The sequence below is a fragment of the Misgurnus anguillicaudatus genome, chromosome 6 (assembly GCF_027580225.2).
Source record: "Misgurnus anguillicaudatus chromosome 6, ASM2758022v2, whole genome shotgun sequence".
In the NCBI taxonomy this organism is placed as follows: domain Eukaryota; kingdom Metazoa; phylum Chordata; class Actinopteri; order Cypriniformes; family Cobitidae; genus Misgurnus; species Misgurnus anguillicaudatus.
In genome coordinates, this window is record NC_073342.2 from 31,733,783 (window position 1) to 31,989,255 (window position 255,473).

The 255,473-nt window shown below is 36.3% G+C and overlaps 10 protein-coding genes and 2 long non-coding RNA genes across 23 annotated transcripts; 5 read left to right on the top strand and 7 right to left on the bottom strand.

The window, feature by feature from the left end:
• Window positions 1–10,571: 10,571 nt before the first annotated feature.
• Window positions 10,572–17,752, bottom strand: LOC129433592 (tubulin alpha-4A chain). Of its 2 annotated transcripts, none has more exons than XM_073869028.1 (4): window positions 17,613–17,752; window positions 11,962–12,181; window positions 11,697–11,845; window positions 10,572–11,607 (listed from the first exon to the last, which is right to left on the bottom strand). In XM_073869028.1, the coding sequence occupies exons 1-4, from the start codon at window positions 17,613–17,615 to the stop codon at window positions 10,633–10,635; spliced, it is 1,347 nt and encodes a 448-aa protein (XP_073725129.1). In that variant the 5' UTR covers window positions 17,616–17,752; the 3' UTR covers window positions 10,572–10,632. The 2 variants fall into 2 exon arrangements, with proteins under 2 accessions (XP_073725129.1, XP_055048204.1); XM_055192229.2 differs by lacking the exon at window positions 17,613–17,752 and adding an exon at window positions 12,266–12,402.
• Window positions 15,903–17,754, bottom strand: LOC129434116 (tubulin alpha-4A chain). The gene is made up of 4 exons (XM_055192982.2): window positions 17,613–17,754; window positions 17,312–17,531; window positions 17,013–17,161; window positions 15,903–16,935 (listed from the first exon to the last, which is right to left on the bottom strand). Exons 1-4 carry the CDS (start codon window positions 17,613–17,615, stop codon window positions 15,958–15,960), a joined length of 1,350 nt encoding a protein of 449 aa, XP_055048957.1. The 5' UTR covers window positions 17,616–17,754; the 3' UTR covers window positions 15,903–15,957.
• Window positions 17,755–37,692: 19,938 nt separating this feature from the next.
• Window positions 37,693–87,598, bottom strand: fbln1 (fibulin 1). Of its 3 annotated transcripts, none has more exons than XM_073869030.1 (17): window positions 87,413–87,594; window positions 76,400–76,511; window positions 73,536–73,680; window positions 70,429–70,567; window positions 69,674–69,709; window positions 67,945–68,031; window positions 67,718–67,855; window positions 67,491–67,628; window positions 67,005–67,156; window positions 65,353–65,470; window positions 65,060–65,185; window positions 64,858–64,977; window positions 62,239–62,370; window positions 62,021–62,144; window positions 54,921–55,063; window positions 53,375–53,512; window positions 37,693–38,733 (listed from the first exon to the last, which is right to left on the bottom strand). In XM_073869030.1, exons 1-17 carry the CDS (start codon window positions 87,465–87,467, stop codon window positions 38,594–38,596), a joined length of 2,043 nt encoding a protein of 680 aa, XP_073725131.1. In that variant the 5' UTR covers window positions 87,468–87,594; the 3' UTR covers window positions 37,693–38,593. The 3 variants fall into 3 exon arrangements, with proteins under 3 accessions (XP_073725131.1, XP_073725130.1, XP_073725132.1); XM_073869029.1 differs by having other exon boundaries at window positions 54,921–55,066; window positions 87,413–87,593; XM_073869031.1 differs by lacking the exons at window positions 37,693–38,733; window positions 53,375–53,512; window positions 54,921–55,063 and adding an exon at window positions 61,019–61,423 and having other exon boundaries at window positions 87,413–87,598.
• A 7,183-nt stretch (window positions 87,599–94,781) lies between these two features.
• On the top strand, window positions 94,782–100,318 carry LOC129433865 (aldo-keto reductase family 1 member D1). Of its 3 annotated transcripts, none has more exons than XM_055192568.2 (10): window positions 94,782–94,926; window positions 95,562–95,701; window positions 95,841–96,008; window positions 97,577–97,693; window positions 97,881–97,958; window positions 98,034–98,156; window positions 99,364–99,473; window positions 99,621–99,786; window positions 99,893–99,975; window positions 100,059–100,318. In XM_055192568.2, the coding sequence occupies exons 2-10, from the start codon at window positions 95,600–95,602 to the stop codon at window positions 100,099–100,101; spliced, it is 990 nt and encodes a 329-aa protein (XP_055048543.2). In that variant the 5' UTR covers window positions 94,782–94,926; window positions 95,562–95,599; the 3' UTR covers window positions 100,102–100,318. The 3 variants fall into 3 exon arrangements, with proteins under 3 accessions (XP_055048543.2, XP_055048547.2, XP_055048546.2); XM_055192572.2 differs by having other exon boundaries at window positions 99,915–99,975; XM_055192571.2 differs by having other exon boundaries at window positions 94,813–94,926; window positions 95,593–95,701.
• A 4,817-nt stretch (window positions 100,319–105,135) lies between these two features.
• Window positions 105,136–124,643, top strand: slc6a13 (solute carrier family 6 member 13). 2 transcript variants are annotated; one of them, XM_055192567.2, is made up of 15 exons: window positions 105,138–105,334; window positions 108,004–108,204; window positions 110,187–110,321; window positions 112,380–112,520; window positions 112,608–112,695; window positions 112,794–112,926; window positions 113,012–113,146; window positions 115,426–115,529; window positions 119,060–119,184; window positions 119,401–119,513; window positions 119,595–119,732; window positions 119,857–119,959; window positions 120,264–120,364; window positions 122,481–122,651; window positions 123,438–124,643. In XM_055192567.2, the coding sequence occupies exons 1-15, from the start codon at window positions 105,328–105,330 to the stop codon at window positions 123,600–123,602; spliced, it is 1,860 nt and encodes a 619-aa protein (XP_055048542.2). In that variant the 5' UTR covers window positions 105,138–105,327; the 3' UTR covers window positions 123,603–124,643. The 2 variants fall into 2 exon arrangements, with proteins under 2 accessions (XP_055048541.2, XP_055048542.2); XM_055192566.2 differs by having other exon boundaries at window positions 105,136–105,334; window positions 112,380–112,695.
• Window positions 124,644–126,252: 1,609 nt separating this feature from the next.
• Window positions 126,253–160,568, top strand: mon2 (MON2 homolog, regulator of endosome-to-Golgi trafficking). Of its 4 annotated transcripts, none has more exons than XM_055192124.2 (36): window positions 126,253–126,662; window positions 131,618–131,681; window positions 131,773–131,900; window positions 133,930–134,061; window positions 136,320–136,449; window positions 136,532–136,629; window positions 136,717–136,842; window positions 136,927–137,124; window positions 137,247–137,371; window positions 137,567–137,706; window positions 139,447–139,600; window positions 139,683–139,888; window positions 141,816–141,897; window positions 142,286–142,467; window positions 142,564–142,676; window positions 142,833–142,937; window positions 143,023–143,103; window positions 143,221–143,294; window positions 143,380–143,470; window positions 145,551–145,652; window positions 147,168–147,278; window positions 149,604–149,779; window positions 149,916–150,078; window positions 150,155–150,448; window positions 150,542–150,740; window positions 150,824–151,458; window positions 151,551–151,694; window positions 153,444–153,461; window positions 155,305–155,397; window positions 155,789–155,917; window positions 156,027–156,217; window positions 156,342–156,402; window positions 156,487–156,610; window positions 156,793–157,000; window positions 159,652–159,734; window positions 159,918–160,568. In XM_055192124.2, the coding sequence occupies exons 1-36, from the start codon at window positions 126,555–126,557 to the stop codon at window positions 160,079–160,081; spliced, it is 5,232 nt and encodes a 1,743-aa protein (XP_055048099.2). In that variant the 5' UTR covers window positions 126,253–126,554; the 3' UTR covers window positions 160,082–160,568. The 4 variants fall into 4 exon arrangements, with proteins under 4 accessions (XP_055048099.2, XP_055048100.2, XP_055048101.2 ...); XM_055192125.2 differs by having other exon boundaries at window positions 137,567–137,694; XM_055192126.2 differs by lacking the exon at window positions 155,305–155,397.
• An 8,482-nt stretch (window positions 160,569–169,050) lies between these two features.
• ppm1h (protein phosphatase, Mg2+/Mn2+ dependent, 1H) lies at window positions 169,051–182,745 on the bottom strand. Its single transcript, XM_055192853.2, has 10 exons — window positions 182,380–182,745; window positions 178,406–178,571; window positions 177,971–178,333; window positions 176,081–176,193; window positions 175,693–175,777; window positions 175,418–175,536; window positions 173,183–173,246; window positions 172,726–172,833; window positions 170,596–170,747; window positions 169,051–170,291 (listed from the first exon to the last, which is right to left on the bottom strand). The coding sequence occupies exons 1-10, from the start codon at window positions 182,742–182,744 to the stop codon at window positions 170,135–170,137; spliced, it is 1,692 nt and encodes a 563-aa protein (XP_055048828.2). The 5' UTR covers window position 182,745; the 3' UTR covers window positions 169,051–170,134.
• Window positions 182,746–190,118: 7,373 nt separating this feature from the next.
• On the bottom strand, window positions 190,119–194,864 carry LOC141364212 (uncharacterized). Its single transcript, XM_073868309.1, has 2 exons — window positions 194,487–194,864; window positions 190,119–194,444 (listed from the first exon to the last, which is right to left on the bottom strand). The coding sequence occupies exons 1-2, from the start codon at window positions 194,862–194,864 to the stop codon at window positions 190,119–190,121; spliced, it is 4,704 nt and encodes a 1,567-aa protein (XP_073724410.1).
• Window positions 194,865–199,887: 5,023 nt separating this feature from the next.
• avpr1aa (arginine vasopressin receptor 1Aa) lies at window positions 199,888–205,300 on the bottom strand. Its single transcript, XM_055192892.2, has 2 exons — window positions 204,180–205,300; window positions 199,888–203,175 (listed from the first exon to the last, which is right to left on the bottom strand). The coding sequence occupies exons 1-2, from the start codon at window positions 205,048–205,050 to the stop codon at window positions 202,883–202,885; spliced, it is 1,164 nt and encodes a 387-aa protein (XP_055048867.1). The 5' UTR covers window positions 205,051–205,300; the 3' UTR covers window positions 199,888–202,882.
• Window positions 205,301–235,132: 29,832 nt separating this feature from the next.
• LOC141364200 (uncharacterized) lies at window positions 235,133–242,516 on the top strand. Its single transcript, XM_073868282.1, has 3 exons — window positions 235,133–235,201; window positions 236,214–236,300; window positions 241,000–242,516. Exons 2-3 carry the CDS (start codon window positions 236,222–236,224, stop codon window positions 242,190–242,192), a joined length of 1,272 nt encoding a protein of 423 aa, XP_073724383.1. The 5' UTR covers window positions 235,133–235,201; window positions 236,214–236,221; the 3' UTR covers window positions 242,193–242,516.
• On the top strand, window positions 237,334–239,342 carry LOC129431491 (uncharacterized). Of its 3 annotated transcripts, XR_012370132.1 has the most exons (5): window positions 237,334–237,690; window positions 237,787–237,943; window positions 238,337–238,411; window positions 238,527–238,674; window positions 238,831–239,342. It is a non-coding gene; the product is annotated as an uncharacterized lncRNA (long non-coding RNA). The 3 variants fall into 3 exon arrangements; XR_012370133.1 differs by having other exon boundaries at window positions 237,338–237,690; window positions 238,337–238,432; window positions 238,527–239,342; XR_012370131.1 differs by having other exon boundaries at window positions 237,346–237,690; window positions 238,527–239,342.
• Window positions 239,501–240,668, bottom strand: LOC129431490 (uncharacterized). Its single transcript, XR_012370134.1, has 2 exons — window positions 240,090–240,668; window positions 239,501–239,993 (listed from the first exon to the last, which is right to left on the bottom strand). It is a non-coding gene; the product is annotated as an uncharacterized lncRNA (long non-coding RNA).
• Window positions 242,517–255,473: the final 12,957 nt, after the last annotated feature.

Here is a 255,473-nt window from a genome sequence, read left to right on the forward strand (position 1 = left end):
CTCATTCTCTCCACAGTGGATTCAAACACCTAAATCTATCTGCAGTGGTTTCTGAAGGAATATCTTGTTATCCTGGCAGGCATCAGATACATTCTTATCAAAAAGAGCTTTACCATGCCAGTGTGTACAGCAGCAAGGGTCCAAGAAAAGCTAGTGCAGATAGCCGCAAATCTAAATGCAGTCACTATAACCCTGGGAGCAGAGCAGAACCACAGGGCTCGTAGCCCAGCCGTGACCGCAAAGAATATCGAACACCTTTAGGTGATGGCCCGACCGCAGGAGGCTAAGAAGTCTGGGAATTCACGGCGCAACTGCGACTGGATATCCAAACTGAACTGACCACACGTAGCAACTCGTGCTACACGGCGCTCCCCCAACTGCTCAGCAGGAAGTTCAAAAGCATGTAGATCACTCAGTAAATACACACTAGTGGACGTATACGAGGCCAGTCAAATTCTGTGCAGCGAGTTGCACAACAGATCTGTGACTGGGCTCAGTTTCAACTTCAACAAGGTCTTAGTTGGCACTGAACTGCCCCTTGCCTCACGCAGAGGGAAACGTTATATTATTAAGGGTTTCCCTGCCAAGAACAAAGGGGCATGTAAATGCAAGCTACGTAGAATTGTGTCAGTACAGTATATCAACCCTGTTAAGATTTTAAAGAAGTTACCCATGTAAGACTTCAAAAATGTAATATTAATAAAAACTTTGTGACACCTTTGTAGATACGAACAGAAACTTTCTGACTTGATTCCATGTCTATGGATCACTGTGTTACCGTAATTTGTGGCTTATCCCCTCCATTTTCACTTCTTCATGCACTCAGCAAGTAACAAAATGTATTTGGCTCTTAAATCTTTATCTTTCTATGCTTCACAATGTCCTTTTTACTGTCTAAAACCTTAATCTTTGGCGCATAGAGACAGTGGACAATTTGCTCAACCTTTTGGCAGCCCTATTGGCTGATAACTCCGTCTACAATCACACATATGATTGGATGGATTGCTCGCTGCGTTTAGATTTGAGGCATTGATAAGATCAACCAAAATAGTTGACATCTTATTATGCTAGTTTTGTGCTCAAATGAACCTTAAAACCACCCAGTTCCTGGGCCATAAAATAAAATCTAAAATAAACAATTCACTCAATCTTATTGGGTACTGAGCCCAGGCCACAGAACTCAGTATGATTCAGCTACATCAAATACTTATTGTGCTTATTAGAAGTACTGACAAATCAAATGGATTGTTTTAGCTCCAGCTATTCAATTTTCACAACTATCCGACAGAAAAACTGATGGTATTGACAAATTAAATTGCATTTGTTTATGCAATGCCTTCTACTAATTGGACAAATTAAAAATGTGTAAAATTATTTACAAATAAAGTTTTCATTTTGGATAGAGGTTGTGACGTTTGATGATTGTGACACAGAAAATGACCACAACTGGCGTAAAAGTTGTGAAAAGAAATTAATTCACCATTGCATCAGTGACCTTGTTGAACTCATATGGAATGGGACCTTTAAGATAAAAATGTGTGGTTTTTATAAAAGGGGCAGTTTCCTGGACAGGGTTTAGGTTAATCCAAAACTAGGGGCCCTATTTTAACGATCTAAGCGCATTGTCTAAAGTGCACAGCGCAACGTCTAAATGGGCGTGTCCGAATCCACTTTTGCTAATTTAACGACGGGAAAAATGGTTTGTGCGCCGAGCGCATGGTCGAAAAGGGTTGGTCCTATTGTAATGAGAGTATTTTGGGCGTAACGTGCAATAAACCAATGAGAGTCTCAGCTCTCATCCCCTTTAAAAGCCTGTTGCGCTGGCGCTATGTTTAATCCCTATTTAGATGACAGACTTTGTAAACTGAAAAACTAAGTGGAGGAAGAAGATTCCCAGTTAAAGATTAATGTTAAATAATTTTGTTGTTTTTCACTTGTATTGAAATTGTTATTTTTTTATTAAAACATTTAAAAATCGTTTTCTTTTAGTCATGGAAGTAAAAAAGTAGGCTTGTAATTGATTTAAATGTATGGCTATCCAATATCATCAAAAAATAATTTACAAGTATGTAAGATAAGGTTTGTCCTCTAAAAATACTTTATTTGTAACAAACAGGAGATAACGAATTTACAAACGGCTCTCTGCAGGGTTCAGCACTTGGACAGCGTTTTTAAGCAAAGAGGTTTTTTTTAAGCATTACTTAAAATTGTTTCTCATCTCACCATATCCAAAGTTACAGAGTCATCATATACAATAAATTCATGAGGTAGCATTTAAAAAAAAAAACATTTAAAAACACATGCATTTGTTTAAAGCAAAGCATTTATTTACTTACCAGGCTGCAGGTGAAGCAGCTCTTTGCGCCTTTTAACGTCTCATAATTAGTCCTCATTTATATCCAAGAAACTCAATGATAATCTTTTACATTCAATCCTTTAATGTTTCATATTTAAAAGCGTTTTTGTGCTGCTGTGCATTCATGTATGTGATAAGCAAACCCGCGCTGTCGTCCCGTTTAGGCGCATATTACTAATGCGCTCTTTAAATAACAAAAAAAAAAACATTGCGCCTTTGACTTTAGACTTTAGAGCAGGTTTTTGTCGGTCAATGGCGTAGTCTATTTTAGTTGCCTCAAAATAGCAACGCGCCAACAATGCGCCTGAACACACCTCGTTTTCAGACCAGAACGCCCATGGGCGCAAAAGGGGGCGCAAATGCATTTGCTATTTAAACAACGTGGTGCTAAACGTGAAAATTATAATTGCGCAGGGTGGAAACTAGCGAAAGACACTAACATCGCGCATTGCGCTGCATTGCGCCAGGTGTAAGATAGAGCCCTAGGTCTTGGTTATATTAGGACATTTAAGTAATTTTTACAAACATACCTTACAAAAAACAATACTGGTTTGTATCTTGAGACAAAACAATGACACTAATATATGTTAAGATATATAAGTAAGGCAGCTCAAACATGCATTTTAGTCTGGGACTAGGATAAGCCCTGTCTGAAAACCGCTCCTAATGTTATTTCTGTTAAAACACAACAGTGATGTTTCTTTTAAAGATGCATATAAACATTTCCCTTATTTTAAGGTTAATGTAGGCTACAACTTAGTCTATATTAACTAGTTAGTGGTTTAGGTGGTTTGTGGGGAAGCGGTTGATAATGTCATATCATTATTTAATAAGAAAGATTAAATCAAATAAAATAGTACATTTTTGTTATATGATTCATCTCAGATGAGTTTTAGTGAGGAAATGTTGCTATAACCACATATACTTCACAAATGTTGCTCATGTGTTAAGGCGTTGCATGTTTTAGTTTTTCTGCAATGTATGAAATATCTGTGGTAAGAGTGTTGTAGGAACGGAACAAACACAAATCATCTGTCTACATGTGGCTCACTGGTGCCTCCTTTTCACTCAAACTGGAAATATTTTTGGTTTCGTCCACAGATAACCCACTTGGCATAAAATCCATTCAGAGCTGCATATTCCAGATGTTAGATCATTTAATGCCATGTTAAAAATGTTACACTGAAGGTTCAGTAGTTTTCTATTAAAGCCACTCATTTACAGTACAAAAAATTCCATTAATATTAACAAATGTAATGTTGTTATTTAAGCAGAAAATTCATATTGAATTGTGCATTTGTCTTTTAACAATTCCATTTCAAATCAAATCAATTTACAGAATATAATATGTTAAACTCAAGTAAACAATAAATTACAATATTTGGTCTATTTTTTTAAATAATTATCAAACACTGATCTAATCCCAATTTAGTATCAGAGTGATGCTAAGTGTGCTAGCAAGCTGACAGTTAGACCCTGTTTACACGAGAACGCTCGAGGGTGAAAACGTAAAAATAATTTATTGAATGTGCCCTTCGTTTACACGGCGACAGCGTTTTGGGGGCTTAAAAACGCAAAAAGGCGAAACCACCCTCCAGAGTGGAAATCACATCTAAAGAGTAAAAACGCAGAAGTTCTTCACAAAAGTTCAGTAATTCACATTGCAACCTAGCCGCCTGGAGTGTATACTGCATCGAAAATATCACACACTTTTGCATCAGCATATGAACGCAGATTTCCCCCCCCCCCAAAAAACATGTATAAACGCGGAATAAAAAATGATAACGGAATACCACTTTTGCGTTTTCTCTTCAGACCGTTTCCGTGTAAACGTAGCTTTAGACTGGAAAAGAACTTAGCTCTCAGACAATTCCATGCAAATGTTATGCTAACCATGGAAAAATCTGTTTAACCAACCCATTTTTAACTTGTCCCATGACCCATAAGATGTGCATGTGCACAAATTCTGAATTTTTTAAACATCCACATAATTGCAGTGCCTCTTGAATTTTTAAGGGTCTCGTTTAGAACGCAAATCTCACTTAGGGTTCATGACAAAAGTAATTCCTTCTTAAACAAGGGGTTTAATTCCCAGGGAGAACACATGTGATCCACTGTAATGTGTTTCTTACCAATTTACCAAGTCTCCAGCTTGATTTTAGCTGGTTTTGCTGGTGTAGCAAGCTAGTCTAGTTGCGTTTTGGTCACTTTTTAAGCTGGTCTAGCTGGACTTAGCTGGTCAGGCTGGAAGACCAGCTGGCCCACCAGCATGACCAGCTTTGTCAGGCTGGGAGGACCAGCGTAAACCACATTAAACCAGCTAAAACCAGCTACCAGCCCATGCTGGTCTTAGCTGGATTTTTCAGTAGGGGAGACTTTAACTCTCATGAGATTCAGAACCTGACTGATACATTCCCTAGAATAAACTGGTCTAGGTCTCCAAAAAACAAAGGAAAAAACTTCAGAGATGAATGAACAGAAAAACAAAAGCATGACGCTTAACTTATAAACAGGAATGAATCTCTTACTGTATGTGTGCTGTCACTCCTGCCCTACGTTTACCCTGTTTACCACATCATCCGGATCTGTCTTGTGGTTACCTTCCTAGCCCCGAGAATGCACATTTCATATTTCAGATGGGCTTCTATGAGAGCCTCGTTCAGCGGTTTCGTCCGTCCAGGGCACTTCCTTTAAAAACACCCAGCAGACTTTGGGAAACTCTGACACTTAACTGTACATCTATATAACAGAGGTGCTCCTGAGGAATTTGAGGCATGTCTTAAAAACGCAAACCAAGAAAAGTATCTCTCACACACAGCTGTAAACAGGAAACGCTGGAACTGGTGGCCACATACATCCTGCTGGCTTGGTAACTGGCCAGATAGTTTTTCCTGGATGTGACAGACATACCAATGAGAAACAGGGTCTTTTTAATATATCGCAACATCTTGGGCCACAGGCAGGCTACACCCTGGATAGATGGACACAAATATACACTGAAGTCCAAACACACAAGTAAACATTTTATTGTTTTCTATTTTATACAATTATGTTATTTGCAACATTAATTTTTGTGAAAACCTAAATTGAAAGATTAACATGTCACATGGTTACAAGGGGGGATTTGCTATGACATTATCTAATGCTTCTGTTCACCAGTTAGATTTTGAATGTGAAACCTTTGCGAGAATGGATATCTGCCAGCATTTGATTCGCTTCATTACATCTGCTTTGTGTTCCTGCATTGTTCTGGCTAAATAACCATCTCTTTTCCATTAAAATAACACCCTCATGTAAGGTTACAATGCCATGGTTGCCCAGTCAGTGCCAGCCTGTAGTATTCACCTCCTGTGAATCTGTCGAATGCCAAATGCCAGCATTTGAATTGTTGTGCAGGAATCCCAACCGTCTACCAGACTGGCTGTAAATTTGGCACACTGATTAATCCCCTTAAAGTGCGGCTTAGGAAACAAGGCTAACTTAGCTAGGCTCAAAAGAAAGACGCTTTCCCTTGGGCTAAGTAAGACAAGTGAATAGGAACAAATTTCTCAGTTATTAGAAAGAGCAAAAGGGTCATCATTAAAATGATGAGGATTTTTCAGGTCAACACCTACTTAGGCATATCTCAGGCCTTCCTGGGATTGGCCTTTAACTTCTGACCTTGTAATCTTTCGTTCTGCTTAATTGTTGAAGATGCCGTTCTAGACCTTTATGACCGTAGACAACGTTGGCCAGGAATACAAGGAGTGTTAATTGGACCATGTGCATCTCCAGTAATCCATTCCCAGTCTTTGAAAGAAAGGGGAACAAGGAGATCATAAGAGATGAGAACTTCCACAGTCAAGGGTCAGAGCCAAGAACACAAACCTTCATCAGATGTGCTAGTAAATCCGACAGATTACATTCAAGACATTGTTTTCAGGAAGTTCCATCCAGCAGCCCAAAGAGAGAGGGGGTGGAATTAGAGTCCGAGCCAGGGCATCAAGCCACCAGTTCTGGGGGACTGTGGGTTAAACTGGTGGGGGCTGGTGGGTTGGTGGTGCTGTGATGGGGAAAGGGTATCAGCAAAGCTCATACATACAACTGAAACCAGAACATTCCAATGGTCACTACTGCTTTCCCTGCCCACCAGAGCAGAAAATAGAGCTGGTGTTTGACCTCTCCAAGAAGACTGTGTGTCTTGGACAATACTAACATCCCTTGTGGTTTCAATAAAGTAGACATATTTTGATATTTTTATGTTTTAGAAAACTTCTGCTGGTCGAAATTAATTAATCAGGAAAAATCTTTGTGTTCTTGTGACAGAGAAAGCCACAAACGGGGTCAAGAGCGTTTGATTTGGATGGAACGCTGGTAAAGATACAAATAGCTTTAACGACGTGTCACATATGTATCGTGTGAAATAGAGACCCTTCCCAAAAATGTCAACAAAATGAGCCTATTGACTTGCAGTGAACCAGCGTTGGTTCTTTTCGCATTCGTTCCACACATTTGCACATTTGGATGACAGTTTCGATGGAACACACTGTTGCTTTTATAACAGTACATTGTGGGGTGGATCTTTTCATGCACCAACTTTCAAAGCTGAATGTCTTTTAGCTACAAAAATGGATCTGATTAACTTCTAAATTATGAGTTAAATATTTTAATATACCGTCCTTACTGAATATATGTAGTATTTTTAGTAACCTACAGTGTAAATAATAACATCATCAAAGAGTAACTTGATTGTAGTTTATAAGTAGCTTGGCATGCTACAGCTTCAAAGTAGCTTTCACAACACTGTTTACCAACTAATCATTAAACACAGCAGTCGTAGAAACCACATGGGAAACTCTTTGTTTTCATGTCCTCTACTATTATGGGCTGAGGGCGCTGGATGACATGTGGAAAAAACAGGAACTCTGAAGAACTTTGTTTTTGTGGGGTCACCCTTTCTTGTTCAGTCTTGCATCTCCTTGTTGAAGAACTCATTGGAAAGCACCTGAAACAAATAAAAACATAAAACAAAGAATAAACATACAGGATAAAAACTAGTGAGCAAGGTCAGCCAAACAAATCTTTGGTGTTTTTTGGGTTTTGCTTTGCATTCCAAGACACTAATTTGTTTTGTCTGTAGTTTTGCGTTATTGTTTGTCTGAGGTAAATTCTTTAGCTCCTGAGTTTGTTGTTTGTTGAAAGCCACAAGTGCGCTCGGTTGGTCTACCTCAAGAAGAAATATTCCTATAGAGAGTTTATAGAGGATCTTTACCACATTAGCAAGTCTGTAGCAGCATTTGCATAATGTAAAAAAACCTCATGAGATCTCCTGCTGTGCTAAAGCTCAACTGTGGCTCATGCACTGGGCTTAGCAAAGAAAATAAACATAAAATGCTAATTTATAGAGTTCACCAGGCTCTGTTTGTATTGATCTATGTAATGCTTAATAGCACTTTGTTAGGATATGTTTGCCAACAACATCAAGATAATAGCCCCTTCTATTTTTGTCAGTCAGCAAGATATAATTGCTTTGTCATAAACTTGAAGACTCCAGTGTGAACATCTGTTTTACACAAGCATACAGTAAGTGGCTTAAAAACTCTAATGCATCAAGTGAATGGGACTCACTTTGATAAGCGTTGTTTGATTAGGAAGACATCTGTCTGTCTTTTTTTGACCCTGTATAGACACAAACATTGAAGAGTGAAAAAACTGGGCCCTCATACAATAAGTCCAAGATAATATATGCAGTGCAATAGGAAACATTGACCGGTATAATAACGCACCATTAGCCTTCTCAGGGTAAATATGGTTTAACAAATGCAAAAACTGTAAACTCACTGCGATCATATATCAAAGTTTTGGACAGACAGTCACTACGGATGCTGGCACGAGGTGCTGGGAATCTGCTCAGCACAAATTAAATCTGCTCGCTAAGAGTCAAATCCTTCATAAAACTGGACAGCTTATTGTCCATCAGGTAGTCCATCAAAACAAAAATGGCCACAACTTCAAGAAATCAAAGTTATAGGCTGCGTCCGGAACTGCATACTTAATTTCAATGAGTGCCTACTTAACAAGAGCTAAAACAGTACATACATTATCGCCTAATCGCGTTAAGTATAGACATCATCTGCCATGTTGACGTTATCATTTGACCTATGACGTAGTAGGCTTGTTCGGCACCACAAGAACCGATAGGAGGATGGCATCACAATACCGCGAAAGCGATTCAAAGTGACTTCTCCATATGATTCCTTGAATCGCTCTCGCGGTACTTTGATGTCATCCGCCTGTTGGCTCTTGCGGCGTGAACTCGAAAAAGCCTAAAAACAGGCATAGAAACTTATGCAGGTGTATGAGGGACAGGTTTACTAACACCTGACTGCATCAGTAACTAAACAGCCCTACTTTGTGCAATCTCTGTCAGTTTTGCAAGTGTTGAAATGTCTGGACAAAGCAGACATTGGGAAGCTGCTCGAAGATCTTACCTTTGGAGATTACTGTTGGTTTTATACTTGCAAAAATACATAATAATTAAGGCCCTGTTTACACGAGAATGCTCGAGGGTAAAAACGGACCTTCAAGTTGCCATAGCAGCTCTGATAAATATACAAGAGTCTTTCCAGCAGTTGTATGAAATATTCACAGCTAGTATTACTGATCAGAGAAGGTGCATTAATTACCTCCATCAAATTGTTGATGTGCAAATTCATCGGAGGCAAACCAGACGGCTTTGGTCGAGACCTGGGAGAACAAAGAAGAAGATTGTACTCAGGCGCACGGACTTGGTATTGTTGTGTGTTAGTGCTTCACATTGCACATTCAAGTAGGTGGTTTCGGACGCAACTTAAGTATACATACCTCTAAATCTCACGAGAAATAGTCCAATATCCTGCTAATTCTCACCTACACTTTTATGTACTGAGAATTCGGACATACTATTCATTCGCCTATTGCTTTTTGCCTACTATATAATATGGAAATAGGTGGTTTTGGCGCAGCCATAGAGTTTTTGGAGTGGTGAGACCAAAGAGCCAGTGGGTTTCGGGAACAGTATGAGACTGAAAATGTAAACAAACTGATCTAAGACCAGTGGTTTGGGGTGGACAGTCTCATTCCAAAGAGTGTTGGGATTCTGTGCAAACATTATCATCTTCCAGTGGTTCCAAAGTAGACAGAATAAAACACAAGGATTTCCATAAACTGGGAATTAAGGTGATTTGGATCACATCTAGTAAATTTATATGACTATCAGCTTATGCCACACAATGGACTTGTGCTGAGAATTTCATAAGCCTTCTAAACTTAATAAATCGTTTTAAAGTATTTAACACTTGATTGTAGACTCTGCAAATCTGAGCTTATTCTGAGATTTTCTTACAGCATCTTCTGAAACTCTGAAGACATGATGTTTATGCACCTTAGTCTCAAGAACAACATTCTATAGGTCATTGAAACGTGGCTCCCCTTGTGATGTCAGAAGGGGATAATACTGCCCCTTAATCTGCACTATTCTGAGGTTCCTCACAACAACCTCTGGAGACATGAGATTTTTGCACCTTTATTCTCAAGAGAAACATCAAAAATATAGCCTAAGCTTTATTCACTCTCATTGCTTTCTGCTAAACTTGATAATTTTAGAAATGCTTCTCATTAGGACAATGTGTTGAATGATAAAGATGCTGCTGACAGTCAGACCGCGTGAAGCTTTGTGTGTCACCATAAAAACTCAAGTCAATTAAAAATTGCAGTTTAAATGAAAGCCCACACCAGAGGGAGAGTTGACATTTTAAAACATCACCTAAAAAGTTTAAACACAAAGATGTGGTCTACTCCATGTATAAACACTTGACCGAGTCTCCCATTTTAGAGATCCTGCTAGGTCTTGGGTCTTCAATGCACAATTATAAAAGCACAGTCACCTAACCAATAACACAAACTGACTGAATCTCTTTTCATATGATATCAGCCCACTTCTTAATTTCATCCTCACACTGGTTCATACATGGCAGGTGTAGTAAATCAAACATAACGGTTTAAATAGTTTTATGCATGCTCCCACTACCCAGTTTTCTACCTGCTGGCTATTGAAACGGACATCTCACACAAAGGGAAATATGTCACTTTCGTCCATGTTCAAAAATATGGTGGATAAATAAAAGTAAAAATTAAGTTGGACACAAAGTCGCACAGGCAAAAAGATCATACCAAAACTAGATGAACACCACAAGAATAAGGTTTTGCGTGCCATTGTGTTTATTAAAGGAACAAGTGCATTTCAAAAGCTCCAAACTTTAATACTCCTCTTCCTCGCAATCATCTTCTGCAGAATCAGCACCCACCTCCTCATAATCTTTCTCCAGTGCAGCCATGTCCTCCCGCGCCTCAGAGAACTCTCCTTCCTCCATCCCTTCACCCACATACCAGTGCACAAAAGCCCTCTTGGCATACATCAGGTCAAACTTATGGTCCAGGCGGCTCCACGCTTCAGCAATGGCCGTGGTGTTGCTCAGCATACAGACGGCTCTCTGCACCTTGGCCAGGTCTCCTCCAGGGACAACAGTGGGTGGCTGGTAATTGATGCCTACCTTAAACCCTGTGGGACACCAGTCTACAAACTGGATGCTGCGACGCGTCTTGATGTTGGCAATTGCCCCGTTAACATCTTTAGGCACTACATCACCACGGTACAGCAAACAGCAGGCCATGTATTTACCCCGCCGTGGGTCGCACTTCACCATCTGATTCGCTGGCTCAAAGCATGCATTGGTGATCTCTGGCACGGACAGCTGCTCGTGGTAAGCCTTTTCAGCAGAGATAATGGGAGCGTAGGTGACCAGTGGGAAATGGATACGAGGATACGGGACCAGGTTGGTTTGGAACTCCGTGAGGTCCACATTTAGAGCTCCATCAAACCGCAAGGATGCTGTAATTGAGGACACAATCTGTGCTATGAGCCGATTCAAGTTGGTGTAGGAGGGACGGTCGATATCGAGGTTTCGCTTGCAAATGTCAAAGATGGCTTCATTATCAACCATGAAGGAGCAGTCAGAGTGCTCGAGGGTCGTGTGTGTTGTGAGGATGGAATTGTATGGCTCCACCACAGCAGTGCTGACCTGCGGGGCAGGATATACGGAGAACTCCAACTTGGACTTTTTACCGTAATCGACGGAGAGCCGCTCCATTAGCAGAGATGTAAAGCCAGAGCCTGTTCCTCCACCAAAACTGTGGAAGATCAAAAAGCCCTGCAGACCTGTGCATTGGTCCGCCTAAAACGTAAAAACAAGGAGAAGTGTCACTGTAAATATGCTTAGGAACTCTACAAAATCTACGATTTATTGAAACGTTATACACGCACCATTTTTCGCATGCGGTCAAGCACAGGGTCTATGATCTCTTTGCCGATGGTATAATGTCCACGGGCATAATTGTTAGCGGCATCTTCCTTGCCAGTGATGAGCTGCTCAGGGTGATACAGTTGTCGATAAGGTCCATTACGGATCTCACCTACAAAAATTAAGAGGATAAAGAAATATTGACTTGAGAGCTTTAAAAACAATCTCCCCCAAAAGTTATCAAAACATCTTAAACATGAAAAAAGGACACCTAGACAGTATTCTTACCAACAACTGTGGGCTCAAGATCAATGAACACAGCTCGAGGAACGTACTTCCCAGCACCAGTTTCACTAAAGAAAGTGCCAAAAGAAGAATCGGCCAGCGTGCTGCCGACATTAGTGATGGTTCCATCTGGCTCAATTCCGTGTTCCAAGCAGTACAACTCCCAACAGGAGTTACCAATCTGGACACCAGCTTGCCCAATGTGAACAGAGATACACTCCCTCTGTTTTGAATCAGAATAATAAAGCACAGTTACGGGAACAGAAATGCTTCTCCAAAATCACAGTAGCTTAAAAATCAATCTCACCATTGTACTGCAGTTTCCAAGTAAACAAGATTACACTTGAGCCTTTAAACCCTGAAATTACAAGCAAAACGCCACTTTCATAATAAACTTACTCATCAAAAACAACTCAAGCATTGGTTGTTTTAAAGGAGAAATTCTTACCTTCAGCATGATCCTGAAGTGATCACCTGACCTTCATTTATATCCATCAGCAGGGCGTGGCTTCATTATTCAATTAATAATAATGAGACTCTGACAGTGTTTTAAGCAAATAAATGTACCATGTACAATGTTATTCTTTGTTTGACCCTCAACTGCAGGAGAATAAAATATGAGCAATATAGAATTAAGACTTCTAAAAATAGTATGCAATTAAAAAATATTTGTCTGTAAGATTTTTATTTTGTAAGATAAAAAAAATTGTTTTGCCCACTTAACAAACATCACAAACAGGCTCACCATGGGTGATTATATTTAAGCATTTAGCAGATGCTTTCATACAAAGTGATTTAAAACTATGAGGAAAGCAATGATTCAATAAATGCTATACAAATTTCAAGCACTAGTGAATATGTTAACATTTTCCTGTAGTTTTTTTCATATTCTCTGGTAAAAGATAGATTTTCACAAGCAAAAATATTCCATGTTTTTTTCCGAATATGAGATTATAAAAATAGCTCATGGGTGTTTTGAATGATCATCACACTATAGAAAATCAGAAAAAGCAATGCTATTACATTTTAAAACAAGAACTTATTGTATTGTAAACTTCAGTACATATGTAAATGTTCTTGAAGTGACAAATGGATCCCAAAGTGTTCATTCGATGGACCTTTTACTATTCCGTGAGCCCCTGGGAGAGAAGTTATCCAACGAAGAAGATGACAGCAAGGAGGGCGTTGTTTTATTCAAAAATGCCAGAAGGTGGTAACAAATGCAAATACATTATATTAAAACAGCTGTCCCTTGTGGTTAAATTGCGCTTGTTTAACGTCATTCCAATTAACAACTAACTTGTTGTTATGTCACGTACATGATGTTTCAACAAGGCGGATGTAGTACATCCAAATTAATTCATACTATTCATCCTGGCGAGTTGCAACTGTGGTGCCCTTGAGCAAGGCACCTTACCCTAATATCGCTCCCCAGGGTGCTGGGATAGCTGCTCACTGGAATGGGTTAAATGCAGAAGTCACACTTTCTTCAAGCAGTGGTACAGGAAAAAATCTGCATCTTTTAATAAGACTTTTTTATGCAAGACAACGATTCAGCACATGCATCAAAGTACTGAGTGGCTGGCCAGTAAAGGCCTTAAAGGTGAAAAACTAATGACATGACCCCCTTCTTCACTTAACTTAAACTCCTATTGAGACCTTTTGATACCTTCTTAAGCAGGACATTTACAGTGAAGGTAAACCGTACACCTCTCTGAACAGTGTCTGGGAGGCTGTGGTTGTGGCTGCACAAAATGTTGGTTCAGACCAGATCAAGAAACTGACTGAATCCGTGAATGGAAGGCTTGTGACTGTTATCGAAAAGAAGGGTGGCTATATTGGTCACTGAGTCTATATATTTTTTTATTTTTTATTGTTTTATAAATTTTTTTGTAAATGTAGAGTTTGTTTATCATTCTCACTTTAACAGTTGAAAAAAAAACCAGTGAGAAGGTAAAATCTTTGCTTTTCATTTAGTTGCCTAATAATTCTGCACACTAATAGTTGCCTAATAATGATGTACATAGAAATATTCTCTTAAGAAAGCCAAAATTTAACTTTTACTACTTAAATGTTCGGGTTTGAGGGTTTGTTGACATTTTGGGTTGACCAGGGGCCTATACCATGAAGCTGGTTTAGTTGGTTAGCCAGCTTTGTTTAGGATTAGTTTGTTCAAATCCTGGGTTTTGGGTACCATGAAAATAGCTTTTACCAACAAAGCCTGCACATTGGCTTGGTTTTGTCAACCTGAAACTAATCCTGTAACCCTGAGTTTGTTTAACCATTTTCATGGTACGGGCCCCAAGAGCACTGTAGTTGTACAATAACAAAAGTAATCCTCAAAAATACAACTTAATGTATTTAACTAATAATTCTGCACACAGTGTAATTACAAACAACAAGATTTTATCTTTTGGAGTCAAATAAAACGACTTAAATTACATAATGTTAAAACGTCATTGGTAAGCACGGGAATATACAGAACGCGTAAGGACTCTTCGCCATGCCAGTTGGTTTACGCCACTGGGCCAACAGATGGATATTATTTTTTCCCTTACAATGGGATTTCAAACAAATCATCTGAAAATAAGGTTTAGTTTTAACTGAAACAACCAATAACTCTTAAGTCTTCAGAGCTACCGAGCAATGATATTTTTATCCAGGATGAAAGACAAAGATGTCAAAGAATGGCACTACTGAAGATTTCCCATAATTCCTGTGCACATAAAGCAGAACATAACACATTCCATAGTGGACATGAAAATTATACCCAGACTAAAGTTAAAAGACAAATGTTACCATTGCAACAACATTGACATGATTTTGTACAATTTGCAAAGACTTTCTTTGTTTAGCTTATTATTTGAAATGTTTACCAATTTTCATTTCCCTTTGTTGAATGCCTCGGGAAAGTCTTTTCAAGCTTAACTGCGGCTCACGCACTGGGCTTAGCAAACAAAATAAACATAAAATGCTAATTTATAGGGTTCACCAGGCTCCATTTGTATTGATCTATGTAATGCTTAATAGCACCTTGTTTGGATATGTTTGCCAACAACATCAAGATGATAGCCCCATCTATTTTTGTCTGCAAGCAGAATATAATTGCTTTGTCATAGACATTCACAGTGGAGTCTTCAACTGAATATTTGATCACGTTTTACAAGTTTGTTTACACAAGCATACAGTAAGTGGCCTAAAAACACAAATGCATCAAGTGACTGGGACTCACTTGCATATAAGCGTGGTTTGATCAGGAAGAAATCTGTCCTTTTTTTGGGACCCTGTATAGACAAACATTACAGAGTGAGAAAACTGGGCCCTCATACTTAAAGTCCGGCCTTGTCCGTCAGGTTGTCCATTAAAGGAGAAATGTCCACAACTTCAAGAAATCAGTTATGGGTTTTTGGAGTTGTGAGACGGGAGAGCCAGTGGGTTTCGGGAACTGTACGAAAGACTGAAAATGTAAACAAACGGATCTAAAATCAGTGGTTTGGGGTGGACATTCCCATTTAAAAGGGTGTTGGGATTCTGTGCAAACTCATGCGCATTCTTCTAGTGGTCACACAGTAATACTGTGGAGAGAATGAAAACATTAGGATTTCCGTAAACTAGGAATTAAGGTGATTTTGGTCACACCTAGTGAATTTATATGACTATCAGCTTAACACAATGGACTCTTTAAACCATAAAAAACTTAGGATTGGAAACTCTAAAAACTTATTCTGAGGTTCTCACAACAGCCTTTGAAACTCTGGAGACATCTAGAGAAACATCTAAGACATAGGCCAAGCTTTAGTCACTCTCATTACTCTTTGCTAGACTTGATTTTAGAAATGCTTCATCTGGACCTCTATGCAGGAATGAAGCGAACACTATAATAATTGGTGATAACAGCAAGCAAAAAGATCATAAAAACCTAGACAAACACCACAAGAACAAGGTTTTGCATGCCATTGTGTTTATTAAGGAACAAGTGCATTCCAAAAGCGCAAAGCTTTAATATTCGTCCTCATCCTCGCAATCATCTTCGGCAGAATCAGCACCCACCTCCTCATAATCTTTCTCCAGTGCAGCCATGTCCTCCCGCGCCTCAGAGAACTCTCCTTCCTCCATCCCTTCACCCACATACCAGTGCACAAAAGCCCTCTTGGCATACATCAGGTCAAACTTATGGTCCAGGCGGCTCCATGCTTCAGCGATGGCCGTGGTGTTGCTCAGCATACAGACGGCTCTCTGCACCTTAGCCAGGTCTCCTCCAGGGACAACAGTGGGTGGCTGGTAATTGATGCCTACTTTAAACCCTGTGGGACACCAATCTACAAACTGGATGCTGCGGCGGGTCTTGATGTTGGCAATTGCCCCGTTAACATCTTTAGGCACTACATCACCACGGTACAGCAAGCAGCAGGCCATGTATTTACCCCGTCGTGGGTCACACTTCACCATCTGATTCGCTGGCTCAAAGCATGCATTGGTGATCTCTGGCACGGAGAGCTGCTCGTGGTACGCCTTTTCAGCAGAGATAATGGGAGCGTAGGTGACCAGTGGGAAATGGATACGAGGATACGGGACCAGGTTGGTCTGGAACTCCGTGAGGTCCACGTTCAGAGCCCCATCAAACCGCAAGGAAGCTGTAATGGAGGACACAATCTGCGCTACAAGCCGATTCAAGCTGGTGTAGGAGGGACGGTCGATATCGAGGTTTCGCTTGCAGATGTCAAAGATGGCTTCATTATCGACCATGAAGCAGCAGTCGGAGTGCTCGAGGGTTGTGTGTGTTGTGAGGATGGAATTGTAGGGCTCCACCACAGCAGTGCTGACCTGCGGGGCGGGATATACGGAGAACTCCAACTTGGACTTTTTACCATAATCCACAGAGAGACGCTCCATTAGCAGAGATGTGAAGCCAGAGCCCGTTCCTCCACCAAAACTGTGGAAGATCAAAAAGCCCTGCAAGCCCGTGCACTGGTCAGCCTAAAAAGAAACACAAGTAGTGTCATTGTAACATATGGTTAGAACCTGCCAATGATTTTATGAAATGTTATACGCACCATTTTTCGCATGCGGTCCATCATAGGGTCTATGATCTCTTTGCCGATGGTATAATGTCCACGGGCATAATTGTTAGCGGCATCCTCCTTGCCAGTGATAAGCTGCTCAGGGTGGTACAGTTGTCGATAAGGTCCATTACGGATCTCATCTACAAAATTAAGAGGAAAAAGTATTGACTTGAGCTTTAAAAACAACCTCCCCCCAAAACAGTTAACATAACGTCACAGGGGAGAACAGCAGATATGAAATATCTTAAACAATACAAAAGGAAACCTAGACAATATTAAAAGGTTCTTACCAACAACTGTGGGCTCAAGATCAATGAACACAGCTCGAGGAACGTACTTCCCAGCACCAGTTTCACTAAAGAAAGTGCCAAAAGAAGAATCGGCCAGCGTGCTGCCAACATTAGTGATGGTTCCATCCGGCTCAATTCCGTGTTCCAAGCAGTACAATTCCCAACAGGAGTTACCAATCTGGACACCAGCTTGCCCAATGTGAACAGAAATACACTCCCTCTGGTTTGAATCAGAATAAAAGCACAGTTACAGAAACAGAAAAACTTCTCCAAATGACAGTAGCTTAAAAATCAATCTCACCATTGTACTGCAGTATTCAAGTAAACAAGATTACACTTGAGCCTTCAAACCCTGAAATTACAAGCAAAACACCACTTTCAGAATAAACTTACTCATCAACAACAACAACTCAAGCATTGGTTGTTTTAAAGGAGAAATTCTTACCTTCAGCGTGATCCTGAAGCAATCACCTGACCTTCATTTATATCCATCAGCAGGGTGTGGCTTCATTATTCAATTAACGATAATGAGACTCTGACAGTGTTTGAAGCAAATTTCAAGTTTCAAGTTCTGTATTGTCACATGTACTAGGTACAATGCAATTCTTACTTTGTTTGCTCATCAATTGCAAGACAATAAAAATATGAACAATATAGAATTAACAACCCTAAAAATAGTGTGCAATTTAAAAACATTTGACAATAAGATAGATTTTTTGTAAGATTAAAAAATGTGTTTTGCCCACTTAAAAAACATCCTGCTTTTAATTCATGGCCATCATTTAAAAATAAAAATATGTGACAAATCAAAAACATTTTAGACAGATGGCAGCTTGTTTCAACTTGGCCTGACATCATTATACAAAATCTTCCTAACACAAACAAAAAAGCTTGTACAAACTATTTTTAGACAACTGACACTGAAAAGACACATGTTCAAGCTTTTCTAAACATTATACAGTGAATTAAACGCCCATCGATGGATTCTCTTTCTTATGTACATCATAATGTAGTCTGTGTCCGAAATTTCTAAAATGCTGCCTTCAGAGGCATCATTTGAAAACATGATGTATCAGCATGGCGGATGTAGTACGTCCAAATTCATTCATACTATCCATAATAATACTATATATGGTTTCAGCAGTAACAACATAAACAAGCGGCTTTCATGGTTAACAAGTCTGCTATCTTAGTTTTTAGGCGCAGCCCTAATGAAGCATTTATATCTGTAAGCGCGTGTAAGTGACGAATAGGTCGCATGCATATGACGCCTTTTTATAATCAAACGCAAATGAATGCGAGATTTAGTGCATGCAGTGAACTCAGCAACTGATTTGTGAACCAGTTTTGCTCATAATTTAATCAAGAATCAACTCAAAATTTATTTTTTAAAATGTTACTTAAGTAAATTATATGCACTTGTTGACTTTTATGGGTACAGAGCCCCTAAGGTGACATTGGAGTAAAAAAAATCTAAAGTTTAGTTTCGCATGCTCACGTGAAACTTTCGTGCTCGTGCATGTGATAGTTTCACGTGCGCACGCGAAAGTTTCACGTGAGCACGCGAAACTAAACGCGGTAGTTTCACGTGCGCACGCGAAACTAAACTTTATTTAATTTTTGCTCGATGTCCACTTATGGGCTCCGTGTATGGGGGTTCAAAAATATCAAAAAAAGTTTAGTTATAATTGAAACAACCAATAACTCTTAAGTCTCCAGAGCTACTGAGCAATGATATTTCTAACCAGGATGGAAGACAAAGATGTCAAAGGATGGCACTACTGAAGATTTCCCATAATTCCTGTGTGCACAAAGCAGAACATAACACATTACATAGTGGACGTGAAAATTATACCCAGACTAAAGTTAAAAGACAAATGTTACCATTGCAACAACAATGACATGTTTTTGTAAAATTTGCCAAGCCATTTTTGTTTAGGTTTTTATTTTGAAATGTTTACCTATTTTCATTTCCTTTCCATTTTTTTTTGGAATTGTCAAATGCCTCGGGAAAGTCTTTTCTGCTACTTTTTGTAGACCATGTGACATTAGGGAATTTCTTTTAAGTAAATACTAAAATGTTAATCATCAGTTGTTAGAAAACGCTACAGGGACCTCTTTTATCCTTCATAAACTATATCGTGGAGGAAAATATGAAGAACCTTTAGCCCACCATAATTGGCCACCGCTGTTAACATGGTCCCATCAGGGGCCGTCCTCATGGTTGACTTTTCCAGCATGTTCTACAGTCCGTGGTTTGAACCAGGAGGCCCATCGAAAGGAAACCTTTCTCCAATAAAAAATAAGAAAAGTACACTTCTTATACACAACTTACATTCTGAGAAAGGACTCTGTTGTCTAACCTGAACTTTTATTGTGTCATTTGTGTCAGTTCAGGGTTTGTCAGCCACAGGTTTGATACGATTTTTTTCTATTCTTCTTTGTTGACCTTTCCAAGACGTCTCTCTTCCTCATGACTGGAGCAGCGTCAGAAACAAAAGCACAATTATGGGTATGGTTTGGCTGGGTGGGAGAGGAGAGGAGTGACCCTGGCATGTGGTTCTCCCGAGCCCGACCGGGCCGATGTGAGGCCAGGCGAGGAGAAAAGAAGAATCTCCATGAATCTACCGCCTATGTGAAGAAATTCTGACCACAGCTAATTTAAATGTGTCATTAACAGGACTGGAAGATCTAAACTGGTGCTGGCAGCCACACTGGAAAAGTCACATATTCCTTAAGACATCTCTTGTTTTTCCTCTTTTGTTGAGAGATTCAGCGATTCAGTCGTGAAGTGGAGCCCTCCAACCCCTCGTATAAGCGCTGCACTTAGCACCTCATAAATTCTCCGGTCGAGAGTGTGGAGAAAGCGTTTCCTAATGACATTACTCGTGAGCCGCTTGCACTGCTGTCGAAAGGAAACCCAAGACAAGATGGCACGTGGGTACAAGTTCACAATTTTGCAAAGTAAAGAAGAATGCTTTTGAGGAAATCGGGTTTTGTCACGAATAAATAACTTAAATACTTAATATTGTACTTGGTTAAAGCGTTCGTAAGGCTTTATCATTCATTAATTCATTACAATAGTTGTAAAATCCCCTGGAATATTTAAGTCACCATGAAACAGAAGTAGCGCTTGTCTTCCTTTCCGTATCATAATGTATATCCGAGTGAAATGGCTTCTGAAATAAGAAAAATGGAGAGCGGGATTTTATTTTGTCCATCGAGAACAGATTGGATCGTTTGGAAGTTGGGCCATGTTGCTAATTGGCGCAATCTTTTCCCAGGCAGAAACAAATCTCCGATAGCCACGACCAAAGTGAAACCGGTCATTTTAAACAAAAGGGCATATTAATGAAAAATAATAAACAATGAAGCACACAGGTAAGACTACAATCTTTTATGAAAATTCTGTTTTTAATTAGCCTGGCTAACACCAGACCAGTCTCATAGACAGAGAATGAGACGTGGGAACCATACGCTCATTTTCTCATATTTGAGGTGTTGTTTACGAATGCTCAGAGACGTTTATTGGGCGCTACGAATGTCTATCAAATGCGTCTGTACGTAGCTCATAGTCAATCGTTTCAATTATACCAGATGACGTATGTAGAGCGACATGTTCTGTGATTGGTTCCCTATTTCAGGGGCTAAAAGGGCTATAGTTTCCATGCTAGACTTGCAGCGTGAATAAATTTGCGCGCAAGGCAGCATGTGGAAACCCAGGCTAGTTTGTAGCCTCTTATGGAACGGCTGAAATTCCACAAGGGGGCGTATTTGTTCCTCAGACGTTGCACAATAAACGTGACATCCGAATATATTCATTATAAATCGTGAATGAACAGTAAGATTCGAACGAATGTCCGTTAGTGAAATAATTGTATACACTATTTATATCGTAATTCGGTCAGAAACGTCAAGGTGTGAGGCTAACAAATTGTTTTGGATTAAAAGGCTTGGATATTCCATTTCCTTGGACTTTTGGGGATTTATGAACAATTTGTTTTGGATAATTTCACCGAAGCGGATAAAGTAAATATCCTAAATCGGCGCCGCCCGGTTCAGGTAACTAACAACTAGATAACAGTTTTATGACTGCTATAAATCATATGATGCTTTGTGTGTGCGCTTAATGGAATCCCGAATGTCTAAGCTTTCAAACGATGTGCTGCATGACTGTATATTTTGAAGATTTAATGCTTCAAAGTTACAATGACGTTTATGCAGCCTCACGTGCAAGGGAGGGAGTGTTCCTTATCAGGTTAATTAAAATTTCTTTAAAATATTCGAAGAAATTAATAGATAGTCTAATATAAACTTTTTATCGCAGCAAAAAGAAGAATAAACGGTAGGACTGTGATGATTAATCGTGTGTCCCATTAAAAATGCCTGTCTGGAATTAATTCTGAATCGCAAGGCTACGATTCTGTTTCATGCGCAGCTTTTGCGTGTACTACGGCATTTGGTCAGAAGTAAGTCCTTATCAATCTAAAATCATAACGAGTCGTTTATAACCTGCATTTAAAAAAGCGAAACTCGTTAAACACAATCATTCAAAATATTCTTTATTATCATAAAAATACCTGAAACAATTTGAAGAACAGCGATATAAATACTGTAAATAAAAATTACGTTTCCTGGAATAGCATTTGTAATGGTACTTCTTGTGTGGCACAAATGAAGTTTCTGCACGAGAGCGCCCTCTGGCTTTTGGATGTGCCGGGATTTCACCGTAATTCATTAAAATTAATTCATTGAGAAAACGCGCATTTGCACGATTAATCGTCACAGCCCTAATAAACGGACGTTAATGTAACATCTGTCTTTTCTCAATTCGAAGGCTGCAGTCTCCGTAGGTCGCATATGCAGCTGCATACGTCATCAAGCCTGGTTATGATTAACTTAGAATAATAGTCAACTAAGAAAAATCAGACATATGCAGCCTACAATTATGACCTCTGGAGGCTGCAACCTTCGGATTGAGAAACGGCCATTATGATAAAAAGAAAATGGTTTCCATGAATACCTGTTTGTCTATTTTGGGTTTTAAAATGAATGTCTTTGTCCTTAGCACCATGTCTCACATCATAAATGTTGCATTAAAAAAAAGTTTTAACTACATATCTTGAGAACCATGTTTTCTTACCCAGTACATTTATACGATGTCATCTTTTAATGCCTACAAACCAAAAAGTAAGCAAACATGAATAATATTACAGTGCTCCAGAAGATAATTCTGTCTGTAAGGCTGAACTTGTCAAGCAGACTGCTGTGATTTATTGGGGCGGACAGACAGACAGGCTTTCAGACTGCATTGAACATCCTTGAGTCGAAGCTGTCTAAACCGCCTTCAACACTTGCCAACCAAAATCATCGTTTCTCAGAATCCACAATGAGACTAAACCTCCAATAAATAACACCACACGCAGTCACATTGGCCAAAACAACCTCAAATGCATCATCTGGGCAACTGACTCAATCTAATTTAAAGTAATTGAATAAATTTACAGCTTCGACTGACATCTGTGGTGGAAAGAGATAATTGCAAGTTTGCGTGCAGAATTGTTCATGTCAGTTGTGCTGTTGGTTAAACGTGACAATAATAATCATTGGGCAACACCATCATTTGAGCCTGAATATTGATGTATGCGTAACAACCATAAAAGATTTAATAATGATAAGAATGAGAAAATGCACTTGCGGCACTCGCACGTGTGATACAGTAGCCGGCTAAATAACAGCATACGGTTTGGCACCAAGTAAAAATGGGCAGCCTTGTCTAGGAAAGAAAATCTAGAAGTGACCATTGAGCTTTCACCTCTCATCACTGCTCTCCGCACCGGTCTGAGGTCAGAGGACTCGAGCCAGGCCGTGTCTGATCCAGAGTCATGTGTGTGGTCCACACTGGCCCAAGGTCAGTAAAGGCCCTTAGCCAAAGCTTCTGTGTTACTCCAAAAGCAATGACATTTTCTCAGGTTCAGAAATTGTAATTTCAGGGGAGCCATGTTAAACACATCAACATTTTTGTGCTGAGTTTATGAAAAGATGAGATGTTAGCCTACAATTATCTGGCCAGTGTTTACACCTCAGCCTTCCCTGCCCTGAGAAATGCTATATAGACTCACTCTGAACATACTTTTGTACTTAACATTTCTCTGCTAACAAAATAAACAAATAAAACCAGCCTAAGTCTTAGCTGGTTAAACATGCAGCCTGCTAAAACCTAACCAGCTAATAAAACTACTCAAAAAACATCAAACTAGACCTACCTGACCAGCTAAGACCTGCAAATATTGTAGCACTGGTTGTAAAGCATTGTGTTCACAGCACAAAAGGTCATGGGTTTGATTCTCAGGAAGCATATATACAGTACAGTCTTGATAAAATGTATAGTTTGAATGCACTATAGGTCGCTTTTGTGTCTACCAAATTCAATACTGATGTGTTTCTGTAGCTCAGTTGGTTGAGCATTGTGTTAGCGGTGCAAATGTTCATGGTTCAATCCCAAGGCCGCGCCTGGCCCGAAGTTAACTTGGGGTCTGTGTTTGTTCTGCAAAAATGACTTTCTTACTTAGTATTTTTGTCTTGATTTAAGAATTTGTAAATATATCTACTGAAAACAAGATTTTTAGACAAAAAATAAATAAAATTTAAGTGAATTTATGCTTAAAACAAGCAAAAAAATCTGCCAACGGGGAGAGAAAAAAAATCTTTAAAAAAGTTACTTTTTTCTTAAACACTTAAATCAAGAAAAAAAATCCCACCCCATTTGCGGATATTTTTTTTTTGCTCGTTTTAAGTCATTTTGCTCATCAAGAAAATGCATTTACACTGCAAAAAATGATTTTCAAGAAAAAAAATTCTTAGTATTTTTGTCTTGTTTTCAGTAAAAATATCTAAAAATTCTTAAATTAAAATGCTTTTTCTTGATGAGCAAAACGACCCAAGAAAATAAGTTTAAAAAAATCAAATTTAAGTGATTTTGTGCATAATACAAACCAAAAAAATCTGCCAATTGGTTAAGCTAATTTTTCTTGAATTTGTCTTGAATTTAGTGTTTGAGAAAAATGTTCAAGATTTTTGCTTAGCCCATTGGCAGATTTTTTTGTTGTTTTTGCTTGTTTATACACAAAATCAATTAAATTTGATATTTTTGGTCTAAACTAGACTTATTTTCTTGGGTCGTTTTGCTAATCAAGAAAAAGCACCCTAATTAAAGAATTTGTAGATATTTTTACTAAAACAAGACAAAAATCCTAAGATTTTTTCTTGAAAATCTAATTCTTGTGGACACGGCAGGCATCCACTAAACCACAAGTCACATGAGATGCGCAATTTGGGACGCATTCTACTGCAAAATTTAAGTTTGGGCCACAAAAGCTGTTTGTTTATGTTGTTGGTGCTGAAACCGTCTATACCAGGGGTCTCCAACCTTTTTCTATGCAAGGGCTAACACAATAGATAAAATATTTTTTACTATAGTTTACTCAAAACTTATTTGTTTGCCGTTTTGGATAAAGGCTTCTGCCGCATGCATAAATGTAAACAACCTTTGGGTGTTTTAATGTTTATTCTTTTAGCAGTATGTAAATAGTTAAAAAATGAACAGTACTAATTTGTTAAGGCTTTGCCACAAGAACATGAGTTACATTTGCGAAAACATTTCCTCACAACTGTTGTATTAACCAGCCTCCATCTTGACAGAAGCTCTAAGACAAGAAAACCTGCCAGACTGATGGCGGCAAGAAAACAAGCATCGTGTTTTTCATTTGACTGTCTGACTGAGCTGAATGCTCGCTGATGAATCATTGTTCTAGAATCAGAGAAATACCAAAAAAACTCTGTGTCACCTCTTAATGCTTTCTAACTCAAATAATAGATGGTTTAAGTTTCAATCATTTCAGAGAAACACCACAGAACCCTAATACTATCTAAAGGGTTTTCCTGTTAATTGAGTATTTTAGGAAAAGTGATGGCATATTTCATTTACTGTACTGTACATTTATGCATTTGGCAGATGCTTTATTCAAAGCAGCTTACGCTGCATTACAAGGTATACATTTTATGTGTCAGACTTTTAGCACCACTAACACAATGCTTCACCACTAAGCTGCAACTAGCGCAACATCAAAAACGACAGAGAAAAGTTTTAGAAATTATTCATGTTAGTTTGAGATGAGCTCTGGGTGATCCACCATTGCATGACTGTGCAAAACTTTTTCATACCTTTAAAACACAGAGAAACTCGCTGCTTATTATTGCATTTACTGTGATGCACAATCGAGCAATTCAGTTGTACACTGCAAAAAATTATATTTTCAAGAAAAAAATCGTAGTATTTTTATCTTGTTTTCAGTAAAAATATCTAAAAATTCTTAAAATTGGGAGACTTTTTCTTGATGAGCAAAACGACCCAAGAAAATAAGTCCAGTTTTTACACCAAAAAATATCCAATTTAAATTATTTTGTGCATAAAACAAGCAAAACAATCTGCCAATGGAGTAAACACATTTTTCTTGATTTTTTTCTTGATTTAAGTGTTTAAGAAAAATGTTCAAGATTTTTTGCTTACCCCATTGCAGATTTTTTTGCTTGTTTTATGCACAAAATCACTTAAATTTGATATTTTTGGTCTAAAAACTAGACTTATTTTCTTGGGTCATCAACAAAATGTATCTTAATTTAAGACTTTTTAGATATTTTACTGAAAACAAAACAAAAATATTACGATTTTTTTCTTGAAAATCATTTTTTTTTTGCATTGAATAAAGTAACAAAAAATGTATAAAGTAAAAAAAGTAAAGAAATTGCAATTAAAAAGAAGAATCAACAATAAAAGGTTTGCTTTAGAATATAAAGTAAATAAATAGTGCAAAAAATGTACTACGTAAGAGAACCCATATTAACTCTTTCCCTGCCATTGATGAGTTATCTTGTCGATTAAAAGAAAACATTACCTGCCAATGACGCTTTCCTGATGAGTTAATCTGTAATTCTGCTATTATCAACTAGATGACACTCTTACCCAATTTATAAAAAACTGAAGAAAAACTAATTTTTAAATATTTTAAACAAAAGTATGTTTTGAAAATCGTTCTTAATCTGATCTCTAACAAAATTCCTTTATAAAAATGCAATTATTTTAGCTTTCTGCTCAAAATTTTGTATTTTTGAAGAAACCTACCCATATTTGATATGTGATAAAAAAGAACAAATGAAAAAAAGTTTTTTTTCACGTTTTTTTTTTTTTATTTTTGAAAGATGAGGGCCTAGTTTTTCATTTGATAGATTTTTATGTTTATATATTTATAGAAGAAAATTTTCCTGAAAGGCATTTTGTAAGAATTACAAAAAATGCTGGCGGGCAACTTAAATAAGCTGAGAATGAGTTAATTGGAGACATTTATGTGACAATTTTTGTAACATTTTAGTGGCACAGTACACTGTAGTGTAATTATGCAATATTAAAAACGGTAAAGTAGCAAAAGACAATGTTGTGACATCATCAAAGATGACATCATCAGTTATAAACATATCTGTGCACTGTAATACTCACCCCTGCTCGGGGTCACACGGGGCAGAGGTCACACCCTGAACGGGTGCTTTTGTTCCCCTTTGTCTGGTGCGATGCTGGAATGCGTGTGTGCCAAAGCCTCTTTGATGGCGTTAAGCATTAACTAAACTGACTCTACCCAAACTGGTACCAAAACAAAAACATATTGATGGATATGGTTCCATAGCCCAACAAAAGAAGCCTGGAATCGCTTTGTGAAAGAAAAGCGAATGCATTAATAATTATCAGCCGTGTCATGCCAGAGCTTTGTTTTGCTGAGGCAATTATTCATGCCTCTTCTCTGGCTTCAAAGCCTTTGGATTTAGATACCCTGGATCCTTGCTTGATGATGTTCCTGCGAATTACAACATAAAGAGACAATGAAAGAAGAGAAAGACAAATAAATATAGTATGCGATGGGTTGTGGGAACATTGTGTGATGAACACAGATGCCAAACTTTCTATAGACTTCAATATCACAGCATTGCATAAAAATCTACTTTCAATTATGCTGTTTGACAGCTAAGAATCTGTAGGATTTTCCACCACTGGGTTTGGACGCGGATACAATGAAGCAATATGCTGATCTGGAATCAGACTCAGAAACACTTGATGGTACCCATACTGTTTGTTAAACAAAAACATTATCATAATTTTATAATACCCTACTGAAACCAGCTAAAATCAGTCTTTGGTTGGCTGGATTTATCTGTTTTAGCAGGCTGGTTTTAGAGGGCCTCTGGACACTTTTTAGCTTGACCAGGTTGGAAGGACCAGTTTAAACCAGCTACTTCCATCTTAACCAGCTAAGACCAACCAACCAGCTAAGCCAAGCTGGTCAAGCTGGTTTAAGCTAATGGGTCAGCTGCTATCCCCACCTGACCACCTAATGCTGCTTTCACACCAGCCGCGGTAGAGGCATCAAGTGCAAGTGATTTCAATGTTAAGTTAATGTGAAGACGCGTTGAGGCGCGTCTGGAGGTCTCGCGGCGCAAATGAGGCGTTTAGTGATGCACGTTAGACGTGATTTCGTCTCATTCGCGCGTCTCCTTCGCGCAACTGCCGCAAATTGAGCATTGCCGCAGCAAACGTGCCAGTTGAAAATTTGAACTTTGGCATAAAAACGCGCCATGTTAACCAATCAGGAGCTTTCTCTAATAGTGACGTGATTACAGAAACTGAGCGGAGTCGCAGAACGAACGCACAAATGAAGCGAGTAAACTCAAAATGTTCAAATGGCAAACTAGACGCGGTAGACTCGATTTTGACACATCAAATGCGGTTGGTGTGAACCCACCGTAAGACCAGCAAAAAAGTTTCCAAAACCACTCTAGAACCAGCTTGCTACACCAGATAAACCAGCTAAAACCAGGCTGGAAGACCAGCCAACTGGCGAATTAACACCTAAAAGTACATCAACATGATAAGAAATAACTTTAAAAACAGATACCATCATTGGGAAAATGTATTTGAAGATTTTTGAAAAACACTTTGGTGAAAGAAGTCAGGGCGAGTACCAAAACACACTTGTAGCTAATCAGCAGTAAGGGGCGTGTCTACTAACCGACATCGTTGCCTGGGTTGCATATGTGTGGGACGGGTCTATTAAAAGAGGTCCAGATTCTATGCGCGGGTTGATCCAAAATGAGCGGGTGTCTGCGGTCACCCGGGGTTACGAGTCATCTAAAAATATTTTTTATGATATTCGGCTTGCGGTTGGTTGTAGGGCTGGGTATCGATTCAGATGTTCCAGATCGATTCAATTTCGATTCACAAGCTATCAAATCGATTCGATTCTCGATTCAATTTTCGATTGCGGATCTCGGTTTTTATACTCAATTCTCAATTCAACTCAATGAATGTAGATTTAATACAAATACTATATTAATAAAAAAGTACAGTGAACATAAGTTTACAAGTGGGTAATTAATAAAAAGAAATTAAAAGCCACAACATATCGTCGTCGTCCTGCTAGCGAAATCTAATATGCCTGCATACCTTTTACTTTTTATGTGAAGGTGGCATCAACGTCGATGAAGCACCCAAAACCGCCATTTTAAGCACTGAATGAAAGAATGACAGGCTCACCTCTCGCTCCTTGGTAACATCGCGCAAGGCAAAAAAGAGGGTGACATCTAGTGAAGAAGACTAGTCATTTGATTAATGTTAATCTTACGTTCAATGTTTGCAGAAAAAAATATGAAAAAAAAATCGATTCTGCTCTTTGAGAATTGATTCTGAATCAACCACGTTTTAAAAAACGATTAATCGGAAAAAAAAATTTGCCCAGCCCTAGTCGGTTGGGTCATTTAAAATAAAGATGCCAATTAACTATTTAAAACAATTACTACTTTTAAAAAATGCGGGCAAGGGAGCGGGTTGGGTACAATATTTATTTTACTTTTTTTTTTGTTAGTTGAAAATGTTGGTTAGGTGTGGGTTGTTTATACATTGACCCGCGCATCAATGGTAGGGGCGTGTTTGTTTAGGTGATTTCAAATGTCAACATTGGCTTTCAGGAATCATGCACCCCGCCTTTAAGTTTGGCTCACGTCCCATTCATTTACATGGAGAGGGCGGAGTTTATGAACTATACTGCAGCCAGCCACCAGGGGGCGATCGAAAGGTATTGGCTTTACTTTTCAGGACGACACCAGCAACACTATTTGGGCTTGTGTATTTGCAGACACAGACAAAACAATGGCATTGTTTTATTTTTTTTGACTAACATAACTAAACCTCAAGGATGAAGGTTCATTGGTGTCAGTCCAAATCTTTGCCAAATTTAGTCATTGTGAGAATAACCTTTTCTTACAAACTGAACGGAAATCTTTCACATGTCTGAAAAAGTCTTAGAGATTTTGAAAGGCTGTGTTTAGTGTCACTTAAAAAGTCGAATCTTTATGCACTCAACAAACTTTGGCTATTTACTTCGACTGGACAGTCTCAACGCCACTGAAATCATTATAAAATATCGCTTCCCATCTATTTACGACATTGGTTTGGCTATTTCTCCAGTAATCGCACCATCACCATCTTGACCACCGAACCCAAAGCGACTTCATGTCAATCGCGAAAAACAATGGTGTAAAATCTTCACACGTCCGTCCGTCTGCAATGAAAACCAAAGCGTTTAACATGCTGTTAGTTAGTTTAAACAGACAGTCTCAATCTCTTTGAAGTACAATTTTCTGTTATAGCCTATTTACAAACCTTGCAGCCAAAACGTTGTTTGATGTGTGGTTATTTTCTTTAACGAACAATGTGCTTTTCATTTTTCTGAAGAGCACATTTGTTTTAAATGTCACACTCGGCCATAAAAGGCCAATAATTATGCGCTCGTCATAAATAAAGTTACTGTTAAACCCATCCATCAAATCCTCAAATAAAAAGCAACTTTTACAATCTGATGTCATGCTTTATTTTCGGACTCTCTTACGGATGCAGGAGCGTGTGGGTCATTGGTACCCGGGCCTCACAGACGTCATCGAGCGTTGGCCAGTGCACAGACGCAGGATTTCTCTCTTACAGTAGCGTTAATAGAACGGCTTTTGCTTGTGAATTTTCATGAGCGTGGCTAAAAAAATCCCAATGGCCCACACTTCCGTACGCTCGTGTGTACTCTGGCTGAGGTTCTGGTTATAGGCGGTTTGGACAGACGCTATAAGTTATGGGGAGTCACACATCTCAATCGAGCGCATTTGTTTTGGGTCAAGGTGGCGCCCCTGATGGCAAGCCCGCTCGTATGTTCAAAACCTAAATGACACTCATTGATCATCTTAAAGGTCGTGCTGGAAGAAATAATGCACCACTATGTGTCTGAAGTTGTGTGCTAGCCAATAGGAGGAGAGTTAACAGGCGTAGTGTTGTGTGGGTCTGCCACCTGTTGGATTACAGTGAAATGGTTCTGGATGAAGCTCTGTAGATTCTGATGTTTCTCCTCACGAGCGCTGGCTGTAACTGTAGATCTCTGGGAACTCTAGAGAAAAATAAATTGGCTGTAATAGGCCGACGTACATTTTGAGGTATTATTAATTAAAATATATGTTTTTGTGTGCAAACAATGGTTTGATTGTTACAGAAATGTACCTTTCCTGCTGATCTAGGATCAGTTTAAATGGCAAGATTCACCTTGAAACTGCTGTACGCATTATTCAAAATGTAAATATGTTCATCTTTATTTTTTTTAAGTGTAAGTAAAATGTAAAGGCTTGCATCACGATGGATAAAATCAAGCCCCGCCCTTTCTTATTTAACATCTTTGCGCAATTTAAAACTCTACATGAATTGGTTCGTGTACAGCTTTTGACATTAACTTTACCAAATCAACACACGCAAGAACACTGTGTAAGTAGGTATAAATGATTACCTTTAAACAATCATGTGTATTTTTATGTAAAGTGTGCTTGCACCACATGTACATTTACTTACCTTTTCTTACACACTAAACGTATAACATTGACGTGGATGGACTAATACTTTAATTATTTAAGTATTAACAGCTTTACAGACGTACAGATTTGTACATTTTCCTATTCATAAATATTAAAATTGTAGGCATTGGCGTTTCTTAATCATATATTAATGACACGTCTTCAGTCGTATTTTCTGACTTATTTCCTAAGACCTGAGCTTTGGTTTGTCTTTTTTTAGATTTCTACCAGCTATTTTGGAGTTAGGAAGAACCAGTAAATATAATAACCAAATATTTTTCTTTGAACATGAAGCAGTATAATTGCCAATCTTTGTGTACAACAAATTCCAGTTACAGAGAATTAGGTATGGTGCAAACAACAACAAAAAAGTTGATGTCCATGTATGTGGACATCCAGGTTTTAGGTGGTTAAGACAGTTTAAATGTTCATAACTTTCAAAGAATTACATAAAATTAAACAACTACAAATTAACTACAAGTTTCTGTGAGGAGCTAGTCACTCTATGTGGAATGTTCTTGGCCTGTTCAAGTTTTATCAAAACAAAATGAATTAAAAGTTTTTACAAACTTTTTTCCATGACCCCAAAATTGATGTGTAAAACTTGAATTTGTTTTTTGCACAAACCTATTTTATTGTTCCTTATCTTGTCTTAGCCATTCTATTATTTAATTACAAAGCAGCAATTCAGAATACGGTAATTAAACAGTAGAATTACAGTATGCAGCTGGAAACCCTGCTGGCAGTATTTTACCGTAAATTTTAAGAACAACCGTAATTTGGAAATATGGTAATGCAATCGTAGGATTACGTACACAGCTGAAACATGCTTGCAATATTTTACCATTAATTTACAGAACAGCCGTAATTTAGAATACAATAATGAAATTTAAAATAATGGTGCACTGCTGGAAACCCTGCTGGCAGCATTTTACCGTAAAATTACGGCAAAAACATTTTTTACAGTGTATGCAATAATAATTACACTAAAACACAACATAAATTCAGGGAAGATGGTCATTTTATTAATTCGCTGTAAATAACATCTTTAAAATTCATAAGATTGCGAGAAACAAATCAGAATTCAGCCCTTTATCCAGCGATCTTGATCCCAGTTCTCATTAGTGACCGTAAACGTCAAATCTCACATTCATTATGAATTCGAATTTAAACAAAAAGTGTTAAACCCAGTATACGTTCAGTCAGTATATTCATTGATTCACATATTGCGCCTCAAGAAGATTAACAACACATGCCAAATATAAAAATAATACGTTATGTATTTTTAAAATTTTGGTTTTGGTTTAGGAAAAGGTTTAGGGAAGGGTTACAGTACATTCATTTGGGGCCCAAGCGTTAACGCTTGACCGAAGGTGTTTCTGAAGCATGGCCAACAGCCAATCACATTGGCGGCATGGTCTTGCATAAACGCAATTGGCTGGTTCAGCAATAGGTTATTTGCATTAGGTGATCTGATTGGCTGACATGCGCGTTGGTGCTTGAAAAGTTGAGAAAAGAGACATCTAGTTCAACTTCTGCCTCAAGCAACGGCAATGACGCGACGTTGACGAACCCACAATTCAGTTCGGCATGAGCGCATGACGTCATCCATTAAAAGTAAATGACAAACATTAACACTTATTGTTCTTGCAATAAAAATAATTATTATAATAATAATAAAAAACGCTTATGCCCTCATATGTGAATGTACCGTTAGGGTGGTAACATTATCAATAAAATGGTTTAAGGGAAATTATACAGCAATCTTTATGGTATGAAAGATTTGTAAATGTTTTACATTTTGTGTAAAAACTAATAATGCTACGATTAAATGTTGCAAATGTGTCTACATTATGCACTTCAGCATCTATTTAAATGTAAATAAAAGTACGTTTGGTGTTTTTGAAAGTTACTGTGCATTAACAGTGAGAACAGGCTTTGTAAAACTAAAAAAAAACAACAGGCTGGTCTATTAGACTTTAATGTATTTAACCTCAATCATTTTAAAATTTCTGCATACGTCCCAAAGTTTTTCCGCCATTTCTTGTTTTCCATAATGAGAAACAATAGCTGCAGAAAAGATCCCTGACATTTTCATTAAAACAAACATAGGCGTGTATCCCGAAACATATGCTGCGGTAAAGAAGGAGAGGCTGTGTGTGCATTTGATGCGAACCAATCCTGTGTCCCAAACCTGGGCTCCGTCCCAGACAGAACCCCAACCCTTTCTCTCATTTCTCACTGTATCTCACTCTTATTTCTCATCCCGTCTCAAGATCCAGAGACCCTCCCTTTCCCACGGGTCCTGACCACCACCCTACCAAAGAGAAATTCACAAACACACACCCAGTCCAAGGTCAATGATCCAGCAGTGTCTGTGTGTGTGGCATTCAGATGATGATGCTTTATGTTGGGCTTCACCCTACATGTGGCCCGAGCGCTGGTTCTGCAGAATGCACGCGCGTGTGTCATTGTTTGCTTTAAAGTCTGGTGTCGTCTTACAGCATTTGAAGGGTACGGCAATTTTTGTGCATCTAAAAAGTAGAATTTCATAACTCGAGAGTTTTCTTAGTTGTGTTTCATTATAGTCTCTGATTTTATTATTAAAAAGAAATTGACATATTCACAAATACTCACATGAACATTGCTTGGTAAACTAAATTTAGTCCAATGACATTTCACTAACTACACCATAAGTAATTTTGCAACTACGCGTCATCTAATTCTACAACAACATGTCAACTAACTCAGAGTATTAGTAGATTATAGGGTTAGAGGAGGGTAAGATTGGTAAAATAGGTTAACATGAAGTTATTAAGTTACTTATGGTCAGTTGAATGTCATCACAATAAAGTGTTAGATATTAAGCAGACACACTGCAAAAATGATTTTCAAGAAAAAAAATCTTAGTATTTTTGTCTTGTTTTCAGTAAAAATATCTGAAAATTCTTAAATTAAGATGCTTTTTCTTGATGAGCAAAATGACCCAATAAAATAAGTCTAGTTTTTAAACCAAAAATATCAAATCTAAGTGATTTTGTGCATAAAACAAGCAAAAAAAAAAATCTGCCAATGTGATAAGCAAGAAATCTTGAACATTTTTCTTAAACACTAAATTCAAGAAAGTTTCAAGAAAAATTTGCTTACCCCATTGGCAGATTTTTTGCTTGTTTTATGCACAAAATCACTCAAATTTCATGTTTTTGGTCTAAAAACTAAACTTATTTTTTTTTGGGTCGTTTTGCTCATGAAGAAACAGCATATTACTTTTACTGAAAACAAGACAAATATACTAAGATTTTTTTCTAGAAAAACATTTTTTTTTGCAGTGCAGTCCTCTAATTCTCTAATGACAAAGTTGACAAGAAGTTCCAAAGTTATGAATAGTTAGTAATATGTTTATAGTTACATTGGTAAAACTTTACAATAAGGTTCATTGGTTGTTAACATGATCTAATAATGAACTGCACTTATACAACATTTATTAATCTTTGTTAATTATTACTAATACTTGATTAAAATCTTGTTAACGTTAGTTAATGCACTTTGAATTTACATGAACAAACAACTAAAAGCTTTATTATTTATTAACTAACATTAACAAAGATTAATACATAACAAATGTATTGCTCAGAGTTTGTTCATGTTAGTTAATACATTAACTAATGGTAACTAATGAACCTTATTGTAAAGTGTTACCATTACATTAAACAAAGTGTTACCCAAAAATGTTAATGTGGTCTCATTGGTAAGTGGCTTTGGATGGACGTGCCTGCTAAATTATTAAATGGAAATATTGTAAGTCAACATACAACAAAAATATAGGTGGTGATGATAAAAGTGTCAGGACTCTGCCTTGAAGTCTTGTTATATTTGTATTTTGTCATGGTGGCAGAGTTCTGGCAGCCCCTGGCCTTGTGTGGAGGTTCATGCCTTGTTTTTGTGTTTGGGCATGTACCTCCGGTGTCTTGTCATTTGTCCCCGCTCCCTCGTCCTCCTGCTTATTGTTAATGATCACTTATTCCCATCACCTGTTCCCCGCTCGTTATCTTGTTTGGTTTGCTCTATTTAATGTCAGTGTTTCTTTAGTTCTGTGCAGGATCATTGTGTTCTGTTCTCGTGGTCGTGTTGCTGTCTAGTCTAGTAATCAAGTCATAGTGAAGTGTTATATGTTTTCATGTTTTGTACCCCCTCGTGGGTTTTGTTTTGTCAAAGAAATAAAGTGTTTTCTGTTTATCCCTGACATCGTTGCGTTTGGGTTCATCTGTCCAGCAAACCCTCACAAAAAGTTTACTATACTGCAAAAAAATTATTTTCAACAAAAAATCTTGGTGTTTTTGTCTTGTTTTCAGTAAAAATATCTAAAAATTCTTAGATTGGGATGCTTTTTCTTGATGGGCGGGGTGACCTAGGAAAATGGGTCTAGTTTTTAGATCAAATTTAGGTGGTTTTGTGCATAAAACAAGCAAAACAAATCTGCCAATGTGGTAAGCAAATCTTTCTTGAATATTTCTTGAATTTAGCGTTTAAGAAAAATTAGCTTACCCCATTGGCAGATTTTTTGGCTTGTTTTATGCACAAAATCACTTAAATTTGATATTTTTGGTCTTAAAACTAGACTTATTTTCTGTGGTCGTTTTGCTCATCAAGAAAAAGCATCTTATTTTAAGAATTTTTAGATATTTTTACTGAAAACAAAACAAAAATACTAAGAAAATGTTTTCTTGAAAATATTTTTTTTGCAGTGGTGTCTTTGTTTGACTTTGGGATAATAATGTTTGAGTTCATATTGAGATTTGTATTTGTGTTTAGACATTGATGTCTTTAGTCGTAAAGCAAATGTTAAGATCTTCTCAGCAGATGAGACAGACGACATTACTAAAGTCTCAGGAGAAACATCAGAGGTCTCTTTAATCTCACTGCTGTGTTAAACCAATGATGAATGTTTTTCCTTACTCTGTTTCAAATCCACACATAAATAAGAAAAAAAGATGAGATCTCTTCAATATCTTAATGGTTTCTCCTTAGACAGCATGCTCTCGTCTTCTGTATCCAAGATATTTGTCCTGAAATAAAGACCCATAAATCTTTTTAACAGTGTCACAAACTGTGCTTGGATGTGTCGAGGCTTTATTTAAGATTTTATTATGAACTCAAACATTTCTCATTAAATTTAACCAGATTATTTTAGCTATACAATTATCCGTGGTCTTCAACATGGTGCCCGCGGGCACCAGGTTGCCCGCACAGAGTCTTTGAGCCTCAATTTTAATATTTGTACATATTTGCTATATAAACTTGGCTTTTTATGTATGTTAACATTTTAAACAATATCATGAAAAACATCAACAAGTAAAATAAAATAAACAAGTTCAAGTTATCAAAAAAGTAGCACTCCAGATTGTTTTATCCACAAAAAGGTTGGAGACCCCTGATCTACATTTACTCAAGAGTAGCTTCATACTTTTAACAATTTCAGTTCTTAAAGCATTTTTTTTTTCAACTTGAAAAAATGTTCGAAATGTTCCTCTGGGCATACAAAATTTTGGCACATGTAAAATAAACTATAGTCTTGAACAAATAGTGGAATTTACAATATGTCTGCATCTATAAACTTTAATTGTAATATGTTCATAATATATGGCCAAATATCAGATTTCTGTACGTTTTGCTGCTCTCGACCGCAGCGTTCATATGGCTAAGATTCGCTTCTCCATCTGCTGAAATAGGTTGGAGCCGTTTGCTTCTCGTCCCCTGACGTTGAGGAAAGACAGTCTCGGTTCAATAGCTGCTCGCTAAAAGAGATGCGGTCATGCACGGCTCGGTTTTTGCCGTCCCTCCGAACGCTACGACCAAGTTTCCACTGCTGAGAATGAACAGCACTTAGCACGATCTATCAATGCATGGCATGAAGAGTCTGCCAGTCGAACAAGAGGATTGTGGGAATGATCGGCTTTTGCTGGCATGCGTTTCGCTCTTAAATTGACCAATACGCAAAAACCAGAAGCCTTTTATTTCTGCTGAACGTTGGGCCAAGTTACATGGAAAGTTTGATTTAGTAATGATTTGAATCAACCCGAGCAAATTATGGTCAAATTATAAGCTTGTGAAATAATTCAATTACTCATTTTTACCAACTAATTCTGTATGCAGACTTTTTGAGTTCTGTGGATCTTTTACTCAGAGATGATAGCGTTACAGTAAAATTATATTAATTGAGCTGAATGATATGTTTGTCTAATGAATCGCTCTATAAGAAACTTCATGATCAAATAAATGCATTTACGTAAATAATTGAGATATTCATGTGTCGTGTGTGTGTGTGTATTTTACTGTTTTACTATGTCAACATATAACAGTATACTTAATATTTTACTAAAAAAAAACAGGCGTAGAAATCTAAAAATAATTTTTAATGACACAGTCGGTGATACATACAATACATTTAGCAATGCAGAGTGTCTACACAAGTATACAATCAGTGTTAAGTCCAATGCGATCTCATGACAATTTGTATGTATTTTACGAGGTGGCTAATTCGTATGACCACATTCGTACATTTTTGTACGATTTGCTTTTCCCCTGTGATGATGGGGTTAGGGGTGGGGTTTTAGTTTGTTTGTTTTTATGATAATCGTTACGTTTTTGCACGATTCACTTCGTACGAATTAGCCAATGCGTAAAATATGTACGGATTCTCGTGAGATCAGGCTGGCTAAGTCATAAAATCAATAATCATTTGTGTTTATTTACGTCTCGCATTATAGCTCGTTGAAACGCTGTCAACAAAAGAGGAAACCAGTAGACAAAAGCAAACATGCTTTCATTTTACATTTAAAAGCATTTAGAGCAGCAAATAATTTTCCATTCAACTAATTTACATATATGACGACTCCAGCGGGCCGTCTGTCCCAACATGCAAAGTTCCTGTTGTCATTTTCATTTAAAACGTCTGTGTTTGGTTAAAAAGTTGTAGTGATTGATTTTAAGTGTCCATTTACGGAGTAATCGTATTAAAGCTTTTCCCTGTGAATGAAAAACTCTGTCTGCGTTCGGCTAAAGGGCCACATATGATGCTATCGAGAGATTTTCAGTGATTAATGATCTTTTGAAATATACCTTTGGCCCGTTCTTCGACAAAAAGCTACCAGACTAAATATAAGCCGTTTTACTGCTTTTTTGTCCTTCACAGAAGAAAGAACCACATGAGGACATTTTAGTTTTCCGTAACATTTATAGATGTAGTAACGCTTTCATAAATGGACACCTAAAATGTTAGAAAAGGCTAAAGGAAAGTTTTTAAAACCAAAACTCGGACACAAAGATGTGAACATTGATGATGTTCCTGTGAGAAACAACGCCGTTGGTGACGTAGTTCATGGCCAACTTCAGCACGGTGCTCAGAGACCCAACCAGAGGCTTCACCTGTCGAACAACACCTGCAGACAAAAACAGATCAGAATTCGTTTAACTCAACATTAGATATAATTTCCTTTTTATTTATCCTGAATGGATGCTGAAACAATGTGTACATTCACTGCAAAAAAATTCCGTAGAAATTTGCAGCTGGGTTGCCGGTAACTTACCGTAGATTTAAATGTATGTTATTACTGGCAACATTTTGTTCAAAGTTAAATGAACATTAAACATTTACAAGTCTTTGTCTTTACATAGTAAAACTAAAGAAACAGCATCAAGCAAAACATTCTGGGAAACAAAATTTGAAGCAAAAAACAGAAAAAGTTTGATGATGATTTCTGGTTCCCAGAATGCTTTGCATGAGGCTGTTATTTTATTCTGTAAAGAGAAAGACTTGTTAATATTTAAAATGTATTCAACTTTAAACAAACTCTTGCCTGTAAATAACATAAATTTAAATCTACGGTAATTTACCGGCAACCCAGCTGCAATAACATTGTAATTTCTACGGATTTTTTTTACAGTGTTGCACTTCTCTATAAACAGTATGTATTTAACAGTGAGAACATTTATATTAGTATCAGATGTTGTCTCGCAATTATTATACAAGTTTAAATGTTAACACTAAGACATTAAAATTAGTTTAGTTTCCATCATAGTAGCATGATAATGCATATGTAAGGGATAATCAATGGCCTGCCGTGCATTAAATGATTTTTACTGCACAACGCGGAGGCAAAGAACCACTCGACGAGACGCATGGCAGGCCATTAATTATCCCACTTATTCCATGTTTTTTGCGCAGTATTTGACAGAATGGGTAAAAATGAATTATCCAATACCATTATAAAGCTGAAAAGTCGGTTTATTATATAATATAACTCTGACTGGGTTTGGCATGCATATGCACCCATGACTTAAAGGAAAACACCACTTTTTTTTCAATATTTTACTATGTTCTTACCTCAATTTAGAGGAATTAATACATACCTCTCTGTTTTCAATGCGTGCACTTAATCTTTGTACAGTGCGTTGTGAATGTGTTAGCAATTAGCCTAGCACTTTTCAGTTTTATTTTGTGCCTTTAACTCTTTCGCCGCCATTGACGAGATATCTCGTCAATTAAGAGAAAACGCTTCCCCGCCAATTACGAGATTTTCCGTCTTTCCGCAATACCGCTATTATCCACCAGGTGGCGCAACACTTCCTCAACTTATACAACCCTGAAGTTGCGCCTCACGTGAAAGAGAAAGAACTCTGTGTATGTTTTAAAGATCGCTCTGCATCTGATCTCTATCAAAAGTCCTTCACAAAAATGGAATTATCTCAGCTTTTTGCTCAAAATTGGGTGTTTTTGAAAAAACCTACCAATGTTTGAGAGGTGATTACAAGAGAACTAATGAAGGTAGGATAAAACAGTTTGTTTGAAAGCAGAGGGTCTGTTCTTTCATCTGATATATTGTTTGTTTATATATTTAAAGAAGAACATTTTCTGGAAGGCGTTAAACTTTTGTGAAAATCATGAAACATGCTGGCGCTGGCTGGCAACTTTTTATAAAAATGCTGGCGGGGAAAGAGTTAAATAAGGAAAACATGGAAGTGTTTGGTGGTTTCTAAATTCATCCTCGTTTGGATCCTAAGGAATGAATGCGGCTAGGCCAAATGCTAACACATTCAGGACACACTGTACAAAGATTAAGTGCACGCATTGAAAAAATTTAGGAATGTATTAATTCATTGAAGTTAAGGTAAATAGATAGTAAAATATTGAAAAATTTTGGTGTTTTCCTTTAAGACTGAGTAAAATATTAGCTTAATGTCTTTCTTTTTATTGGTGAACCGTTCATGCTTGCAACGCATTGAGGTACTGTATGTTTCCGGCTTTTAGCTTTATGAACAGTTTCATTATGGGGCAGTTTCCCGGACAGGGATTAGACTAGTCCTAGACTAAAATAAATGTAAGAGCTGTCCAAACGGATAACAACTTGTACTGACATATCTTAAAATACATCAGTGCCCTTTGGTTTGTTTCAAAATGGACACAAGTTATGCTTTTAGTAAGAATGTTTGTTAAAACTAATTATATTTCATAATTAAACTAAGGCCTAGTCCTGGTTTAAAATAATCCATGTTTGGGAAACCACCCCTAAGAATCACTTATCAGTTTATCGCAGTGATTTTACTGTAAGTGACATCTAATATGTGTGGTACTGTATATAAAAGTTTATGGAAGTAAAAATATTCATGATGCGACTCCACATGCGATGACGGATGCATGGCTGGAACGTATTGTTAGAGAAACAAAGAGAAAAAACATTTCCCAAAGGAAGAGAGACATCCTACATTACAGAGCTGGTAGAGAGACCACACCCGCTCTGAGGATTAACCAATGGGACAAGAATGCTGGAAAAATCTCTTATACTGCACACACGATTATACTGAGACAAAAATCTTGTGTTTGTACAAATATCTCTTGGCAGAGGATTGGTGACATTGCATCTGATTGAATGTCAAGAATGATTTATTATTAGCTTGCTCTGTTTCGTTTAAGATACAACTGACATCCAATATACCAACGCTATCTCACAGGAATTCATACATATTTTACGAGTTGGCTAGTTTGTATTAATTCAACCACATTTGTAAGTCTTTGTACGACCTGTGACGATGGTTAAGTGGTTAAGTCGGGGTTTTTTTTTTTTTGACGTTTTTGCGCGATTAACTTCGTATGAATTCATATGAATTATCCAAATCGTAAAATATAGATGAATTCTCGTGAGATCAGGCTGAATATACAACGTTTGTCACACCTGTAAGGTGTGCGCAGTTTCACCTGTAACAAGCTGCTCCCTAATGATAAAAACTGATGAGGTTAAAATCAGAACAGATATTTCTTTAGTGGATCCTAAACCAAATTTTTTTGTGGTCACGTTTATTTAAACATGCTGCATCGGGATCGGTCACAAAACAAGGCTTTTGCTATCAATGATGTCATGACCTTCGAGTGTTGCTGAGTGAATAATGTGTTTTTGGTTTCCAAAGGATAAGCAAACAATGACCATTTCATTTTTGGGTGAACTATTCCTGTAATCTTAAAGGGGACATTTCAAAAGACTTTTTTAAGATGTCAAATAAATCTTTGGTGTCGCCAGAATATGTATGTGAAGTTTAAGCTCAAAATACCCCACAGATAATTTATTATAACATGTTAAAATTAGGAGTGTCAAAAGATTAATCGCGATTAATCGCATCCAGAATAAAAGTTTGTGTTTACATATGTGTGTACTGTGTTTAATTATTATTTATATATAAAAACACACACAATCATGTATATACAGTATTTAAGAAAAATGTGTTATATTTATATATAAAATATTTATATTTTTATATCATATAAATTATATAAATGTGTAAACAGTATATAAATGCAAATATTTCTTAATACACACACATTCATGTATATTTTTATTATATACATAATATTTACACACATATGTTATGTAAACACAAACTTTTATTTTGGATGTAATTAATCGGGATTAATCTTTTGACAGCCCTAGTTAAAATTGACAATTTGTAGGTGTTAGCAAAATGTGGTGTTTTTGGGTGTGTCCTTTAAAATGCAAATGAGCTGATCTTTGTGCTGAATGTCTGTGGTTGGATAGTGCAGATTAAGGGTGGTAATATAATAAGATCCCCTTCTGACATCACAAGGGGAGCCAAATTTCAATGAGCTATTTTTCACATGCTTGCAGAGAACCAAAACTAAATTACTGGGTTGATTTTTATCTTATTTTCTAGGTTGACAGAAGCACTGGGGACACAATTATAGCACTTAAACATGAAAACAGTCAGATTATGCATTATGTTGTCTTACAGCGCGTTTACACCAGCTGCGGTAGAGGCGGCAAAAACAAGCTATTCGCGCGTAGTTGGACGCTTGAACATTTGAGTTCACTCGCTTCATTCTCGCGTGAAAGCCGTGTGTGAAATTCTAGTTATTTGAGACATTCGTGCGTAAATTTGTGTCATGGGAGGGGCTTCTGCGACTCCACTGAGACTCCGCCACTCCGCTCGTTTCCTGTAATCACGTCACTACTACAGAAAGGTCCTGATTGGTTAATGCAGCCCGGAAATCCGCCGAAGTTCAGATTTTTTAACTCGCGCGTTCCCCGTGGCAACGCTCAATTCACGTTGCCAGGATGCCTAATTGAGTCCTTGCATTGACTTAACATTAAAATCATCTGCGCTTGCCGCCTCTACCGCGGCTGGTGTAAACGCAGAATTAGTCAATCTGAACTCTCACTATACATAAAGAGATCTCAAGGCAAGTCAGAGTATAGTCACAAAATATTTGATTTATTTATTCGTGTCTTTGAGCAGAATGTTGTTTTTTTGTGTCCGTCACATGACTTTTTTCGTGTCATTTTATGTATTGTTTTTTTCACATTTTTTCCATTTCTTTTACTATTGTCACTTGGGGTTAGAACGACTTTTTTGTGACATTTCAGACATCCTAACCCCAACTCTAACCCCAACCCCAAGCAAAAAAAAAAAAAAAAAAACGTAGAAAGCAATACATAAAATGACATCCTAACCCAAACCCCAAATCTAAACCTAAGCGACAATGATTTAAAAATAGGGAAAAAAACAATACATAAAATGACACGAAAAAGAAAGTTGTGTTACGGACAAGAAAAACTATTTACAGAAATTCGAATAAAGACATTCGTGTTTAATGACACAAAAAAGTGGAAAATCGTCTCCATGAATAAATAAATCAAATAAAAATGCCTTGAGGTACGGTTGATTGAAGACATCTCTGATTTCATAGCTTATATGAGCCACAATGAGTAACTTCTACAAATGAGAGAGCGTTTAACATTTTGCCAGTCACTTTGCGTAAAAGCATCTGCTAAATGAATAAAAGTCATATAAATGTGACTACTGTATGCCGCTCTAAAATGACACTCATGTGGTTATACGTCTGAATGGCATGTGACCAATATAATACTGTACACTTCAGACTTGATCTTCATTCAAGTCAAACTTTGTCTCATGGAAACCAGCAGTCATAGAGCAGCTGTGACGCCACAAAAAAAAAACAAAGGTCAAAAACTCTAAAACATCTCATTTACCCCACTTTCCATATGGCTGATAGTAGTCTAAAATAAAGTTTAACATTATTATTACAAAAAACATATACTCTTGAAGTTTCAGGACGTCAAGAAATGTGCAAACATGTTCGATTCACCAACACTATTCATCAGTGATTATAAAAAATATGCATGTAACCTAAAATGTTAAAAGTAATTTTCCATTAATATAAAAATGTGACCAAATCACGTATTACTTTCGTCACATGAAACTGAACATGGCGATTGTTTAAACTTTGCAACTTTTGGTTGGCAACACACTTATTATGAATTGCGGTTTGACACATTTGAGGAACACAACAGATCATGAGATACAAAGTGTATCTGGACATTTAAAATGTTTTGTTCAGAGCGAAGCTTTGAATGTGTCTGTGGTCAACTTCTAAACCATCAATCTGCGTTCCCACGCTCATTTCGAAATGCCATTAAAGAGCACGGAGACAGAAAATAGCTTCAGTTAAGTGCACGCTAGCGCTCGCCACAAAACAAAGTCGAGTTCGTGCCAACAACTATTTGTCATCCTCAATGGCTACGTGGGTTATGATATTGAAGGTTTACATGTAAACAGTGCAATTTCTGGTTTTTTGGTCACCCCGCCGTTTAGAGGAAATATACGAGAGCATCCAAAGTGGGCAGGTTTAACACTAGGGACAAATGCAAGGAATGACTTTTTCACCGCCACAGTATTGGATAATGACATGCTAGCTGATGGGTTATGCAGGAAATGGCAGTGGAGTTGACCAAAAAGTCATGGTTTATCTACGCGCACCCCCAGCGTGGCATCGCACGAGGATACAAAAAAAACCCTGGTGATCCGCTCGCTGGGAAGCGTGGCTGCGTTATCCAAACATCCCTAACGAACATGGAAGAGTTGACTTGACTCTTTTTGAAAGGCCACACGTGCGGTTTGGTGTCTCAGGCTCAATTAGCAATGAATCATTGCGGTCAACTGCTCGGACTGAATGTGGAATGTTTGTTTCATTGAAAACCGAACAACGCTGTCATGTTTTACAATAGATTGCCTGGATTCTTCATTGCAGAAAGTAATAGACTCTGCTGGTGTGGCATTATGGGTATTTCGATAGAATTTCTAGTATCTTTAAACAGGCCCAGTACTAGGCTTGCTGGACTGGGGGGCAGATATAACACTCAATGTTAAATAAATAAAAACAGATTTGAAGATTTTATTTTATCTCCCTCCAACAGAAAATACATAATTCATATTCTGTGTTTTATCAATGTCGGCAAACGCAGAGGGAATAAAAGGCTATAGGAGACTTTTTCTGAAGATTTGCAGAGTACCTGCTTCCCCCTGACCGAATTATAAAGGTTTTTAATGTCAACATTGTATAGATATGATAATGCGGTAATGACGTTCAATATGTGGTGTCAATTCACTTAAAGCCAAGGTATGGCAGACTGGTGATGTCATTCAATCTTACTACCTCGTCATGACAGTCCCATAGGCTATATTTAAATAAGATCCGGACCCTATCATACATGATGCTGCACTGAAAAAAAATATTTTGAAAAAAAATGATTTATAGTATTTTTGCTTGTTTTCAGTTAAAATATCTAAAAATTCTTAAATTAAGATAATTAAGATTTTTAAATAAAATGTATGTGATTTTGTGTATAAAACAAGCAAAAAATTCTGACAATGGGGTAAGCTAATTTTTTTTAGTTTTCTTAATTTAGTGTTTAAGACAAATTGTAAAGATTTTTTTGCTTACCCCATTGGCAGATTTTTTTGCTTATTTTATGCACAAAATCACAATTTTTTGTCTAAAAACTAGACTTATTGGATCATTTTGCTCGTCAAGAAAAGGCAATCTTAATTTAAGAATTTTTAGATATTTTAACTGAAAACAAGACAAAAATACTAAGATTTTTTCTTGAAAATCACAACGCTTTAAATAATCTATTGATGAGAACATGGTGGAAGAAATTTGACAAATTGACATGCACAATAAATTAATCAAAAGGTTATCATAACACAGCAAATTAGATATTATAATACAACATTTTACATTATAAACACCACATTTTAGGTTACGGGATATTTTGGGAATGTTTTACCATAAATATAATAATTCTACACTGTAAAAATGATTTTCAAGAAAAAAATTCTTAGTATTTTTGTCTTGTTTTCAGTAAAAATATCTGAAAATTCTTAAATTAAGATGCATTTTTCTTGATGAGCAAAATGACCCAAGAAAATAAGTCTAGTTTTTAGACCTAAAATATCAAATGTAAGTGATTTTGTGCATAAAACAAGCAAAATAAAAAATATTTTTTTTTCTTGAATTTAGAGTTTAAGAAAAATGTTCAAAAAAATTTTTGCTTACCCCATTGGCAGATTATTATTTTTTTGCTTGTTTTATGCACAAAATTGCTTAAATTTGATATTTTTGGTCTTAAAACTAGACGTATTTTCTTGGTCGTTTTGCTCATTAAGAATTTTTTTTCTTGAAAATAATTTTTACAGTGTAGAAATATTATATTTATAGTAAAACATCCCCAAAATAGCCCCTAACCCAAAACGTGGTGTTTATAATGTAAATTGTTGTATTATATTATCTAATTTGCTATGTTATTTTGATGAATTTGTGAATAGTGAATTGCATTTTTTCTTATATATATTTTAAAGATGTGTTTTTTTTAAAGTGTAACTAAACCCCAATATTTGAAAAATGCAAGAAAAGTGGGCAGATCCCAACGGAGATAGAGGGGACGAACTAAGTGTGTGGTGAGATCGTAACAAGGGTGTGGTGATCTTGAACCTGTTTACGTCATGAGTAATTTTTTGGACCCACCATCCAATAGCAAAATTCAACTGCAGTAGCCACCGTTCAACCTGAAGAGGGCAGCACTCAGACGTTTTTAAACCATATATTGTAGTATTGAAACACTTTATATCCAAATGTTAAAAAACGTACTAAAATCAATGAACAGCACTAATAAAGCCCCATTCTTACAGATCATTAACTAAAAAAAGTTGGTTTAGGGTTGAGTTACGCTTTAAGTTACTGTTGTAGAGAATAGTAGCACTTTTCCTGTGAGTTAAATACTCTGAGATCCCTGAGCATGGATGGGTGGGCGGGAAAGGGACACTATGCTTGTAAAGAGACACTCTTTGGGGGGTAGATGGAAATCAGGGGGGGGCAATGCCCCCCTAGCCCCCCTGTAGACCCGGCCTTGTATTAAAATACTAATTTGAGTCAGTCCTTGCTGAATCACCCGTCTGAATTATTTGAAGATGATATAAAAAGACAAAAAAATGTTCTCGACTTACTGTAAATGATTACAGTTTAAGGTCTTGGGGTCGAGTATAAAGTTGTATTTAAAAGTGATGTGTAATTTGTGTTCTATCTATGCAAAAATAAACAAGTTTTTAATATTTCTCCTGTCATTCTATACTTAAAGGTATTAAAAATTATGTTTGCTGCTACATATTGGTCCTATGAACTGTTTGCAGCCACCACCCATGGTAACGCCAAAAGTGAATCACAATTGAAGTTATAGTCTCTGGACGGGCTAGTGGTGACTGAAACGTGTCTGTAGGGATGTCAGACCACCACAGTAGAGATGACCTGGTTTAATATTGAATGGTAATATTTCAATAGACAGGCAGAGGAGTGTTTGTGGGTTTGGACTCATCATTTGTGTGGTGTGCCATGTTGTGATTCATTCTCTAATGTGTTGTTATTCATACAGGGTCTTCTTGGCTGCACTAAACCTCCTCCTCACATATATAAAAAAGACTCTTCCTCACACGCAAATCAACAGATTGAACTGAAAGCTCATGTTGATCGGTGGAAAATCTTGTTTTAGCTTTTTCCTTTTATTATATGCAAAATGTCACTATATTTTCCCGTTTTCCCGCAAGGGAAACAGGAAAATCACCCACATGACAAAAATACATAAAAATTAAATATAATGTAAATATGTGAGCATTGGGATAGGGCTGCATTTAAAGGTGCAGTGTGTCATTTTTAGAAGGATCTCTTGACAGAAATGCAAAATAATATACAAAACTATATTATCAGGGGTGTATAAAGACCTTTTTATAACGACTGTTATGTTTTTATTACCTTAGAATGAGATGTTTTTCTACATACACTGAGGGTCCCCTTACGTGGAAGTCGCCATTTTGTGCAGCCATGTTTCTACAGAAGCCCTTAACGGACAAACTTTTTTACTAAGTTGTCTCCGACAATTACAAGTTTTTCCGGTGGCGGCTCCCGTAGCTTCTCTATGCGTTTCAAAAGTGAGCCGTTGGTTGCAATTCGCAACCTCACCACTAGATGCTACTAAAATTTACACACTGCACCTTTAACTGATGAAATCCAAAATATTTTGTACATACATTTTAACATTTTAAAACGCAAATTAAACATATTTTGCCATATGTGACGTCCTGGTTACTCTGATTGGCAGATGGTATTGTGGGAATGTAAACGTTTGTTTCATACCGCCTCCATGCACTGTAAAAAATGTGTAGTCTTAAGTTAAAAAAACACCTATTTCATTGCTTAAAAAATGTTATTTTGTGTATTTGCTTTAATATGTGTTCGCGTGGTTTATTTGTTGGATTAGAATAAAACATTAAAACAAGAAAAAAACATTATTTACCGTACATTTTTTCTATTTAATTTTATTTATAAAGCGCTTTTCACAATTGGTAATTGTTTCAAAGCAGCTTAACATTCATTTTTGTATCTCCAGATTTCACTCTCTTCCTGAAACACACAGATTTGAAAAACTCTGTGTCCCTGATTGGTCAGCAAATCTGTACGTTGTGATTGGCCTGAATACCTCTGATGTCAGATGAAAATGTGAGGCTCCTTACCATGTTTGAAAGATTCGGTCACAATGCAATGCTAACAGGAGTTAACTTACAGGCGGTTGAGTCCAAAGCGGGAGGAATTATGATAATGTCAATCTTTACCACATCACCAATCCCAGGAAGTAAACTTTTGCTTATAATCCGTGTGTTTGTTATAGTCCAAAAAACTTATTTATGTTGGAAACGATAAATTGAATTATCGTTTACTTTGGGGGTTGTATCGTTAACATGTACTAACACACCTACACACTAAAGGATATGTAAAAACGTAATCGGAAAAAAGGTGCTCTTTAAATCAACTTGGTTATGCTAACTTGATATTTAAGTCAATTCAACCTACTATTTTAAGTTTTGTCTTGTGATAAGTTGATATAACTTATAAAAACAAGTTGAAATTGTTTAACTCAATTTGTTAAGTTAAAGTAACAAAACATTATATCAAATAAACAAATATTTTAATATGAAATTTGAAAACCGTGAAAGATTTTTGCTTCCAAAAGTAATGAGCAAAAAGCCACAAAGCTTCAGTTTCATGGGATCTTTATGAGCTAAGCTTTCAAAATAGCTCCCTCAACACTGGCTGGAATGGATGCAGTATACGCCACAGAGGTAGTAGCTAATGCAAAACGATGCCTGGTATCTCCACAGCGTCTACACTTCTGACACACTTCACTAAAATTCCTCTGGTCTGTGTGAAGGACAGAAGTCGTAGCCAACGTCACATACCTGATCACAGACAGCATGTCTCTGCAGTTGCCTCCGCTGCAACTTTCCTCCGCTAAAACACCGCATCACTCGGACCAAACCCCGACCACAGGTGCGTATCCCTACCAGATGTTTTAACCGACTGGAATTTTGATCCCGCTTTAATATCTGACCTGAAATCCCACTATGAAAGCCATACTGAGAGGAAGATGACATGCCATTTGATTTCCCACCCTTTGCTCCTGCAGATGTCGGTAGATTCCTCATGTGCATGGTAGTCTAGGAAGTCACCACACTACTGGGCTTTTCCTCTGCCGCATTTTTGATCTCCATACGTCATTGGTCCAAAGATTCATAGCAGGACATAGAAGCCTGTGTCAACAGGACGTAATGTAATAGACTGAACCTCCATGAAGGCAAACTCACACTTGCTAACATATTAACATACATGCCATTCAACGGTTCTTCAAATAACACTAGAATCAATGACAGGTCCATCACTGATCTATCAAAGCACAGACTCTCTAAATCCACCGGTTTCTCTCATCTCTACGTGAAAACAGCCGACCGACCTAACAACCTACGACCAAACAAACACAAGGTGCTATTCCATTGCATTGAGCCGGCCACCATGGAGACGCCTCCCTTTAATCTGTTTCTGAAGAGATTTCTCTCATTTGTGACTGACTTGAAAAATTTACAGATGACAGACAAATGACGGATGCGCAAAGTGCTTCGCCTATTTAGCTTCAAGTGTCAAACATTCCTACTATAAAACTTACTGACGTCCAATAAATTCATTTCACCGTGAAGGTATTTTAAGGAGGTGTCAGTGTTTCAGATCTTAAAGAAGATCGTTGCATCAGTAGCAACACAAAATTAAGATTTAACACGGGATCCACAATGCAACATTGGATCAAGAGTATCAATGACGCGATTCTAAAACAAAATGAGTGGAGATATGTTGTTTAATTGTGATTTTAGCCTGCATTTATAGGACTTGTTCTTGGATGACTGAAGTAGCTGCCTTGGAAACGTTGCAAAAATGGCCGAGACATTAAATAGAAATACAAAAATAATAGCAAATTACCAGTGGGCAGTTGGTTAGACAAACCAGCAGACACACCATAAATATCCGTCAACCACTGTGTGTTGATATGTCAGACCACTTAAACAAACACTGAGCATTGATCAGAAACACAGCATTTACACTTTTAAAATCAAAATAATTACATCACCTACAATTTGTTTAAATTTATTGGAACATTTTATTATTTTTACATTGAGAAGAGTGCGTGCAGAACTATTAGTTATATAGTTAAATTTCACTAGAATTAGCAAAGACTATTAACATGTTGGTATTGTGACAATCCAATTACACTGCGGCTGCATCAACTAATCAATAAAATTGTTTAATAATTGATTATGAAAATCACAAATATTTTTATTTTTTATTAGTTGGTCTGTGGACCAACATACCGTTTAAGTACAACTCAGTACTTGTTTTGTTTATATTTTAGATATTTTTTATATTTAGATATTTATTTGTTTTACTTTTTAAAAACTGGACAAAGTTTAGTTTTCTTTAAGATTTAAAATGTCAGAAATTTATAGAAAATAATCAAAAATATATAATTAAAAAGTTGTTTCGATTTTTATCCGAATAATCGATTAATCGAAAAAATAATCGATTATAAAAATTGGTTAATGGAAGCCCTACATATCACCCTGAACCACAGGTCAATTTTTTGAAATTCAGGTTTACACATCATCTAAAAGTTAAATAAATAAGCTTTGAAATAATGTATGCTTAGGATAGGACAATATTTGGTCGAGATACAATTATTTAAAAAAATGTGCAAAAAATATTTAGAAAATCACTTTTAAAGTTGAAGTCCCAATGAATCGATCATTTTGTACCATACAATGTACTGTTGGCTATTGCTTTAAATATACGCATGGTTTCCTTTCAGGGGAACTCGCGCTGCGTCACTGCAGTGATGCTTTGGGAGACGCAGCATCTCGTTCCCTTCTCAGGGAACAAGGGTTACATACGTAACCCCAGATGTTTTGTGGTCCAAGGTCACAAATAATCTACAAGCAATCATAATCTACAATCTTTAAGAATTTTTATGCATCATGTTAATAGTTGAGGTCCAACCATCTGCTTGGACGTTCTCCATCTTCATGCTCAAACACACCGCAGCGTCAACAAATATTATTTTAACAGTGACATGTTCCCTAAATCACATTAAGCCTCTTTATTCTAATCCAAAGCCTGAGGGAGATCTAAGTGAAGACCCACTGTGCTGATTTGAGTTTTGTGCATCCATGATTTATCCGCACCAGCTGTTCTCAAACCCAGGCATCGTCTGACTCATGGCACGTCTGTCCAGGAAAAGACGAGCATAGGACCACCATTGAGTTTTAATTGAAGGAGCTTCTGGTCACGATATGAGGCCCCAAATGGGCCTGGGCCCCTAACCCAGGCCCTGGAGATTCTGTGTTTGTGAAATAACTGTACACTGCGTTCGAGAAAGAGGTGGCCGCTCATAGTAAGTAAAGCAAAAGCTTTCATGTGGTACCCGCTCGAATAACGCTGGTGCCATTCCAGACAAACACACATACACACAGATGCACGCAGACTGAATGACATCATGCCAGGATTCCACACGACCACAAGTGTCTGCTGTCTGCATTATTGCCGGTTGTTTGGGGTCTTTGTGTAATAGTGATTTAGGAAGTATATTCTCTCTGGTATAAGGAGAAACAACCCATGAGGTCTGCACACACGGAGATCAATTACGCACTTCAGGATTTCATTACAATAGATTTCATCTTAGTCACAGAAGGTCTTTGATGTGCAAGCACATTGTTGTAAATTAGGTAAGTGCTGTTAAGCTTCTTTGCGTTAAACCAGACTCTTTTAGCCGTGAGTACAAACCTCGCCACCATGATGCAAGAGTTTTTTGGGGGTTTGCCAGGGTGGGTCTGTGTGGTTTCTAGGGGTTGCTTACAGGCTAAATTCGAAAAAGCTCCGCCCTCAAGTGTCTAGGTTCCCTACTTCAATGTAAACGTTTTCCCCCATTTTGTCTGCCCGAATGGCCAATGGCTAAGAAAAGCAACAGCACCACTATCCTCAATAAATCACACTCATCGTGGTCAATCACGGATGATGAGTTACACATTGAAGTTCAATACAGAGATTGTGAAACAATAATTGTGTCGACTAAACCGATGGCCTGATGTTCTGGACCGCCAAGTTACACCACTCCAACTAATACAATCTATGAATGAATTTCATTTTAATAATTGGTCAAGGGACGTCAAAGGAGCGCCTGTTTCTCATCAGTCTCACCCGCATGAACTTCCCTAAACCGAGCACGGTCACTCTTCCCAATAATCTTAGTGTGAAAGCACACCAACAATAACCATCTGGACACTTTGTGAGCTTTTCAAAGCATCCTGGAAAAACAGAGCGAACAGAAAAAGAACACATTAAAGTCGGTTGTGCCACAAAAGCGGCAAACAAGGCCACATGCTTGCAAAGGAAAAACACGGCCTCGTTCGTCAAAAAGGGATGAACAACACATGGCCGAATGTCTGCAGACAGTCCTTCGGAGCAGGCGGAGAAGGCCACAAAAGATACAGTCAACTCCGAAGAGCTATCATCAGCACAACCAAGATAGAAATCACACTGTCGGAACGAGTTAGACCGAATACGTTTCTCCGTAAAGATTCATGCTTCCCGCTCGTGTTCCCCCTTTCTGTTCTCCCGCAAAGAGACACATATGCGTTTGGTTTGTTTATAGAAAAAATGAGGAGAATCTTTCGTAATGGGAAATTAGGTCAGAAAACCACTTGATGCAAATGTAATTTCCAGAGAAGGATACCTCCGGGTGAGCTTGCGGTCCTTCGGCATTGTTAGCCGCATACCGGAGTGACACTCACCCACTATCATGTCGTGCTCCAGACGCTTGACGATGTCAAAGGCATTGTTGACGTTCCCATCAAGAATGTCGTAGATGATCTCCATGGAGTCCGTGTGAGGGAGATACGAAGGTGTGGGAGACCTCAAAAACACGATTTCTATGGATGGAAATTAAGATTTGTTTTAGTAAAATACATGTTTCATAAAGCTGAGACATAAGAACAAAAAAATCAAAAATGAGACAAGGAGATGGTCAGTTTTTGTCCTACTTAAAAGGATCAGTGACAGTCGAATCCCTCAAACCAGAAACATCTTCTACACAGATTCTTGGCCCACATACATACTCGTCATGTTCTTTCTTTATTGTTCTGGTAACAAACCTCATGACAGGGTTACATTCAAACATCTGAGCCATTAAAACGCATGTGTTGTGATGTAGCAACAGTTGATCTAAACATGCCAACAGTTGAACTTCATCAAATATGTTTAGCAAGACAGTTCTTGTCCCACCAAGACAGTATTTGACCTGAAAGATGTTTATGTTAATGGGCGCTATAGGAGCGCTGCTGCGATGCCGATAACATGAAGCATGCAAAATTGCAGTCTGATAAATGCATGAATTAAGTTTGTATACAAAAGAAACAGAACACGTAGGATCTTGTTAAGCTAGTTAGTCAGTTGACATGTTTATAGCTAGCTACCTGAGGTGAATTGCGCCTTTTCGTGGCAATGGGCCGCCAGATTCGCGACATTCCCATCGCCCCATGTGAATCTGGATCTATTTGCATCTCCGCATTGATTTATATGTAATCTAATCGCGCAAATCATTGAATTCGCATTTGGTGTGTATGCTCCATAACGCCGGATTTCCACCAACTGTGGAGCGGCTGCAAATCGGCTCCGCTGTGTTACGACTCCGCCGTCTGCCAATAACCACCAGTTCCGTATTTGTTGCAGAGCGGCTGCGTGCTGAAGTGACGAGGTCTCGCAAATTCACGTGATGATCATGCGATATCTAGGCTGAATCCCAAACCGCCTACTTCCATACTATATACTATGTAAAAAGCGCTACTTTGCGTACTATATAGTATGGAAGTAGGCGGTTTGGGATTCAGCCCTAGTTCTGTCTCCGCTCATTATGACGTTGAATTATGACGTTTTTACAAACCAGCCCAGATCACAACACGAGATCTCGCGAATTCAGGTATGATCAAGCGATATAGCCATAGCTCCGCCCTGCGGAGCTGTCCGTCATCCGGCAAAAATAGAAGCTCCGCGTATTTGTTCCGGAGGGCTGCGGATGGCCGGAGCTGTGATGGATTCGGAACGCAGTCAGTGGAAATACACACATTGACTTGAATGGAAACCAATTGACTCCATTCCGCAGCGGATTTGCAGCCGTTCCGCAGTCGGTGGAAATCCGGCATAAGTTAATCGAGTTTTACAGAGTGACATACTTGGAAATGCATTGGTTGAGTTTGCATACTTTTGTTTTTTAGCTTAGAAGAAAACAATAAATGAATGAATCATGCAAAAAATATAGATATTAAAAAATAAAGCTCGTACCTTCTGGTTTGGTGAATTCTCTGAAAGTGGGAAGTGAGATGGCCGTGTGAGAGATGGTAAGGATGGGGTTCAGTATGCAGGAGATGTCATTAGGTTGGCATGATTTCACACACCGGGTGATATCCGCACGATCGACCCTTGGCCTGCTGAAAGAAAGGAACGTTCAACAATCTCAACATAAACCGACTGGCGCATTTTTAAACTATATGCAAGTTTCTCTTTTGAGCAAAACATTGCTTTTTCCAAAGGAATACATGTTAATGATCTGGGATTGGGTTTCTCTCTGTCTGCACCAATTTCGATGACGACACGCTACAATGCAAACCCGCTCCAGGCACAGTAGGGTCCATTGTGAGATGTCTCAAACAAACAGGCCCTGATCTATGGTGTTGACTGGGTAAAATAATCATCCTTCACAGTTGAAGGTCTCCAACAACCAGATAGCTTCCAGCAGAACCCACCGCAGAACCAAGCACCCAGCGGGCGGGTGAAACCTTTACTAAATAAATATTATGTGCACAAATACGCCGGGCATTCGTAATATGGGGCTCATAATACAAACAATCAGGTTTTTGAGGGGGGCAAAAATCAGTACAGAACATGACGAGAGGCCAAAAATCACACCACAGGAGAATTGGTGGTCAAGTTTCCTGTTAGCTACTCATGGTTTCAGTGCTTTTCCGAAGCTGTGACATTGATATTAAACTTTCTCCAAAAAATATTTGGTTTAGCACAGCATTCCCTGTGCTGTATCCCAAAATTGTATGCGGAATTTATGGCACAATCCGGCCCTAAATTCTGGACTTCCTGACAAGACTACTCAACTCCTCTGATGATTTGAAGTTTTTGGGCAATCGGACAAAGACTTTGCACCACATCTCCACTCTGTAATCTCTTAATTATTTCTCCTTTAGAGCTGAGATTCAATGTAGTACAAATGGAGATCTATGTCTACTAATACAGTAACCATGTTTTTCTTTTTCGAGGGCGCACAATGCAAAGCTCGTCACGACATGGCTGTCATTTGAACTTATGTGCATCATATGTCTTGTCAAAATAAGTGCCTGGTGCACACACCTTTAGGGATTTATGATAAAAGAGACACTTGTGTTGCCAGATACTCGTTTAATCTCATGTGTAATCAGAGTTTAGTGTTAAGTGTCTTGGGGGGATTTTGTGAAAGCGAGCATCTCTTTTATCATCAACAGGTTAACAGAAGCAAATTTTTAAAATCTCCCAATGGTGTAGTGAGCAGACGCACTTTCAACGACCCGAGGTCCTTTGCCGATCCCGTACCCCTCTGTCCTCCATGTAATTTCCTGTCCTCTCCTTACATACTGTCTATCAAATAAATGCAAAAAGGGCCCAAAAAACAACTAAGCAACGACTGTGGCATTAGGTCGAATCATCTCTGCTCACTGGTCAAATTCTTTTGTAACCACATTCCTGTAATCCAATTCCAACTGAGACCTTAGTAAAGTGTAGTCAAATGTGTGCATCTGTTTGGACTAACACACAAACGTACGGACCTCGCCGGGCCAATAAACGTGCACTGAGGTCTGGAGACGTGCCTTGATTAGTTATCCATCCATCTGTGCTCTCTTTCATCCAACGCAGAAGCTGCAACTAAACCCAAAACTCAGATCGGGTTACCGGCCGAGAGGGGAGAAGCCCCTTACGGAGAAGTCAAGCCACCGCTGGGCACGGATCTGTAATTAGCAATTTGCTTAGGTCTGAGCCAAAACCACAAAATGTTCTCCCTGCTTATAATACCCAACTTGTGCAAGACACGCAGAGCAGGACGGATCTTTCGACTCGAGGGGCAAACGCCACAAATTAAGACCCGAGGCCGTCGGCTAACATCAAAGACGACATCAAGGTTCTTCAGCAAGTGGTAATTTCCCCTTCATCCAGGGGGTAAACTCCTCCCCCGGACCTCAAAACGGCAAATCCCAATGTGTTACTTGAGGGGAAAAGTACAGTTTTGGGACGGCTGCACTCATGGTCAAGCAAAAGATCCTTTTTTTCTTTAGTAATTATTATTTATAGTCAGTGTGTTGATAAAGCACCAACACAAACATAGTGGGCCTCAATTCTTGGTGCAGAGCGGCGATGTTGCTTCGCCACAAATTGTTCAGACCACTGTCCAAAGACCAGAATCCCATAATTCATTGTCAGAAAGTGTGTGTATGCGTAAAAGAGAAAGGAAAACCAACGCATCGCCACCTAGCTGTGTGAGGCATCTTAGTGCTTTCATTTACGATAGGTTGTCATTGACTGTATGTCATGGCCTGTGGGTCGAGTACGATCCAAGCCATCAGGATGATTTAATTCATGTATTTTAACAAACTTTAACCAAATGTATGCTCATTCATTGCAATACTAGTTGCAATGAAAGCATCAAGTTGTCTCTAGGTACATGTTTATATAAATGTAAAACGTTGCTGGAGACGTGGTTGGGTATGTAGTGCACAAGATTTCCCTCATGAATACAGCAGCCTCGGGTGGTTTGCTGGTCTTCAAGCTGGTTTAGCTGGCCTCTCAGTATAGCCAACCTGGACTTCAACTGGTCTAGGTGGCCTTCAAATCCAAGGTTTTCAAAATCAGAAAAATGGACCAGCTTGGGAGAGCGGCAAATGACCTGAGGCTGGTTTAAGTTCAATTTCAGTAAGGTTGACAACATGATAAGTGCATTGAAATCCAACCACCAATACCTGCTTGCTGTCACTTCATCTGTCCTGCGTAAAGCAAACCCCCACAAAAATCAGTGCAAACATTAAATAGAAAAATAACAATAGCTCATTTAAAGTCAGTAACATTTTATTAGAAAATAAGGCTAAATGAATAAAAAATCTAAGAGTATAAAATGATTTGGACAGCCATGGTTGCCTTGCTTTGCCTAAAAGCTCCATCTAGTGGCTCAATTCATACAGAAGCTTCAAAAACAAGCCCACACACTGCAAAAAATGATTTTTTTAAGAAAAAAAATTCTTAGTATTTTTGTCTTGCTCTCAATAAAAATATCCAAAAATTCTCAAATCAAGATGCCTTCTCCTAATGAGCAAAACGACCCAAGAAAACAAGTCTAATTTTTAGACCAAAAACATCAAATCCAAGTGATTTGTGCACAAAACAAGCAAACAAATCTGCCAATGGGGTAATCAAATTTGTCTTGATTTTTTTTTCTTCTTGAATTTAGTTTTTAAGAAAAATGTTCAAGATTTTTTTGCTTAACCATTGGCAGATTTTTTTTGCTCGTTTAATGCACAAAATCTCTTAAAATTGATATTTTTGGCCTAAAAATTAGATTTATTTTCTTAGGTTATTTTGCTCATCAAGAAAATACATCTTAATTTAAGAATTTCCAGAAACTCACACCGAAAACAAGACAAAAATACCAAGAAAGAAAGTCATTTTTTGCAGTGTGATCACAGTTTTGTGACATATATGATAGACCTGAAAGACTACAATATATCAGAAGATAGTGTAAGCTTCACTCGCAAACTACAGTACATGTTTATAAGATTATATAAAATTTAATATCTTAATATTATTAACCTGATCTGTTTACAGCAGTAATCTAAAGTCTTTAGGTCATGTCGCAGTGATAATATTCACAAGACGAATGCTGCCACATCAAATATCAATGTCATAGGAATCATGGCAGAAGCTAAATTGTTTAAATTTAAGGAAAAAAGATCTCATCCCCATTTTATCCCCATCATATGCTGATTTACCAATCTCTTTACATTTCAATACAGGTTATATCAGTCAAGAATCAAAATAAAAAGAGCATTAAAAAAAGAAAAATCATAAACTTTGTTTATATGACTTACAACCCTTACACTTACAAAATTCTTACTTGTATTTTCTTGATAAGAAAAATGACCTAAAAAAATAAGTCTAGTTTTTAGACAAAAATATACAATTTAAGTGAATTTGTGTTTAAAGCAAGCAAACAAATCTGCCAAATCTGGTTTTGCTATACAGTAACCATGTTTTTTTGTTTTAACTGTAGTAAAGCCATGGTTAAAGGAACACGCCCACATTTTGGGAATTTAGCTTATTCACCGTATCCCCCAGAGTTAGATAAGTCCATACATACCTCTCTCATCTCCGTGCGTGCTGTAACTCTGTCTGACGCAGCCCCCGCTAGCTTAGCTTAGCACAAAGACTGGAAATGCATGGCTCCAGCTAGTATACTGCTCCCAATAAGTGACAAAATAACGCGATCATTTTCCTATTTATGTGTTGTGATTTGTATAGTCAAACCGTGTACAAATAACAAGGTGATATGAGACACAGCGATCTTTTAACAGTATACATACTGAGAACTATATTCTCTGAAGACGAAGCACTGCCGCATGGGCGGAGTGATCTGCTCGCAGCACACGAGAAGTCCCTGGTGAGGAGCAGAGAGTTCGGTCAGAATTGTGCAAATCACTCCGCCCATGCGGCAGTGCTTCGTCTTCAGAGAATATAGTTCTCAGTATGTATACTGTTAAAAGATCGCTGTGTCTCATATCACCTTGTTATTTGTACACGGTTTGACTATACAAATCACAACACATAAATAGGAAAATGATCGCGTTATTTTGTCACTTATTGGGAGCAGTATACTAGCTGGAGCCATGCATTTCCAGTCTTTGTGCTAAGCTAAGCTAGCGGGGGCTGCGTCAGACAGAGTTACAGCACGCACGGAGATGAGAGAGGTATGTATGGACTTATCTAACTCTGGGGGATACGGTGAATAAGCTAAATTCCCAAAATGTGGGCGTGTTCCTTTAAATTTCGCAAGATAGTCCACGTTTGTTGAGGTCATATGCTAGCTTTAATACGATGTATTGGGTTGTGGCTAGAAGGGATACAGCAACAGCCAAAATGTCACCGGATGACTTCTGTTTTAACCTAATCTTACCTCAAACCTAACCCTATACTGCAAAAAATACTTTCTTACTTAGTATTTTTGTCTTGTTTTCAGTAGAAATATCTAAAAAATATCTTAAATTAAGATGATTTTTCTTAATGAGCAAAATGACATAAGAAAATAAGTCTGGTTTATAGGCAAAAACATACAACTCAAGTGAATTTGTGCTTAAAACAAGCAAAAATATCTGCCAATGGTGTGAAAAAAAATATTTTTTCTTAAACACTTAATTCAAGCAAAATTTTCTCACACCATTGGCAGACACCTTTTGCCTGCCTCAAGCACAAACTCATTTAATTTGTATATGTTTGTCCAAAACCTAGACATATTTTCTTATCAAGAAAATACATGTTGATTAAAGAATTTATACACTGCAAAAAATTATTTCCAAAAAAAAAAATCTTTGTATTTTTGTCTTGTTTTCAGTAAAAATATTAAAAAATTCTTCAATTAAGATGCTTTTCTTGATTTTCTTGATCCAAAAATATCAAAAAGTGACTCTGTGCATAAAACAAGCAAAAAAAAAAACTTGCCAATGGGGTAAGCAAATTTTTCTAGAATTGTTCTTGAATTTAGTGTTTAAGAAAATGTTCAAGATTTTTTTGCTTACCCCAATGGCAGATTTTTTGGCTCGTTTTATGCACAAAATCACTTAAATTTGATATTTTTGATCCAAAAACCAAACCCACCTTCTTGGATCATTTTGCTCATCAAGAAAAACCATTAAGAATTTTTTGATATTTTAACTGAAAACAAGATAAAATACTAAAAATATTTTTCTTGAAAATCATTTTTGCAGTGTAGATATTTGTTATTCAAACAAGACAAAAATACTAAGTAAGAAAGTCATATTTTTGTGTAAACCCAACATTTTACTGGACTTATGCTGTAGCTGTATCCCATCTAGCCAGAACCCATTTTTTATGGTTATCCTACCCCCAAACCTAACCCTAAACCCAACATCTCACGAGATTTAGGCCGTAGCTGTATCCCTTCTACAGCATATGGATTTAAAACAGCAAGATGAATGCATATCAGAAATTCCAACAAATATCAAATCACAATTTCCGAAATCATAAGCAGAAACTTCCCAGGTGGATTTTCATCTCAAGACACTTTCTCCTGTCATATAGTCATTTAAAACCAACTAATAATGCAGTGCGCTAACAGACACAGTTACAATATGAATTCATTTCCATCACTTCATTCAATGATGGCATTGTTCAGCTCGTCTGGGGTTACAAACAAGCGTATCTTAAACAGATAAACGCTGAGGTGTCCGAATCGCCTAAGTTTCATCTCGAGAGAGATTTCAAAGTCCTGAGGGAGCGCGATCGGTTTCTGGACCACCAAGACGCCGCCGTGGTCCTGGCGTATGGCGGCGAAGTAGCCTCCCTGGTTACCGTCCACAATGGCCACTTCGATGTCGTCCCCGAGCGCAGAATTGGAGGGACCCATGCGGAAGATGTTGGTGGGAATGGGAATTTTGGTGGGGAATGTCAGGTGGTAGTAGGTAATTCTCACAGGCAACGCGTGACACTCGCTAGTGTGATTACAAGGCAAGCGTTCGCAGCGGCTGCAAAGGGGAGAGGGAGGGAAAAGAGGAGGGGGGTTAGAACGGGCAGTGCACGTCATGCAGAAAAGTGTGTGTGATTTTAAGGGGGTGGGGTTTGGTTGAGGGGGCGTGGCATCTGAACAGTCTCTAATAGAGCACAACAGTTGGGTTCCTTAAGTCATTATGTTATTGATTTTTTTCCCAAAGGAAGGATTTGTTAGAGGAATAAAAATATATTAATTGTCAATTTTAACTCTACATTTTATAGCAAATTTTTAAAAAATAAATTATAAAAATACTTCTGGAACCACACCCAGTTGTGATGTGGGCGGTCACTGTTGTGCTGTATTGTGTTTTCATTGGCAGATGAGATTGTTTGGTACTCTTCATGCATTGCGTTTGCAGCCATCATGGACGTTACCTTCATGCACATTGAGGTGGTCAGGAGATCTTTTATTAACCCGTTTAACATTAACAATACCTACCTGTGATTTTACACTACAACCACGCTCCATATGAGCTACAACTATTACAGATATATACTCAAATATCTTTGTGATTCATGTTAATGAATCTTCAGATCAAACTTTTGACACGTCTTGAATTAAGATCACTTACGTTTCTCCTGAACGTCTGTAGTGGACGGGACACTCGAAATTCAGACACCTGTATCCACCCTGAACATTGAAACAGCTCTCGGCTTCTGTACAGGTGTGTGTACCCGTTACACACTCGTCAATATCTGTACATGTGTGACATGAAACAAACAAACAGCATTAGCATCACTACCAGCTGGTCTTTAAAAGGAAGATTTTGGTTCTGGAACTGTTTCTGACCCTGGCAGCTGCGTCCGTTAGGGGCGAGCGTGTACCCGATCACAGGACACGTGCAGTGAAAGCTACCCGGGGTGTTGTGACATCGATAGGAGCAGATGTGTCCACCGGTGGGCAAAGCACATTCATCAATGTCTGAAGACAAACAGAAAAACTCATTGATGCTTCCACCATTACACAAATAACAAAGTCATTAAAGTCAACAATGAGTGCGTTTACATTTACGCCGACTATACTTAATAAACTGATAACATGTGGGGTCATGTAAACACGTAAAACACGTTTTCTATTATCAGGGAAAGACCATAAAGGATTATTTTGGTAAAAATCATAATCACAATTATTTCACGTTTATTTTGGTAAAAATTATAATCACAATTATTTTTGTAGAAATCACAATCACGATTATTTCGCGGTTATTTTGCTGAAAATCATAATCGCGGTTATTTCACGATTATTATTTTTTTGAAAACCATGGTCAAGATTATTTCCCGATTATTTTGGAGAATTTTTTACGATTTTTTTTTTGTTGGAAATCATAATCACAATTATTTCACGTTTATTTTGGTAAAAATTATAATCACAATTATTTAACAGTTATTTTAAAGAAAATCATAATCACTGTTATTTCACGATTATTTTGATGAAAACCGTGGTCGCGGTTATTTCCCCGATTATTTTGGTAATGATTATAATCACGATTTTTTTTTTTTTTGCAGTTATTTTGGTAAAAATCGTGGCCACTGTTATTTCAAGGATATTTGGGGGGAAATCATAATGACAATTATTTCACGTTTATTTGGGGAAAAAAATTATAATCCCGATTATTTCACGATTATTTTGTTGAAAATCACAATCATTTCGCATTTATTTTGGTTAGAATTATAATCACGGTTATTTTACGGTTATTTCGGTTAAAAAAACCTATCGTGGCCACGGTTATTTCACGGTTATTTTGGGGGAATCATAATCACTGGGTTTTTCACGATTATTTTGGTGAAAATCATGAGCGCGATTATTTTACATTTATTTTGGTAAAAATTATAATCACAGATATTTTTGTAAAAATCATAATCACGATTATTCACGGTTATTTTGATGAAAATCATAATCACGGTTATTTTTCACGATTATTTTGGTGGTAACCATGGTCATGATTATTTCCCGATTATTTTGGAGAAAATCATAATCACAATTTTTCACGATTATTTTGTTGAAAATCATAATCACAATTATTTAAAGTTTATTTGGGTAAAAAATATAATCATGATTATTTAACAGTTATTTTGATGAAAATCATAGTCACGGTTATTCGCGATTATTTCGTTGAAAACCATGGTCACGATTATTTCGCGATTATTTTGGTAAAAATTATAATCGTGTTTATTTCACGTCATTTTGGTAGAAATCGTGGCCACGGTTATTTCACGGTTATTTGGGGGGAAATCATAATCAGAATTATTTCACATTTATTTTGGAAAAAAAATTATAATCCCGATTATTTCACGATTATTTTGTTGAAAATCACAATTATTTCGCATTTATTTTGGTTAGAATTATAATCACGGTTATTTTACGGTTATTTCGGTTAAAAAAACCTATCGTGGCCACGGTTATTTCACGGTTATTTTGGGGGAATCATAATCACTGGGTTTTTCACGATTATTTTGGTAAAAATCATGAGCGCGATTATTTTACATTTATTTTGGTAAAAATTATAATCACAGATATTTTTGTAAAAATCATAATCACGATTATTCACGGTTATTTTGATGAAAATCATAATCACGGTTATTTTTCACGATTATTTTGGTGGTAACCATGGTCATGATTATTTCCCGATTATTTTGGAGAAAATCATAATCACAATTTTTCACGATTATTTTGTTGAAAATCATAATCACAATTATTTAAAGTTTATTTGGGTAAAAAATATAATCATGATTATTTAACAGTTATTTTGATGAAAATCATAGTCACGGTTATTCGCGATTATTTTGTTGAAAACCATGGTCACGATTATTTCACGATTATTTTGGTAAAAATTATAATCGCGTTTATTTCACGTCATTTTGGTAGAAATCGTGGCCACGGTTATTTCACGGTTATTTGGGGGGAAATCATAATCAGAATTATTTCACATTTATTTTGGTAAAAATTATAATCACGATTATTTCACGGTTATTTTGATGAAAATCATAATCACAATTTTTCACCATTATTTTGTTGAAAGTCACAATTATTTCACGTTTACTTTGGTAAAAACGATAAATCATAATCACGATAATTTCACGGTTATTTTGCTGAAAATCGTGGTTATATTTTTTACTTTTATTTATTTATTTATTTTGGGGTAAAAATCATAATTACGATTATTTGTGTAAAAATCATAACGATTTGAATTTTTTTGCACAGTCCTATTTCGCGTTGCATGTAAACACCTCACCACAGTTCTAGTTATTCATGTGTGTGTTTCCTATTGTCTTTAAATGAATTTAACATTACATGAAGTGGTCACGTGCAAACAGTGTGACATGAGTTGTTTTCATAAGCATTATCCATTTATCTATGCCCTTTTCCATACTGTTTTAATAGTATACAGTATTCCGTGTACACACTTACCCTCACAGGTGATCCCATCCACATCACTGAGCTGATAACCTCGTCGACAGTAACACTGATAGGATCCATAAACGTTTGCACACTCCTGACTGCAGGGGTTTGCCTCGCATTCGTTTACGTCTGTGGGTTTAAACGCACACCAGTTTGTTGATGTTTTTATAATGAACAATTGATAGTTATTTATATTCTGCTGAAGAACTACCATCGCAGTTTCGTCCATCGCTGGCCAGTTTGAAGCCAGTGGTACAGCTGCACTTGTAAGACCCCAGAATATTCTCACACTTGTGAGCACACAGGCGGCCAGGATAATGCCTGCATTCATTGATGTCTGAAAATCAAGAAAAGAAGGATATTTAATGAGATGTGTGTGTGTGTGTGTGTATCAGCAAATGATTCATTATGCTTACTAACATATAATCATTTATACAGCCATGCTCTTACCAAACAATATTTAGTTATATTTGGCAACCCTACAGTCAGATCCAGCTTACTCACCTTCACAGCCTCTGGTGATGCTGTTAAACATGAAACCAGCCCTGCATTCACAGCGGTACGAGCCCATCAGATTAATGCAACCATGATTGTCGCAGGTATTATCAGGCCCAGCACACTCATCCGTATCTGGAAACATCCATATAAAAGAAGAGCTTAGCCAATACAGTGTTTTATTACCTCTCCCTGCTGAAAAAACAGCATCAAACCAGCATGGACCACCATGGGAATTATGCTGGTTTAGCTGGTGGTCACCAGCATACCAGCACCAAAACACAACATATGCTGGTCTTGCTGGTATTACCAGCATGGGATGCTGGTGTGACCAGCTTGGGATGCTGGTGCTAGTACTGTTTAAGATGGTGCTGATGCTGGTTTTGTTCTGGTTTAACTGGTGTTCACTAGAAAACCAGCACCAAAACACAACATATGCTGGTCTTGCTGGTATGCTGTTTTTTTCAGCAGGGCTATCTCAGATAAACGGATCTGTACACACACCCTGTGACTCTAAAGCAGGGGTGTCAAACTCCAGCCCGTGGGCCAAATCAAGCCTGCCCCCTTATTTTATGTGGCCCGCCACATCTTACAAATTATTTCATTTATGTGGCACGCGGGAGCTAACAAATTACATTATTCTTATTATACAGTAAGTATAAATTTTGCAAGATTTATTGTGATTTGAGTGATAATTTATTTTTAATAAAAAATAATTGTCGCCGCCTTTTTTTAAAGTTGCCCACCAGCATTTTTTGTGATTTTCACAAAAGTTTCACAAAATGCATTCCAGGAAAATTTATTCTAAAAATATATAAACATACAAATATATCAAATAAAAGAAATGACCTTTCTGCTTTCAAACAAAACGGGGAAAAAACGTTTCATCCTATCTATATTTTTTCTCTGCTTATAAACTCTTAAATATGGGTATTTTTCCAAAAAAAAATATTTTTTTAGCAAAAAGCTGAAATAATTAAATTTTTGTTAAGGAATTTTGTTAGAGATCAGATTCAGAATGATAATCAAAACATACACGGAGTGTAAAATTAATAAATAATTTTTTAATAAATTCGGTAAGCCATCTAGTGGATAATCGTGGTATCACAGATAACAATAAAAATTCATCAAGAACACGTTTTTTTCATGCAAATGTTTTCTCTTAATTGACGAGGTAACTCGACGGGGAATTAGTTAATACTTAAAAAAAAAAAAAATCCGAAAATGACTAACCGGGCCCCATGTAAGTTAACCATTATTGACCAATCGCCCCTGGCAGATGTGCCACAAATAAACTGTAATGCGAAGCATTTCAAATACTCATGGGATTTAACTTCGTGTCATGCAAATTTTTCGCTCAAGCTGAATAGTTTTAATTTGCGCAAAGGCCCTTTTGAGCTGAATAACGCATGTTTTCGGGGCAACATCGCTGCATCGCCCCCGAACAAGTTTGCATCTATTTGCGTCTTTGCATTGAGTTTGTATGTAATCTACTTGCGCAAATCTTGAATTCGCATTTGGTGTGGACACCCCATAAGTCTGTGGAAAACTGTGGATTCATTTTATCCTTTGGAAAATAATTGGATAGTAAAAAGTAGGAGGAATTAAACAGTTTAACATGTGCGCAATTAAATAGCAGAAATGTTTAAAACTAAACGAATATCCGTATCTACGCAGCGAGTCCCTTCGGCGTTCAGGTGGTATCCGCGACCGCAGTTAACAACATTTCTCTGGCATGTGTATGAACCGACAGTGTTCATGCACGTCTGACCCGGCTGACACGGTCCGGTTATGCTCAAACACTCATTTATATCTGTAAAAGAAAAAAACAAATAAATCAAACTATGCATATTTAATAGGTCTTTTTGTAAACAACTATAACATGATGACATTTTTTTCAACACAGTAACACTGCTTATATTTAGTGCAAAATGTGACTTGTTAAAAGTTTTGTGCATAAAAGGTCATGGGTTTGAATCCCAGGAAACACATATACCGATAAATAATATAAATAACACTGTGCACCATAAGTCACTTTGGACAAAAGCGTCTACCAAATCCTTAAATGTAAATATCAGAAACCTGTGCACGTGAGTTTGTGAAGTTCATTGATAAATGCAAGATTATTATTTGAAGCATTGACTGACCGATGCAGCTCCCCAGGGCGTCCTGTATATATCCCGCGCCACACTGCACTCGCGGTCGGCACCGGAAAGATCCGACCGTATTCTGGCATTCCAGTCCGGCTCCGCAGTTATGAGAACCAATCTCACATTCATTAATGTCTGAAACATCACACGGCAGTCCAGGATTATTATTATTATTATTACAGACGATTCAAATAAATGATGCGCTGATTGATTTTAATTCCCACCTTCACATTTGTTGCTGTCTGTAAGTTCATAACCCGTTCCACAGCTGGCCTCTCTCTGACAGCGATACGAGCCCATCGTGTTGATACAGCGCTGTCCAGTTTCACAATGATGAGCGCCTAACAAACATTCATTGATGTCTGAGAGAAAAGAGAGAGAAAACCTGGTGAGATTCATTAGAAACAGATGTAAAGGTGTATTGGTTTGTGTTTGGTGGATGTTTATGGACCTTCACAGGTTTTTCCATCAGCCTTGAACTTGTATCCCTCGAAACAGGCGCACGCACCGTTAAGACAACGCTGGGAACATCCGGCAGCTTTAATTTTAATACACACAAACGTTAACATCCAGAACTGAAAAAAGTGACTTTCATAACAATTTATCAAAAGTTTAGGGTCACTGGCACAAAACTTTCCTATCCACCTGTTTCTTGAATGCGGAAGTAAGTGATGTGACGTATTTCCTTTCCGCTACAAGACTTCTGGTTCAATAGCCAGCCGGTATAAAACAGTGTAGTGGGAGCACACATAAACAGTTAATATTTACTACACCTGCCATGTATGAACCAGTGTGAGGATGAAATGAAGAAGTGGCTTGATATATGAAGATACAGTTGAAAGAAAATGTTATTACATGGCTTCTTACGCAGGTGGAGACATGAGATTAATTATTTGCTTACTTTTTAAATTATTTGCTTTTTCATTTAAAACATAACAAAAGTACGCTCAAACACATTACGAACTATTACAAACATTAACTAAGCAGATTATGTCGTATATATTCTGTACTGTAATCGCATTTTTGAAAAAAATATAGCAGAATAAGTAAATCGGCTAAATCAGCATATTTTAATCAGCATAATATTAGTTGTTTTTAAACAATGATTGTATTTATTGTTCACTGTCAGTTTTTATGAAGGATTTTACTGGATGGATTTGTAAATACAGATCATGATTGCATGTGCGCCACATACACATTTAGCTCTTGTGCATGGGGTTAAAACAAACGTCTTGTAGAAATTTACTGCGTTTGTATAAGTTATTATATCTTCCTGGATTTCATAATAAACATTAAACAGCCAGTCAACACGGCACACTTGTGTCCTTCTCAATAGGACTACCATTAGCTTTAGTGGCTCACCGGAAGTCATAAACCGGAAAGCTAAACGATGGCGGCGCCCACATTTACGTCAAGAAACAGGTGGATAGAAAGGTGAGGTTGTAAAAAGCTTTTCTTTTAACATTAAAGAGTTCCCATCTCATCAAGGCTCTTAGTGGGTGCTTTTCTTTATTATTTGGTGCACGCCATCCATTAAAAAAAAAAAGTGAAATTAATATGTTGGCCCAATTAAACAGATGGTACTCAACCAGAATGCGTTTTTGCTGCTGTCAACAAGACCAATTTCAAACATTTAAAGTCCCCCTGTAGTTGATCATTTTATTTTATTACTTAAAACTCATCTTTAAGCATCATAACATATGGAAAAGATTGTCCTATGACAGTAAATTCTTTATGCCTTAAAATAGCCTGAATGCAACTGTATTCCCATCCCTCATTTGGCATATTCATGAATATGTTAATTTATTCCCGCCTCCATTCAATCGCATAGATACATATTTACATTGTGTAGTTTCAGAAACGTAGCTGATGGTTTCACAATGGATATGTAAACTGTGCACACGTGTTTTCATATAGCACTAATGTAAACAGGTTTGAGTATTGTTTCAGTGCCGAGCCTATGGGGCTTTCATACATTATATCTATGACTTGTTCAGCTGTAACATTTTTATTGTAACTGTCTATGTGGTGTTTTTAATATGCTTTAAGACAAACCATGTGCACATTTATCATTCAACACCATTGCTGAGTATTTTCTCCATATAACTGGAGCTTTCCGAATTCAGTCAAGTGACCCTAAACTTATACAATATACTGTATATATTGAATATGAAGGTGACCTTTGCATTGATCTTCTGGACTCGGTGGAGGTCCATCTGTAACAATCAAACACAAATTAAAACAAAATATTTAAGTTGTGCTGCTATAATTGAAATATCCTTAAAATTGCACAAAAATACACGTTGCAAAGTCTTAAAAGCATGAGCTAGATATCATCATATGAACAGCAGAGGGCAACAGAATCCATCTTTAACTGCAAGACTCACCGAGATGCAGTTTAACTGGGACTTTTTTAAGATATTCCACAGATAATTTATTATAACATGTTAAAATTGCCACTTTGTAGGTGTGAGCAAAAATGTGCCATTTTTGGGTGTGTGCTTTTAAATGCAAATGAGCTGATGAAATGCAAACACTGATCACCATAATGGTGGTTGTTAAAATTAAATTGTGCTGTCAATTATTTTTTCTCTCTCTGCACTAAATGGCAGTGCCATGGTTGGATAGTGAAGATTAAGGGGCGGTATTATTATAATAAGATCCCCTTCTGACATCACAAGGGGAGCCAAATTCCAATGAGCTATTTTTTACACGCTTGCAGAGACTCAGTTACTGGGTTGATCTTTTTCACACTTTCTAGGTTGATAGAAGCACTGGGGACCCAATTATAGCACTTAAACAAAGAAAAAGTCAGACTTTCATGATATGTCCCCTTTAACGTTTATAAATGGTCTGGATGGATTGGAGAGGTTTGCAGAAGATAAAACATTTGTTTTTATTTTGCAGTACATGAGAGCTTCTGTTTGCATCTCACCCTCTGTAGAGTTTCCATCAGTGGTTGGTGAGCGGTCGACACAACACGCCCGAGACACCTGACCGCACTGATAACCCACCGGGAGATTCAGATCACACGACAGCCCGCGTTCTTGAGTCGCCCGGCCAAGTAAACAACATTCACAACACATCTGCAGATGAGAAAAACATCACAAAAAGTAGTCACAATAGATATCAACTTTTTGTAGTTCTCAGGGTCAAACTGATGCCCCAAAATGCATTCATGCATTTCATTTAACTGAACGTTTGCTTGACAGGCTGAGTTTCTGGTCATATTTTGGGCCCTGTTGATGGAAAGTAGCACATATTTTTTTGATGTTTGATGATTGGTTCGTTCAGTAAATAACCCTCAGGCATTTTTTTGTTAGTGACTGCCTCAAACTGACTCCAGTTTTGTGAAATACCTGTGAAATGAGAGAAGACAGAAATATTTTCCTCTTGGGTTGATGAGACAGCAGAGGTAGAGATGCTAACCGTAAAACCTATGAGTGATTTTCCAGACAGATAAAGTCTGTGTTGGACGAAACTGCTGTGATAATTCACTTCTGTAAATCTACGATGAGTCTGTGAACTAAAGCTAAATACTTAACCGTATATTTTATAAAAATACATCTATTTGAGTTTGTATACACTTCAGACATAAATGTTAAATCTGAAGTCACATTTCCCAAAAGACCTGGTGTCACCTGGTGAAGGGTGATGCTGAAATTCACTCAGGTGTGTTTAGATGTTCACATCATTGATCATCTTGAGGTCTGGCAGGGATTTTGTGCGTATAATCTGAGCTGCGTTGACAGCGAAACGCTCCACTTTACTACAGCGGACAAGTTCACTCCTGCTTAATGTAAACAATGTAGAGAGGAAAATATCCATCTTTAGCTCATTCTCTCTCTTTCTTTCATCACAGCACAAAGGCCCACATCACTCTGTCAGTTTATGAACACAAGAGCTCTTTCTTTTAAAGTGGATTTATCACGTTTACGTGATGGGTCTCGCGGGCATGCATACACAAGCAATCGCATCTTGGATAGATATAAAGTGGCCTACTGACATATTTGGACACTTGGAATTTTATCTATGCAGTGAATTTCAAGGCAAAGGCATTTGTTTTAACACCATATATATTTACAAAAATATGGTTTGGTCCATAATTAAAAATAAAGATGTTTCAAAACTTAGTACATTCACATTATAAGCAACCAGCAATAGCAGACCGACACGATCTCAATGGAAGCTCAACGGCATCCGGCGACAGTGACCATTGGCGGGTGGATGGGCGTGTCCAGTCGCGCGTCAAAGTTGAGAAATGTTTTACTTTATGCAAATTATGAGCGACATTCGAGAGAGACTACCAATGAGAACAAAGCAGTGGAGTTCACGTCATCCGCCTCTCGTCAGTTACTGGAGTGGACGTTATTCATTTGTTTATGACAACTAGATATAGAAACACCTCTTTTGAAAGATACCAGATGCAAATGAAGTGCTAAGCACGAGTGATTTACATGTTGAGCCAATGCAAAGATGCGTTAGATGCGATTCGCATGAATAATGTGGTGCAAATCTATTGTTTCGAGCGTTTGATGCAAGTAAAAGGTGATTCGCACTATGCGCGTCAAGATTATCCGCTGAAAAAATCTGAACTTTGGTTGATATTCGCGCCAAGTTAACTAATCAGGAGCTTGCTCTAATAGTGACGTAATTACGACGTAGCGACCATGAGGCAGAAATACGAAAACAATGAAGGACAACATTTTCGGCGCTGTACGACACATCTTTATACTTTTATAGAAATAGGAAAAAAAAGGATCTTGCTTGGAAGAAAGTGAGTCGGTCGGACAGTCTGGTAAGGTATAAAAAACGCTCTTGACTCAATTTAAGTTATATATACACACCTATTAAGACTACAAGCTAGCTAAGGCAGGCAAAATTAGCATATTTGGTTCTAAAGTTCACTAGCAAATTATGCAAATTTCATGAACTTTTTTAAGTGTCCAACTACGCGCGAATAGCGCAATTTATTTGCGTCCTTCACGTCTGGTGTGAACACACAAATAGACCTTAATGTGTGTTCATTCTGAGAAAAGCTCGTTGCATTACATTTCAGCAAACTCGGTTCAATAATTTGTAATCGCCATTCATGCATAGAGATTCAGACGCATCTTGGGTGCTGTTTACACAATGCTTGCAACCAAAAACTGGAAACTTTTTATGAATTCGGATGTTTGTTTACAAGACAGAGGCTTTTTGGTTCTAAAAACGCAAAGTTTTGTAAACATCTTTCTAATGCTACGTACACACCAAACGCCTAGCAGCGCATTGCTCGCTCTAAATCACTCGCGGGATTTTATTTTGTGTCATGCAAATTTTTCGCTTGAGTTATTTTCAAGTTGACCGAAGGCGTGTTTGAGGCGAATAGCGCCGCCCAATTCGCATCATTCACATTACCCTGCGTGAGAACGCATTTTATCACGTCTTTGCATTGTCTTTGTATGTAATCTACTTGCGCAAATCGTTGAACTCGCGTCTGGTGTGTATGCCCCATAAGTGTGAGTTTTTTAAAACGACAGCGTTATCATTTCTATGTAAATGACGAAAATGCAGGTCTGTGAAAATGGTGACATCATGCGCATGTGTATTATGTGTTCAGTCGACAGGCATCTATGAGTATTTGCCAACCATAACAGCAATGTCGGCCTACAGGACTGGGTTTGTACTAAACAAGATACTGAGTTTATTAACGCTTCTCCAAAATTTTGCCGCTTTATTCCAGTGTCACTTAATAATAGTAAAATCCATCAAACTTATCATCTCTCTAAAAAAAACTGCTCAATGCTTTCACCGTCTTTATAGTTTGTTTTTAAGGCTCTGTAGAAAAGTTTGTACTGCACAGATGTGTTGTGCCTTTACAAAATAACATCGCCAACTACTGGCCTGGCATGCATACAGCGTCGTTTTCGCGGATCCTTTTTGACAACATTGTTGTGTGTACGTACACTTTTTGGTTTTACCTACATCAATGTTGTGTAAAGATAGCCTCAGTATGACTTAAGTGTTGAAGTACGTTTTGCGTTCATCACTCTTTGCATTCTCACAACACATCTTAGCCGTCTTTGTTTCGCAGGTACTGCTGGATAAAAGGGCGTCACAGCTTCCCTGGTCCTTTGCCATATTGATGCCGGTGGTACAGCTGTTGTCCTCAAGAACTGCAGCACAACATTGCTCCTGAGCTATCCTATAATACAGAAGTACACAAGTCAAGCATCACTACTACTACTGCTCGTATCGTAGAGAAAGTATTTTATTTTAGTCTCAATGTGTGTATAGTGTAGCATTATAAACTGGATGCAATGCATAAGCAACCACCCAGACACTTTAAAAACAACATCTTAGATGTCATACAGTAGAAACACCCTGGCAATCTAGTTTTTAAAGGGGTCATATTATGATATTTTTTTATGATGTCAAATAAATCTTTGGTGTGCTTAAAATACCGCACAGATGATTTAATATAACATGTTAAATTTGTAAAATTTGTAGGTGTTAGCAAAAATGTGCCATTTTGGGGTGTGTCCTTTAAAATGTATTGAGCTGATGAAATGCAAACACTGATCGCCATAATGGAAGTTTCTTGAAATTTAAACTCAATTGTGCTGTCAATTATTTCTCTCTCTCTCTCTCTCTTTCTCTCTGTCTCGCTCTCTCTCTCTCTCGCTCTCTCTCTCTTGCATGCTCTCCCTCTCTCGCTCTCTCGCTTTACTAAATGTCAGTGCTGTGGTTGGATAGTGCAGATTAAGGGGCGGTATTATTATAATAAGACTTGCTATACCTACATCAGAAAACAGGTGCAATCAAAATTACCTAATTTTTCACATGCTTGCAGAGAATGGTTTACTAAAACAAAGGTTTTTCTTTTCCACGTTTTCTAAGTTTATAGAAACACTGGGGACCCAATTATACAGGGCTCGAAATTGCTACTATTTTGGTCGCATATGCGACCGAAATTTAATCTGTGCGACCTTAAAATATATTTGGGAGCATTTGTGCGACTGCCCAATTTGTTGTGATGCTACTTTGATTTAGACTGTGATGCTGCATGCTGCTGTCCCAGGTTCAGTGTTCTCTCCAACGTTTCATAACCAATCAAATTTCACCATTAAGTTCTTGTGTTTAATGAAGACCGCAGATTGGCTAAAATGAGCGTCAATCATTCCTTGTTGCCGTGCTACGTTTGTATGTGAAGCGTGAAAATGTGAAAAGACGACGAACCGCGAGCATGACGAGAACGAGCCGACTACAGCCAATGTTACTACTGTAATTAATGACGACGATCCGGATTCAAATGCGACTCCACCACCGGAAAATAAGACTTGACGTTAAACTTTTCAGAGAGAGTGGCTTAAAGATTTCGAGTGTCTTCGCTATGAAAATGGCTTGATGTAACTTACTGCGTTTACTGTAAATCCTGGCGTAAAATGGCGTTGGTGGGGGAATCAAAACATTGCTTAAACATGGTGAAAGTGCCAAAGCCACAAGAAGTGTCATGACAAATGTGTTTATTATTGATGGAGACACCGACCTGTCTGTCAAAGAGTGTTTGATAGTGTATGTGCGCATGCGCTGGTGAATGGACATCCGACAAACATCCTTGTGGTCCATGTTGATGTGGAACACGACAATGCTGATGGTATGTTTTTGTTGTATTTTTTAAATATTGCCTATTTAGTAGTACTAGCATCCTGGTAATGCAGTTATCAATACCAATATATATTAGCCTTCTATATTAGGGTCACTTTTGTAATGTCGCAATTAATCAGTGTTTTACGTGTTTGCTTGGTTTTCTATTGTAATCTTAATCATGTTACCTGTAATTGTTAAATTTTTATTGCTGCTATACTATTTCAACAGCATTTGGGTATTATTTTAGGAAACTATGCAGCAAAAAAAAAAAAAATAGAAGACCAAATTTTAAATGCTGGCCATAGGATGTGTAAAGCCCAGTTGTGGTGTTTTATTTTTAATAAAATAAATCTATTAACACATACATTGTAGTTGGGGTGCTTTTTAATTTTTGGATGGGTGCGCCTAAATTTTTGCTGGTGCTCCTAACTCTTTAAAGTTGGGAGCACCAGTGCTACCAAATAAAAAAGTTAATTTTGAGCCCTGATTATAGCATTTAAACATGGAAACAGTTAGATTTTCATGCCATGACTTTAATAAAAGCATCAGATAAATGAGTTACATAAACGAATGGATGTCAAATAAAGGCTCATTTTCCAATTTAAGGGTTAATTTTAAAGACTTCAGTACTCTTTATATCTGCTTCTTGGCACATTTAAAGTGCAGACCAGATGTTAAAAAGCAAGAAAAGCCTCTCTTTTGACTAAAGGACGTCACTGTTTGGCTCTGGTTCGTGTTGTACCACAGCGCTGACGCAAGAGGCCGAGTTTACGGTAAGATGCTCACTGTTTGACAGATCAGAGAAACTCCTACTTTTACAATCAACAACGGGTCTGCGGTTGCCGTCCATCTCCGAAGAGCCTTTTAAGGGAACAGACATTTGACTGCTGTAATTTCTCCTGTCGATTCCCTGGACTTGTTTTTCCCCTTTTAGCTGTCTGAAATAATCTGCAGATTTCCTGTTATTGGCCCCTCTTACTTCTCCGTCTGACTAAAGTTTCACCTCAGAGGAATTTCCTGGATTTGGTAATACTCCTCATTTCTGCCGAATCCCCCACCACCAAAACACCCAAACCATTCTGTTATTTACACTTTCATTTAAACTCATACTGGATCCCTCAGAAGGCTAAAGCAAGCACATTTCACACCCAAGAGCTCAATGGAGCAAAACGCTCTGCTTTTGAGATCTAATAATCAGCGTCCACGCTTGCTGCTTTTGTAAATGAGTTTTGTTTCAAAGTGTTTTTGCAGGAAAGATCTGAGATGAAGCTGACCTGCAGGTGATGGACTCTGAGATGAGCGGCAGACCCGTGCAGTCCTGAGACTCCTGGCCTCTGTCCTTACCATCTTTACAACAGTCATCCAGTGAGATCGGATCTGTTGTCTCTGGAGAAATTAAAACATTATGATTTAAAAGACTTCTCAAAACTGTTCTGGCAAATCCGATAGACTTTTATAAACACACATGTGAGATTAATAAACCACTTTGATCCCAGAAATTTCCCTTAAAATTGTCAGAAAGGCTTCTGTGTGAACACAAACGGTGCAGTAAATGTTCTGGGATCGATCCCGGAAAGAGGACCTAGTAGCAATCCCGTATCACACACGAAAAGCATTCTCTGTAAGCAAAAAATGCAGAAACAATGCCGTAAGGGGCTTGCCGTAGTGAGGATGCGCGTGTCATCGCAACCAGAAGTTATGGTTTAGCTCTTCGACACAGGGATTTAAGAGATCAGAGAGCTCATCACTATCAGCGCTGAAGCTGTGATCATTCACGAGCATGACAGAACAGCACATCAAGCACTCCTTATAATCTTATCATAAACTAAAATGCATATGAGAGAGAAAAATCACAGATAATAAGTAAACTTTAGGCGCTGTGGAAATAAACTACCGAGTGCAGGAGTTTAAATACGTCACATGTCTTAACGGGATCTTTACGGCATATGTGTGAATGCACAAACAGATTCCGGAAAATCACTGGCAGTACGTTTACATGCAACCAAAAAATCATTTTGTAATCGTATTGATGGCTCAATCGTATTGAAAAGCCTTTATGTAAACACCTTAATCAATATGATTGAGGATGATCGGATGCAAATTTGGATCGTATTGAAGGAGGTGGTGTACTCCGATCTGTGATCTGATCCACAGGAGAAAAGTATGCATGATTTTCTCAATCGGATGCAAAAATACATTGTGTACATGCGCATAACATTTGTGCTCAAGTTCACGTATTATAATTACCTTATATTACATGATTCTGTCTAAGAAACACACAATAGCATCACGCATCACTAAGTTAACGTTAATGGGATCACGCGCTGTACACGCGATGTACTACATTCTGCAGCGTTTATGTGTACTTTTAAAACATTAGGCTACTTAAGTAATAAAATAGCGTTGTGCCTTTTAAAAAAAGTGTTTTCATTACCTATATCAATGTTCTCCAACTCAGCCTTGACTTTAATCCAGAGATAAAGCGTAAACTTTTTTTTAAGCGTGAACTTGATGATAGATGTTGTCCGCAGCGTGACGTTGGCATGTCCTCTGTTTTTTTTCAAGTTCAGATTTGGGCTACTGTTTAAACTGTTTCCACCAGTTGTTTTTTTCTGCGGGTTAAAGATGAAATTATTTTGTTGCGCAGTTATAGTTATTTGGGATGTGAATAGTCATTGGGATGCTTTTGGGCTAGTTTTGAATGTCCATTCGGATGGTTTTGATACGCAAATCTGGCAACCCTGGCTGTGTGCTTGCGCAGACGTTCGGTTCAGATTCTATATAATGTACATGTAAACGAACATTTAAATCAGATTTGCAATGTTAAGGGTGCATGTAAACTGTATCGTCATAACCTTCAATCGTATTAAATTCAGTCGTATTGACAAAATTTTGTGCATGTAAACATAGTAAACATTGTGAATGAACCAAAAATTAAAAAAATCCTGGGCACATTTTCCGTGTATTTTTCTGTAATCTCTGTGTGAAAAGAGCTATAGGGTTGTCTTTAAAGGAGACAAATCAGAGATGCATAAGAGCTCTGCGAAGTTAAAATTAAAGGTCACCTTTGTGATTGTGTGTCGCCTGTGTTTGTGCACAACCACCCTGTAATGATCTGCCCACTCCTTTTAAAAATCCTCGACAGTCTCATGGGGCAAGTTTCTGCATGAAAAAATGACATCACTTTGTACAGGCCCTGCCCACAACCATTCAAACACCACAGTGAGGTCATCATTTCTATCCTTACATAATGCATTGCAATACCTTCATTATGAACAATAAAGGTGATTGTGTTGTTAAAAGTGGTGTGTTTTCAGTACAGATAACAGAAAACGTGGAGGGACAAAAGAGACAAAAACAGCACTTTTCCTGCAAACCCAAAACTAGTATAATAAATCATCTATAGGGTATTTGGACATGAGACTTCACAGGCACATTCTGGGGCACCTGAGACCAATATATACCATTAAAATTATATACAAAAATTCCCATATTAGGTGACCTTTAATATCCTTTAATCTTAGTGATGGAGATGCAACTGAAATAACAACAGACTTTATTTAAGAGCTCACAAAGAAGTTATTCCACCATCACCAACACAGCCCGACTAGATTTCCATATCAAAGTTCTTCATCAGCCCCAGATTTGCTGTGACCTGCCCTGCCTGATGATTCCAGTCATATAACAATTCAGACTACACAATGACTAAGAAACCTAAACATTTCAATTGTTTGTTCAAGCAGAATCAACCCTTCGTCCATTACAGCAGCTTGTTAATGTCACGTTGATGTTATTTTCATTACCATGACCTGCAGTGTTAGCAGATAAAACACAAGACTAGCAATGCTGTGTAATTTTTATCTCGTAAATTTGCCTTATTTTGGCAATTGCTACACTGTAAAAATGTTGCTGTAATCATGTAGCTGGTTGCCTGTAACTTACTGTAGAAGATAAAGACTGAAAATGTTTCAGGTTCATTTAACTTTAAACAAACTGCACTCAAAAAAAATGAATCATTGGATTAACTCAATAAAATTGTGGGCAGGATTTCCATCCAATATGAATGTGTACCCTTAACTCATAAAAAACTGCTTTACACAATAAAATATATATTGAGTTAGTCCAACTCAATTTAAAGTAAATGGCAATACTCAATTAGTTGCCTCAACTCAATTTAGTGTAGTCTGAAGAACTTGATTTAACGTAGTTTGAATAACTCAATTCTGTTATTTTATATAAAACATTTGTATATCATACTAATTAACATAGGCACATGTTAGCATGCTAATAATAATAACATATGATACTTTGGATAAGCATGTGAGAAGAGACTGATCTCCAAACAGGCATTAACACAGTGCTCATTGAGAGAAATATGTCACATCCACAACCTAACCACAAGCGCCACTCTTCTGCACGATGACCAAACAATTTGAAAAAATATAACACAAACGCTTCTAAATCAATAAGATAAATGGGCATTAAACACTATTAAGTCTTTCTCTTTACCTAAAAATGCATAAAATATCACTTAATTAAAAAAATGACTCTCCAAAAGCAGTTGCATGCAAAGCATGCTGGGAAATTCTTTTTCCAGAACCCAAACTCAAACTAATTGTGTTAACGCAATTAAAGAAATCAATAAATTATAGTACATATTCATTTTGTGTTAGACTAATTAAATATATATACTTATTGCTCTTAATGAGGTATTTAAAATTAATTGAACCCAATTTTAATGTGTCATTTCTAAGAAGGGCTTGAATCATTTTTGTTTTTTGAGTGTGTTGCCAGTAAATAACATAAATGTAAAATCTACAGTAAGTTACTGGCAAACCAGCTGACAGTATTACTGTAATTGTTACTTTTTTTTTACAGTGTAATTTTATACAGTGCAAAAAGTACGTTTATGTGCATCATCTCTTGCGCTTGAAACCTTTTGTGGCTCGAACATAATTGAGTTAATCCCTCCAGCTGCCAAAAACAATTCTCCACATGTACTGTAATGACGGAGTAGTTGAAAGCTAGTTTACAACGCAAAACTGTTTACTTCAAAGTCTTTAATGCGGCCCGCCCATCAAAACAGAGCGTTTCTTGAGCCAGCCTCAAAACCAGGGTACAAATTACTTATTGCTTTTGATGTTTTTGAATGTAAAAACCGTGCGAACATCATAAGGAAACCTCAAACAATCTAAAACAATAACAACGGCTGATTCACCGCACCTTCAAAGGGTCAATATTATGCCCTTTTTTTGCAAGATGTAATATAAGTCTCAGGTGTGCCCAGTATGTGTCTGTGAAGTTTCAGCTAAAAATATCCCACAGATCATTTATTATAGTATGTCCAAAATGCCCAAAAATTGGGTGGGAACAAAAAAGCGCAGTTTTAATACCTTTACCTTACTTTCCAGACTATAAGCCGCACGGGAGTATAAGCCGCATCATTCAAAAATGCGTCATTAAGACGAAATAACATATAAAAGTCACAGTGGACTATACATCGCATTTATTTAGAAAATTATTTAACAAAATCCAAGCCGAAGAACAGACATTTAATGTGGAAAGGCAAGTTATTCAACTAAACAATAGCAGACAGAACAGCAGGCTGAATAGATGTCTGTACGTTAAAGTAATATTATCAGTTATTTAAACGATAAACCATAACATACAGAACTTACCTGGTTAAAGGAATAGTCTACTCATTTTCAATATTAAACTATGTTATTACCTTAACTAAGAATTGTTGATACATCCCTCTATCATCTGTGTGCGTGCACGTAAGCGCTGGAGCGCGCTGCGACACTTCGATAGCATTTAGCTTAGCCCCATTCATTCAATGGTACCATTTAGAGATAAAGTTAGAAGTGACCAAACACATCAACGTTTTTCCTATTTAAGACGAGTAGTTATACGAGCAAGTTTGGTGGTACAAAATAAAACGTAGCGCTTTTCTAAGCGGATTTAAAAGAGGAACTATATTGTATGGCGTAATAGCACTTTTGGGAGTACTTCGACTCGCCTGAAAAGTCCGCTCCCCTTCTTGTACCACCAAACTTGCTCGTATAACTACTCGTCTTAAATAGGGAAAACGTTGAGGTGTTTGGTCACTTTTAACTTTATCTCTGATTGGTACCATTGAATGAATGGGGCTAAGCTAAATGCTATCGAAGCGTCGCAGCGTGCTCCAGCGCTTACGTGCACGCACACAGATGACAGAGGGATGTATCAACAATTCTTAGTTAAGGTAATAACATAGTTTTATATTGAAAATGAGTAGACTATTCTTTTAAATAGGCTAAATTAACCGAACAAGCTAACTAGCGTGAATTTTGCATACTCGTAATTCAACATCACTGAATCCATTGAATTACATAAATACAGGAGCAGCATATAGCGGACTCTGGCGGCTGTAGACGGTAATGATGTCTCTTGCCTCATAAATGTCAAAATTAATTCATACTGACTTACAAGGCGCACCTGATTGTAAGACGCAGCACCAGCCAAGATATGAAAAAAAAACACGGCTTATAGACCGAAAAATACGGTAAATGCAAACGAGCTACAGCTCCTCACTCCCTTCCCAACAGACAGACAGATGCTTTCTGAATACAGTCTGAAACAATTGTATTTTAGCCAAATTAACGCTATTATGTGCTAGCAAACATTTAAAAAAGCTTTTGGGTAAAGTTAACCTCAGTCAATGGCTGTGGGCGGGGCTTTGTTTGTGTGATGTCACATTAACAAGAGTATCGAAACAGCATGTCTAATGACAATGCTTTGGTCCAACAGGGATTTTTTATTCTAGGGTTGTTGTGTTCGCAAACTGCAAACACAGATCTCCAAAGTGGATTTTGCATAATATGTGCCCTTTAAAACAAAACATACAGTATCTCAGCCGGTAGAGCATTGTTTTGGCAGCGCCAAAAGTTGTGGCTTCAATCCCAAGATAATGTAGAGCTTAAACTATAGTTGCTCTCAATAAAAGCGTTGGCCAAATGTTTAACAATGTAAATGGGTTCCACAGAAACCCTTAAAATACGACGAAAGAGATTAAGACAGAAGAGTCAGAATCAGATAAGCAAACATGTGTTTCATTAAAGGCTAATGGAGAAGAGATGAGACGTGCTGCTGATGGAGTTCATGATAAAAGTCCCTGCAGTAAAGCTCAATCCTGACCGCATTTCTCTACTTCTCAAAGGGTTTCGTTCATTATCTACACTCTAAAAACAAACGGTGCTATATAGCACCAAAAGTGGTTCTTTGCTCGTAATCATAGAAGAACCGTTTTTAGTGCCATATAGCACCGGTGAAGCACCTGTGTAGAACCATATAGTGCTATGTAGAACCAAATGTGGTGCTATAGTGGTGCTATATGGCCCCTTTATGGTTCTACACAGGTGCTGCACAGGTGCTTCGCCGGTGCTGTGTGGCGCTGGAAACGGTTCTTTTGTGGTTGCGATTCGGATCAACAGTTTTGGTGCTATATAGCACCGTTTGTTTTTTTAGAGTGTACTGGTGTAAGATGTGAGAAATGTTGGTAAAATTTAAGGTGAATATCAATATTTTTTTCGATTTTATTAATGCATGAAATCAGGACGAGAACCTGGTTTAAATATCACACGGCAATCTGATCTTATTTAAATAAGTTATAGAAATGCATAATTTACAGAAACTTTCTATCCAGCTCGGCTGGACTACGCTTGGTCTTTGTCTTATTGATTGATTGATTTTTTATCACCTCAAAGCAGTCACTGTTAGATTCAATCACACCAAATCAATAATTAAAAGTCATCATCTCATGCTTTGCTTTAGAAACATTGAATACATCTTGTTTATTTATTTCACCCGCATTTTTCCACTCATGATAATGAATGTTTAGTGTCTGGTGGATGATGTGTCATCTGTGTTAAACACGTCTGTCTCTCTCCCCAAAGATTAAAGAGCACAACACTCCAACATTTCCAACACAACTGGACTCAACTGGATCAAACAGATCATTAATTTCGCTGTGGTTTCCTTATTCTGCCAAAACATGAAATATCTTTGGCAGACGAGTCTTTCTGGAAGTCTCTTCTTCAGGCACAGAGACTGAAATGCCAAATGGATTATATATGATGTGATTACTCCACAATTTTATCTTTAATCTTTAATTAAGAATGATAGATTAGTGCAACTAAGAGAACTAATTCTCTAAAAGACAGTAAAACTAAAATTTCAGATGTCTTTATATCTAAAAAATAAACACTGATTCTTAAGTATTACAGGGCATGAATCTGTGTTTTGTCTGAGACTGCTAGAGCCTTTTAAACTGTGAGAGGAATCTGCCAAAATACCAGAACTCTCACCAAATCCTTGCCAAACTTCACACCAGGCAGCGGTGTACCAGAACACAAATATTTTCAGCTGCACAAACTTGTTTTTGCTCACATTATTGCCACATTAGTCTTATTTTAACAAAACAGAGAGTCTATCTAAAACCCTCTTTCTCTTGTAGTTGACCTTATTGTGCCTTTATATCAGACGCGAATGAAGCGTTAAGCGCAAGTGATATACATGTGAAATCAATGCAAAAACGCTATAGACATCCTTGCGTAAATGATGCCGCACGAATTTAGCGTTTTGGGCGTTTGACGCGCATATCGCGGGAATCTGATTTTTTTAAACTTGGTGGATATTTGCGCCGTGTTAACCAATCAGGAGCTTGCTCTGGTAGTGACGTGATTACGACGTAGAGCTGTAAGACACATTTTCGTACTTTTATAAAAACAGTAATAAAAAAGATCTTGTTTGGAAGAAAGTAAGTGAGGTGGTCGGACAATTGTTACTTAATTTGAGATATACATATACACATATAGAGACTACAAGTGAGCTAAAGCTGACAAATTGAGTGTATTCGCATCTAAATTTTGAATGATGCGAATTTCATGCGCAAATGATGCAAATTTCACGCGGGAATGGCACGAATTTTATGTGCAAATGACGTTAATTTCACACATAATGACGCAAATTTCATGCGGGAATGGCGCAAATTTTATGTGCAAATGACGTAAATTTCACACATAATGACACAAACTTCATGCAGGAATGGAGCAAATTTTATGTGCAAATGACGTAAATTTCATATGTAATGACATAAATTTCACACAGGAATGGTGCAAATTTTATGTGCAAAGGACGTAAATTTCACACGTAATGACGCAAATTTCATGCGGGAATGGCGCAAATTTTATGTGCAAATGACGTAAATTTCACACCTAATGACGCAAACTTCATGCGAGAATGGCGCAAATTTTATGTGCAAATGACGTAAATTTCACACATAATGACACAAACTTCATGCAGGAATGGAGCAAATTTTATGTGCAAATGACGTAAATTTCACACATAATGACACAAACTTCATGCAGGAATGGAGCAAATTTTATGTGCAAATGACGTAAATTTCATATGTAATAACATAAATTTCACACAGGAATGGTGCAAATTTTATGTGCAAAGGACGTAAATTTTATGTGCAAATGACGTAAATTTCACACGTAATGACGCAAATTTCACGCGGGAATGGCACGAATTTTATGTGCAAATGACGTTAATTTCACACATAATGACGCAAATTTCATGCAGGAATGGAGCAAATTTTATGTGCAAATGACGTAAATTTCATATGTAATGACATAAATTTCACACAGGAATGGTGCAAATTTTATGTGCAAAGGACGTAAATTTCACACGTAATGACGCAAATTTCATGCGGGAATGGCGCAAATTTTATGTGCAAATGACGTAAATTTCACACCTAATGACGCAAACTTCATGCGAGAATGGCGCAAATTTTATGTGCAAATGACGTAAATTTCACACATAATGACACAAACTTCATGCAGGAATGGAGCAAATTTTATGTGCAAATGACGTAAATTTCACACATAATGACACAAACTTCATGCAGGAATGGAGCAAATTTTATGTGCAAATGACGTAAATTTCATATGTAATGACATAAATTTCACACAGGAATGGTGCAAATTTTATGTGCAGAGGACGTAAATTTCACACGTAATGACGCAAATTTCACGCGGGAATGGCGCAAATTTTATGTGCAAATGACGGAAATTTCACACATAATGACACAAACTTCATGCGGGAATGGCGCAAATTTTATGTGCAAATGACGTAAATTTCACACATAATGACACAAACTTCATGCAGGAATGGAGCAAATTTTATGTGCAAATGACGTAAATTTCATATGTAATGACATAAATTTCACACAGGAATGGTGCAAATTTTATGTGCAGAGGACGTAAATTTCACACGTAATGATGCAAATTTCATGCGGGAATGGCGCAAATTTTATGTGCAAATGACGTAAATTTCACACGTAATGACGCAAACTTCATGCGGGAATGGCGCAAATTTTATGTGCAAATGACGTTAATTTCACACATAATGATGCAAATTTCATGCGGGAATGGCACGAATTTTATGTACAAATGACGTTATTTTCACACATAATAATGCAAATTTCACGCGGGAATGGCGCAAATTTTATGTGCAAATAACGTTAATTTCACACATAATGATGCAAATTTCACGCGGGAATGGCGCAAATTTTATGTGCAAATGACGTAAATTTCACACGTAATGACGCAAACTTCATGCGGGAATGGCGCAAATTTTATGTGCAAATGACGTTAATTTCACACATAATGATGCAAATTTCATGCGGGAATGGCACGAATTTTATGTGCAAATGACGTTAATTTCACACATGACGCAAATTTCACGTGGGAATGGTGCAAATTTTATGTGCAAATAAAGCAAATTAGCTCAAAACGTTCAAGCGTCCAACTACGCACAAATAGTGCAATTTATTTGCTTAATTTGCATTTGGTATAATCGCACAGGAAGGCTCTGCAGTAGTAATCTAAATTGTCATTGTTTTCCCACATTTGCCACTCTGGTCTCAATATTATATCTAGTGCACTATCATCATATGCTGTAATTAAGGTATAATAAAAAGCAAAAACACTTTTAAGATAATCAAATTCTGGGATAGTTTACTATATCTCAAATTAAGAAGAGAATCCCACACATGAAATTCAAGCTAGATGAGTCAAGGCCCATAAACAGCTAAAAACATCACCCATGTGTTACCATACAGGTGCTGTTTAAATAAATACACTTTGTCACTATAAATGATTTGTGTGATGACAGTGGGAATAACATAAATGTGTGAAGAAAAACTTTAGTCCTCTGACCCCCTATTTTTGACTCTTTACCTTTTGGTTTACCTCACCTGAGACCCCCCTCACAAACAAACAGTGATAGTGGGTCATTCAATCCCACCAGTCCTTCGCTTTGGTGACCCCAAGCCGGGGCGTCAAAAAAGCAGTGGGGTGCTGCCCACCTCCCCATGACCCAATGACTTTCTCTTCATTAAAACATTGATCAAACTGATAAATGAAGTGATCGACTGATCCCAGGTCAGCATGAGCATTGTACTGTATGTGAGGCTATCCACATGTCCTGGGCTGTTTCTCATTGAATCTCATTGGCTGCTGCAAACCCTCATCATTATTTACCCCGCCCCCACTATTTATCACAGTTTTCAGATCACAGCTCTATCACTTTATTTACTAAAGTAAAACATACTGAAATCCATACCATATTATACAGTACACTTTTTTAAGAGGAAAATCAGTAAATAAAATGCTAGAATCTAAAATATTAGACTATGAAAAACCATACCATATTATACACTTTCATTAAAAGATCAGTCTGTCAAATTATTTACTAAAATAAAAAATAATGTAATATAGTAGTGCTGCATAACGTGTATAATAATTCTTTATATAAAAAATGCACACACACGCATGTGTATAGTTACGAAAAAATTGCATGTGTATATACATATATATAATTATTATACACAGTAGACCTACAAATATGATGTAAACAAAAACTTTTATTCTGCAAACGATTCAAATAATATATAGTCAGTCACTTTTTCTCTATTATACACTAACTATGTAACTACTTTGGCATTATATAATAATATACAACTATACTATACTGTACTATACTATCTTTTGTTTTATCTCTAGTTTAAACTATTTTAACTTTTAAAAAAATAACTCACAGACAGACACTTCACAGTTTAGATGTGAAAAATGTTATGTAATAGCAGACTACATTATTTTATTTCATTCAATAGATACTGTTTGTGAAATTCCTTGAAGAAAGCATTTAACGAGCAGAACTGATGATGATGATGAAGATCTCACCTTGAGCCTGCAGGACGCCGCACAGACAGAACAGCACTATCACATACACATCCATTTATCCAGAGATCAATGTACTGAGACTTTCTGTGAAGAGAAACCCTGGAGAAATGAGAAAAGACTGAAGCTGTGTGACTGTCAGAGCTTTAATGAGCGCGTCTTCGCTGCGCGTTCCGTGCGTCTGCCGGCCGCGTGCCTGGGTGGGCGGGGCAAACTACTGACGCGCAGTCGCGCCCTCAAAGAACAGTGGGATTTTATCTCTTATTTTAAAACTTTTGCAGGCGGATTAATCTTCAAGGTTTGTCCAAACGTATAATTTGCCGAATAAAAATCATACAATTCAATCATAATTTAGTTACTTCATCTTAAACAAACCAAGTTAAAATGACACAGGAAATTAAAGAGAATTTGGGATTTTTATGGTTTTGCTTCAGTAATACTCACAAAAACCCGCCAGACATGATGTTCATCTGTTTTAGCTGGTTGTTATTGCGTTAGTAATCGCTGAGTGGTTGACAGGAAGTGACGTTTATCACTTTATTGAAAGCTCGTGCGTACATAAAACTTCTGATTTTAGAAATTATTTTTTTTTCTAATTTAGTAATTTGGTTTTGCCAAATAAAAAATCTTGTGCAAATGTTCTCTAGTCAGATTTTATATCTGTTTATTCAAATCAGATCACTTTATCAGATGTCTTCTAGGCTGGAGATGAACTTGATTAAAAAGACAGATTATAATTAAAATATATCACTATTATAACATCAGAGGATTTGGTTTTCTTCATGGTCACATCTAGACGGGATAACTATCCCCTGCTAAAAAAAAAATAATAGACACCATCACAGAAATTTTATTGGTTTTATTGGTTCTATGTATTGGTTGGAATATGGCCCAAAACACACTTCAGTGTAGTGGTTTTAATGGTAAAAGCTAATGGTTCCTGTTGGTAAACCATTAGAATTTTCTGTAATGGTTTTATTGTTTTTTTTTTCAGCAGGGTCATACCATCTGCAGACATATGAAATATTTCTACAAATTGTTGGTGAGACATTTTGTCCTCTGAAATTTTAAGAATGCATTTCACCCGTCATTTACTCTATAGAGGATATTTTGCAATCATTCAGACTGTTGAAACTTTGACTGATTTGCTTTGATTGGCTCTTTCCAGATGTCTCTGTGGTCAACCAATGGTTTCATTTCACCAAACCTTCACAGACGTGGGAAACACGTCGTCCCCAATTGAGGCATGAAATGGCTTAATGTCTCTATTTCAGCGTTGTTCCATTAAAATTCTGGTTGGATGATGATATTTTACAGTGTTACAATTTGTATATTTGTTGTATTGTAAAGCATTTGGGATATGAACAATCATTAAAATCATACAGTTAACTCATTTACAGTTGAATCAACGTCAAGGACAAGGTTGAATCACTTTTGAACTTACCCTGATGTACTTGAACAATAACTGATTTCTGTTCATATTAACCAAAAAAGTTACAAATTGCAACTGTAAACTCCAGGATAACATTTTAATGGTTAAAACAGCCCAATACGTAAGCCATACATCAGATGAGGACAACAGTGCCTGGGACAAGAGCCCTGAGTCTGCTTTTATAGCACACACACACACTACAGTACAACACACACATGTGTGTCACACACAAATCTAATTTCCTGAAATTAGCAAGCATAAGTAAAATAATTGCCAGACGACATAATAAACAGTTTGGAGTCTGGAGCTTCATTCAGTCGTTCCCTCTGGGCAGAGAGCAGTCAATAATCAAAACCACATGTTCACAACTGAAGAAACACACACACACATACTGTACACAATACGACTCAATGTATCTCACCATTTAAACAAATGACACAAAGATTTTTTGGTGCTTTAGGTGATTTTAATGCTAATTGCAAGTGTTAATACAACCACCTAATATTTGCATTATTTGAGGAAAACTCTCTGGTGTGTTGAATGTTGTGCAAGGTTGTTTCTAATGTGTTTTGTATAGTTATGGTAATATACGCTATCATATTCAGGGTTCCCACGGGTCCTTGAAATCATTGAAAGTTTGTGAATCTGGGGGAAATAATTTAAGTTTTTAAAAATATACATGCATAGATGCACATCATTGAAAGTGCTTAAATCTATTTTATGCAAGACATTTTCTGGAAAAAAATCCATATTATTTTCTGTGTAGTATAGGATAATAATCATAAAAATTCTAGACTTTTTAAGCACATACATGCTTTTTTGCATGTTTGACAAATAAAAATGTCTCGGGTTACGTATGTAACTGTTGTTCCCTGAGAAGGGAACGAGACGCTGCGTCTCTCTTGTCATACTTCCTGCGTCCCTGTAAAGCCGTCTTTGTCAGTATTTCAGATAGCGATATACTTCCTGGCTCTCGCGTCACCCTGTCTTTGTAGTTAAGCCTCACCATTGGTTGAATTTGATATACACATTCAGACGCACTTACCCCTGGAGGTGTCCCCAAAGTGTCACCGCAGTGACGCAGCGCGAGTTCCCTTGTAAGGGAACTGTAACAATGTATCTTAAAAGGTAAGACGATGTAACACTTGAGTCCCCACATTTAGTCCTTGAATTTGAGGGTATTGCACCTGGAAAGTCCTTGAAAGTTAATTGAATTTGAAGTTAATAAGGTGTGGGAACCCTTCATATTCTTCTCCTTTAATATGAAACTGCTTTATTTTTTCCAGGTGTACGAGATGAAATACCTTTAAGAAACGCTTACGCAACATCTACCCTCAATAAACTATATTTGTCACACACTTGAGGTGAACACTAGTGATGCATGTCTAATACTTCACAAAATACTCTCAAGTATTTTTATTATATACATTTATTTGCTCTTCGTTTAGTATTTCTGCATTGTACTTTAGCTTTGAAAAACTATAGTTGGCCACAAATCTTTAAATATTTGTGCATTTGTCTTCTGTGTGTATGAACAAACGTGACCTTATACAGGCTTCTATAATGCAGACCAGATTCAGCGTCTGTTTAACTTAAACTCCACTCAAGTCCAGTTTATGCACACAGGACAGACAAACACTTTGCTATCTTTATTTCTCTCTCAAGAGTTTAACGAGAACCAGCGAGTCAAGCTGTGGCTTTCAGAAGTAAATTACCCCAGCAGAGGTCATCCTGAATGACTGTAATCTTGCAGGCGGTCTCCGGTGCTCTTTTGAAGTGGAATGGTTGCGTCCTGTCTTATCTGTGTCACACAGCGGTGGGCCGCAATCAAGCACAGACCCCCTCAGACAGAGGCCACGGAAACCACGGTTTGATGTTTTCTCACTTTGCTAGAGATTATACTGCCTGTCTGAAGTTAACAAACAAATTCATTCACAATCACAAATTATCTAGAGAAGTGTGCTTTTAATATCCAAATTTATTACTGATATCTCAAACTTTGTCGGCGTGGGGCCCCCCTAAAGAAAATTTATGACAAAACAATGTAAAACTTAAAATTAGAATTTTAATTACACAGAATATATAAGATAAATTAATGTATTTTATAAAATATCATAAAACTGGGGAGGCCCCCTATATGGCAATTTTTTAAAATATATTTCAAAATATAAAAAAATACATTTACAAAATATGAAAATATTAAATAATAAGAGTTTGGTTCCAAAACGTGATGAACGCCTTTTTTTAATGGGTTACCGCCAAAATCAGTATTGTATCAAGTCAATATTAAAAAGTGAATTCTTCATTTTACGCAAAATCCGATATCCGCCATGTTATTATGTCATCTTTTCTCAGTTTTTTCCTAAAACGCGATAAACGCCAGTCCTCCTTTTCTGCAGAATGCAATAAATCCGCTCAACAAATCACAGCGCACCATTCCACGCACTGCAAACGACAATGGCGGCGCGTTGAATAGACACAAAATCCTAGTTTTCCCCATCTTGTACATGATCAACAAATAAACAAAAACAAAATAAAACTTTGATGGCATTGATAAACCTGTGGTGGTTTTCTGCGGCGGAAAAGCATCAAAATCTAATAATGTCGGCTGTTGCTTGTTCTCCCAACAGCATCAAGATTCTGTCATGCTAACACATTGACCTCAGAGGATCTTATGAAAAACTTTACATTATTTTATGCGAGGTCAACGAAAATCGAGCAGGACCAAAACATTATACAGCTGATCGCTGTCAAAAAAGTTTAGCGATGACGTCCTATACAGCAACAATGACAGTGTTATTATTATGAAAAAGTGTTTTGATTAATGCAATTAATGTTTTTATCAGTGTATACCAGTAGTCAGCTAAATTAATATAACATGGCAAGCATGAATGCACATTTATATATATTCAATAGATGTATAGCATTTTGAGAAAAAAAAAACATAAATGTTTGAAAATCAAATTATGCATTTGAATTTTTTTATGTTATTATAACCTAAAGATGCTATGTGAAAGTTTGTAACAGAAAATAGTGGTTTTCATCTTGTCACTTTTTTGGTATAGAAAACACATTTTTTACCCAGATTAGTCAAAATGGATTTATTTTGGAACCAAACTCTTCATATTTAGCCTACTACTTTGTTTATGTTCCGAACCTGTAAACATAGCAGTGTTAAAAAGATTAAAATTAAATATATTTTCAACTTCAAAAATATATTTTATAAACTTTATAAATATTGTATTTAGCATATATTTTAAATATATTTTGCCCAAGAATACTTTTTTGCCATATGGGATGTAAAATTTAAAATGTATTTGCTTGCCTTTGAAATATATGTTGATGAAAGTTAAAACTAAATATATTTCCAAATTAAAAATATATATTCAATTGAGCATTACTTTCTACAAAATATATTTGGCATATACACTGCAAAAAAATATTTTCAAGAAAAAAAAATCTTAGTATTTTTGTCTTGTTTTCAGTAAAAATATCTAAAAGTGATAAGTGATTTTGTCCATAAAACTCTGAAAAAACTCATAAAAATCTGCCAATAGGGGAAGCAAGTTTTTCTTGAATTTTTCTTGAATTTAGTGTTTAAGAAAAATGTTCAAGATTTTTTTTTTGCTTACTCCATTGGCTAGCGAGCCCCTAAGCTGACATGGAGCAAAAATTAAATAAAGTTTAGTTTCGCGTGCTGGCGTGAAACTATCCCGCGAGCATGTAAAAGCGAAAGTTTCACGCGAGCACGTGAAACTAAACTAAAAAAAAATTCTGCACATGAAGGTTTTTGCGTTTCACGTGAGCACATGAAACTAAACTTTCGATTTTTTTACTCCAATGTCACCTTAGGGGCTTGGTAATTGGCAGACCAAAATACTAAGAATTGTTTTCTTGAAAATAATTTTTTGCAGTGTAAAAATATATTTATTGCCAGAGAAATGCATTTTTTTGCTGTATGGGCCGCCACCATCTCGCAGACCCCAGTTTGTGAACCACTATTTGAGATATCTGATTGCCCATATAAATGATTTTAATAGAAATTATTTGACAAAAGTGTACTATATAAAAAACTAAATATCTAATGATGGCCAATATGTAATGTATATTAGTGCCAGAGTCAGGATCAGTGTGTTTTAAAACTTTTGTTTATTAGTTCTCACAAAAAGCTGTTGAATGATCTCATGAAGAATATGAATAACTTTATAATCATTTTTGGAGCATGAAATAATGAATAATTAAAATAATCCTTTTAGTTACCATGCTTTTCTTCAACAATCTGAATGATGCTTTGCTTTAGTCCTCATTAAACTTAATCACATGTTTCATTTCACCACAATCCAGAGTGAACGGCTTCATGAGCCAGATTAATTGCGTGAAAAGTCCAGACTAAACAATTTAATACAGCAGACATCAGCAGAGACTCAACGCGTTCCAAAACAAAACACATGACCAACAGCTCTTGGATTTACACTTGTGACATATTTTATTTTGTAAGCATTAAATGTTTAACTTTAATAGACTGTGACACCCTTGGCTCATTGCCATCTCTCTCTCTCTCTCTCTCTCTCTCTCTCTCTCTCTCCATGTTGACAACATCGAGGTCATAAACTTCAACTCCTGCTGGGGTTTAATAGGCTGCATTCTGTAATGTAACCCCACCTACCCGAGAGACCCAATGTCAGGCAGAGGTGAAGAAACTTTTACCACCAAAATAGTAAAGACAGAGAGTCCAAACATTACATTATTTATTACATAACCTTTATGGTTATTTAAATATATATTTTAGGGATGCACCAACAATTATTTGATTATTTCGAATTACATCTATCGATAAAGGATATGGAATTTTATCAGTCAATTTTAAATAAATAATTATAAAAATTCAAATGAATATCTTATTATTTCATTATAGGAATATGTAAGCAAAATATGTGCCAAAATTGAACATTAAATAAAATGCAATTGATGATTCAACATTTCATTTTCACTACAAATATTAAAATATAAAGACAAACATGCAAAATAAAAACCCCTGCAAAACTTTTTTTAAAAGGCTTTATTAATGCTCACACAAAATAATAGTGACAAAAAAAATTCATTTTATGTGCTCTTTTATTTCATGGTTTTGATTTTCAGTCAACTTGTATGCAAATTATATGTTAAACGCTGTGTGGGGTTTACTCTCTCATTGAAAATTAAAATGAAACCATTTTACCATGTGTCAACTTTAAATTTTGACACATATTTTGCATACATTTTTCTATAATGAAATGGTAATTTAGATTTGTATTAATAAGTTAAAATTGTCTGGAAAAATGCTATTACCTGTCAATACCGATTATAGGCTGATATATATTTGCATGTAGACATTTAACAGATGCTCTTATTTAAAGGAACAGTATGTAGGATTGTGGCCAAAACTGGTACTGCAATCACAAAACTGGTGGTCAATACACAACATAAACATCAGTTGAGGGCTGCAACTGCATTAGTATTTAAAATAAAAATGATTTCTTAATGTCTAGTGACATATCAAGGCCATTTTATGATTCATTGATATAAATTTCTTACATACTGTTCCTTTAAAGTGATGGATTAACAATACAGCGATTCATCTTAGGGAAGCAATACCAAATATGGACAGACATTTAAACATTAATGCTAAACTTTAACCGAAGTGTCTTAAAACTTTACTGATACATAACTTTAGTCATATTGACATTTAATTTCTCCTGCTTTGCCAGAGGTGAGGATCGCTGCCTGACTACACCCGGATATTAAAATGTATTTGTTTTAAGTTCAGGCTTTCTTCTACCTGCTGCATGTGTTTGCTTCAGGTATTTATTTACATTCAAGGAGGGACCTATTTACATTTACGCATTTGACAGACGTTTTTATCCAAAGCAACACAGTGCATTACAAGGTATACATTTGATCAGTATATGTGTTTCCTGGGTTCAAACACACAACCTTTTGAACTGATACCACTTACAGCTATACAGAGCATGCTGGAGGCTTAAACACTTCTCTTTATTTAACAGAAACTAACCGCTGGAAAAACCTAAGTCCTGAACATCATACAGTAAGTGTTTATTTGTCTAATGTGTTGTATTTATCCCCACTGACTTCAGAAAAAAAATACTAAAACAAAGTCGAAATGGTTTACAAAAAAATAATGATGGGCAAAGATTAATCGCAATTAATTGCATACAAAATAAAAGTTGATTTTTGCAAAATATATGTGTGTGCAGTGCATGTATACATTTTGGATTTATATATTTATTTTTAAAAATGTATACATAATATAGAATATATAGAAATACAAATATATATACATAAATGTTTTGTAAATGTTTTTTTTTAAATACATACATGAATGTGTGTGTATTTATATATAAATAATAATTACACACAGCACATACTTGTATAATATGCTAAAAATCACATTTATTTTGTATAAAATTAATCGCGATTAATCTTTGCCCATCACTAAAAAAATAAAATTTTAGCATCTGGTACCACAGTGTAGTGTGTGTATCAGTATTTGAATTGGGCTGTGTCACACCAAGTATTAAACATTCAGCTTTTTAATATTTGTTTGGTTAATAAACTTATTTCTCTTACACTTTGTTCACTAGACTAAACTATACCAACAAACAGTTAAACAGTTTTTTGATCAAAGGTATCAAATAGGTCACCTATTCATGTGATAAACAGGGGACAATCCTGTTACTCTACACCACATCAGATCAGTCATGAGTTCATCGGTGCTGAGCGCGGAGAGCCACACCATCCCTCTGAGCGATGGGAACCGAATGCCCATCATCGGTCTGGGGACGTACGGAGACTACCGTAAGGTGAGAATGATCAGTTTATTAAAGTCAGCAGTGACTGATCAATAGATGGGTAATGGCAGATCATTTCCAATATCACTGCTTTATCAATAGATGGTGTAACATGAAGTTAGATGCAATGATGTCTGTGTGTATCTCACAGACTCCTAAAGGCAGCGTCTATGAGGCGGTAAAACTGGCTTTAGACGTGGGTTACAGACACTTTGATGGTGCGCTGGTTTACCTCAATGAACATGAGGTGGGACAGGCCATCAGAGAGAAAATAGCTGATGGATCTGTCAAAAGAGAAGAGATCTTTTACTGTGGAAAGGTAATTTGAGGGCTCTCTCTTGCACAAATCATGCGGAACGATTACATTATTATGTACTGTATGTTGCCAAAAGTGTATCAGGAAAGTATATTTAAAGGGGACATATCATAAAAATCAGATTTTTTTCTATGTTTAAGTGCTATAATAGGGCCCCCGTGATTCTATCAACCTAGAAAATGTGAAAAAGATCAACCCAGTAACTAAGTTTTGGTAAACCATTCTCTGCAAACATGTGAAAAAATAGCTAATTGAAATGTGACTCCCCTTGTGATGTCAGAATGGGATAATAACGCTCCTTAATCTGCACTATACAACCACAGCACTGCCATTTAATGCAGAGATCAGCTCATTTGCATTTTAAAGGACACACACAAACACTGCACACAAACTTCACATACATACTCTGGGGACACCAAAAATGTATTTGATATATTTCCACGCCAGTGTTTTTTTAAAAAAAAAAGTTGCCAGCCAGCGGCAGCATATTTTATGATTTTCTCAAAAGTTTAATGCCTTCCAGAAAATGTTATTCTTTAAATATATAAATATACAATATATCAAATGAAAGAACAGGCCATCTGCTTTCAAACAAAAAAAAGTTTCATCCTATCTTCATTTGTTCTCTTTTCATCACCTCTCAAATATGGGTGGTTTCTTCAAAAATACAAAATTTTAAGCAAAAAGATTAAATAAATGCATTTTTGCAACAACTGATAGAAATCCAATTCACAGCGAGGTTGTATAAGTCCGGTAAGAGCGCCATCTGGTGGATAATAGTGTAACTACAGATTGCCGGAAAAACTCGTCATTGGCAGGGAAGTGTTTTTTTATTACTGTGGGTCGTGTTTAAAGGGTCAAATTCGCGTATACCGCATCTAGTTTGCCGCTTGAACATTTTGAGTTTACTCGCTTCATTCACGTGTGAAAGCCGCACGTGAAATTCTAGTCATTGAGACATTCATGCCATGGGAGGGGCTTCTGCGACTCCGCTCGCTTCCTGTAATCACGTCACTACTAGAGCAAGCTCCTGATTGGTTAAGGCGGCGCGTTTTCCGCCAAAATTCAATGCTCAATTCGTGCCATTCGCGCGAACTAGAGGCACAAATGAGGCGGAATCACATGTAGCGCACTAAACATTAACGCGTCTTCACATTGATCTAACATTAAAATCACTCACGCTTGACACCTCTACTGCGGCTGTTCTGAACGTTGCATTAATTGACGAGTTAACTTGTCAATGGTGGGGAAAGAGTTAAAAAAGTCTAATAGTCTAAAGTTTAATAAAACTTCTTGATGTTATATCCAGGATGTTGACGTTTAGTTTATATTTAACTTCCTGTTTCAGAAATCAAGTAGTGCGTAAAAAGACTAAAAAATAAAACAGGAAATTAAAATACAAAGTCCACAGAATATGGAACACATAACATTTCCTTTTCTGCTAAATGATATTAAAAGTAAATCATTTATTACTGATAATATACTATTATACTGACCAATAAATAACAATTTTTTTAAAGCTGTTTCAAAACCAAGTATTTTGCTCACATGATGTGTGATGTGTTTAACAGTTATGGTGCACATTTCATCCTCCTGAGCTGGTGAGACCTGCATTGGAGCGAACGCTAAAGACTTTAGGACTGGACTATGTGGATCTCTACATCATTGAGTTTCCAGTTGCATTTAAAGTGAGACTCCAAACCGGACTAACCTCACACCTGCTTTCATTGTGTTTTGCATTACCACAAAATTGCATGTTTTATTGTTTCATTTCCAGCTTTTTTGTTGACTAATGTCTGAGAAGCTTTAGGTAAAAATGTTAGGTGACATAACCTGGTTTGGTAAAATATTAAAATGTAGGCATATTTGTCTCAGCCAGGAGATGTGTTTTACCCCAAAGATGAAAACGGGAAGTACATTTATTACAAGAATGACCTTTGTGCCACATGGGAGGTGAGATAATCATCCATCTTAAAAATAATCCCCTTTATGAAGATGTCTAAACTGTGTTTTTTTTTCATGTATCAGGCATTAGAAGCCTGTAAGGACGCAGGGTTGACAAAGTCTCTGGGCGTCTCAAACTTTAACCGCAGACAGCTTGAACTCATTCTGAATAAACCCGGACTGAAGCACAAACCTGTTTCCAACCAGGTAATGTCTAAACTGTTACTCTTGTCATACAGATGACCCCGCCCCTAAACTCAAATGATTGATTGACAGGTCAGCCCTGCTAAAAAAACAATAGACACAATCACAGAAATTCTAATGGTTTAATTGGTTTTATCGGGAATTATATTGGTTATAATGGAATATTGCCCAAAACACACTACAGTGTAGTGGTTTAATGGTAAAAGCTAATGGTTCCTATTTGTATTTTAATGGAAACCATTCGAATTTTCTGTAATGGTTTTATTGTTTTTTCAGCAGGGAGAAGAATAAAAACAACAAAGGAATCTTTTGAAAAGTAATAAACACAATTCTTTCTCGCTGTCTGTTGCCCGTTTCTTTCAATAAGGCGCTTCTAAATCGCACCCGAAAAATCGCTCATCATTTGCATAAAGTTAATCGCTGGATGTCAGCAAGCTTCCATTGAAATAAATGAGTTTGCGTCGCTTTGCTAGTTGCTGGTGGTCTGATTGGGGCATAACATTAAACTAATACAATAAAGTATTCAATTAATTTATTTTAAAAAAAAATTTATTCAGTTTTATTTATATAGCGCTTTTCACAATTGTTTATTATTTCAAAGCAGCTTTACATGAATAGATGTAGGGGAAAACACCGAAAAATCGATAGATAATATAAGAAGCTGAATACAGCGGCTAATAATAAACCGAACAAGTAGTAATAATAAACCAAGCGTAGTAATATTGTAACGTATACAGGAAAGTCAATCCAATGTTGGCGAGCGTAGTAATAATGTAACGTATACAGGAGTGTGCTAAGGTAAGCCAATGTTGGCTGACTCTCCATGGGATGAAAAAAACCCCTAGGAGAAAAACCCTGTGGGAAAACTCCTAGAAGGAAAAAAACCCTAAGAGAGATACATATATATTTATATATATAAACACAATAGGGATATGAAACGAGTAGGCGGATTAAACTGGTTCAGCCGGTGGTTGCTGGTCAGGCATGTAATGCAAGTGTTATACAGTATTGTGGTTTAAAATCCGCTTGGTTCCAGACAGGCTAACTATTGCGGTATAAGTATATTACCCAGATGAGTTATGTGAGTGCTTTGTTCTGGACAAACTAACTATTGCGGGATAAGTACATTTACTGGACATTTTATGCGAATGCTTTGTTAAAGAAGAATGTCTTAAGTTGAGACTTAAAGTGATTTCATTCAATATTGCAGGTAGAATCTCACCCATATTTCACACAACCCAAACTTCTAGACTTCTGTCGACAGAATGACATCATCATGGTTGGATATAGTCCACTCGGGACGTCCAGAGATGCATCCTGGTACCTGTCCAATCATCTTGTTTTTTACATTTTTACATATATGACCATTCTTTGAGGAACACATAAATACTATGGTACGAGCATGGTACAAGTACAGTTGTATATTATTTAACAGAATCTAATATTGATATAAACGTGTATTGTTAGGGTGAATCTTAAAAACCCTCCACTATTAGAGGACCCAGTCCTGATCTCTATCGGGAAGAAATACAAGAAAACCTCGGCTCATGTGGCTCTCAGGTTTAACGCTCAGAGAGGAGTGGTCGTCATTCCCAAGAGCTTTAATCCTGAACGATTAACTGAAAACTTCCAGGTGTGTCACTTTCACACTTGTCATTCGATTGCATTTATTTCATGCATGACAGCATCAGAGTCTCTGTCTTTGTGTCAATATGGTTTTTATTTTCTACGTTTGGCAGATATTTGATTTTTCTCTCACAGATGAAGAAATGAATGCCATTGAAAAGCTCAACAAAAATGTTCGTTATGTGGAGCTCCTAATGTAAGTGAATTGGTTTGTTTTTATTATAGTTTTATACTGCATTCATATTAAACATCATTTGTATGTCATCTTTTTTTTTACAGGTGGAGTGAGCACCCAGAATATCCATTCAATGATGAATACTAAAGCCTCATATACAGATCACTTACTGTTACATGAGCAAAACATTAGAAATACAGAAGGGGTGAAAATCATTATTTAAATGACTTTACACATTTCTCAGATGCTGTTAACCGAAGCAACTTATAATTCAAGCTATACTAGATCATCTGTCAGTGAGATCACCTGTCACTAGTTACTTTTAAGTTTTAATATTGATGGTGTTTAAAATAAAGACAAATCATGGCACTTATAAAAGTTTGTTCTGTCTGTGGTGATGTCATTTAAATAAATGAATGTGCAGATGTATTTATGTTTAAATGCTCAGTCTTTCCTCTCTGTGACAGCAGGTGTAAATACAGATCTGGATCCACTAGATGGCGTCAGTGGGTTCTATAATTCCCTGTTTTTGTTTTCATGTAAGGCAGTGGTTCCCAATCCTTTTTATTGGGGCCCCCATATGTACATACAGTAAGACAATCTGAGCCCCCCACAACCCTTCACATTCATCTCTCCTGTTGATGTTGCCCTTATGTTGACAAATACCTTGAGATGGAGTGAGCAAAAATTAAATAATTATTTTACAAATACAGAGTATTCAAGGCTTATCTTGAAATTGTATAATTTTTAAAAAAACTTTAAAACTTTATTTGACTTGGAAGCATATCAGATCCTGCGTCCACTCACTGTCCTATCCGTGTTCTCTAGATCCTTACCACTGTATTCTCAGCCTAATAAACTTTTTAGAAATATATTTCATGTATTAATTGTATATTTTATGTGTATATGTATATTTGTAAATGTATATTTAAAACATAAAATATATTTCCAAAAAGTAACATTTTACATTTACATCTTACATTTTAAACCTCTGTTCCTGCGCTTGATTCTGAATTGTTAACAGCTGGTTTATTTATGTTAGTACTTTTGTTAGTATCACCGTGTAAGAACGAAAGGCTGTTATGAATGACAGACAGTATTTCCTGTAAATTTACAATATTAGTTCTCACACTGCAAAAAATTATTTTCAAGAAAAAAAATCTTAGTATTTTTGTCTTGTTTTCAGTAAAAATATCAAAAAATTCTTAAATTAAGATGCTTTTTCTTAATGAGCAAAATGACCCAAGAAAATAAGTCTAGTTTTTAGACCAAAAATATCAATCAAATTTAAGTGATTTTGTGCATAAAACAAGCAAAAAAATGTTTTATTGGGGTAGGCAATTTTTTCTAGAATTTTTCTTGAATTTAGTGTTTAAGAAAAATGTTCAAGATTTTTTTGCTTTTTTGCTCATCAAGAAAAAGCTACGGAACCCCTAAGAGGACATGGGGCAAAAATTAAATGAAGTCTAGTTTTGCGTGCACACGTGAAACTACTGCGCTTAGTTTCACATGCTTATGCGAAAGTTTTACGGGTAGCACGCAAAACTAAACTTAAAAAAAAAGTCTGCGCATGAAGGTTTCGCATGAGCACATGAAACTAAACGTTAGATTTTTTTTACTCCAATGTCACGTTAGAGGCTCGGTAAAAAGCATCATAATGTAAGAATTTTTAGATATTTTTAATGAAAACAAGACAAAACTAAGAATTTTTTTCTTGAAAATCATTTTTTGCAGTGCAGTTTCTTACAAAAAAAATCTCTTGCACTGCAAACAAGCAAAATTTTTGCTTGTTTTAAGCACAAGTTCACTTAAATTAAATTTTTTTAATCAAGAAAATGCATCTTGGTTTAAGACTTTTTAGATACTTAAAACAAGACAAAAATACTTAGTAAGAAAGTAATTTTTTGCAGTATGTCTTCTCTTCTCCCTCATCATTTTGGCTGCTGTCTGAATCTTTTATGCAAGAGTATCCAGCTGTGTTTTAAGGAGAACAGTACAAGCATGAACTGTGCTCAGCGGGTCTTTCAGAACACATCAGCTCATTATTTACAGTGTTTTACTACGATTAAGACGAGGTGATGGTAAATGAAAGAGACAGAACGGCTTCCTCTCTTAGGATAAACGGTTTAAGTCAGTGACCTGTGGAAAATGATGTGGAAAACATTTGGGAAAGTGGACAAAAACATCAGCTTCCTTATTGTTGAATGTTTCAAAATCACAATGTGAAACAATACGCTTGGACAAGTGTAATCTCTCAAAGCTGAAGGACACGAGTCAAAACGATAATCCCAGAAGATTTCAAAGCACATTCTCTTCATATCCTGTTCTCATACTGTAAAAAGCATTAAGTATTGTAAAGTATCTTTATGTCCTGGTTATATTTAATTTGAGCTGATTCAAATACAATTACATACATTTGTTTTGTAATACAGTATTAAGTTCATTTAATTAGAATAACACTGGTTTTGCAAGTCAATTCAACGAATTTTAGGTTTTGACCAAAAAAGTTGACATAACTTATAAAAACAAGTTGAAATTGTTTAACTTAATATGTTAAGTATAAGTAACATAAAAATATATTTTGATTTGACAAAAATGTTGCATTTTTACAGTGTGGATCAACTTTAAAATTTACTTCAATTGGTAACACCTAAAAAAGTTTTTCAACTTTTATTAAAGGCGGGGTGCAGGGGCGATTTTAGGATTTTCATTTTAGGGGGGCTCAGCCCCCAGTAAGGGTATTATTAAAAAAATGTTATTTGACTATTAGGGTAGGGTTGTATACTACTAACCTTACTGCAATTTACTATTCCATTGTATTCCCTGTGTTTCATATATGGGACTAGAAAATTTTCAGTTGGGAATGGAGATTTTTTTACAATGAAGACTTCCTGATTCATTATTCACTGCAAATACACGACACACATTTCCAGTACAAACACATCATTTTACAGCATTTCTATGCTCACATAGAAATCTTAGATAAGGTTTTTTTTTTACAAAATAAAATAAACTTTTAACCAGAATGTGTGTGTTAACATAAATGTAAACATAAACCGGATTTGCTAATCTTAGGTTAATATTGTTAGTTGATATAGCCACTGTGTTAATCTGGGAACAAATTTATACAGATCTAAAATAAGGGGGACTGACCAACAAGTGATCTACCTTAATACTGAGTTGTCAAGATGCAGTATGATGTGGTTTTCAGGACAGGGTTTAGATTAATCCAGGACTAGGCCTTAGTTATATTAGGATGTTTATGTACTTTTTACAAGCATACCTTTTACTTTAGAACTAAAACTCAAACAGGCATTTTAGTCTTGAACTAGACTTAAGCCCTGTCTGGGAAACAGCCCCTATGTCTATACTGTAAAAGGAAGGAGTTCAAATGTTGAAATACTAATATTTTAAATGAAACAAATATATTTAATAATCTATACTTTACTTATATTATTAGATTTTTAAAAAAAAAGTTATTTTAAAGAACTGCAAATATAAGGTGAAATGGCCATAAAAAGCTTGATTTGCACTTTCGATTCAGTTTTTCCACAAAAACCAAGCTTTATAAAAGGATAAACTTCACAATCACCTGGTGTTTGTTTCACTGCATGAAATAATCTGCTCTGCTCGGCGTTGAAAAACGCGCTAAATCCATGCTGACTCAGATCAGGGGAGGAGCCGAAACTTGACGCAGCATGCCGCCTTTTCTAAAGAGTTTTTATAGGGGACTGAAGCGATCACAAATTAATGAATCAAATAGTTTTTTAGGGGGGCTGGGCAGAATTTTAGGGGGGCTGAAGACTAGGCCCGAGTGTTTTTTAAAAATCATGCACCCTGCCTTTAAGTTGAATTTTGTAGGTGTTAAAATTGAAATCAATTATTAAGTTGATCAACTTTTCACTTTTAGGATATAATGTATAAAAAATTATAAAAATAATATTTTAATAATAAATATAAAATAATAAATAATATAAAAACAAATTTTTAACGATATGCTTCAATTTGTAAAAAATAATAATATTTATACAACTGTATACAACTGTAGGCTCTGGATTATGCGTAAAAGTCCCCTTGATGTGTTGTTCATAAGTGCTGACCATTTGTCATATTGTAATATAAACGTTGCATTTACAAACACACACTTTTTTGAAATGTGAGAAATTCAGGAATGTATTTTTATCTTTTTAATTTCTGTTTCATGAAACATTGATTTCAATTGAGATATTACGATATCTAAAGCTAAACAAGAATCAGGCTCTGACACACATGATATAGAGATTTGATTTAATTTAATGGTGAGATGAGAAAACGGCTGAGGTGCCAACAGGAAACAGAGACACATTTCTCCTGTGAATCATTGAATAGATTCCTCTGAACGGGCATCACTGAGAAAACAACTCCTCCAGATCATCAGTATGCAAAGAGTGAAACAAGAAACAAAGAGAAGAAACTTCAGGGACGAATAAACTTCAGTAAGCACTCCATTCACTTCAAGATCAACTAGAAGAAATGATTTTAACTAAACTTTCCTTCATGACACTAAACTGATGCTGAGGTGGTCTCTAGTATCTTACTTGTTCTGGGTGGTTGCTAGGGTGTTATAAGTGGTTGCTATGGTATTCCGATGGTTGCTAGACTGTTCTGCGTGGTTCCTAGGGTGGTCTGTGTAGTTGCTGTGGTATTCAGATGGTTGCTAGGGTGTTATGAGTGGTTGCTATGGTGTTCTGAGGGGATGCTCATTTGGCCATGTTTAAAGAGAGTAATTTATTATAATTTATTCAAGCCCATTTTACTATACCAAGTTAAAGTTAATGTCTGATCACTAAGATGACTAACATAGCCCTTATGATTTTATGGCAGTCAACGTTTAAAACTTTATAAACAGTGCTCTTAAAAAGAAAGGTGCTCAATGGGAAAACCTTTAACAGCAAAATCTTTTAGGAGGAACTTTAATCTGTACTGATATCTGCAAGGACTCCTTTATAAACCATTTGTGTATTCTTCTAAAATGAAAGAAAGTATCTAATGTGTCTTCTAAACCATTTAAACCAATATACAGTGTCTATGTGCTGAATCCAGATCTTCTCCTGAATGCATGGTCTGATCTGGGTGGTCTTTTGAGAACCGTAATGTTTTCTTTTCTCTGATGTCCTTCAGTACGGACAGAACGAGCGTTGGGTGCTGATGTTATGCAATGCTTCAGTTCCCTTCGGTCGCCTCATGGGTGCCCAGTGTTTTGTGAATGGGAGCGAGAGGGAGGTGTCAGAGGAGGAGTTGGACTCGGACAATCACGAGCTGACTGACGGATTTCACTAAACCAGAAGACCATTCACATTACAGAGCAAAACCTGAGAATATACAGAGGTCCTAATGAAAGGTGAGCTTCTCTTAAATGATTTAAATGTTTATAGAGATAAATCGCAGACTTGATGAGCGTAAAAACAAACTTAATCGCAGTTTCTTACTGCAGTAGATTCTTATCAAAAGCAGTTTCAAGTAAAACAGTTCATAATGTCAGTGGAGATTTTTTTAAAGTTTGTTCATGAAATGTTGGGGCTTGTATTATAATCTTTGCAAACTTTGGCATCTTTGCAAATTTGAGACATCGTGAAGTTCTCTGAAAATGTTTCATGACACTTTTTATTGCAAATCTATCAAATTTTTTAAGCTTCAATTGAAATTGCTTGCAAATGAATCCTATAACTGTGAAACTTGAATGAATGAATGAATGAGCTTCATGATGATTCTCAATGGGACATTTGGCTGTGTTATAGCTATTAATATAAAGAGTATAAATCACAAACCAGAGTATAAATAACACAATTATTTGATGATATTTCTGTCTGGATATCCCAGTGTTTTTCCGTCTGTAGGTGTAATCGGCAGCTGTTGGCTGTTGGCCATCTTAAGCCCATCTTACAAGTATCTACATGCATCAAGAACACTTCTGCATTTCTAAAGATCTCATATAGATGTTGTTTACTTAGAGATTTCTCTCTAATAACACACGAGACTTGGCTTCTGTTGCTTTAACTTGTGTCAGGGATTTCTCCTAACATTTCTTAGGACATACTAAAAAATGCTTGGCTTTTTCCAACCCAGCATTAGGTCAAAAAGGGACAAACCCAGACATTGGGTTAAATAAACCCATGAAATGTTTATATTTGACCCAACAATGAGTTAAAGCAACCCAGCATACAGGTTGGGTTTGTCTCTTTTTGACCCAAAGTTGGGTTAAAACCAGTGGCGGCTCGTGACTGCTCTTTCAAGGGGCACAAATTCAAAATAAGTGTTCGGAGTGTCATGTGTGTTGCTTGCGTTTTCAAAATATGTGTTTGTTACGTCATGTGAACCATGTGCATACCGTGTTTTGTCAAAATAAGTGCCTCCTGCACATGCATCAAAACTGTTTACAGTTGATGATTCAGCTTCAATTCAATTTTTTTATATATAGCTTTTCACAATTGTTTAATTGTTTCAAAGCAGCTTTACATTAATAGATGCAGGAAAAACACAGCAAAATACAGCGGTTAAGATTAACAATTTTAGCGAGCGTAGTAATAATGTAACGTATGTAAAGTATGCTAAGTTAAGCCAATGTCAGCAGACTCCCCAGGGGTTGAAAAAACCCCATAGGAGAAAAACCCTTCGGGTGAAAAGTCTTAGGAGGGGAAAAAACCCTTGGGAGGAAGGCAATGGGGATTAAAACATAATATATATGTATATACACACGAATAAGTAGACAAAAGAGACGCTCACGTTCAAAAAATACACGCAAGACACTCCCTATGAGATTAAGCGAGTATCTGGCAAACGTTTAGACGCGTCTGCAGCCGGCACTTATTTTGACAAACTTTTTTTGGGACAAAGGGACAAACCCATTGGGATATAATTTAACATATATGTTGAGTTGTTTTAACCCATTTTTGGGTCAAATATTAACATAGAGTAAAAGAGTAATATTGAGCTATAAAATGAATCTGGATAACATAAATTATTTGATCTTCTAAGAGTATAAAAATATATATTTTAAAAAAATGAATACTGAGATCTTTGATTTTGACATTGGGATCCAAATTTGACATTAGTTTGAGAAGTTACAGAGATCTCTCACTTTCTAAAAAATGCTTGGTTATTTTTACCTCAACGTTGGGTCATAAATGTACAAATCAAGCCATTGGGATATAATTTAACATATGCTGGGTCATTTTAAACCATTGTTGGGTCAAATATAAACATTTGGCCCAATGGCCCAATTTTCGACCCAATGGTGGATTGAAAACAACAACGTGGCTCACGTGAAATCAGTTGATCCACGTAGTTGTACATTGTATTCATGTTCATTTGTTCTTACTGGAGTCTTGAAGAAACAACTGAGACATAAAAGAGATTTTATTTGTCAATCTCAAATATGTTCTGTGACTCACATTTCCTTTAAATGTCTTATTTCATGAATCGTTCTACTGGCCAGCTGTGGTGGTAGAGGATCTGTTTGGTGCTTGATGTCAAAGAACAGAGAGAAACTTTTCTCAAGACCTCTGACCTTACGTCCACCAAACCTGTTGGTGGTATGTGGGACATTTGTCTCTTGCTGGTGTGACCTCTGACCTCTCTGAACTAAAACCCTGAAACAACATCTGCAGATCAGTCTTTTTTGACCTGTTAGAGCCACATGAAAGAAAGTCAAAGTATAAGAGAAATATTCCTTACTGTATTTATTTGGATTTTTGCTCTGCTCTTGGCGGATCAAATGGAGGTGCATGGGGGATGAATGGGTTAATTTAAGCAGACAGAAATGAACACTGTGAGTCGCTCTTTTGCTCTGGAGACAAAGAGAGGTCTTTTACCACATCACAATACTCATGTCATCTGTCAATATAAAGATGTGCATGGGATCCTACTGTACATTTGGGTTGGATAAGAAAAGTAAACTTAATCCAATAAACTTAATTTTCTTACACATTTCTTTTCATTTCTCTTGCTTTAGAGATGCTTGTGAAAACAAGAACTAAAATAAGATATTAGCTTTATTCTTATTTCCAACAGGTGAAAAAGAAATCATGACCAAGGGGGAGGCATCAAACGGGCCGAGCCGGCCGCTGGAGATCGTCCTGAATACAGAAGAGAAGATGACCGAGCGCGGTCAGTGGAGCAACAAACTTGAGTTTGTGTTATCTGTGGCGGGAGAAATCATCGGATTGGGAAACGTCTGGCGTTTCCCGTATCTCTGCTATAAGAATGGAGGAGGTGAGAAGAGATTCATTATGTAGTGATATTACATGATACAATAATACAGTATATACTGTGTTCCTATAGTGTTTACATGGAGCTTTAAAGGGTTCATATTTTTACAAGATGTAATTTAAGTCTCAGGCGTGCCTGTGAAGTTTCAGCTCAAAATACCTCACAGATCATTTATTATAGCATGTTCAAGATGCCCCTATTTGGGCGAGAGTAAAAAAGTGCCTGTACCTTTAAATGCAAATGAGCTATGGCGGCCTTTGGTTAAAATTAGATCTGATTCCTGTACAGTCTGGGACAAAAGTATCTTTAGTTGAATTAGTACTATAATGTGCAAACAACAAATTGAAAAAAATTTGAATAAATGAACCAGTCAGTCAGTGGCTGTGGGCGGGTCTTTGTTAGTGTGACATCACATTAACAAGAAAATCCAAAAAGCATATCTAATGAGACTGCTCTGGTTGAATGGGGATTTAAAAAATAAGGATTGGTAATAAGGTTGTTGTGTTCACATAGTGCCAACACACATTTATGTCCAAACACCTTGTGGATTATTTTGCTTAATAAAGCCCCTTTAAAGAAACCGTGGAACTACTGTGGTAAATGTGCAAAACATCTCTCAAACAGTACTGTTTAAAATAAATGAATTCTTGATGTTTGATGGCATCTTTATGTGTGTGTGTGAGAGGTTGAGTAATGCTGTAAGAGTTTCACATGTAAACAACATTGAGATGATTCTCGGGTGGGAGCAGATGTTTGATGGATTTTCCGACCATCCTTTGCTTTAGGATACTCTCTGGATCTTAAACAGCCTGAGGATTACTAGGATACTTCTCCTAAGTGCTCACTTGTTAGCAAACTTGGAACTAAAGTACTCTGTATATATTGCCTGCAGGTAAAGAAGAGGCACCGATTTAAAGACTGAATGCAGGACGTGTCGGCTCAGGTCGAATTATAAACTCTGGTTCATTGAGTGCATGAAGTCTATTTGAGAAATTCTTGCACAACTTTGTACTCTGTGGCATTAAAGGAACAGTTCATTTAATTCAAGGGACACAAAATATTTCTTATAAACTGAGCATTATATATTAGAGTTGCACCGCTAGCAACATTTTCCACTAATGCTGATTATTCACACCGATATTTGCCGATACCTATACCGATAATTTAACTAAATTAAATTTTCTGAATGCTATTAATGCACATAATGACTATTAATATTGAATGTTAAACTAGTGATGTTTCTTTACATTTTCTATACACAGAGCTCAAATTCATTGCATTTTTCTGTTCTCTTCAGATATATCGGCCATGACTGATTTTAAACTGAACTTTTATCGACCGATACCGATTATTGGCCGATATATTGAAGCATCTCTAGTCTGTATTATATATGATATTTTATTTGTCATTATTGAAGCTCAGTAGTGTAAAATGTCTTTTGTTGTATAAACAACCCTACATGATGTCTAAACAAAGTTAATGTAAAACAGTCTGAGAGATTCAGTCACACAGTTGAGATCTGTGTTTAGTGTTTGTCAGGTGTTGACCTCCGGATGTCACAGATGAAAGTTTTAGACGTTCATAAGGTGAAAGGTCACAGCTGTTGTTTGATCGACCTGTGGTATGTGTCCATATAGAGATACATGTGAAACATTTAGGAAGTTGTGTCTGCTTTCGTTTTGCTTTTAAGATGAATAATTAACACACAAAAGTAGCCTACAATGGTTTTTAACCAACCGTTGGTTCAAAAAGGGACAAACACAATTTAATCTATGCTGGGTTGTTTAAAATAAAAAATTTCTGGGTTAATTCGTCCTTTTTTGACCCATGCAACACTGGTTTGAAAATAACACAGCATTTTGAATAGTGTACCATAGTGTTTATGTAAATGCCATGGTATGAGAATACAGTGATTTTTTTTTATGGAAAATATCATGGTAAAAAAACTTTATTGAAATATTGATTTATGTGATTGTTCCCTCCAGGTGCGTTCTTCATTCCCTACTTGATCTTTCTGTTCTCCTGTGGTATTCCTGTCTTTTTCTTGGAAGTCGCCTTGGGTCAGTACACCAGCGAGGGAGGAATCACCTGCTGGAGGAAAATCAGCCCACTGTTTGAAGGTTAATCTTCATTTTACCAAACAGAAAGTCAGTGCCAAATAACTCATATCCATTTAAATCAAGAAGTATTTTCATATTGTGGTTGGTTTAATAAATCAGTGTGTAGTTTGTGGGTAATGCATCCATACACACTCAAGGTTCTCCAATACTATCATATAAATGTAAAGATCGTTGTATGGTATCAAACTGAAATATTTAGTAAAACATTTTGGAAATTAAAATTATGGCAAACTCTTCTCACACATTGAGTCCTGTCTGCTATACTGCTTTCTATATAAATACAAGGCTCGTTGTAATGCTTGATTCTGATTGGCCAATTGTGACATTTGCAAGTTTGTTATTCCCAGATAACAACCACTCAAAACTAATAACACACCATTCTAGCCCAGTCTCACAGAATTTCTTTATATAGTCACTTTATTTTTGTATTCTTTTTTCGTGATATTGTCACGAATTTCCGCGTTTTTCGTGATCGTATAACGAATTCATGTTTTCTTGTGATTATCACGTATTGGTAAATCAACTGTTTTGTCCTATTTTCTTACCATTGTCGCTTCGGTTTAGGGATAGATTAAAATGACATCCCTACCCAAACCCAACTCTAACCCTAACGCCAGGCGACATATAAAAAATAAATCAGAAAAAATTGTATAAACCAATTTATAAAGTGACATTCTAATGCAAGCACCAAATCTAACCCTAAACCGAAGCGACAATGGTAAGAAAATAGTGGAAAACGTGAAAATTCGTGATAATATCACGAAAAAAGAATAAAAAAATTACGTGACTATATCACGAAACCTTGTGAGACTGGGTAGGACAGGTACAGTTTATTGTGTTCATGGCATTTGAAAGTGTTTTCCTCACCTAAGATGTGCATATGATAAAAATAAGTTAATTAAATATTTTAAATCAATATTTAATGTTCCTTACCTTTTTTGTGCAGCAAATAGCTGTGTAATAAGCGGGAACATTTTTATGTTAATCTGCAATAATGCGATTATCCACTAGATGGCGAACTTACCAAGTTTTTCAAAAAACTGAAGCCAAAATGTTATTTACTAATTTTAAGCTCTGTGTATGTTTTGATAATCGTTCTGAATCTGATCTCTAACAAAATTCCTTCACAAAAATGCAATTATTTCAGCTTTTTGCTAAAAAAATATCTTTTTAAAGAAAAATGTCCATATTTAAGAGGTTATAAGCAGAGAGAAAATATACGTAGATAGGATGAAAAGTTTTGTTGGTCACACTTTATTTTACAGTATCACTGTTACAGTGTAATTATACATTTAAGTACTTAGTAATAATCATTAACAACATGTACTTACTATAGGGTTGGGGTTAGGATTAGGGTTTGGTTTGGGGTTGGTTGCATGTGGTTATGCATAATTAACTGTTATTACTGTGGTAGTTACATGTGGCATGTGTGGCAGGGACACCGTAAAATAAAGTGTTACCATTTTTTCCCATTTTGTTTGTTTGTTTGTTTATTGTTTGTTTGGGTCTGTTTTTTCATTTGATATATTTGTATGTTTATATATTTTTAGAAAAACATTTTCCTGGAAGACATTTTGTGAAACTTTTGTGAAAATCACAAAAAATGCTAGTGGGCAACTTTTTAAAAAAAATGGCTGGCGGGGAATGAGTTATCAAAGTCTTATCTTAAGAGCGGTTTTCCAGACAGGGTTTAGATTAAGACAGGACCAGGCTTTAGTTGTATTAGGAAATTTAAGTAGTTTTTACAAAAAACAATACTGATGTGCATCTTAAGACAAAACAATGACACTGATATATTTTATATATGCGAGTACAATCTGTTTTCAGTTAAGACAGCTCAAACATGTATTTTAGTCTGGGACTAGACTTTAGACCTGTCTGGGATACCACCGCTTCAAGTATGAACTTTATCTTTATGATCAAAGTTTGAATATGTTAATTAAAAAAGATAATGTTTATAAAATTATCTTTAGAAAGGCTTTGTCGCTTAAGTAAACACATTATTCTTGTTTTTTAGTACTCAGTTTTATATCTCTCTCTTCTGTGTTATGTCTGTAGGTGTCGGTTATGCCACTCAGGTGATTGTGGCCCTGTTGAACTTTTATTATATAATAGTTTTGGCATGGGGAATATTTTATCTCTCAAATTCCTTCACCTGGACTTTGCCGTGGTCTACCTGCAACAACACCTGGAACACCGGTCAGTCACTTTTACATTTTATTCAATATTACAGATACATAAACTCATCAAAGAGTAAGAAATTCCTTGTTTGGTTGTTTTCTGTAGCGTCCTGCATGGAATTCCAAAGACGAAATGATTCAATTGACCAAAGTCACATGGAAAACGCAACCTCACCAGTCATTGAATTCTGGGAGTAAGTGTTGGGATTGTTTTTATCCTAATTATCTGCATGGTGACTCTACAAGAAACTTCTGCATTGTGTGATTCTCATGTGTGTCCGTCTCGCGGCAGGAGGAGAGTTTTACGGATCTCCTCTGGAATCGATGAGATCGGAACGCTGCATTGGGATCTGGCGCTGTGCCTTCTCTTGGCCTGGGTGCTTTGTTACTTCTGTATCTGGAAGGGCGTCAAGTCCACTGGCAAAGTACATCACCCATCACTTGAAATTGTTCATTTTTGTTTGTATAAATTCATAAATCCATTTTAAGTCACTGACTTCCATCAATCAGGTGGTTTACTTTACCGCAACCTTCCCGTATGTGATGCTGATAATTTTGCTGATCCGAGGGGTCACGCTGCCCGGAGCTTCCCGCGGGATCCAGTTCTACCTTTATCCTGATCTTGGACGATTAGCGGATCCACAGGTCTCATAACATTTATTATATCCCAGTTCTCTAAAAACTATTTTTGAGTAAAATGATCACAATTATATTCCTGAAGTGTTGACAGAAGCAATATTTTCCTATTTTTGGGAATGGTGACTGTGTGAACAGTCCGTTTAAAAGATGTGCATATTATAAATGAAGCTTTATGGTTTGGATGGACACAACAGTGTGCTTCATTAATTTCTATGGAAACAAAAGCTAATTGTTTTTTTCTTGGACACACGGTGTCCCGAGGTCATGTGGTTTTGTCTACCCAGGTGTTTAAATTTGTCCCAGAGCAGGATACACAGTAGGGATGCGTTGTTTTGTGTCCTGTAATGATTGCATCCATCTGTCTATTTGACCTGTGATCTAACGTTCACGTCAGAAGAAGACCTCTACCACCCCATGTGATATCTGAGAACAGGCCACGACTCGGCCACACAAACTTATCCCAGCATTCTTTAACTTGAATGTTTTTGAAGTTAATATAAGAATTTTTTAGCATCATGGTCCACTTTTCTGCATTGGGTCTTGTTCGGACATCTGTGTTTTTTTTCATTGGTTCTGGACCTCAGGTGATAAATGTGAGGTTTTAGGGAAAGTGTAAGGTATTTTTTCTCATTTCTGTACCAATGAGGTTTCACGAGTTCACACTTACATATCATTAGAGTAATTTTGAATGTGTGTTTGGCGTGCTGTCCGGGTTTTTAGAACTAGAAGTGTGGAGAAGGGGTGGTGGGGGGATGCTGCAAACTGCCAATAGATTGAGGTAAGACTGCTGAGTCTATATGTACCCTCTCATGGTTGATTGCTGAATGTTTCCACCTGTGTATAATTATCTGAACGTGCTCCTCCCCAACTTTCATTTAGTATTTGAATTGAGAGGGGCTGGGGTGGTCCTATGAGCATTGAGGGACCCCCCTATAAAGCACAAAAATATAAGTTGGGGGTGTCCTGGTTTTTATTCAAATTAAAATACTACATGCACTGCCACAAAAACAATATTGTCCAATATGTCCCCCAATTCGAAATAAACTAATCCAAAGGATTTCTGTCTGAAGTAAATGTAAACTCTCAAGTGCGCCTCATGCTATTTTCTGGAGGAATTGGCAGATTGTTAGTTAGATTCAGGATTAGGTTAGTTTTTTTTTTTTTAATCTTCTGAAACGATTATTTACATTTTAATTTAAGGGGTAAAATGTGTTTAAGGGTCAAGTTAAGGGTAATTTGGGGTTTTTTGATTAAAACGTTGATTTAGGATCACATCTTATTTTATCTTAATTTGTGCTAAAAACAAGCAAAACATTTTCTTGAGCTAAGTGTTTAAGAGAAAAGTTTGGCAGATATTATATTTTTTATTTTTGCGTGTTTTAAGCACAAATTTACTTAATTTTGATATTTTTTGTCTAAAATCTAGACTTATTTTCTTTTGTAATTTTGCTCATTAAAAAAATAAATTGATTTAAGAATTTTATATATTTGTAAAATATCTAAAAACTCTTGAATTAAGATGCTTTTTCTTGTTGAGCAAAACGACCCAAGAAAATAAGTCTATTTTTTTTTTTAATCTGACAATGCGGTAAGCAAATTTTTCTTGTATTTTTCTTGAATTTTTCTTGAATTTAGTGTGTAAGAAAAATTTTCAAGATTTTTTGCTTACCACATTGACAGATATTTTTTTGCTTGTTTTATGCACAAAATCACTTAAATTTGATATTTTTGGTTTTAAAGCTAGACTTATTTTCTTGTGTTGTTTTGCTCATCAAGAAAATCCATCTTAATTTAAGAATTTTTAGATATTTTTACTGAAAACAAGACAAAAACATAAATTTTTTGCAGTGCAGGGTCCCATACATATTCAGTTAGTAATGTTTACTTTAGCATCTGTTGCTATTATTAAAGTCATGTCATAAAAACTTCAAATCATCATCAATTACGAAACACAAACCGTGTTGACGGGCTAATAGCATCAGCATGGCACGTTCTTCCCCCGAGCAAAACCTGTTTCAGCTAATGAAAGATTGTAAGAGATAAGAAAATCTCTAGGAATCCAACAAAAGCATCTAGTCTTTCATCAGGCCTCCGACCTAAGGCCAAACTATGAGTCACAGATCATCTCCTGCTTGTGTCTGCTCCAAGATGATCATCATATACACAATTATGTCGTGTAAAATCTGTTAAAGACACACATGAGATAATGTTAAACACACATGCATGCTACAGATGTCCAAAACATCACAAATTGACCTCTTTGTGCTCTTCGTGATGTTCTGTAGGTATGGATGGATGCAGGTACACAGATCTTCTTCTCATACGCCATCTGTCTGGGTTGTCTGACTGCACTCGGAAGCTACAACAAATACAACAACAACTGCTACAGGTGAAAATTCAGTTCCAGTAATACACGGTTTCCATCCAAATGTAAAGCAAATCTTTTCAAAATTCACAATAAAAGAAAAACAAACAAACGTGAATGCGCTTTTCCACTGCATAGTACTCCACATTTTGGTTTGGGTCAGGTCGAGTCACCTCACTTTGGCTTGGTTAGCTTTTCCATCAAGTTTAGTATCACTTCGCAGTGGGAGGGATTATAGGCGTGTCGTTATATTTGTGCTGCCTACTGCTGTGACATCATACAAGTGAGAGCTTCGTTGTACATTCCCATACATTCATTTATTTCTTAGTCCGCCACAAAATTAAATTTGACCACCACAAATAGCAAATTTGCACATCGCGTTTATAACTACCTCTGTCTCGCTGTCGACGGCGCTCCGCTGAGCCTCATTAAAGTTGCATTTAAGCATATATGCGGACGTGCGCATCGTGAATGTGGCGCTACAAACTGCAAGTTTGGAAAAAGCTGTTATGGTGTACCTGATTCTCAACATGTGGATGTTTTTCATCGCTAACAGGGAGTTTGGGAACTTACAGCAGAGCACAGATGATAACATGTTTGCTCGAGACAGCGCAAGCTAGCATGAAGGTAAAGCTAATCTTACAGCGATGACGCTGGTAGTGACGATTCTCTCTGACCAATCAGTGACCTACTGTGTTTTCACGTCACGTTTTAAATCAGCTCGGGTCGCTTGGATCCCCAACCAAGGTGGTACCAAAAAAGTAATGGGTACTACGTACTGCACCCAGTGGAAAAGGTCCCAAAAGTAAACTGACCCGACCCAAACCAAACCAAACTGTGGGGTACTATGCAATGGAAAAGTGCCTTTAGGTGCATTTACATTAAGTTGTTCGAACAAATGACGAAATAAAACAAGGAACACTTAGAAAATGGAGACAGGAGTGCATTAAGTTAGGATTGGGCAAGTTATAAATTAACTAGCAGTGCAGCTTGTAATTGCAAACTGAATGCTGGGCACAAAAGAAGAAATGTAGACTTTTTGATGCAGGCACTAACAGCAAGGGCAATGCGATGACGTCAAGCCCCATATATGATAAAGACAACATCAGCTGATACAACTAGATGATCAGTCATGTGAGTTTAATGTTCGCTATGTCAGAATTTATTCGACAAATGCGTTTGCGTTTCCATCTCCAATTATTCGCATTTACTCTTTTTTTGCGTAAAACCATCTCAAGCGAGCGTTAAAACTTTTTTGCGAATCAAAATTTGGTGTTTCCATCACTCGTTTCTTAGGCGACACTTCAAAATGCGCATGAAATCAGTGTGATGGAAATGCTTGAAATTTTTTCCCCTGAACTTTTCATGTTATTTGACTTAAACTTTTTTTTCTTTTTTTCTATCTATCTCTTTACAGACACTCCTTTATCTTTTTTCTTATTTATCTATCTACATTTCAGCAAACTTTATACTATTTTATACTTGTAGACTTTCTCAAGCCAACATAAAATTTGTCCTCAAATTTTACTAACTAGTTTTACATTGTTAACTTTGTTTTTTAAAGAATAATTGACGTCAAGCCATTGAATTATTTGTAAATAATGTACACCCGAGCGCAGCGGAGTGCTGTTACACTATGGATGTGCATTATTTTAAAATAATTCAAAGGAAATTGGTCAGGGCCGGAGTGGGACTCATTTTCAGCCCTGGAGTTTCATGCCTTAGACCGGCCCACTTTAGTTCACGACTGACTATTAAAATAATATCTTTAAACCCTCAGTAGTATAAGTCTGCAGTAGTGCACTGTTCTCTGCAGCCTTGCAATTCACTGTATTTTTCAAATATATAATTTCATATTCCGTGCAAATGCAGGAAACAATTATAATTTTTGCCATAATCATGCAGCCCTACCATAAGACCATAATATTACTAAAGTAAACTTATTCAAAAACTAAAGGAAACAAATGTGTTTGTGTTTTCCTCTATATTTCTATTTCTAAAAAATGGTGAGTCTTGAGATTAACTGTCAGGTTGATAACGTTTGGAAACCCCTGATATACAATACACAAGCAAGATTTATCAAGTATGCATTGGAAACAAATGGAAATAATCTGTATCTTTTTTTTAGTACTTAGATCATGTCTATTGCTAAATAACGTAGGCCTACATTGTGTTAAAAAAAAGAAAACATCATGGATATACTTTTGAAACTAATGAGTTTTGCATCAAATAGATTTTTGTTCCTCTTGCAACAAAACGATGAATAATGACTATTCATAGAGAATTCATCTATGACTTGGATAAAAAAAATACGTTTAGAGGCCAGCCCGTTTGTATTAAGACGCGCTCAAGTTTATTTAAAATATAATAGACGCGCGGCCGGCAAGGGCACTCAAAAGACGCGCTCAAGTTTATTTAAAATATAGACGCGCGGCCGGCAAGCGCACTCAAAAGACGCGCTCAAGTTTATTTAAAATATAGACGCGCGGCCGGCAAGCGCACTCAAAAGACGCGCTCAAGTTTATTTTAAATATAATAGACGCGCGGCCGGCAAGCGCACTCAAAAGACGCGCTCAAGTTTATTTAAAATATAATAGACGCGCGGCCGGCAAGCGCACTCAAAAGACGCGCTCAAGTTTATTTAAAATATAATAGACGCGCGGCCGGCAAGCGCACTCAAAAGACGCGCTCAAGTTTATTTTAAATATAGACGCGCGGCCGGCAAGCGCACTCAATATAGACGCGTCTGAAACAAAACTCGTGTTCAAGTAAGCGCTTTGAAAACCAGAAGACATCGGCACGTCCTGCGTTTCCCATGCGTTTTAGATGTCAATGCACCCTAATGCAAGAATTCTTCCAATAAGTGGTCGGGACTCGGGACACAATCAACTTGTGCATAAAGCGGCGGGGACATCTCTCACCCGCAAATACGCGTCATCCCGGTGGCATGACGACACCGGCCCTCGTGGCCAAAAAAAACAGACCGGCCCACCGGGAATCCTCCCGGTTCTCCCTATGGCCAATCCGGGCCTGACCTTAGTCATTGATTCTGCTTATACCACGGTAATCACAGACATTGCCCTTGTGGTTATTTAAGACATTTGACAGGTCAGGTGTGCATTTTTTCAAAAATAATGCATACCCGTGAAACATTTCTCAAACAATCAGAATAAAGCATTTAACAGCCCTGAGGTATAATAAGGGTTGTAACGGTATGAGATTTCCACAGTATGATAATCATCTCAGAAACTATCATGGTTTCGTGGTTTGCCGGTATTAAACACTTAATATTATTATTATTATCATTAGCTACAATGACCCTTAAATTAATAAAAACAGATAGGGTTTTGGGTTGAACATGGTTTATTATATCAAACTTTTTTTGGGAAAAAATGCCACAGATGCCTGTATATAATAGTATTTATATAAATAAATCTTTTTGAGATGCAGAAGAAAACAAACTTTTGAAATCATAAGCGTGTTATTTATCAAATTTCATACATTATTTATCTTTCTCATAACAGAGTTGTGGTCTTGTTGTTTTTCCTCTGTAGAGATTCTTTGGCTCTGTGTTGTCTGAACAGTGGAACGAGTTTTGTCGCTGGATTTGCCATCTTCTCAATTCTCGGTTTCATGTCTTACGAGCAAAACGTTCCCATTTCGGAAGTGGCAGAGTCTGGTGAGCGTTGCAGATAACCATAATGCTGATGTCACATTTATTTGTTTAGTACAATGTTTCATTGCTTCAAAACAACTTTACAAGAAATGCTTTAGTGTTTGCCAGTCATGTTTATGAAATATTCACCCTAAATGAAACAAATCATATTTTAAAGAGAGCTTTTTGTAGTCTATCCTTCTTTCTGAGATGTGTTGTGTTCTGCATGGTCTCTCTCAGGTCCTGGTTTGGCATTCATTGCATATCCGCGTGCCGTGTCCATGATGCCCGTCTCTCCGCTGTGGGCCTGCTTCTTCTTCATCATGATTGTTCTTTTGGGATTAGACAGTCAGGTGTGAATCTTCATTCTGGAGACACCGATGTGGTTTTGTGCTGCAGGTTTTAAACATATGTGTGTTTGTGTTCGGTCTCAGTTTGTGTGTGTGGAGAGCCTGGTGACAGCGATGGTGGACATGCATCCAACTATCTTTCGCCGTAAGAACCGCAGAGAGCTTCTCATTCTCGTCGTGGCTGTTGTGTCCTTCCTCGTGGGTCTCATTATGCTTACAGAGGTACAATTTCATTTCTGTCACACATCATTTAAAACATATGGCTGATAGCATGGTAAAGTGATGACATCAGATGGTGATAAAGGATTTTTACTGTACATAACGTTAACAAATCTGTCTGTCTCAGGGTGGGATGTATGTCTTCCAGCTGTTTGACTACTATGCAGCGAGTGGAATGTGTTTGCTCTTTGTTGCTATTTTTGAGACGGTCGTCATTGCCTGGATTTACGGTGAGTCTGAGACCTTAACCCTTCTGTATTTTATGTGCAATATCCAAATCTGGTTTATTTTGTTCCAAACCACTGCACACAAGAGCTTCATTTGAATTTTAAGGAAAGTTTTCTTTTAATGCATATTCAAAATGTCACAACTTTTTGATAAAGTCTTACACATCACAGACTGTCATAAGGTATTGTGCCCTTTTGGATAAATCCCAGAATGCAATCATATTAAGAAATTATTTCAGTTTAGATGTTGACTCAGAAGTTAGCAAACTGCATGTCTAGTTAACAGATAGTTGTTGTGCATTTTCAGGTGCTAATCGATTCTACGACAATATTGAGGATATGATTGGATATCGTCCTGGGCCTTATATTAAATACTGCTGGATGTTTTTTACTCCAGCCACATGTTTTGTGAGTACTTTTAAACTTGTGCACTACAACACAGATGACGGAGCTTTCTTGGACTTTATAGTTATTCTAAAATACAGGGGCGCAGATGGGATTGAACCAAGCTGTCAGCAAATGATTTCAACTTTGCATAATTTGGGCTTTAACTAGTGCTCAAGTAGTTACTTTGCATACATTGGGCTAATGTTTAGCACTATAAAGCCATTGGGGGATTGAAATGGACAAACAACGATAACAAACAACAGGCCTAGCCATGCATAATCAAACTGTTAGCTTATTTGTTTAGTATGCCAATGGCCAACCAAAACCTCATGCCTTATGCAAAATAGGTTTTATTTAAAGGGGCCATGGCACAAGATGTTTTTTAAGATGTCAAATAAATCTTTGGTGTCCTCAGATATGTAAAGTTTTAGCTCAAAATACCATATAAATAATTTATTATAACATGTTACATGTGCTTGTAGAGAATGGTTTACCAAAACTAAATTACTGTGTTGATCTTTTTCACATTTTCTAGGTTGATAGAAGCACTGGCGACCCAATCATAGCACTTAAACATGGAAAAAGTCTGCTTATTATTATTATTAAACATTTGCTTTTTATGAAATTAAAATTAAAATTCAAAAACAAAAAACAACTTCAACAACATATTTACATAAATAAAAAAAGTATACCAAAAAGCCCCTTAAAGGGACACTCCACTTTTTTTGAAAATATGCTCATTTTCCAGCTTCCCTAGAGTCGGGCACGTGATTTTTGCCGTTTTTGAATCCATTCAGCCGATCTCCGTGTATGGCGCTAGCACTTTTAGCAAATTAAATTTGCAATTTTCTAGGCTATATGGCTGGGAACTATACTCTCGTTCTGGCGCAATAATCAAGGACTTTGCTGTCGTAACGTTGCTAAAGGAGGCGCAATGATATTACACAGCAGTCGAAAATAGCTTGGTAACTTTCAATAGCGTGGGACTATTTTCAGGCACTGCGTAATATCAATGCGCCTGCTGCACCCATGTTGAAGCCGCAGAGTCCTTGATTATTACGCCAGAATGAGAATATAGTCCCTATATATCTGCCTAGAAAATCTGAAAAAGTTTTAAATAGGAAAAATATCAAAACTCCTTGGTCATTTTTGAGGGTCCTCAGCTCTCATCCCCTTTAAAAGCCTATGTCTAATCCCTATTTAGATGACAAACTTTGTAAACTGAAAAACTAAGCGGAGGAAGAAGACCACCAGTTTAAGATTAATGTTAAATAATTGTGTTTTCGCTATTTGATTAAACCCTTTAAAAGCCGTTTTCTTTTGGTCATAGAAGTAAAAATAGCAGGCTTTTAATTGCTAACGTCTCATAATCGGTCCTCATTTATGTCCAAAAGACTCAATAATAATCTTTTACATTCAATCATTTAATCGTTCATATTTAAAAGCGTTTTTTGTGCTGCTGTGCATTCATGTGTGTGATAAGCAAACCCGCGTCGTCCCTTTTATAGGCGCATATTTCTAACGCGCTCATCAAATAACAAAAACATATTGTGCCATAGACTTTAGACTTTAGAGCAGGTTTTTGTTGGTCAATGGCGTAGTCTATTTTAGTTGCCTCAATATAGCAACGCGCCAACAATGCGCCTGAACACACCTCATTTTCAGACCAAATCGCCCATGGGTGCAACATTGGGCTCCAATACATTTGCTATTTAAACAACGTGGCGCTAAACATTAAAAATGATCATTGCGCTAGCAAAAGACACTTGCGTTGCGCATTGCGCTGCATTGCGCCACATTGCGCCGGGTCTATGATAGAGCCCTGAGTGCGATGCCAATGGTCCAATCAGATTCAATAGATTAAGCTAAGCTATGCTAAAAGTGATATCGGCAGATCCAGAGATCAGCTGAATGGATTCCAAAACGGTAAAAATCACGTGTTTAAGTCTATGGGAAGTCCAGGGAAGGAGACCAGAGGATGTAAATGATAGAAACCCTGATTTACCGTTGTTTGTTCGTCGCCTTTTGTATGGACAGTGAGAAGGACGTATTAGGCCACATGAATCTGGGGTCATGATATATAGATATGAATAAAGTGCTCTGATTTGTTCTTATTGGTGTCTTTGTCTCATGGCAGGGTACGTTCGCGTTCTCCCTGATCAAATACACACCTCTGAAGTATAATAATGAATATGTGTACCCGTGGTGGGGTTACACGCTGGGTTGGCTGCTGGCTCTGTCCTCGATGGTTTGTATCCCTCTGTGGGTTGTTTCTAAACTGAGCACGTCCAAAGGTTCGCTCAAAGAGGTGAGTGACACTTAATCTGCTCATTGTGTTTGCACTACTAACAGGACTGAAGTATATATTATTGGTATAATGCAGAGATTGTATGCCAAAGGGCTTGGCAAAATCCAAAGTTGAATAGTAGGATTATTTCATTATTTCATGTATTAGTTCTTTCACCATGCATGGATTATTACATTTAAAAATTATTTATAATTTAAAATAAATCTGTATGTCTGTGTTGACCTATATGAAACTCTAAAGACATTGAAAGTTTTGTCTTGCCATTCTTAAGTTCCCATATGGCAAAAAAGTTAATTTTCAAAATGACTTTTAATATATTTAAAAAACATATATATGTGCTGAAATATATTTTAAAAATGTTTACAAAAATGTATTTTTCCCCAATGTATTTTTGCCATATAAATAAATATGTTTTAAAGCATTTATATTCACGTCGCATTGAAAGAAAAACTTCAAACCTGTAAACTTAACCGGTTTTAAAAAAGGTAAAAATTATATATTAGTACATTTTTGATGTTGAAAATATAATTTATATTTTATACATACTTTATACATTTTACAAACTTTTATATTTTGTATGGGTTGTAAAATTTGAAATGTATTTGTTGCCCCTGAAATACATTTTGAAACATATTTTCAAAATCAAAAATGTATTTAACTTTCTAAAAAATGTATTTTAAACATTTTTGGCCCGAGAAATTGATTTTTTGCCATATGGGTTAAATCAAGTTAATATTACTAAAATATTGCATTTGTATACATTTTTCTCCTTTTTATTGCTCCCAGCGTTTTCATGAGCTCACCACTCCATCTCCAGACCTGCCCAGGACCAGACGAGATCAAGAAAAACTTCAGGCCATTTTTGTGGCCGATGGCGACAATCTACGGCAACGAGGCGTCTCGAACAAAGACGGCTACTTTCCTGTCAGCGAGAAAGAGTCGAACTGTTAGCCGTCCTGAAAGAACCGGAGCTGTGAGAGGATCTTCTGTTAAACCTTTCCATGATACCTCACAATACTGGTAGCCAAATTACCCAGAAGACCTTTGCAATGATGCAACTGATGTCTTGAGTGTTTGCTGTCACAGGCCAGAGTTTGTGAACGTTTATTATCTCTAAAATCCAGCCGATCTGATCAAACTGTGAGATATTTGTACTTTCAGTGAGACAGAGAAAGCACCTGATAAAGATCTAATAGTCATTTATTTTAACACAAATTTGTCTTTATAAACATTTTTAAGTTTTAGGTTGACCCAAATGTACTTCTTAAAATCTTTTCCATATGTGCTTTGGCCTTTGGATTGATTTCAGTTCAAGGGTTGAAGGTGTCCTCCAAACAAAGCATTTTAAAACTTCTTTATCTCTCCGTTCGGACCCTTTGCCCAGCCGGTGGCAGAGAGGAACAGAATCGAAACTGTAGATGTTAAAAATAGAAACTGTTGTTTCGGTTCAAACAATCAATACATCTGCTTTCTAAGGAAGCAAATTAGAGTTTTTGAATCCATGCAGATATGCATCATTAATACATTAAGTGACATTAAATACTTTATTATAGGCTATAGACTTTCAGACAGTATTAAAACAATGTACAGTATAAATATTAATGAGAATCAGTAGTAATTATTTACAAGGGTCAATTAATCTGCACATAAAAATGTTTCAGGATGAAGCTGTCATATTTGGTCAATCAAATCCTATCACATGATTTTGTATCTTTATTCTCTCATATGAATGTTTGAAAGCACCGTATAACAATATAGAGTTGATCAAAAACAATCACATTACATATTGAGGATCAAATGTTTATTTCCCCTTTAAATTTACTGTATTTTCATGACTTCTTTGATGTGGGTAACCACCACCTATCTTAATGTATATATCATGTACAGAACAGCTATGTTTGATTTTTACAACATTGTACAAAATGTGTTTGATTTCCAGATATATTACATTACACATGTATGGACATTACATCAATAAAAGAACAAAAACTATCTACAAAGCCTTAAATACCTGCATTTGTAATGATATAAGAGCAGATAATTGAGCTGTTGTAATAAATTAGTAGCAGTTTGAATGTCCTATGTTTGTCTTTTAGTTCATTTAGACATTCTTGCACCTTGTCATAAAAGTGGCTGTAAAATAATTAATATAATTACGTAAAATATAAAGACAAACATTAACACTGAAAACATTCATATCTCGAAAATGATGGAATTTAATACAATAACTATACAGTACAATCATAAATAAAAGATAAAATAGCATAGATTTGTTTAAAGAAGAAAAGCATCAATTTTTCTTTTCCATAAAAAACGTAGCATACTTAATAGCAAATTGTGTTAAATTGTAGTGCATTGCATAATAATTATTACACTTTGTTATTTATACTAGTATACTAGTACAATGCATACTAGTGTTCTGTAGTATTAACTGGATGAGTTGTAGTAAATACCGAAGTAAACTTTAAAATTTACTATATGGCAAGATAATCATACTAAAGTATACTATAGAATTTTTTTCATGTGCTTTTAAATTTTCAATTTATTTATTTGTCCCTTACATAGTTACCAATACAGCAAACTTTTTTTTCTTCAGATATTTTAAAATATATAAAAATTGCCAAAAAAATATATGCATTGAAATATATGTTTAAAAATTTTTTTAACCAAAATATTTTTCTGGCCTAAAAATAAATGTATTTTAATTAGTGCTGGGCAAAGATTAATCGCGATTAATCGCATACAAAATAAAAGTGGGTTTTTTTGCATAATATATGTGTGTGTACTGTGTGTAATTATTATGTATATTTAACCACACACACATACATATATTCAATATATATAATATATTAAAATATAAATAAATATATATACACATGTAAATGTTTCTTAAATACATACATGAATGTGTTTTTTATATTATATAATATATACATAATAATTACACACAGCAAACACTCATATATTATTCCAAAAATCACTTTTATTTTGTATGCGATTAATTGCGATTAATCTTTGCCCAGCACTAATTTTAATGCATTTATATTCACTTCACATTGGAAAAAAAACTTTGAATAAAAACATAATAGTAATATATATTTTCAACAGCAAAAACATACTTATAATTTCATATTTTATACATACTTTTATATTTTGTTCAAAAATATATATATATATTGTGCTGTATAGGTTGTAAATTTAGAAATGTATTTGTTGCCCCATTTTGAAATATGTGTTAATATATGAAGATTAAAACAAAATATATTTTCAAATTCAAATATATTTAATTAAGCTTTACTTTCTACAAATTCTTTTAGCATATATTTTTGGACAGAAAATATTTTTTTTTCCCCAGGGTATACGCAACATTGTAGTGAATATAGGTAATAAAACTGAACTTTAGTAAAGTGACAAAAATCTTAATTTACATTTATTTATTTATTTATTTATATATTTTTTCTTAATTTACATCTATGAACATATTAATAAGTACGTCGTGACGTGTGCATTAGTTAATCGACGATTCCATTGGCCAATGAAATCATTGCACTGTTGCTAAGCGCCCACGCGAGGGCGCCACCGCCCCTCCCCGCTGCGGATCCTGTCAGTGTTTACGGAAGTGACGGATGACGTGACGTGTCATTTTCCGCACAGGCATTATGGGATCTAGGAAAGAAGAAAAATCATGAAATTGAGGCGTGATGCTTAAATCTAGATCCTAAAGATCACATATAACAAACGGATCTTATAAATCCATGACTATGCTGATGTTTAACGCACGCGCACATGTATTGATGTGTGTGCCGCACTGAGGGCTTTATGTATGTGTCGCGCGCCGGAGCAGCTTTCATTTGCTTTATTCTTCATTAATCAGAGTTTTATTGGAGGTTTGTGAGTGTGAAGATGTCGACCAGCAGTCCTGAAGCGGTGAAGAAACTGCTGGAGAACATGCAGACAGATCTGCGGTCTCTGTCAATGGAGTGTAAGAAGAAATTCCCTCCAGTCAAAGAGGTAAACACCTAGTTACTTATTTACACATCAACAACAGACACAAATATACAGCTATATAATGCAGATCTCTACCTAAATATACCTTTATGTGTGTTTGTGTACATACAGTACGTGTATATCAATATGTCATACCGATACAGTTATACTGTAAAGCTTGACTGTATGTACATGTTGGTAGACAATATAGACATTGTTAAAGAAACAAAGACTCTCTTTATATCTCTGTCAGAAACGTGTCACACTGTTCACGTGATTACTGGGTATTCAAATACATACATACATGCATATGAATCCTAAATTATTCCCAAAATTATGTTGATTATTCCTCTGATGACCCTCAGAAGAACTTCAGCAAATATATGATCAGAGTCTCAGTAAATGAATGTGTCGTCACATAAGACCCCATTAATGATGATTCATCTATTGTTGATGGATATGGATGATCTCTAGTATGGTTTATTTTGTTCTTTCATGTGTCTGTAGGCGTGATACACACTTCATCATACAGTGCTCAACGCAAATATTTTTTTATACTGGCTCGGTTCAGGTTTAAGCTTGCCCTGCCAAAATTTCACTGGCCCCACTAAAAAAGATTTCAGTGTCTGTAGCATATTTAAAAATAATAATTCAAAAGTCAAATTTAATTGCATACATAACAACAGACAACGAAAAGGCTCCCGACTTGTCTGCTTTACCTGTCAGGGCTCAACATAAAGGACTGCCCGGGGCCAGTGTGAGAGACACTCGGACCAGTAAAAAGTATTGTCATTTGCCTGATCGGTCACCGAAATATATGTTCTATCAGTGGCCGTTTGTCTGTATGTATTCTTATGCAATGTTACCAACAAGACACATTTAAAGGTGCAGTGTATACATTTTAGCGGCATCTAGTGGTGAGGTTGTGAATTGCAACCAACGGGGTAGTCCACTGCTCACCTCTTGCTTTTGAAACACATAGAGAAGCTACGGTAGCTGCCACCAGACAAACATGTCATCGTCGGAGACAACTTAGTAAAAATAGTTTGTCCATTAAGGGCTTCCGTAGAAAAATGGCGGCAAAAAATGGTGACTTCCATGTTAGGGGACCCTCTGTGTATGTAGATAAAAACGTCTCATTCTAAGGTAATAAACACATAATGGTTCATTATAAAAAGGTCTTTATACACCTCTGATAATAGAGTTTTGTATATTATTTTGCATTTCTGTCAAGAGATCCTTCTAAAAATTACACACTGAACCTTTAGGTGTTTGCGAAAGTTAACTTCTCAGCAATGTCATGAGGTTTCTTCTCCTTATTGGTTTTTGTGGACACCGTTGCATGTTGCGTCAGCTGGTAGAGCAAAAAGTTGTTATGATGGCCTCTAATCACGAGGCCAAACGAAAACATCATTTTTTTAACATCTTGGAAGTAGGGTTGCCGCGGTGACGTAATTTTCCCACCGGTATCACCGAGTGGGAGGGGCTTATAAATGCGCATGCAGACGTGCACATTTTACTTTCACTTTTGAATTACGCAACTGTTTAAATGCATCGCTTGCGTAAGCTGCGTTAAATCGCCTATGAATTTGCGTACAATGCGAGTTCAAAAGCTGGTTGACTTAAGTGCTTGAGTCAATGTGCGCAGGTAATTCTCACAGAACCCGCCAGTCCCAAGCAGAGCAACCGGCTACTTCTCCATAAAAGCGCTGCTTGAATGATGGGTTTAATATCTTTCTTGATGAAAAACACAACAACAAAACGATCTCGCTTATATTAAACATCATATATGTATATTATACAAAAACGAGCAAAGCACGCGGCTTCTGTCATCATCTGGTCAGTCAGCTCGCCTTGCAAACTCTGACAGAATGAAATCTGACACCTGCGGCTGCTCTGTGACGTGACGCGCGTTCAGCCCCGCTGAATTCAGACAACAGACACAGTTGTAAGTGTTTGCTCTCTCTAACGAAACTAAATGATTTAATTACACGAAAATATCAAAACGACGGTGAAAGACGGTGTCGCGGTGTGCAAGTGATATAACCGGTGAGAGGCTGAAGCACCGGTTATCACCGTTTCACCGACTATCGCGGCAAGCCTACTTGGAAGCAGACATTTACTTGGGTAAAACACGGCGAAATAAATTCTGCAATGTTTTTCAGTTTCCAGGTAAAGCAGACAAGTAGCGAGCCTTTTCCGTTGAAGAAGTTGTGAAATGTAAGAATTGGAGTTTACATTTAAAATTGACAATTGTCTTAACAAAAACCTGAAACAGTATACAAAAATTCTTTGCGTTAAAGGAACTGTATGTAGGATTGTGGCCAAAACTGGTATTGCAACAATAAAACTTGTGGCTAAAACTGGTACTGCAGTCACACAACTGGTGGCCAATACACAACATGACAACATAAACATCAGTTGAGGGCTGCAACTCCACTTTTAAATGACAATATCCTGGACAGACCACTGTTATCAGTGATATAAGTATATGAAATGAAAATGATTTCTTAATGTCTAGTGACATATCAAGGCGATTTTATGATTAATTGATATTTATAAATTTCTTACATACTGTTCCTTTAAGCCCTGCCTGTAAACTGACGGCAAACTGTGCATAACATTTTCGTGGCAAACGCACTGCCCATATGGCGTTATTCGCATCCCCCCACACGAGGGGCAAAGGATGGTGTCTTTGCATTGACTTTGTATGTAATCTACTCGCGCAAATCGTTGAACTCGCGTCTAGTGTGAACCCATAGTTAGGGGTGTGAATCTTTAGGGACCTCACAATTAGGGTTGCAAAATTCTGGGAATTTTCAAGGCTGGAAACTTTCCATGGGAATTAACTGGGAATTTGAAAAAATGCAGAGTTGCTTATAACCGGAAACTTAACTCTTTTCCCACTATTGACGAGATAAATCAACAATTAAGTGAAAGCATTTCCATCAAAAAAACATGTTCCTGATGAGTTTTTATGTTAATCTGTAATACCGCGATTATCCACTAGATCATTATTCACTTACCCAATTTATAAAAAAACTGAAGCAAAAATGTTATTTACTAATTTTAAACTTATAAATAAACTTTTAAAATATATTTATTTATATACACATGTTATTATTTCTTAAATAAACACATGCATGTGTGTGTATTTATTTATAGATAATTATTATACACAGTACACACACATATATGATGTAAACAAAAGCTTTTATTCTGCATACGATTAGTCACGATTAACCGTTTTGCAGTCACAGTTGTTTGTTATGAGAAGTTGGTTTCCTTTGAGCTACACATCACCTTGAGCTACAAAGCCGTCATAGACGAGGATCTCAAACACAGACCTGTCACATCTGTCTTCATCCGAGAGAAGAGACGTCTGTGTGTCTTCAGTGGCGTGTGGATCTCTCTGGAGTCACGAGTGTGATGATCGTATGTGACAGCTGAGGTCATGATGAGATGGACTGCTTGAACAGATATAGTGCTGTATTCATACTTTATGTGTGTTGTTTCAGTATAAATGAGTTGTTGTGGATTGTAAATCTGTGTTGTCGATGGGCAGCTGAATGATTCTCTCTGAAACGCTTCAGACGCCAGACCAAAAACTGCTAAATTCTCCATGACTCTGTCTGTCCACAAAAACAACTTTAAAGGTCTTTGAAGTTCTGGTTATTCATGATTAAAGTATAAGGAGTGTTTGTGCTTCTAAAACATCTTAAGAGGCCGAGAGTCTGAATGAATCTAGTGGAGATTCATAGACTGAATAATAAATGGTTAGGTTATTAGCATTAATTGTTAGGGGTGTGAAATTTCAAGGCTGGAAATTTTCCATGGGAATTAACAGGAATAAACTGGGAATTTGTTATAGTTGCCTATAACAGTGAGCTTAACTCTTTCCCCGCCATTGACGAGTTATCTGGTCAATTCAGAGAAAACATTTGCATGAAAAAACATGTTCCTGACAGTGATGCGCGGGACAGTGATGCGCGGTTACCCACGGTTACGAGTCACCCAAAAATATTTTTAATGATATTCGGGTCGCGGTCGGTCTGGTCGTTTGAAATAAAGATGCGAGTTAACTATTTTAAACAATTACTACTTAAAAAAAATGCGGACCAGGGAGCGGGTCGGGTACACAATTTATTTTTTATTTTTTGCCGTCCGAGTTGCGGGCAGGTTAGTTGAAAAAGTTTGTCGGGTCCGGGTTGTTTATACATTGACCCGCGCATCACTGGTTCTTGATGATTTTTTTCGGTTATTTGTAATACTGTGATTATCCACTAGATTAACTTAACCAACTTAACCAATTTATAAAAAAAACTGAAGCAAAAAATTATTTACTAATTTTAAGCTCTGTGTATGTTTTGATAATCATTCTGAATCTGATCTCTCTAACAAAATTCCTTCACAAAAATGCAATTGTTTCAGCTTTTTGTTAATTTTTTTAATTTATTATTATTTTTTAATTATTTTATTGTTTGTTTGAAAGTATAGGGTCTGGTCTTTCATTTGATATATTTGTATGTGTTTATATATATTTTTTAAGATAAAAAGGCATTTTGTGAAACTTTTGTGAAAATCACCAGAAAATGCTTACGGGCAACTTTTAAAAAATTGGTTGCGAGGAATCAGTAAAATGTAAATCTTACAGCATAATTTTTTTTAAAAGAACAAGATTAAGTGCAATTTTTGTTGAATTTCTACCTGAACATGGAATGTTGATTTTTGTTCAAATAAATTTGTGGCTTGATGAGAGTAAGTATCAGGATTCTTCAAAATGTGTATTACCCTGCATGCATGTCTGCTCATGACCAAACAAAATGTTTATTTATGTTTGTATATGATAATAGGTTACATACATTTCCCTAAATTTCCAAATAATTCCCATAAATTTCGGTTAAGTTTCCAATTTGGAATATTTGAAAAAAGTATTTTCCTCATAACGACAATCTCAAACATTTGTTTTTGGTCTTTAGGCTGCAGAGTCGGGCATTGTGAAGATCAAAACCATCGCTGCTAGAAACACAGACATCCTGGCAGGTAAGCGTCTAACACAATATCAACATCCACTGAAAGAGATGGACCTGTTGTGTGTTGATGGGTTGTGGTGTCATTTGTTCTTGTTTGTCAGCGCTGAAGGAGAACAGTTCTGAAGTGGTCCAGCCGTTCCTCATGGGCTGTGGAACTAAAGAACCCAAAATCACTCAATTGTGTCTCGCTGCCATTCAGAGACTCATGTCACATGAAGTGGTTTCTGAGGTGAGACACACACCAGCATTTACACTTGAAAATATAAATGTAACTAATGTATTGTTTAGTAGCATAAGTCAGTGACTAACTATGAGATAAATCACAGCTTCATGTTTTTGTCAAATTAAATACACATCCACAATGCAAAAAATGATTTTCAAGAAAAAAAAATCTTAGTATTGTTGTCTTGTTTTCAGTAAAAATATCTAAAAATTCTTAAATTAAGATGCTTTTTCTTGATGAGCAAAACAACCCAAGAAAATAAGTCTAGTTTTTAGTCCAAAAATATCAAATTTAAGTGATTTTGTGGATAAAACAAGCAAAAAAATCTGCCTATGGGGTAAACAAATTTTTCTTGAATTTAGGGTTTAAGAAAATTGTTCAAGATTTTTTGGCTTGCCCCATTGGCAGATTTTTTTTCCTTGTTTTATGCACAAAATCACTTAAATTTGATATTTTTGGTCTTAAAAACTAGACCTATTTGCTTGGGTCGTTTTGCTCATCAAGAAAAAGCATCTTAATCTAAGAATTTTTAAATATTTTTATTAAAAACAAGACAAAAATACTAAGATTTTTTTTTCTTACATTTTTTTTTTTCAAAAAAATACTTTCTTACTTGGTATTTTTGTCTTGTTTTCAGTAGAAATATCTAAAAAAAATAAATCAAGATGTATTTTCTTGATGAGCAAAATAACCTAAGAAAATAAGTATAGTTTTTGACAAAATACTATAAAATTTTAGTGAATTTGTGCTTAAAACAAGCAAAATTATCTCCCAATGGGGTGAGAAAATTTTGCTTAAATTAAGTGTTTAAGAAAAAAGAAAACTTATTTTTAGATTTTTTTCTCACACTATTGGCTGAAATTTTTGCCTTATTTTTTTCTTATTTTCTTGGGTCATTTTGCTCATCAAGAAAAGGCATCTTAATTTAAGAATTTTAAAATATTTTTATTAAAAACAAAACAAGACAAAAATACTAAGATTTTTTTTCTTAAAAATCTTTTTTTTTTTTCAAAAAATTACTTTCTTACTTGGTATTTTTGTCTTGTTTTCATTAGAAATATCTAAAAAAAATTAAATCAAGATGTATTTTCTTGATGAGCAAAATAACCTAAGAAAATAATACTAGTTTTTATATACAAAATACTATACAATTTTGGTGAATTTGTGCTTAAAACAAGCAAAATTATCTTCCAATGGGGTGAGAAAATTTTGCTTAAATTAAGTGTTTAAGAAAAAAGAAAACTTATTTTTAGAAATTTTTGCCTTATTTTTTTCTTATTTTCTTGGGTCATTTTGCTCATCAAGAAAAGTCATCTTAATTTAATTTTTTTTAGATATTTTTACTGAAAACAAGACAAAAATACTAAGTAAGAAAGTCATTTTTTGCAGTGTAAAGTGTCTTAAAGGGCTGATATTGTGCAAAATCCACTTTTACAATGTGTTTGGACATAAATGTGTGTTATTGTAACAAACCTACAACGAACAATCCACTCTCCTTTTTTAATCTCTATTAAACCAAAGCAGTCTCATTAAAGATGCTGTTTTGATTATCTTGTCAATGTGATGTCACACTGATAAAGCCCCACCCACAGCTACTGAAGACTGCTTATTTTTACCCAAAAGCTTTTCTGAATGTGTTTATTAGCACGTTGTAGGGTTAATGCAGCTAAAGATACTATTGTCTCAGACTGTATTCACAGGAATCAGATATATATTAACCGAAAACACTCGCTGTCTGTTAGTGAGGAGCATTTTAAGGTACAGACATAAAAACAGCACTTTTTGCTCCCACCCAAATATATTTTGTGCTGAAACTTCACAGACACATACTGGGCACTCCTGAAATTTATATTGCATCTTGTAAAAATAGGCATATTATTGGCCCTTTAACTAAAGTGTCTTCCAGTACTGTACTATAGTACAGACGCAGTATGTTTGGTAAAAATGAGTAGCTTGGCAAGCTGTTGTTGTCAAACATAGCAGCGGTTAAGATGTGTTAATGTGTGCGTCTGTGTTTGTGTGTGTGTGCGTGCAGGCGGCTGCAGGGAACATCATTAATATGTTGTGGCAGTTGATGGAGAACGGACTGGAGGAACTGAAACTGCTGCAGACTGTTCTTGTGCTGCTTACCACAAACACTGTCGTACATGATGAGGTTCTGTCTAAGGTACCATAACACACATACACATAAACATGCACACAAAGACACAAACTTGCACACACACTATATAAAGCATTACCGTATTTTCCGGACTATAAGTCGCACTTTTTTCATAGTTTGGCTCGTTCTGCGACTTATAGTCAGGTGCGACTTATATGCCAAAATTAACATGAAGCAAAATAAAACATTACTGTCTACAGCCACCAGAGGGCGTTTTATGCTGCTCTTCTAGCCCAGTGGTTCCAAAACTTTTTCAGCGTGCGGCCCCCCTTGTGTACGGTGCATTCCTTCGCGGCCCCCCAAAGAAAATTTGTGACAAAAAACTGTTCTAAAACTCAAAAAAGTAGTGCTTTTGACTAGTAGCCTTATTTTTTTAGGATTAATTTCACAGAATTCATGATAAATTAATGTATTTCATAAAATGTCATAAAACTTGGGCCCCCTTGGCACCATCTCGCGGCCCCCAGTTTGAAAACCACTATTCTAGCCCACTCTTGAAAAAATTAACTGAAAACAATTGAAACTGTAAACTTAAAGACAACTGAGAAAGACTTAACAAAATGACCCCAAAAAGAAAATCCTATTCTGCAGATTAAAAACTGCAATTATTAAAATATGCAGCCGGAAATAATAATTTTCTAAATAAATGCGACTTATAGTCCAGTGCGACTTATATATGTTTTTTCCTCTTCATGATGCATTTTTTGACTAATGCGACTTATACTCCGGAGCGACTTATAGTCCGAAAAATACGGTATATAGCAAGTACATCAAACTTAAATATTTCATTTGGTAAGATGCGCCTGAACCTTTTTTTTAAATAACCAGAACATTTAAGTGTAATTAATAGTCATGTGTAGGTTAGACGCCGTATGCTATGCGTAGCCTGATGCGCACCTTGCCAAAAATGTAACAATGCATCCGCTGTGCGCAGACCACATGCGCTGTGATTGGTCCACTATCAGGGAAAATATCAGTGTCGCATTTCTTCATAGGCATTTCCGCTTTCGACGGTAAAAACAAAGATTGGCCAAGTTGAGGAGGGATTTAACTCAAACTGCGATAAAAGTCGCTGACTATTCACCTCCATCACTGCTGGACTTCTCAAATCATACAAAACAAGCTGCATCTTTTTCATTGGCCAAGCTGCTTCTTCTTTGACTATTGCACTGCTACTGTGGGTTACACGTATGGATACTGCCTACTAGCGGTCTGCATGTGTAATTGCATGTCGACGCGGTTGATGACGCAGAAGTATATATAAAAAAAAACGACATGTCAAGGCTACACAGGACATACGCAGAACTATAATGAGCCCTTTATCCTCATCATCTCTACAGCCAATCAGAGCATTTATTATATTTAATATCTAACTATAAATTTAGACTAGGCATGCACGATACAAACTTTCTGTGCCGATTCTGATATTTGATTACTTAAAATGACATTTACAGATACCGATAGTTTTGCTTTTTACTCAAATTATCATACCATAAAATCCTAGAAGTGTTGTCATTGTCACCTAATTCAAAATAATCGCATAGTTTGAATTCTGATGCATTTTTCTGGCCCTTCTAATTGTCAGGATATAATCTGCCACCGATGTATCGGCGTGTAATCGGTATCGGAAGGTAAAAGCATTTTCCCCACTACCAGACATCAGCTGATTGTTTAACTCATTCGACAAATATATCAAATAAACGAACCGACCCTCTGCTTTCAAACAAACAAAATGGAAAAAAACTTTTCATCCTATCTATATTTTTATCTTTGCGTTTAAACTCTTAAATATTGGCATTTTTCTTTAAAAATACTTTTTTTGCTAAAATCTTAAATAATTGTATTCTTGTGAAGGAATTTTGTTAGAGATCAGATTCAGAATGATTATCAAAACATACACAGAGTTTAAAATGATTAAATAACGTTTTGGCTTCAGTTTTTTTCATAAATTGAGTAAGTGGATAATCCTTCTAGTGGATAATCGGGGTATTGCAGATTAACATAAAAATTCTTCAGGAACACATTTTTATGCGAATGTTTTCTCTTAATTGACAAGATAACTCATCAATGGCAGGGAAAGAGTTAAAATCAGTCGATGTCTGGTAGTGAGAAAAATGCTTTTATTTTCCAATACCGATTGTAGACCGATATATCGGTGCATCTTTAATTTAGACCAATGAGATTTTAATCTTGAATGGTGCACAAGAAACCAAGAAATGGACGCAATTGTAAACTAAACGATAGCTTTGTGTTTCTTTTGTCAGGCGATCGTTCTGTGTTTCCGACTTCACTTCACGAAAGACAACATAACTAATAACACAGCGGCCGCCACCGTCCGGCAGGTCGTCACCGTGGTCTTTGAGAGAATGGTGGCGGAGGATGAGAAGTTCAAAGGTTGTTATATCTTAATGTATCATTGCTAAAGTCACAGCATTGTCTTGGTGATATGTTTACTGTATCTTCCTTTCCCCTATAGGTTTTGCAGAAGAACCGCCTGCAGTCCAAGGCAACAGCAACCGACGTTCTGTCAGCACGCTGAGACCCAGCGCTAAAGATGCTTACATGCTGTTTCAGGTGCGATTCGAAAGATTCGGGGATGTAAAAAACAATACCACTATCTGTTTCTGTGTTCATCTTCTGTGTCTATTGCATTTTCTGCAGGATCTCTGTCAGCTGGTGAACGCTGACGCCCCCTACTGGTTGGTGGGCATGACAGAGATGACACGGACATTTGGATTGGAGCTGCTGGAATCCGTTTTGAATGACTTTCCTCAAGTTTTTCTGCAGGTGAGCATGACAATAACACAACCAGGGGGTTAAATGCACTCGTTTCGTCGCACCTGTTTGACCCTTCATGTTTCTTTTTCATAGCACCAGGAGTTTAGTTTCTTGCTGAAGGAGCGAGTCTGTCCTCTGGTCATCAAACTCTTCTCTCCGAACATTAAGTTTCGTCAGGGCAGCAGTTCCAGCTCATCGTCTCCGGCCCCCGTGGAGAAACCGTACTTCCCCATCTGTATGCGACTGTTGCGGGTCGTCTCGGTTCTCATTAAACACTTCTACAGCCTCCTGGTGAGATGTGGATGATGGCCTTGTACAACATTTCATCTGTTTACCCCTAAAGTCCAATTCTGTTATATTATTAAATCATACAGCAAATGTTCATGAGCTGATGGTTTCTGTGTGTGTTTAAGGTGACGGAGTGTGAGATCTTCTTGTCTCTGCTGGTGAAGTTTCTGGATGGAGAGAAACCACAGTGGTTGAGAGCCGTGGCTGTGGAGTCTGTGCACCGGCTGTGTGTACAACCACATTTACTGCGGTGAGACAACACACTTAAGCTAACCAGTTTTGACTAGGGTTGCAAAAGCCCGGAAAATAAATACGGTAAATTTCCGTAAAGAAACAGTCGTGACAGAACAGAAGGGATATTTTAATAGCGTAAATGTTTTATAGCTTAATGTTTGTACAAATCAAAATTCATGTAATTGAATGCTGTCTGTGTTCATATCTGCAGGTCTTTCTGTCAGTCGTATGATATGAAGCAGCACTCCACTAAAGTCTTCAGAGACATTGTCAATGCTCTGGGGTCCTTCATCCAGTCGCTCTTCATCCTGCCCAATTCAGGAAACTCTTCATCCACTGGTACACCTGCAGGTCAGACACATACACCTATAGTGTTTGAATGGGTCGAGTTTTGAACTATACACACTATAAGAAGTATGTACTTCACTGGGGATGGGGAACTATATATTTTTGAGTATGTAATAAAACAGTTGTTTACTTTTAGATGTTTAAGTTTTAAATTTTCTGCCCAAAAAATAATCTAGGTACTACCAAGGAGGATTAAGGCCAAGCTAAAATAAAAAAAATGAAAACATTTTTAGATTTAAGTCATTATAAATGCAAGATTTAACTAGTAGTTTTTTTTGTTTTGTTTTTGAGAAAAAAGTCAAAATAAGTAAAATTATGAACATAAAGTTGTAAATATTTCGAGGATAGAGTCGCAATACTTCGGAGATAGAGTCGCAATACTTCGGAGATAGAGTCGCAATACTTCGCGGATAGAGTCGCAATACTTCGCGGATAGAGTCGCAATACTTCGCGGATAGAGTCGCAATACTTCGCGGATAGAGTCGCAATACTTCGCGGATAGAGTCGCAATACTTCGCGGATAGAGTCGCAATACTTCGGGGATAGAGTCGCAATACTTCGAGGATAGAGTCGCAATACTTCGAGGATAAAGTCGCAATACTTCGAGGATAGAGTCGCAATACTTCGAGGATAGAGTCGCAATACTTCGCGGATAGAGTCGCAATACTTCGCGGATAGAGTCGCAATACTTCGCGGATAGAGTCGCAATACTTCGCGGATAGAGTCGCAATACTTCGCGGATAGAGTCGCAATACTTCGCGGATAGAGTCGCAATACTTCGCGGATAGAGTCGCAATACTTCGCGGATAGAGTCGCAATACTTCGCGGATAGAGTCGCAATACTTCGCGGATAGAGTCGCACTATTTCGATGATAAAGTCGCACTATTTCGATGATAAAGTCGCACTATTTCGATGATAAATTCGCACTATTTCGATGATAAAGTCGAAATATTTAGAGAATAAAGTCGTAATATTTTGAGAATAAAGTTGTAATATTTTGAGAATAAAGTCGTAATACTTTGAGATTAAAGTCGCAATACGTTGAGAGTAAAGTCGCAATACGTTGAGAGTAAAGTCGCAATACTTCGCGGATAGAGTCGCAATACGTTGAGAGTAAAGTCGCAATACGTTGAGAGTAAAGTCGCAATACGTTGAGAGTAAAGTCGCAATACGTTGAGAGTAAAGTCGCAATACGTTGAGAGTAAAGTCGCAATACGTTGAGAGTAAAGTCGCAATACGTTGAGAGTAAAGTCGCAATACGTTGAGAGTAAAGTCGCAATACGTTGAGAGTAAAGTCTCATTACGTTGAGAGTAAAGTCGCAATACGTTGAGAGTAAAAAGTCGCATTACGTTGAGAGTAAAGTCGCATTACGTTGAGAGTAAAGTCGCCTTTTATGACTTTATTTTTGTTATATATTGACTTTATTCTCTAGGTTTTTTTTTACTTTATTCTTGTTATATTGACTTTATTCTCTAAATGTTACGACTTTATTCCTGTAATTTAATTTATTTCGACTTTTTAAATGTCGCATCATAATGAATTCAATCTCGAGATGTTTTTATTTTAGCTTGGCCCTAATCCTCCTTGGGACGTTACCACTGAGTTATTGTGAGGGTTATTAACATACTATACCTTACAGCAAATTGGGACTTGGCTCGTATGGTGTCTTATGTGATATGGTGCAGATGAATCGCTTCATTGATCTTTGTGAAATTGTTTTCTATGTGTGTGTTTGTGTCAGGTGGTTCAGTGTCGGGCGCTCAGACGTCTGCTCAGGGAGTCCCGGGGGTCGCAGGTCCAGGAGGAGTTCTGACCACACAGGCCGCATTTGAGTACCGCGGTACCTGGATCCCTCTGATGAACGTCAGCGTTCAGGGCAGTGCCAAAGCCACATAGTGAGTGATGAACCCATTTCACGATTGCTTTACATACACATGTAGTTTTCCTCTGTGTGATACGCCTTTCGTTTTCTTTCAGTTTGGAAATGTTGGATAAAGTGGAGCCACCGTCAATCCCGGAAGGTTATGCCATGTCTGTGGCATTCAGTGCTCTGTTGGATCTGGTCAGAGGCATCACCACCATGATCGAGAGAGACCTCAACAGAGAGGAGCAGGAGGCAGCCATGAGAGAGGGGGCGGAGCCTTTGACCCCTCCTCTGAGTGACAGCTCCCCACAGGAACCCAGTGAGTGTCGATCGTGCATGAGACTCTTCCACAGATTCATCTTTAAATGAGTCTGTAGTTCCTTAAAACTGGGAGGTATTAGTGGACTAAACCATGTACTTTTTGTCTTGTTTTCATTAACCCTATCTAAAAAAATCTTACATTGAAGATGCTTTTCTTGATGAGCAAAACGACCCAAGAAAATAAGTCTAGTTTTCAGACAAAAAGACATAATTTAAGTGAATTTGTGCTTAAAACAAGCAAAAATATCTGCCAATGGGATGAGGAAAAAAATCAGAATTTTAAACACCCCATTGGCAGATTTTTTTGCTTGTTTTAATTTCACTTAAATTGTATATTTTTGGTCTAAAAACTAGATTTATTTTCTTGGGTCATTTGCTCATTAAGAGAATACATCTTGATTTAAGAATATTAGGTACAAAATACTAAGTACACTGCAAAAAATGATTTTCAGGAAAAAAACATTTTAGTATCTTTGTCTTGTTTTCAGTAAAAATATCAAAAATTCTTAAATTAAGATGCTTTTTCTTGATGAGCAAAATAATCAGCCAATGGGGTAAGCAAAAAAATCTTGAACATTTTTCTTAAAGACTAAATTCAAGAAAAATTAAAAAAAAATTAGCTTACCCCATTGGCAGATTTTTTTAACTTGTTTTATGTACTAAATCACTTAAATTTCATATTTTTGATCTAATAACTAGACTTATTTTCTTGGGTTGTTTTGCTCATCAAGAAAAAGCATCTTAACTTAAGAATTTTTTTATATTTTTACTGAAAACAAGACAAAAATACTAAGAATTTTTTTACTTGAAATTCATTTTTTGCAGTGTATATTTTAAATCAATCAAGTGATTAATTTTATTGTTATACGTTAACATTAGTGTTACTAAACATTTACGAAAAACATGCAGAGATTTGAATGCACATTCAAGACTTTCTGCCCAAATTGATAGTCAACCTAAAGACTATTTTACAATCGAATGCACTTTGATGACCTCTGTCTGTGATGCAAGAAATTGTATAAAATCAGTTCAAGTGCTTTTAAAGAATAGTCAGATGTTTTCATTTAGGTCCTGTGATGTGCATTTATTCTCTGCTGCATAAACACATGTGTTGTGTGTGTTGTAGTGACTCTTAGTATTTTTGTCTTGTTTTCAGTAAAATATCTAAAAAAATCTTACATTTAATATGCTTTTCTTGATGAGCAAAACGACCCAAGAAAATAAGTCTAGTTTTCAGACAAAAAATACATAATTTAAGTGAATTTGTGCGTAAAACAAGTAAAAATATCTGCCAATGCGATGAGGAAAAAAATCTTGAATTAAGTTAACTTTTTTTAAACACTTAATTCAAGAAAAAAATTCTCACCCCATTGACAGATTTTTTTGCCTGTTTTAACCAAAATTTCACTTAAATTGTATATTTTTGGTCTAAAAACTAGATTTATTTTCTTGGGTCATTTGCTCATTAAGAGAATACATCTTGATTTAAGAATATTTAGGTATTTCTACTGATAACAAGACAAAATACTAAGTACACTGCAAAAAATGATTTTCAGGAAAAAACATTTTAGTATTTTTGTCTTGTTTTCAGTAAAAATATCAAAATTCTTAAATTAAGATGCTTTTTCTTGATGAGCAAAATAATCTGCCAATGGGGTAAGCAAAAAAACCTTAAACATTTTTCTTAAAGACTAAATTCAAGAAAAATTAAAGAAAAATTAGCTTACCCCATTGGCAGATTTTTTTTAACTTGTTTTATGCTCAAAATCACTTAAATTTCATATTTTTGATCTAATAACTAGAATACAAGAAATTGTATAAAATCAGTTCAAGTGCTTTTAAAGAGTAGTCAGATGTTTTCATTTAGGTCCTGTGATGTGCATTTATTCTCTGCTGCATAAACACATGTGTTGTGTGTGTTGTAGTGACTCATGAGGTTTGGGAAGAGATGGTCAACGCTTGCTGGTGTGGCCTGCTGGCTGCTCTCTCACTTCTGCTGGATGCCAGGTACACGTATACGCTTTACATTAAAGCCTAAAAACTCATTTCTAAATCAATTTTATTGTGACATTCAAAGCAATTGATCAATATTAGTGATGCATGATATTGAAGATAAGTTCAATATGCAAAAAAGTTGTTCATGCTTAACTTATTGAAGTATGCAAGATAATCCGGTAATGCATACTGTTGTGATATTATGCATACTGCGATATTGCGATAATGTCCGTATGTCTCACTGACCTGATCAATACATTGTTACATAGATTAATTCTTCGTTCAGCAATAAAAGCATGTTATTATATTTATACATTTGTATATTGAAATCTTGCTAAATTCCTCAGCACATGGAAAGAGAGTCTGTATTGATGACATCTGCTTTATTTGTTCACATCAGTACGGATGAGGCGGCCACAGAGAACATCCTGAAGGCGGAGCTCTCCGTGGCCTCTCTGTGCGGTCGTCTGGGTTTGGTGACGCCGCGTGATGCGTTCATTACGGCCGTGTGTAAAGCGTCTCTTCCTCCTCACTATGCCCTGACCATACTGAGCAGCAGCGCCGCCAGCCTCTCCAATAAAGGTACAAGCCTCTTCATCCATACTTTTATTTCAGAAATACAACCTGTGCGTGTGTGTGTAAACGTTCGATGGTTTGTGTGTTTGTTTGTGTGTGTAGTGTACTCTATCCAGGGTCAGAATGTGCAGATTGTGAGTCCATCCAGTGAATCTCACCAGCAGGTGGTAGCAGTGGGTCAACCTCTCGCCGCACAGCCACAGGGGACAGTAGTGGTAAATCACACACCTGTGTAACCATGCATGTATATTGTTGTGGTTCACATCAGATTTACAGTAATTTACTGGCATGATTGTGTTTAGTTACAGTATTGCATTGTAAAAGTAATGAGGACAATATCACAATAGCATGACTGTCTCGTTCTCCCCTAGCTCACAGCGAAGAACATTCAGTGCATGCGGACGTTGTTGAATTTGGCTCATTGTCATGGTGTTTATCTGGGAACCTCCTGGCAGCTGGTTTTAGCCACACTGCAGGTACAAAAACACACAGAAAGTTGTTTTTATTATTTATTTGTAACATATTTATTTAAACCATTTATCATTTTATTGTCTCTGTAAGCATCTGGTGTGGATTCTGGGTTTGAAGCCAGGCGTCGGTGGTGTTTTGAAACCTGGACGGGCTGTTGAAGGTCCCAGCACGGTTAGTAAGATATAATGTCTTTCACAGCTCAGCACACACTTGTGTTTCTCTCCATCTCCATTCAAACGATTTTGACATTTAATACCTTAAGTGTTTTTATTTATCGTTTTTTGACAGGTGTTAACCACAGCGGTGATGACCGATCTGCCTGTCATATCAAATATCCTCTCCAGACTCTTTGAAAGCTCACAGTAAGCATCACTGCATTCATTCAGTTGGATCATTATTAAATCATTTCTTATTTGATGTAATTTATGTTTGTGTGTGTGATTGTAGATACCTGGATGATGTTTCTCTACATCACCTGATAAACGCGCTGTGCTCTTTATCAATGGAGGCCATGGAGATGGCTTATGGTAACAACAAGGTGCATTTCTATTTGATTCAATAAAACTGCTAAAATTCAAAAGATTAGTCTTACTGTGTGTTCCTATCAGACGCAAATGAAGCTAAAAAATCGTACTATTTACGTGTAGTTGGACACTTCAAAATTTGGAGTTAATTTGTATTATTTGCGAGTGAAATTTGCACCATACGCAAGTAAAATTTGCGTCATTCACTAGTGAAATTTGCTTCATTTGCGAGTTAAATTCGTGTCATTCGCGTTTTAAATTTGTGTTACTTGCATGTGAAATTCGCATCATTCGCGAGTGAAATTCACGTCACTCGTGTGTGAAACTCTCATCATTCACGTGTGAAATTCGCGTCATTCGTCTGTGAAATTCGTGGCATTCGCGCGTGTCATTCGTCTGTGAAATTTGCGCCATTGATGTGTGAAATTAGCTCCATTCGCGTGTGAAATTCACGCCATTCGCATGTGAAATTCGTGTCATTTAAAATGTGTGCCATTCGCGTGTGAAATTTTGCATCATTCGCGTGTAAAATTTATGGCATTCGCGTGTGAAATTCGCGACATTAGCGTTTGAAACTTGTGTTACTTGCATGTGAAATTCGCATCATTCGCTAGTGAAATTTGCGTCACTCGCCTGTAAAATATATGTCACTCACATGTGAAATTCTCGTTATTCACGTGTGAAATTCGCCTTTATTCGCGTGTGAAATTTACGTCATTCATCTGTGAAATTCGTGGCATTCGCGTGTCATTCACGTGTGAAATTTGCGTGTAAAATTTGTGCCATTCACGTGTAAAATTAGCATAATTTGTGAGTGAAATTCACGTCATTCGCGTGTGAAATTCATGTTATTTAAAATGTGTGCCATTCGCGTGTGAAATTTGCATCATTCGCGTGTAAAATTTACGGCATTCGCGTGTGAAATTCGCGTCATTCGCGTTTGAAATTTGTGTTACTTGCATGTGAAATTCCCATAATTCGCTAGTAAAATTTGCGTCACTCGCCTGTAAAATTCATGTCATTCACATGTGAAATTCTCGTCATTCGCGTGTGAAATTCGCCTTTATTCACGTGTGAAATTTACGTCATTCGTCTGTGAAATTCGTGGCATTCGCGTGTGAAATTTGCGTGTAAAATTTGTGCCATTCACGTGTAAAATTAGCATCATTTGTGTGTGAAATTCACGTCATTCGCATGTGAAATTCGTGTCATTTAAAATGTGTGCCATTCGCGTGTAAAATTTGCATCATTCGCTTGTAAAATTTACGGCATTCGCGCGTGAAATTCGCGTCATTCGCGTTTGAAATTTGTGGTACTTGCATGTGAAATTCGCATCATACGCATGTGAAATTCGTGTCATTTAAAATGTGTGCCATTCGCATGTAAAATTTACGTCATTTGCATGTGAAATTTGCGTCATTCGCATGTGAAATTTGCGTCATTCGCATGTGAAATTCATGTCATGCGCGTGTGAAATTTGTGTCACTCGCTTGTAAAATTTAAGTCATTGGCATGTGAAATTTGTGTCATTCGCATGTGAAATTCGTGTCATGCGGGTGTGAAATTTGCGTCATTCGCGTGTGAAATTTGCGTCACTCTCTTGTAAAATTTACGTCATTGGCATGTGAAATTTGTGTCATTCGCATGTGAAATTCGTGTCATGCGCGTGTGAAATTTGCGTCATTCGCGTGTGAAATTCACGTGTGAAATTTGCGTCATTCGTGTGTGAAATTTAGACACGAATACGCTGAATTTGACTGCTTTAGCTAGCTTGTAGTCTCAATATGTAAATATATAGCTCAAATTGAGCAAAGAGCATTTTTTACAACTTACCAGCTATATCGTAATCACATCACTACTAGAGCAAGCTCCTGATTGGTTAACACAGCGCAAATATCTGCTGAAGTTCAGATTTTTGACATACGCGATTCAAAAGAAGCGCTCAATTCGCGCTGTGTCATTTGTATTAACATGTATTGACTTAACTTATAAATCACTTGCACTTAACGCTTTATTTTCATCTGGTGTCAACGCACCATTAAAGTAAATCATCCACCTTCACCGGTTACTGGAATTTTATTTTCGTGTGGACAGGAACCATCTCTGTTTGCCGTGGCCAAACTCTTGGAGACGGGGCTGGTCAATATGGATCGGATCGAGATTCTCTGGAGGCCGCTGACGGCACATCTGCTGGAGGTGAGACCAGAAACCAACTCACATCTCATCATCTGGAGGAGAGAAAGTACAGCCATTAGTTACTGAAGTGTTAGCATTACTGTGCATTCAGACCACCCCCGGCGAGAGCGTCAATAAAAGCTCTGGCTGCCCTGACAACGACGCTAAAGAAAAGTTGTAGTGAACGCTCTGACGCTCGAATGCATTCTCTGAACTCCTCTCAGGCGGAGGTTTCCGCCTTCCGATTGGTTGCCGGTGAACATTTCCGCCTTCCGATTGGTTGCCGCCGACCCGCGTCGTATCTCATTACCATAAAGTTGAGCCGATTTCAACTCTCCTCGACGCTCACGCTGTACATGACGCGCCGCGTCGTTGCTCGCCGGAGCTCGCCGCCGGCTCTCATTGAAAATGAATGACTTCCGGCCACTTTGACGCTCTCGCCGGTTGCGGTCTGAATGCATAGTTAGTATTAAATAGGTGTATCAGTGGGTGCACATTTAATACTACTAATAACTGCAGAGCTCATTGGTGTGTTTGTTAAATGTGACCCTGTCTGTGAAATCCAGGACTATTATCAGCAATATTAAAGATATCAAGATTATATTTGACACTGAATGTTCTTTACAGAGTGACATATGATGATTTTATGTAGAAAACTCTCGCGCCAGCACACGCATAAATGATGGGTTAACTGGGTTTTCACAGACTGGGTCACAAATGTCAATCTGTGTAACTCAAAGCAGAAAGTAGTCCATCATGAATCTTTCTAAGGGATAGAGAGACAGCAGGGTTTTTGTGATAGTAAAACATTATTTGATCTTTCTGTTGTCTTTTCTTGTCCCTACTTCAGTCTGCTGTAGTGCTGTACTCAAATATTTCTCTTGTAGTGCTATAAACACTCAAACTACTAAACGCTCTTATGTTATCTCTCTCTCTCTCTCACGACATGTCTGTGTTATAGAAGGTAAGTCTGATCTTTCTTCTTTACTCTCTGAGGATCGGTTCTCTTGTTTCTGTCATTAATGGTTTGTCACGTCGTCATTTCTCCTTGAAAATGTAATCATTTGTTTCTTTCTCAAATCATTTAATTTCAAACACAAACACTGGATCATAATCGTCATCGTTTAAGAGCATGTGGCATATTTCAATTAACAATATCTTATTTAATTCCTTATTTTTATGACCATTCTGGGTTGCTTTGCCATTTTATTTGTATGGTCAGTGTTTTGTTGTTGACCACAAATGACATTGATAAATGATCATGCTTTATTTGCAGTATTTCTTTTCTTTATATTTGGGTAAATGTCACGACTTGAGCATGTTAAAATATGAGCATTTTTGTTATTTACTACACAAAATCATCCAACATGATGTGAAGATCATTCTGTGAAATTTATCTTGATATATTTATTATTAACTGAGTAAGATTGAAATCAAACTTTACATCATTACATTATAAGACTTGGATTTACAAACAGGGTCACATATGTTGAAACAAAACCTGGCATGTTTTTGCATTGTGTCATGATTTTGCAGGTATGTCAGCACCCTAACGCTCGTATGAGGGAGTGGGGCGCAGAAGCCGTCACCTCGCTGATCAAAGCCGGACTCTCCTACAAACACGAGCCACCGTTGTCTCAGAACCAGGTAATCATAAAAATACTCAATCTCAAATCATAAAAATACTCAATCTCAAATCATAAAAATTCTCAAAATCTCAAATCATAAAAAAATCTCAAATCATACAAAAAAAAATCTCAAATCATAAAAATTCTCAAAATCTCAAATCATAAAAAAATCTCAAATCATAAAAAAATCTCAAATCATAAAAATTCTCAAAATCTCAAATCATAAAAAATTCTCAAAATCTCAAATCATAAAAAAATCTAAAATCATAAAAAAACTAAAATCATAAAAAAATCTCAAATCATAAAAAAAATTCAAATCATAAAAATTCTCAAAATCTCAAATCATAAAAAACTCAAAATCTCAAATCATAAAAAATTCTCAAAATCTCAAATCATAAAAAAATCTCAAATCATAAAAAAATCTCAAATCATAAAAAAATCTCAAATCATAAAAAAATCTCAAATCATTAATATTCTCAAAATCTCAAATCATAAAAATCTCAAATCATAAAAATTCTCAAAATCTCAAATCATAAAAAAATCTCAAATCATAAAAATTCTCAAAATCTCAAATCATAAAAATTCTCAAAATCTCAAATCATAAAAATTCTCAAAATCTCAAATCATAAAAATTCTCAAAATCTCAAATCATAAAAAAATCTCAAATCATACAAAAAAAAATCTCAAATCATAAAAATTCTCAAAATCTCAAATCATAAAAAAATCTCAAATCATAAAAATTCTCAAAATCTCAAATCATAAAAAATCTCAAAATCTCAAATCATAAAAAATCTCAAATCATAAAAATTCTCAAAATCTCAAATCATAAAAAAATCTCAAATCATAAAAAAATCTCAAATCATACAAATTCTCAAAATCTCAAATCATAAAAAAATCTCAAATCATAAAAAATCTCAAAATCTCAAATCATAAAAAAATCTCAAATCATAAAAAAATCTCAAATCATAAAAAAATTTCAAATCATAAAAAAATCTCAAATCATAAAAAAATTTTAAATCAAAAAATTCTCAAAATCTCAAATCATAAAAAAATCTCAAAATCTCAAATCATAAAAATTCTCAAAATCTCAAATCATAAAAATTCTCAAAATCTCAAATCATAAAAATTCTCAAAATCTCAAATCATAAAAATTCTCAAAATCTCAAATCATAAAAATTCTCAAAATCTCAAATCATAAAAATTCTCAAAATCTCAAATCATAAAAAAATCTCAAAATCTCAAATCATAAAAAATCTTGAATCAGTTCCTGTTAACTCTTATGCCGCCATTGACGAGTTATCTCGTCAATTATGAGTTAATCTGTACCTGATAAATATGCCTTTTTGACAAATATCTATGAAAAGGTGTAATACCGCTTTTATCTACTAGATTTATCCACCAAACCGAATTTATCAAAAACTGAAGGAAAAAAACGACTTAATTAATTGTTTAACTGCATTAATGTTTGATAATCCATCTGAGTCTGTTCCCTAATATAAATTACTTAAAAAAAACATTTTTTAAATCGTTTTGCTCAAAATGTTGTTTTTTAAGATAAATATCCATATTTCGGTGATTAAAATAAATGGAAAAAGTAAATATATAATGAAAGTTTTTTCCCCATTTTTTGTTTTTTTTGTTTATTGTTTGTTTGACGGCAGAGGGTCTGTTATTTCATTTGATATATTTGTATGTTTATATATTTATAGAAGAAATTTTTCCTCCAAAGAGTTTTGTAAAATTTTTGTGAAAATCACAAAAATGCTGGCGGGTAACTTTAAAAAAAGGCTGGCGGCAAATGAGTTAAAGCTCACGTAACACACGCTGTTTCTGCACTTCTGATGTTAATCTGGAGTACCTATAGAGTAGTATTATTTCCTTTATATCTCCAAAGAGTCTTTAGTTTAATCAGATTTATAAAAGAAAGATTAGCTTTACAGATTCTTTCCGATAACGTACAAAAAAATGAAGAAGGAGGAGTGAGTATGAGTCATGCAACGCTATACAACACTGTTTAACTTATGATTCACAACATGTTCGTGTCATTTATATAATATGCACGCGCCTATTTCCAATATAAGACAGAAGTCTTACTTACTTCTGTCTTACCCCTGAAACGTCAGCTGGACCTGTAATCAAAAAAACTTTCCGAAACTTGTACGAACCCTGGCGAAGTGCATTCGGCACAAAAATACTCTGTTACACGTCCAACTGCTTTTTTGACACTTTCCCTACGTTTAGCAGGAGGAAACAACTCTATAACTGTGTTAATAAGTCAGAATGCTTGAAATACCATTGAACAACCCCTTTAAAAGACCTATAACCAATCATCTTTCCTCCTCAGAGACTGCACCTGCTACTATTAAACCCACTAAAGGAGCTGTCCAACGTTCTTCACGCAGACATCCGGCAGAAACAGCTGGAGTGTGTCCTTCAGATTCTGCAGAACCAGGGCGACAGCCTCGGCCCAGGTTGGCCTCTGGTGCTGGGGGTCATTGGAGCCATCCGCAACGACCAGGGGTGAGACATGTTGGTTTAGACCGGTACAGCTGGTTTGGATCAGCAGATTGGTGGAGAAAACAGAAATTTTGCATTTATTTTTATGTTACTTGAATTGTTGGTCCTACTTGTACTCGGCATCTCTTTCGTTTCACAGCGAGTCCCTCATACGAACAGCATTTCAGTGCCTGCAGTTGGTAGTGACCGACTTCTTACCCACAATGCCTTGCACGTGCCTCCAGATAGTGGTGGATGTAGCGGGCAGTTTTGGCCTTCAGAACCAGGAGCTCAACATCAGCCTGACGTCCATCGGCCTGCTGGTGAGAAGTCTGTCTGGATATTTAAAATGACTTGAGAATTGGTTGGCATCTGATTTGTTTTACGTTCCCCTTTCAGTGGAACATCTCAGACTACTTTTTCCAAAGAGGAGAAACTATTACAGAAGAGCTGGAGAAGGAGGAAGCGATTCTTGTAAAACAGGCCCAAGATAAAGGCGAACCTTTGAACAGACCCTTCCACCCTGCTCCGCCCTTCGACTGCCTGTGGTTGTGTCTGTATGCCAAACTTGGCGAGCTGTGCGTAGATCCACGGCCGGCCGTGAGGAAAAGTGCCGGCCAGACGATGTTCTCCACTATCGCTGCGCATGGAACTTTGCTGCAACCATTGACCTGGAACATCGTGGTTTGGAAGGTACAGGGTCACCCAATTATTTCCGTACGAGTTTACATTCATTCAGCAGTCTGAACTTGCAAGGTACCATAAACTTAATCCTGTTGTCCACAGGTTCTCTTTCATCTACTTGACTGCGTCAGGAAGTCCTCCACCACGGCCGACAAAGAAAAGATCGAATCAGGAGGCGGGAACATCCTCATCCACCATTCCCGCGACACGGCAGAGAAGCAATGGGCGGAAACGTGGGTTCTGACACTCGCGGGTGTAGCTCGGATCTTTAACACCAGGAGATACTTACTGCAGCAGTTGGGTAAGTGTTGAGAAATGTGGTTCTTGAAGAAGAAACCTGATTTAAAAAAAGTAAAACTGTGCCCCGTCATGTGCCCCATACAGGTGACTTCTTCAAAGCTTGGGAAGTCCTGTTGGACCACATCCAGTCCGCGGCCCTCAGCAAAAACAACGAAGTTTCTCTTGCTGCCCTCAAAAGCTTTCAAGAGATCCTTCAGCTAGTCACTCCCGTTAAAGACACGGATAAACCAGACGCTCTCGGTGCAATTGACGTTTCCGCTGTCCTCATGGAACCTCTTCAAAGCTCCGGTCCAGGCAGACCCCTTATCCGGTCCGATTCCCTCGCCGAGCGGTTAGCCCAGCGCTACGGTGCCCAAACTCAGCTTCCTCCGCCCGTGGAGGATCAGGATGACTCCCCCCTCTGGTGGTCAGCGTGGAACACCTGGTACCGGATAGGAACCGAGTGCACACGCCCACCTAGCGGTGGAACGGATAAACTCTCGTTTGTACCCAGTCAGCCGTTCCTGACGGCATTGATACAGATTTTCCCAGCGTTGTACCAGCACATTGCAGGAGGGTTCAGCATGGAAGATCTAAAGAAGCTGGGTGTCATTCTGCACGGTGCCGTGTCTGTCCCCATAAGCTCTGATGCTTCGCCCTTCATCTTGCCGTCATACACAGAGGCGGTGCTCACTAGTCTACAGGAAGCCGTACTTACAGCCCTGGATGTCCTACAGAAGGTTGATTATTCGTTTACTCTGTTCTTAGTAACTCTTTTTTTTATTTGGACACTTTGAGAAGGTATGACTGAGATGTTGTGCTTTTCCTTCAGGCGATCTGTGTAGGTTCAGAGAATCTTCAGGTGATGTATCCCGCCATCTTCCAGCAGCTTTTGTTGTTCGTGGAGTTTTCCTGTAAACCTCCTCAGTATGGAAAAATGGAGACCAAACATGTGGCCAATGCCAAATACAACCAGGTGAGTCTCTACTGTTCTCCACATCACTGCTGGTTTTAATTGCTGTGCTGTTTGTTTTCTGTTTTATTTCATCTTCATGTCTGTTTCTGGTTAGATGATCTTGTTCAGGGTTTAGGGAGTCTGGAAACACATGTTTTGCTTGGGTGTTTATGAATCTGTGGATTCTTTTTCTTTATTTCAAAGCTTTTTTCATTCTTAAACGTTTTGAAGCTGTCTAAATGAATTTGTTTGCATGTTTTTTTAGTTGATTTCTTCAGACAATTTTATGTTTTTTAAACTTCTCTGATATTTGTCCACAGCATGTGTTTTGCAAAAGTTTAACTCTTTCCCCGCCATTTACGAGTTATATTGTCAATTAAGAGAAAACGCCAATGCTGAGTTTTTACGGCAATCCATATTTCCACTATTATCCACTAGGTGGTGCTTTTATTCAACTTATAAATCACTGAAGCATCCACTGATCCAAAAACAATAAAAAAAAACTCAGTGTATGTTTTGATCATTGATCTGAGTCTGATCTCTAACAAAAGTCTTTTACAAAAATGCGATTATATGTTTGAAGAAACATACTCATTTGAGAGGTCGTAAAAAGAGAACAAATGAAGATAGGATTACATTTTTTTTTTTTTTGAAAGCAGAGGGTCAGTTCTTTCATTTGATATATTTATGTTTATATATTTAAAGAAGAAGGTTTTCTGAAAAGCTTTTTTAAAACGTTGGCAAGGAAGAAGTTAGACTTAAACTTTATTTGTCCAGCATGTGTTTTACGAATATTTTAAAGGGTTTAACTCTTTCCCCGCCATTGACGAGTTATCTCGTCAATTAAGAGAAAACATTTGTATGAAAAAAACGTATTCCTGATGAGTTTTTATTAATTTTTCTGAATCTGATCTCTAACAAAATTCCTTGACAAAAATGCAATTATTTCAGCCTTTTGGTAAAAAAATTTTTTTTGAACAAAAACATATATTTAAGAGTTTATAAGCAGAGAAAAAAATATAGATAGGATAAGGGCTGCGTGATTAATCGCATGCGATTGTCACATGCATCTCATCAGTAAAGTCGGTTCCTTGATTAGTAATAAATTGCCATCAGCTGCTTTCAGATGGAGCGATATTTTAACAGATCAGACATTTTAACAACATAAACAAACAAACAAAAACAAATGAAATATCTCTGCTATCATGCACAGTTGCACACGCCCAACTAACATCTGCGTGTACTATATTATATTATACTTTATTATCCCCATTGACCTAAAACTTTGTCCATATGTTACTTTTTCACGTATAAAATAGAATTTCTCATTTATGACAAACCATTTCGATATGCATATCGATGTATGCACATTTGCGGCACTTTAGTTATTTCGGTATATTGCACATCCATATAAATAGTCTTTGAGTTTGTTGCAATGCATTCTGGGATTACCTTGTCTACAAAAGGCTAAATGCAATTTATAAAATAATAAAAATATGTTTTTCCACACTTTTTTAGTTCTATTTGGATTCAGTGTGTGACTAGCTGTCATTTTCCACTTCAGTTGTGTATATTGCCCAAATATTTGAAAGTTAATGAATTTATCTTCAGGAGTGGACATTTGTGAGGGTGCTTGTGTTGTTCATTCTCATAATGTCATATTTGTGTCGTATTAAAATAGCTTTGTTTCATTAGTTCCTGTTGTAGTAGTAAACATTTGTCTGATCTTCTCTTGTTCTGTTTTTTGTACTTCATATGGATCCACTGTAGATCCAACTGTTCGCCCCGGTGAGTTCTTCCTGCTGTCGGTCTCTTCATCTCTGTCTTTACATCTCACTTTAGCTTCATTTAACAACTCTCAGACAAACATTTCTCCCTTCATGTACTTGTACATTTGTTTTCTTTATTTCCCATAAGCCAGATTTGCTCATTTATCCGCTTCACAACAAATACAAGCTTGTTTTAGTGCTGTTACTGTGTGGCTGTGTCTAGACCTTTATGGTAAAACAATGTGAAATTTGTCAAACTGATACTTATTTATTGATATGAGATTATGCTTATTTACCTCATAAGTAACAACTTATTTTTAACAAATGCAGACCTTCCGCAAGGAAAACACATTTACTTTTATTTTTAAAATAAGACAAGACGTTCAGATTTCACGGACGCGCTATTTGGTTAAATCATTTGTAAATATAATGTTATATATGTTATTAAAAGATATTTATATTTCATTTTTGTCTTATTAAACTGTACTCGTCAAAATGATTTGCTGCATCTGGGTTACTGTGTGTTATTAGTTTTGAGTGGTTATGTGGGAATAATAAATCTGCAAATGTTGAGACTGGCCAATCAGAATCAAGCATTCTTAACCATATTCTTTATAGCCCATAACTGAATCATTATGGTGTAGAAACAAAGATTGCGTTTTTAAAAGTGCATTGTGAGTTTGTAAATTTACTGTATGAATATGCATATTTAAAATACTACACGGTTCATTATTTGCTTTGCGTGTCGAACATTATAATCACAAAAAATCACTCACTATATTCAATATGCATTGTAACAACTATTTTGAGTCCTATAATTCATGCAACTAACGATTATTCTCATAATCGATTAATTAGGCAATTTTTTTGTGATTCATCAACTAATCGGATAAAAACCTAAATATTTACTCAATTAGGTTTTTAACTTATTATAGCTAAATAAGACACTATTGGTGCTAGGGCAAAGATTAACCGCAATTATTCAGATACAAAATAAAAGTGATTTTTGGCATAATACATGAGTGTGTGCTGTGTGTAATTATTATGTATATATAAATACACACACATTCATGTATTTATTTAAGAAACATCTACATGTGTGTATATATATTTATTTATATTTTTTTATATTCTATATGATATATAAATAAAAAATGATATATAGATAAAATAATTCTGAAATGAATATATGTATGTGTGTGTGGTTAAATATACATAATAATTACAAACAGTACACACACATATATTATGCAAAAAAATCACTTTTATTTGGTATGCGATTAATCGTGATTAATCTTTGCCCAACGTGTAGAAATGAACATTTAAAGGGCACAAGCCACACACTACTACAGAGTTTTAGTAATGTAATATTTTTGGTATTTTGAGCCTTAAATAAAAAGGTTTGGGCAGCTTTTAAATAGTAATAATAATAAACAAAACGAATTGAGTCTTCAGGCATGTGCTGATAAATAAATTTAGCCACAGATGAATAAACTCATTTTAATCTTCAACTTTAGAACTTGATGGGTATTAACATTAACCGTTAGTAACAAAATTAATAAGCCATAAGACACAAAAATGCATTTTTACAGTAATAAAAACCTGGATTTCTTTCTTCCTTTAAAACAGATGCTTAGTTTGTTCTTGAAACAAATACAAACTTACTTATATTAAAAAATGAAATTTAAACCTTTTGTTCTTTTGTGCTTTTGTTTTCGTCATTGTCCTTCAGGGTTGCCATAACCGCTTAAGAAAACGCGCCCAAATGGCCATTCAAAATTAATTCAAAAGCACCCCAATGAATATTCACAGCCCAAATACCAACAACTTATAAACCAAATCCTTCAATCTCTAACCTGCAGAAAAACAACCTGCAGAAACCGTGTAAAAGAAGCCCAATTCACAACTGTGCCGAAAGGCAGAGGACCTGGCAACGCAGGTCTGCTGGTCAAGCGGTAAGAAGTAGAAGCGCCTGATAAAGGTGCAGCCCGTGTTGTATGAAGAAAAAGTGCTTGACTATAAGCCGGGGCGCTGTATGGAGCGAACGCGTGTCCGGCTGTCCAACGGTGGTGTGGGAGGATGTGATGTTACAGACCAACTAATCGATGATGAAATTAGTTTTGTTTTCGCAGATATCTCTTCAGTGTTTAAGCCAGTAGGGTCATGTGATCTATAACATTTAGTGATCATTCAATTGAACCAAATGTTAATGTTTTGATTATTCACTATCCACCCTTGATTTGTTATTTTACAAACATTCATGTTTAAGAGGAGATGTTTATATGTAATATTTATATAGTATTATTCACCTTGATTCTGTCTGTTTGTTTTTGTCTGTCTGTCCAGGCGGAGTGGGTGGCCTTAAACTATGTGCCGTTTGCCGAGCGCTCTCTGGAGGTGGTGGTCGATCTCTATCATAAAACCGCCTGTCATAAAGCCGTCATTAATGAGAAAGTCCTTCAAAGCATCATCAAGGTATTTTTGCATCCACTCTCTCTTTTTCAAAACCTGGTGAGTTAAGATTTCAAACCCACATTAAATGGCAACATTAAAATATCATGTAATATAAATGTGTTTTTTGCAGACTTTAAGGGTTCCTCTAGGTCTGAAGTACGCGTGTCCTGCCGAGAGCACCTGGAAACTCGCCGTTTCCTCACTGCTAAAAGTGCTTTCAATTGGGCTCCCTGTTGCCCGGCAACAAGCATCCTCAGGCAAATTTGACACCATGTGGCCGGAGCTGGCGAACGCCTTCGAGGACTTTTTGTTTACCAAAAGGTACCCAAAGATTTGTTTAAAATCGTATTAAATAAAAAATATATTGATCATGATGTACGTGTATTCGTAATATAGTCTTTAAAAAGCATTTAAATCTATTCATTGTATTTTTTACGTCTTATAGCACACCTCCAGATAATCTGTCCATACAAGAGTTTCAAAGGAATGAAGCTATAGATGTTGAGGTAATTTCACACAAATATAACAACATTTTATTTGCTACCAATTATAATAAACACGTATATTATGTTTATGTTTTTGTCCACTAGGTGGTGCAGTTGATCAGCACAGAGATTTTACCGTTTGCCAATTTCATACCCAAAGAGTTTGTAGGTCGTATCATGAGCATGCTTAATAAAGGCTCGATTCACTCTCAGTCGTCATCTTTCACAGGTATGAAGTGACAAAAATGATAAAACGAACCATAAATCTTTTATTTACAATAAAAACTAAAAACGTACCACAGATCATAATAATTACAAATAAGAATGATATCAAACCTGCTTGATGTTTTTCAACTACCTTTGATGCCAAATATTCAATAAAAAACATCTGAATCCTTTCATCTTTCACAGAGGCAGAAATGGACATGCGTATGCGAGAGGAGTTCTCCAAGGTGTGTTTTGAGACCCTGCTCCAGTTTTCCTTCAGTAATAAAGTCTCGACGCCACAGGAGGGCTACATCTCTCGTATGGCCCTGTCAGTGCTTTTACAGAGAGCGCAAGATGTGCTCAGACGATACGTGGAGGACGAGAGGTTGAGCGGACGCTGCCCGCTGCCCAGGTAAACACAAACAAATACACACTGAGCAAAGTAATCATATCAGATTTTTGTTGTAAAGATCTGTATCTTCTTGTCCATTTATTGAACTAATAATCATGTAGGTCTCATTTCAGCCTGAAATCAAAAAATACATTTTGCATAAATAAATAGGATTAAAGCCTTAATTGCATAAAAAAATCTTTTAAGACAAATAGTTTTCATCATGACTGTATATTAGAAATGTTCCCGTCCAGATACAATTAGATTTTTTTTATTAGCATAAAAAGCTATACAAAAATGCTACTATGATCTTTTCTTTTAATGATTCAATAATCATTTAATTGAATAGATGTTATCAGATGCCCAATGAAACTAAGGGGGCATGTTCAAACTCGAAACCAACTAAGCATATTTTCATCGGTTACTTTGTTTCATGGGCAAAATATGATCAGTTCTTCACTTTTATGAGATTTTTGCTGTTTTAATCACACGCTTCATTCTGGAAGCAATTAGTTATTAACTCATTCCTCGCCAGCCTTTTTTTTTAAGTTGCCCGTCAGCATTTTTTGTGATTTTCACAAAATGCCTTTCAGGAAAATTTTCTTCTAAAAATATATAAACATACAAATATATCAAAAAAAGAAGAGAACCTCTGCTTTCAAACAAACAAACAAAATGGTGAAAAAACTTTTCATCCCATCTATATTTTTTCTCTGCTTATAAACTTTTAAATATGTGTATTTTTCTTAAAAAAAAAAAACAAGCTGAAATAATTATATTTTTGTGAAGGAATTTTTTGTTAGAGATCAGATTCAGAATGATTATCAAAACATACACAGAGTTTAAATTTTTTTATAAATTGGGTAATCTAGTGGATAATCGCGGTATTAAAGATTAACATGACCCCCGGTCAGGGCCGCATTAAGAGCTCACTGGGCCCCAGTTTTATGACATTTCATAAAACACATTTTTCTAAAACACTGCTGAAGTTGTTTTACGTAAATATAATCTAGAATAATTCAGAATAACAGTTGCACGAAAAAAGCTATTAGATTAACACTAACCTGTAAACATGGCTTGCTAATAGCGAATATAGGGGTGGGCGATGAGCTAAATGTTTTATCATTATACGAGTCATTTTAACTAACAATAATGATATACTTCACAGTCAAGTTATATTACTTTTAATAAGAATTTTATCATATGGAAATTTAATGCCACTAACATTTCAGAATTACAATTAATAACAATAGAACAAAGGCACACAAGAAATCGCCCTTCTTGAAAAACTTAAAGCACTGAATAATATTATATTGTGTAAAGTAATCAAATATATACAGTACATATCTTTCACTTTAAATTCAACATTCATTCTTATTTATTTTACAAAAGTGATTCAGTCAATGGCAGTAAATTACTTTATTTCTGATGTTTGATTTATTTATTTATTTATATTTATTTAATGTTTATTTGACAGAGACAAATGGATAAAACATTGCTTTATAAAAAATACAAAGTAGATTCCATGCATACAGGTTTATAGCCAAGACTAATTTGCAACCCCTGTCCCTGGTTAGGCTTGTAAGGTTAAAACAGAGATTAAAGAGTATTGAAGCACAAATTTAAATATTAAAATATATACAATAAATACATCAAATAAGATGTGGGCTTAAATAGATGTAGTAGTCACTATAACACAGAATCTAAACAAATTTATACATTAAGTTGTAGCCTGTATAATCACGGTATTACAGATAACACGTTTAGTAAAATTATGACCAAAAAGTTTTATTTTGGTCTCATCTGACCACATGACTTTCTCCCATGACTCCTCTGGATCATCCAAATGGTCATTGTCAAACTTAAGACGGGCCTGGACATGTGCTGCTTTAAGCAGGGGAACCTTCCGTGCCATGCATGATTTCAAACCATGACGTCTTAGTGTATTACCAACAGTATCCTTGGAAACGGTGGTCCCAGCTTTTTTCAGGTCATTGAAACGCTCTTCCCGTGTAGTTCTGGGCTGATTTCTCACCTTTCTTAGGATCAGTGAGACCCCACGAGGTGAGATCTTACATGGAGCCCCAGTCCGAGGGAGATTGACAGTCATGTTTAGCTTCTTCCATTTGCTATTGATCGCTCCAACAGTGGACCTTTTTTCACCAAGCTGCTTGGCAATTTCCCCGTAGCCCTTACCAGCCTTGTGGAAGTATACAATTTTGTCTCTAATGTGATGTCTTTGGAGAGCTCTTTGGTCTTGGCCATGTTAGTAGTTGTATTCTTACTGATTGTATGGGGTGGACAGGTGTCTTTATGCAGCTAAAGACCTCAAACAGGTCTAATTTAGGATAATAATGGAGTGGAGGTGGACATTTTAAAGGCAGACTAACAGGTCTTTGAGGGTCAGAATTCTAGCTGATAGACAGGTGTTCAAATATGTGTTTGCAGCTGTATCATACAAATATGGATGTTATTTATAGTTTTAGTTCAAATTAAAAACAATTAAATTAGAAAATTTAAATGCATTATTTCTTTCATCCATTCTGATTTTGGGGTGAAATGTAAGATTTTATGACCACAGTTTTGACTTTTACAACAAAGCTATAAATTGTTCAACCAAAATTGAATTATACAGAATAGACATTATAAATCACTCATTTTGTTTTTCCAAGGCAACAAGTGACTGAGATCATCTTTGTCTTAAAAGCCATCAGTACACTCATGGATTCTCTCAAAAAGACACAGCCGGAAAACGGTGAGAGATATTTGTCATTAAACTCTCTAAAACATTGTTCAGTTTCTCGCTGGTTCAAAGCATTTATTTTCTATTAGTTATTTCTGCCTGTCTGTCTCAAAATATCATCATGACAGCATTATTAGACATTACAGGCATGGGTGCTAATTTTGATTATTTCTGTCTCTCTTCACTCTCCATCAGTGGACGGTAACGTTTGGGCTCAGGTGATCGCGCTGTACCCCACTCTGGTGGAATGCATCACCTGCTCATCACCTGAAGTAAGCTCCGCCCTCAAAGACGCACTAGGGCCCTTTAAGGACTTCATGCAGCCGCCCGTCTCCAAAGTTCAGAACGGCGAATCGTGACTGAAAGTTTTTATTCCGCCACAATCATGAATGTGACTGTTTCACACCCCACGCGTGAGGACTCGCCCCCATCGCCATGGCAAACGTCACTGATCGACAGCTCCAAATGCCATTGTTTTAAGCTTCTAATACGAGCTGCGTAGATTCCGATTGGCCGACTTTAACGATGTATTAACAGCTACATTAAATTTGCAGTGTTTGTTGTTTTTATCGGTTTTTGTTTTCCCCCTCATGTACAGTGTTTGGTGATAGTGTTAAAGATGTCATTAAGAATTACGTTCAAAATGAGGTCAAAATCAAAAATCATTTAAAGAAAAATCATCATAAATAAATGAAGGACGGTCTTTTTTTGTGAAATTTTCTCAACAGCAATTTGGGATTTTATGCAAGATCTTACTGTAACATTCCACGTCATCTTTAGTCACATTGAGAAGGGTTGAACCCGTGTGTGTACAATAATAAATGCTACAGTTCTATGAACATTAAATGTGTCACATCTTTGCTTATTTTACAAATAATTTGCATTTAGCAGAGCATTTAATACTGAAACCATCGTTTTGAAAATCACATGCTCGCGTGTGAGCAGAGCGCGTTGCCTTTTTTTTTTGGTTAGGGTCAAATGAAACCGTCTAGTTTTTTTGTTTATGTATCAAACATTAAACAGAATGAAAAGATGGAGTCTCTACAGCAGGAGTGGCCAAACTTTAGGAAGATTAAGTATGGTTTTACTAGTGTAGTAACCATGTTTTAGCAGATTAATTGTCATTTGTATTACCACAATTTTTAAATACTGAGACCATAGTACATTTGTGGTTACAACAAATAAAAATAAAAAAAGCTTAATGTAATTAAAGCATGCTTCATATTTTTAAGGAGAAATCATTTCATATGCATTACTCGATAGTTATTACATATCATCATGATGTTAAAAACAGAGGTAAGCAGTTTTGGGTTATTTAAATGGCAATATCTCTTGGCAAATCACTAACATCAGAAAGAAGTCAGTATGTGTTAATGCATTAAACTTTCGTTTACAAAGACGTGAAACTCAGCGAGTGGTCAGGGGGGGTCAGTGATGTGCTCGCACAAAAATCGCTGCAAAAGATGCTTTCCAACAGGTGTTTTAGCATTCGTTGTACACTTGTGGACTTATTTTTCCAAACGCCTCACACCCGTATATTCTTCCGTTGAGAGCTTGAAAAATAGAAACTCCAGCCCAGGTGGTGGCACTAATCCGCCTTTGCCAATTGCAAGAATACAAACAAAGTTCCCAGCGCGGAGTAATACCGTACCTCACAGCACATCTAATACAAGTCAATGGAGTTGGCAAAAACTACGATTAAACCTGTTGGAGTGCGTATTTTGCAGCGATTTTTGTGTGAGCATATCAGTGAACACCCCTGACCACTCGCTGAGTTTCACGTCTTTGTAAACGAAAGTTTAATGCATTTTAGGAAAGATTGTTCTAGTGCACCTATGCAGCCATTGTGAGGGTGATACCACAGAAACCGAAAATTCTTGCGTCAGCAGCATATGTCCAAATTTCAGTCAAAACCGTTCTATTTCATCATAAACAAGCTGAAAACAGGGCTTTAAGTGTAAAATACCCAACTTGTCCTTTAATATAATTATAAACTGCTTTGCGGGTCAGATAAAAGTGTCCAGCGAGCAAGATCTGTCCTGTGGGCCCTAGTGTGCCCACCTCTGCTCTACAGGAGTAAAATCACATAAATTATTCATGTAGTTTCAGTGAAAAAGGGAAGAGAAAAGATAAATACAATAAAAAAGATAAACATATGCAGAGGAAACATTATGCATCAGTGATATTACAAAAAAAATCATAAGATTTCTAAAATCTGTTACTTTATTATTATTATTTTTTAAACTCTATATTTATTACATTTTTGTTGTAAAAACCCCCAAAGAACATTCCAGAATATACTATTTAAACAGTTACAAAACACCGTTTCCCACTTAAATAAATGGACAAAAAAAAAAATAACACAAACAAATGTTACTTTATTTTTAAAAAAACCTTAGGGATTTAAGAAATGCTTGAACTTCAATTAGGAAATGTGGAAAAGTAGGCTGCGAGTTACAGAATTTGTTTATGAATAAAAAAATTCCAAGCAAAATAAAAAATAACAATTATTCATTGGAATATTAGTTGTGCATTCATAGGTAGAAATTATGTCTTTTTACTGAAAGGATTTAAGTATTAAGGGGCTTGCTTAAAATTTTGTGAAAATGCTCTATTTTAATTTGGCATTAGTTTTGTCACCATGGAAAAATAAATGGGTCCACAAAATGAGCAAGAATTGTCAACATCCATATTGGGAATTCAGTACTTGTGAGGTAACAGCCAGGCTTCCTTCCAATCTATAAATTCAATAAAGGATGACAAAGTACCTTTAGGAATGTTATGTGTTTTGTTCTGAAGAAATTGTCAAATTTTATTAAATTGTTTGTTAAATATACTTATTCCATCTAAAATCAAATCATTTTTTTTGTGGATGATATTTAAAACGGTGATTTAAACCGGAAGTAACCACTTAAAGCGCTGCATTGTATCGTTCAGTTCATAATTTCCCCTTACCATTTAAAGCCTGCAGGAGGGCGTGGCCTCCATGTGGGTGTGTGTGACGTGGGCGGTGTCCCTCTGACACGCCATTGGCTGCGCTCCTAGCCAATAACGTCGTGGCAGAAGGGAGTGTAGCTCGTTCACGAGTACTACGACCATTCACTTCGGGTTCACGGCGCGTTCTGGACAGCAACGTGGATTCTCGGATTTCTGCGAGTTCAAGTTCGTCGTGTTTGTCGGACTGTGGCTGTGACCGGGCCGTGTACTGGCTGAGGTAGTAGTTTGTGCTGTTGGTTTGGGATGTGACATTGCCCGTTATGGAGATGACTGCGCAAGCTACTCCCTTGCCAGTGCCAGGCACGCGCTTCCCGCCGCTTCGGATTCCGGATCTTCGGGAAAAATGTGCTGAATCGTGAATGTGTTTGTGTGATATTCATGAATGTGAGATTTATTCTGATAGTTATGTAAATATGGTAAGTCTCAAATAAATGTATATTGTGTTAAATAAGTCTGATTTTCCTGTAACTTATCATTTATTTTACTTTTTAATCATTGCTATAGAAATCGAATCGTAAATATGCTGTAACTTTAATTGTTTTCCGTATTAAAGTGCTGTGTTTTCTGTCGAGTGCAGCAGAAAAGCACATATTACCCTCGGGCACGAGACGGGTAGGGTTATTAATTTGAAAAAAATGCTTGATTTTGCCCTTGGGATGTGTAATACATGTAGGTCATACTCTACTGTTGCTATGAAGAGAGCTGTGACGTGGCTGCATCTGCCCACTACAGTAGAATCATCGGCTGTGACGTCACAAGGTACCTGCCGTAGTTCTGGCTGTCAGTCAATGAATAAAGCTCGTATCAATCGATCGGGTCGATAAAAGCATGCAGAAGTTGATCGTGACGATTTAAACTATGCACACAATGGGGTATGTGTGACGTGCCTGTGATGTACATGTGGCCCTAGTTTAGGCAATGACAAGACCCCCAAATTATCCAGAATGTTAATGACACGTGAGAGATTCTCACTATTGGGGGTCTCGTGCATGTGATATATGAATATTAAACTACGCTGGCTTATCTATGAATATTCAGAATTTCTTGAACCCTGCAGCAGTGCAGAAAAAGGGTTTGAGGTCAGTTAAATAATTATTGTTTATGAATAATAAAAAAGAACAACAATTAATTAGAATATTAGTTGTGCTTTCATATTATAAAAAATTATGTCTTTAAACTGAAAGGATTTGGAAGTATTAAGGTGCTTACTTAAAAATGTGGAAATTTTGAATTTTCCGATTTTATCAATCAATATTTTCTTGCACCATATTTTTTCAGCAATGTTAAATCTATCTGTACTCATTATAAAGTCTGTACATGTATTGTTACAGTACCTCTTAGGGTTGCAAAATTCTGGGAATTTTGGACACTTCCTATGGAAAATACACCAGAATATATGGCAATTTTGGCACACGGATGAAGATGGGTCAGATTTTTGTATGTGATGCAGTTTGTAAAAATTACCAACATTATGAATATTTTCCTTTAATTCCTTAAGTTTCCAACTTGGAATTTTCAAAAATTCCAGGGGTCTCATTTATAAAGCGTGTGTGTACGCACAAAACGGGGCTCGAAATGTGCATACGCCAGTTCCCATCCGATCTATAAAAAACAAAATTGGTGGGAAAATGGGGTTGTAGGGTGGGATCTGAGGATGATTCATGTATGCACACTTGCAGGTGATCTGTGTTTATAAGAGGAACATTGCTTTGTTTTATAAGTCGTAATATTTTTTGGCCATTTTTGGCTTTTGTGCGCACGTAGACTTTTAAGAGTCCTACGCACATTTTTATAAATGAGACCCCAGAGCTCTGCAATCTTACTTATATTATAAAATGCTAATGCACTCCAATTTACAACTCATTTGTGTCCTCTTATAACGCACATGTATGTGCTCAGTCTGTCTCTCATCTGGTGTAGATGTTATGTATGTATGTGGTCACACAGTTAACTCATTCCCTGCACGCCTTTTTTTTTAAGTTGCCCGCCAGCATTTTTTGTGAGTTTCACAAAATGCCTTCCGGGAAAATGTTCAATATCTCAAATGAAAAAAGACCCTCTGCTAACAAACAAACAAAACTACCAAATTTTGAGCCAAAAGCTGAAATATTTGCGTTTTGTAAAGGAATTTTGTTAGAGATCAGATTCAGAATGATGATCAAAACATACACAGAGTTTAAAATGAATTGAATTAATTTTTGCTTCAGTTTTTTTAAATTGGGTAAGAGCGACATGTAGTGGATAATAGCGGAATTACAGGTTACCGTAAAAACTTGGCAGGGAAATGTTTTCTCTTAATTGACGAAATAACTCATCAATGGCGGGGAAAGAGTTAACTGGATTTTAAAGATGGATTAAGCTCAGTCATGAGTAAGCTCAGTCATTCTTTGAATTTATCCAACATTATCTTCAGTCTTATCTGATCCTCAAGGATGTGTAGGCTGGAAATCTTTCATATCAGATTTTTTCAGTGTTTGTGTGTTCATGACCTGCAGATGAAGTTCATATTCCTGTTTAAACTCTATAGAGATGACGTTAATAGCAGAAGAATGAATTGTTCGATGTAAATGTGAGCTCTGCAGTCTCGGCTGGGAATGTTATTATCACAGCTGTGTGTGGCTCTGATGTTGAAACCATTCATTTATCAAATATTTGAATATGAACTCACACACCGAGATCCTCAGACTTGGACCGCATCCGGCACTGCGTTCCCAAGACTGGCTCTCATTCATATGATTCTTACCAAGAAAGAAGAAAAATCTACATTTGCTAGAAAGGAAAAGTCTTCCTGTATTCTTTGTAAAGCAGATATGCTGCTGTCTCTCACTGTATTGTCTGGATTTATGTGAAAAGTATTAAAGGGGACATTTCACAATATATCTTTTTTTTTAAATCCCAAAGTACATATGTGAAGTTTTAGCTATAGACAATTTATTATAACATGTTAAAATTGCCACTTTGTAGCAGTGGCGGCTCGTGACTGCTCATCCGAGGATGTGCTAATTCAAAATAGGTGTTTGGATTGTCACGTGTGTGGTTCCCTTTTCCAAAATATGTGTTTTGTCAGGATGGGTGCCTGCTGCACACGCGTCGAATCCTTTTGTGATAAGGGAGACGCTCGCGTTCCCAAAATACACGCTAGACACTTCCTTAACAGTAAACTTTGATAACGCATGAGATTATGGGAGTATCTGGCAAACGCGAGCGTCTCTTTTATCAAACACCCTTTAGACAATTCTGCAGCAGGCACTTATTTTGGCATGACACGTGATGCACACACAATCTCTCAAAGCGCAGAACACATATTTTGAAATTACGAACCACACACACATGACAAGCTACATAAATGTTGTGACGAACTTCGCATCATGCGATTCAAAAAAAGAAGTCACCAGCCGCCACTGCTTTGTAGGTGTGAGCAAAAATATGCAGTTTTTTGGGTGTGTCCTTTTAAATGCAAATGAGTTGATCTCTGTTGTAATTGGCAGTGCTGTGGTTGGATAGTGAGATTAAGGGGTGGTATTTTCCCCTTCTGACATCACAAGGGGAGCCGAAATTCAATTACCTATTTTTTTCACCTGCTTGCAGAGAATGATTAACCAAAACAAAGTTACTAGGTTGATCTTTTTCACATTTTCTAGGTTGATAGTAGCACCTGGGGCCCAATTATAGCATTTAAACGTGAAAAAAGTCAGATTTTCATGATATGTCCCCTTTAAGTACAAAATTAGTGCATGAAAACAGTATGTTTAATAAGTGTACTCCTGGGAAGGTTTAACTTCCCAGACAATAGACGACTACCGGCCAAATTCAGTGGATCCGGCCCGGAATCATCTGCTGTTAAATCTACACTGATACAACAGTAACAGTACCGTATAGCACTTTATTATTGATGTGTTAGTAGTCATATAATAAAAGTCATTATTCACTGAATATGTTCCTCTCCATCAAAGATCTCAAATCTCACTCATATGTGTGTAAATTCAGAAGCATTTGGGCCATCTGTGCCATTTCTGTCCCCATAATATTTATAAAATAAAACTTTATTTTCTTTGGCTTTTAACATTGCCAGATCTTGTGATTGGTTTTTATTTTTTGATTGCAGCACTTTGGTCCGCACCTTAAATGTGCTTTATAAAAAAAAACATTGATTGATGTGTATAAAAATGCAAGAAAACTAACTCTAAATTAACATGCAGGACACTTTGCTTAATATTAAAATGAATTTTAAATGATATAATTTAAAACATTAATAAAAACTACACTGAAAAACAGCATTTTTATTCGCTACTGCTCTTTATCTTTACACTACCATACATACAATTCTTTAGATGTCTTTTTTGCATTTTTGTGTGGGCCACATCCCATCTTTGCTTTAAATATTATGACTTAAAAAATATTTAGATAAAATGCACATTTTAGTCATGTCCCCAGGATTTCACTCAGTTCTGTTACCCAACATGTTCCCCCTCGGAAAAGTTAGGAATATCCCACAAGTCACATTTTTAAGAGGAAGTGGCATCATTTGGATCTTTTGAAGGCCATACACTGCAAAAAATTATTTTCAAGAAAATAATTTCATAGTATTTTTGTCTTGTTTTTCAGTAAAAATATCTAACAATTCTTAAATTAAGATGCCTTTTCTTGATGAGTAAAACGACCCAAGAAAATAAGTCTAGTTTTTAGACCAAAAATATCAAATTTAAGTGATTTTGTGCATGAAACAGCAAAAAATATCAAAGTTAAAATATCAAAAATGTCAAATTTAAGAGATTTTGTGCATAAAACAAGCAAAAAAAAAAAATATATATATATCAAATTTAAAATATCAAATTTAAGTGATTTTGTGCACAAAACAAGCAAAAAAAAATCAAAGTTAAAATTTCAAAAATATCAAATTTAAGTGATTTTGTGCATAAAACAAGCAAAAAAAAATCTAAATTAAAATATCAAAAATTTCAAATTTAAGTGATTTTGTGCATAGAACAAGCAAAAACAATTAAATTTAAAATATCAAAAATATCAAATTTAAGTGATTTTGTGCATAAAACAAGAAAAATAAATTTGATATTTTAAATTTGATATATATAAGTGATTTTGTGCACAAAACAAGCAAAAAAAAATCTAAATTAAAATATCAAAAATATCAAATTTGATATTTTTATTTAGATTTTTTTTTTCTTGTTCTAAATAAAAATATCAAATTTAAGTGATTTTGTTCATAGAACAAGCAAAAAAAAAATCTAAATAAAAATATCAAATTTAAGTGATTTTGTTCATAGATTTTTTTTTGCTTGTTCTATGAACAAAATCACTTAAATTTAAGTGATTTTGTGCATAGAACAAGCAAAAAAAAATCTAATTTAAAATATATCACAAATATCAAATTTAAGGGATTTTCTGCATAAAACAGCAAAAAATATCAAAGTTAAAATATCAAAAATGTCAAATTTAAGTGATTTTGTGCATAAAACAAGCAAAAAATATATATATCAAATTTAAAATATCAAATTTAAGTGATTTTGTGCACAAAACAAGCAAAAAAAATCAAAGTTAAAATTTCAAAAATATCAAATTTAAGTGATTTTGTGCATAAAACAAGCAAAAAAAAATCTAAATTAAAATAAAAAAAATCTAAATTAAAATATCAAAAATATCAAATTTAAGTGATTTTGTGCATAGAACAAGCAAAACAATCTGCCAATGGTGTCACTTAAATTTGATATTTTTGGTCTAAAAACTAGACTTATTTTCTTGGGTCATTTTGCTCATCAAGAAAAAGCATCTCAACCCAAGAATTTTCCGACATTTTTACCGAAAACAAGACAAAAATACTAAGAGTTTTTTTTCTTGAAAATAATTTTTTGCAGTGTATGAAGATCGAAAGTCACTTTTCTTATTTTCTTTTCTTTATATTTTACGATATTGATACTATGACTGTGAATTTCAATCTTAATGTTCAGTCCTGTTACCTATATTATTTCTTTGATATTATTGGTTTATTTTAAAATAAAATAAAATGGTTAAATCTATTTTTAGAATTTGCTAATTGTCTTAATGATATTTAATGCAGCTATATTCCATGTATTTGCTAAATCTATGCTAAAAACTCAATCCTGAAATGCCTCAATCCTCCATTAAGAAACCATGCTATAAATAAACTAATTGCCTGATTGACCAATACTCATTTTTAAAGTAAAATATGTGTGATTTAGATAAAAAAAATAAACTTTTACATGCAAATGGCACTGATTCGGTGGAATGGCCCGTAAATTGAGGCACACTTGAACAGTGTCAGACATTACATAATGCACAGGAATAAAATTGAGTCTTTCATTTCTTATTTTCTTTAATGAGACATTATTCAACATTAATGGAGCTACACAAGGAGTTTATGAATCATTTCGTGTGTGTTTGTGCACAACCCAGACAGCTCTTCTTTAGTACGCATGCTATGGCCTTGCAGTTTGGTCCACCCACAATACGCACATACAGACTCACATCTCCGGCCAAATGACTCTGGTGTTGTGGTGAGCAGATGGCCGCTCATGAGGAGTTTGTGTGTATAGATGTGAATCTCCTCAGACGATCACAGCGGGTTTGTGCTGTAGAAGAGGAAGATGATACTGTGAACATGATGCACGTAGATCAGAGCTCATCGGACCTCCACACAGGAGCTCTGGAGAACAGATTGCAGGTAGGAGTTCATTTGTATAAAAATCAAAGCAGTCATTTACTAAAAAACATCCTGAAGGAGGCACAGAAATCATTCTTGGATATTCCTAACTTAATAACCATGAACATCTAAGATTAAAAAATAAAATAACAATCGTACGGTGCATGTACACAACAAATTAACTTTTTTCCTTAAATAATTTGAATGTATTTAACAATGTTGGGCCTAAACTTGACTCTCAGTGGATCCCAAGAGCAAAATCATCAAAAATGTCTGTCCATTATCTTAAAGAGTAATCCAGTCAGGATATACAAGTTACAGCAAGAGTTGCTTTGATTTTTACCAAACGCAAAATGGAGAAGATAAATGAATATCCTGTACGCAAAACAAAACATGGCCGGTTCCGCCTAGCTGCCAAATGAGTTTTCTGTGAATAAACAATCTGTGGAGGGTTCACATCTGTCCACAGAGAACTTCAAAGAACCAGCAGAGCCTCCTGGAGACATTGTGCAAACTTATAACTTAAACTGTATACCAAAATCCCACAGACACACACCGAGAGAGAGAGAGAAGTTTGAAATATTGCTGTGGGTCTTCAGAGCAGCTGTTCACTTTAACCAGGTCTTAAAAGTCAAGATCATTAACTGAGGTCAAACACACAGCAGTATCTCTTCAATCCAGCGGATCGCTGTGTGACTCTGTAAAGGTTGGGAATGAACAGATTTGGCTTCGTGATTGGTCAGCTCAGTTGGGTTTGCTTATTGCTGTGCATCAGAGGGATTATGAAGACCGAGATGTCGTCTCCAGAGCCCAGTCTGTCTCCAGCTATTCTCCAGCCTCGGTCTCTCAAGACGCCCCTGGCCTTCATGATAAGGTCCTGTGCTGCCATGGTGTACCTAAAAATGACCAAGAACAGACTTAACAGACAACCTACTGTTCATCTGATACAGTCCTCCATTTTTACCACGTTTCACCCAATTCTGTCACCAAACTCATGATTTTTATGAAAGTTGTTTTTAAACTTTTGGGAAAATTACAATAAATGCTTGAAGGCAACTTTTCAAAAAAAGGCTGGCAGCAAATTATTTAATAAAAAAAATATTTTAACTCTCTTGTATACTCGGAACACAATAGTCAATAATACTGTAGGGCTGCATTAGTAGATGGTTGGCAAAGCTCAACCAACGCAGATAAACCTGCCTGTGTTGGTCATCAGGGTCACAGTTTCCAAGGAAACCAGAGACGGCCTCTGCCACTTCCTGATTGGAGAGAACATCCCAAAGGCCATCTGTAGCCAAGACCATGACATCATCAGCGCCATGTTCATACTGAGAGAGGTTATAGACCTTCACCTGTTGAAATGACATCACCTTTAGTTACATTTAAAGTATTTTACTTTATCTTAAAGTCTTGTAAAAGATTTAAGGTTTAATCAAAATGTAACACATAATGTAACGCATACTGTAACGCTATAACAAATACTGTAACACTATAACCAATGCTGTAACACATACTGAACACTACAACGCATACCGCAACGCATACTGTAACTATAACGAACAGTGTAACACAAACTGTAACAAATACTGTATAATGCATACTGTAACACAAACTGTAACTCATACTGTAAAACTATAACCAATACTGTAACACATACTGTAACACTACAACGCATACTGCAATGCATACTGTAACTCTATAACACATACTGTAACACTATAACCAATACTGTAACGCACACTGCAACGCATACTTTAACATTGTAACACATACTGTAACACTATAACAAATACTGTAACGCATACTGTAACATCGTAACACATACTGTAACATTATAACAAACACTGTAACACTATCACATGCTGTAACACTGTAACACATACTGTAACACATACTGTAACATTCTGTAACATTATAACAAATACTGTAACACTATCACATACTGTAACACTAACACATTATGTAAAGCATACTGTAACTAATACAGTAACACTAGAGCACATACTGTAACACTATCACATACTGTAACACTAACACATACTGTAAAGCATACTGTAACTAATACAGTAACACTACAGCACATACTGTAACACTATAACATACTATAACGCATACTGTAACACTATAATGCATATTGTAACACTATGATGCATACTGTAACACATACTGTAACACTGTAACACATACTGTTATACTGTAACACTGTAACACATACTGTAAAGCAGACTGTAACTCAAACGGTAACACTACAGCACATACTGTAACACTATAACATACTGTAACACTAATGCATACTGTAATGCATACTTTAACAAATACTATAACACTATAACGCATAATTTTACACTATAACGTATAATGTGAACCTACTGTAACAGCATACTGTAACACATAATGTGATGCGTACTGTAACACTATAAAACATACTTTTATACAAACTGTAACACAATGTAACTCATACTGGAACACTATAGCACACGTGTTAACACTATAACAAGTGTTAACACTGTAACACATAATGAAACACATACTGTAACACTGTGACACAATGTAACACAATATCTATAAATAAAGTGTAATGTTTGAAATGCTGCAGTAGTCTCATGCTGTATTTCTGATTGAATGTAAATGAAAATATACTGTCTGTTTAAAGTGAATACAATGACAACAGGAACCATGATGATGAACCAAACTCAGTATGAGAGCAAGACTTTGTCTGGGTGAGACAAAACAGATCTAACAGGGTTATTCCCAGAAACAAATAGACTCCTGGGATCCAGTGTGGATCTGTCTATTGCTATCTGGGTGGGATTGTATAGACAGACACCAGAAGAATGCATCGGTCAGTCTATGATGATCCAATCTCAACCATTTCACCTATAAACCCCAGCGTTTACACGACAGACAGTAAATGAGCCACTCGACTGCAGACATGTTACACAAGAGCCTTACAGGAGGAAATGTGTGAGGAAAAGATCAAAGAGAAACTAGAAATAAAAAAACTCATCCAAACTACAGTCGAGACGGCTGAACCAGCGCTGAACTCCACGCGGTGTGTGAATTAAAGATCAAGAGAGCTTCAGAAGAGCACAGACTTCACTTACTACAACACAGATCTGTACTGCTCTCTTTAACACCAGATAAGACATAAAACTGACGTAGAGATGTCACTGTACATCCTAAAAACACATTATTATCATGGTGGCACGCTTAAAAGTCATGACAACACTATGGTTAAAGTTGGTGTGTTAGTGTCTTCAAACTGTAATGGTGTTATATAATACGGTTATATAATCCAAAATATTATAAAGTGTATTAAAGACATCTGACCTCTGGAGTACAGGAGAGGAACGGTTTGATGAAGATGTCTGAGTCGTGAACCTTCAAGTCGTGATCACCGAGACCGCGCGTGATGCCGATAGTGGCCAGAACCCGAGCCTAACATACAAATACACAACATTTCATATTAGCTATTCACAAAACATTTTACTTCTGTAATGCTAATTTTTCCTAGTGAAATGGAAAGCAAAGTTGGTTTATATTATTTTATATATAATATTAAGTTAATCATTCAATTGCAACTCAATTTCATTTCCATTTTGCAACACAGATGATTTTGCATCATATGGCTTTTTGATATAGGTTTGATTTAAATGTCTCAACTTTGTAATTCATAAAGACATGCATTCATCTTCTGTATTACATTATTTTTTAAAACTTAATATTCATCTGATAATAATAAAGAGAGGATTTGTGCAGTATCTGTTTATGCATAAGTGTATGGTACCTTTTTTCCTTCTCCATATATGAGTGGAAACTTCAGATCGTCTTCCTGGACTGTTTTATATGCCCTACACAACACAACAAACACTGAAACATAACTCATATAAAACAAAACTCACTACAGACAGAGATGCAAGTTTCATGCAAGTATAGCTCAGGTCGCTTGCCGTTTCACACACATTACGAAAAATGCATAGAAAATGTTTCCAGGATTTGACCAGGGATTGTTTGATTTTGGTTCATTCACACTTCCAATGATTTTCTGAAATCTGTGCATTCACACACGTGACATGACATTAATTGTGTTTGCAATCATGCACTTGGTGGATTTTTCTTAAGTTGGCTTATTATCTGCAATTTTTCTCCCAGGAAACCACACACACGCATTTTTGTTTATGGTAAGATTATATGATGCGCAGTTCTAATATGCTGGCGAATGAGCTCAGTTTCAGCACCGATAGTGAGGACCCTTACTACAGTTAAATAAAAAAAACACGAAACTACCGTGTGCGCACGAGAAACTATCGTGTGCGCACATGAAACTACAACGTTTAGTTTAGCGTGCGCACCTGAAACTATTGTGTGCGCACCTGAAACTTCGCTTTCGAAACGAAACGTTAAAAAAACACCAAAAAAAACATGGTTACTACACTTTTACCTAAAAAAAAGGTTAATTTTCTTAAGGGCGAGCTCCCTGATCTCTGCTTCAATCCAGTTTGCAGATATTTTTCATTGCGAATGTTGATCTGCATTTTATGGATCCCCTAAGGGGACATGGTGCAAAAATTAAATAAAGTTTAGCTTTGCGTGCTCACGCGAAACTATCGCGTGCTCACGTGAAATTTTCATGTACGCACGTGAAACTACCGTGTTTAGTTTTGCGTGCGCACGTAAAACTATCGTATGCGCACCAAAGCTATTGCGTGCGCACCCGAAACTATTGCATGGGCACGTGAAACTTTCGCTTTCACATGCGCAAGCAAAAGTTCTACGTGAGCACGGAAACTAAACTTTAAAAAAAATTCTGCACATGAAGGTTTCGAGTGAGCACATGAAACTAAACTTTAGATTTTTTACTCCAATGTCACCTTAGGGGCTTGGTAGCATTTAAAACCTTTACAAAAAAAAAACACATGTTACTGTAGTAGTAAAACCACAGTTGCTTCAAAATAACCATGGTTTTGCTAATAGTATTCCATACACCAAAAAAAAAAAACATGGTTACTACACTTTTACCTCAAAATTATTGTTTTTTAAATTTTCTTAAGGGCGAGCTCCCTGATCTCTGCTTCAATCCAGTTTGCAGATATTTTTCATTGCGAATGTTGATCTGCATTTTATGGATCCCCTAAGGGGACATGGTGCAAAAATTAAATAAAGTTTAGTTTTGCGTGCGCACCTGAAACTATAGCATGCTCACGTGAAATTTCGCCTGCGCACGTGAATTATCGCGTTTAGTTTCACGTGCGCACGTGAATTATAGCATGAAACTATTGCATGCGCACCCGAAACTATCGCGTGGGCACGGAAACTAAACTTTTGATGTTTTTACCCCAAATGTCATCTTAGGGGCTCGGTAGCATTTAAAACCTTTACGGAAAAAAACACATGGTTACTGTAGTAGTAAAACCACAGTTACTTCAAAATAACCATGGTTTTGATAATAGTAATCCATAAAAAAAAAAAACATGGTTACTACACTTTTACCACAAAAACATGGTTAATTTTCGCAAGGGCTGATCTTTGCTTCAATCCAGTTTGCGGATATTTTTTATTGTAAATGTTGATCTGCATTTAAAACCTTTACTAAAAAAAAACATTATTACACTTTTACCACAACAAAAATCACAGTTAATTTTTGTAATTTTCATAACACCCATGTCAAAAAGCTAAACGATAACTTTTTGTTGCACTGAAATATGTGCGTCTTCACTATGACACGCCGCTTATGGCATTGTTTTATTCACACAGGACGCATTTCTTAACTGTTATGGCAATGTTACTAGGTCGTTACTTATTTGCGTTCACACAGAAGGCACGTTGGCAATTTTATGGGACTTTTCTGAAATGAAACATGCTGTGTGAATGAATGTCCATATTGAGTTTTCTGATGTTTAATTAATCTAAGCAGAGAAAAGATCTTTTGTAATATGAGAGACACATCTGACTTTAGTGAGAAACACTTTTGTGAGATGTGATTGTAATGTCGTGTGGGGATTAAAACAGATAGAGAACTGACCATCCGTTCATAGTGAAGTCTCTGTATAACATCCTCTTCCCAACTTCTTTCTTTGTGACTCTTCGAGGGAACTCTAAATGTGTGAAGTCATTTCCTAACAGAGACGGCTGAAGATGAGCCTGAAGATGAACAAAAGAAAGGATTTAGGGTCTTGCTTTTGATGCTTAAAATGTAAACATTCTGGAACTACGAACAAAACGAAGACAAGGTTATACGCTTTTTGATTTAAATGGTAGACAATGGCTGGAAATCCCGAGTTTAACTGTATTTCTCACCAGGAACTGAAGTCTCTGACGTTCCGACTCCGGAGTAAAAGAGTTGGACATGGGAATAATCTCTCCACCACGTATGATGAGAGCCCTTACAAACAAGATCAAGCCTTATAGCATCATAACATCATGGTATAACATTTAAACAAAAAGTTTACAAATATATATATATATATATATTATTAGTATTTATATTAATGTGGCTTTTTGGCATTGCATTAGCAGTCCAAAGGTCATGGGTTTGAACCCTAGATACATGCATAGCTTGAATGAACTGAAAGTCAATTCGGATGAAAGCGTCTGCCAAATGCATAAATGAATATGTCAGTAATCTTGAAATGAGCATATTTAAATAAGAGAGATGTGCTGTATTAAACTATACATGATTCCTCACCTGCTGTCACCTGCGTTGGCCACATACAGTTTCTCCAGTAAATGCATCACCACAAGAGCTGTACATCCACCCGAGATCGAATACACAGATCTCTCTCGGCCTATATGTACATCCTGAAGATATTTAAACACACAAATACACACTGGATTTATGAATAAAGACGTTAATAATGCACAATGCAGTTGATAAAATGAAGTATTAGAGTATTATCTTTGTCTGCCATCTAGTGTCCATGTGTGTGTACTACACAGTGTGCACTTCATTTGTACTCATTTATTACCCAATGCAGCATTTGTTTTTAACATATTAGTCAGGAGACTAAAATAAAGATCTACTATAATAAAATAAAATATTTGGGTCAATGACGTGACGTTCATTATTTTGTGTCCGTATGGTTCAATGAAATGTAAAAGGGTTAAAATTTCAAAATAAATTTGCAGATTACTTGCTCTTTTTTGAGGACCAAGTCTAAAATTTCTGGTTTTATTTCATTTTGAAAGAATATTTGGGGGATAATTGCAAAAATGTTAATGTGGTGTAAAGGGTCTGTGTCAATTGGTGAAACTACACTGCAAAAAATGATTTAAGAAAAAAAAGTTCTTAATATTTTTGCCCTGTTTTCAGTAAAAATATCAAAAAACTCCTAAATTAAGATGCTTTTTCTTGATGCGCAAAGCGACCCAAGAAAATAAGTCTAGTTTTTAGACCAAAAATATCAAATTTAAGTGATTTTGTGCATAAAACAAGCAAAAAAAATCTGCCAATGGGGTAAGAAAATTTATCTTGAATTTATTTTTTGCTTACCCCAAAAATACTATGAATTTTTTTTCTTGAAAATCATTTTTTGCAACGTAGTATTTTTTTGAATTAAAATATAAATATATTCATAAAAATGTGGAAATAAAATATAACCATCTAGTTTAGTGTAATATGTTTTTATTTTACATAATTTTTACATCATTTGTTAAAGATTATTTAGAAAACAGAGCTGTTTTTAGCATATGTCAGGACAAATATTACAAAAACGCATTAAAATTTACATTTAAAAATTAAAACATTAAAAACTAATAAAAATAAAATTATTACGCTTACATGCCTTTAAGGTGGATAAAATATTTAATATTTCTCATTCTTTGACGCAATTGGCGGTTACACCATTTGACATTTTCAGGTCCATTCAGTCTTAATTTTTATAAAAATGGTGCAAATGTATTTTTTATTGCATAAAATTAACATAAATACACTATGTGCATTGAAATAAACCTGATGCATGCTTTTAAAACAAGTTTTTAAAAAAGTTTTTTTAATTTATCATCTTTCCAAACCGTTTTTGTCACTGACCCTTTTGCAATGTATAAATCATTTCCGCAGTATAAACAGTTGCTTTTGGTCATCAGTAAAATGATGGTTTAGTTAAGATCACATGGAGTTTGCATCCCTCGGATACACCAACGTGACATCATTTTCCCTTAAAGGTGCAGTGTGTAATTTTTAGAAGGATCTCTTGACAGAAATGCAAAATAATATACAACACTATATTATCAGTGGTGTATAAAGGCCTTTTTATAATGAACGTTTATGTTTTTATAACCTTAGAATGAGACGTTTTTATCTACATACACAGAGGGTCCCCTTACATGAAAGTCGCCATTTTGTCCTGCCATGTTTCTACAGAAGCCCTTAACGGACAAACTTTTTTTGTCTCCGACGATAACATGTTTTTCCGGTAGCGGCTACCGTAGCTTCTCTATGCGTTTCAAAAGCGAGGGGTGAGCAGTGGATTGAGCCGTTGGTTGCAATTCGCAACCTCACCACTAGATGCTACTATAATGTACACACTGCACCTTTAATGAACTTTATGGAGCAACATTATTAAGCGTTAAGACTCACCATCTCTTTAAATGCGTTCTCAATAGCTCCCACCACCAGACTCTCCTGTTTAATTTTCTTCTCCATGAAGAAGCGTGGAGCCATTGTGTTTGGAGACCCCGGGGCCCCGGCGGCCCCACGGAGAGATGCGGCCCTAGACAGGCCTCGCTGAGAGCAGGCGGCAGCTGGGTGAAGGTGATGTAAGGTGGTCTCCTCTCCCAGACAGGTGGGTGGTTGTAGTGATGGGTTTTGCAAGATTTCCAGCACCTCTTGGAGCTGCTCCTCGATGTGAAGGTGGAGGAATTTGGAAGCAAAAATAGCAGCGCCGAAACCTCCGTGACCGTCGAACAGACCCCAGTAGTGGAAGTTCAGCTCTTTGAGCTCCTAAAGACACAGATATGTCAACATGCTTAGATGTAAAGTTAAAAATCGGTCCGCTTTAAAATGAAATCTCACTGCGTTCTCGACGGTCTCCAATATATCAGCACCGGGCAGGGAGGAGCGCCTCCTGCTGGTTGGAGTGTAATTGGGGCTCGATGGGTCTGCAGGTCTTTTTCTGAGCTCCACCACTTCACAACATGCTTGGTCTTCATTCAATGCACTTTTACCTGCATTGATCACTCTGTAATAGAAACAAAGAGGTCATCATTACGGTTTCCATAAAACCATAAGCATTTAATATCAGATAATTCATGTAATCCGAAGACACTTGAGGGCAGTCATATAGATGTCTTTTATTTGAAGATAATCCCCCTGAAAACAGCATCTTGCTTACGGACACATTGGTGATTATTTATGCAATTTATCTTGCTTGGGTTTCAACCAATGAGGTTTCAGTTAGCAGAAGTTTAATCCCTGTTCGATAATACAGTTTTAATAATACATTCAATTCCTGTCTCAGCGTGTGTCCGAAGGGCAGAATTCGAGTACCTGAGCACATCTGAGATACTTGCATCCATTACTACATGGTTACCATGGCAACCAGTTTCTTTAGCATCACTGGTTAATAAGCATCTCATCTGACATCTGTCAGTCTGCTATGCAGGTTCAGCCCAGTCTCACGAAATTTTGTAACTTTTTGATTCTTTTTTCGTGATATTGTCATGAATTTCCGTGTTTTTTCGCGATCGTATCACGAATTTCTATTTACGTGTCACGTATTGGTTACTCAACTGTTTTGTCCGATTTTCTTACCATTGTCGCTTCAGTTTAGGGTTTAGGTTTACATAAAATGACATTGACATCCTTACCCAAACCCAACTCTAACCCTAACGCCAGGTGACCATGGTTTAAAAATCCGAAAATATAAAAAAAAAGTATAAACCAATACTCAAAGTGACACCCTAACGGAAACACCAAAAACCAGTTTAGTAACCAATACGTGACAATGACACGTAAACAAAAATTCGTGATACGATCACGAAAAAACACAGAAATTCGTGACAATATCATGAAAAAAGAATCAAAAAGTTACGTGACTATATCACGAAATTTCGTGAGATTGGATAGGCAGGTTACAGCAAAGCTCTTGTATACCATATGTATAAGCTATTTTTATGGTACTAAATAGCATTTTTAAACTTGTCCTAAAGACTAACTTGGAAGACAACTATAAGTAAAGCACTTGCAGGTCAATTACAGACTTTAAAATCACTTCAGCAATGCATGATGGGACATTAATTTGACAACAATAGCACACATACTGTACTTAACTCTTCAATGAGGGGGGAAAATTATCTCGTCAATTAAGAGAAAACATTTGCATAAAAACGTGTTGCTGATTAATTTTTATGTTAATCTGCAATATCGCGATTATCCACTAGATGGCGATTACCCAATTTATAAAAAACTTAAGCCAAAAACGTTATTTACTTATTTTTAAATTTTATGTTTTGATCATCGTTCTGAATCTGACCTCTAACAAAATTCTTTCACAAAAATGCAATTACTTCACCTTTTGCTTAAAAAAATATTTTTTAAAGACAAATATCCATATTTAAAGGTGCAGTGTGTAATTTTTAGAAGGATCTCTTGACAGAAATGCAAAATAATATAGAAACCTATATTATCAGGGGTGTAAAAATTGAACCATTATGTGTTTATTACCTTAGAACGAGACGTTTTTATGTACATACACCGAGGGTCCCCTTACATGGAAGTTTCCATTTTGTGCCGCCATGTTTCTACAGAAGCCCTTAACGGACAATTTTTTTACTAAGTTTTCTCCGACGATGACATGTTTGTCCGGTGGTGGCTACCATAGCTTCTCTATGTGTTTCAAAAGCGAGGGGTGAGCAGTGGACTACGCCGTTGGTTGCAATTCGCAACCTCACCACTAGATGCCGCAAAAATTTACACACTGCACCTTTAAGATTTTATAAGCAGAGAAAAAATATGGATTGGATGAAATTTTGTTTTTCCCGGTTTGCTTGTTTGTTTGTTGAAAAGCAGAGGGTCTGTTCTTTCATTTGATATATTTGTATGTTTATATATTTTTAGAAGAAAATTTTACTGGAAGGCATTTTGTGAAACTTGTGAGAAAGATGTTGGCGGGCAACTTTTAAAAAAATGGCTGGCGGGGAATGAGTTAAACACATACTATTAGATTAATCTTATAATATATTCCCCATGCGACTTTGCAAAAGCAGATATTTGATGAAAGTAAATGCTAAATAAAATGCACAAAAGTGCAAGTTTTCTAAGATCAGCCCAATCTGAGCTCATGCATTTCCATTGACAGTTGTTTTAGATTAATATTGAGCTCATTTGATCATTAAAGCTGAAATAAATATGCAGACTGCAATACTGAAGGACTGCTGATAGTGAAAGTTCTTCTCTTGTAATGTAATATGATCACATATGAGACGGGTCACATTACTGGACCGAAAGCTCTTGCACCATCTATCTCACTTCCACAAAACAAGACCTTACAGTAAGAGAAGTGAGTAAAAGTCACTTTTACATTTCCATATGAGGGAATCCAACATTCAAGTGATATTTCTTTGAAAAGTTTTGCCAGTAAAGAATTTAAAGCAATGACTCGAATCAGCCTTATATTGATAAAGTATCTACAGTTTACTTACGTCTGTGGCGTCCACACAATGATGTCAAAGTGAGATTGTGAATTTTGACCAATGGCTCAGTCCACCGTTTACCAAAACGCAAAGAAGCTACGGTAACCACCACAGGACAAACAGGTTGTCATATAAGACAAAATACAATAGTGACAAAATGCGGTTTGTAGAGTAGTTTGACCATTTATGGCTACTGTAGAAACATAGCGGCGCAAAATGACGATTTCCATATAAGTGGACCCGCGGTGTAGGCTATATAGTTTTAGGCTAATTTTAAGGTAATAAACACATAACAGTTTATTATGTAATGTATTTATACAGCACTGATGATATAGTTATGTATATAATATTGCATTTCTGTCATTAGAGCCCTATACACGTTACACACTGTACCTTTAAAGGCGGAGTGCACAATGTTTGAAAAACGCTTTGGAAAAGGGAGTCGGGCCGATTACCAAAACACACTTGTAGCCAGTCAGCAGTAAGGGGCGTGTCTACTAACCGTCATCCTTGCCTGGGTTGCGTATGTGGTGTGGGTCTATCAAAAGAAGGTCCAGATTCTATTGGGGTAGGGGCGTTTTTGTTTAGGTGATTTCAAATATCAACATTGGCTTTTAAACATTGTGCACTCCGCCTTTAAAGTCAAATGATATGATGCTTATGTGAATTTGATACCATAGTTTTAGACACCGTGATACTGTATTGTTGTATGTTATGCATGAATTTGCATATGTTTAGTTTGATGTATTTATGGTATGAGGTAATTGTATTTATATGAAGTATGGCAATATGGACAACATTTATAGTGACATGCTGTCAGTTACCACAGAAAATATATTCAACATTTATGTAAAACAAAACACACATTTGGTGCTTACAATAAAAGTTTATGAAGCACTGGAGTAAGGTAATAAAAGTGTTCATGACAGCAAAATCTCCTGCAATGAAGCCTGAAACCAAGACTAAGATGGATTGCTGGTTCTAGCTGGTCTCCCATAAGGTTGGTCTCTCAGTTGGTTTTAGTTGTGACATAAGAACAGTTCACCTGTTGTACTCGTTGAAACGCTTTTTTATTAGGGAAATTATAATAAAAAGACGGAACAGTTTCACATGATCATGGTTATAATATAACGCGCACATGCGCAATGGAATGCCCGCATCAAAATACGCGTGGATCACAGAGCACGAATGATTATCTCTCATGTCAACACACATGTGATTGTTATTATTAATAATATTACTAATAATTATTTTATTATTACAAGTATTATTCTTTCAAGAAACCAAAACATCCGCAGCTGCATGCGCGTCACAGCTGTGCACGTTCACGAGCCGAGCCCATGTACTGGTACTTACTCGGCGTATCCGGTGGTCCAGGGCAGCTTCGTGTCCTTTAGGATGACGATGGGTCTTGAGATGTGATCCGCCGAGCATTCAACCTCATCCGGCGACAGCGCGAGGAAATCCGGCCTGCTGTACGGAAACCGGAGAGGCAGATCCGCGAGACTCTCCTCACCACCGGAGCTCGAGGCCATGATGCCGCCGATGATGCTGGAGACCGCCGATCTCACGCGTGTGATCATGGTGTGTGCGTGCGTGTGTGTGTGTATGGAGGGGGTGTGTGTGTGCGTGTGTTCACACACCCGCGTGTCTTGGCTGCGCGGAAACGCGCACTCGACGCGGGCGCAATAAAGATACCAACACACCTTGGACACACACATGCGCACGCGCACGCGCACACACACGCCTGCTTTAGTATTTACAAGAGTAAATTTGGGTAAATTGAAGTATACTAGTAGCCTGCAAGGTAACTACTACACTATATGAGAGAGAGAGAGAGAGAGAGAGAGAGAGAGAGAGAGAGAGAGAGAGAGAGAGAGAGAGAATATTAGTTAAGGATTGAAAGATGAATGAAAGATCATGAGATCAAGAGTCACGAAATCCCATTTTTAATTGCTTTAAAGTTTATTTATTAAAAAAAAAAAATCAAAATAAAAAAAAATTGCAAAAATATATATCTGCAAATATATTTTCTGGCAATTTTTTGTATATTTAAAAAAATTGCCAGAAAATATATTTGCTGATGTATATTTTTGGATTGTTTTGTTAATTTTGAAATATTTTTTTTTTAAATAAATAAACTTTAAAGCAATAAAAAATTATTTATAATTTATTTATAAAGGAAATATTTTCCACTGTAAAACCTAAAAGTTAACTCAAACCATTTATGTAAACCGGTTGCATTAGTTTTAAAACACATACATTTGAGCACTGTGAACTTAAACAAATTGAGTCATATGCAGTTATGCAGTCATACCCAAGTTCACACTACTTAAATATAAGTGCATAACTGCACATGACTCAAGTTCACAGTACTCAAATTTATGTGCCTCAAAACTTAAAGGGCCTAATGCAACCGGTTAACTTAAATGGTTTTTGTTAAGTTAACTGTTAGGTATGTTACGAACCTGAACTTCAAAAAATATATTTGATAAAATATACTTATATATAAATTTATGCTGAATACATTTTGCCATATGGGATGTAAAATTAGAAATGTATTTGCTTGCTCTAGAAATAGGCCTACATTTTAATGTTTGAAGATTAAAACTAAATACATTTCCAAATTCAAAAATATATTAAATTGAGCATTACTTTCTGCAAAATGTATTTAGCATATATTTAAAATATATTTTTGGCCACAGAAATGTATTTTTTGTCCGTATGGGATTATATTTGACATGATTTTAAGATGAATGAGATTCTCGTGTCTCAGTTTATGAGTTATTCTGGTTTGACTTCACCACAATGGAAACTATTTCTCCTCATGCTATAAATTTTCCTGCATGAACTTTGGACCATAATTTAGATTTAGTTTAACTAAACTGCATACACCTCACTGTGTGTTCAGCATTTAATGTTCACCAACTTTATTTTTATAACTTTATATTACATCAGCACAGTACCAATAACACACACTTCTGGTTAATGCTTATAAATATAAAGTAATTTTCCCTTTCACCTCGGTTAATAAACAACAACACTTGACTGATTTTTTAAAGTTAGAAATGAAGAAAATTAAAGTTAATAAGAACAACTGTTGACAAATGACTATAAAGTGTGGAGGAGTTTACATCAGTCACAACAATATTCCAATAGCGGCATTCACTGTAAAACATTTCTGTAGAAATTACAGTATTACTGGGTATTACTGGTAACTAGCTGCCAGTAACTTACTGTAGAGTTTACATTTATGTTATTTACTGGCAACAGTTTGTTCAGAGTTAAATGAACAATGAATTTCAGTTATTATCTTCTACAGTAAGATACTGGCAACCAGCTGCATAATAACAGCTAATTTTTTACAGTGTACTTAATCTGTAAATACATGTAAATCTATTTAACTCATTCACCGCCATTGACGAGTTATCTCGTCAATTATGAGTTAATATTTAACTAATAAATATGCCTTTCTGGACGAATTTCAAAGTGAAACCGCCAATTTATCAAAAACGGAAGTTAAAAAGATTTGATGATTTATTTGAACTGCCTTTATGTTTAATAGTCATTCTGAGTCTGATCTCTAACATAAATTCCTTTACAAAAACGCATTTTTTTTTAAGCTTTTTGCTCAAAATGTTGTATTTTTGAAGAGAAATATCCATATTTCAGTGCTCAAATTAAGTGGAAAAAGTAAATATATAATGAAACGTTTTTTCCCCATTTTGTTTGTTTGTTTGTTGTTTGTTTGAAAGCAGAGGGTGTGTTCTTTAATTTGATATAATTTGTATGTTTATATATTTATAGAAGATAATTTTTCCTGCAAGGAATTTTGTGAAACTTTTGTTAAAATCACAAAAATGCAGGTGGGCAACTTTTCTCAAAAAGGCTGGCGGTGAATGAGTTAATAAATTATTTTATTGTTAGCACTGCTAAATATAGTTAAGCACAATCACAATGTGACCAAAGTGTTCATTTTCTCATTTAATAGGGATTTGTTTGAATAACATCACACACGTGTTGAGATAATCTCAGATTATGGGATTATCCAGCAGATGTATGGATGCTCTTATCTGTTGTCAGAGGATTAACCTTTAATCCACCAACAACCAACACAGAAAAAACACTGAAATTAAAATTCTTTTATTATTTACTATCATATTTTTTCAAGAGATGGTCAGGAAATCTTCTCGGATCACTCAAGTGAACACTTCTTGGGTTTTTGATAATTTAAAAACAACATTAAATCATTGTTTTTCAAAGCACAGTGTGATTCTCTTACTGTACATCACTGTAATGTCTCACAGTTTGCACCAGAGGTCGCTGTTTCATAAGAACAAAACTCTCACAGTGAATCTCATCTAGAGACTTTTATGAACACACAACCCTTCAGTATCATTGTGTGTTTTGGCTTCAGTATGGCCCTCAGATAGCAGGGGTCCGCTGTTGATGTAGTCAGTTTTATGAATTTAACATTGCCAAATGCATTAGCGGATTCTCAAATGCTGAGTTTATGGATGGTCTGCAAGATTTTAGATTGGGTTATATTTACTTTTATGGGTTTCTGCTACAGTAAGGGCTTTTATGAGCTCAGTCGCTGCTGGTGAGACGTTCAGACCATGTTTATTTACTGCTGCTTGGCTTTGTAGTTTGGGAATCTGTGAGGACTCTTTCTGCTTGTTTTTGATGGATTCATCTTTATGAAAAGAAATATTGTAAATCATAATAAGCGTACAAGAGAGTCTGTATATATTGGATATTTTAATAGCATGTGACTTTATGAAGGAGGTTCTTCGGGTCTTGTAATATTATGTGTTATAATAAAACATTTAATATTGCTTTAAAGGATTTTTATCACCGTGATCACCACAAGATTGAACATTTGTAAGTCTACTCACTTGGAAAAGTCATATCACAAAATATTATCATATGAGAGATATTGTAATACAATAGTTTCTAATATCATGATACCACGGTACTTTCTCTATGCATATTTTTATTTCTACGCCATTTCTTTATTATATCTAAGACATTTGCAATCTGTAATATATTAAATCACAATAAATCGTAGTATCTTTTATAAGACGTCACAGTGAGCGCTCAGACCACACATTACAGTAATATTCACCACATTTTCCTCTGTTCATCTGCATTAATTTATCATCACCCTTAATAGTTAATCTTATTAGTCAAAACCAGATCCTCACCCAAACTACGATAAGAACTGATCTACGATCCGAACAAATGTCTACCAACAAAACCCATTAAACACCTCTGACCCGGTCGGTGTGTGTCAGTCGGCAGACGGCCTGAAAAAACATTTGAAAGGGTGACATTTCTCAGACATAAGAGGATTGGAAATGTCAGGCAACTGTGTGTCTGGAGACAGATTTAATGTTTGGAAATCATTTAACATGTTTGCGCAGTATCTACACTGTCAGAGAAGGTGAAACTACCCTTTTAAAAAGTACATCTCATGTTGGTACCAAATGTACCTGAAAGCATAAACAAAGGTTTTGTTAGATAACAAACTATTGTCTATGAAACTTTAACATGCGGATGCATCAAACCTCAAGGACATCGTGGCCTCAGATCAACATTGATTTTCAATAATTGTTTACTTTACACCTGACCTGACAACAAACCTCAATCCCTAGAGAAAAACACAATCTATAATACACAACAGAATAGCAGAGAGGATTGGGGTTGGACTTTCTTGACATTGACTGAAAATAGCATCAACCCAGAACACAAGTACACTTACAAAAGGATTTTTAAAGGTTGTTTTGCTTAAGCAGTTTAGTTTAATGCTACACATTTGTTTTAGTTTTTGTTCAAACACAATTTCAATGTATACTACAATAAATAAATAGGTCACTCTTTGGCATAACAATCTTTTCTTTTTTTAAATAAGCTTAACTCTTTACTCAGTTTACTTAATTTAGATGAGTTACTTAACTGACTTAATTAATTTGTGATGGGACAACATAAATTATTTTTGTTGACAAAATGCAGAGGATTGAATTCCTAGCATGCTTTGCTCTCGTGAAAAATGAAGACAGTAAAGGTTAAATTAAGTACTAAACTGTGTGTTTGATGAAAGTTATGAGGACATGTTATTGTTTGTTATTCTGTAATGTTGAAATTCAGATGTTTTCTGTTATGTATGTCAGTTTTGGGGGTGTAAGTGTTTCAATAAGGTTCAGGACGGGAATGTTCATCACATTTCGGCATGTATGCAGCTTTACTTAATGAGTAAATCGTGTGCAAATACTCATGCGTTAAACTTGTCAGCAACATTCATTATGGTATAAGATAAATAAAGAATAAAAAATAATTTTTTAACATTGTCCAATAAAAGCTAATAAAGTTAGTTGGCTCAACACAATCAAATTTAATCTAAAGTTGAGTGAACTTAATTTTTACTTGTAAGTACAATTACCCTCGGCTTATGTTAGATATAGGTGTCATCATTTGGTAACACTTTACAATAAGGTTCATTAGTTAACATTATTTAACAACATTAGTTAACAAGAACTAATAATGAACTGCACTTACAGCATTTATTAATCTTTGTTGTTAATTTCAACAGTTACTACTTTTTTAATATCTTGTTAATGTTAGTTAATGCACTGTGAACTAACATGAACAAACAATTAAAAGCTTTATTTCTATTAGCTAACATTAGCAAAGATTAATAAATACTGTAACAGATGTATTGCTCATTCATGTTAGTTGTTAACTAATGAACCTTATTGTAAAGTGTTACCCATTTTATTAAATTAAACCAACAAGCTTTTTTGAGTGTATAGTAATATGCTTTGCACATATTAAAAACAATATCAATATTTGTAGAAGCATTATTTGATTTCAGATGGCACATGACTATGCTAATCACATTATTTTACTGCCACAGTTTTTAAAAAGGAAAAGTAAATAGAAAACAGACCCAAATGAAGTATTAACTTTAGTTAGAAATACAAATGAAAGTAATTTAATTTAAATGATAAATCTATAATCTCTCACACATTGTGTTTATGACCAATAAAGCAAGTGTTATTCTCGTTTGAACTGATGAATATTCATCTTGAGTAATGAGCTTCAGATGATTCATCTGTGATAATAATGGAGTCAAGCTTTTGGTCATTGATTTTGTCATCTTTATTTACAAGTCAATTATTCACAAACTATACAAAAAATATAAAGACAAACACAAAAGGATGTGACTCTGGGTAACTCGTTTATCAACTGTGACCTAAATGCACTTGACAGCCATTTCACACATATATAAAGATATATAGATATGTATATAGATGAGAAAGAGAGAGAGAGAGAGAGAGGTTTCCCGTTTGTCTTCTCAAAATTTACATTCATTCATTCATCAGTCTTGAACTGTAAAAATGAGCTCTCTATGTAGCATTCGTATGGACTGAAGATGAACGTTTGCCATCACAGGATAAACAGCTGGACGAGAGAAACAACTGAAGTTTTTCTTATGGATTAAAAGAAACTTTATAAAATCCTTTTAGTTTGTTAACAAATACTTTGAACTGACATGAGAGCAGTTTCTTCTGCATTTGTTTACATGTTTTAAACAAAGAATCATAACATGAAAAACTAATCTGAAGTGAACTGGGAGTCCTGGGATAGTTTATTGCCATACGTAAATATCTCTTTAGTGCAAGTTAAACAGGGAATGTTTATTTTGTTAAATGTGTTTTGGCTTTTTGTGGAAAAACTGTGTATTAGCATCTCTCCATAACAACTATTTGAAGATAGCTCATGTCTATAAATTCTGCGGGATGAATTACATGCTGAAGTTTAGGGTTTTGAGTTTTAAACAATAAAATATTGATGTTTGGCTTGCATGCAAAAAAGTACAGAGGCATAAACTTTTCTGTGTCCCAAAATGTTGGTGTCCGGAGAAAATTGATTGCTCGTAACATCTCGGATCTGTCCAAGAGTGACAGAGATACTTTCCAAAACAGCTGTCACTTTATATTAATGTGGAGAAATGAACAATTTCAACAAATGAGATTCTGTGAGGTTGACTCTTGTGTAACCTGTCATCTCTTGTGAAAGCTGTGTTTGTTAGGGATCAAAGATGTTTGTAAATATCATCATGATGAAGAAATTAATTCATTTATCACTAACAGCTGGATATTTTGGGAGCGCTCCATTGTCTTAGTTAGTTGGATTATTATTGACATTGTTTTGTGACTTAATGTCCACGGTAGAGTTAACATCATTCATATCTAGGCATTTATCAGACACTTTTATCCAAAATGAGTTATGTTGGGAATTGCCCCACTGAGTGCTAGTTTTAAAGGCTGTTAACCACTTCAGTACTCTGATTAGGGAGGAGTCATCAGATTTCGTTTCCACTTTTATTTATGCAAGTTTCAACCTTGTACACATGTCAGTATACAACTGAGGTAGTTTCTGTAATAAACAAATAAGACATAATAAATAACCTGTCTATATACGGATTCAACCGTATTACAAATGAAACATCATGAACTCTCATATATACACTAAGCAAGGATATAAACTACAGAAAGAAATATAATAGCATAAATCACGTTATGCAGCCTTATTATAGCAACAAATAACAAACTATAAAATACAGGATTATGCCCATAATGAGAAGAACTAAACATATATTGCAGGTATTAGTGTTATAAGCACCCGTGCTAGCGCACGTGTTAGCGCGATTACATCGATAATTATAGCGATCACGAAACAGCGGCAAAACTGGCGTAGTGCCAGAAATAGTTACAGTGCACACAAACATTAATCATTAAACATGGTATAATGATATGAACTTACTGTGTCATAAACTTTAACTTGCACTGAAGGATGCTGCACACGAGTGAAAAGCTTGTGAACTCTACGTCAACTCCAGCTAGTATACTTTCGTAACAGAGAATACCACACTTACGCTAGAAACGTATATGCTTTACACAATGCACTGCGCATTTCACGTAACCCAACACATTAACCAGATAAGTTACATACAATAATAGATAAACCATAAAGAATTCACAACAGCCGCCCCCACATTTGAGCAGCAAATGTGCAAGTAAGAGAATTCTTTAAGAGTCTTTAGTATCATCCTCAAAGGCTGGCAACAGAATCAGACGGGCAACTGGCCTGGTGTACACTTTGCCCCTGACAAGGACATCTGCTATTCTCACACATCCATCCTTACTGACCACAGTCTTAACCACTTTACCAATAGGCCACTGAGCTCGGGGAAGTTGTGGATCAACTATCAGAACTATTGAGTCTACTGCCAGATTGTCCGATGGTTTGTGCCATTTCTGACGTACCTGGAGCCCAAGTAAGTAGTTCCTTGTAAATTGATACCAAAACTGGTCCACAAGATTTTGACAATGGCGCCATCTGCGCCGCCCCATATCTCCAGGAGCATATGCCACCTGAGGGAGTGATGCATCCCGCCGCCCCATAAGGAGAAGGTTCGGTGTAATGGGATCAAGGTCTGCAACATCTGCTGAGACGTATCCAAGGGGTTTTGAATTCAAAATGCCCTCTACCTCTACTAAAACTGTAGACAGGACATCTTCAGAGACAGACTGGCTTCCAACTGCTACCTGAAGAGCAGCTTTAATGGAGCGGATCTCTCGCTCCCAAACACCACCAAAATGAGGAGCATTAGGCGGATTAAACTTGAAGAGGATCTGATAATCGGCTAATTGCTCTTTTAATTGGGATTCCATAGCTGCAAAGGTTTCTCGCAGTTCTTGTTCGGCACCACGAAAGTTTGTGCCACAATCTGACCTGATTTCCTTTGGTCTGCCACGTCTGGCTATGAATCGTCGAAGAGCAAGCAGTAAAGCGTCCACATCCATGGAGTTGAGAAGCTCTATGTGGACAGCTCTTGTGGTGAGGCATTTGAAAATGACACCCCACCGTTTCTCAACCCTTCTGCCTATTTTGACATGATACGGGCCGAAACAGTCCACTCCTGTAGAATAAAATGGGGGGAAGAGAAGCCTGAGCCGTTCAGGTGGCAAATCTGCCATTGGTGGTACCTTGGGCTGAGCTCGCCATCGTTGACAGGATACACAGTTAAGCTGATGGTGTTTAACAGCTTGTCGTCCCCTTAAGATCCAATATTGCCTCCGTATTTCTGCATACACCCGTTCTGTACCTGGGTGCAACAAGCGCTCGTCAAAGTCTTTAATGAGAAGCTTTGTTGCTGGATGCTGCGGATCCAGCACTATCGGATGAATTTGTTCTACACTTGGGCTCTCCAGTCTCCGTAATCGCCCTCCGACTCTGATTACATTAGTTTCTGGATCCCACTCTGGGGCAAGACACGTTAGTCGACTGTGGCTTGGTATGAGTTTGTTTGTTTTAAGAGCTGCTATTTCCTCAGGAAAGCTCTGAGCTTGACACTCTCTCAGTAGGACCAATTCTGCTTCACGGTGATCCATGAGCTGGGTGTTATCAGAATCATCTGTCACCTTTCGACATGTCTGTCGAGTTGCCTCCACTAAATCTTTCCATGTACTGAACTGAGCAGCATCTGGAAGGGTTTGATCTGGTACCGTAATGGTTAGGCAGCATACAGTGAAACCTTTCAGTTCAGGTAGCCCATCTGACGTTGCCTGTTCAGGTCTCTTTGGCCAATGCTCAGAATCCAGTTTTAAAAATGATGGTCCCTGACTCCAATCACCAGGCTCGGTAAAACTGAAGAGTGATTTACCTCTTGTAATATCGTCTGCTGGGTTCTGCTGCGTGTCCACGTAGCGCCAAGCACTGGGCTCTGTCAACTCCTGTATTTCTGAGACTCGCGTTCCAACAAAGACTTTGAACCTACAAGAGTCAGACTGAAGCCACGCTAACACAGTTGTAGAATCTGTCCAAAGAATTGTCTGCTGGATAGTGAGAGTGATTTCATCATTCAGAAGCTTTGCTAGCTGTGCTCCCGCTAATGCTGCGCATAGTTCCAAGCGAGGCATGGACTGTTGCCTCTTGGGAGCCACTCGCGATCTGGCCATAACAAAAGAAGTATGAGTAACATCTTTGGTGGACTCTACTAAGTAAGCTACTGCCCCATACGCCCTCTCGGATGCGTCACAAAACACATGGAGGTCATACCTTTGAAGATCATCTTTGGGACCTGATGAGTAACAACGAGGAATAGTTATGGCACTAAGATGCTGTAACTCACTTTCCCAGGTGCTCCAGGCCGCACGAAGATCAGGCGGCAAGTTTGGATCATCCCATCCTCTTTGTTTGGACCATAACTGTTGAATGAGCACTTTCGCTCGGGTGGTGAAAGGCACAATGAAGCCCAAGGGATCATACTGCGTGGCCAGGACTTGGTAAGCTGTTCTCATTGTTAATGCGGCATATTCAATGGGACGATAGTGGTATCCTAAGGTATCAGCAGCACAATTCCATCGGAGACCCAATGTTGGCTCCATGGGATCAGTCTTAATCTGCCCCAACCACTCTTCTGCAGCCAAGGACCTTGCTTCCGTAGGTAGATGTGATATCACTGATGGTTGGTTGCTAGCCCATTGTCTAAGGTCAAATCCACCATCAGACATAAGACTGCGCAGTTGATCAACTGTTTCCTTGACCTCAGATGTGGTTGGAAAGCTTGCCAGGTAGTTGTCCACATAAAAACTTTGCTGCACTGTGTGTAGAGCACCTGGGTAATTTTCTTGGTTACTCCGAGCATGTTGTTGCACAGCGAAAATGGCACAACATGGGCTGCTAGTCGTACCAAACGGCAAAACCTGCCATTCATAGACGTCTGGACAGTTCTCACAATGTAAATCTCGCCATATAAAGCGGAGTAAAGGTCTGTCCTCAGGCAACAGACGGACTTGATGGAACATTCCGCGGATGTCCGCACTCACAGCCACCTGGTGTTGTCTGAATCGCAAAAGGACCCCCAACAATGATGGGCCAAGAGCAGGCCCTGGCAGAAGTTGATCATTCAGAGAAAGACCTTGATACTTAAACGAGCAGTTGAAGACCACTCTTGGTTTATCATTGTGGTACACAAGGTGGTGGGGAATGTACCATGCCTCCTCTGACTTAGCAACTTCTTCAGGTTGGAGCTTGGTAACGTAGCCTGCTTTAATGAGCTTATTAATCTCACTAGAGTAGACAACAGCTTTATCTGGGTCTCTCTGAAGTTTCCTCTCTGTGCTCCTCAGACTAGGCATAACCGATTGAATTGTACTCATGAGTTTTGGAGCTCCAGGTCTGCGAAGGAGGGGTGTGGCATACCGTTGGATTTCTTCAACTTCAATCCTCTGCGTTCGGCTTTCGAGAAGTTTAATTGCTTCTTGATCTTCCTTTGATCGAACCACCAGTTTTTCATTCCGGTATGGCAGAATGTCAAGTTGCCATAGCTTCTCAACATTACGACAGAGCAAGTCATTTGGACAGTCAGTTGAAACAAAAAGACACTGCTGCACTGATTCGTGGCTTGGCATGCAATCCTCTGCCCCTTGTAGGGCCCATCCCAGGGCTGTGTGCATTGCAACCGGACCACCTTTTAATCCTCGACGGACCGGCCTATCTGCTGTGATAAGATGGACGTGGTCTGATCCGATCAGCACCAATGGACGCACATTGTGAAATGACTGTAACGGAAGCTCTCTGAGGTGAGCATATCGTCTCTGAAGTCTCTGCACTGGATACGATTGCTCTACTAAGTCCAGACCTGAAGCTGTGAAGGCCCCACGTATCTGGAAGCGCCTCCCTGGTTCACTTTTAGAGGAAATTTCCAAGTTAATCTTGAGCCCGGACAGATGGGTGACATCGGAGCGTACTGTACGTAGAGCCAGTGTTTCAGGTTCACCCTCCAACTGAAGCTTGTGGACGGCTATTGGTAAGATCATGGTTCTCTGTGCTCCATCATCCAGTATAGCATAAGTCTCCACAGATCTGAACCCACTGTGTAGCAACACTGGTACCACTTTGAGAAACACTCTGCTGGTCGCGCTAGCAGGGGTAAGGTAAATTCGACTCTCTGATGTGCTTGATGTACAGTTTGTTGGATCATCACGTGCTATACGATGAAGCACCTGCAGATGTATTCCACCACAGTCACAACATGGCTTTTTGAGGTTGCATATTTCGGGCACATGTAATCGTGCACATCGCCAGCATCTCTTTCCATCAGAAATCCACTTCTGCAGGTCAGCAACCGATTGCTCTTTGACGTTATCACAACGAGTAATGTAGTGCTCCTTACTGTTGCAAAAGAGGCAGTGTACCTTGAATGGTTTCTTCGGTTTGAGCTCTTTGGGACGAGTAGGGAGCGCAGTCTCGGCTTGAGATGCACCATGATAAACAATTAAACTCGAACCCTTTGTTTTAGCTTGGGTTTTCTCTTTACTGACCCCAGGAGGTCTCTCATGCTGGTAACGCTGTACTAATCAAATGGACAGTCTCTGCTGCTGCGCCTTTACCTGCAGCCATCCAGCGAAGTCCTGTAGATTATAGGGATTAAGACTAATAGAGTTAAGCTTTCCCTGCTGTTGAAGGAACTCAATGAAGCCATCTCGTAGGTACTTTGGCAGCTTGCTAAGTAGGCGGTCTACATGTGAGCAACAATTAAGCTCCATCCCTCTAGGTCCCTCTAGGGACAGCAGCATGCTGACTAGGAGATGAACTCGCAAAGCAAAGCTCTGAAAGCTGTGGCTATCATTGGGCTTGACATCTGGTGATGTGAGGATGGCTGCAATCTCACCTTGTGCCAACTGATGTGGCTGGCCGTACTGTAATTGAAGTGCTTGCATAGCCGCTGAATACGGATATGGGTGATGTCGGCAGGACTGTGCTATCATCTGAGCTTCAGGCAATTTAAGGTGTTCTAACAGTACATGATATTTATACTTCTCTGTTAGTTCCGGGTAAGGCTCAAGCTAATTGTCCAATGCCAGCTTCATATTCGCAAATTCTCTTTCACTGTCACTGGTGAAGTCTGGAATTTTAGGTTTAGGGGGGCTATACAATGTCCGCTGAGCTGCTGTCTGGGCTGGTAACAACTGTGGATGAACGACTGCAGCAGGGCTCATGGAGGGAAGTAAGCCGGGTATCATGTCTTGAGAGGGTAATGTTGATGGCATCTGATAAGGAGGGACATAACTGAATGAAGAAAATGCATTCACTGGCTGTATCTGTGAATGTGATGTTGCAAGATAGCCGTGAGGTGTCATGGGATGCTGACAGACCGGTATTGGTGACATCAGCTTCTGCTCATGAGGCTGAAATGATCGTTCTGCTTCATTGACTACAATTCGTTCTTGAAGAGGCAGAAATCTGGCAGAATGAGATAGAATAGGCTCAGATGGTAGTGGTTGATGTGAGACTGGAGATGCTGTGCCAGAGGAGATTGGAGAATACAGTAAACCTGCAGTCTTTGATTGCTGTGGATGGATTGGAGTGAATCCAAAATTGCGACTCTCTACCTCTGCTTTAGCAATAGCATCTGTCTTACGTGACTGTTCTTCATTGCTCACTGGGATGCATACAGAAGCCCAGGTGGGTGTATGGGCAGAGGATTTAATGTACTAGACGGTGTTGGAGATGGCGGTGATGATGCATTAGCTTGTACTGGTTCATCGTCATCATGTTCCTCCTCTTCCCTCAAGAAAGATTTAATGTGTTCCATCATTTCGTTACGGCGGTGCTTACGTTTCTTAAGTCGGTCTAGCTTCCTTAGAAGATTGTCCATTTCAACTGTCTCTTCTTCTTCCCTCGCGTTCATGGATTCCATGAGTTTAGACAATGAGTCCATACTCAGTACGTCTGCTTGACTTGGACTGGGCGTGTTTCGTTGTCTACCTTGGCTAAAGGCTGCATCTGCTTGACTACTATACACTGCGGCTGCTGCTCCTCTCTGCTCCTCTGAGTCCCTCTGAACAGGACTGGAGGAAAGGGCAGGTCGGTGATGGAAGTCAAGGATGTAATCTTCAAGGCGCTTGGGGGTCTGACATTGCCGTGATGGTCTTACTCGTGCATCAGCATGGAGAAGTGACGTTGGTTTGTCATCTGATGACATTCTGAAGCAGTCAACATCCGGCTCGAAGGACCATTTGTTGGGAATTGCCCCACTGAGTGCTAGTTTTAAAGGCTGTTAACCACTTCAGTACTCTGATTAGGGAGGAGTCATCAGATTTCGTTTCCACTTTTATTTATGCAAGTTTCAACCTTGTACACATGTCAGTATACAACTGAGGTAGTTTCTGTAATAAACAAATAAGACATAATAAATAACCTGTCTATATACGGATTCAACCGTATTACAAATGAAACATCATGAACTCTCATATATACACTAAGCAAGGATATAAACTACAGAAAGAAATATAATAGCATAAATCACGTTATGCAGCCTTATTATAGCAACAGATAACAAACTATAAAATACAGGATTATGCCCATAATGAGAAGAACTAAACATATATTGCAGGTATTAGTGTTATAAGCACCCGTGCTAGCGCACGTGTTAGCGCGATTACATCGATAATTATAGCGATCACGAAACAGCGGCAAAACTGGCGTAGTGCCAGAAATAGTTACAGTGCACACAAACATTAATCATTAAACATGGTATAATGATATGAACTTACTGTGTCATAAACTTTAACTTGCACTGAAGGATGCTGCACACGAGTGAAAAGCTTGCGAACTCTACGTCAACTCCAGCTAGTATACTTTCGTAACAGAGAATACCACACTTACGCTAGAAACGTATATGCTTTACACAATGCACTGCGCATTTCACGTAACCCAACACATTAACCAGATAAGTTACATACAATAATAGATAAACCATAAAGAATTCGCAACAAGTTATGAAGAAAACAATAAAGCAATTTGTCAAAGCGAGGCAATGATACAAAATGTGCTTATAACAAGTCACAAGTTTTCACTATTCCAAAACAATACCTGTTGAGAGAAAGTTTGTTTTTTAAATACATTTAGAAGAGATAGAAATGCAGTATTTTTTTGTCTTTCCAATGTAATCAGTGAAGGACAGTTTGTCATCAAAGACCACAGCGGGGTTTCTGGCAGTTTGGGAAGGAGTAATGGTTGTATTGCCCAGTTGAATGGAAAGTTTTTGCTGTGTCTTGGGTTATGCCGAAAAAACAAGCAGCTCCGTCTTCGCTAGGTTCAGCTGGAGGTGGTGTTTTTTCATCCAAGCTGAGATGTCTGTAAATGGGTGATGCTATGAGAAAAAAATGAGAAGAAGATCTGGGTGTCATCAGCACAGCAGTGGTAGGAGAAGCCATGTGCCTGTATAATAGCTCCTAGGGATGTTGTGTAGATGGAGAATAGGAGTGGACCGAACACTGAACCTTGAGGGACCCCAGTGATCTACTGAAGGATCTATCAGAGAGGTAAGGAAAATGATGGAAAAAATGTGCCTGTACATCATGTTCAAAAATAAAGGAAAGCCCTGTAAATGACTGTGAGTCTATATTGTATGGGAGTCTGTCTCTCGTACTTATGAGGCAACAAGTACACAACCTAGCCAGAATGCCACGTCAAACGTATTCATCTGGAAAGAGTAAATGGAAAGGTGTCTGTTAAAGCAAACAATTCATCTCCATTGACAAGACAGAGTCTAGTATTTCAAATCCAGATGTGCTTCATTCTTTCTGGTGAGGCCATATATTGGAAACGTCACGTCATGAGATCTCACCAATATTTCTCTTTAGAGAATAGATACTAAATCACAGCACACAATTGGGTTGAATTGGCCTGAACACAGCGATACATTAAATCAAGATTTTCCCGACTAAAAAGCTGGTCTCCAAGCCTGGTTTTAGCTAGTTAGGCGCAGGCTGGTTTTAGGGGTTTTGGACACCTTGATTAAGATTGCTGGTATTCAGCTGGTTTAAGATGGCAGTAGCTGGTCCTCCCAACCTGGCAAAACTGGCAAAGCTTGACTCTCTAAGACCAGCTTGACCAACTAAAAAGTGACCAAAATCCCTCTTAAACCAGCCTGGCACACCAGTTTATCCAGCCAACAAGGTGATCTGGATCTTTTAAGTACTTTTTTCAGTTTATGTAGGCTACAAAAACAAAAGTATTACATAGAGAACTGTCAAAGAGTGAAGCACAATATGCTACTGTGTTATTTTTCAAGAGTGAAACCTGACCTGAGGGAGACCCGGTCTTCACCTGCTGTGATGGATTGTGAGACCCTTATGTTTCATCTTCAGAGAGTCGTGTCGGGCTGATGGCCAGTTCTCCATGTGCCTTCTGTTCAAAAGATTGTTTTTCATCTGAGACACCGCAGGCTTTCCCAGCTGCAATGAGTGAAGAAAAAAATTATACCTTCATGCAATTTACACACTTGCAGTAAATCATTCAGCTACTGGAGCGAGAATAGGACACTTTCATTTGTCTGAAAATATGTAATAAGAGTTTTGATAATCAGTGCGGCTCGTGACTTCCAAGCAGGCACGAATGCACAATTTGTCAAAACATTGTCGTGTGTAGATTGGCATGTCAAAAAGTGTGTTATGTGCGTTAACCTATGTGCATCACGCATCATTTCAAAATACGTGCCTGCTACAGACGCTTTATAAGGGTTTATGATAAATTGCATTTACTCGCTTAATCTCTTATATAATCAGGATTTAGTGTTAGTGTCTTGCAAGACGTAAGCGTCTCTTTTTTATCAGGAACCCTTTCGTCGCATATGCAGTGGGCACGTATGTCGACATGATAGGTTACCATGATTCACCGAACACATATTTTTGCTTAATATTTGTTTGAAAAAATTGTAGTAGTTTACAATAGTAGTTTAAAGGTGCAGTGTGTAATTTTTAGAAGGATCTCTTGACGAAAATGCAATATAATATACAAAACTACATTATCATGGGTGCATAAAGACCTTTTTATAATGAATCATTTTGTTTTCATTACCTTAGAATGAGACGTTTTTATCTACATGAATGAGGGTCCCCTTACATGGAAGTCGCCATTTTGTGCCACCACGTTTCTACAGAAGCCCATAAACATTTTTGTCTCCAATGATGACATGTTTTTCTGGTGGCGGCTACTGTAGCTTCTCTATGCGTTTCAAAAGCGAGGGGTGAGCAGTGGGCTGAACCGTTGGTTGCAATGCGCAATCTCACCACTAGATGCCGCTACAATCTACACACTGCACCTTTAAATACGTTTTAAATCCAGTCTGTGCCGTTAATATTCCTGATCCACTGGGACCTTCTGGTGGGGATCTGGAATACATGAAGGTCAAATTTGGCAAAAAGAGAAAGTTACCATGGAAACATGCAAATGTGTTAATGTATATAACACACAAACAGAGCACAGCTGTCTTATCTCTGAGCTCACTGGGTCATTTAGGAGAACGGATGTGTGCGTCTGTAAGAAACAGGAAACTCTTGAGATATTATGGGATGATTGGAAAGAGTCCTAGACGTTTGCATTGTACAACTCAAGAGCATTCCTATGTTAAATGTTGTGGAATGAAGCATTGTTTTGTACCAGAACGTTTTGTCCTTGCAGAGAAAACATATTACTTCCCTTAAAAAAAACATACCATGTAAGTAATTAGTGGAGGTCTTTGCTCAACGTCAGTGTGTAACGTATCAAGCATGGTAGCAAATTTTACAATTAAAAAAGCACTGTTTAATTTTTCTAGTTGTTGAAATAAAAAACAATCAAACTATCAATTCAAAATGTTTTAGAAAATTACTTTTTAACTTTGGTATTTTGGCAAAACCTGTGCTAAATGTAAAATGACTCCTATAAGAAATTGTTGCATTTGAATGATATAAAGTAGAAATTCACATGTTGGTTGTAAAAACAGAGCGCAGGTCCAGCACTAACAATTCTTGAAGGTTTGATTTATTGGATTTGGCACATCGATACACCGAGACATTTGTAAGACGTGCAGCATATTTAAAGTTGGACGTCAGCAATGCAGAGCATATCAAGTTCTTAATAATATTTCACAAACACAAACAAATAGAGACCATCTGATATTGATCAAGAAAACAATGGTACAGTTGTGCGTGTATTTACAATGTTGTACTCACACCAAAACAGATTTCATTCCTAGAATATTTTAGTATGTACATAAACTGAACCCTGAATAAAGTACAGACCCGACAAAATAGCAAACATTCATATATATATAGCAGTGATTCTCTACAGGTCTGTCCTGATAAACAATACAATTAAACACAACTAAACATTTAAAGGTGCAGTGTGTACATTTTAGAAAAATCATTTGACAGAAATGCAATATAATCTACATAACTATATGATCAGTGGTGTATAAAGACCTAACAAAATGAACTGTATTGTTTTTATTACCTTAGAATGAAATGTTTTTATCTTCATTCCCCCTACATGGAAGTCACCGTCATGTTTCTACAGAAGCCCTAAATAGACAAACTGTTCAACAGAGGGCATTCCTCACTATATTGTCTCAGACAATGACATGTTTGTCCCATAGACTGTAAAAAAAAAAGATGGACGACGCCTGTTCTCTCTTCCATTGGTGAAAAGTGAATCCGCCAGTGTCCCGATACGGCGCTGACATCTTGAGTCTGCACAGTAGCGATTTCGGGACCAGTCCTGCGCAGTAGTGAGCAGGAAGTAAAGCCGCGAAATCAAGACCCCGCCCTCGCTCTCGCAGAATGCGCATATCACACGATATCACAGCTGTCAATCATGACATGACACCTTCGTTTTTATATTATTAAATAAGTAACTAAAAACAAACTTATTTTAAAAACAAACAATTGAATAAACATCAGCGTGATAAAAACTACAGTTAATGACAGAAACCAGCTTCGTAAAAAAGATAATTGAAGTGTAATTAAATAATTTAGTTGGTCTCAAGTCCCATTGAGTAACATGGGGAGGCGGGGTTTATGACCTATACTGGGACCTGTCACTGGGGGGGCGATCGAGACGTTTTGGCTTCACTTTTCAGGGCTTGTGCAGCACGCTTGGTTTGTCCTGTTATGGCTACCTTATTCTCTATGTGCTTTGAAAGGGAGGGGTGCAATACGCAACCTCACCACTAAAATCTACACACTGCACCTTTAATCCTGCATACACTGTAAAAAATGCAGCATTTTTGTCAAATCAACATATATTTTTATGTTACTTTAACTAAACAATTAAGTTAACTCTTTCCCTGCTATTGACAAGTTATCTCATCAATTAAGAAAAAACATTTGCATTAAAAAATGTGTTCCTGATGAGTTTTGTTAATCTGTAATACCGTGATTATCCACTAGATCAGTGGTTCTCAAACTTTTTCAGCGTGCGGCCCCCCTTGTATACGGTGCATTCCTTCGCGGCCCCCCAAATTTTTTTTATAACAAATTTGTTCTAAAACGTAACATTTAATAAGACAAAACATATTAAAGTATACAAAGTAGTGCTGTTGGTTAGTAGCCTTATTTTTTTTAGGTTTAATTACACAGAATTCATGATAAATTAATGTGTTTTATGAAATGTCATAAAACTGGGGCCCCCCTGGCACCATCTCGCGGCCCCCAGTTTGAGAACCACTGCACTAGATGACTTACTAAATTTATTTAAAAAAACTGAAGCAATTTTTTTATAATTTTAAACTCTGTGTATGTTTTGATAATCATTCTGTATCTGATCTCTAACAAAATTCCTTTTGCTAAAGAAAATACCCATGTTTATAAGCAGAGAAATGTTTTTTCCCAGTTTGTTTGTTTATTGTTTGTTTGGGTCTATTCTTTCATTTGATATATTTGTATGTTTATATATTTTTTAGAAGAACATTTTTCTGGAATGCATTTTCTGAAACTTTTGTGAAAATTACAAAAAATGCTGGCAGGCAACTTTAATAAAAAAAGTCTGGCGGCAAATGAGTTAAACAATTTCAACTTGTTTTAAGCCATGTCAACTTATCACAGGTTAAATTGACTTTGAAGCAAGTTGTTTTAACATATTTTTACAGTGTAGTTAGGATAGCAGAGGATTAAAATGCTTTTCATCTCTTTAGATTTCAATCCAAACCGTGCAGCCAATCGGCACGATTGCGAATAAAGTTTATGTTTAATGACATTTTGGTTTATTTTGGGGGTGATAAACAGTTATAGCACGGTGTTGTATGCTGTTTGATGAAAACTTAAATCTTTATCCTGATGCAAAACCAGATTTGCAGTAACTGTGTCAGACTGCCAGAAAAAGGTAACCATGCCCAGCAGGTTTTGTGCCACACATTTGATAAAGCAGACACTTTCCTATGTTTCATTTAGAACAACATTCATCATTTTTTGTGAAATGGATATATTTTGGTTGCAGTGACTGTGCGTCTTTATCTTGGCTTTGTTTCTTGTGTTTGGTTTACTTCAGGAGACCAAAGTCCTGAAGTCAAAATCAATCACATTTCAGTCGTGGACTCTTATCACAGGAAAACTACACTACTATTGTGCCATAGTCCCTTTAGAGATTTATTGTGTTATGACCATTTCCCAAAAACATGCATGAGTAAGCTGTGAGATCCTGTGCTATACGCAGTCATGACTAAACGTCTAAAAGATTTAGATTTGCCCAAAGAGAAGAACAGCCGACCTGAGCACATTGATTTTATAGCTCTACATTCTTATTGCATGACAGCAATCAGTGTCTCTTAAGATAACATCCGAAATGTAGATGAACCAAAGTCTCATAAGTAATAAAAGAGAAACCTCAAAGCAATAACTTTTTCCTCTGGCACTGTGTGAAACTCAGTCCTGATCGATCGGCATCCAATACAGGAAGTGTTTAATAAAACACTGTAAACCTGCGGCCACGTTGTGCTTCTCCCAAAAAGACATTTAATAAAGCGTTACGTCAGCGTCTGAGGTGATCTGTCAGATTTTGGCGAGTGGTCGAGTTCCTTCCAGGTTGATGAACTGCAGGTGGGGCTGCGGTTGGTGATTTTAGTGAGCAGCGTGGTTCTCCGGATGCTGCTGTCCGAATCCTCTTTCCTGAAGCTCTGCTGGATTTTGTGGCCGCAGGGGAAGCAGTGAGCGAAGTCCTGCAGGAGATGTCCACTGAAGATCATGTAGATCCAGGGGTTACAGCAGCTGTTGAGACTGGCCAGCAATGCTGACAGAGTAACGGCCGTATTCTCAGAATCTACAGAAAACACGTGGAAAAATTATTTAGTAAAGCAATAAACCAGGAGGGGCTGTACGGTCATTTTTATACTAAACACGCAAGCAGATGCAAATGGTTGCTGCGTCAGGTGTGAAGGCAGAGGTGTGAATCTCTAATAAAACTCATTTCATCTGTGCATGGGCCATATAAATTAAAAATGCATTTTTAATAATATAGTAGTATGTTTGAATATTTTTTTATAATAATGCATTTTTATAAATCAGCTGAAAGGAGATGCAGTCAAACACATTAAAAATACTACAACCTGTTGTCCTTTAATTCATATCTGAAATGATCTTCATAAGCATTTAAAAAATATATATATTTCATTGCATTAGCACCTTATAATAATAAACATTGATTTAAAATAAAGTTATTGTTCAAGTTGCCTAAATACTTCTTTATTAAGATTTATACATTTATAAAATCATTCTTATATTGCTATAATATTGCTAAGCCATTGCTAGATATAGACCATGTTGCTGATTTGTGATGTGTGCTACAATAAAAAACTGATGAAATGTTTAACAAATTAGAAGCTAATGTACAAACAAATATTATGTATGCATTTCAGTACGATTTGTTAAAAAAATATAATGCATAAGTGCATGCGTTTTTTGGTCTTTTCTGTTACCCTTATTTTGCATATTACACTATGCTTTGACTGTTTTACGCATTTGCTTTTTATTTATGTCTTCATTTTGTACAGAATATATGTGTGTTTATGTATTGTGTATTTTTCTTCTCATCTGGAATGTGTCTCTGTATGCATCTTCTGTTGTTTTAAGGGTCACCACGTCACCATATGAATATGACAGATCAAAAATGTCCTATATTGTTTGATTGCACATTAAGTAGGTTATTATTTGTTAAGAAAGTGATACATTTGTCTAAATTATGTGAGTAAAGTCTGCTATTTGAATACACATCAGACTGTTATTAATGACCGCAACACATTGGATATTTTTGAGCAAATGGCTCACCATCCCATTTGAAGCTTTTATCCCAGACAGACCACATCTGTACGGTGAAAAACGGAGCCCAGCAGATGATATAAGCCAAGACGATCACAAAAGTCATTTTAACAGTTCTTAACTTGGCTCTGGATATAGTGGACACACTACTGACCGAGTTCTTCCCCACCAATCCGTTCTTACATGCGCCATCACCTGATGTCTTTTTGGTTTTATATCTGATGTTTTTCCGGATGCTGTGACATATAAATCCATAACATGTCATTAATATAATGACTGGCACCAGGAAAATTCCCACGGTGATCCAGGTGATGTAGGCTTGAACTCCCCACGGCTGGATAAAGTGCGCCCAGCAGTCGTAAACCTCCGAGTCCTTCTTGATCTCACTGAGGGAGAAGATAAAGTACTGGGGGAGGCTGAGGACCAGACTGCCGATCCATGTGCCACCAATCATGATGCGAGACCTCCTGGTGGACTGCTGGAGGGTCTTTAGAGGGTGACAGATGGCGATGTATCGGTCCAGGGTCATCATGACCATCATGTACGTGGAGGCGAACATACCCATCACTTGCAGGTGTTTCACGATCCGGCACAGAAAATCCGGGCCGTAGAAACGGAAAGTGATTTCCCAGCACAGCTGTGGGAGGACTTGGAAAAAAGCCACTACCAGATCGGCCAGGCTGAGGTGTTTAATGAACAGATGCATGCGTGAAGTCTTTTTCTTGGTGTTGTGTATGGCCACCAAGACGCTGCAATTGCCGATGACCGCGACCGCGAAGGTGATGCTTAGTACCGCGATCTCGATTTTGGCGACTTCTTCGTCCCGACCGAACGGGTCGGTGGAATTGAAGGGTTGAGATGTATTGTTAGGGTGATCCATTGCAAACCACAAACCACAAATAACAGCGGTCCGGTGTGTTTAAATCGATGCGCTTTTCCCGTGCGTAAATGGAGACTCCATTGTCCAGAAGCGCGCTTCTTTGTACGGAACCATCATAATTGTTTGCCTGTAAAGAAAACAAAGTCTGTGATAAATATTTAGCATTTGACACATGAAAAGATGTGAAGACCATAAGAGTGTCCAAACATTTACAAATGTCTCTCCTCAACTGTGTCTGGTTGTGCTCAAAGTAAGCAAGCTTTATAAACCCGCCTCAGATTTCACTCACTGTGCGTAATTCGCGCAGAGCCAAACCCACCAGCGTTTAACAGCTGAATTCAGTCTTACAAACCCCCCGCCCCCCCTACAGAAGAGACATAATGTACTGTAGACAAGACCTATAAGTCTGCGTTATGTTACTGGCACGCACTATAGGGATCTACAGCCTTGACACTTCCCACATAGTACAGAACATTAAAACAACAATGAACCTTATGAACCTGCTAAGAAAATATCCGGGTCACCGTCGGGTCACAAATATATTCATATTAAATAATAATAATAATAATAATAATAATGTTAGTAAAAAATGATTGGTCTTAAAACAGGATTAATTTCTTCTGTTACTCTCAAAATAATAAAAAACAAATGTGTTGTTTCAAATAAGCTCCAGATTATCAAATAAGATCAGGGTTTTTTCTTCACATCATTGGTGGAACCTCATGTAGGTACTCGTGTTAATATTATCATTAAATATGATCAATGTTATCATATCATATTAAATCATATTTAGAATTGACTAAAACCGGTTTACTTAGATTTTAGTTGCCGTATAAGGCACATTTTTAGGTTGTTGACAAAAGGAAATATGAAAAGACTGGAAAAAAAAACCACACTAGAGAGAGAGAGAGAGAGGATGAGGGGGACAATGAGGGAAAGTCTTATGAATGAGAAAACCTCTGCATTCATTTATTTATCTGTCTATGAGCACACAAACACTATAAACAGAAGGCAACAACAGCAAACAATATACGAGATTAATTTATTTCACGCCAGACTTTTTTTTTAAAAAGTTGCCCGCCAGCATTTTTTGTGATTTTCACAAGAGTTTCACAAAATGCCCTTCAGACAAAAGATCTTGTAAATATAAACATACAAATATATCCAGTGAAAGAACAAACCATCTCCTTTCAAATATACACTCACCTAAAGGATTATTAGGAACACCTGTTAAATTTTTTTATTAATGCAATTATCTAGTCAACCAATCACATGGCAGTTACTTCAATGCATTTAGGGGTGTGGTCCTGGTCAAGACAATCTCCTAAACTCCAAACGGAATGTCAGAATGGGAAAGAAAGGTGATTTAAGCAATTTTGAGCGTGGCATGGTTGTTGGTGCCAGACGGGCCAGTCTGAATATTTCACAATGTGCTCAGTTAATGGGATTTTCACGCACAACCATTTCTAGGGTTTACAAAGAATGGTGTGAAAAGAGAAAAACATCCAGTATGCTGCAGTCATGTGGGTGAAAATGTCTTGTTGATGTTAGAGGTCAGAGGAGAATGAGCCGAATGATTCAAGCTGATAGAAGAGCAACTTTGACTGAAATAACCACTCGTTACAACCGAGGTATGCAGCAAAGCATTTTTGAAGCCACAACACGCACAACCTTGAGGCGGATGGGCTACAACAGCAGAAGACCCCACCGGGTACCACTCATCTCCACTACAAATAAGAAAAAGAGGCTACAATTTGAACATTTGAAGACTGGAAAAATGTTGCCTGGTCTGATGAGTCTCGATTTCTGTTGAGACATTCAGATGGTAGAGTCAGAATTTGGCGTGAACAGAATGAGAACATGGATCTATCATGCCTTGTTACCACTGTGCATGCTGGTGGTGGTGGTGTTATGGTGTGGGGGATGTTTTCTTGGCACACTTTATGCCCCTCAGTGCCAATTGAGCATCGTTTAAATGCCACAGCCTACCTGAGCATTGTTTCTGACCATGTTCATTCCTTTATGACCACCTGTCATGGTCCTGTCAGACATCCGTGCTAGATGTAGGTCTGAGTGCATCTGACGGGACCGTGGCAGTATCATGTTCTGTGTGGGGACATGTGGGGTCACATTCTGTGTGTGGCTGCCACATGTTCCCGGTGTCTTGTTGCTGTCGTGATCTTGCCAGACCTTAGTGTAGATCAGGTCTATGTTCTGTGGGCAAGGTCAGGGCAGCAGTGTGTGTATGTGGGAACACGTGTGTTCACATCATATCTGTGTGACACGTGTTCCCAGTGTTTTGTGGCTGTCATGGTCTTGCCTGACCTTGGTTATTATCCAGAGGGCAGGACCAGGGCAGCATTGTTTTATGTGGGAATACGTGGGTATTCAGATCATGTATGTGTAACACGTATTCCCAGGGTCTTGTCACTTTTACCCTACTCCCTTATGTAATCATGTCTTAAGTGATTAATTATGTTCACCTGTTCCCCATTGATGTGGTGTCTTTATAATGCCCTTGTGTTCTCTGTGTGGGGTGCGTGCGTTGTTTGATGTTTGTAGTTTGCTGTGTTTATGTGTTACCAGTTTTCATATCCGAGTTTTTCTCGTGTTCTGTTTATTTTGTGTTCCAACACAGTGTTTCTGTTTCTTTCTGTTTTTACCCCCTCGTGGGTGTTTTAGTTTCTGTTAATAAATAGTTATATTTTCATACATCTTGCGTTTGGGTTCATCTTCTGTTATTTTCCATTATCCGGTTTAGACCAACCGTGACACCACCATGTACTCATCCTCTGATGGCTACTTCCAGCAGGATAATGCACCATGTCACAAAGCTTGAATAATTTCAAATTGGTTTCTTGAACATGACAGTTCACTGTACTTAAATGACCCCCACAGTCACCAGATCTCAACCCAATAGAGCATCTTTGGGATGTGGTTGAATGGGAGCTTCGTGCCCTTGATGTGCATCCCACAAATCTCCATCAACTTCAAGATGCTATCCTATCAATATGGGCCGACATTTCTAAAGAATGCTTTCAGCACCTTGTTGAATCAATGCTGCATAGAAATAAGGCAGTTCTGAAGGTGAAAGGGGGTCAAACACAGTATTAGTATGGTGTTCCTAATAATCCTTTAGGTGAGTGTAGGTAGATTTCTTAAAAAAAAAAAATTTTGAGCAAAAAGCTGAAATAATTGCATTTTTGTAAAGGAATTTTGTTTGAGATCAGATTCAGAACGATTATCAAAACATACAGAGTTTAAGGTTGTTTTCACATATGTTGGTGCGCACCGTGGTGCGGCCTCGAAGCGCACCAAAATACATTGTATCATTTTTCAGTTAGTGCGGTCCGTGTTCACATATATATATTTTTTACTTTATTCGAAATGCCGCACCGTACACCATGTGACAACGGTCAGCGCTGTCATTGGTCTCTGACAGCTCTTACCGTCTCATGACCACCCCCACGTTTCCATGACAACCAGCCTGACAGGGAGAGCGCAGCTATCAAAATGTGGAGATAAACGATGCACGTCTTTGCAAAGTTTCTTTGCTTTAACGCGAAATTGCGTAGCTGTTCTATTAAAGCCTTTCTCACGGAGCCGTTTGCCAAAAAGCCCGTAATGTTTCTATTTGTGTGTGGAGGACAGCTATGCATTTATAAAATCATCAGCTCAAGCGTAAAGGAGACAGCGAATCTCTATGCAACGGACCAGGATTGGCTTGTTTGTTGTTAACCAACAATATAACACCCGGCTCACGTCACAACGGAAGCCCAGTGGCTCAAACATGTGGAGAACTTCCTGTATTTGGTTCGGCCCGAGGTCTGGCAGTGTTCACACCACAGGTGGGTCGCACCAGAGTTCGGCGACAGCCGCTCCGAGACCACCAGTTTAGAGCGGTCTCGGAGCGGCCGTTTAGTGCGCACCCGAGTGCGGCGGTTGTGTTGACACAGACCCAAACGCACCGTACTTGGAGCGACACGTCATTTGGGCCGACCTAAACAGTGTATATGTGAAAACACCCTAAAATGTTGTTAAATTAGTTTTTGCTTCAGTTTTTATAAATTGGGTAAGAGCGACATCTAGTGGATAATAGCAGAATTACAGATTACCATAAAAACTCATTGGCAGGAAAGCGTCATCGGCAAGGAAATGTTTTCTTAATTGATGAGATAACGCGTCAGTAAGCACACAGATAACTCGTCAATGGTGAGGAAAGCGTTGAAATAGAGACATTGATAGCATAAATTGTTTTTGTGTGAAATGGTATATATAGAGATCATTTACAGGTCTCTATTTTGCACTTTATTGAAGTATTGCCTTTAGTGCATGTCTTAGTAAATAAAAAGGAAGATACAGGCCGTGTCATTATTTCTCCACATCCATCTGGTACCACTAGATGACCATAGATGGGCACACAGTTGAGACAGACACTCGGCAGCTGGCAAAGATTTAAACGAATTAATGGCATTATTATGAAATGAACTAATAGCATTAAATGACTCTTTACTGGCAGTATTTTGCAACATGTTTGATTTCAGCTCCAACTTTCTTGTCTGGTTTTCTTTTTTGTTTCTGACACCTTCTCTGTGCTTGTTAAAAACTCTCTCTCTGTCTTTCTAACATCACGACATGAGGAGTTCGGAGTCAATTTTAATGATCAATCCAGTAGTGAGGTGAATCTCAACATTTCTGACTTCAAGTCTCCCCCATTGTTCACAACAATATTAAAAGTTCACTCACGATCTTTACCCAATAGTGCTACACGCAGATACTGTCAACATCTGATAAACTCAATCCGTAAGAAACCCATTTGCAATTTTATTTATTAAGATTTAATAAATTAAAGGCCAGTTGAAGTGTCAATGTGATCATCAGGTGTTTTATAAGACAAAATGATATATTTATACCCATTGATTCTGATCTAAATAATTCAATTTATTATGATGTCCAGCACAAATGTGCATTATTTTTGTGCAAAAAAATCCTAATCTGCATTTTATGAGGTGGTGCCAGTTTGTACGACCATAATAATCATTTGTCTTTGTGATGTGGGGTTAGGGGTGGATTTTTTTCATTATTTTTCCCCCTAAAAAAAATCATACATATCTGTACGATTCACTGTGTGAGAATTAATACGAATTAGCCAACTCATAAAATACGTAAATCCCTGTGAGATCAGGCTGATATGACCCAGACATTTTCTTTCAGAAAGATTCATTCTGGAAGAAGTAAAATCCAACTTGCACAACAAGGTCTCTTAATAACATCAGATTATTGCTAATACGTCACTGTGTTGCTTTAACATCTCATTGATCGAGCCCTGTGACTGTCCCGCTGACACTTCATTAAACCACAGTCAGACTCCAGCAGAGATGCTGTGAGACCCAAATATAAATCATTGCCAACACATTTCACTGTCTGTCAAAACAACCCAAAACTTCCCATCAGAAACAGCTAGGGACACATAAAGATACAGACACAGCTTTATTCCCAGCACATCTTGTGGTTACAGACTGGAGATGATGGGAAGTCTGAATCTGAATAAATCAGTTCCTGATGTTTGACTTGAGGATAAATCCAACATCACTTCAGGTTAAAAATACATTTGATAACGTTATATGCAATCAACTGCAATGCATATCTGGAAAGAATTACATTCTCAAGAGAAGACTAAACCAAATTCAGCTTGCCAGGTATAAAAGAATCACTTGGAAATCAAGCACAGATTATTTGGTTGAAGTATTTTAACTGCGTATCATATCAAAGAACCAGAAAAACATCCTTTTCAAATCTGGAAGACAACTGCTTAAGTTTATTAGGTGACCTACAAAATCAGTCAACTTTTATGAGCCATAAACCCACAAATGACCGACTTTAGTTTTATAGACAAATATGCACGAATATAAATATAGATTAGATTGCCCTCTTCGTGCCATGGATTTGCAAACAAAATAAAGATATAATTGTCCTTTAAAAACAGAGAGTCTTGCATAAGAAGTGCACATACATATGCATATAAAAACTTACATAACACGGTGTCTGACAGCTGACATTAAAAAGCTGCATGTTGAAATGATCCAGATGAAAAGCATTATGGAAAATATGGGTTTTTATAGTTTGGACATGATGTCAGTTGAACGTTTGGATGGCACTAAATAAATAAGATTACATTTCAAAGCTAAACCAACAGCGTACTGATTGTAGATTTATCATGTGATCTATGATCTAAAGACATGCACAGCACAAATATTTAAAATAATGAAGAGGATTAAATTGATAAATCTCTCTTGCGAGCTGAGAATGATCGCAGTGTGGCACATGAAACAGAGACGTAAGATCTTTTACACAACACAACCTTTTTGTTTTTACTGATTTTCTTGATGTGGGTTTAAGGCATTTCTCTCAAAAGTGCTTGAATGTCATTGCATTATAAAATGTCATCTGCAAATGTTAAATGCACCTAAAGCTTTAACGTTTTGAGCCATTTGTTTGAATGACTTTTGTTTTGAAGTGGTTTGTATAAAGTATCTTGCATGCCATTAACTTCAGGAAAAGTCAAAATTACATACTTTTGCCTTGAAGGGGTGCAAAACAAAGTCCACGGGTGGAATTTCAGTAATGCATCCGCACAGTATGTAAAACATTTCTTTGATGTTGATAGATTATGATTTTGGGAGCATTAGTTTTAAGAGCTCATGGGATCTTGTGTTCAGACCAGAGCAAATATTAATACACATTTATATTTTTATAGGTAATCACACAGAGATGTGAACAAATTCCAAGTCTATATTTTAAACCCACATTGACAGATTTCTACTCAAAAGAGATTGATTGAAACCCTGAAGCCATGTTGGGTATATTCTATATAAAATACAATGTCATTTTCAATACAACTTGATGAGCATGTACTGAGGTTTAGAGAGCAAACTGATTTCCATGAACAAGCTCCAAGCAAAATACTCCGTGAAACCCCCTACCAGTTCTTAAATGGCGGTCCGGGGGAAGATGTTGTACCCCTAAAACAGAGAAATAACATTTAAAGTTGAATGTCATGTGAAAGTAGCCTCTGATTATGACTCATGGGATATTGTGGACATCTCTCGCAGTATCTCCAAACCTTGACCTTTCAATCCCAGACCAAATAACAGCTAATCAACATTTACGAGAACATCAGGAGGTTATTTTAAACTATTGCTCGCTAAGATATTCATCGTTTAAAGCCGCAATCCAAACTTATTTTCGGTTTAAAATAAACTAAGTCAGTTATTGAGCAAGTAAACAAGCAAGTCTGCACACCTTACTATGATTCACCACAGTAAGCTTATACTAATGATTTATATTTTGAGTTGTCAGGTCAGATTACACAGGACATGTCTTTTGATTTGTGTAAAACAAACAGTTTTATGTTTCAAGCAGAGATGAAGACAGAGGCAAAAGTTATGTATTGCAGCTTTAAATACTGATTATTTTTCTTATAGTTGAAACTAAAGATAATATTTTATGATACAATTGCTTTTTAATATCAGAAATACAAAAATACAATGAAAAAAAAAGACTAAATCAGAAACAATACAGATACATAACTAAATACTTATTTTGCTACAAAAAAAATTACATGAAAAAAACCAAAAGTAAAAGCCTATATTGTAAATTTCAATTTACAAATAAAAAACAAAAAAATATATTAGGTTATTACAACAGTAAAATATGAAATAAATAAATGAATAGATAAATAAATAAATGAATAAATAAATGAATAGAGAAACAAATAAATGAATAGATAAACAAATAAATGAATAGATAAACAGATAAATGAATAGATAAATAAATTAATGAATAGATAAACAAATAAATGAATAGATAAACAGATAAATGAATAGATAAATAAATGAATGAATAAATAAATAAAATAAATAAATAATAAAATAAAGTAAACAAAATAAATAAATAATTAAATAAAGTAAACAAAATAAATAAATAAATAAATAAATAAGTAACCAAGTAAATAGATAAATACAAATAAATAAATAAAATAAATAAGTAAATAAATAAGTAAATAGATAAATAGATAAATAAATGAACAAATAAAATAAACAAATAAATAAATAAATAAAAACATAATTCAAATTGAGATACAGGATTAAAGATATATTTTCCTGATTTATTTTTAATCATTTTGTCATGTTAAAATGCATTATTACACAGATCATTGGAATGCTTGATTCTGATTGGCCTGTTGTGACATTTGCATGTTTGTTTTGCCCAGATAACAACGGCTTAAAACTAATAACACATGGTAACCCAGATGCTGCAAATCATTTTGACAGCTACAGTTTAATATGACACAAAAATTAAATATAAACATGCCTTTTAATAACATACATGATGACATTATAAACAAATGATTAAACCTTATTGTCTTATCTTGAAAATGTTGGGGCTCATGATTTTAATAAAGTAAATCCCAACAGTACTGAATGTCATGTTGGTTTGTGATACACCACTGCTTGTTATAAATGTCTTTTATATTATTGAAGTTTACAGTGTCATACATTTATTTGGTTGCATCCTAAATCTGATCTCAGGTCATTTTGTTCTTGCATGTCCATTTGGAGAAAGTGATGTGTTTTCCAACCCCAGACCACCCGGTTATCTCCTGGGTAAAATGTTTCTTTAAGTGAACTGTGGCAGACGTCTGCTATTTAAAGTCTCAATGCTCTGTTCTGTTTATGATTTATTTAAATATACAGAAACAAACACGTTCACACGACAACTTAGCAGAACAAACATCTAAACTCAACCCCAGTAACAAATTAAAGTATAGGAGCTTGAATGACAACGTGATGGATCGCATTGTTTCCTCTGGTGCTTTGAGATCTCGTGAGAAGACTACATGATGTCTTTTTATTTAGAAACTCAGGAACTTTGACATGTCAGTGTTTGGTTCTGGATGGGTCACTTGTAATTGCTCATATTTAGCATCGGTGATGTGAACAAACCCTTCTCTGAGAACTCAACCCAAATGCACAACAGACATCGTTTTCAATTCATTTCAATTCAAAATGACCCTCTTAAGATGGGTTTGATGGCAGTGATTTTGGCTGTAAGTGGCATGCAGTAGATTTTCTAGTAATAACAGGTGTTGTTTACATTTGCATTTGGCAGATGCTTTTATCTAAAACAACTTACAATGCATTACAAGCTGTACATTTGTATCAGTATGTGTGTTTGAACCCATGACTTTTTGAATTGCTAACATGATTCTTTACCACTGAGCTTTACAGGAGAGCACAGTGCAGGTGTGGACATGAATTATGATTATATGATGCATGTTCATTTAATTGGACTATTTGTTTTTATAAAGAATGATCTTCTCTGATATCAGAATCATCTGGACTGGAATCAGAGTTCATTAAGTTCATAAGCGTTTGTAAGAGCGACAGATCTGATATAGACCCTGGCCTGTCTGGACTGGAGACGATGGGTACCATATAAAACCTTTTGGACTTCTGCATCCAATAAAAACACAACCAACATTGCCCCTTTGAGCTTTGCTAAATGTATTTGGGTTATTTCTGTTCTGCAATACTTTCTGTAATCTTTAATAAATGAATGTGTCTGCAATGTCTGTAAAATATTTCTATAAAAGGATAAAGCACTTCATCGTATTAAATATTATTTGATTATTTTCACAATGGCAAGAAAGTGAAGAGAATGAAAATGAGGTGAAGATATAAAGGGACCGACATGAGCAGATCAACTTAATATTCATTTTGTTCTTTTTTTAGTTGTGTTTAGGAAAAATATATGAAGGTGAAATATTTCGGTTACACTTTACTGACATGACACTTTCATAATCATGACATGACACGTGTCATGAACATGGATTTTTTTTATGCACGTTTATGACAATTGTCATTATGTGTCATTTGCTCAATTATGTCATTTTTAATGCAAAGATGACATTGTTTAAGACAACTTGACATAAACCAATACATCATAACTGGTCATAAATCTGACATAAACATGACATAGCAGAATAATGATCAAACTTAAGAAACTACCTATAGCTTTATGGGTAAACATTATATTAAAATGTCATTTAAATCTCATTAAGTGATAATACACTTGCATATAGTTTTATAACAGCATCATGAATATTTTTCTTGACCTCAACTATAGTGGTACAAATTGAACTTGTCATTAAAATGTCAATAAGTGTTAATACTGCATCAAATAACAAAATGCAACAGACAAATCAAAAGATTATACTTAACTTTATGTATGTGCCCCACAAATAAAAAAAACCCTGACAACTAACAGAACTTGTTCTTCCTAACACAGAGGGCTCGGAAATTTTCTGACATAGAAAAAATATAACATTACATTAAATAAAAAAAATTAAAATAAAAAAATGTAGGTGAATTTTAGGTGAATATAATTTTATTAATTGTTGATCAATATTATTATTATTATTATTATTATTATTATTATTATTATTATTATTATTATTATTATTATTATTATTATTATTATTATTATTCTCTTACACCTGGAGTAAACTTAAAAAACATTATGAACTAAAGAATATTCATGACAGTGTTTTAAAATTATTTTTCATAGTATTTACTCTTAATGACATTTTAATGACAAATTCAATTTGTATCACTGGTAAAAAGTGGTCAGATATGTTGTCTTGTAGTACTGGGCAAAGATTAATCGCATACAAAATAAAAGTTAATGTTTGCATAATAAATGTGTGTGTGCTGTGAGTAATTATTATGTACGTATTTAAACATTATTGATGTATAGTTTTTAAAAATGTGTATATATATATATAATATAGATTTTATAAAAATATAAATAAATATATATTCACATGTAAATGTTTCTTAAATACATACATGAATGTGTGTGTATTTATATATACATAATAATTACACACAGCAGACACTCATATATTATGCTAAAAATCACTTTTATTTTGTATGCGATTAATCTTTGCAGAGCACTATTGTCTTGTTAATGTCAAGTTAAGTTATGATGTTTTGATTTATGTCAAGTTGTCATAACAAAGATATCTCAAACAATGCCATTTTGTATTAAAAAAATGACAGTTGTCATAAACGTCCTTCATGTTCATGGCATGTGTCATGTCATGTCACGATTATGAAGATGTAATGTCAGTCTTATGAACACCCCTTCAAGTAAAGTGTTACCAATATGTCTAACACACATAATACTATTATAAATAATGATTAAACACATTAGCATCCGCTCAAATAGTGCACTGAAATTGTGCTGTAAGTTCACTTGACTGTGTTTTCCATCAGCGCAGCACATCATAAAAGTTTATGCAATAAATTTTGTCGTCGTAAAAACCTGACTCTCTCTTCATGCATGTGTTTCTAAGTGGGTTTGACCTGTAAGATTAAACCAGCAGATTCAACCCATCGCAAGCATTTCAATCCGGCCTGTTGAATTTAGGCCTGTGGTCTGTGCTGGGGTCTTTACAGTGACGTGTAAGTGTAAAACCACACACACACACACACACACACACACACACACACACACACACACACACACACACACACACACACACACACACACACACACACACACACATTAATAAACTCTGTCCTTTGAGAAGAGCTGTAGGGTAACTAAAGGTCAGACTCAACATTTGACTTTAAACATTATGCACATGCAGTTCGCAGGATTTATAGATTCAGGAAATGAAAATGCAATGCAGAAATATTTCAACTTTTTTAAATGGGAGCAGAAGTTTTTGATTGCTGGTAGATGATGGCTTCTACTGTTTTTTTATGAACTGCCTTAAAAATACTCAGACACACAAATAATAATAGAGTTTATTTATGATTGAAATATAATAGTGTACATTTCCAAATTAGTCCAGTTTATGCATGCATACATTCTATAGCAAATAAAAGCATTGAAATAAATACATTTCCCATTTTCCAGCTAAATAGTGACATCTGATGTAATTTTTTCCTAGTGAGTGTTCCTTTATATACTATCCGTGGAGTTATTTAAGATGCACCGTTGTCTAAAGTCAACACATAAAGCATCTGTTGAAGTCACGATCTTCAGACATACATGCATCTGTTCATTCATGTGGGTGAAACTCCTCCAGTTTTTCTTCTGTGTGGAGTCCAACATTACGTAACGGACTGATTTCACAAGATTTGTGTCCTTTTCACCTTTAACAGGCAGGATACGCTCCAGATTTACTCAGATTTATTGACGTTCCTTGTGTTTCTCATCTGCTTTGCGTTTCTCCTGTCAGTCTTTTTGAGATCTAATCCTAAACCAAATGTTTTGTGCAATGATAAAATAAAGTCCATCAGATGCATTTTTAAAGAGATTAAATAACGTAAATAAGTGGTAAATAACGAAATAACGGTGCAGGCAGCCCAGTCACACGAAATTACCTACCTTTAGTCACGTAATTTTTTTAATTCTTTTTCATGATACTGTCACACATTTTCTTTTTTTTTCGTGATTGTATCATAAAAATTTCTGTTTATGTGTCATTGTCACGTATTGGTTACTCAACTGTTTTGTCCTATTTTCTTACCATTTTTACTTCGGTTTAGGGTTAGATTAAATGACATCCTTACCCAAACCCAACTCTAACTCTAACCCTAATGCCAGGCGACAATGTTTTAAAACTTAGAAAATATTAAAAAAAAATCAGAAAAAATTGTATATTCAAGTAACATCCTAATGCAAACACTGAATCTAACCCTAAACCGAAGTGAAAATGGTTTGAAAATAGGAAAAAGCAGTTGATTAACCCAGTGGTTCTCAAACTTTTTCAGCCTGCAGCCCCCTTTGTGTACGGTGCATTCCTTCGCGGCCCCCCCAAAGAAAATTTATGACAAAAAACTGTTCACATTTCACATTTTAATTAAACAAAACATTAAATTATACAAAGTAGTGCTGCCTTATTTTTTTTAGGTTTAATTTCACAGAATTCATGATAAATTAATGTGTTTTATAAAAATGTCATAAAACTGGGGCCCCCCGGCACCATATCGCAGCCCCCCTGGTTTGAGAACCACTGGATTAACCAATACGTGACAATGACACATTAACAGAAATTCGTGAAAAACAGGAAAATTCATGACAGGATCACGAAAAAGAATAAAAAAAATTACGTGACTATAGGTACATAATTTTGTGAGACTGGGTAGCTCTGCAGGAGACTGAAAACCCATTCGGCAAAAAAAAAATCAAAATATACAAAAAATAGCCAAAAATATATGTACTGAAATATATTTTGAATTGTTTACAAAAATTTATTTTTACCAATATATTTTTGGGCCATTTTTGTATATTTTTAAATATTTAAAAAATATATATATATATTTTAAGACATTTATGTTGCATTGGAAGAAAAACTTTCTATGTAACAAACCTTTAAACATAACAGGTTGGAAAAGATTAGAATTAAATATATTTTCAATTGCGAACATATACTTATAATTTTATATTTTACACATTTATTTATACATATACATACTTATTTTATACTTATACTTTTTATACAAACTTTTCATATGGGTTGTAAAATATTTGTTGCCCCTGATATTAATATATGAAAGTTAAAACAAAATATATTTTCAACTTCAAACATATTTTATTAAACTTAACTTTCTACAAAATGTATTTATCATATATTTAAAACATATTTTTGGTCAAAGAAATAATATATTTTTACTTTATATATTTTTAATAGTATTTTTTGTCATACAAGAAGCTTCAGAATTGCATGGATATCTTCAAAACTTATGAGTCCAGCAATGTGCAGCCTTAAAGGGACCATGGCACAAGACTTTTTTAAGATGTCAAATAAATCTTTGGTGTCCCCAGAGCACATATGTAAAGTTTTAGCTCAAAATACCCTATAAATAATTTATTATAGCATGTTAAAATTGCCACTTTGTAGGTGTGTGCAAAAATGTGCCGTTTTGGGTGTGTCCTTTAAAATGCAAATGAGCTGATGAAATGCAAACACTGATCACAATGATGGTGGTTTGTTGCAATTAAAACTCAATTGTGCTTTTCTCTGCACTAAATGGCAGTGATGTTGTTGGATAGTGCAGATTAAGGGGCGGTATTATTATAATAAGAGCTCCTTATGACATCATAAGGAGAGCCAAATTTCAATGACCTATTTTTTCATGTGCTTGAAGAGAAATAATTTTTTTTTGCTATATATTTGGATATATTCTTTTTGACTTGCACCTCGGACGGAGTGCGTTTGTTTCAATTTTTGATTATTTGAAGAGAATGGTTTACCAAAACTAATATGCAGTATGACCCCTCATGCCTTATTGCTTCAATAAAGTTCATATGATAATATAATCCAGGAGGAATTTCTGCTTCAGGCAATGTTGCCATCATATATAAATAATTTTTAATATGCCCAATATAACTTAACTTAACTTTGAGAGTTTTAAAATCTAGACACCAAAGATTTCACAGAGTTTTAATTCAGACTAGAAATTTCAACGCTGACCGTAACTCAGAAACATTGGGGAGGTTTGACTTCAGCCGAAGTGTTTTTATTCAACCAGACACATTGTTGGATTGTTCTGTTCCTAAATATATGATGCACACTTATTATGAACCGTCTGGTCAAAAGGTCTGTGAGATTTGTGGGGTGTCTCAGATATATATAAAGTTAGTTGCACAGTTGTTTATATTGCATCTTATTGCAAAAAAGTTAAGTTGTTTTGCATTTGGGTTGGAAAAATAAATATAGAGACGATGCAAAATTCAAAAACACCATCAAAACTCCCAACACTAAATTTGTTCTGTGATATGTATAGATCAGGGGTCTCCAACCTTTTTATGAGAGAGGGCTACTCTCTTTTGATATAGTCTACTCTTCTTTTACTTGTTGATTTGATTTTACTTGTTGATGTTTTGTAATTGCTTAAAATGTTAAGTCAAACTAATATAAAATTGAGGCTATTGGTAAAATGTGCTTTGGTGGGCAACTCACAGACTCTGTGTGGGCAACCTGGTGCCCGCGGGCAGTACAGTATAAGCTGCAATCTTATTGGTTCATTAATGCAGGCCTTATGCCCTGATATGTCACCTTATCAGTGTTGTCATAGCAACACTTTGATCGTGATGTTTAAAACTCATCTGCTGTATGAAGAAGATATGAAATTATATTTAGGACCGTAGTGGAGATAATCCAAGTCGCTTTTTTGCATTACCACAAAATGTGATTCATGTATATTTTTCAAACTCTTATTCACAATTTTATGTTACCTAATATCTGGCAGATTTTCCAACAGCATCGTCAAGCGTGTTGTACGTTGAAATATGGTTTCCCGACTCCTGTTCCTCATTTAATATGACTCCCTGTTCTCTCTTCTCTCTCATATAAAAATAAAGCTATAAAGGCCAAAACATACTTAAAAAAGGTAGTTTGTCTTAAAGCCAGTTTTACTAATAACAGATCTGGCAACCTCAGACGCAAACAACCTGTCATTCTTTTCACTGTCATCCTTGTCATGAAAATATTTTTTTCTTTATCTTGCATACAAAATACATTTTGATTCAAGAGCAAAGTAATGTATGAACTTGGAAAGTTTTTATGAGATTCACCCTGAAGACCTCTCGATACTCGACAGGTTTGACTTTATCAAGTTATTTACAGATTTTAAAGGCAGCTGTTAAACATTAAAGCTCAAAGATATTTGATAAAGAAAGTGATTTTGTCTCTGAACAGAACGTCCAAACACGCTCACAAATCTGATGGGCTGATGTCATGACAGATTTCATCCACACCATTGATGCTCAGAATCGATCCAAACTGGCTGGAAAGACGTTTCCATGATTCCTGACATTTAATACCACAACACTTCACTGTATACTGAATAACACTGAGCATGCTTTCATTTTTTATTCAGTGCATTTACTCAAACTTTCCTATGTAATTTACTACAAATGCTGCTAAGTGAAGGTAAACAACATGGTGAAGGATAAAGCGGACAACAGTGAACTCTTTTGACTCAGTCAAGTAAGCATTGTACACTCACCTAAAGGATTATTAGGAACACCATATTAATACTGTGTTTGACCCCCTTTCACCTTCAGAACTGCCTTAATTCTACGTTACATTGATTCAACAAGGTGCTGAAAGCATTCTTTAGAAATGTTGGTTCATATTGATAGGATAGCGTCTTGCAGGTTCCACCACATCCCAAAGATACTCTATTGGGTTGAGATCTGGTGACTGTGGAGGTCATTTTAGTACAGTGAACTCATTGTCATGTTCAAGAAACCAATTTTAAAAGGATTCAAGCTATGTGACATGGTGCATTATCCTGCTGGAAGTAGCCATTAGAGATGGGTACATGGTGGTCAAAAGTGACGGACATGGTTAGAAACAATGCTCAGGTAGGCCGTGGCATTTAAACAATGCCCAATCGGCACTGAAGGGGCTAAAGTGTGCCAAAAAAACATCCCCCACACCATTGCATTAAAGAGAAATTGAACAGGTGTTCCTAATAATCCTTTAGGTGAGTGTATATGCATACTTAGACAAAAATGCAGACTTAGAAAATATTCTGTTTGATGCTGGTAATATTTCTTAGATTTGTTTTGTGACAGTCCTGTAAAATATGATGATATGCTGCTTGAAATCCTTTTCATTTATTATTTGGATGTTTTCATGCTGAAATAGACTATTGGTGCTTGGCGACATTTATAAAATCTGGGCATGGATTAAAACAGGACCATGACACAGAACGCTGACAGTAATACTCCATTCCTGATTTTACTGTTGTTTGCAATATTGCGTGGCATAAATTTTACTTTTATTAAATTATCTTTATTTTAGGCCATTTACATGGCCATTTGATAACCATTAATCATGAGGAGAGATACATTTTGTTCCCACTGGGAAAAAAAGTATTAATCAAAAGGTAGGGACACAAATACAAGAGGGGGGTACACGCCCCTATCCCCCCAGAAAATCACTCTCTTGTACTATCTATCAGTATTCAACGTAATTGATATTCAGTATTGTTACCATGCAAAACAAAATCACCTTTTCAACGACAGAACTTTAGACTAAAAAACATTCAAAACATCTTAGCATCGACCAAGAACATCCTAGCAACAGCATCATAAATGAAATCTAAAACTAATCTCTCGATTTCTCCTCACTTTGGAAACAAAGTATCTGCAAAATGCCCAAAATGTAAATGCACAACCGTCGTCTTTGAAAGGACAGACAAAGTCATCCTCATTTCATTTCCTGCATCTATATAATAAGCAGAGCTGTAAAAATGTTCAATATTGATCTGTGGCAGAGGGCATCACACATTCAGCACATTTTTTATTAAAGGTGAAATTAAAGCTGTAGGAAAAGTCAATATTGCCCCTTCTGAACATCTAAGCCTGAACATTGTGCCCTACTTCTTCATACACCAAGATGCTGGTCTGGATGATATTGACTTTTGATGGCGTGACATTGACGGTGAACTCATTAGTACACAACAAACTGACAGATTAACAGACATATTTACAGCAACAAAGAAATCAATAATCCCGACCTTTCCATCTTCAATGAGCATTTTGTATGTAAATGGGAATCAATATGATATAGGATTATTAGTTACACTCACATGTAATCCACACATACAAAACTATAACCTTTTTTATTAAACCCGTATGTGTTCCTCTGAAAACATTTCATTTGGCCAAACATTACCATTCTGTTGAAATAACGTAATCATGAGACCCCTGTTGAGCGGATATTGAAATGAAGCGCTGTCGTCTCAGCCAAAAAATTCAAGCGAAGTAAATCAATTCTTCTTATTCATTCTTGAGTGAACTATGATGATGAAAAATAATATCTCCTGGGTATACAATTTATATTTACAGCTGTTTTTAACCATGCCATTGAGATTTTAAAGCATATTAGTTCATCTGTGTAAATGATTGTTTTTATGAAAGGAATTTTATTGTGTCCACAACATCTGAAGTGCAAAATTTTACAAATTGTTTTTATTAATGCAATTCTATTTTTACATAAATGTGAGATTAGATCACTTATCTGTATAAATTTAGTTTTTATGAAATATTGTAATGTTTTTCTAAATGACTTATCGGTGCGTTTTATTATTATTATTTTTAATTCATGTACCCCCAAATCTTTAATAAATCGAAACGAGTCCTCGAAACGATCTCTCTTCACTTCCTGTCATGAGGAATGGCGTGATGGCGGGGCAATTGGAAAGTCGTTTCTGTCAGGGAAAAGATTGCATGGCCCTGACTTCCAACGAGCCAATCAGTTCTTGATGAAAATCAAATCCTGTTTTTCCAAATTCAGATGCCGTTACACTTGGCTATACGCCACAATAGTGAAAAGTCGACAATCGCTACGTCCATAGAAACTTTAATGAATAACTATCTGGCAGTGGGGTAGGACAGTGTGCAAGACTGTCCCATGTCTTAAAACTGGCAGTGCCCTTAACCCACACTATCTCGGCAAAGTGTATCCCATCATGCATCATGCTGTAAATCGTGAGACTTATGCCGAAACCTTGCGAGATGTGGCTGAAACTTTTAATTGCAAGTTTATAAATGAATATGACATATTTTGGTAGTAAAATCGAAAGGGGTGCACATTTCATTGGTGCAAGCAACTGCTTTTTCATATTCATATTTTCTAGATTGATAAAAGCACTGGGAACCCAAATATAGCACTTAAACATAGAAAGTCAGATTTTTATGATATGTCCCTTTGCACCCATTGTTTTTTTTTTTTTTAAATCATTTTCAACAAATTTAACTTTGGGTTCACCTTAGGTGAAATTTTTAAGTTGGACATTTTTTAAGTGTTACAAATGAAAGTATTTTTTCTTAAGCTGATCCAACCCTCAGAGAAATGTGTGACCCTATCAGATTGCTTAAGTGTGTACATCAAGATTTATATATAAAATTATCTAACAGATATATATAATATGTACACATAAATGGTGTAGATTCTAAATTACAGAGAATAAGTTGTGGAGTTCCGCAAGGCTCAGTGTTGGGACCCAAGTTATTTTTGCTTTAAATTAATGACATTTGTAAGGTGTCTGGTGTACTCAATTATGTTTTGTTTACTGATGACACCAGTATTTACTGTTCAGGTCAAAATTTGAGTTGGTGATGGTAGTGGAAACACCTTTTTGGTCAATAACACTGTTATTATGTATGTGTATATGCATGTGCATAATTGTATGTTTGTACCTGTAGGTCTCATGCTTTCATGTGCAAAATGGAATTTTGTTTGTTGACCAAAACAAAACAAATAAATAAAATAAAAAATAAAATGAATCCCTCCAAGTCATAGCCACCAATTTACAATCTATGTTAACTATAAACCTGATATAGTCTGCCTATGAGTAATAATCTTGAATTTGGTTACATGTCGTTTTGCAAATGAAAAAAAGAGAAATATCATAATTAGAAACAACATTGTGTGGTTAATTTAGAGCCAACTGAATAAACAAACTTTAATAAAGATGCATGCACAAAATGAATTTTTTTTACAGGTGCAAAGAATTCTGCTTCTGAAAGTTTCACATATTCCTTGTAAATGTTTATGTACATTTTTTTTTAAATAAAAACTTAAAAATATATATTGTAAGTAGCCTAAATAAAAACTAATACGCTTTGTGCAAATTACTACCACTAACTGGATTGACTTTTTTACACTTGCTAAGTGTGTCCATCAAGTGAATAACTCAACATGAGCACTTGCGACCCTCACGCCCACTAAAACACAGGAAACAAAGCATGCAAGTGGTCAAGTGCATACGGCAAGCGTGGGTATTTGGAGGCAGCCTTGTCATGCCTTAAGATTCTAGAAGCAGAACAGATCCACCCATCACATTGTATTCATTTTTCTGATTTCTGTAGTATTAATAGAAGTCATTGTTGACATCTGAATGAAACTTAATAACTGAAAGCAACAGCAATTTTGCTTTTAAATTCATCCCGAATGCTTTGTTCTTTAGCATTAAGACTACTTAGCAGTGCAGTTTATAAACACTTTATACATTATTTCTATATTCAAATTTAAACTCAAAGAACTTCAGGCAATACTTTAAACCAGAACTTCTCAAATATATCCCAAAGGGACCTCTATAGTCCTGCACATTTATATGTTTTCATCATCTGACACACCAGATTAGACTCATCAGCTCATTAGTAGATTAGCAGCAGGTGTGTTAAATAAAGCAAGATATCATATAAAATGTGCAGGACTATAGCGCTCCTCCTGGACAGCCCTGCATTAGATCAGTGCTTCTTAATCCTGTGATTCACTGCTATGCACATTTTGTATGTCTCTGTTACCTGACAAGCTTTAATTCAGCGCAGATCTCACCTGATAATCAGAGTCAGGTGTGTGTTAGATAAGTGAGACAAATAAAATGTGCACAGAATTGGATCTGCTGCTTTAGACAATGACGCAAGTCAATGTTTCAACACAAACTCCAGAAATTTATGACTGGACTGTGAAAAAAAATAAATCAATAAACAAAGATTCAGCCAATTCTCACACAACCTCAGGACAAAAACAACTGAGAGACATCTCATACAAACATAATGAAGAGATCCAGAGCTGCCGACAGTGTGAAAATACATCCAGCGCTCTGGAGAACACATTGTACCGTCAAGATATTACACACAATTCATGATCAGTCATAAGTCTTTATGATTTTTTTCAGTGTTCAGTGAGATTATTTCATAAAACATTGATATTAAACTCTGAGTATGTCACTGAAACATCAAGTATTTAGGAGAAAAAGAAAACTTTGTTTGTAATACCTTGTTAAAAAAAACATTGATATTAATACCACTGACAATCACAAGAGGGCTAACCTAACCTAATCTAATCTAGGCCACATCCACACTGCAGGCGAAAATGGCCCAAATGTGATCCATATGATGTATTGCAATGCGACTTCAGTCTGAACGGCCATGTTGCATTTCATTATTTCTGTGAACACAGTTTGCTGTATCTGACGTCACGTCGTCTTCTGTGCATGCAGGTCACTTCAGGGTCGTGATTCACACATAAGACTGATAGCAGTCGCATTTAAAAGATAATTAACTGTGCAAATTAAATCTGATTTCTGCAAAAACTCTGAGCTGAGTATTAAGACCCGCAGTGTGAACTAACACCTAGTAAACCTTGACAAGGCATAACATGCACCTATTTCATTGCTAAAAAAAACTTTATTTTGTGTATTTTGTGTAATACAATGTGTTTGTGTGGTTTATGATTAAAAACTATTATTTTCATAAATTTTTGTAGCTCCAGATTTCACTCTCTTCCTGAAAAGCACAGATTTGAAAAGCTCTGTGTCCCTGATTGGCCAGCTAATCTGTACGTTGTGATTGGTGTCAGCCGGAAATGTGGCGCTCCTTGTTTGAAAGATTTGCTCACAATGCAATGCTAACAGGAGTTCACTTACAAGCTGAGAGTCAGAAGCGGGAGGAGTTATGATAATGTCGGTCTTTACTATGGCTGTGTCCGAAAACTCTAAATTGCTGCCTTCTGAGGCAGCTTTCCAAGGCAGGAAGGCATCAAGGCATGTCCAAATTCAATGTTAGGTTTACTTCCTGTCTCCTGAGATACCTATGCGTGTGCGTACAATAAGAATGTGATTGGTCGAGCCTGGTTGAGTTCGAAAAAATAAAATGGGGGCCAAGGAAGCGACTGGAGCACAAATTTAGTGTAAATAAAGGTAGATGTTCACTTTTTACACCTTTTAATTGCATTTCTAGCGAGAAATTAGTATTGTCGTTTTCAAATATGTGATTAGTTATCACAAAGGCGCTCTCTGTTTATATTTCAAACACGCTGCCTTTGAAGTGCGTCCGAAAGTCTTTCTCTGAGCTGCCTTCATGCCTCCGAAGTCAGCGAGGCAACGAGTCACTGCCTTGAGTTTTTGGACGCAGCCTATATCACCAATCCCAGGAAGTAAACTGTTGCCTACAATCTGTTTGTTGTAGTCTAAGAAAAAAGATTTAAGTTAGAAACGATATCTGCGTCATCGTTTACTTTGGGGTTTGTACCTTTTGCATATCGTTAACATGAACTAATACACACTTAACACACCAAAGGAAATTTAAAATCATGAATCGGACAATAGGTGCTCTTTAAGACTTGATTGGTTAGCTGAAGATTAGCTTTAGACAGCTGCCTTATGAGGCAATGACTTAGGAGACAGTGTTTGTGCATGATGGCAGCTCCAGGAAACATATTCAGACTGGTTGAAATATAAAGAGAGCGTCTTTGTGATAACTTATTGTATATTTGAAAACTACAATACTAATTTCTCACTAGAAATGCATTCAAAAGGTAAAAAATTGACAATATAACTTTATTTACACTAAAACTTTTTGACGCCATTTTATTATTCAACCAATTACATTCGGTGCGCATGCACACGCATAGAATTAAGGCAGTGAATGATAGATCCATTTTGTCGTCAAAAAACGAGACAGGAAGTAAAGCAAACATTTACATTTGTAATTTGTAAGGAGGCAAAAAAAGTTGTTCTTATACCAAGTTACAAGTTTTCACTATTCTGTAACAGTACCTGTTAAAACCACAACATTGAATTTGGATTCCTACCTTGGAATGCTTCCTCCAAAGGCAGCATTATAGAGCTTTTGGACGCAGCCGAAGTCTTTTGGTTTTCAAGTGCATCATGGTCACGTTTCTATTGACTTTTATTCTGAAGTCCTTTAGTTGTAGTGTGTGTATACATTTTGTGTCTTTTTATTTCTCATAGCTGTGTTTTATTAACTGGTCTTGTTAATATGTCTTCTCACGCTTTGTGGTTTTATTGTTTTTACCAAAGAACAACAAAATAACTCAAATATAATAATGTTTGTTTTGAAATATCGAATTCACATGAATAACATTTTTTTAGTGTTTGATCACAAACATGCAAACCATTATCATTATCAAGCATTAATACATAAGACTTTATATCAGCTGAGATATCAGCATTGAGACTTACGTATAGATTTAAGTAGGCTACATGCATTACATTTCAATCTTAACCTACTGGTTATGTCATCTGAAACCTACCAATCCACATTGCAGAAGATACAATTTATTTTTACTTTCACTTGCTTGTGAGGTTAACAACGCCCATGGCTTCTTCTGATTGGTCATCTATTCTAAAGTATGACAAGATTGACTCTTAACATTGCATTTCACATGACAATCATTCAGCTGGAAGGTAATATCTTAATGTTTTTGTGCGTTTGCCATTCAATATATATAACATGATTCTATGAATGAGTTCAAGTTTATAACTCAATTATGTGAATAAACTAGGAATGTTTATATTGATTAAAAAGATTTCAGTGAGGGATAACTTACAGAAGGGATCTAAAGCAGAGGAGTTCATTTCATGTATAAATACAGTTATGTGTGTTGAGAGAGGTCCATAAAACAATTGAAGAGTTTCGTTGCAAAACAAGATAAATCCATTTTTTAAAATTTTTGACAAAACATGTTTATTATTATGTTATCATGTTATTATTTTGTTTTATGGTGCTACTTAGCTGTATTTTTTTTAAGTTATGAAGGTTTAAATCAAAACAAACCAACTGCAGTTGCATTGAAATTAATTGGAATGCACAACCAAAAAAACGAGATTTCTGAACAATTAAAAAAACGGTGGTTATCTCGTTTTGCAACGAAACTCTTCAATTACTTTATCGGGCCTAATATCTATTTTATACGATAGACCTACAGATGTGAGCGTCTGACGAAAATGTTACACCTGCTGAAACACATTTAAACTGATTTCCACCTCTGACAGCAAAACCTCTTAAAATATAAGAGCAACGAAACAGAAGAACTTAACAGATAATGAATAAAGGAGAAAGTTGGTTTATTGACACGTCTTATCTCTTTATGTTAGACAAGTGATGCATTACAGAATGCCCTGATATGGAGCTTTGCGGTGTGTTTGATTATTAAGTTATTAACCGCGGCACACGGACGTACATTAAAATTTAGAAAACCCATTGATGAAACTGATATAAACCAGGAAACATTTAAACAAATTCTGAATAAGTTTCTAAACTTTGGTTCCTAAACTTTTTTAGGTTTTATGGATTGTATAATCAACGATGCATAGCAATAATAAAATGCTGAAATGAGAAAATATGAATATTAAGAATTAAAAAGCTTTGATTAGTATTTATTCATTATTAAATTGCTAATATTCCTTTTGCTTAATACAGTATATGTTTCTATATCTGTAATTATTTGATCTTTATATTTAAGTGAAAGTGACGTGATTGTCAAGTATATAAAATGTGACTGCATTTAACCCTTCCCAGTAAACGTATGCACTATAAGTCGTGAACACACATAGACCCGGAGCAGTAGGCAGCTGTCAATTGATGAAAACCATTGGCACCACAGTCGCATGAGACTTGAATCAGGAACCTTTGGGTCACAAGCTCGATTCTCTAACCATTATCGAATAAGAGGTTTGACATTGTTATTTTTGCTTATCTTCATTTCATTCAAAGTATGATTTATTCATCTCAGCCTTATAAAATATTTATTGTCCAGTAGTTTTACTTTTTTAAACACAAACGACACATCCTGCATTTAAAAAAAAATAAAAAAAGTCTCTTTTTTGTTTGTTGTTGAAATGTTGATATTGAAGTTAATACAGAATATATTTAGAAATATTTTGGTTTTAATCTGCAGGTTGTAAAATGAAATTATCCAAAACCAAACCAAAATGTCTCCTTGTACTGATTTTAAAACTTTTCATCACAGCTGTACGGTCTGAAGGTATTTATCTGCTTTACACTGTTTCACAATTCACATCACACATCACGCACTTTTACTGTCTTCATTACCAATTCAATCTTTTATTATTTATTTGATAACTAAGTAGAGATTAATGTTTATAACAGTTTATATTTACATACTGTAGAGCCGCTCTTATCTGTTAATGTGACACAGGTGCTTATGTTTTTCTCATCTATGTGGTGTGAAACTGACAAAATTCACACAAATACTTTTATTTTCTCATCTAGCATCTTCTCATGATGAAGATCTGAGGGTCCTGATTGTTGGAGATGAACGTTGTGTCAGAAATTCTACAGAAGTTCTGTTAGGAAAGAAAGAAAGCAGACAGATGAATGATACAGTCATTACAGATGATGGTCAGAAAATGATGGTGGTCAGTGGACCAAACCCCTGTGTCAAAAACACAGAAGAAAGCTTTAAAACAGCTCTGTTCCTCTCATCTCCTGGACCTCACGCTGTTCTGATGGCTCTCGATCCAGAAACTGAGCAGTGTGACCTTCTCAAACATCTTCATGAGTCGCTGGGATCAGAAGTCGTACAGTACTGCATTGTTCTTCTGCTCCAACAACAACAACACCATCCAGAAAAAGTTGAGAACATCAAAGCAGGTAAAGCTGGAGAAATGATCAACGCATGTGGAGGAAGATTTCACAGAATCACTGACCCCAGACCTGCTCTTATAGCAGAAATAAACAAGTTACTTGGGCTCAATAAAGGAGCATTTTACTCACTGGAGCTTTTTAAAACATTACAAGACACACATGAAGATGCTGTTGAAGAAGATCGTCTCTTTACTGTTATATGTCAGACTTTAGAAGGAACACCAGCTGTTGTAGGTTTGAGTCTCATGCTCTTAATAATCGTTCTGGTGGGCATTCAGTTTGGAAATTTGCTGAGACTTTTGTCAGGATTTGTTTTATTAATTGCTTTTGAGGTAACATCAAGAAACTGTCTCAGACCAGAAGTTTCTATACCTCTAAATTTGGCCTTGAGCTCATCAATATTAACTGTACTTATAATGAGTGATAGGGAATTCAGAGAATACATTATCGTTACCATATTTGTCACATTACCACTAATGATTGAACCATTGTCACAAGAAAGATTTGATATATCAAGAGCAACGTTATTTTGTTTTGTCTTACATTTTTTAAGAGACATTCTGTTTTTGGTGTGTTTAAATACAGCTGTTGGTGTGTTTACTAGTATAAGATCATGGTCAGATGTAATCATAGCGTGTCACACTGCATTTGGCATTACCGTAGGCAATATTACAATGTCATTTTTAATTTATACAAACGTCTATATATTGAAAGACCGTGGCCGTTTGGTCTTGGTGTTTGGTTTGTTCCTGTGGTGTATGGTGGCTCTGACTCTTTCAATAGGATTTGTGACTGCTTTCAGTCTGTTTGACATAAAGATCACAATAACTTTGTATATATTAGGATTGACAATGGCATATTTCTATTTTAAAAGTTAAACTCTTGTTTTTTTGTTTTGTTTTGCTATTTGAACTCCTTTCATCCTATTTTCTTGTGTCTTAATATGTACTTATCAGCTGTTGTACCTGATTTGTAAACAAGTTTCAAACAAGCATTTAGATGGTTGGTTTTATATAAAATTTCCACTGTTGGGTTTGTATTGGTGAAGTGAAAGTGACAAGCTAGACAAGCTATGCAATGCATACTGTACTCGAAATGCGACTTATCCCAGCACCCGGGGTGCAATTAGAGTTAACCCTTGTGGGTTGTTCCCATTCACTACCCTTTCGGGTTGTTCGTGTACAAAAAAGGCCGCTGAGTTTGACGGCTGTAGAAATGTATCAGTTTAAAAGAATGTTCAATTTTTTTCATAAATCTGTTAATCAACCTCAGTACTGATCAAACATACCAAGTGTTTACAACATTTCCATGATTTTGGCTCTTTCGTTGCCAGGTTCATAGGTGGTGTCACTGATTTGGGGGGAAAAAAACACAAATTGACTGATTTTCAATATAACAAGTGATTGTGGACTGGAATGAGAAATTTTACCTCTTAGCAAATGGAAAAACCACCAACAATCAAAAATGCATGATTATATGGTGTCATGGCTTTGCAATCAAAAAATTTTGTTATAATGGAAGTCAATGGGGCAAAAACATGAGGGTGTAAAAGAATAAAAACTGATGCTGCACAAAAACTAAAAATGCATCAAAGCCAAAGTTTTTACCAATCTTTGACAAGCCCAAGACTGTGAAAAAAAAGGTTTTAAAAAATCCAGTCCACAATCACTTTTTATATTGAAAATCTGTAATTTTGTGTGTGTGGTTTTTTTTTTCATCAAATCAGTGACACCACTTATTAACTTGGCAATTAAAGAGTTAAAATCATGGAATTTTTTTAAAGCATTTGGTAGTAGAGGGCGATTAACAGATTTATGAAAAAAAAAATTGAAAAAATATTCATCTGAAACCATTTTTGCAGCCGTTTAATTTAGTGACTTTTCTTGTACACGAACAACCCGAAAGGGTACATTTACCCACGGTATATCGTTGAGTTTTTGAAAAATTTCAAAGCATTTTCTCAAAATATGTGTAAATATAAGATTTGTCACCGAAAATCATTCCATTTGCTGAAACATAGAGAAAGTTGTGGCCAAATTAAGACATAAAAAACAAAAATGGCCAAAAATGGGTTGGGTTGAGGTGTCTTTGGCTCAAGGGCACAACAGTTGCAACCCGCTGAAATATCTAGCTTGATCTATTTAAAATAAAAACTTTGTTTATATTTTTAATCAAGCTGCTATGTACATCAAGCAGAAACTATAAACATATTTAATCCTCTGTATTTATGGCATGTATGTAACATGCTATCTTAGCAAGTCAAAATGCATTTTATTCCATAAATAAACACCCGATTATATCTATAAAAATAATTAAATGGATTCTGCAGTATTGGGAAAATAAAACCCCCCCATAAACCAACCCCTAACCCTAACACTTATTAAACCTTTTCATTTACAAATCTGTTGTTTAGTTTTGATTTAATGCTAATACTTAAACGCTACATATTGCAATACAATAATTTATATTCTAACAATGCTCTCCCACATATTTTGCTATTTTAACTGCACTTATGTCTGTCATTGGTGTAAGTTGCAGAAGGATGATAATTGACAAGAAATACACAGTTTTACACCATCTTGCTGATAACATTTCTCAGTCATTTCGGCGTTCCTACAGACTGAACCACTGTAGCGAATTCACCCTTACAGGGCGCAGCTAAAGTCTTGAGTTTTTCAAGTGCATCATGGTCAGGTTTCTCACTTCTTTGTGTTTTTGATTTTGTTTACTTGTTTACTTGTTTACCAAAGAACTACAGAATAACTATAATACAATAAATGTTAGTTTTGAAATATATTCACATAAATTTAAAAAAGATAGTGTTTGATCACAAACATGCCTACCGTAATCGAGCATTAATACATAAGACTTTATATTAGCTGAGATATGAGCATTGAGACTTCTGTGTGGACTTTAGTATGATGTCTGCATTACATTTACATCTAAACCTACTGGATTTGTCATTTAAACATTGACAGAAAATATCATTTATTTGCACTTTCACTTTCAGAGAACTCTACTCTCATGATGTTAGCCCCGCCCCTGGCTTCATCTGATTGGTCCCCTATTCTATAGTTAAAACTGACTGTTCATTCTTAACAATAAATTCCACATGACATTCATTCAACTGGAAGGCAATATCTTTATTCTTATATGCTTTTATATTTAATACATATACCATATTTTAGTGGTTTATACAGTTAAGTTTATGGCTCAATTATGTGAATTGATTAATACAGGGCCCACGATAGGCGGACTAGGCGTTTGCCTAGGGCGACAAATATGTTGGGGGCGTGGGCACGTTATGGTGTCATGGGGGGGAGGGGACTTCCGTTACATTTGGCAAGTGCTCAGCTGCTCGCGCGTTGATCTAAAATATTTTTACTTTTTCTACGCTACTGTCAAATGGTAATAATTATATATATATATTAAGAAGTTTATATGGCTTGTTCGAAAGTCCCTTGAGACGTTGGAGAGGCTGCGTGCGGTGCGAGAGGTGGCTACGCATTACCTTTAGTGCCTGTAGATGAAAGGAGCAGAGGAAGTGTGTGAGAGTAAACAATATAAGTTTGTAAAAGGATAATGTATGTTGTTTGTGCAGAGCAGACATGTGTGTAAAAGGAGAATTTATGTGTGTAAAAGGAGTATGCATGCATGTAAAAGCAGAATGCATGCATGTAAAAGCAGAATGCATGCATGTAAAAACAGAATGCATGCATGTAAAAGGAGAATGTGTGTATGTAAAAGGAAAATGCATGCATGTAAAAAGAAAATGCATGTATGTAAAAAGAAAATGCATGTATGTACGAGCAGAATGCATGCATGTAAAAGGAGAATGCATGCATGTAAAAGGAGAATGCATGTGTGTAAAAGGAGAATGCATGTGTGTAAAAGGAGAATGCATGCGTGTAAAAGGAGAATGCATGCGTGTAAAAGGAGAATGCATGCGTGTAAAAGGAGAATGCATGCGTGAAAAAGGAGAATGCATGTGTAAAAGGAGTATGCATCTATTTAAAGGGGAATGCATGTATGTTAAAAGGAGAATGCATGTGTGTAAAAGCAGAATGCATGTATGTTAAAGAAGTATGCATGCATGTAAAAGCAGAATGTGTGTATGTAAAAGGAAAATGCATGCATGTAAAAAGAAAATGCATGTATGTAAAAAGAAAATACATGTATGTATGAGCAGAATGCATGCATGTAAAAGGAGAATGCATGCGTGTAAAAGGAGAATGCATGCGTGTAAAAGGAGAATGCATGCGTGTAAAAGGAGAATGCATGCGTGTAAAAGGAGTATGCATCTAGGTAAAGGGGAATGCATGTATGTTAAAAGGAGTATGCATCTATGTAAAGGGGAATGCATGTATGTTAAAAGGAGTATGCATGTATGTAAAAGCAGAATACATGCATGTGAAAGGAGAATGCATGTGTGTAAAAGGAGTATGCCTGTATGTAAAAGAAGAATGCATGTATGTTAAAGAAGTATGCATGCATGTAAAAGCAGAATGTGTGTATGTGAAAGGATAATGTACAGATAGTTTAGAATAGTTTCATAATAAGTGTTCTTCAAAACGAAACTGACGTCTCAGCAGACAGAAATTCAAGCTCCAGCCTGAAACAACACATACTACACGTAACGGTAAGTTATGTCTCTTTGAACACTATTAATGGATAGTTTGGTAACTATGGGCACTTTATTATAACACTATTTTACACACTGTCAGAGTGTGTTGTCATATGCATTCTTGTGCAAGGAAATCCTGTAAACCCCTTACAAACAATACACGTTTCCATATCCTTTACAAAATGAAACAAAATGAAAAGCATAATGTGATGTCTTGCAATTTTACACAAATCCAGACACCTCACTAAAGTGTAGAAAATACATACAAATAAAATCAGGATTATATTTTGTTTAAATCCTTCCTAAATAATGTTTATACTTATAAAAATAAAAGGATAAAAGTATGTTTTAAAGAAACATGCATTATACTGTATATTATAATAAATGTATAAAGTGGATTTGCAAAAACAGATACGTTCCATATGAAATTATAAAATAAGCATTTTTATCAAGCTCCTGTTTATGTTCAGTAATGACAATGAAAATAACGTATTCATATAAAAACACATGATAACAAACAGATCCACACATTATTTAAGTTTGTGTTGTCAGCATCGTGAACGTGAAAGTAAAGACACATTAAAAGATCCTGACCAATCAAATCTTATGATTCTTTGTCTTATCTGTGTATAAAAGGTGGCTTGGCAAAGATTCAGGAAGCAATTCTTTAGCAAGAAGCTCCCACACAGATTGTGTGTACCAAATAATTGATTTAAGTTTAACCTGGCTTTTTCGTCTGTATAGCTACACTGTAAAAAATGTCTGTAGAAATTACAGTATTACTGGGTATTACTGGCAACTAGCTGCCAGTAACTTACTGTAGATTTTACATTAATGTTATTTACTGGCAGCATTTTGTTCAAAGTTAAATGAACATGAAACATTTTTTGACTTTATCTTCTACAGTAAGTTACTGGCAACCAGCTGCAAAATTACAGCACATTTTTTAGAGTGTAGTTTTGCTCTTCGTGACAAGTTTAAGTAAAACTGTTTCATGTTCTCTTTTTTGTTTGTGGTTGAAATGCAGCTTGTAAGATGAAAGTATCCAAAACCAAACCAAAATGTCTCCTTGTACTGATTTTGACATTTTACATCACAGCTGTGCAGTCTAAAGGTATTTATTTGCTTTACACTGTTTCATATCACACATTTGCTGATGTTCAGTACAACAACACTTTTACTTTCATTTTCAGCAATTTTATAGCAGTTCCTCTCATTGGTCATAAACTCTGTTAATGTGATACTACACTGCCTGTCATAAAAAAAATTCCCATACGGCACCAAACATGCCAGGTTTCACCTATCACTTAGTCATGCGCATGAAAATAGCGCTAAAAACCCCCACATTATAATTTTTAATAACGGAGTAATGGAGTGTATTTCCGATCGACTCAAAATCACTATAGGAAAAACAATACAATAGCTTTTGAACAAAAACTCTATTGGCATCAAGATAATTACTGCAGAACTCACAGATAAACTCTTTCACAACCAGAGTAACAATGACGAACCCGCACTGGACAACAAACATAAGGACTCTTAAATAGGGAGAAAATAAATTACAAACACTTGGAAATAATCACAAGTAAGGGATCGGGGAAAAAGTGACGAGACCCGGGAAATGCGTGGTCAGAATAACCCAATACTAAAACCACGCATCTCCCACATAAAACATATGTACTGTCAGAACCCTGCCATGATGACTAGATCTAAATACAAAGAAGGATCTGGCAGGATTCTGACACTAGCAAGATGTAATCATAGTCATGAGCTGAGGTTGCATGCACAATTTCGTCATTGCGCCACCTAGTGGTCATGATATGGATTTTTGTTTGTTTGTTTAAAACTACTCCAAACTTATACATAAAACCATCATCGTGGATTATTCCTTTTATGGCTTGAAGTATAATCATTGGTGGATGCCAATTCACTCCCTAGCATACGGTGGCCTCAGGGTGCAAAAATAAATTACAATGGTAAATTACTTATTTACAAGAATAAAAACAAATTTACAATTTTTTTAAAAACAAATTTACATGTTTTTTTAACAAATTTACAATGAGTGAACAAATTTACAAGTTTTTTAAACAAATTTACATGTTTTTTAACAAATTTACAATTATTGAACAAATTTACATGGTTTTTAACAAATTTACAATGAGTGAACAAATTTACAAGTTTTTAAACAAATTTACATGTTTTTAAACAAATTTACAATGAGTGAACAAATTTACAAGATTTTTAACTCATTTACAATGAGCGAACAAAATTACAAGTTTTGAAACAAATTTACATTTATTACGGAAAGGGTAGGTACAATACCCTGACGTCACGCATCCGAGCCTCCGGTGAGAAACCCGGAAGTATCGCCGTGAATCACATGAGAGTTGTGAATGCGATGTTGTCTATTAGGCTGTACATAATATTAACGGAAAGAGAGTGATAATATATAACCTTTCATCGCTTCCGAAGTGACTAAAAGGGATATTGGACCTTATTTTCAGGTAAGTGAAATAGTTTTAGTTAGTTAACGCTAGCTGTCCAAGTTGCACACGTTTTGAATGGCAGTTATCAAAATAATTCACTGACTTTCTCATTAGATTACAGACAACACGAGAGGGTGCTTAGAACGTTTTAATCAGGACTGCATTGTTCGTTCGCTCCCGGTGTTACAAGACTGAAAAGAGGAAGTGTGACGAGTTTGTTTACATGGTGCTGTAAACTCCAACCCAGGAGGACACTTCAGAGGAATCAAGGGTGCGTTAACTTGTTCGATGATATAATCTGAATAATCTTTAAAAGATTAGGATTTTATGTAATGAGACGATTTGTTAAAATTAGCTAAATTTATACTATAAATTATGTTTTCATTTAATCATTTAAACCTCTCTGAGTGTGACAGTACTGTAATGTTTTATCAAATTACAAATACTCTAATGTTGCCTAAGCAAACTGACATTTATGATAGATAGATAGATAGATAGATAGATAGATAGATAGATAGATAGATAGATAGATAGATAGATAGATAGATAGATAGATAGATAGATAGATAGATAGATAGATAGATAGATAGATAGATAGATAGATAGATAGATAGATAGATAGATAAATAGACTTCACTGCAATCATGATTATTTTAATTTCCAGTGTCTGTGATATTGAAACACTAAAGGAAGAAGAGGAGGACCACCATTCGTTTCCTGATCAGAACACAAGAGAAGAGTGAGGAAAAAAATTAAGCATGTAATTCATTGATGAAAATTAGAACAAATAAATCTTATGTCCTCATTGATCTTTCTTTTTTTCATGCAATTTTCTCCTCTTTCTCAATACACAGATCTAACAGTGATTCTGGGGCATTGCAACACTATGATTACCTGAAAACATCTCCTATTATGGAAGATTATCGCAACATTTGTGTCTTGGATCAGTTTTTCTTGTTTCTCTGCCATATGAGGCAGGGTCTTCTTTCCGCAGATTTAGCTGTAAGGTTTAAAGGTCCCGTTTATCCTGATTCCATTTTTTAAACTTTAGTTGGTGTGTAATGTTGCTGTTAGAGCATAAATAATATCTGTAAAATTATAAAGCTCAAAATTCTATACCAACAATATATTTTCTTTAATAGAATTTCCCTTTCAAAGCCTATAGCAAACAGCCAGTTTGGACTACAGCCCTCTACTTCCCGTTTGAATGACATCCAAAGAAGAGTTTTTTTTTTACTTACCTCCGCCCACTGGAATACGTCAGTCGCCAGCTAAGCTCAAGTGGCTCTACTAAGCTAAGCTGCTGTTGAATCACTGCACACTAAACAAACTACACAATGCTTAATTGCTCCAAATCTGTTCCAATGAAAAAACAAACCATCTATATCTTGGGTGAAAAATTCCTTTAATCCCAAAAACAAACGTTTTTCATTTAAATGTTTTTACTTTGCTTTATTGTTACAATTTGTACAGTAGATAGAAAATATACATTGGAACAACTTTATATACAGTGGTGTGAAAAAGTGTTAGCCCCCATCCAGATTTCCCATGCTATTATTGCATATTTGTCACACTTTAATGTTTCAGATCATCAAACAAATTAAAATATTAGTCAAAGAATAAAACCCAAGTGAACACAACATGCAGTTTTTAAATGAAGGTTTTTAATATTAAAGGAAAAAAGTCAAAACTACATGGCCCTGTGTAAAAAAGTGTGTTAGTACCCACTGGCTTTTAATGTAAATATGATTGGTTCTAAAAATGTACATATATATTTTTTCATACTTGAGACAATATACATTGAATTTCATTTATAAATAAAACTATATTTTGAACAATGAGTGAAATTAAGTTTATTTAATGTATAAATGAGTTGTTCTAAAACTGTACAGTTATTTTTCTTAACACGTATCTAATGTGTGCATTGCATGTCTGTTAGAAGTGTGTGTGTGTGTGTGCTATTCCTGGGTTTATAAGCATGTGTTAGGTAGCCAGTTGTTAAAAACAATGAGTCCAACTTAATTTTTACTGACTTCCATTTCTCTAAATATACTATTTGGAGGGTTTAGCCTCCGCCCAAATCTCCATCAAAGTAAATGCGTTCCAGGTGGATTCGGAAGTCAGTTCTGGTTTTGACAAAAAAAAAATCACACCATGTTATCCCTGTGATTCCTCTGAAGTGTCCTCCTGGGTTGGAGTTTATAGCACCATGTAAACAAACTCGTCACGCTTCCCCGTTTCAGTCTATGTAACCCCGGGAGCGAACAAACAATGCAGTCCTGATTAAAAAGTTTGGAGCACCCTCTCGTGTTGTCTGTAATCTAATGAGAAAGTGAGTGAATTATTTTGATAACTGCCATCCAAAACGTGTTCAACTTGGAAAGCTAGCGTTAGCAAACTAAAACAATTTCACTTACCTGAAAATAAGGTCCAATATCCCTTTTAGTCACTTCGGAAGCGATGAAAGGTTATATATTATCACTCTCTTTCGTTAATATTATGTACAGCCTAATACACAACATCGCATTCACAATTCTCTTGTGATTCACTGCGATACTTCCGGGTTTCTCACCGGAGGCTCAGATGCGTGACGTCAGCGTGTTGTACCTACCCTTTCCGTAATAAACGTAAATTTGTTTTAAAACTTGTAATTTTGTTCGCTCATTGTAAATTTGTTTAAACAATTGTAAATTTGTTAAAAAACTTGTACATTTGTTCACTCGTTGTAAATTTGTTAAAAAACTTTTACTTTTGTTCGGTCATTGTAAATTTGTTAAAAAAAAAACTTGTAAATTTGTTAAAAAAAACTTTAAAATTTATTCACTCATTGTAAATGTATTCACTCATTTAAAAAACTTGTAAATTTGTTTAAAAACTTGTAAAGTTGTTAAAAAAACGTGTAAATTTGTTTAAAAACTTGTAAATTTGTTTTTAATATTGTAAATAAGTAATTTACCATTGTAATTTATTTTTGCACCCTGAGGCCACGGTACTAGCAAGCAATGAGAAAACCCAAGAAACCATTTTGCAGAGCTATATCTCTGCATCAGAACATCATAGAGACATGGGGTTGGGCTCTTTAGACTCATTAAACTGACTCACATTTTCTTCAGTGTAGGGAGAGATTTCACTGAATAAAAACACAGCTTTTTACTAATAACTTTTGTATTCTTCTGCCTTTTCAATGGTTATTAAATTGCTTTTCCAATCTCAACTTTATTTCCTTTCGTGGCCTTGTTCGGCTTGACCCCGGTATTGCTGCTTGCAGCTATATTTAAGATTTATTATTTCCATAATTCACACAAACACTTTAATTTTCCCATCTAGCATATTCTCATGATGAAGATCTGAGGGTCCTGATTGTTGGAGATGAACGTGGTGTCAGATATTCCTCAGAAGTTCTGTTAGGAAATAAAGCAAGCATGCAGATGAATGATACAGTCATTACAGATGATGGTCAGAGAATGATGGTGGTCAGTGGACCAAACCCCTGTTTCAAAAACACAGAAGAGAGCTTCAAAACAGCTCTGTTCCTCTCATCTCCTGGACCTCATGCTGTTCTGATGGCTCTCGATCCAGAAGATCCAGAATCTGAGCAGTGTGATCTTCTCAAACATCTTCATGAGTCGCTGGGATCAGAAGTCGTACAGTACTGCATCGTTCTTCTGCTCCAACAACAACACCATCCAGAGAAAGCTGAAGACATCGGTAAAGCTAGAGAAATGATCAACACATGTGGAGGCAGATTTCACAGAATCACTGACCCCAGACCTGCTCTTATAGCAGAAATAAACAAGTTACTCTGGCTTAATGAACGAACCTTTTACTCACTGGAGCTTTTTAAAACATTACAAGACACAGAGCAAACACACATAGATGAAGATGCTGCTGAAGAAGTTCATCTCTTTACTGTTATATGTCAGACTTTAGGTGTAACAACAGCAGTTGTGGGTTTGAGTCTCGTGCTCTTAATGAACATTGTTGGGGGAATTCTGTTTGGAAATTTGCTGAGACTTTTGTCAGGATTTGTTGTTTCAATTGCTATTGAGATAACATTAAGAAACAAGCTCAGCCCGGAAGTTTCTATACCTCTTAATTTGGTCTTGATCTCATCAATAACTGTATTTATAATGATTGGTAAAAAAACTGGATTACCAGAAAGTTCTCAAATATTACGAAAAATATATTTGTATACATGCGCTTCATTTTTGTTTTGTTTAAATATAGCTGTTGGTATGTTTACTAGTATAAGATCATGGTCAGATGTGATCATAGCGTGTCACATAGCACTTGGCATCACAGTCAGCATTATTACATTCTCATTATTTGATGATAGAATCACCTTTAGGATGAAAAACTGTGGGCCTTTGGTCGAAATGTTTGTTTCATTCCTGTGCTGTATGGCAGGTATGACTCGTTTAATAGGGTTTGTGACTTTGCTTAATCAGTTTGACATAAAGATCACAACAACTCTGTACATATTCGGATTGACAGTGGCATATTTCTATTTCAGAGGCTGAACATTTGTTTTTTATTTTGTTTTTATTTCAACTTCTTTCATTATATTTTCATGTGTCTTAATATGTGCTTATCAGCTGATGTACCTGATTTGCAAACAAGTTTCAAATAAGTGTCTTAGTTTTTGAACAACACACTAGTGCGCTGTCCCAACGCATACGTTGTCTCTGATTTATATTGGAACAACTATGTAAAAAAATTGTAAAAAAATTAAAAATTGAATTTTAGGACTAAATGTCTTCTTTTGACATCATCTGTGTTCAGTGTGACCTCTCTTGGCACTAAACACATCTTGAGCGTTTTTGAGCAGAATGAAGTACAAAGACTAATTTTTAAAATTAGAAATTATTTTTTTTACTTTTAAGAGATCCTGCAGTTTCCTGCTATTGCTCAAGCAAGTGGAAGGGGAGTTTACCCTAAAAACTTAACACTTTAATACTATATTCAAATTTACTGTATTTTGTGGATGTATTATATTAAAGCAACACTATGGAGTTTTTTTTTACCTTTAAATAATGTCTCTAAAATTATTTCAGTGATAGAACAACTCTTAACTGTACAAATTGTACTGTTGCTGCAACCTGAGCAGCCTCCTAGCTGCTACAAGCAAACTCTGAAAGTGGCGGTGGAGGGTAGGAAACACAGCCCCCCCTCCCCCTGCCTGCAGAAGAGTGTCTGATACCAGGCCCTGTTGCACTTTTCAACCACATGGGGGAGCTGTAAGTCATTTTTACATGGAAACTACATAGTGTTGCTTTAAACAGACTGAGAAACAATTATATATGATCACAATAATATTGCAAAAACAACAAATCTAATTCTGGCATGGTGGCTTAAGACTTTTACACAATAGTGTATATTTGAACATTTAAATGAATAAATAAATGTTATTATGGCATTGTGTAAATGATTATCACCAACTTCATAATAATTTCTCTTTTCTTATTCAAGAAATAACATATAAATAAAATGTATATAATACAGTAATATATGTAGACTAAATTTACAATATTGTGCTGACAGGCGAGGAATTAATTTTTTCAGGGGGGGGGGGGGCATAAATGAGATCAACCTAGTCCCTTACATTTTAGATGCAATGTTGACTGTTTTTGTTGTTTCAGCAGCGAAAATAGTTCAAAGATCACAGCAGAAACACAAGTCAGTCTCACTGCAACACCCAATCGTGTCTTAACGTTAAGCGGTGGCGCTGCTTAGCAAACAACCAAACATTTCCGTGCTCACTATCGACAAACCAATCAAATACATTTAAAATATATATATTTTAAAATCAGACCAAACTATATATATTTATATATATTTATATCATGGCAGTGCAAAAAACTCCTCAGGTGTGACTGTCTGACCTCACGCCAGTCTGATGCGAGCAAAAATTCACCAATCACTATTCGTGTCAATCTTACATCTGTTAAAAGAAACAGTAATATATATTTTTAAAGGGACTCGTGTGGACTCAAGAATAAGTCTGATTCCAAATGTATTCCAGTACGAGTCAAGACCGCCTCTCATCTTTCTCAATCTCTGGTAAAAACACTACTAAATGCTGGTTGTAATATTTTGTTTGGGTTAAATAATTAAACACACATTATAGTGGCAAATATATTTCATCCGAACACTGCTGAAAGTGACAGATTTAAGTTCGCTGGTATACTGGATTTGAAAGTTTGGGCCAACTAAAATAAAAAAGAATGTCAACTGAGTGAACATTTAAACAACCAAATAATTTAGTTTTCTAGCCTCAAAAATATTTTCCTCTGGAAACATACGTTCAAGTAAATGACTCATCTGTTTAAGATTACATAATACCTAATAACTGAAGTTATGTTCTGGTGTTAGCAAATGAACAGTGTGGTTGTTAAGATGATTGAAGAACCTGTCTGATATTCATCTCATTCTGCTGCTGTGAACTCAATAAACATCAGGTGAACTTCTGTCAAAGCAGTTTTTCCATCTTCAAACAAACATCATCTCATCACAGCTGAAGATGGCGTCATCACCGTCAACATTCATCTAAAGATTGAGAAAACAAAAATAAATCTATAATGAAACCTAACTCCCGTCAATATTTACCCTGCTGTGGAAAATCAAATCAGGATTAAATATACGGTTATGGATGAAAGCAGCAGACGTGTAACTTTGCACATCAGACTTCAAACGTGTCTCATTCTTTCTGACGTGAAGAAATAATTCCACCTTAAACGCCAAAACTCTCCGATGAACAAAACAGAAACTTTCTGAATTAAATTCTTACTGACAGATCTGATCACATAAACATCAGCTTAATATTAATCCAATAAATATTGTGGTTTAATGCAGAACTGTTCAAATATTACTGAATTTAGAGAGTTTACTGAGACCAAAATGTAGAGCACTTTCTGTAGAAATTACAGTATTACTGTCAGCCGTTTTGCCAGTAATTTACTGTAGATTTAAATGTATGTTATTTACTAAAAACACTTTTTTTCAAAGTTAAATGAACATTAAACATTAACAACACTGTAAAAATGTCTGTAGAAATTACAGTATTACTGGGTATTACTGGCAACTAGTTGCCAGTAACTTACTGTAGGTTTTACATTTATGTTATTTAATGGCAACAGTTTGTTCAAAGCTAAATCAACATGAAACATTTTCAGTCTTTATCTTTTAAAGTAAGTTACTGTCAACCAGCTGCATAATACAGCTTTTTTACAGTGAAGTCTTTATTTTTACAGCATAAAACTATAATAACAGCCTCATGCAAAGCATTCTGGGCACCAAAATCTGAAGGAAAAAAACAGAAAAAGGTTGATGAGGATTTCTGGTTCCTAGAATGTTTAGTTAATGTTTAGTGCTCATTTGAACAACCTGTTTCCAGTAAATAAATTAAAATCTACAGTACTTTACTGTAACAGCTGCATAACTACAGCAAAAAATGTATAGTGTAGGATTTGAATAAATTCTTAATTTTACATTTAAACCATTTTACTTCACTTTTGTTTTTGTTTTTAGCTTAATGTTTTAGTTGTATTTTTTATTATTAAACACAAATATACTCTCAGAAATAAAAGTTCAAGAAAGTTGTCACTGGGGCGGTACCTTTTCAAAAAGCGGTACCTAAAAGTTGCAAACTGGTACCTTAAAGGTACATATCTATACCAAAATGATACATATTGGCATCTTTTTAAAATCTGTCCTAGGACAACTGTTTGTTCCCATACGGCAAAAAAAAAAAAAACATTTCTAAAAATTTAATTTTTAATACATTTTGTGGAAAATGTATTACAATTTTCTAAATACATTTTGTAAAAGTAAAGCTTAATTAAATACATTTTGTAAAAGTAAAGCTTAATTAAATATATCTTTTTTAAATTTATTTCAGAAGTAACAAAAACATTTATAATTTTACGACCCATACAGCAAAAAAAGTAAAAGTTGTATATAATATAAATGTTATACTTTTATAAGTGTAAAATATACATTTATAAGTATATTTTTTTCAAACTTGTGTCTGTAACATACAAACTTTTTCTTCCAGTGTAACATCAATAAAAATGCATATTTATTTTTTAAATATATTTTAAAATATACAAAAAATGACCAAAACAAAATGTATTTGTACTGGCCATTCTTGTATATTTGAAAACATATTTTTTTACCGTATGGGTTTCTTTAAAGATGAACATTCATATTTAATGATACTTTGGTTTGGGAAATGATGTACTGTATATTAACAGCTGAGATATTTGAGGATGGGAGATAAATGTTCACAGCAGTTCAGTGTTATGTTGTGAATGTGAGCACACAGCTACAGTATTAAATACATATAATGATATGTTTACATATTTAATTGTCAGTGTTCTGTAGAAGAATAAATATTAACTCTCCATCTGGATTTCATCTCTCCACTGCTGTTTAATATTCACACGTTAATATATAATCCTAACATTGTTCCCTAACGTTTGACTTTCACAGCACTTTTCCTCTACGTCCCAGAGGATGAATTTTATTACAGAGATTCTGTGTAAAACTGCTGAATTTCACAAAGATCTCTGAGGAAAGAAAACACAGAAGTTCTGGAGTGAGCGGAAATCTTTCAGTCAATATTACAGCACATGGCAAACATCCCACAGACATTCACTGAACCTGAGTACATCTGGACTTAACACAATGTACCTGTAGTGCCCACGGTGACCACATTTGTGCCCCCCCCCTTCCAAATTGTAAAGGTCTAGTCATTGCGGGACTCCAGACTAACTTTTTACTAGGACCACTACCTTGACCATAGCCTTCATTAAAAAATTTAGGAGCACAAGTACTTCAAATTAGCCTCCAATGCAATGATCAACTATCAACAACATTTCAGCCAAATTACTAAGAAAAAATATGTTTTTATTTACATTAATTTACTGAAAATTGAAATGGGGAGAAAATGGTCAAAATATTTGTTTTGATCTTGAATACGGCAAAGTAAGAAAAATTTCAACAACACAATACTAATGTTTTTACATGTAATCTTGAAAAAGTTCATCTTTTATGTCTTGGACTTTTAGAATGCTGTTGGATGACTTTGTCAGTCTTAAGGTTGGCTTGGTTGGAAATCCATAAAGTTGGGTTGTTTGGGAAGCTGAACGAGCTTAATTTTCCCTCATAAACAACAGCACACATCATACACTTAATTAACCCCCTTAACTAGACATAAGATACCCAAAAATACTAAATTTACAACAAAATAGCCTACAACATATGAGTAAAATATAGATGTCTATTAACTAGGGTGGCCATTCGTGCCAGTTCCGCCGGACACGTCCCGAACATGTTTTCGGGTTCGTTCTCCGGAAGTCGCGTTGGTCGACCTCATACGTCATCAAGGTTTAATATTTCAGGTTTGATTTCAGAAAAGCAACCGTTACATTTCAAGGTAAGAATGAAACTACAATGATTGTATGTCTTAAATAAAATAAATCTTAATTTTCTAATGAATTTTAACTGAAATGTGAGAACCTCGATGACGTATGCGCGCAACTTCTGGAGAACGAACCCGAAAACATGCTCGGGACGTGTCCGGCGGAACTGGCACGAATGGCCACCCTACTATTAACTCATTCCCCTCCAGACATTTTTCTTTTAAAAATTACCCGCCAGCATTTTTTTGTGATTTCACAAGTTTAACAAAATGCCTTCCAGGAACATTTTCTTCTAAAAATATATAAACACACAAATAAATCAAATGAAAGAACAGACCCTCTGATTTCAAACAAGCAATAAACAAACAAACAAACAAACAAAACGGGGAAAAAAAAAACATTTAATCCTATCTATATTTTTTCTCGGCTTACAGTATGACCTCTTAAATATTGGTATTTTTAAAAAATACAAGTTTTAGCAAAAAACTGAAATAATTGAATTTTTGTGAAGGAATTTTGTTAGAGATCTACGGAGCCCCTAAGGGGACATGGAGCAAAAATTAAATAAAGTTAAGTTTTGCGTGGGTACGTGAGCACGCCAAACTAAACTTTAAAAAATTCTGCACATGAAGGTTTCGCGTGAGCACATGAAACTGAACTACAGATTTGTTTTACTACAATGTCACCTTAGGGGCTCAGTAATGATCAGATTCAGAACGATTATCAAAACATACACGTTTACGAGTTTAAAATGAGTAAATAACGTTTTGGCTTCAGTTTTTACAGAATAACAGGAATTTTTTTAATACAAATGTTTTCTCTTAATTGACAAGAAAACTTGTCAATGGTTAAAGAGTTAAAGTATAGAGATTTCTTATGCTGATCTTAGGTCAGCAGCTATGGTTAGTATATAATCACTATAGGTTGTAATTGATTTGTTGCAGACATGCATGATTTTATAACTCTTTTCTCGTCTTTTGTCTGTTTTTTCTGACCAGGGCACCTGATGTAAGACCTTTATTCTCATATTCCTCTCATCTCTGCAATGTCTAATGACCCCACACCTTGTTGCGCTTCTGAGTGAGATGTGTTAAGATGTGTTCAACTTCATGCGAGGATGCGTAAACCCATCGGTAGATTAACTGAGCACATGGTGACATAAAATGATTGATGCGTAATGAAAATGAGCAATAAAACCCAGTCGCAAATTATCTTTTTGTCACGAGGGCCCAGTGCAGCCGCTCTCCGAAAATGCCGCCCTTGGCAGCTGCCCATGTTGCCCATGTTTAAATCTACTACTGCATGCTTGTGGGCTCGCGATCTACTTATATTTTAACAACTAGAAGAAAAGACCAAATACTTATTGGCAATCTGGAGCCCTTGGTGCCCATTCGCCCTATCCCATCTATGGATAATCCGTGCTAAAAAAATCATTGTGCTAAAAAAGCAATCAATCATATATTCATCAGAAAATATAAAAGTCTACTTTAGTTTAATGATGCAAATCGACTTCAATATCAATATAAAATCAAACCAGACTCTGATGTGCCTGATGGCTTTATTGTGCATGATTCATTGTCATTCTAAGAAGTTTGTCTTTGTAATCTTTCATCAGAATGTAATCGTCTATGATAGATGTTATTATCTTGGCTGACATCAGTGATCCTTTTGATTTCTGTCATACAGACACCTGTTATCAACATCTCATTTCACAGACTGTTATTATGGCAGTAAAACAGGTTGTGTGGACGCATTGATTTGTAACGTCTACGTGTCAAAGTCAACAAAGCTGACATCCCATTTATCCATCTGAAACTCAAACAACAATGTGTATTAAGATGCCGTGAGTTATGGTTTCATAAACCGAAATAAGATTTCAAACACATTTACACAAACACTTTATAGGTTTGACATATAAACAGCTTTTCTGTGTGTTTTTCTATCTGAGCTCAAACAGAAGTGAGTTCATGTCTCGTCTGAATGGTAAAATCCGTTGGGTTTCAGTCTGGAGCGGATAAACGCTCTGTGCTGGCACGACATCCTGACAAAAAACAAATAAACTTTACCAACGCTCGAATGTTATTCCTTAAGATTACGTGTGCACGTCAGGTTTGTTATTTTGGGGTCTACAGAGAGAAACTGAACGGCTCATTCATGTCACCACACAGCCTGAAGCAAACAACCTGTTTACTGAATAAATATTTCCCTTAAGAGCACAGCTGTAAAGAGAATATTCCTGTTTAAAACATGATCACTTTCCTCAGAGATTTAATTATAATGTTTGTTTGCTATTTAAAATCAAACCCCTTGATTGTCTGAGGTTCGAGGTCTTCAAGAAGTTTCGTTTATTTTTTTTAATGCTGCAAAACTCATCAGGTCCATCATGAGCAAGGTTTTGAATGTAAAAATATTCAATAAATATGGACGTTATAGCTCAGATACTCTGGTCCTGAAGGAATTTGTTGATAAATGTTGAGAGTTTTTGGTATCTTGACAAATATGGACTGAAGAAAAGTTATTGTCCCACAAGAGATGCAGAGGATTTCAACAATAATCTTTATTTACTCTCCACACTAAAAAATATTCATTGAATTCGCTACATTTTTATAAGATGAGGGGTGCACACAATTAAATTAGATATATGCATTTAGTTGAAATTACTTGTTTTTAGTTACCTTAGCACAATTAACTCATTCCCCGCTAGCATTTTTTTTTTTTTGAAAAGTTGCCCGTCTGCATTTTTTGTGATTTTCACAAAATGCCTTCCAGAAACATGTTCTTCTTAAAATATATAAACATACAAATATATGAAATGAAAGAACAGACTCTCTGCTTTCATACAAACAATAAACAAACAAACAAAACGGGTAAAAAAGTTTCATCCTATCTATATTTTTTTTTCTCTGCTTATAAACTCTTTAAAGGGGGGGGTTAATGGTATTTCAAGCATTCTGACTTATTAACACAGTTATAGAGTTGTTTCCTCATGCTAAACGCAGGCAAAGTGTCAAAAATGCAGTTGGGCGTGTTTCAGAGTATTTCTGTGCTGAATGCACTTCGCCAGGGTTCGTACAAGTTTTGGCTAATTTTTTTCGATTACGGTTCTAACTGACGTTTCAGGGGTTTTCGATACGTATCACTTCTTTATATGGGCTTCCGCCGGAAAACTTCCCCCGGAAAACCCCGCCCAGCCGTCAGTTAGCGGGAGACACTAGAGCTTGCTAACAGCTTATCACGCCACTCAGCTTTGTTTAATTTCAAAAGTCAACAATGGCACAACAAGAAGTGTGTTTTTGGATCTCAGGAGAAGACATCCAGCCTTATGGAAACAATGGATATAGTTTATTATCCGGATTAGCAGCGGAGTTTTGCGTGTGTGTTTGATGCGGTGGATTTTCAGAACCGGGTCATGACGAGTTACACGTGGTAAGTAAGACTTCTGTCTTATGTTGGAAATAGGCGCGTGTATATTATATAAATGACACGAACATGTAGTGAATCATAAGTTAAAACAGTGTTGTATAGTGTTGTATGACTCGTACTCGCTCCTCCCGTGTTATAACTCCTCCTTCTTCATTTTTTCGTTCGTTATCGGAAAGATTCGTTAAAGCTAATCTTTCTTTTATAAATCTGATTAAACTAAAGACTCTTCAGAGATATAAAGGATGTCATACTACTCCATAGGTACTCCAGATTAATATCAGAAATGCAGAAACAGCGTGTGTTACGTGAGCTTTAATATAGGTATTTTTTTTAAATATAAAATATTTTAGCACGAAGCTAAAATAATTGCATTTTTGTGAAGGAATTTTGTTAGAGATCAGATTCAGAATGTTTTTACAAAAATTAACATGAGTGTAAAATTAATAAATAATTTTTTGCTTCAGTTTTTATAAATTGGCTAAGAGTCCATCTAGTGGATAATTGTGGTATTACAGATTAACATAAAAACTCATCAGGAACACGTTTTTTTTTTCATGAAAAGGTTTTTTCTTAATTGACGAAATAACTCGTCAATGGTGGGAAGAGAGTTGAATTGAGTTGATCTGAGTAAAAATAAGTAAAAATGAGTTAAATTTAGCAATGCTACTATTGTCTAATCACGTTAGTTCTACTTTAATTTAGAAATATAAAGTTATTAAACTACAGCAACAGCACACATTAGCACGCTACTGAGACAATAACTAACACTCCTAATGTCCTAAGCAAATGTTTTACTCAATGGAAACCATTTAAAACAACAACAAAACAGAAACACTTTCAAATACTAATATAACAACATACTCAACATTATCATAATTAAAAAGCATCATAATTAACACAATACTGTGTTCTACCTTGCACAATGTGTGATTTCAACATAAGAATTTATAATTGAAAATTTTATCTAATTTTCTGCTGAAATTCTCATTTCCGCAATGTGTCCGGCTGTGTTTGAACATGCGTTATGTTGTAATTTAATCAAATGAACACAAAAATATTAAGAAAAAATAAATGGATGTTTTGCTAGACTACTTTAGATGACAGAAAAAATATTTACTGAATATTCATGTATAATAATATGAAGAAAAATGAGGAAAATGATGTGTCCATGCCTGATGTTCTCATCCTCCGCAACACTTTTTGAGAACAGTTTAAGCACACATACAGAATTTTAATAAAGTTTGATTTTTGAGTGACCAAGCACATGGACCAGTTACTTCAAGATGGCTACCAGGTAAGATCATTTTTTTACAGTTAATTTGAAATATTGTCTTGTCAGAATGCTTACACGACATTTTGATTATCATTACCGCAACAGATGCTTATTAAATGTTAATTTAATTAATAGAAGCATAATACTTTGATTTTAAATGCATGTGCAGAATCTCCAAATTATGTTTTTTCAGGTTTGTCATGTCATTTTGAAAATATATCAGTGTTGATGTTTTCTGACTGTTGCGGAAATGAGATTTTTTAGGACAAATTTTTTTTAATTATGTTACAAAAAGTGTTAAATGATAAGTAAAAGTTTTTAAATTAATGTTCCCATTTACTCCAGACTTTGTTTTCAATGTCTGGTCAGAAAAAAAGTAAATTTAAGCAATTTTTACATTTTTATGCTTGACATTTTTAAAACCAAGTTTTTGTGAGAATCACCCATTTACTCTTATTATTCAGTTTTATGCAACTGGAAAAAGCAAAATTGCTTTAATACAACACAAATTATTCATGTAGTTCCAACTAATATGAGTCAAGTTGACATAGGTTGATTTAAAACACATGTGATAGGCCTAGAAACCACATAATAATTTTCATTAAAGCCCGAAACTATCTTTAATGAATTAAATGAGCAACTTTTAATTATGTTAAATTGAATTCTTTTTTTAGTGTAGGGATGTCTTTGAGAAACTACTGAAAACAAAGATATATGAATATTTCACAACATTTCTTACAGTTTTTATAAAATAAATGTATTGCTTGATCAAATTACTGATTTATTCATCTGTCTATTGAGCAACCAGTGGCCTATACTCAAAAAACTCTGACTATTTTTTTTAATAAAAAAATATGTTTAAGGCATTTTAGTCGCACTACCAATGTTTAACAGTTGAAATGATCATTAATCATTTAAAATAATGCCACAAAGCTTACTAGGATTCATTTTCTTCCTGCAATATTTCATTTCTTATTTCTGATTTGATTGACACGTCCAGGACCTTGATGTTTTTTGAAATTAGTCAAGCGTGTCCTCTTCGTTTCACACATACAGTACAGTCATTTACTTTTAAACTGAAACTATAATAAATCAAACCTGTCTGTCTGTCTGTCTGTCTGCTGAAGACCTTCTCCAGTAAGCTTTAGCTTGATGGTCCAGATGATGTTCACATTGCTGCTGTCATTTCCATCTGGTAAACATGTTTTCAACCCAGACCTTCCATCTGCGTCTCTCACATGCAATCACTCTCTCGTGTGGAAATACTGAAAGGGATGACCACATCGAGTCAGATCCATGCTAAAAACACGTGCAACCAATAACTGAATTTAATTAGAAATCAGGTCAGATCTGTGGTGTAATGGTTTGTGCGTGCTCCTGGCAAATAACACTTAGCATCCGTAAGAAATACCAGAAGAAACCTAACCTGAAGAAAACAAAGAATTAGCCACCACATAGCAAATCACTGACAACATTTGCATTGACTTTTGTACAAGTAAACATCTCTCTTTTTTTATCCTCAGAAACTTGAACTCTTATATGAAGTGGATTGAAGTTTAAAGAGAGATTAGTGCTTCATCTATGATGTTTCATTCTGTCTGTTTGTCTGTCTGTTGTTAATTCTGAGAGCTTCAGGAGAGAAACTTTCATTAACCTGTGACCTTCACACCATTAATAGTAAATACAACTTCATTAGCGCTGTGCGATAGAGACAGACTAATAGTTGTCACAATGACTTCATAAAAGAACTGAGGCGGAAACATCAAGCTCTAGTGCGGAAAAAGATAATTCATTGCTTTTTGTTCAAAATAAAGGTAGTATTAATTTATGAGCCAACTAAAACATTAAAACAAGGTTTTATGTAATTGTAGTACATTTTATACCATGGGGCTGTTGAATGCTTTATTCTGATTGGTTGAGAAATGCTCTACAGGAATGCATTCATTTTCGCACACCTGACATGTCAAATGTCTTAAAATGCACATTCAGGGCACGAAGCTCTCATTCCACACATCCCAAAGATGCTTTATTGGGTTGAGATCTGGTGACTGTGTTAGTACAGTGAACTCATTTTCATGTTCAAGAAACCAATTTGAAATGATTCCAGCTTTGTGACATGGTGCATTACCATGAAAACATCCCCCACACCATTACATCACCAGCAGCCTGCACAGTGGTAACAAGGCATGATGGATCCATGTTCTTATTCTGTTTACACCAAATTCTGACTCTACCATCTACAATCGAGACTCATCAGACCAGGCCACATTTTTCCAGTCTTCAACTGTCCAATTTTAGTGAGCTAATGTAAATTGTAGCCTCTTTTTCCTATTTGTAGTGGAGATGAGTGGTACCCGGTGGGGTCTTCTGCTGTTGTAACCCATCCGCATCAAGGTTGTGCGTGTTGTGGCTTCACAAATGCTTTGCTGCATACCTCAGTTGTAACGGGTGATTATTTCAGTCAAAGCTGCTTTTCTATCAGCTTGAATCAGTCGGCTCATTCTCCTCTGACCTCTAGCATCAACAAGGCATTTTCACCCACAGGACTGACACATACTGGATGTTTTTCCCTTTTCACACCATTCTTTGTAACTAAAACCTACATGTGTTTACTGGCCAAATACATACTGGGATTCAGCTGAGGTCATTTTCATCAACATCGTCATGTGTCAAACCCTAGTATCTACTTCACAAGAGATGTCTAATAGGTGTCTGAAACAAAACCAGCTGAGTGAAAGACTACAAGGAAAAATCAACAGGTTAATAACAATGTTTGACATGTGATGCTACATATAACAGACAGATGCTCTGGATGATAAAATAATCCATTACGTGCTGATAATCTAAGAGGAATATTCACACTGGAGTCGTCTGATAACACCAGAAATGACTTTAAAAGCCTTTTCTGTGCTGCTCCTCTCTGTGTAAATGCTTTCAGTCAGGTCAACTATCTGTCAAGAACCATTATATTTTGTTTTGCCCGGACAGCTTGTTTAACATCACAAAGGAGTCGCTGAAAAGCTCACAATGAATTCATTCAGGCAATCTCAGGAAAATTTTGTTATGCTTATAAGCTAACCCTTTAAAATACGCACACACGCGCGCGCGCGCACACACACACACACACACACTTCTAACAGTATCATATATTATATCTTGACAAACAAATGGAGAGCCAGACTGAAAAATTACTGCATACTTACATTTCCCAAGGAACTCAACTTTATGATTAATAAGCCGACATGTTGAACATTTCATTTCATTTCGTATGTTTCAGTTCAAACATCCCCAGACTGTGAAGGTAAAGATGTTTATGATGTTGAAGCATCATGGACCTGTCTGCTGACAAAACCAAAATTGGTTAACTTAGGGTAGCCCATAGTGATACGCAGGTCATCTCATAACCTGTATGTTATATTATATTATGGTTCGTGATAAAGTTACAATACACAGGCCTATGTAGCATCGTAACTTGCATGATGTTTAGTAGTCCATGCTATATATTATTAATAGCGATAATTTATAATTTTATCACATATTTATATTTGTTTTGGATGAGGTCAATTCATTCACAAAGATTTTTTGTCCTGCACAAATGCTGTTATAAAACAACCTGCAGAAACAAATAAAGCAATTTATTAATATTTGTATCCATATCAATGAGAGATGTTTGGCAGGTGCAT

What these genes read in the sequence shown, in the direction of transcription:
- LOC129433592 (XM_073869028.1), bottom strand. An exon ending in TCTTGAGCCCACAGTTGTTG is followed by an intron (nt 11,846 to 11,961) that starts GTAAGAATACTG and finishes TAATTTTTGTAG; the next exon opens with GTGAGATCCGTAATGGACCT. An exon ending in TTGACCGCATGCGAAAAATG is followed by an intron (nt 11,608 to 11,696) that starts GTGCGTGTATAA and finishes TTTACGTTTTAG; the next exon opens with GCGGACCAATGCACAGGTCT.
- LOC129434116 (XM_055192982.2), bottom strand. An exon ending in TCTTGAGCCCACAGTTGTTG is followed by an intron (nt 17,162 to 17,311) that starts GTAAGAACCTTT and finishes TTAATTTTGTAG; the next exon opens with ATGAGATCCGTAATGGACCT. An exon ending in TGGACCGCATGCGAAAAATG is followed by an intron (nt 16,936 to 17,012) that starts GTGCGTATAACA and finishes GTTTCTTTTTAG; the next exon opens with GCTGACCAGTGCACGGGCTT.
- fbln1 (XM_073869029.1), bottom strand. Translation starts at nt 87,467, where the DNA reads ATGGATGTGTATGTGATAGTGCTGTTCTGTCTGTGCGGCGTCCTGCAG. An exon ending in CGGCGTCCTGCAGGCTCAAG is followed by an intron (nt 76,512 to 87,412) that starts GTGAGATCTTCA and finishes TAATTTCTCCAG; the next exon opens with AGACAACAGATCCGATCTCA. An exon ending in CGGCTAAGATGTGTTGTGAG is followed by an intron (nt 70,568 to 73,535) that starts AATGCAAAGAGT and finishes ATGTGTTGTGAA; the next exon opens with TGTTGTTTACTTGGCCGGGC.
- LOC129433865 (XM_055192568.2), top strand. Translation starts at nt 95,600, where the DNA reads ATGAGTTCATCGGTGCTGAGCGCGGAGAGCCACACCATCCCTCTGAGC. An exon ending in CGTACGGAGACTACCGTAAG is followed by an intron (nt 95,702 to 95,840) that starts GTGAGAATGATC and finishes TGTATCTCACAG; the next exon opens with ACTCCTAAAGGCAGCGTCTA. An exon ending in CGTTATGTGGAGCTCCTAAT is followed by an intron (nt 99,976 to 100,058) that starts GTAAGTGAATTG and finishes TTTTTTTTACAG; the next exon opens with GTGGAGTGAGCACCCAGAAT.
- slc6a13 (XM_055192566.2), top strand. An exon ending in CTGCTATAAGAATGGAGGAG is followed by an intron (nt 108,205 to 110,186) that starts GTGAGAAGAGAT and finishes TGTTCCCTCCAG; the next exon opens with GTGCGTTCTTCATTCCCTAC. An exon ending in GCGTCAAGTCCACTGGCAAA is followed by an intron (nt 112,927 to 113,011) that starts GTACATCACCCA and finishes TCCATCAATCAG; the next exon opens with GTGGTTTACTTTACCGCAAC.
- mon2 (XM_055192124.2), top strand. Translation starts at nt 126,555, where the DNA reads ATGTCGACCAGCAGTCCTGAAGCGGTGAAGAAACTGCTGGAGAACATG. An exon ending in TTCCTCAAGTTTTTCTGCAG is followed by an intron (nt 136,843 to 136,926) that starts GTGAGCATGACA and finishes TCTTTTTCATAG; the next exon opens with CACCAGGAGTTTAGTTTCTT. An exon ending in TGACGTCCATCGGCCTGCTG is followed by an intron (nt 150,079 to 150,154) that starts GTGAGAAGTCTG and finishes TTCCCCTTTCAG; the next exon opens with TGGAACATCTCAGACTACTT.
- ppm1h (XM_055192853.2), bottom strand. Translation starts at nt 182,744, where the DNA reads ATGTGTGTGTCCAAGGTGTGTTGGTATCTTTATTGCGCCCGCGTCGAG. An exon ending in AGAACGCATTTAAAGAGATG is followed by an intron (nt 176,194 to 177,970) that starts GTGAGTCTTAAC and finishes AAATATCTTCAG; the next exon opens with GATGTACATATAGGCCGAGA. An exon ending in GTCAGAGACTTCAGTTCCTG is followed by an intron (nt 175,537 to 175,692) that starts GTGAGAAATACA and finishes GTTCATCTTCAG; the next exon opens with GCTCATCTTCAGCCGTCTCT.
- LOC141364212 (XM_073868309.1), bottom strand. Translation starts at nt 194,864, where the DNA reads ATGATAGCACAGTCCTGCCGACATCACCCATATCCGTATTCAGCGGCT. An exon ending in ACTTCGCTGGATGGCTGCAG is followed by an intron (nt 194,445 to 194,486) that starts GTAAAGGCGCAG and finishes TGATTAGTACAG; the next exon opens with CGTTACCAGCATGAGAGACC.
- avpr1aa (XM_055192892.2), bottom strand. Translation starts at nt 205,050, where the DNA reads ATGGATCACCCTAACAATACATCTCAACCCTTCAATTCCACCGACCCG. An exon ending in TAAAAGCTTCAAATGGGATG is followed by an intron (nt 203,176 to 204,179) that starts GTGAGCCATTTG and finishes TGTTTTCTGTAG; the next exon opens with ATTCTGAGAATACGGCCGTT.
- LOC141364200 (XM_073868282.1), top strand. Translation starts at nt 236,222, where the DNA reads ATGAAAGTATCCAAAACCAAACCAAAATGTCTCCTTGTACTGATTTTG. An exon ending in CACAGCTGTGCAGTCTAAAG is followed by an intron (nt 236,301 to 240,999) that starts GTATTTATTTGC and finishes TTTCCCATCTAG; the next exon opens with CATATTCTCATGATGAAGAT.